At 39.4% G+C, this 248,824-nt stretch overlaps 10 protein-coding genes and 1 long non-coding RNA gene across 41 annotated transcripts; 5 read left to right on the top strand and 6 right to left on the bottom strand.

Moving 5' to 3' along the window:
- Nucleotides 1–12,005: 12,005 nt before the first annotated feature.
- Nucleotides 12,006–24,904, bottom strand: LOC136753378 (ankyrin repeat and IBR domain-containing protein 1-like). Of its 2 annotated transcripts, none has more exons than XM_066709431.1 (19): nucleotides 24,627–24,904; nucleotides 22,076–22,333; nucleotides 21,460–21,727; nucleotides 20,819–20,983; nucleotides 19,632–19,749; nucleotides 17,812–18,110; nucleotides 17,103–17,191; nucleotides 16,563–16,707; nucleotides 15,739–15,905; nucleotides 15,259–15,347; nucleotides 14,793–14,923; nucleotides 14,273–14,398; nucleotides 13,997–14,083; nucleotides 13,822–13,888; nucleotides 13,541–13,686; nucleotides 13,282–13,424; nucleotides 12,963–13,014; nucleotides 12,664–12,732; nucleotides 12,006–12,225 (listed from the first exon to the last, which is right to left on the bottom strand). In XM_066709431.1, the coding sequence occupies exons 1-19, from the start codon at nucleotides 24,659–24,661 to the stop codon at nucleotides 12,130–12,132; spliced, it is 2,550 nt and encodes an 849-aa protein (XP_066565528.1). In that variant the 5' UTR covers nucleotides 24,662–24,904; the 3' UTR covers nucleotides 12,006–12,129. The 2 variants fall into 2 exon arrangements, with proteins under 2 accessions (XP_066565528.1, XP_066565529.1); XM_066709432.1 differs by lacking the exon at nucleotides 24,627–24,904 and adding an exon at nucleotides 23,539–23,646.
- An 11,183-nt stretch (nucleotides 24,905–36,087) lies between these two features.
- Nucleotides 36,088–50,749, top strand: tiparp (TCDD-inducible poly(ADP-ribose) polymerase). 2 transcript variants are annotated; one of them, XM_066709429.1, is made up of 6 exons: nucleotides 36,088–36,287; nucleotides 37,208–38,087; nucleotides 45,155–45,320; nucleotides 46,790–46,908; nucleotides 48,738–49,013; nucleotides 50,267–50,749. In XM_066709429.1, the coding sequence occupies exons 2-6, from the start codon at nucleotides 37,237–37,239 to the stop codon at nucleotides 50,712–50,714; spliced, it is 1,860 nt and encodes a 619-aa protein (XP_066565526.1). In that variant the 5' UTR covers nucleotides 36,088–36,287; nucleotides 37,208–37,236; the 3' UTR covers nucleotides 50,715–50,749. The 2 variants fall into 2 exon arrangements, with proteins under 2 accessions (XP_066565526.1, XP_066565527.1); XM_066709430.1 differs by having other exon boundaries at nucleotides 36,095–36,287; nucleotides 46,721–46,908.
- A 13,851-nt stretch (nucleotides 50,750–64,600) lies between these two features.
- On the top strand, nucleotides 64,601–109,860 carry lekr1 (Leucine-, glutamate- and lysine-rich protein 1). Of its 4 annotated transcripts, none has more exons than XM_066709427.1 (13): nucleotides 64,601–64,818; nucleotides 64,918–64,972; nucleotides 65,933–66,001; nucleotides 79,526–79,645; nucleotides 82,788–82,951; nucleotides 86,335–86,520; nucleotides 90,286–90,367; nucleotides 95,783–95,860; nucleotides 96,629–96,832; nucleotides 101,635–101,728; nucleotides 102,914–103,078; nucleotides 103,305–103,598; nucleotides 107,243–109,860. In XM_066709427.1, exons 1-13 carry the CDS (start codon nucleotides 64,749–64,751, stop codon nucleotides 107,639–107,641), a joined length of 1,980 nt encoding a protein of 659 aa, XP_066565524.1. In that variant the 5' UTR covers nucleotides 64,601–64,748; the 3' UTR covers nucleotides 107,642–109,860. The 4 variants fall into 4 exon arrangements, with proteins under 4 accessions (XP_066565524.1, XP_066565523.1, XP_066565522.1 ...); XM_066709426.1 differs by lacking the exon at nucleotides 64,601–64,818 and adding an exon at nucleotides 69,794–70,008 and having other exon boundaries at nucleotides 64,916–64,972; nucleotides 107,243–109,858; XM_066709425.1 differs by lacking the exons at nucleotides 64,601–64,818; nucleotides 64,918–64,972 and adding exons at nucleotides 65,328–65,496; nucleotides 69,794–70,008 and having other exon boundaries at nucleotides 107,243–109,858.
- A 5,139-nt stretch (nucleotides 109,861–114,999) lies between these two features.
- Nucleotides 115,000–125,269, bottom strand: ccnl1a (cyclin L1a). 2 transcript variants are annotated; one of them, XM_066709423.1, is made up of 11 exons: nucleotides 123,094–125,264; nucleotides 122,660–122,734; nucleotides 121,921–122,030; nucleotides 119,168–119,288; nucleotides 118,754–118,818; nucleotides 117,288–117,387; nucleotides 117,077–117,181; nucleotides 116,845–116,986; nucleotides 116,617–116,728; nucleotides 116,256–116,354; nucleotides 115,000–115,797 (listed from the first exon to the last, which is right to left on the bottom strand). In XM_066709423.1, the coding sequence occupies exons 1-11, from the start codon at nucleotides 123,490–123,492 to the stop codon at nucleotides 115,443–115,445; spliced, it is 1,683 nt and encodes a 560-aa protein (XP_066565520.1). In that variant the 5' UTR covers nucleotides 123,493–125,264; the 3' UTR covers nucleotides 115,000–115,442. The 2 variants fall into 2 exon arrangements, with proteins under 2 accessions (XP_066565520.1, XP_066565521.1); XM_066709424.1 differs by lacking the exon at nucleotides 116,256–116,354 and having other exon boundaries at nucleotides 123,094–125,269.
- A 900-nt stretch (nucleotides 125,270–126,169) lies between these two features.
- Nucleotides 126,170–132,990, bottom strand: ankrd67 (ankyrin repeat domain 67). Its single transcript, XM_066709421.1, has 4 exons — nucleotides 130,562–132,990; nucleotides 128,691–128,945; nucleotides 127,739–128,288; nucleotides 126,170–126,859 (listed from the first exon to the last, which is right to left on the bottom strand). Exons 2-4 carry the CDS (start codon nucleotides 128,936–128,938, stop codon nucleotides 126,386–126,388), a joined length of 1,272 nt encoding a protein of 423 aa, XP_066565518.1. The 5' UTR covers nucleotides 128,939–128,945; nucleotides 130,562–132,990; the 3' UTR covers nucleotides 126,170–126,385.
- A 2,130-nt stretch (nucleotides 132,991–135,120) lies between these two features.
- veph1 (ventricular zone expressed PH domain-containing 1) lies at nucleotides 135,121–192,262 on the bottom strand. 17 transcript variants are annotated; one of them, XM_066709402.1, is made up of 16 exons: nucleotides 188,728–188,871; nucleotides 186,047–187,726; nucleotides 185,382–185,508; nucleotides 183,875–184,176; nucleotides 182,043–182,258; nucleotides 179,004–179,178; nucleotides 166,803–166,966; nucleotides 165,823–166,032; nucleotides 159,526–159,746; nucleotides 157,060–157,263; nucleotides 156,504–156,898; nucleotides 154,635–154,774; nucleotides 153,768–153,902; nucleotides 147,394–147,511; nucleotides 142,149–142,285; nucleotides 135,121–139,676 (listed from the first exon to the last, which is right to left on the bottom strand). In XM_066709402.1, exons 4-16 carry the CDS (start codon nucleotides 184,010–184,012, stop codon nucleotides 139,440–139,442), a joined length of 2,490 nt encoding a protein of 829 aa, XP_066565499.1. In that variant the 5' UTR covers nucleotides 184,013–184,176; nucleotides 185,382–185,508; nucleotides 186,047–187,726; nucleotides 188,728–188,871; the 3' UTR covers nucleotides 135,121–139,439. The 17 variants fall into 17 exon arrangements, with proteins under 17 accessions (XP_066565499.1, XP_066565501.1, XP_066565503.1 ...); XM_066709404.1 differs by having other exon boundaries at nucleotides 185,382–186,995; nucleotides 187,683–187,726; XM_066709406.1 differs by having other exon boundaries at nucleotides 185,382–186,828; nucleotides 187,683–187,726.
- On the top strand, nucleotides 171,329–175,669 carry LOC136753371 (pentraxin-related protein PTX3). Of its 2 annotated transcripts, none has more exons than XM_066709420.1 (3): nucleotides 171,329–171,727; nucleotides 172,169–172,705; nucleotides 174,163–175,669. In XM_066709420.1, the coding sequence occupies exons 1-3, from the start codon at nucleotides 171,598–171,600 to the stop codon at nucleotides 174,786–174,788; spliced, it is 1,293 nt and encodes a 430-aa protein (XP_066565517.1). In that variant the 5' UTR covers nucleotides 171,329–171,597; the 3' UTR covers nucleotides 174,789–175,669. The 2 variants fall into 2 exon arrangements, with proteins under 2 accessions (XP_066565517.1, XP_066565516.1); XM_066709419.1 differs by having other exon boundaries at nucleotides 171,331–171,727; nucleotides 172,166–172,705.
- A 4,449-nt stretch (nucleotides 192,263–196,711) lies between the features above and the next one.
- LOC136753367 (uncharacterized) lies at nucleotides 196,712–198,459 on the bottom strand. Of its 2 annotated transcripts, XR_010817419.1 has the most exons (4): nucleotides 198,318–198,408; nucleotides 197,815–197,914; nucleotides 197,172–197,288; nucleotides 196,712–197,097 (listed from the first exon to the last, which is right to left on the bottom strand). It is a non-coding gene; the product is annotated as an uncharacterized LOC136753367 (long non-coding RNA). The 2 variants fall into 2 exon arrangements; XR_010817420.1 differs by lacking the exon at nucleotides 197,815–197,914 and having other exon boundaries at nucleotides 198,318–198,459.
- Nucleotides 198,456–209,195, top strand: LOC136753366 (lysosomal amino acid transporter 1 homolog). Of its 2 annotated transcripts, none has more exons than XM_066709399.1 (7): nucleotides 198,456–198,671; nucleotides 199,855–199,984; nucleotides 200,691–200,778; nucleotides 203,879–203,994; nucleotides 204,772–204,867; nucleotides 205,036–205,221; nucleotides 205,558–209,195. In XM_066709399.1, the coding sequence occupies exons 1-7, from the start codon at nucleotides 198,463–198,465 to the stop codon at nucleotides 205,669–205,671; spliced, it is 939 nt and encodes a 312-aa protein (XP_066565496.1). In that variant the 5' UTR covers nucleotides 198,456–198,462; the 3' UTR covers nucleotides 205,672–209,195. The 2 variants fall into 2 exon arrangements, with proteins under 2 accessions (XP_066565496.1, XP_066565497.1); XM_066709400.1 differs by having other exon boundaries at nucleotides 205,547–209,195.
- Nucleotides 209,196–209,518: 323 nt separating this feature from the next.
- golim4a (golgi integral membrane protein 4a) lies at nucleotides 209,519–232,534 on the top strand. 4 transcript variants are annotated; one of them, XM_066709397.1, is made up of 16 exons: nucleotides 209,519–210,233; nucleotides 221,163–221,237; nucleotides 221,480–221,529; nucleotides 222,404–222,457; nucleotides 223,021–223,171; nucleotides 223,746–223,828; nucleotides 224,391–224,468; nucleotides 225,678–225,818; nucleotides 226,439–226,774; nucleotides 226,899–227,140; nucleotides 227,385–227,461; nucleotides 227,637–227,713; nucleotides 228,108–228,272; nucleotides 228,475–228,579; nucleotides 228,932–229,015; nucleotides 231,327–232,534. In XM_066709397.1, exons 1-16 carry the CDS (start codon nucleotides 210,047–210,049, stop codon nucleotides 231,495–231,497), a joined length of 2,076 nt encoding a protein of 691 aa, XP_066565494.1. In that variant the 5' UTR covers nucleotides 209,519–210,046; the 3' UTR covers nucleotides 231,498–232,534. The 4 variants fall into 4 exon arrangements, with proteins under 4 accessions (XP_066565494.1, XP_066565493.1, XP_066565495.1 ...); XM_066709396.1 differs by having other exon boundaries at nucleotides 224,385–224,468; nucleotides 226,902–227,140; XM_066709398.1 differs by having other exon boundaries at nucleotides 209,520–210,233; nucleotides 224,385–224,468; nucleotides 228,475–228,543.
- A 6,366-nt stretch (nucleotides 232,535–238,900) lies between these two features.
- LOC136753364 (acidic leucine-rich nuclear phosphoprotein 32 family member A) lies at nucleotides 238,901–245,583 on the bottom strand. Of its 3 annotated transcripts, XR_010817418.1 has the most exons (8): nucleotides 245,443–245,583; nucleotides 244,200–244,350; nucleotides 241,926–242,019; nucleotides 241,308–241,426; nucleotides 240,959–241,101; nucleotides 239,668–239,865; nucleotides 239,175–239,343; nucleotides 238,901–239,073 (listed from the first exon to the last, which is right to left on the bottom strand). XR_010817418.1 is itself a non-coding variant. In XM_066709392.1 (7 exons), exons 1-7 carry the CDS (start codon nucleotides 245,451–245,453, stop codon nucleotides 239,232–239,234), a joined length of 828 nt encoding a protein of 275 aa, XP_066565489.1. In that variant the 5' UTR covers nucleotides 245,454–245,583; the 3' UTR covers nucleotides 238,901–239,231. The 3 variants fall into 3 exon arrangements, 2 of the variants coding, with proteins under 2 accessions (XP_066565489.1, XP_066565490.1); XM_066709392.1 differs by having other exon boundaries at nucleotides 238,901–239,343; XM_066709393.1 differs by having other exon boundaries at nucleotides 238,901–239,343; nucleotides 239,668–239,820.
- Between the last annotated feature and the right edge of the window lie 3,241 nt (nucleotides 245,584–248,824).

Genomic DNA, 248,824 nt, shown 5'->3' with positions numbered 1-248,824 from the left:
GGCGAGTGACGGTCGTGTTCGTGCCGCGCAGATGTCCGCAGATCTGCGCTGCTCCACCAATGGGATCGGTGGAAATCTGCAGATCTGCGGAAACCTGCGCTACACCAAGGCGACCGGCTATACACTACACAGCGCATCAGTACTGCACTGTACTACACCTAATTGTGCCCATCCCACCGTCTCAAACACACAGTCATTTTGTATCGCAAGGTGTAGGTGTATGTTGCATGACCTATAGCTATAGGTTAAGTTAAAATACAGCCTCATTGAGAAAAAAAAACAAAAAAACACTGGACAATCATAATTATGCAAACATCTGTTTTCGAGTGGGGGTGCAGCTGTTTATCTCGGGTGTGTTCATTTAGTACAGAAACTGGGGTGCATTGGCCTGCATTGGCCACCAGAGGGGGCGCTTTATTACTGGACGAACTTTTTTCACGCTGAGAAAGACGACACATGAAGTACTAACTCTGCCACAATGATGCCCTCAATGAGGCGCACATGGAAGTGGAGTGATGCACCAGGCAGAGGAAGAGGAGGAGCCTAGATGGGAAATGTAATGAATTCCTTCTGAGGTCCATAAGAAATAAGTAATCACAAGACAATATTGAAAAGTCACAATGTCTTTTTATAATTTTTATAATACTGGTGGCAGTATTGCATTGTAATATTTTCTATACAGGAAACTGCATGACTTATTTCTTATGTAGTTCATTTTCCTTCAAAAGAAAAAACAAAAACAAGGCCGTATAAACGAGTATTTACTTGTGTGGGCGTGCTCTCTCATTTATATCTAGCTAGCAAGCTAGTGACAAACAGGACACTTACATCAGAAGTGAGCATAAATCTCATAAGCAATGCTCATGTGCGTCTAAAAAATGCAAGGCTAATTTACAATCAAGATGAGAAATAATCATAACACACTGAAGACAAACATTTTAAATTTGACAAGCACACATGCATCATTTCAAAACCGTGCAAAACAGTTAAGTATGTGAATGTAACTGTGATGTAAAAAACAATGAAGATTAGTCTGTAATATATGATTTGAGACACAGCTTGAGTGTCCATGCACTACGCATTGCCCTATTATAAAAAATATGAACAATAAGGATGTATTTTATAATCACGGTGCCCCAGGGGTTGGTCTTGGGACCCGGGTTCGAATTCAGTCTTGGCTCCTCACACCTCCCATTGACAGGTTGCTTAGGTTGATTGGCTGCTCTGTTGGGTGTGTCGGTGGTGTGCCCAGATAACATTCACAATAATAAACACAGGAGCGTCTGGAATCGGCCCACTCACCCCAGCTCGAGGATGGGCGGCTTGTCCCATGAGGCCGGCGCTGAGCTCGGCCGGGTGCCCCCTCTTCAACAGCACCAGTCCTCTCCCATCCCGACTAAATCTCATACTAATCGAGCTTCCTTCTCTTCAATCTCACCTCTCTGTGACTCTGAACGTTCCTCTCTCCTCCTAGGTCACAAACACACACACTCCTACACCCTGCTCATCCCCATGCTGACACGAACCTGGCCGGCCTCCCTGCAGCTGCTGCCCGCCCACTCCAGCTCAGCCAGAACTCTGCAGCTCGGCTGGTGTTCTCTTTGCCCCGATTCTCACACGCTACTCCACTGCTCCGCTCCCTCCACTGGCTCCCAATCCTGGCTTGACATTGACCCTCACCTGTCTCGACCAGACTGCACCGAGCTACCTTCAGACCCTGACCTCTCCGTACACCCCCTCCAGATCTCTCTGGTCTTCCTGCGCCAGAAGACTAACATTACCTCCTCTCCACTCCCCTCCCTCCAGAGTCCACTCCTTTTCATCCCTGGCCCCTAAGTTGTTGGACGACCTTCCCACTGAAATCAGGACAGCAGAGTCCCTGACCACCTTCGGGCGATTTCTCAAGACATATCTTTTCAGACTGAACTTGTAATTTAGTTGTTTATTCCCATGTGGCTCAGCTCCCCTGTATATTTTCACTTTATGTAACATTTCATCAAACTACATGCTTTTACATTGCTAGTACTCGTGTTGTTTATTTGATTTCCCTCATGCACCCTTCCCCTTAGCTCTTAACTATGTCTTCACATCTTGTCAGCTCACAATCTAGGATGTAGGACTTGTATTTTGTATACAGGGGCATAGGGCGGATCCTATTGAAACCGTGCTGTTTCCACCCTGGTCCTACAGTTCCTCTTCCTGCTTTTTGTTCCAGCTGAGCTCAGTCTCAATGGCTTCTGTAAAATCGGAGCTTTTTAATAGTTTTTCTAGCAGTTGGGGAAAATATAAAATGATTTAAGACTCTTCAACAACTAAACCAAAAGTCAATTTACATGTATGTTTCAGTGTGTGTGTGTGTGTGTGTGTGTGTGTTGCTTGCCATAAAAAACAGTAGCACCTGACCAGTAAAAAAATTACCTGGTGAGCATAATGAGGCGGTATGTTTTTTTTCTCCATGATCAGGTGCTGATAGATGAAATGAAATCACCTATGGAAGAATCAAATCTATATAGAAATATTCAACCCCTAAACTTAATCAAAAATAACTAACAAAATATCATCAAGAAAGATTTGCTAGTTGCCGAGTCCTGGTACTGTGAGGAGTTGAGAAATGTCTTTCGTCCACGTTTAGGGAAAAAAAAACATCAGGCAGAAACAATTATTTATATTTTTATTATATTGTTTTTGGCAGGAAATTTTGACATGACACTACATACTGAGATGCATACACTATATACTGAGATACATACACTATATACTGAGATACATACACTATATACTGAGATGTATACACTATATACTGAGATACATACACTACACACTGAGATACATACACTATATACTGAGATACATACACTATATACTGAGATGTATACACTATATACTGAGATACATACACTATATACTGAGATGTATACACTATATACTGAGATACATACACTATATACTGAGATGTATACACTACACACTGAAACACATACACTATATACTGAGATGTATACACTACACACTGAGATACATACACTATATACTGAGATACATACACTATATACTGAGATGTATACACTACACACTGAGATACATACACTATATACTGAGATGTATACACTACACACTGAGATACATACACTATATACTGAGATACATACACTATATACTGAGATGTATACACTACACACTGAGACACATACACTATATACTGAGATGTATACACTACACACTGAGATACATACACTACATACTGAGATACATACACTATATACTGAGATGTATACACTACACACTGAGATACATACACTATATACTGAGATGTATACACTATATACTGAGATGTATACACTACACACTGAGATGTATACACTATATACTGAGATGTATACACTACACACTGAGATACATACACTATATACTGAGATGTATACACTATATACTGAGATGTATACACTACACACTGAGATACATACACTATATACTGAGATGTATACACTACACACTGAGATACATACACTATATACTGAGATCGTATACACTATATACTGAGATACATACACTATATACTGAGATACATACACTATATACTGAGATCGTATACACTATATACTGAGATACATACACTATATACTGAGATGTATACACTATATACTGAGATGTATAGACTATATACTGAGATACATACACTATATACTGAGATCGTATACACTATATACTGAGATACATACACTATATACTGAGATGTATACACTATATACTGAGATACATACACTATATACTGAGATGTATACACTACACACTGAGATACATACACTATATACTAAGATACATACACTATATACTGAGATGTATACACTACACACTGAGATACATACACTATATACTGAGATACATACACTATATACTGAGATGTATACACTACACACTGAGATACATACACTACATACTGAGATACATACACTATATACTGAGATGTATACACTATATACTGAGATACATACACTATATACTGAGATGTATACACTACACACTGAGATACATACACTATATACTGAGATACATACACTATATACTGAGATGTATACACTACACACTGAGATACATACACTATATACTGAGATGTATACACTATATACTGAGATGTATACACTATATACTGAGATACATACACTATATATTGAGATGTATACACTACACACTGAGATACATACACTATATACTGAGATCGTATACACTATATACTGAGATACATACACTATATACTGAGATGTATACACTACACACTGAGATACATACACTATATACTGAGATACATACACTATATACTGAGATGTATACACTACACACTGATACATACACTATATACTGAGATGTATACACTACACACTGAGATACATACACTATATACTGAGATACATACACTATATACTGAGATGTATACACTACACACTGAGATACATACACTATATACTGAGATGTATACACTACACACTGAAATATGCTATACTGAGACATATTATTTCTCACCCATATCTTTGAAAGCTGTTTGCTATGCATCTGCCATGTTGAAGATTAGAGGCAGAAGAACGGGTGTGTTTATTTCAAATACGAAGTGTCTTGAATGTATTTGTATTTGTATACTAAGTTCTGCTGTATCTTTAGTTCAATCCAACGATGAGGATATTATTTAATAGAAGTGAGAATGTGCCTGGGAGCTATATGGCGGTACGAATTTACTAATGACTTCATCCTCCACCAGCTTACATACAGGAACCTGGAGGATCATTTACGAGTTATCAGTGCAATACTGCATGTGTGCTCTGAACATGATGCTTCTGGCATACAAGAGCTGCTTACAATTGTGGAAAATATGTACAGTTCAATGTTGTAATTGTATAGTAACTTTGACAACTCAAAGAGTTTCCTGCCATAGTTCTTCTGTCCTATTAATACATCGATCTGCAAGACGTGGAAGACCACGATTTCAAATATCAGCAGAACAAATAAACTATTGTGTCTCTTTAGGACTGAGTTGGCAAAACATTGCCAGATGATGTGTAATTAACAGAAGAACACTGTATCGTCATTGACTAAGACCTGGTATTGAACAACATGCATTTTCCATGGTTTCGGATTATCAGTTAGATAGTGTTTTCTGCGAGATATTGTCTAAACGCCTAGCTGGGGAAACTTATATAACAGGCAGTCTGAGATCTCGTGGCCTCCGTGTCCCATGTTGGCGCATTCGTCAGTCTCTTCAACTCCTCGATCCAGTTGGCAGGGCTTTCCGAACGGGGTTGCCAAATGCAACTCCGAAATTCACCCCAGTGGTGAGCCAATTTTCCCCCATTTCCAAACATTTCCACCCATTTTCACAATAACCTTATTAGAGAGGAATTGCATATACAGTATTATTATTATTATTTTTATTATTATTATTATTATTATTATTAATATTATTTCTTGGCAGACGCTCTTATCCAGGGCGACTTACAAAATATAAGTGCAATACAAAGTGCAGTACAGTTCAAGGCATAAAACATTACAAATTTGAAGTTACATAATACAGTGCAATTCAAAGCATAATACATTTTACAAATTCCAATTTACACAAGTGTATACAATATATGAGGTCTTACATCCTGGATTGTAAAATCTGATGAGTGCAGACAAGATGTTAGATCACAGTCAAGGGCCAAGGGGAAAGGAGCAAAGGGGAAATCAAAATGGACAAAATTACAAGTCCTGTCTGAAAAGATGCGTCTTGAGTAAGCGCTGGAAGGAGGTCAGGGACTCTGATGCTTTGACTTCAGTGGGAAGGTCGTTCCACCACTTAGGGGCCAGGGATGAAAAGGAGCCGGCGCTGGAGGAAGGGGAGTGGAGAGGAGGCAGAGTTAGTCTTCTGGCACCAGAAGACCGCAGAAGTCTGGAGGGGATGTATGGAGAGACGAGGGACTGAAGGTAGCTTGGTGCAGTGTGGTCGAGACAGCGGTAGGTGAGGGTCAGTGTCTTGAACTGAATGCGTGCCGCTGTTGGGAGCCACTTGAGGGAGCGGAGCAGTGGAGTAGCGCGTCGGAATCAGGGCAGAGAGAATATCAGATGAGCCGCAGAGTTCTGGATGAGCTGGAGTGGGCGGGTAGTGGATGCAGGCAGGCCGGCCAGGAGGGAGTTGCAGTAGTCCAGGCGGGAGAGGACCGGTGACTGGACGAGCTGCTGAGTGGAGTAGTTGGTGAGGAAGGGACGGATTTGGCATATGTTGCTCAGGAAGAATCTGCAGGTGTGTGTCATGTGCCAAGTGTAGAGCACAGGATCGAGGCGAGGGTCACTCCTAGGTTCTTAGTGGAAGAAGAAGGAGAGAGTGTCATAGATTCCAAGGGGATTGAGATGGAGAGATCAGCATAAGGTGAGGAAAAGGGGGGAAAAGAGGAGATCCGATTTGCAGAGGTTGAGCTTGAGGTGATGCGAGTGCATCCAGGCGGAGATAGCAGACAAGCAGGAAGAGATGTGAGAGGGGATGAGAGGGTCAGAAGAGGGAAAAGACAGGAAGATCTGGGCATCATCTGCATAGAAGTGGTAGGCGAAACCATGAGATGTGATGAGGGGGCCCAGGGAGCGAGTGTAGAGAGAGAACAGGAGGGGGTTCAGGATGGAGCCTTGGGGTACGACTGTAAGGAGAGGTTGGGGGGTGGATGAGGAACCTCGCCAGGTCACTTGATAGGTCTGGCCGTTGAGGTGGGAGGAGAACCAGGTGAGAGCAGTCCCAGAGATTCCAAGGTCAACGAGGCAGGAGAGGAGGATGGAGTGAAATTGGGCTTCAAGGCATTCAAAACAGAAAACCGGAGACGCTTCTTCACACAGAGAGTCGTCACAATCTGGAACAAACTCCGCAGCGATGTGGTAGATGCTGAAAATTTGGGAACGAGCACGATGGGTCGAATGGCCTCCTCTCGTTTGTAAACTTTCTTATGTTCTTACTTCTGTCCCAGGAAATGCAACAGTAACAGGCTGCTGACCAGGTTAATAGTCATTTAATAGTCTTTTTGTGTCATCTTGAGAAGGTGTGCATTTAAGTACGAATTTAAATTGACATGCAGTATGAAAGGAGGTTGGTAAGTCATGATGTTTAAAGCCAAAGGTCTATTGCACATGTATTGTATTTTCAAGTGTGTGCATTTATCCTGCTAAATTTATTTTGAAAGTAGAAGATTGATTCAGCAGGTCTTTTTTTTAATGCAGCCACTTGCTGGTAAAATTGTAAACCAGTAAAATGCATGAAGAAAAACAAAACTTGAATATAATTAGTTCAGTTGTTTAAACACATAAATCCAACAGCTCTCATATTTAAATTGCACCTAGATCTAGTGGATTGACTGGAAAGATGCTAGGGATAAAAATAATAGTGAAATAGTAATTATTATTTGGGTGATTTTTAAGTGAAAAGAGGAATTCACGTTGACTCCACCTTGCAGACTGATATTGTGCTATTGTGCAGGCCTACACACTTCTTTGCCACTAGAGTGAATTCAGTTTTTTTTTTTTAGTAATTACTGTTTTATTAATTAAATGTCTATTCACCCTATAATTGTATATTTTTTAATTTATGGTGATTACTATTAAATAAACATACATACAGTTAATAGTTTATTTGTGGATGTTGGCAAATACTATTTGTTCTGGTTAAATAACTGACGTATTCAGTGTTATAAAGTGAACTTAGGAATTGATTTATTTTGTGGTTTAGTGTAAACAACAACAACAGAACCGAACCTGGCGTCTAGCTGACGAAATACACACAAATTCATTGTCTAGCAACTTGCTCAACACACAACTGAAGAGAGTGCAGCCGGGTGGCGCTTAACTGCAGAACTCAATATTATTGACGAGTGGGGCAGTCCATCATCACTGTTCGAGGGCAGGCTTGGGACCACTATAGGAAAATTAAAATGAGGAAAAGAACCCCCCGTTTTTTACTTTAGCCCCGTTTGATATCCTTTTTCCCCCATGGCTTTGGTTTCCCCCCAATCTGGCAACCCTGCGAGCGGCGCGTCACCACACCCTTATATATCCCCTTATCTGGTGACTCCCTCCCGTCCAATCACCGCTCTCAGGCTGTACCACCCGGAGACTGGGGGAGCCAGTAACCCACAAACATCCCTCCCTAACCCAACACAATAACACCCCACAAGTGATGCGCAGTTCGATTCTTTTTAGTAACTCGATTCATTTGATTCAGTTCAGTTTGGTGAATCAATTCATTTTGTTCATTTCATTCAATGATTCAGTGACTCGAACCAATGCAGACCGAATCAGGATTGGTTAGATAGACTTGAACCGGAAAGAACAAGTCGTTCACAAACTGCACACAAAAGCTAAGAAAAGTCTATATTTGACTGGGTTCAATTCAATTTAATTTAATATTTAAAGTCCTATAGATAACAACAGCATTAACATTATTTAGCCAACACGATTAATCTAATTAAATGTAATATATTGTTTTAATAATATCGTTAAATATCTTACACATAGGTGTATCTCAATTATTAATATAAATAATAATAATTATTGGTCATTTTGTTTATTTAACTCAAGATGACTTGCAAGTATTGATAATAATTTGTGCAAAATGTTTAATCTGTATAAAACATTACAAAAACAGACCTCATAGTGATTCATTGTATTTTTTTATTTGTTTGGTAGACGTACTTAATAAATACAAACTGTAATGTACACACACACACACACATTATGTACAGTATATAATATTGCCAGACTCGAGAGTCAGTGAAACACTGTCGATAGGCTGGTAACCAACTCCTGAGCGCCGCGCTGCTCGTTCATAGGGTGAATCAAAAGAACCGAATCAATGCAGACACTGATGTGATTCCCATCGTTCACCAAAATGATTCTTTCAAAACACTGCCCCTGGGCCCTGCGGCTGCACAGCACCCCTGGCATACAGAGAAACGGAGGGAACACAGAGGCCAAAACAAAAGAGGCAGCTAATCCCTGATGTTAAACTGCCAACAACTTGAGAAGCGGACAGACGAACTGGCTGGCAGCCCCCCTGAGACTGCATCACGTGACACCCATCAACCAAGAAACACAGCCTAAGACCCCGTTCACACTTGAGATTTAGGCCGGCCCTGGGAGCCAGGTCAAAACTAGTCCCGCTTCGACCCGGCCTAATGCCAGCCTAAATGTAAATGTGAACGCGCCGGCTCATATACACTATATACTGAGGTGCATACACTATATACTGAGATGCATACACTATATACTGAGATCATATAAACTATATACTGAGATCGTATAAACTATATACTGAGATCGTATAAACTATATACTGAGATGCATACACTATAGACCGAGATCGTATACACTGTATACTGAGATGCATACACTCGCCTCAAACCTAAGGCCTGATGTGTGACTTAGACCCCGTTCACACTTATTAGGCCGGCCCTGGGCCGCCTCAAATTTAGTCCGGCTTTTTTCAGACACCCAGTTCACACTTGCGGTTTTAGGAGCCTAAGTGCGTCACATATGCGGGCGAAAAGGCGGCCTAAACGAAATGCATGCCGGGAATAAACAAATCTGCTCTAACAAACCAGTGACGCAGGACATTAAATCTGCTTACAGGTGTATGCGCTGTATTTATAATCACAACTTATTAATATTGATTGGCTATTGTTCGGTTCTATATTGTATTTGAAAGTAATCTTAACCCTTTGCAGCCGAAGCTTTCTAAAATAATTAAAAATGTGCTGGTTCAGTGGGGAATCTAATTAATATATTTCCCTTTTCAAATGTCTGTCTGTGGTTCTGCACGTCTGAAAGTGCTGTTACAATTCACCCGAAAGCGAAGCACCTTTATTAGCACATCTGCATTAAATCACAATAAATCTTATGCATTAGTAAGCAATCGTGTGCATCGAAAGCAGCCTCTGTGACGCGTCTATAGTTTTATCCTCAGACAGCAGCGCTGTGCACTTCCTGCGGTTTGTTTTTTAACTTCATCTTCATCCACATTGTAAACAGCGCTTTCATTTCTGCATCGTCCCAGTTTTTACCTCTAACGCTGGCATTTGTGATTGTACTGCTCAGCTCAATATAACTGCATTTCGGATTGCATAGTAAATAACTGGTCTCGTATTAAAATGCACTGATTTGAATGGAAACCTGCTTCGGTTAAATTTATATCGTTTTAATGCAAAATGCAGATAATTAATAAAGTTATGGTCCCGTTTCACAATTTCACAATGCAATTTCCACGTGTAAAATGCATACTGTTAAATTTCAGACTTCAATCATACTTAGTACAAGAACAACAAATAGCAAGTTTACCAGCTACACACACTTTTAATCGACCGAGTAGTTTGAACTGTTTACACTATAACTCATTACTTAACCTAGACTTTTATAATATATATATAGATGTGAACTAGCGAAATGTATCGGTACATTTAAGGCTATAGATCGATATGACATTCAAACAATACAGAGACAATACTGTGTCCTGCAGCGCTGTAGCTGTTTTGCCATCTGTGTTTATTCCGCGTCTCTCTGACCCCGTTCACACTTGAGATTTAGGCCGGCCCGGGCCGGGTCAAAACTAGTCCCGCTTTGCGACCCGGCCTAAATCTTTCGACCCGGCCTAATGCCGGCCTAAATGTAACTGTGAACGCGCCGGGCCCTGGGCCGGGTGGAAAGCGTCAGCAACTCAAGCCCCGCCCCCAGAGACGCGTGTCTGAGAGACCCGGAATAAACAGAGAATTAACACGGTCACCGAAACAGGTACACAATACAGGATACACAGTATTGTCTCTGAATTGTTTGAATGTCATATCGATCTATAGCCTTAAATGTACCGATACATTTCGCTAGTTCACATCTTTATATATATTATAAAAGTCTAGGTTAAGTAATGAGTTATAGTGTAAACAGTTCAAACTACTCGGTCGATTAAAAGTGTGTGTAGCTGGTAAACTTGCTATTTGTTGTTCTTGTACTAAGTATGATTGAAGTCTGAAATTTAACAGTATGCATTTTACACGTGGAAATTGCATTGTGAAATTGTGAAACGGGACCATAACTTTATTAATTATCTGCATTTTGCATTAAAACGATATAAATTTAACCGAAGCAGGTTTCCATTCAAATCAGTGCATTTTAATACGAGACCAGTTATTTACTATGCAATCCGAAATGCAGTTATATTGAGCTGAGCAGTACAATCACAAATGCCAGCGTTAGAGGTAAAAACTGGGACGATGCAGAAATGAAAGCGCTGTTTACAATGTGGATGAAGATGAAGTTAAAAAACAAACCGCAGGAAGTGCACAGCGCTGCTGTCTGAGGATAAAACTATAGACGCGTCACAGAGGCTGCTTTCGATGCACACGATTGCTTACTAATGCATACGATTTATTGTGATTTAATGCAGATGTGCTAATAAAGGTGCTTCGCTTTCGGGTGAATTGTAACAGCACTTTCAGACGTGCAGAACCACAGACAGACATTTGAAAAGGGAAATATATTAATTAGATTCCCCACTGAACCAGCACATTTTTAATTATTTTAGAAAGCTTCGGCTGCAAAGGGTTAAGATTACTTTCAAATACAATATAGAACCGAACAATAGCCAATCAATATTAATAAGTTGTGATTATAAATACAGCGCATACACCTGTAAGCAGATTTAATGTCCTGCGTCACTGGTTTGTTTTAGCAGATTTGTTTATTCCCGGCATGCATTTCGTTTAGGCCGCCTTTTCGCCCGCATATGTGACGCACTTAGGCTCCTAAAACCGCAAGTGTGAACTGGGTGTCTGAAAAAAGCCGGACTAAATTTGAGGCGGCCCAGGGCCGGCCTAATAAGTGTGAACGGGGTCTAAGTCACACATCAGGCCTTAGGTTTGAGGCAAGTGTATGCATCTCAGTATACAGTGTATACGATCTCAGTATATAGTGTATGCATCTCAGTATATAGTTTATACGATCTCAGTATGTAGTGTATACACCTCAGTATAGTGTATGTACCTCAGGGTTGAATTATGTCCCTAACGGCCAAACCCCACCCCAGGCCCAGGCTCTCAAACTGCTCGAGGCCGTAGGGGCTCCCCATGTTGCCCAGGCACCTCAGGCTGTCCCCCACCCCCGCCAGCTCAACTGCTGCTGGCAGAGCAGGGTGACCAGCCGGACGCTGAGGTTGTCCTTGTCCAGGGGGCTCAGCACCTGCAGGGTCAAGAACACGGGCGTTAACGCGCGGGTCACACTGCACACTGCTGCTGCCGTCAGCTCACAACGGCATGATTGTGTGTCTCCCACCGCTCTGTGTGCGCCTGGGTTTACATTTCAATACATCAATACAAAAGGGATGCAATCTGACTACAGACCACCAGGGAGTTTGGAGCATCAGAAAAGACAAATGAACAGAATAATCTGAACTAATCTCAACTCTGTGTCAGATTCAATATTGATCCTCACTGTCAGCTATTGGCAATGGTGATGTGCAATCCTATCTTGGCAATGATATCTAAAGGTCCAGTATCGCACAACCTAATGAACGATTTTCACAGAAAAAAGTAAACAAAAATCATTCCAATGTGTGTATTTGTTTTAGAAATAACACTTAAGCATCCAAATTAAAATAAAAAGTGTCTTTTGCAATACCTGTGGATGGCCTCTGTGACAGTTCTCTCTTTGGGCATTCCTCTCAAGCCTCAGCAGATACTCCATAAGCTTTAGATTAAAACAGAATGACACTTCAGTTACCTTTCTCGGCAAACACGGTTAGGCACCTACATACAATCGCTTACAGAGAACAAGTTACTTCCTGCACAAGCACTCAGTCTGTTAATGTCTTAGTCACATGCGTACGTCTCTGCAGAATAACTCAACAGCACAGTCTACAGGAGAGCACAGTCTCACTACAACACAACAGAGTGAGAAAGTACACGGCAGATAGTTACCTCAGAAGACTGCAACCCCAAGAGCTCCCAGTCCCACTTGCCATCATGGAAACTGCAAGATAAACAGTACAGCAGGCATGGTTTCTTTCTTCTCTTAACATTTGACAGATTAAATATTTCAGGATTGTGTCGCACTTGCTGACAAGCTAACAAATCAGCTCAGACTCAGGAACATGACTCCAGCTCAAAGAATTAATCTTTAAGAGAGAGTGAAAAAGAGAGAGAGGAGGGGGGTAAAATTCAGGGTAAGAGAGGGAGAGAGAGAGAGAGGCGGAAAGACAGAGCCATGCTGAAGGACACAGGGACAGGGGAGACGTACAATGTTTCCAAGTCCTGGGACACGGAGAAAAGGAACTCTTGCCGCTTCTGCTGCACCAAGCAGGCGGCGCGCACGATCTTGTGCCGTGGCGTGCGCTGGGTCACCAGGGTCACCAGGTCCTCTGTCACCGTCTCCAGGTCAGTCTGTGGACACAGGCACAAGAGGTCGGGGGAGAGATCAGGGAGGGGTCAGATTACATACTGATTATTTCCCATGAATCCAAAAACAAACCGAAGCCCCAGGGAAACAGCCACCTTACCTGCATACGTTTGAATGTTTTCTCCTTTCTGCTATTGACTTCCAGAAAGACCCCGTATGCAGAAGAGCAGGCCAGGATGCGCCTGGTCTTCAAGAGCTCGTGCATGGCGTCGTCAAAGAAGGTGGTGTCGGGGGCGCCACCCTCTCCTGTAGAGGCAGAACACAGAACACGGGCCGGGGGGGCGAGTCTCAGCATACAGATTAAGCATGTCCGCATCCAGTGTGAATTCACAAACTCTCTCACTAGGCACAGGTCAGTGGGGGTACGGGAGTCTCACTCACGTTCGCTCAGTGCCCGGCTCAGCTGCTCTATCCTCTGTTTTCCGGTGATCAGAAGTTCCTGCTCCAGCTGCGGGGGGGGAAGGGGACAGGAGAGAACAGAGTCACTGCTGTCCTGTTGCATTGTGTGTGTGTGGGGGGGACACCAGTGGCCACTCTGGAGCCACGTCTCTCTCACCTGGTAGCGGTCTTCATGGGTCCTGTAGCTTTTGAGGTACTCCTGAAAGTGATCATGCTCCTCAAGAGCCTTGCGCTTCTTCTGAGCCTGATTGGGGAGGGGTGACAACAACACAAAACAGAAGATAAAGCACACACTGGGTCACACTGATGCAGAATACAAAATAATAATGGTCATAATAACCACAACAACACCATAATAAAAATAAAGATAATAACAATAACAGTAATAACGCTAACAACTATAAAACAACAACAGTAAGAGTCAGGACCAAACCTCCTTCGCAATCCTCTCCTCCGCCAGCTGGATGGCATCGAAGCGCGTGCAGGTGTAGGATCCCCCTGTGTTGTAGCTGTGTAACCTCCAATCGTCCAGGCATATCCAGCAAAAGTTGAACTTGCACTGAAAACCCAACACAGACACACACAACTCTGCAGGGTCAATATTCACAGACACACATTCACTTGTGCCTACATTATTAGAGAGACTGACAGACAGAAACACAGACACAGAGAGAAAGAGGCCGACGCAGAGAGAGAGACACAGACAGACAGAGAGAGAGAGAGAGAGAGAGAGAGAGACACACAGAGACAGACAGACAGACAGACAGAGGTTCTTCCCAGGCTGCCCAACATTGTCCTTCCTGCTTTCATGACGATGATTTTGCTTTCAGTGGAAATTATATTTTTAATATCAGGAAAGAGACAAATGAGCTCCAACAGTGGCGATCAATGAATTCAATTCACAAAGCAATGATCTTAAATGTTCAGGTGGGGGGTGGTGTGCAGGACATTACCCTGAAGCACTTCATATGATTGCATCCTTCGTTTTTCTGGATCGGCGTCTCACAGTTGGGGCAGGGCTTGGAGTTGTTGAGCAGCCACAGGCTGTTGACTACGTCCTCGCGGGCCTCGCTCACTCCACCCCCTGGGAAGACGACAGGAGAGACAGAAGACATGGAGTCAGCGGCGCGGTGAAGCCGGGGGCACACACTGACAGGCAGGAGGGGGGCTGCCAAGGAGCCGGGGAATAAACTGAGCCAAATGGGAATAGGACCGTCTATTCATTAACACAATATACATACAAATTAGCTAAAAAGGACTCAAAACAGTCAGGGTCTTTAGATCAGGGCTGGGCGGCTCTAGTCCTTGAGGGGGTAACAGGCTCCTGTAGGTTCTATCAGGTACTGTAGATTTAATAGGCAACCTGTAAGCAAACAGCAGGACACACAATGAGGATAGCAAAGCACAGGGGTCACTCACCTTCTTGCCGATCCATCTCTGACAGTTTGCCCTGCCACGCTTGCCACGTCTGACAGTCACAGGGTTCGTGTGACTTGCCGAGACATTGCCTGTAGACAAAAACAGGTGTTCAGATATGCCTCGGGCCCCCTTTCACACTCGGCCACCTCGGCTCAATCAGAACCGTGGCCGCTAAGCAAGAGAGGGGATCCCTGGGTTATCAGACTCAAGCCCGGCTGAGGTAAAGAACAGCAGAGAAGCCTTCCCAAACCTGCCCGATCTCATGAACTGCAGAGAAGCACACAACGACCTTCTGCTGACACTGTCAGGAACTCTGAAATCAGTGGCTTGTGTCTCAGGACTTGATATTGAGCAGTAATTGTATTGCTGGTGGTATGTATTTCTTTGAGACCCTAGACACAAAGCATTGTTTGCTTTTTTAGATGCTTACATTTTCCCATTAAAAAAAAAAAGTATGGTTGTTCTCTCTCTCTCTCTCACCAGCAGAACACGTGTCCGTCTCCACAGTCCACAGCCGGTGCCTTGAGCTGGGGAAAGATGAGTGGATCGGTGCCGGTTCCTCCGGGGCCCTGTCCGGCCAGTATGACAGCTCTCTCACACCCCGGGTTGGGGCACCACTTGATAGCAGGGTTGCTGTCAACAAACGCCTGGAATACAGAGGAAACAACACTGAACTGTAGTCAGGGAGACAGAGGGAGACGGGGAGAGGGAGGGAGAGAAGGTGAGGGCAAGGGGGAGAGGATGGGAGACCGAAGCAGACAGAGGGAGGACGAGGGAGGGAGGATTGATGGCCTTCCTGGAATCAGTGTTACACTTACATAGGAACAGATGTCTGTAGGAAACAGGTGAATAAACAACAGCATTCTTCTTAACAAGCAGCTAAACACACCTATACCCATGTGTACACAGACACACACAGACACAGACAGCGAACACAACTCCTCCTTGCATGACAATATCGCAGAGGAGCTATACATCAAAAGCCTCCTCAGATTTAAACACAGAATTGCTTTTTCTCAGGCTAATGATCTCTGACATCCCAACTGATTAAAAGGATAATAAGCGAAAGAGGGGAACTACAACTGCAATCGGATCATCTCAAAACTTCTGGGGAGGAGAAAAAAAAAAAACAATAAAACAAAACTACAATGAGTTTCAGTTCACTTGGATGAGCTGAAATGATCTGTTACAGAGCAGATACTGAGATATGACGCCAGTACAGCCGTGACTACCGCCGAAATGTGTGTCATACACACACACTGACACACACATGCACACAAACACACACACGTTTGTGTTTTTACCTTGATGTCAAACAGGAGGTAGCGCTTGTACATCTCCTTAGAGACAATGCTCTCTATGATCTCTGCAGGAACCAGCTGGGAACAGCCACAGGCCGGGCAGAAGATATTGGGACCTGCTCCTTCCTGGATCTTCAGGTTGAGAAACCTGAGGGAGGACACAACGCACAGAGTCAGGGGCCACGGCAGCGCAGGACACAACGCACAGAGTCAGGGGCCACGACAATGTGCTGGCCTCTCCCGCCAGTCACATCAGTGGTTTGGCCAAAGGCTGCCGCAGAACCAAATACAGTAAAGTATCCAAGCGCCAAGGGGGCTTCTCTTCACAGGAATTCAATTCACTTACCAAAGCACGCGGGTCCTTACAGTACAAACAGGGCTATAAGCAAACCAGGGAACTGGTTTCAACCTGAACATGATGATGGGGTGGGGGACGACAACCTGTGAGCTTAATACTGCTCTGCCACCTTAAATGCCACAGAAATGTCATTTGAAGCAAAATGGTCAAGTCATTTCAAGGGTGACAAAATAAAACCAACTCACCCTTCCCAGCATTCTCTGCAGAACTCGTGTCCACAAGGCATGTCCACGGGGTACTCAGACGCTGGGATAGTGCACAAACACAAGGCGCACTGGAAGAAGACACAGAAACAAGAAAACACAAGCCCATTACATTAATTCAGTCACTGATTCATTCATTAACGAATGTTAATTAGTCTGTGTGTGTTCTTCAATATGGGCTGCTTCTTGCCGGAGCCCAATTGCTAACCTTCGTAACGATTATCTGTGTAATAATAATAATGAAATGGAAAGATGTTGGATTCATTCACGTATCACCAATGTACAGAGGTAAAGAAAAGTTGACTGTTTCTAGACAGAGCGGAGACAGGAGCTGTGAACGCAGCGATTGTCAGGGAAACCCAGCGCGACCTTTCCGAATAAATATCAAAGACTATGTCTATGTAAATGTAGTGCCTGAATGCATTAGCATAATTGCTCTGCCTCAGAAGATTTCTTGATTAGGAACCCTAATAAGGGTGTCTGATACCACATCAAATCAATCAACCAACTGATTCCAGTGGCTGTAACTTGTAGATTTGTCAGGCACTGCCCCGTACCCCAGAGTACAGGGAGGAATGTAGCTGAGAGCAGTGTAAGCACACACACACACACGCACACGCACACACACACGCACACACACATGCACACTAAGAGTGAGGCAGACACAGGAGTGACATGGGGGGGTCGTTACCAGAAGCCTGTCCTCATCCTCATCATTGTTTGCGTCCATGTACTCGTCCTTCTCACTGTCCTCGTCCTCTTGACTGTCCTCATCCTCCACACAGTCCTCCTCCCCGTCCTCCTTCTCGCCCTCCTCACTGTCCTCATCCTTCTCCCCGTCCTCGTCCTCGTCCGGGGTGCAGGGGGAGGGCAAGTTGTCCCTCGAATTGTACTTGCTGGGTGGAGGAGTGGGCATCTTCACCCCTGAGCGTTTGCAGCAGTCCTCTGCATTGGACAGCAATGCCATCTGCAGTTTCTCCTTGTCCCAGTCTGACACCCATGGGAAGAAGAAGAGCAACACAAGTGAAAACTGTTAGTCACTCTCACCCTAACAGATGAACTCATAAAAACAGACTCACAGACACTTTGTATTATTGCCCACTGTAAACTGCTGCTGATTTCTAAAGGAATCTTGTTTTGGGATCCACATACAGGGGTTCTCAATCCTGCCCTGCCGTTTCTTGGTTCAACTGTGCACTCAATTACTTCATTACTAATTGGGTGACCCCTAATTTAACTAATAATTTGCCTAATCTGAGATCTTAAATGTTAAACAGTTGTAGAGTTCATGTTAAGTATGACACTGTAGATTAAAATCTGGGACATAGTTTATTGAAATACACTGATTTTATTCACTGTAGCTTTGTATGTTGAAAACAAAGTGTACACAGTGTTGAGAATGTTTACTTTAATGTAGAATTATGTTTTGATAAATGCAATATTATTTTATTTTAAAATAATATTATTTTTGAACTTTAAAATATTGCTTTTGAGCATTATTGCATTATGTTTAGAAAAGTGTTTTGTTCTTGCATTAGAATGTAAATTTAATCTGTATTCATGTTTTCATGTAGGTGTATTAATTAAGGTTGTGGCCCGTGAACACATTTGTGAACACTCGAATGGCCCTTGATAGGAAAAAGGTTCCCCACCCCTGCTGTAGATGGAACTTGAAATCTCCAACTTTTATTGAGATACACAATTTAAAAAGTCAATTGAAACAAAAGAGTAAAATTGAGGGTTGAAGTAATTGAGAGTTCGGTTGGAACACAAACCAGCATAGCATGTGGTACTCCAGGACAGGTTTGAGAACCACTGAACTAGTCAATCAGAGTGTTTCTGGCTTCTTTGTATGTTTTTAATAGAAAAATTACACATAAGAAGCCAGACAATCACATTCAATTCCTCTCCATCTTATCTAGTGCATAAATGTCATCCCTTGCATCTAATGATCAGGACCAGAAACCTCTTCAGTCATCAGCGATGTTTCAGGACACGGAAACGCCAGTGGTGCGAGTTTCCCATGGTGTACATTTGTTTTTAATCAATAATTTGTATATGTTTTCCCCTTCCTCTTACTGAATGGGCCTCCATTAGGAGTGAAATGGACTTAATTAATCCCCCCCCCTCCCCGGTCGCCCTATGTAACTCCCCATCTGCTAACAAACAAACCATCTCAATATATGAACTCCCGTGAACAAATGCGAGAGATTTGCAGCAACTGCATTTCCAAGCTTTATCAATGGAGGGGGTGCTATCCAGGGCTTCAGAGATGCCTGCTGAACACAATGGCTGTGTGAGGGGACAGTGGGCACTGAGGTGCCTTAGAAAGTGCTCAATTTCACAGGCCACTGGCCGCAGGCATAATGACAGAAGACGAACAAGGCTGGCTGGTGGCTGAGTCACGACTATGTCTGTGTGTGTGTGTGTCTGTTTCTCTCTGTCCCCCTGCCCGTCTCTTTGGCTCTGTTCAGGGCCAGTCAGTGTGGAGTGCTGCGCGGGCACCGGTACCGTGAGTGCGGAGCAGGGCCCCGGCAGTGAAGAGGGGAACCTGCAGCATGTCTGCCGTCTCCTCAGTCAGATTGTTCTTCAGTTCATGCAGGTCCTGCATTGTCAGACCCTCATATGGCTGCATAGACACAAAGAAACAGAGACAAACATAGAGAGACACACACACAATGACACACAGAAATAAGAAAAACTAAGAATCCACAAGGCTGTTCAGACAACACACTATTATGTGACAAACGTAACTTTTGGTTTGAAGTGGAAGAGTAAGAATATTATGTACAATAAAACAAATCAAAAACATTACAAAAGCAATCAATCAATTTAGCAATCGCTAATCTCAAAATCAGATAGGAGAAAAAACATCAGCTGACTTTGGGATCAGTTTTTCATCACAATTTCATTCCTCCCTTATAATTTTATGGAATGCAAACCACCCCCCCCTTCTCCCTCTGTGCTTTACAGCTATAATTAGAGGTTATACACTGAGCAGCCCTCAGAATACACTGCCATGTTTTAAAACCAAACGGGAAAGTCTCCCGCAGCAGAGTGCTCTCTTATACACAGTGCATCGATGTGCTACGTTTCCCACAGAACATAATAAAATCCCTGCTTGTGTACACAGGCCACACCAGGGCATCTGAGCAGTCACACGACAACCCTGTCCCACCCGTAAATCCGTACAGTCATTTGTCCGTTTTCTCTTGGTTACATCATAGCATGGTACTTTTTTTCTTTCCCCTCGCTTTCCACAGCGGTGTGTCATGGCTGACCAGTCTGCACCCCTCCATGCCTCTTCTCCAGCTCTGTCAGGACTCTGGACTCCAGTGTAGAGGGTTGAGGGGTCTATCCCAGGTGAGGGACAGTGCTGTTGTACCCTTAAGCAAGGCACTTTACCCAGAATGCTCCAGTAAAAACCCAGCTGTATAAATGGGTCATTGGATGTACAAATTATGTGATATATTGTAACAACTGCAACTGCCCTGGATAAGGGCATCTGGTAGGCAATATGATAATGATGTCACTTGGCTGTCTGGCCAATCGACTTCTTCTTTCTCTTTGTTCTCAGCTGATTCTCCATCGTGTAGTGGCTCTGTGAACCTTTCCTCCCCCACCCCTAATACAAGAAACAAGCCCAACAGGGTGTTCAACAAGCCCCCCTCTGCCCCCTCGCTCCCAGGGGCCAGTACCTTTCTCTTGTCCAGGGCCTCCATATCCTTGGGATCCTTGGAGAAGACCATCTGAGCCTCCAGGCTGAGGGCCAGTTCTGTGTGGTGCTGCTTCTCAGCGCAGTCGCATGGGGTCTCCCTGTCCTTGTTCTCAGAGAACAGGTTGGCGTTGCAGTTCACCAAGATCTGCAGGAGACCAACATGGGGGTCGTTACAAGGAGAATAATAATGATGATGATGATGATGAACTTATTTAGCAAGTGGCTGTATCCCAGGCAACATACATGGTTTAATACGTTTATTTTAACTCCCCCCCACACCCTGCCACCAAGGGTTTCACTATAAAACTCAAACTACAAACCAGGGAGAATAAAATCAATTCAGATCAGAGAAGATCAGAACATCACCTATTCTCATAGGGTTCAAAGAGCATCTATGAATCTGTGTCAATATGTGTGGAGCTACGACGAGACTGTAAGAGCGTACAGAGCCCAGCCAGGTGTACAGCATTGTTGAGCAACTGGGAGGATGTATTTTTATACGAACTGTAAGAGTGTAGAACGAGAAAGCAGGGTATACTATTCACTTTCCCAGCTCAAACCCAGTGTCCCAGTGAGCACTGGCCAGATGTGGGCCGGGCTGTTTGAGTCCAAAGGCCTCACCTGCACACAGGTGCTCAACCCTGCAGAGGCAGCGTAGTGTAGGGCCGTGTTCCCCTTGTCGTCGGTGGCGTTGACATCGGCCCGCTCGTACGCGCCACCATCCAGCCTCTCGCCCCTCCACTTCAGGATCATCTGCAGGCAGTTGGCCCGGCGCTGATCGTCCTGCTCAGGCGGCATGGTCTGGGGCCCGGAGCACAGCAGGTGGAGGGCGGTCTGGTTGTGCGCATTGCGCTTGTTGGGGTTCCCACCTTTGTTGTAGAGGAACGACCTGTTCGTTCAGGAAAAGAAGAAAAATAGAAACTCACACACGGAACCCAACCCTTCGGACTTTGAAGAGTCAATGCCACTCGCCTCGCAAATGTTGTCAGCAGTTTATAGAATAAAACAAAAATGTTCATTTTACCCAAACACATACTTATAAATAGTAAAACCAGAGAAACTGTTATATCAGAATTAATACCTTTTTGAATTGTTTTATCGATGGCTGATATAGTCTTTTTTTTTCTTCCTTCAATTCCTTCACAGACAGAGAGAAACACACAGACACACAGAGGAAACACAGGAGGGAGACAACGAGACATTCAGAGGCAGACGGGGAGGGCGGGGTGGGGCTGACCTCAGCAGGTGTGTCATGGCGTGCTGGGAGGTGTAGTGCAGGGCGGTGTTGCATCCATATTTCTTCCCGTAGGAGGCGTTGGGGTCCAGGGATTTTCTGAACTTTGGGTTGTCCTGGTAGATCTGCATGGCCAGGGCCTCATCTCCCTTGATGAGGGCTTTGAGAAACTTTTTAGCTGTTGTTCTGAACGTTGTGGACAAGAAATGCTTTAACCCTGATCGGTCGGCCGCGCTCATCGCTTGCAATATGCTTCTGGGTCTGGAAGAGAGAGGGAGGGAGAGAGGGTTTATTCTCTATTTATATTCAGCTTTGCTGCATCTGTGAACACTTTGGCAATGCTGGTGTAAACAGGCCACGCCAATAAAGTTCATTTTGAATTTGAGATGAACACAAAAGGGGGTTAGGGTCTGTGGAAGTGACCTGAAAGATGGCACAAGGTAACATATCCCAGTTGGCATCAGCGTTGCAGTGCCTGTTTCCTCACTCCTGCCAGAGGAGCTGTAATGACACTCTGTATCTCCACTCCAGTCAGGATACCTGGCTGTCTTCAACACTAATCCACAGGAATCTCTCCAAGTGCCCAAGAAATTAACCCCCCAACCCCAAATTACCGCTAAGGAGCAGGACATGGCAGCCTGACACCTCCTGGCAACCCTCAAATCTGGAGAAAATCAGGGGCAGTATTAATACACAGGGAAATCTGCATATATTTGGACAGGCTCCTCTGTTCCTCACTCCTACCCCCATTAAAAAGAATAATGCCAGCCCCGACCTGACCCCGTCGTAAACAACAATGGGAGAGAGTGAGTGCATCTCTGTCAAGCCTTGGGCCTGTACATCCTTAGGGATGCCACAAGCTGTTTTTGGTGGACATATATCAGCAATATCGCCGCAACCCTCACCTAATAGAAATTATAATTTATGTTGTATTTTTTTCATAAATACATGTAATGTTCAATTGCTTTGACAACATGAATTTGAAATTGAGAGAGAGGGAGGGAGGGAGAAGGAGAGAGGTAGAGGGAGACAGGAGAGAAAAGGAAACAGGGAATGAAGGACCGTTTTGCTTTGAGGAGGGGTCATGGACAATCTCTGCTGATACAGATTATTTTTTTGTTATTTGATGTTCAGCCATCTCTGTTTGGTTTTATATACATGCTTTACATGCTATATATAAATGCTTGAATTATAACCCAGTGACAGGAAGGTATCCCTTCACTGCAGGAGTGCAGCTCAGCAACCCTGTCCTGGAGGACCCCCTACCCTGCTGTTTTTTGTTCCAACCAAGCTCTTAATTACTTAATTGAAACCTTAATTTAATATATTTTGTGCACATCACAAAAACAATCTTGCTCTCATCCTGTCCCCCACAAAAAGCACATATCCCGTCTGTCTGTCTGTCTATCTATCTATCTGTCTCTGCACTCCTCCATGTGCTGAAACTGTAAAAACAAATACAATACCTGGTAAGTTTGAATAATTGGGAAGGTAGATCTGTACTATTCAAACATTGTCAGACGACGTCTACTCTCTCCTAGCTGTGAACAGCAACTGAATGCTTGACATTCCGGGGAAATCACTGGGGAAATTGAATGTGACATCACAATGGCGAGTTGCCGTGACCTCCGATGACGTAATGATTAGCGTTGCATTAATCACGTATTGGACCTAATCGAGCTACATGCGGGCCAGAACATCGTGTCCACTTTGGTTGGCTTTTTCACAGTTGATACCATGCCTATAACGTTCATATTAAGCACACAAACAATACAATTGAGCTATAGAACATTTATATATATATATATATAATTACACACACATATATTTGTATTAAAAGACCTCAGCCCAGAGAAAAGAGAAACCCGGTCCCTAACTTATTTGATTAAATCTTACGTGTAACGCTGTTGGAGAAAATATATGCTGAGACATAGCCACAGCTTTAATAAAATACGAAATCGGATTTGTATTGGGCAAAGAAGTAGGCTATGGAAATATAAAGAAAGGGATGCAGATACTAAAAAACATACAAAAATGACCACTTTGTAAAGCGACGGACATTAACTAAATATTCATAAAACACATTACGCAACTTCAAAACACCTATTTGTTAAAATAATAATAATAAAGGTAATTTCCAGAGATCAGCTGTTGTTTCATCTAATTTCCTTTCTTTTTGGAGCAAAAAATAACACACGTATTGATTAACACTGACAATAAGTTAATAACCCACATATTTTCCATTATTATTTCTCTGCCAGAGAATTAAACTGCGCTCCACTATTTTACAGTCGCAGCCATATGTATCTCACTGATTGTTAACTAAACCTATTGTTAAGAAAATAAAGAAATACGCCAACAACACTCTGGCATCCATAACTTACAGTGATCTTCCATATCCACATACGATTTACCAACTAAAACACGTCTTCTAAATAAATGATTGACACACCTATAACATCGTGTGCTGCATCATCTTGTATTGCGCATGTCCTTCCTATAGCCTGTTGTCAATGGGTCAGGTAGTCTCACGTCTGACTCAGATCATTATTACCTGACAGCTCTCGGCGCCGGCCGATGCGTCACCATCAGGGGCCCGTTTTTGAGCCCTGTCGATTTTGCTGATGGCGTTCAGATGCCCGTGTGTGAGCCGAGAGGGCAGGTTGCTCTTGTGAAGCTTCATTGTGGATAATGGCCGCTCACAGAGACGTAGTCCCGATCTGGCAAAGGACAACAAAGTTCACGTTGGCCAGCAATGGCGAAGCAATGAAAGCCGCGGCTCCCGGCCTGGCGGGTCGTGTTTGTCCTGATCGGGAAGCTCCTCGTCTGATGCAACAGATCCCGCTCCATGTGCGCAGTGTTGCCAGGTCCTCTCCATAAATTCCCCCCAGTTTGGTCGTACAAATTCCCCAAATCACGTCTCCCCCCCAAATATGATTGCTGGTCAACTGAGGTCCGGGGGGTGGGGGTGGATGAAGTGAGAAATCGATTGTACCAAACCCCTAAATTCCCCCAAGTTCACCATAATACCCCCCACCACTTCCCCCATACAAATGTTGCCCCCAAATGTCCCCCTGGGCTCTTAAAACCCCCCCAAATTTAGGGGAAAATCCCCCGATGTGGCAACAGTGCACGTGCGCCTGTTCCGCTGCTCTCGGCCAATCGGAGGCTCGCTCCGCTCCGCCTGCGCAGTCGCAGTGAGAAGGACGGGCAGCTCATGGCGTTTTAATCCATCAATCAAAATCACGCTGTCCAGCGCTTGCGGTTTGTCCACAGTAGTCATGCCATAAGTTTGCGAGCCCAAGGACAAGACGAGAAATACTGTGAAATACTTGTACATACTTTACTAATCATGTCAACAAAAGGCCGATCCGGAATTGAAAGGTAGGCCTACGAGTTATCTTGTTTGAAACGAGTACATGAACTCTCCGACTACAGACTGGGCGTATATGTTTAGATGTATTATTTGATGTGAGTTACTAATAACAAACTTAATTATGGATTAAATATAGGTAAGCAACATGTCTTACACGGTCTGTGCGTTTTTCTTATTAATATTATAGGCCTATTTGGTGTATGTATGTGTATATATATATATATATATATATATATATATATATATATATATATATATATATATATATATGCTTCAAATTCAAGGAATGAAAAAGCAGCAGGTGAACTCCAACCGATTAATCACTATTTTACTGTCAACATCAACAACTGCCAAATGCTCACACCTCTGTCATGACAGGATGCAACCATTCAGTGTACATCTTGCCGAAAGAAAAAGTCCCTCAGTACTGGTGAAGTGCATCTGTCATTCATTGAACTTAGTTGGGAGCAAAGCATCTGAAGTATTGCCAAGGCATTTGGATTTTCTTGTGCGTGAGATATACAATTGGGTCTTACACAGTGCCAAGCCAAGAAACGTTTACAAGGAATTGTATAACACTCTTGGATGTGTTGACCTCAGGAAGATGATTCAACCAGCAGCAACCAGTTGGCTAAGTAGAGGAGAAAGCAATTCTAGGGTGTTGGATCAGTGGGATGCTCTCCAGTTATCTGCGGCAACTCCACAGATGCTGCAGAAGTTCAACAGATACAAATACAACATCAGGAACCGGCCTCTCTGGATGCTCTACTCATGGAAGCCTAAGTTTGCATAGCCCTGGTAAGATATCCATACACCTAATAATACTAATAAAGCAATCTACATGATGTTGGGGGATAATTGCTGAAAGCAGCTGAAAATTGTGGATTTTTTTTTCCGCCAGTAGGGGAATTTTGAAAGAAGTGTCTGGCAACCCTGATGAGAGCAGCTTTCACTCTGTGTCATTCATTAGCGTTGGACCCTTAAAAAATAAAGGTGGTGCCCAAAGAGTGAGACCAAAAAGAGAAGGATGTGCTTTGGCTGTGCAATATGTTGTCTAGATATCTTTTGAAATAGGCTAGTACAGTAACAATAGTCTAATTAGGCAATGGGGGAGAACATGCAACAGGTGTAACACATGTGTCTAGGTGTTAAACTGACAGTAGATGTAATTTGCATTGTCTGTCAGTAATGCATTCTCCCGCAATGTGTAACGCTGCGCACTACCATACTCCTACACAGACAACTCCTTCCCAAATGCAGCCCACAAAATAAAAACATTGCCTTCTTAAACTATATTTTTTTACAATTCTTTTATAATTTATATTATGTTGATCAGACCTGGATTTGAACCTTTATTTTAAGCATTTTCCGAAATAAACTATAATTACAAAGAAATTGAACGCAGCTGTCTGAGGAAAGCGTTGGTCCATGTAACATCTAAAAGGAGATAGCTTGATGAAAACCTTTTAAAAAAGCTTACATTTCCACTCATGTGACATGATCAAACAAAACCCGGGATTATGAGACACTGGTGATGTAATTGGCATTAAATTAGTGATGTTCTTTGTCTAATATATGTGTTTATTCAATTACAACTAGGATGTTCCTGTTTGTTTGTGATTTGGGTTTGGGGGGCTGGTGTGGCTAAAATGCCACGGCTGAATTTTGGTCCCAGTCCTCCCCTTGTTGCAGTTTAAGGGATTAAACAATTACTTCAGCAGAAAATGGCTCATATTGCCAAAAATACTTGCCAAGAGAGAAAGATATTTTCCCCTGTGTCCCAACGGCACCTCAGTGCTGCATTTGTGGTCCAGCATCTCTCTACGAAATCTGGCACAGAAGTGCTTCCAGAATAAAATGTGATGCATTTATATATACACGTGTTGGAGTACATGTTTTGTTTTTAATTGATTACACTTTTTTCAGTCAAAGACCTTAATTAACACAAAAACAATTTTTCTATGCCGTTCTGTTTTTTGGCTTTTCTGCTTTTCTCCTTTTTTCTTGCTGCTGTCCTTGTCTGTTCTAAAATCCAATAGCCTACACAAGCAGCGAGGAAAATACGGTTATTCAGCCCCAGTCAGATGGGCAAATTGTGCCTTACGAAATATCATCAGATTATGTCGCTGCAGAGTTGATTCTGCTCAGCAGCCCTTGTAACGGTTGAAGGTCATGGTGAAGAATTGCTATAGGGATCTTGAAGATATTGCTTTTGCTGCTTTGTTCTGCTAAAACAATATAACTGCTGACCTGTGCCAGTGATTAATCTTTTCTTATTCCTTCAGAAAGGAGAGTGCAGGAGAAGTGCAGAGCAGTGTCATGTCTAAACGCATAGTGGGTGAAGTGGGCTGACCAAACAACACAGCCTCCAGGGCTTTTTCTGTTACACAGATTGAATGTCTAGTGTGACAAGTCTGTTTTAGGGGCCGCTGGCTCCAAGTTGTTGTCTGCCCTTCACGTGCGTCTTTCGTGATTTTGTTTAGTTCTTACACCTCAAGGTTCGAGAACCTGCACGATGCAGCTGGATCTTAGACACTGGTGTGACAGGAACACTGACATTGGTCTTGTCACCGTCAGCTCCATGTCACAAATATTACATTTCACAAAGGAAATAATCCTTTTGCTAATAAAATCTAGGCCAATGTGTTTACTTGTTCTCAATTATTATTACTACTACTAGTATGATTATTTGGGGGGTTTCTTTCATCATGTGGTGATGAATTTTAGGACCATGCTCTGAAAATTCCCTCTTGTGATCTCTACGAAGGAAATAAAGATCTGACAGCTGCGCATCACTGGGGATTTGATCAAATGGAAAATCCTGTCTTCAGAACTCTGACCTGTCCTGTATTATTAATCGTGAAAGAGCCCACACTTCGATTTGAAGAAATATTCGTTTTCAGTAGCCTATATTCTCACTTTCTGAGCATACATCGGCTGGAGGTCTAGGTTGTAAGTTTTGGCAACACATTCTACTTTTTAGTATCCAATTTTGACACTACATGTATAGTTAGAAAGTAACTGACATGCAATTTTTCTTGCATACAAATTGTACTAGAATTTTGTGAGAAAATGTCACATTTTATTGTGAAGTTCAAATTTTTTACATGGAGTAATCCCATGAACTCTTGTCTAGGATATGTTTCTCTCTGTGGAGTAGTGGTTAGGGCTCTGGACTCATGACTGGAAGGTTGTGGGGAGTGCTGTTGTACCCTTAAGCAAGGTATTTCACTTAGATTGCTGTACAAATGTAAGTCACCCTGGAAAACAGCATCAGCTAAATAATAAAATGTTAAGAAATACACATTTTTTCCAGATGAAATAATTCTTTCATAGTTCAAGAACAGTGCATTAAGAAAATAGTTTATTGTTTGCAAAAGTTGTATTATAACAAACTATTGTGTTTGTAAAGTAGTTTTACAATTAAATTATAATAGATTGTAATTCTGCAATATTTTTAAAACCATTCTATGTACTAGACATAAAGTAGAGTACTGCAAATTAAACACAAAAACATTTAAAAAATAGGCTTTTAAAAGAGGACAAGAACAACCCAGCACGTATTTGGACGAGGTAGACTGGATAGTAACATTTTTTTTTTAATATGGAATTTATACACATAATCTTTATATACTGTATGAGTACATTGAGTATGTAGAAATACAGTTCAACATAAAGAACTGAGAAGAGAAAATAGGGAAACTCCAGAACTAATTCCTGTCATGAATTATTATTATTATAGTCGGTCTTGAGGTTAAGCTATTCTGCATTGCGTTGCCAACAACAATCCAGTTATATTTATTTTGTTTTATTATATTTGCAATTACAGATGACAATTAGACCATTTTAGAACATGCTCAAAGTAATGGCGATGTAATTATATCATAAACTATCTCGCATGTCATGTTTATGATTTAAAAATGTACTTATCATTGGGTTCTGTGGTCCTCTTATTGTGGAGTCCTAGGTTAGAACTCTGTGACAGCAATAAAAACAAACTCAAAACTGTGTAGAACATCTGGAAAATGAAATGCAATTTAATTTCAATAACCATGGCCACAGCCAATCATGTATGGAACTTGAAATTGTTTTGAGACTTTTATTTGTACAATGCACATGTGGAGAGTTTGGTAGCTGAATTGAATTAGCAGTGGAATGAAAACCAGTATAAAGTTACCCAGCTATCTGCCCATCTATCTGCCCAGCTGTCGGTCTGTCTAATCTTGAGGTATTACCAAGCCGTAAGGTATCCTTGTGACCTGACAGATAATCGCCAGTCCAAGGTCACTCACTCGCTAAATGTATGATAACTCCCCTGCCCCCAGCAGTTTTCTTTCATAGCATATGACCTCATGAATATTCTGCTCCTGTTTTCTCGGGGGGTAAAGCTGATATGTAAATGCAGGATGTGGAATGACCTTACGTAAAGGTGAACTCACTCAAAGAGGTTGAAAAATCAATTCAGGAATGGCAGATTTGTGTGCGTGCACAGTCGGGCTTTTGTTCCCAGACTTCAACCCAGATCTCTTAAAACCGCTCTGGCAGTTAAAAGAAAAAACACTGTAGTGTTGCATTGTCAAGCAAGAGATTTGAGGGTTGGTGTAAATGTCAATAAAGCATTTGTGTGATGTAGTCAGTGCTAGATAAAGGCATGTTTTTGATAAGGTTCAGTTTTATATTGATCTCTGAGTAAGTTCTGTTTAGTACCTCGTTTTCGTTTTGTTTTTGGGAGAGATTCATTCTATTTTGAGAGGAAATAGCATCTTAAAATATAGCCTAAATATATTGGAAACATATCAGCAAATATTTGTTGTTGATCCTTTACAATCCCTATTTGTATCGGCGTGTTAAGAGAGATATATTATACATTCACATGTATCCTAAATGAATCCACTAAATACTGTCCTGATGTAGAAAATGATCCAGCTTTTTTAAAAGATGCTGAGTTACAAGAATTGGAAATACAAACTCAGGACACTGCTTTCTCTCCACTTTAATTTAATGTGCTCAGTGTTAAGAGATACGCACAGAGCCCTTGAGCTGCAGCGATACTGAACAAAATCCATTTGGCATAATTGAAGTTGTGGGGTCCAGGCTGTGTAACAAGTGACTAAGTTATTAATCTCTGTGATGAGTGCTAAACCTTATTTTTGTTATTTGCAGAGCTGGGAGATGTATATTTAACACTTTGGACACCAGTAGTAAACTAGCTGGAATCCCTGGGGGGAACATGTCTAGCATTTCAAATGAATCAGTTTCTCTTAAAACAGTTACAAGTTTTCTTGAAAACTTATTTTTGAAGAATCCCAAAACGCCACTGGTCACATGATTTGCCCACAGCATAGCCAAGTAAGAGAAGGTGAAATATTCTCAGATATTTTGTGTAATGCAATAAACGTGTCCAAAGACAATATTACATATTAAAACCGATGAGGCCAAAACTAGATACATTTTCACATTTTCACAAGACATCATTTGTATAATTTTCTGGACTGTAACACAGCAATTGTCACTGATAATATACATTTTATGGCAGTCACTCCCATCTTCAGAAGACATTTGATTTGTCTGACCAGGATTATGAGATGAAGGTGAAGAAGTGATGCGAGTTCCTGGCAATTATTCCTGCTGGGTTTTTAGTCATTAGTAGCAAAGGCCGTCTCGTCACTGAAGTCCTACTCATAATTTCTCTCTCTGTCCTTAAGGTTATTCGCTGTAATGGGTAGATTGTTTCTTTAATAGTTAATATAATACATGTTGTTACACTTGTGATGTTGTGTATGCAGTCTGTTGTGTGTTAACTAGTGGATAATGGGGTATGTTAAATGACATGTACATTTACAAATCAAGCATCAAGATAAAGGAAAGATACCTTGTCCTTCCTTTAGTTATGCATTACATTGACTATACAGCAGTGAAGCTTAGCCTACAATAGATGCTGCACAGGAACTGCTGTTTCAGGTTCACATTGCATCTCTAGACATATCAAGGGTCTCTGTGACATGCTCCTTGAACAACTAGTTTGTTGTTTATTTTGCTTCTTGAGTAACAGGACATGATTGTTCTGGGGCACTGTCTTTCGTTATGAACAACAGCTTCCCCAGCAATGTTGAAGTGGCATTGGTGGCTTTTGGAGGTTACTGCAGTGCTGATGTTCGTAAATGACTGTGGACTCTGTAGCATGCAACCTTATTCCTGTGCAGTGGAAAGCTGTGAGCATTATGTCTAAGATAAAGAAAATTGAAGAGACATGAAAGGAAGGCATCCCTTTGGCTGAACAAATTTAAGATGAAAAAGAAGCAAAACTATTGGACACATGGATAGTAAAGCTATGGAGGCTGACTACAGTGTTTTATGTGGCTGCAAGTTAATGTGAGTGCCGTGGTACATTGGGGCGCCATCAGGCAAACATAGGTGTTCCACTGATTTTTATTTTTTTGAGTCACACATGAGAAAAATCTAATAATTTAATAAGTGTCATTTATTTGAATTGAATTGGTTACTGGCAGGATTAACGAAACATTGCTGTATTGCAGCATATTTTAAGTTAATTAGTTAATGCCGTATTGTATTACAGCCACCTACCTATAACATATTATAAAACTATGAACTGAACTATGGACATAAACCCTAGCGCAGACTGAAATGTAACCTTAATTTCATAGCTTAATTTGACTTTAATACACATTCACCTAAATGTGACCTTAAGACCATTAATGTCTTCAAACTTTTTATACATATTTTTTTTAGACAAATTGAAAAACCATCACAGACCCTGAGATATAAGTATTTTTTAATATATATATATATATATATATATATATATATATATATATATATATATACAAAACAAAAACTGATAAACTGCAGATTGGCATTCCATATGAAAAGCGTCTGACTGCACCTCCAGCAGACACAAGAACAAATCTGAAGTGCAGGTTATAAAACATCAAAGACTCCTCTGCTAAAAATAAATCAATCACCATGAATCATTCCCCCTGCCATTCTTAAAATGCCTTCCGATAACTTGTGGAAAGAAATAAACAATCTGACCCAGACGTGGCTGGTGCATATTCCAGCTGCAACAAAGGAAAGTCTCTTGCCTTTCTTTTCATCATTATGAGGATGGAGAATTAACACAAACATCTGTATTCCAGATGGGTTAATTTCATAATTGTGAGACTCTGATATTTAGCACCACAACCAAGTGTTTTATTATTTCAGCATGCCAGTAGCCAATAACATCTTTTCCAAGTTACCAGTTTTGTTTTAGCAGCTCTGCTAAAGCTATTCATTTAAAAGCAATTTGACACAGCCTTTGGAGACCAATAGGTAACTCGGTCATCAAAGGCAAAAAGGTGCCTTTGTTCCTAATTATATGAGATTTAGTGGAAACTTATTTTCAAGATTTAGAACATGAGTATGGAATAGCATTGAGGTGAGTTGTACCTGGTACTAGCTAATCGTTTGTATTATTAGCATTGATTGCTTATATATGCTAATAAAAAAAAATCAATTTTTCTGCAGAAAAATAAAAACTACATTGCACAAATACAAGACTCGAGAAAATCATTATTGGAGTCCTTACACATTCCTGTCCTTTTTAATAACTTTTTGTTATTGTGTTCATTTGAGGAGGTTGGTTGTTGTTTTTTTGTTTCAGTTTTAGATCAAGCATGTGTGTAGCAAGCCTTTGTACCAAAAGTTGTGTCAACTGATGACCAGTAGGTGGAGCAATTGTTTAGCCTTTTCTGGTTATTACTCACATCAATAAACTGATAAGAGCAATGATATTATAATAACCGCCAGCGTCATTTAAAAAGCAAACATATTCCATTGTAGTAGGAATTGATTCTTGGGCTGCTGTTGTTTTTGTGTGTGGTATGTTTCAAATGATGTATTTTAAACCATGCAGTTAAGGGACTCCATAGCTGAGTGCATGCAAGCATCTGTGCTTTACTGACAGTCCCTGGGGGGTCACATTCAGGCCATTCTGCAGGCACTGGAATTGGTTCTGACAGGGCATTGTGCACAGCTGGAGTGCTTTCTTGTTCTTTTTGGCAAACTTTTCCAACCGTTCGCATGTCATTCCACCCCCTGGGCTGTCTGACTGCTACTGAGATACAGGCCCAATAGACAAAAGTGTCAAGTGACCCTATTTCTGAGTGCAGTGTGGGTTGGTGTTGGTGTGATTACCATTGCGAGTAGTTAAACGCAAAGTGTTTAAAAGGTGCAACATTGTGTAGGAGTAAATTAATGAATAGCCTGCTTAGAAGTAGCAGCAGTTTAGCCACACTAAAGAGGTTAAAAAGGGGAAGACAGGCGGCTGTGCCTCAGATGCTGCCACACGAAAATCATTTGTGCCAAACAAAAAGCTACTTGTCCTGAAACATGCTGTGCAGTGTCGTCTGTATTTTTGGAGGATCCTGTACAAAATTTAAAGCCACAGAATCATTTGAGGAACTGCACGTTTCATTAATTTCCAAAGAATTGCTGTTAACACTCAGCCGTAGGGTTTGTTTATCAGGAGTCCTGTTGTTGATGTAGAATAAAACGTTCTTTGTGTGAAGTTAGAAAATGAGATTCTGAAAAAAGTCGGGGAAAGCCTTTCTATTATGACTTGGTTTGTATCCAGTAAACATTCGACATACCGTTAACATAATTTCCTATTTTTGTTTCCGAAGATCCCCCTTGATCGCAATATTTGCTGAAAAACACTTGCGTCTAAAAAATGAAAATGACATATATGTATATTAAAAAAAAAAAAACTAAAACGTAATTAGAGTCTTCAGAGTTGACTCTGCGACCTTACATTAAGCAATGCCAGTCGTTCTCAGATCCTCATTCTGAACGACAGCATGGGTTCTGTGATTAGCTGGCTGCTGAGGGGGAACTTGTGCCAGCCGATTTTGCCCATTAGTGCCGGGTTCCTCCTGCTGACTGCTGAGCCATCAACAACAGCATAGTGGCAGTGAGGAACTTCAAAGCACAGGCCCCTAAATTCCTGGTCCAACTCTGTAAGCCACTACTGGAAAGGATAATCTGACTCTTTTGGAGGAGCAGCGATGAGAAAGATGCACGATTAAAGCCTTTTCATAGATACTGTACTCGTGTTAAAATGCTAAAACTCCTTTTTTTTCTTCCTGTGAAGCATTTGAAGCATTTAGCCAGCAGTCAACCTGCTCTTCTAGTTTCAGGGTCATTAAAATTCCTGTTTTCTCTTCTCTTGCTTAACCTGACGTGTTGGCACTTGTCCACGTGTTTTTTTGTTTTGTTTTTGCTTTCCTTTTTTCAGTTGGGGTCACCTGGGCTTGAATTTAAAAGTATACAGCTAATCACTTACATGGAAATGAAGCGGAGAGACGGGAGTGATGTGGATGTTTTATTATTATTAAAATTAGCTGATTTACATTCAACGCATAATACTGACGGTTGGTGATACACAGTTAATGAGTGCATAAAAAATCTAGAAGAGTGAACCGTTTTTTTTTTTTTAATGATTTCTGAGGAACATCACCACTCAGTTTACGGTGTGATCAGCAGACTGTATGTGAGCTCTTTGGGACCTTGGTCATGTGCACATGAGGCAGATCCGCGTCGTGATCATTTCTCCAGAAAACAAATTGAAACTCATCAGATTACAAGAAAACCCACCTGACTCGAACCCGATCAGAAATAAATGCACAACCAATCTGGACTGAGATTGTACGCCCATTTTATTATTATTATATTGCAAAGCCTATATCCTGTATTAACACTTTTTAGTTGTAGGATCCTTTTTAATGTATAGACCAAACATCTTGAGCCGATCCAGTTTGAAACAAATGAATAAGAAGAAAAGGGGGGTCGTGTGCATGAAACGCGTTCCCCTTTAATTGAGTGTTTATTGCAGGGAGTGAATGCAGCTCAGGGTGTGATAGCTATTCCTGCCCTGTGCCGTCGGGATCCTGGGGACGCCGACAAGTTGCCACCTGCACAATGGGATATGACGTCATTTGGGTTGCGAAAGAATGCCCGAAATGCACAAATAAGCACTCGAATAATGAGCGATGTACGTCATCATATTTAACTTCGGGTAATACTGGTGTATTGAGCAGTTGAAAACATAAAGTGTGTTATTGTGTTTTTATTAAACTGCATTACCGCAAACGCGTGTGCTGATCTTGTTCTCATGCTGTCCGCCACTGTTTTTAGGACGCAAACGCGGTGGCATTTTGTCAGCAAGGGATTGCGTGACACAGTCGCACGCACCGCGCATCAGTGTTATTAATGCCACTAACGCGACGCACAACCTTTCACCCAGTTTGGCTTCGAGGGAGGTGGAAACACACGCACGTTTTATTCACGTCGCAGCCCGTGCATGTACTGCACCACCTTGCTGTGAATACAAATCCACCTGGGCGTCTTGTTTTGCTCCTGTCCATACTTCTTTTACCGGAGAAGTGGATTTGAATACGAGCTGCCAAATGCAAACCAGTAGGAAACTGTTCCCATCGCTATTGTGAAGCGAGTCTTCTGGTAACTGGCAGCACAGCTTCCTGGTACTGACAGGCCTAATGAAGAAGAGAGAGAGAGAGAGAGAGAGCAAGCCAAGCTCCTCCTCTTTTCTGGGGCTCTTGCACTGAGAGGGGAGGCATAAAGTACTTGCAACAGCTGGGAGAGCCGCCGCTACCACAAGAGTTGGCGGTGCAGGATGCTGTAGATGGGAGCTTTGTCACGCAGCAAGCCGCGGCTCAGTACAAGTTAACGCGCATTGGTGCAGGACATACAATACTCATGATCAGACGGGATTTCAGCTTCAGACAAAACCTCGGACAGAAAGTCGCGATTCCTCTCAAGGTGCGGTCCAGCTTTGTTACTGTGTTTATACATGTAAAACACGAGTGCGTGCATGTGTAGCATACGTGTGTGTATTATAGATCTACGTGTAGCTATCGGTGGAGATAGAGGTACTTTGATTGCATTGTCTTAAAGTCTTAGTAATATTCTTGCTACGAATGTGAGCAGATGTTAAAGAACATGCTGTAAGTGTTGCTCCTGTACGTCATAATTTAGGTATAGTAAAATATGCGCTGCTGTCCAATACCTTTGTAGGCAACCAGATTGAAACTCGGTGCAAGTTGTTAGGCTACTTTGTTTCCCAGCCCGAAGCTTAATGGACGGGATCTGATCGAGAGCAGTTACCTGCACCTACGGGGTGGATTAGATATTGGATGTGAACAGTAAAGAGCATATTAGCGCACACACACACACACACACACACACACACACACACACACACACACACACACACACACACACACACACACACATATCAGTGGTTTTATATCGTTTCTCTGCTGTGTCCAGCTGTACGGGGTTTGTTACACTATGACACTGTGAGTAGGCTACTGAGCTTGGTTTTCAAACAAAACAGAAAGATGATTTCAGTTTCTGTACCTTCACCCACAATGACTCGATGAAATGGGTCAATTAAAAAAAGCCTTTCGTTATAATTGGGCTGCCACGATCTCGCCCCTGTCCTTCATGGGAAATCTAAGATCCGCAAAACAGTTCAGGGTATGCGCTATTGACTAGTATCGTTGCACAAGACGGAGCATAAGAAGCTGAGAATTGAAGTTACCCTAACACACAACGTTGCTTGAGCCTTTAACACCTTTTCTGCAGCGTTCATTTGTAACCTGGGCACGACTACGCTATTTTAAGCTACTGATTTTCCCTGCGATCATTTTCATTTTGTTTTCCGACTCCATTCACAGGTTTTGAAGGTGCTCCCTCCGCGTTGAAGATGGAGAAAAGTTTGCATTTGCTCCAAACCCAACCAGAAACGCCTGCTAAAATCCCAGACGCATCCTCCGAGGGAATCGCGATGCGCCACGGAGAGTTCAGTGACCAGATAGGCCTGTCAGACAAAATCCCCCTTGTCAAACCTTATTTAAAAAAGAAACACGCTCAGAGGAAGTTGGATGCAAAATGTCTCCGGGCTTTGGATCCCATCCTCACGACTTTATTAAACTCAGATGGCCTTGTGGGAGGCGACGGGGTGTTTGTCCCCAGGAACCCGTCGAGGAGCCAAAGAAATCTGTGCGAGGCCGTGGTGGAGAAGCAAGCGAGAATAAGCCAGCTCTGTCTGAAGGGCGGCGACGCGGTGTCGGGAGTGATAGCGGCCGCCGGAGACGGAGACCTAGCCGGAGAGAGTGAACAAAAGGCGGCGGTTATCCAGCCCCAGGCGGGCGATGCCGCGGTGCCCAGTGCCGCCGTCTCCCCGGGCCAAGGAGACAACAGGAATGCGATCTACACCTCCGAGCCCTTGGAGATCGCCGACAAAGACCTCCACCTGAAAAGCCGGATCTTTCAGGATAAAAGCGAAGAAGCTTCCTTGGATCTGGTGTTTGAACTTCTGACCCAGCTCCAGTATCACACGCACCAAGGGGACGGGGTATCGATCTGTGTGGATTTCCTGCAGGGGGTCTGTGTTTATGGCGGGGACTGTGCCCAGCACCACACGGTCCTGCCTTATCACTGGCAGATCAAAAGGGCCGATTCACAGATGTGGCAGAGTGTATCGGATGACTCCCAGGAACAATTGGAAAGGCTCTATTGCAATCCGGACAATGACCAAGTCAGACTTAAATATCAGTAAGTGCCACAGTTCACCGATTACTTGCATGCTTTTTTCCTTTGGGTCCCAGACAAAGAAATCGTTTGGTGTGATTTAAATGACACGCCAGTTAGACGCACAGGTCACATTTTGTTTCCTTTAAATAAAAAAATAAACGTAAATAAATGAATGACCTGTGACGTCTGTATTTTTAGAAAAATGAAACATGGTTTGCTCTCCAGTGATTACATCCATGAGGATAAGCAAGAATTTTTATAGCATGATTATGTAACTTTTTACTGGCCCTTTTAAATCCTAATGAGTAACAATGGCCCAATGCCTCCCTTTCCTGTGAAACATTTATCTTGTGATGTAGGCTACAAATCCATGTGATTCATTCTGTGCAAGAGGTGAAAAGAGTAATGGGATTCAAGATGACCCTCATATAACCAGAATTCATACGCCAGGCATATTGTTTAATTTGTATTTTACATTTGTATTACGATTTGTAATATAATCCTAAATAAGTTATGAACTTCAACAATGGAATAGGAATAGGGAAACAAAAACTTATATAAGGCTGACTTTGCAGTTGCAATAGAGGAAGACTTGTGTAAGTTCAGGGTGTAGTTTCTCTGGTGAGAGGTGAGGCCGTTCACAGGTTTTCTCAAGGCTGTGGAGTTACAGCTGCTTCTGTGGCGCTCCCCTCAGTTCTTTTTCACAACCTTCACTTGTGATACAACATTACACAGACATGAGTTCACCCCTTGTCTCATCTCGGCACCCCCTGTATCCCAGAGCCGTGTTGTGTCCCCATAGTAACAAGATGCCGATAACAGCATGTTGGGGCCTTGCTGAGAGCCTTGCAAACAAGCTGCTACAGCACGTGCTTCACATGGTTACCACATTATTTGACTGGAGCCCTTAATCTCTTGTGGTCAGACTAGCTTTACAGGCCGATCTGTGAAGATTGCACACAAGGAGAAAAAGTGGCTGTTCAGCGCTTTGTACCGTTTAAGAAGGCCAAGCAAAAGCCCTGCACCAATGGAAACCAGCATTTGAAGGTTATTTGAACACAATGAGGGAATAGTCTGGGGAAGGGGTGCAGAGGTGGCTTGGGTTGGTGGTTGTTTGTTTGGAACTGAAACACTGAACGGCATTTGCTTAGTTTATTCAAATATTCCAACCGAGTTCAAGCCCAGTGCAGATCCATCTGTTTCGCAAATCTCCACCGCCATTCCCTAGCACAGAGGGGTTTGAAGTGAAACCTCTGTTGTTTTCCTTTGTTGTCTGGTGGTGTAGAAACTGCCGGGACAGCACAGCGCACCAAAATGATTGCTGTCCCATAATAACTAGAGGAATGGGGGGAATGTCTTTGTGTTACAAGACTGAAGAGATGTAATTGGCCTGAGGACATAAAGATTCAGAAATTTAATCTGAAATTCAGATTCTAGAAAGGTAATCTAACTGTTTATTACTCAGATGTGTGAGACAGCATTGGGATTTGATTTTTGACCCCCCTTTCTATATTTCACTCTCTTAGACCATTAGATCTCCTCACCCCTGGTCCATTGTATTTGGTAGAGTGGTAGTTTTTAAGTATCCAGGATAAATGGGTCTTTTCAGCTAAAGTAATTTCCGTGGTCTTCTAACCCTTCGTCACACTCCTTTGAATGTAATGCGGAGACACTGATGTGAATGAAAGCGTGATGATGCATAGTACGTGACTCCGGCTGTGGCCTCAGAAGGCTTTCTGATGACATGCTTCAGACTCTGATCTCCTTTTTTTTTATTGAGATATTCAGTCATTTAAGGCTGATAAATTAAATTCTACTTCTTTGCCCCCTCAAAACAAAAAAGAAAGCTCTCATCATGGTATCAGGCAGCTTATTTCATGAATGGGTTCCTTTTGTTTGAATTCAAAGACTTGAAATGCACAGATCAAATGTATTTTGACTTTTGCATATAAAAAATATGCTAATCAAACAGAACTTCTCAAGTTGTCTGTTTATTTATGGGCTAGAGTTGATAATCATGGGAGCTGAGAAGATGCCGGATTTAAGACCTATTTCATGCAGACCCGGAGCACACATTGGCCCGCATTTAGACCTCTCTTATGCCGTAGTGAGTCATCCAGAGGAATTATTATCAAAAAGAGCTTGGACAAACTGGTACCCATGTGCAGGGCAGAACAGAATCTGCTCGTGTGCGGATGCATTGAATACAATCTCAGCCTTTTAGAACAATGCTGTTTTAGTACATTTCAAAGACAACCCCAGGCATTATTCAAAGAACATTTTTTTTTTATTGTGAGTTTTTTTTTTTAATTGTATTTTATATATATATAATTTAAATATTGAGCTGTCATGCAATAACTAAAATAGGTTAATGCTTTTATTTACAAGCGAGTGTGAGAACGAGAGAGATATTCAGATACTCATTACATAAAACCAGAGCATTGTGTGTAATCTGTGGAGTAAACAAGTTGTGAGTAAAATGAGAAACTTCACTAGTATATTAGTGTTCAAGTCTTTGAAATGATTGAATGGGAAACGCTGGCTCACTGGTGCAAGGAGGTTCACCTTCAGGTTAATACTTTCCAGGCAGTCAGTTGTGTGCCAGCTAAATGTTTTCTTATTTTATTTTAATAATGTATTTATTTCCGAAAGCGTTGGTATGGCAACCACACAACACTCATGAGAGGTTGATCTAAATGCTTTGTAACTGGAGGATTTTCTGTGTCAGTCTAACCTTTGTACCTGTGTCATAATAACACACACATCCCAGGAAAACATGAAGTCAGTGTCTTATCTGAAGAATGGTCATGAAAGGAGTTCGCTTGTTAAGGCTAGCACAACATTCAGTCTTGGCACAAGACATTACATGAGTATGATCTGAAGAAAAAAGGGCACAGGCTTCTAATGTATACTATTTGTTTTTTCATTTTTTTTCCAAGGGAGCGGTTAAAATACAATATTTAAACTAGGACCATGACAAACACATGACTCTTAAAGGAAATGGAGTCAAAGTGAACAGAAACTTCTGACCATGACATAAAACATACAGTTATTTAAGAAAGAGAAACATTTTTTCCAGTTGATCAACCATTTAAGACTACCTCGCTAAGAAAGTGGAACTGGAAATGGCTTTTTTCCAAAAGTACAATTAAGGTACCTTTTTGGTTATAGAAGCATTGATGCAGTGAATGAGAAATTAGGTTCACCTTTTTAAGATGTAAAGCAACACAACCCTGAAGGTATATTTTAATAATCTATGAGGACAGAACAAAGAATATTTGTATGTTCAGAGCGAAGTGAATACACCTGTCTTATTTAAAATGTTTGGTAACACCTTTTTGAGACCCCACAAGTTCAGTTCAGTTGTTGGGCCTTTGTCTGATTCTGTCCAAACGGCGAAGCCATTTCTGTAACAATTCATTTTAACAAATAGTTTGTGGATTTTAAATAGATTTGGAAATAGTCTGAGGGTTTTGGCAATAGGTAATTATCATTTGTTTCAACACCCAGAGGATAGAACTGTAATTGGAGTATGTTAACCTTTTCTAATGGCAGCAGGTAAAAAAGGAAATCTCACTTAGTTTGAAAATGGTATGTAGACATTGGTTTAATTCAAAGAGCTTCTCTTGCATTGGCAAAGTGTGTCATATCCAGAAATAGAATCAGAGGCAATTGTAATCTTTGTCACATAGGTTTATGGAATGGGATGTATGTTGAAACTGGAACATTTTGTAGAGGTCAGGGGACCAATGACCCTGGGTTCAAGACTGTCTCTCCATGTGATATCTGGTTAAATTTAGTTGAGACAAATCCATTCTTGCATCAAAGTTCAGTGCTGCACCTGTGTGTATCTGTGGGTTGACCTCCGTTTCACTATAAAACATTTTTAATATCCTTCAGCTTTTGTTTTATGCTTTTATCGTTTGTTAACTGCTAGCTGCATGTTACTTTAAACTTAAAAAATTGGTATTTTCTATATGATTGTGTTTAAATGTAAGCATATCTGAACTTCCTTGTGAAAAGTTTAGGCTTAAAGTCTTGGTATTGCCTGAACCGTGGAATGTGTTTTAAATAGCTTCATTAAGGATGCATCTAGAAAAGGTTTTTCTTCCTTAAACCAACACTGGACAGAAATGCTTTGTAACAAGACACTTCCTTGATTCCATTTGCAAACAGATACTGCAACTCTGCCCTTTAGCCACTGTTCTCGAGGTGTGGTGTCCTGATAACTCCACCTGATACTGCTTTGCTAAACCTGCATTCCCACAATAAAGGCCATTCACATTTCCGAGACCTATGCAGTTTCAGGGATTAGGTCAAGTCTTAATGTGCCTACCAAGTGCGTCTTATACTGCTGGGAGAGTTTCTGTGCAAATGAAGCATAAAAGCCAGTTAAAAAATATCCACAAATCTTATATGTATGTGTCTTGGTAGACATTTTTTAATAGGTCATCCCATTTAAATGTGTTGAATAAGCTCTGGAAAATGTTATGCTCAAGAGCTTGGTTAGTCCTCCCCCCTCTACCAAATCTAAAATGTGTTGAGGACCAAAATAAAACCGTTCTGCCACCTCCTGGTTTATTCTCTGTGTAACTGAACACAAAGAGTGATTGTGCTCCGTTAATTGAACCGCTAGAATTGTATTTTTAGAATCTCAACTAACTAGCTGCAGAGAAGAGGCACAGCACCATGGGTCGTTTAGGGTCGCGCTTATCCCTGGTGTCACAGCTTGGTGAAACTGGCGTGCTGCAAGCGAGAACAGCTTGCATGCTATCAAACAGAGTGCGTGCGCTCCATGCATGTAAGCATTTAGAACTCTGAATCGAGTTGTCATTGCAGTTTGTAGGACTCAATATGATATTTTTGTGTGGCATGTTTTTGTTCCCTTATTTCCCTTTTTTTGTCTACTGCTTGTAGACACTTCTATGTCACAGTGAACAGTGAGTGTGGCAACACTGGTATAAATGTTCCTCGCAACATCGGTAAATGTTCCTCACTGCATTCTTTGGCCGTCACTCCCTGTTGTGTAATGCACGTGTACTGCTGAAACCGAGACGCAAGTGCTTCTGAAGTTTCACTGAGTTACTGAGTGTTTACGCATCGAGAACACCACCAGCACTGCCTCCTTGAGCTGATAGTGCTGAACTTAGATAGGCACAGCCCCGACTGGCTTACATTGACCTCTGGGAAAACACTATTGTGTGTGTGTGTGCGTGCATGCGTGTGTGTGTGTGTATGAATTAGTGTGTGTGGTTTCACCTTGTTTCTGTTAATCTGTAAATGTTTCTTTTCTTTGAAGCTTGATAGTTTCTGACATGTATGTGTGTGTGTGTGTGTATATATATATATATATATATATATATATATATATATATATATATATGAAAATGTGTGTGTGTTAGTACTGTGAGGGTAATACTGTTAATGCTCTAGGCAATTTTTTATTTTATTTTTGCATGGTGTAAAATGCCCTGCAAGTTTCCTGTCAGCTCTCTCGCAGTGAGTTTCACACCGTTGAGTTCAAAAGGTTGAAGAGTTCATCTCGCACAAGCTCTCCTGTAACAAACTCCTGTGCAGTATACCACAGCCATATTTGCCTGTTAAATAGGCTTAGCAGCACCGAACAGGTTTCCACTTGCCAGGTTTAACAGAAGCATGTCTGAGTGAAGTCTGAAGCATTCATTTTCTGCACGTCTCTCTAGCTTTTGCCCCATACTGGAGCTTCTCTCTATATCTGTGTTTTACTGATGCCATTATATTTTAACAAAAAAAGATATTCCTATTAAGACATTGCCATTGTTCTGTGTTAAGTTGTATTGGCGATTGTAAGTCATATATTAAAGATAGCCAGTTCTTTTCGATCTCTGTTCATTGCTCAGCATATTTCTCAACCGAAACCGTTGTGGATTGATGATTTTGAAAAGAGGAAATTGCCCTCCCATTTTACATTCTCAAGTTTCCTCAAAAAGGAATGGTCTTTATTATTTTTCATTTTGAAACAATTACTCCTAATGCTTATTTTTATGGGACTACCAGCCATGTCCTCTTCACAAAATGCTCTATTTTCAAAGGCTTTGGTTAACATTCAAAAATCAAAATAGTGTTTGTGTCTTAGAAGAACAACTAAAATAAGGAGTGTGCATTTAAATGTCTCAAGGGACTTAAAATTAAGTAAATTAAGGACTTATTTCCATGTCTGTTGCAAGACTTACTTGTGATCTAGCATTACTAGCAGATAACATTGTGTTACATAAAGGAGAGAGAGAGAGAGAGAGAGAGAGAGAGAGAGAGAGAATCGTGTGTGTGTTGAAGAATGCTGTAGTCTCTTCTGTAATCTCTGCTTGTTATTCTGCTCACACTTTCATTGATCTGGGCTTCAGTAGAATATGATCTGATCCTTCCACAGCCTTCTCCCTAGATTTGTATGACGAGTGTGTTCTTTCCGGTCATGAAATGTCCTTGGCCAACAGTGTGAATTTCAAGTTGAACCTCCTGATGTTACACAGGTATAAAGCTAGTCTGTACTGGCGAACTAGATTTTTAGATCCTATCTTGTATATCATTAGAACATTTCTGCTGTGTTTGTTTACAAAATCTAGAGTGCAGTATGTCTTGTTTGACATCAGTATTAACTGATTCCTATAGCTGGATAAACAAGAACATATTTTAAGGATTACCTGTAACTTAATTGTGTTCTGACTACTGGTCTGTCATGTGAGATCAAAATCAATCATGCTGGTATTGTCAAGCTCTTTTATAGTCCGAATATGTAAGATTGATTTATTGAGCAGTGATTACCCTTTTTCCACTGCTAACCTACAACAATGTACAAATATATGTATTTATTTCTGTTTAGTTGGGTCTACTGAATGACCAGTACCAGAAGAATATGTACATTTATATTGTATTTCTGAAAGGAGCACCCAACTATTTGTAATCAACAACAGTAACTGAGAACTAGGGGCAAAAATCCATTTTGATTTTTAAAACTTTACCAATGCTTTGAAAATGTGTTTTTATATGTTGAATTTTGATATACTTTATGTATTAGTCCATTATCCTAACTCTGGCTGCTTTCTCTGGTTTAGGGGACGTGTTTTCACTCTGGACTTCAGCCTTATGCGAGTGTGTGATGTGGAATTCGACCTGGTGAGAAGACTAGCTACTCCTTCAAGTACAACTGTGACCTCCAATTACCACATGGTGTGGAAATACTATTGCAGGGATAATTTTGGCTGGAGGGAATATTCCGAGGTAAATCAGAGTTTTTTAAGCTATTTTATCATTTGAAGCCTTCAACACAACACATTTGAAACCTGGAACCAAGATCATTTGTAACTGAGAATTCCAGAATTGACAGGGGGGGTATTAAAAAAAAAAAAAAAAATAGAAATATCTGTTTAATGATTAACACAAAGAAACTAGTTCGAATCACAGGCCACTGAACTGCTTGTTTGACAGTGACGTTGCCTCAGAAGGTAACAAGGTGTTGCCATTAAACGGATGAACGTGTTCTGTTCCATCCACGATCACTGCCAATCAGTCACGCCCTTACCTCACTGGTTTTGATTTCCAACATATGTCATACAGCGTACATGAGTAACAGGATAAGATTACTTGAGGACACATCCCTTTTATGTTGTAACAGTATCAGAGCAAGTTGCAAAATCTTCATTCAGCAATTCACTGCCAAGTGCCATATTTCAGAATATTGTCCTCCCCATTATGTTAAAAAAGGGGGGCTAGTGAGTCAAAATCAAAAGGAAAAAATATATTACATTTGTACAGAATTGGAAAGGGTATTACAACTCTGACACAAACACCCTACCAGAATTTTGACCATGACACGGTTCAGCTTGGAAATGGGTAGAACCATTAGCTATCACTATTAGTAGCTATCGCACTTTTAGTACATGTTTTATGAATGCGGTACTCAAGTGTATGGAGCATTAGTAACAGTATTGTCAGATATGGCAATGGAGATGAGTCAAGGATGGAAAAAGGTGAGTGTAATGCATCGTGCACAGATACTTGCTGAATGAACCGGTCTCTGCTGAATGATTACATGTGTGACTCAGGCAGTGGTTACAGGCGTGCACTGGGTTGCCGCGTAGGAGGTAAACTAACCTCATCACAGGCAGTTCTGCATCTCATGTCACCCTGTTATGATATTGACACTTTAGGTAAAGTGGGACAGTGGGTCAGTGCTGCTGACCTTGTCTACATCATTGTAGCCATTTAAAGTACCATTTAATAAAATGTGCTGCTACCACACATAGACTAAGCACATAAATAAATACAATGTATTATTGAAGTGTGTGCAATGTCCAATATATATTGAAAAATGTCTAAAGAGTAATTTGACCACTGAACAATTCGTTTTTATGTATATAAAGTAGTCCTCCTACAGCCCTGTAATGTTTTAAGAGGAACATTAGATCCTCAGTGGCAACAGATGTGGAAACATAGATCAATTAAGTCAATCATTGATTTAATTAAGCAATTCTAAGAGCTGGGAATGCAGAACAACAAGGGGACCCTGAGGTGGTGCAGGACAGTGATCTACAGGTTCTTGTTTTTGTTCAGTGTCTGTGTTTCAGAAATGTCATTGCACCACTTCTTTATTTTATTCTTTGTGGTTATTTCTTCAATAGCCTGTTGTCCGACTGATTGAAGAAGCTACCTGTCGGGGTTTAAAGGAAGTTCGCTTTGTCACACTGCAGAACCAGTACATCCTGAACATCCGAGAAGGGTTTCAGCAGAATGCCGTGTTTGGGTTCAGAAGACAAATCAAAAAACGACCTCTTTTCCTCTCTTCAATCACGTTGATGCCTTACTTACAGTAAGTAGACAATTAACCTGCAAACCATTTTCTTAAGATCGGTGCCTCACTATCAATCTCTGAAGCAAACTGATGCCCAACAACATGTATTTGCATGCAGAGTAGCTTATGATTAATAATAACATCAATGTCAGAACAAACTTGCTTAGGAATGGAGAAGTGAGTAATGTACAAGTCTAGAAAAGTGTTTTGTGAACAACCGTTCTATATGTTTATCTGGGGCAGCTGCATGACTACAGCTGAAGCCGTTCCCTATGTGCACAAAGCCGTGAAGTCGTAAGCCTGAATATACAGTTGGTGAGAACTGTGATGTTTTCGTGGTTCTCTCACAAGGGCTTATCTTTGCATAATGCTAATCAATTGACAGCGCTGCCAGTAACATTTCTCACTGGGGAGGGCATATAAATAACCCTGTCCTCCAAAGCCAGCTTTTTCTTTTTTTTTTTCCCTCTTTTGTGTAGTTTTGTTTAGTTTTTTGACGGGAACTAAGAATCAAAACATAAATAAAGCGAGAGAGGGAAGTTGGCTTTCATTTGTATACTTAGTTCCTTCAGAGGAGGAAATGGCTACTACACTCTTGCTCTGTTTGCATATCAAGGTGGTTTCTGTAGATAATTGGTATAAACACTGCCAATGGTTAAACCAGCTTTTGGACCATGAAAAAGGCTGTGTATTGTCTTCATCTGGCTGTTGAGTAGGAAAGTCACGTGCATGTGTTTTAATGACTGCTCTTGATTTGCTCTTGACTGGCAAGATGTTTAAATTTTCAAAGGCTACACAACAAGGTGTGTTACTCTTCCGGGATAAGCAGAGAGCACACACAAACTTAATTTAATACTCACAAGCAGGCAAGTCAATTAAAAAAAGACAGAGAAAAAAAAAGGTATGTTTATAATGGAGATTCTGTGGTGAATTCAAGTGAATTAAAGTCTGCATCGAAAATTGAATAGTCCCTTTTGGTCTGGAATAGGACCTAGATTATTTCGATGTCGCCACCAAATGATTTTGGGGGAGATGTGTCATCGTAGTCCTCAGATCCTTGTAAAAGGTTGGGTGCTGGAGAGGGCAGCTCAAGGGCCAATGGATGGCAGGATGGCAGTGAATTAGTCTCTGTCCTCTAACCACGGCTGCAGTTGCTTTGTTAAATTGTTTTTATTTTTTTTAACCGGAAATCCGAACGCTTGTGGCGGCTCTGGCTTCTTATCTTTTCAAAGTTAAAAAGGATTAGGGAAGGGTGTCTGCTTTCAGCGCTGCCCTCGCCTGAAGAGTAAGATCAGAAGGACTGGCCTATTCATCAAAGTCTGGACGTATGAAGTGCCATGTGGCTCCCGTTCTTTGAGTGAAACTAATAAAGATGCCATTTCTCTGATCTCAGCAGCACAGCTGGAAACGTTATTGTCAGAATCCAGTGGGTAGGAACACATTGTCCCATACCCAGGGGTGGAAGTCATTAGTTTGATCGACAGCTTGGCATCAACCAATTTAACTATTGCCTTCACTGCAGAATTCTCTCTGACATTACTTCAACCACATGTTATAAAATGGCTAGGCACTTAAAAGAAAAACCCATGGGAACAGGCTTTAGCCATTCTCCAAAGGTATGCAAAGCAAAATAACAAATCAGTCTCATTAATAGGGTGTCTTGGTACACAGCACCACAGTCTTAGTCAACAATAGCAGGGTAAACTCAGCTTGGTATGGATTTTTAATTTATTTTTTTACATATATCATATTTCACTCTGAAGCATAGGTCGCTGGATTTCTAAGATCATACAATGTGTCAAAACAATGTATTGATTTGATAAATTTTTCCTCACTTTTCTCCCTAGGACTCTTGGTGGCCTTTCTTCAGCAATATTTCCATCAATGGACCTAGTCCCCTCACAGCCCTTATCTCCAACAACATCTACCTCCCCAAAGGTCTATCCCGAAACTTGGCTTCCAATGGACTCTTTTCAGGACTTTGTCCAAGTGCCGGTATCCAAAGATGACAAGAGCTACAGGACTGTCTACAGCCTTTTTCACAAGACTGTTTCAGAAACCAAATTCAGGATTTTGAAGATCATGAGAGTTCAAAATCCATTCCTTTGGGAAAAGTATAAAAGGTAAGACTGTGTGACGCTCACTCCTTATAAAGTATGGGAAGTTGTGAGGGCTGGGTGTGTTACAGTTCCTCAGGTTCTTTAAGAGTCTAAACAAATGCGTTAAAAGAAGGGTGTGGTAGATTAGACGTATTCAGCCTCTGAAACACTAAAATGTGAATTTGTGATGTATACTGACATTTAAAGAAGAAGAAAAAAGCAAAACAAGAGGTTTTAGCGAAATTAATACAGTGATGCATTTGTCTCATCAAAAAAATAAGAAAAGCCCCATGTAGAAACAGCAGACTGTGAAACTGAAAGCCTTTGCAGTAACAGGATATGAGGGCCTGCATTTCGGTCTGTGAAGTGTGGGAAGCTATTGAGCTGAAAGGTTGGTGTGTATGGCAACCACTCATCAACCACTAGTTTCAAAAAGCTGTAGTGAGCCAGCGAGGCTACAGCATAATCAGCTTGAAATAGACACGGAGGAGGCCCTCAGCATAGATTGTGTCAACGTATCTAAATAGCGTATAAGAGCAGTAGAACATCTGGGAGAGCTTCCAGCAGAACAAGGACTTTTTGTCCCAGGGAACAGTGTTACACCCATTTCTCATAATGGTTAAAAATTCAGTACATGTTGGGAAGAAACATGAAACAAGAGTGGGATCTCTGCAAGTGACCTTGTTTAAAAGGCCCCGTATAGCAGTCAGGGGTCATGCAAGGCTCTGCTTGATAATACCTGGTGTTCAGAGCAAGTTAGGTTCACTGTAAGGTACAGTCGCATGCAGGACGCATGAGGCAAAGTCACATCAAATAAAATGATTTCGGTGCCTTTGGTGTGTTAAACCACAATTCTGTGATGTCAGTTGACACATTTACTGATAGGAAGAAAACTGAAAACTAAAAAGAAAAACAAATCCGGTTATTTTAGTTTGGATTTCTGCAAGCTACTACTCATAGAAATGCACACATCTGTCTTAAAAAAACAATGAATTATTCAGAGAAACTAGGGCAAGTTGCTAACACCGCATGTATTACCATTGTTAAATTATATTAGCTTGGTAGCCATCAAAAACGCACCCCCTTTCTGAAAACAAAACACTAGTAAAAGACGGGTGATCTGATCTGTTATGTTTGTGTTTTGTCTGAAAGTTGTCTGTTAACCAACTCCCTCAAGACACACACACACACACACACACACACACACACACACACACACACACACTCTGTAGTTCTGCTTTGGGTTAATGAAGATGTTTCTCTTTTTCTATCTACAGGAAGAAGGAGTACATGTCCAGGAGGATGTCGGAGATGGATCGCATGCTGAACGAAAGGCACCTTTTCCACGGCACCTCCCACGACGTTGTGGAGGGCATCTGCAAGCACAACTTCGACCCGCGCGTCTGCGGAAAGCACGCCACCATGTTCGGACAGGGCAGCTACTTCGCCAGGAAAGCCATCTACTCGCACAACTTCTCCAAGCGCTCCCCCAAAGGGGTGCACTACATGTTCCTGGCCAAGGTCCTGACGGGGAAGTTCACAGTGGGCAACCCCACCATGAGGAGGCCACCACCTTTGAACTCCAGTGATGCCTCCAGTGACTTGTTTGACTCTTGCGTGGACAACTGGATAGACCCTCAGATCTTTGTGATTTTCAACGATGACCAGAGCTACCCCTATTTCATTATACAATATGAAGAAGTTTCAAGCACTGTCTCCATTTAGCTCCCTGTGCTGCCAATCGCTGCTGTACTGTACTGTACTGAAAAAGACCGCGGACATGAACGAGAGGTACAGAAACAGTGTTGAAAGTTCGTGGCTCCTTTTCTAAAGGCATTTCGGTACCCCCTGCCAGACCCACTGCTATGTTCTGGGTTTTGGTGGAGGTAGAGACCTTGCAGCTCTTCAATGGTAGCACCCTCCCCATTTCTGAACACGGCCATACGAGTTCAACAATTCTGTTTCTAGCAACTACAGTTTTGGGGTGTAGACCTTCCAAGTGTGTATATAGTTCATGGACAACAATAGTGGCATGTCCAGAGTCCAGTGCTTTTGTGACTGTTGACTTTTTTTGGAGTCAGGATTTGTGAGAAATGTACATATGTTTTCATTGTTTATATTGGAACTGTGTGCCTTTTGTTCATAACAAATGTCTATTTATGTTAGTAAACATTATTAAAAAAAAAACTGATTCTAAGAGAGATTTATTGACTTGTATGATGTGAAAAGATTTGGTTTAGTGGTGGTGGCTGGGGGGTGTGACAAGGTCTGTCAATTTGTCCATCACATCCCAGCTTTTAAAATTATATTTTGACCTAATGATTTATAACCTTCCAAAACATGTAGGATATAAATATAGCCACACAAGCCAACATCTGATTGGAAAGGCAGATCTGTGTATGAAATTTCAATACAATATAAACATGAAGAAAGGTGGTTTAAGGAAATTATAGTAAAAAAAAAAGTAGCAAAAGTTAAGTGCTGCTAAGGGCCAAACATGACAGATGTATTTATATGCTTTTCCTGGTGCCTCTGTGAAAATCTGTCTTGAAACTTCATTAAAAATTTTCTGTTCTGCCACACAGAGACGGAGCACTTGCCTTCTGCTTACTCTCACGTAAGCTGTCTGTGTCGGAGCCTGGTCTCTAGAGCCCCCTGTCTCTTCTTACTCAGTGCATTACAGGACTGCGGTGACACGCACACCATGTCTCTCTTCTCTTTTTTCTTTTTCTTTGCCCTCCCTATGCGTGTTTTCCAGTCTGTGTTGATCTAGGCCAGCCTACTTTTTCTCCTCAACATTCCAGTTATAGGATCTACAAAGAATGCAATTCTGACACACAAGGGGGAAAAAAAACACCCCCAAATCAAATACAATTAGAAAAAAAAAAAAAAAAACGTGATTTATTGACACATACTGAAGATAATTTAAACAATAAAGTAAAGGGAGAGACCGGGCAGAACCAGCCTGAATTATGGGCTGAAGGGCAGAGTCTGCAGGCTGGAAGGGTGTGCCATTGAACAGGACACCATGTCTGGCTCTGTCACGGAACGGGGCTGCGTTTCGCGTCTGCTGCCGAAGAAATCGACACTGTTTTCATGGTGGTCTTGAGAATACAGACGCCGCTTGCCCCAAAGTGGACAGAAAGCCCTTTTCTTATTGCGCACAAAGCCGTAACATTCCACTCAAGTAAAAGTCCAGGAATAAACTCTAATCTCTCAATATCTTTAAATATGCGCTGGTGTTTATGAGCTTAGATCATTCATCCCCTGTAGGAATATAAGGTAATGAGTTACAGTGAACGCTTGGCATCTTCGCAGAAGTTGAAGACCTATGTTTATTGTGCTCCCATCGTATGGATGCTAGGTAAATCCATTAGGGGTATTAGAGGGCCCTTTTCCTATTAAGAGCTGAAATCACTAGCAGCAAACTAATGCAACGTCAGATTAAGGACAATTTGTTTGTACAATTGATTCTGAGTATGACTTTTTTTCACTTTCCATTTTTTTTGTTTTGTTATTAAAGCAGCTGTGAGTGATTTAACTTCAAAACTTGACTGATCCAGCGTGAATAATTTGTCCCACTTGAGATCATTTTTCACTCCCCTATACCCGCCGTCTGCTTGTTTTTCTAGTGATCACAAGGGACATCATCACCACTCGTTTGTTTGTTGAGTTTAACAGCACGGTGAAGAGAGATGAGAAAAGCTGGAGATGGGAGAAGTTCCCTTCAGCCCCCTGCTTTTTGTGTGGTTCAAGTTAACTGATCCCAGAGCTTGGCAATGAATCAGTAGCAACAAACCAGCTGGGTAATCTTCACTATAAGCAGCGAGAGAGAAGAAAGGCCTGCTTTCTGTCTCCTAGCCATTGTCTGGTTCTACTCAGATCTCCACACTTTGGTCTTGGTCTCAGTGTGAAATTCTGAGTACTGATTGGAATTGACTTTGCTGACCTATTGCAGAACCTTTCTTAAAATCTTCAATCGCCACTTCAACAGAAGGCTAAAGCTGGCATGCTTTTCAAGTAGACACAGCCGATTTGCCCTCCCTGCTTTGATCTTGGTGCTCTCTTTAAGTCGGTGTGCTTGTCTACACCCCCACCCCTCATTCCCCTGTTTCTCAGTGAGAGATTGCAGGTTGCCATCTAGTTGTTGGTCTTGCAGGTCTATACTATGGTGCTGTTTTTCCTGAGCAACTTATAAACGGCTCTGGAAAAGCGTGCACAAGTAGACAATAAGTACATTTGCTGCCTGGCTGACTGTAAGGAATTATCTTTTGCAGACAGCAGAAGTAATTTATAGGTTTTGCTGCCAATAAGCAGAGAGAAAAGGTCCTTGGGAAAGGGTGTCAATATAAAGCAACTCAGGTGTGAATGCAGTTTCAGCCTAATTAATAATTGATTGCCTTTAAAACGCAGTACTAGAGATAATTTAAGCATGTTTTATTTTTTTGAAGGACCTAAATGGTTTACTGCCAGGGTCACAGGAAGGTTGAACGATGGAGCCATTGTTCAATATACAACAGAAGTTCAAACTTAATGATACATGGTAATCTTTGCTGCTTAATAATTTAATGCATTTGGTCTTTGAATGAATGGCTCACTTTATACTTGAATGAGTCGTACAGCTCGTGCTGAGAGAGGGATGTGCATTATAGCTTATTAAAACTTCCATCTTTAATTATTAATGGGCTGAAATTGTTGGGGTGGGGTGGGGGGGTGGCACACAATACATGTGCTGGGGCTGTTCTGCATCTGAACGTCTGATGGTAATAAAGAAGTCCTAGCCTGCGATCTGCAAGTCCATATTGTATAATGGTGACCAGCTGTAACCAATGAACATTCCTGTTTGGTTTCCATCATTTCCATTTTTTTACATTTAAGAGTAGAGGCAGCCAAATATGGGCAGGATTGTATTGTGAACTTTGAATAACCTTTCAAGCAGCCGGCTAAATATGACCCTCATCAGTGGCAACTGGGCTGGATTCAGACTTTACCCTTAGGAGAGGTTACCCTCCGTGTACAGCGCCCTCCTCGAGAGGAACGCAAACTCTGCAGATTTTGCCTGCGCAAGATTTGCTATAGAGGTTTGGTAATAATTTTCTTTCTTCCCCCAAAAGGGTGTTTCTTGTATAAAATGCGTCTGGTTAAAGCTCAAGCAGGATATGGATATGGATGAATAAACAGGTGGCTCTTGCTGGTCATATGCCGTGTTGTGATGTAGTTTTCTGTCCTGGATTGCACATGGTCGCAATGGAAACAATAAAAGATTTCCAGCGAAGAGTTGGAAAGAAATAAGTCAGATTAAAAGTCAGATTAAAAGAATCAGTGGGCTTTTTCCTCCAGAGGATGTAAGTCTTTAAAAAAAGGGGGATGGGGGGTTGAATTCATGGATTCCGTTCTAAGACATTTGAAATTTGTGTGATTGTGTTTTAATTTGGTTGTGTTTTTTGTGTTTTTTTTTTTCGTTCATTCCATGTTGAGATTTAAAAATAACTCCTGAGTACACATTACTAGACCGTGCTTTTAAAAATTAAATTCAGCATTTTTATGCCTGAAGCGGGCCCTCCTTAATTAAAACCAAAGAAAAGCAGACATCCAGTTGCACAATTGCAGCTTAACCTTGGAAATACCAGTCAATGAAAAGCTACTTCAAATGAGCTGAGTGAGAAAAATTGAAATAAGTGTAGTGACGAGTGGACTGTGGGTGTACAGGATCCAACTTAAGCCAATTATCTGAAACAAAATGGCTGGGTGACTCGTTTCCAGATAAAGTGAAGTGGTTCTCACAATTCACAAGCAGGGAGGGCACAGCGGCTGTGTTTTGGTTGTAGCAGGATTTGGCTCGGCAGACAATGACCTCAGACAGGAGAGGTTCCTGAAAGGCTCGGCCTCAGAGGAAGGGTGGTACTGAGGTGGTGGGAGGGAAGAAGAGGTGCAGAGCAACAGAACAAAATAGGCAGGGCTCATTCCTGGTTCATATAGGTGAAATTAATCTAAACTGGCATGAGGGGCTGTTGCTGCAGTTCAAGAATCGCTCCAAGGATTACATTTACTAACAAAACAACACCGAAGACGGCCTCTTCAAGATGAGACTTGAAACTGGTCCCGATCTAGTGTGGCAGAACGCAATAACAAGTTACAGGGGCTTGAGGGCCATAAACACAGACAACACACCTACACTCTGGACATAGTTAAAAGATAAGAAAATGCCTGTCACTCTGAATAGACGTTCTCAAATTTAGCCGTTGCGGCCGACCTTACGATTAGCAAATGGAAGGGGCCAAAGGGATGTTTCAACTCTGTGCTCTGTGTGACAACCAGTGGAACAGTAGATGACGCTTCTGACGCACTCACTACCAACTGGAACACCGGCATTCCAGAAACGTAACATGAATTACACACAAACGTTGCATAAAACTGCAGGTTTACAAGGACTAGGCCAGAGGATTATGTCATTAAAATAACTGAGGCAAAGAACCACTTGCTTTCCTACAACGGGGCTCAGACACAAACTGCCCCCTTTTTTTTTTATTTGTAGTTTTGATCAAGTCAAAAAAGACTAATCTGACAAGGTATCAAAACAATTTGCACTTCTCAGTTGATGCCAACAAGCAGTCGAAACATCCAGGAAATCTGTCTAGCCACAGTATATGCAGAAGTACTTTATGCTGGGATTGAAGAATGAATGCCTGCCCTCTGGCATCAATTTCCTGTTTAAAGTGATCCACGGTGCTTGGATCGAGAGTGTCCAAGAACAGACATGTGTACGTGCAGCATTGTATGAGCCATATGAAAGCATTGTCGAGGTGGAGAAAGGCAACAGGATGTTAAGCCCTTAGGAATGTACGGCAATGATACGTCTATAAAACTCATCCCCAGGTCCTGCCCAACATTTAAACAAGCTGAGAAATGGGAGTGGTTCTCACAGCCCAGCACCTTTTCAGATGTTTCTCGGTGTGGTTTCTCACCCTGGAAAGCTGTCATCGTTGTGATAGGCTGCACAGCATGTGGCAGGTGGTGTGTCATCTTTTCGGGGGGGGGGGAAATGAGTCTATCCATCCGATTCTCACACAGCTAATGGATTCTGAATTGTGAGCGAAATTGCTACCTATTTTCCTCTCCAGCAACAAATAATTTACTGAAAACTGAATTTGAGTGCCAAATACTCACACAAACGTTGGTGTACTTAAATGATCTGTGTGTGTGTGTGTGTGTGTGTGTGTGTGTGTGTGTGTGAGTGTTTTCTTTGTTGTTCTGTTTACAAGGTCAGATGGAGATGGCTCTATATATGTTTTTTTCCTCTCTTTCTCATTCAAACAGTATAGTATAGCGTTTAAATGAAAAAAGTCCTGATAAAAGTCCTGAAATAACACAACTTGACAGCAGGTAATTAGCTTTGGGTATAACAGAAATTAAGTTCCATTTTGTTTTTAGTTCTAAATAAACCCTTCATTTGTTTAATGCTATAATAATAACATAGTCTAAAGCTTGTTTTTTTTTATCCAAATGCAAGTAAATACAAAATTGAAAATCGAGGCATTAAATCACACTTCAGTCAATAATCTTTTTAATGCTCCACATATTGCAGAAATCCACGTAAACTAAACTCTATAGCAACATATTTTTTCCTGAATTTTTTCTTTGTACCGAAAGTGAATTAATTTTCACCACGTATAGGATAAACACAGTAATCAATCACTGCAGCTCCCATATTCGACTCCCACATGCATGAACAGCAGGAATAAAGTCTGGTAATGCGATAACACTTAAGCCTGGATTTCCTGGGGGGGGAGGGGGTAAATTATAAATAAATAAATGATGAGCATATTAAATTCCACATTCGCCTATTTTGAATGAATGTGACACAATTATATGACGGATTAATGCAAATCTAAATCTGATGTTGGTGCAGTCAGCTGTAAATGGAAGTGCTTGGTAGGTGGTGGTTGTTTGTTGTTTTTGAGATTTCCTTGGCGACTGCCTCTGGGGCTCTAGTTTCGAACAAAATAACTTCTAAAGGGGTAAGGTCTACCTAATGAGCAGCCCCCTCTGACAGCACACTTCTCCTCAACACATGTGGTTTCTGACAAGGAGCCATATGACTTCCCAGACAATTGCATGGTTACTGCGATACTCAGTTTGCCTCCCAGAGCCTCTACATTCAGAACAATGAGACGTCACACAAGCCATGAAGTCATTTTTTTTGCTTTCATTCTCTTTTTATTTTTGAACTGTGTGTCCGTTTACACAGTAGCTTAGTGACTAACATGCAACAGACTAGCACAGGCATAGTGACGGAGCCTTGCTGAGCGAGGATGTGTAAGTGTGTAGTTAAGGGTGGAAAACACATAATAACTCTTCACTGGGCTGTATTTCCTTTTCCAAGAGTTCCTTGTAACATTAATTGACATCAGATGAGCTAATCTCATTGATTTGGCTAATTCCCCAGCGAATGAGATTCTTTTTTTTTTTCTTTGTTTTTGGCTCAGCAGATCTGGCCTCAGTGTGGGCACGTTGTAGGAAATTTGAGGTGTTGCGGTTCTGTTGCTCACAGCTCTTCCAACTATGGTGCAGCTCTCATTTGGTTGAATTATTAGTGCGTTAAACCACTTTGAAAGAGATGCGTCAGAGGGAAACATACCCAAACACCAAGAGGGAGGAGATGCAGATATTTAATAGCTATACAGCATGATACACCTTAAACTATGGTTGTTTTTACTGCAGTTTTAAACTCGAGGACCTGATTAAGGAGGCAGGAGCATTCAGATCTGATGAAGGGGTTTTTCCATCAGTAACTCCGGCTTGTGGTGTAAGATGAGACAGCACATACGTAGAGCCACAGGAACAGGCATGTATGACTCTCACATACCTTCATTTCTGGAATTCATCTTACAGTGTGTGCGCATGGCTCAGTACACAAAGGCGCAGGCCCAAAGTCTAAGTAATCATTAAGTGATCTCCCTGAATTTCCACACAATTCCAGTCTTCAGAGAAAATATAGATGTACCTTTTGTCTACTTGAATTTCAGTACTGGAAACATTACATTTAACACTACACAGTAGGTATTAATCTCACAAATAAATCTGTACAGTATATATATATATATATATATATATATATATATATATATATATATATATATGTTCTATTGGTAAACACACAGTAATAGTGTTCTTCAGCCATTCATGAGAGATCCCGTCTGCTTTTTTCAGTATCCAACAGCTAATAATCATGCACTCAGTAGAAAAACAAATTAAAATCTTTTCCACTGGAAATCGGGTTCAGGGACACAAAACATAGCCATTCTAGAGGATAAGACTATATACGAGAAATGGAAGACAATATCTGGCCAAATCTTGTAAAAGGTATTTCTTAGAGATATTGTGACACACCCAAAGCTTTTAAAAAACAAAAACAAAACTGTGTTTATGTTCTATGCCTACACAGCTTGACCTGCTCACCAAACAAGTTTTAGACTTCCACATGAGACACATAAAAAGCACATTTCTTAGAACATTAGGCCAAACTCCATATGAGTTCCAATGTCCTGCCAAAAGTATCACAGTGTTTTAATGTTGTTAAATGGAAGAGCATTTCTAACTGCACAGATTCCCAAAGATTAGATTTATTTTGTATTTGTTTGTTTGTTTGTTGTGAAAGACAAATGTTTACGCTCCAATCAGTCTTCCACAGAAAACATAAGACTGTGCATAGTGCCAACATCAGGTCATACCAATCTTGAGCCGTGCTTATTTCAGAGCCTTGTTACATTAAATGCCAAGACATATTATAATTTCATTCAAATTTTCCAGGGTTTTGTTATGTACTCCATCAAATTAATTCAACTAGTTCTGTGCAGCTATTGGGAAACATTTGCAGTATACTCTGACCGCAAGTAATATGAGCCACCAGTGTGTATGAAGCCTTGTTGAATTTCAGCAAGGGTGGTCCAACTGAAGATAACCAACAAAACGCATTTGATATCAATCGTATCAGATGGACTTGGATTGGTGCCTAGTAGAACACATTGGAAACAAGAAAGGAAGATGGTCTATTGTTTCGCCCCCTGTGGTCTGTTCCAAGTCATAACGAGGATCCCCCAATCAGAGATGCCACCGACACTTTTACAAAAAAATAAAATAAAGTTTGGTCCTGACAGCATTAGGACCCAGAAACCACAATTTCAGCTATAAGACCTGAGCCATCTTGAAGCCCATGTGTCTGTAATGAAGTGAAAGGTAAGAGCACTTACCCCGCAAGCCCTTTTCCCTGCAGAATGTTTTCATTGCAAAAATCCTGGATATACACACCACTAAGGAAGCTTAAAATAGTTTAAGAAAAAAGTTTGGAAACTTAGACTCATGCCATGCTCTTTTATTTAACCCCAAATAAATTAACTTAAACATATTTCTGGAAAAATAAATATTAAAGCATTAGAGTTTGATCTATAAACACTGTAGATAATTGTGAGGAGCAATTTGTGTTGGTTGCAACATATCAAAGAGGCCTAAAATGCATTTGCTTGAAGAGAAAAGTAATTGATCGATGCATACTAGCAGTGCTCACTTATGGCTCTGAAACCTGGTCACTTAACGCAAAAATGTTACAGAAACTGTGGACGACACAAAGAAGCATACATAGAAAGATGTATGCTTGGAATAACAAGAAGAAAAATAAATTAATGGATCTGAGAACAAACAAAAATATGTGACATCACTGAAAGAGTAAAAGTGATCAAAGATGGACAAAGGAAGCTATAGAATGGATCCCAAGAGATGATAAAATACCTAGAAGAAGACCACATAAAAGATGGGAAGATTAAATAAAAACTTTGAAGGTGTGATGTGGAAAAGAGAAGCTATAGATCAAAATAAGCAGAATCATCCTGGGGAGACCTTCATCCAGGCTAATGATGATGATGATACATAGATAAATATATACACAACATTTATTTAATCATTGTTTTCATGTATTATACTTGATTATATTTGTAAATATTCTGATTTTAAATGGTTGCCTTCATTCTGTATGCATGCCATCACGGGCCTGTGAGGTCCATTGTAGAAACCTTAAAAATGTGCTTATAGTTAGTCTAAAGTGAAAGATTAACTGGGCTTCTTTAACTAGCAGTATACAGTAATTTTATTTGTGTTGTTTTTTTGTTTTCTTTTCTTTTCTTTTGAAACCACAAAAACCTGAAGCCGCAGTGGAGGGGGCGAACGGATGCTCAGTTCCCTTTCACTCGTGTTACTTCCTAGCACCCCCTCATTAGCATGATACAAGTGTCAGCCTGAGCCACTCTCCATTGTTTCCCCATCTGAAGACAAGGAGTGTTGTGCTCATGCGGGTCGGCGCACACACGCTGTCCCGGGCACCCACGGCATGCAACCCCAACCCCCACGTGAGCGGCTTCTAACCACCAAGCCGAGGAAATGGCATTTGCAATTGAAATTTTACTGCCTCTCTCCCTCTCTCTCTTATCTGTGCTCTTTAAAGGCCTGATCAGCAAATTTGACCATTGATGATGACAAAGGCAAAGCGACCACTCCCTTGGGGTGGATGTCTCCCTCCTGAAGGGTAGATGGAATATTACAGAACCAAAGTGCATTTGCTGGTCAATCTGAATGGCAAAGTGTAGCTTTGTTGTCACTTTTCAGAAACAGCACTGGATCCCTGTGGCCTGTGAATGTAATAAAGCACGCCCTCTCAACCTATCAAGAATGTGTATGTAAATAAAGTAGTCTAGATATGTCATCACGTTATTTCAATCCCAGTGCAACCCCTGTGAAAAGAATTTGGGACTTTTTGTGGGAAAATGAAAATCCAGACAAAACCCAAACATGTTAGGTTAAAATGATAAGCATTTTAACCACATAAGAGTTCTGAGTGTTCTCCCTCTTCCCTCTCCCCTTGTTTTATTGCCACAGTCAGCTATCCCTTTGATGAACCTCTGATAGATGACTTGACAACATTATAAATAGCTTTCTGAATCTCGTGCAGCCCAGAGTGCGATGTAAGTCCACTTTTGATCAACTATGCATGCTTTATTCCGTCAGAGTGAAAGCACAATCCGAAAAGTACCTTGGTTTAAATTGACTGAATCAGCAGTCTCCAAAGTCAATAATGAAATAAATGAATAATATTAAGAACTATGCAGTGCTGTAATGTGTTCACAATTTGGCTCCAGATTTACTGATTATGCATATCTGCGCCATTCAGATCTCCTTTTTTAGTTTATAGTGAACCGTGAAAAATAATAATTATTTTTGTTTTGTTCGAAACAAATATGTTTTAATATTCTGATGAGGGAATTAGGCGAAGTATAATCTGGAACGCTTCACACTGAAAGATAAACAACAGCCAGGTGAGGGTGGGGGGGTCGGGTGTTTTCTCAGCCCTATTGCTTCTGGAAGTCCGGATATAGATTCAACAAAGGTCAGGAGTAAAATGAGCTTGGTGGGCCCCATAGTCTGCAATTCAACATCAGGGAATCTTCCAAAACTAAGCAGCTTTGGAATCAGACTGAAGACACGGGGTTAAAAGGGGTTAATAATGAGACAGACTTAACCCTAGCCTCTCCTATGTGGGTGGTCTCGTACTTTGCTGGGTGTTGCCACGGGATGGACCTCGCATGAGAGCAGAGCTCGGATTTGCTCCCCCAGGTAATCGATTGCCATCGGACTCGGCCTCTTTCTCCCTGATGGGTGTCCAAAAGACATGTCTACATCTTGGTTTCATATGCCAAACTGCTTATACGTATCGACTCAAAACATGTCACAAGCGTGTGGGGAAGGATCACTGAATGGAAGATCAGGTAGCCATAAAGAGTAGACAGAGGCACTCCTGTTTGTTGAATATATGGAATTAATTGCAGGCGCTCTATTTACAGAAAGGTGATGTAGTGTTGTTTGCATAGCCTGACAAATATAAATGTAATTTAGCTGCTCAGGTAAACTAATAATTAAAACAAAACAAAAACTGCAGTCTTTAAATGTGTCCCTGGTTCAGTTGGTTAAGTATTTTTTTTTCTGTGCAAATACTGAAGCAAAACTGAACTTAGTTAACCTTACTTCGTTTTCTCTCTCCTCATCTCCTGAATCTTAAAAGCTACTGCACATCTGTCAGATCCCGTCCTAGTGCGAAGCTAAATGCCTCTTCCTTACAAAACATGTTCCCTCGCAGCCATGGTTTAAACTGATGACACACAAACTGTTTAATATTGCGGATCTCGACTCTCCTCCCCCAGCCTCGCAGCTGCGTGACTGCCTGGATCCACAGCCACACTGCGGTTATTTGAACTGATGTCCCGGAAAATTGTCACGACATCCTCCACTCAGATGTGTAACACAGAGCCGTGGCGTGAGAGAGAGCAGCCCCAGCCCTCGCCGCGTTTCTCATGCAAATCGATCCTTACGAGCCTGTGACACACGCAACACACACACACACACGCACATACACGCAACACACACACGCACACAGACGTCGTAAAAAAAAAGCCCTCCAGTACAATTACGTGGCCATCAAAGGCGTCTATTCGCATGTTTTGATTACTTTAGGGGGGGGAGTTGACGACCACAAACACTTCAGCTTCAAGACCAAATAAATCAGGAGTCTTACTTTACTACTCGTAACCTCGGAACTACTATAAAGGCAACCCATGCTTTTGCCGCGCTGTTGCCGTATACGTGTTGCCTACGCCGTTTGCGTGCGTTTCCCTATTCACCATCGCGCTGTGACGCCCCCATTCACCCAGTCAACGCGAAATCGAACACGAACAGCGCCGGCTGCGGCGTCGGGTCCCACGCACGACCGCAAGGTGCGACTGCGGCGCTTCCCCGGTGACGGGACGGTGTCAGCTGGTGCGGGGCGGGTGTGCTTGAGTTGTGTGATTGTCTTTTCACGCAACAGATAAGGTGGCGACCCGAGAGTCACGCCAGGGCCATTTTTAGGAGCGGTTTGAAAGGCGAGATCCCGCCTCAGGTGATGGATTAGCCCGGACGCACGGAGCGCTGGTGTAATGGCAGCTTGGCGTGCAGACGGAGGCGGAGCAGTGGAGCTTCCCTGTGAGACTGGGGGAAACGGATTGCCCTGGATGGTGCAAGGGCTTTTGTCCTGCCTCTCATTGTTTCAGATAATAGTAATAATACAATAAAACACCACGTCATGCGAATACTAGTAATAATAACATCGAATGTAAATATAAATGCTGTATGCATGGTTTCATCCACACAAAGGACAACTAATACAATCTAAAAATTGTTCACCGAAAACAGAATCATTATATTTTCACCCCAATTCATCACAATATAGCTATCCCTGCTGGCGTGTAAAATAATGTTAGCGTTTTTAAGGTAAGCCAGTGTGTGAAATCCCCTAAAGTAAATCGTATACTATGAGTATACTAGCACAGCTTTTATTTCTGCTACTAAGAGGAGCCACTATTTGGCGTAATGTCTATGCCGATGGTGACTCCTATTATTATTTAAAAAAGGAAAAGGCCCAGTGCAAAAAACAAACAATAGGTGGTCTGGGTATCGTCATCATTATTATGATGATGCATATTATTATTGTGAGCAATAATAATGTGGCTGTTTGCAAAAACAGTACGTGTAGATAATCACATTAGCGGGTGTGTTGGAGAGGGGCTCCCCGGGCACAGGCGCGCACAATGGCGGGCCGGTGCGGGCCGGTGCGGAGCGGAGCGGGGGGTGTGAAGCCTCGCTGCACGGCGCTCTGGTTTCAGCACTGCCGCCGAGTGGTGCAGGGGAGGGGGGAGGTGTGTTCGTGCTACCGCTTGTTTGCACGTTAGCCATAATCCCCCAAGCCCTCCCCTCCCTCGGCAGGATGGCCAGTTTACGTCGCACACTTCCACACGGCATAGCGTGCCGGATCCAGACTGCAGCCCCGCCGGGTGCACCGGGAGGCAGGCTGTGTTAAGCGCTGTGTTAAGCGCTGTGTTTTCGCCCGTTGAAATAAATGGCAGCAACGCACTAGGGATCGGGCAAAGCACTGGGTGGATTCATTAAGCATAAGCATGTCGTGCTTTCTTTGTATACTATTATTGTTAATAATAACACTGCTCTACATTTCTTAAGATCTTTACTATATAAATGTTTGTATGTATGTATACATTGAATTTGTAATGATTGATGCCTTATACTTCTCTGTATTTTTGCACTTTGCACTTATGTTGTAAGTCGCCCTGGATAAGGGCGTTTGCCAAGAAATAATAATAATAATAATAATAATAATAATAATAATGTATGTGTATGTGTGTATTATACATTGGTTAAACCTGTGCTGGATTACCACCTACCCTGCTGGTTTTTGTTCCAAATGAGCTCATAATTACTTAATTGAACACTTAATTGAAGTGATTTGATTACATTTCACTCTTTAAATTGTGTATAAAAAGTTGGTTCCTTAATCATTTCCTTATACAATGTTATACTTAAAACCCCTACTGTTAAAAAAACAAAAACAAACAAAAAACAAACAAACATGAAAAGGCTCACATGTAGGAAATTATTAGTCCAATTAAGCGTTCAATTAAGTAATTGAGAGTTCGGTTGGAACAAAACAACAGCAGGGTAGGGGTACCCTAGGACAGGTTTGAGAACCGCCGCTACAGCCTATTATAGTCACACTTATTTTGTGTAACTTGCAATAAAAGTAACCTAACTAGTTGCTCCAACACATAGCCTGTGTACTGGTTGTTAACGGGGGTGCAGCGCTGGGGTAGCGTGAGTTCACTACATTAAATGCGTTGCTGTGCGAGATGGACACCTGGCCTGCTTTGCGTGCAAACACGGTTAATCGTGAGAGACAAAGGTCAGTGGTTTGAGGATGTGTATTCTGCCTGTAGCACCCTTATGCTTTTTTTTTTTCTTCTTCTTCTATCATTACATTGCCTTCTTTTTTTTCCTGCAGGAAAGGCGGATAAATCGGCACGAAGGCAGCGTGTGGGAGCTGAAATCGGGCCCGGGTGAGTAAGGGCCGGGTCCGCACGACTCCTCTCCCATTGCCGGGGGCAGAGCACGACACGCACACGGCGCACCGCAATTCGCCCACATTCACACAATCTCCTGGGCGGACAGGGGAAATTAGACTATTCCGGACCGTCTCGGCTCAAATTAAACACACAGCACAGGTAACCTTTCTCCAGCCCCTCGGGACTGTCTGGACTTAATTTAAACGCACGTCTATAGGGCAGTAAAGTAAACAGGCTCCAGCCATCCGTATGTCAGGCGTCTGGAAAGCGAGGCGGGTCGGACAGCGACGTCAAGTTGCGCTTGCGTGCGTCTGCGTCACTCGTACGTGGTCCCCATGGCAACGCAGAAAGCGGGAGAGAGGGCCGCACGACTCCACACACGCCAGGAAGCGGCACTGAAGGCAGGGTGGTCGCCGTGTTCAGAAATAGAATTACACACTTTCCTTCTAGTTGTAGCTGTAAAGTACGTCAGTCATCAACCTGCAGTGTGGAAGCAGCGGATGACAGAGCGACCGGGGGTGAGAATTGAATGAATGAGTTGCTATTTTTTCCTCTCTGCCTCCCTCGCTTCCATCCCTGAATTACTAATGCTGCAGCAGAAGTTGGTCCCATAAGTGTCTGCTATTGCCAATGACAGCGTGGCTGCCGTTTTTTAATGAAAGCTGCCCAACTGGAGGAAGTGAAGTGTTACGTAATCAATCCGATACAGTTGGCACATTTAAAGGTCGTGTTTACATTTACGCACAGACCGCGCTGCAGCAGGTCATTGTAGATTATACAGTAAAAACCAATGCGCTTCAGAAATGTAAAATACTCAAAATCTCAGTTAGATAGGCTATAAAGCTACACTCTATACTGGAAATGCTAAAGATTATATTTCACTGTGCATTATAAAAACATTGCATCACCAGATCACTCTAGATTCATGCTTTTCTCAATTTGTCCTTTTCTAAGGTGCCTGATGTCAAATGAGATATGGAGAGACACACTCCAATTCACCCATTACCTGTGGAAATCCAGCAGGTACTGCATATGAATCGTACGGCATTTATACCCCTGTGCCCTTCATCCAAATAACATACTCTGGTGATTGCAGAGCCTTCTCTTATTGAATTAATTTCCAATGAACACGGTGAAAATGCCCAGTTTTCCTCCAATATATTTACGTCAGTGGTATAAATATATAACATGACCACCTGCAGCAGACCCAATATGATGGGCTTTTAGTGCAGGGTTTGAGTCTGCTCTGTTTGGTGCTTGTCATTGAGTTACAGGTATGGCACCGTCATGACAAGGCTGCACATTTGAAAATGGAGCGGCTCTGTGCCGGTTACCAGTACTTTATAGTTCATGCCATTTCTGCCATGAGAGAGACCTTGCTAAATTGTTTTTATTTCCCCAATCCATTATTTAAATGGCACTGGGATTGCCTTCAATACCAACCTTCTTGAGTTAAATGATGCTCTGAGATCCCTGAGGCAAGCTCTGAGCACTTGGATAAAATGGAGATGGGAACACAAGAGTTTTATGCACACAGCAATGGTTAAATGGGGGGACAGCACCCTTGGTCTAATGCCACCCTATCTCCTGGTTCACAAACACTTCTGAGTCATGTTATCCACCTAGATTGATCACACAATCCATTTAAACACTGCAAAATAATAGAACAACTGATTCCTCCTAAACTACAGATCTAAAACATTACATATTAAACAATAAAAACCATCCCCTCCTAATCAATGTTAGTTTATGTTTAATGTTGTAGCGTTAATGCCTTTTCTAAGTGTATGAAGGAAGACTGTGATTGCTTCCTGTTAAGATTTATTGCTAATGGGAGCAACTTTTGCTTGATTTCTTCCAGGAATGAACAGTGACATTAAATCTGTCAATGTACAACAGACATGACATGACATGATTGTCAGGTGGAGAGCTTTTGTTTCCTTTCCATACATAAATAATGGTGTATGAGAACCGATGTGTGATGCAATTCACCTGGAAAGACCTTTGAAATAATGGCAAAGCACCATGTACTGTATAGAGTCAGGATGATATTATGCAAGTCTTTAATTATATCAAAAAATATGCCTTCATCATATGTGCAGTCTGACCCTTGATTTTCTAGAGCAACACCAGGCAGCAGAATAAGAGCTACAAAACTGGATTTGGTATTCAGTTTTACATAAAGGTGGCAGCCTGCTGTAGTCAGAAATGATGAGTAAATTCACGTACACACTCACAAATCATTGGTCTGGATGCCTTTGTTTACCTTTACAGAGTTTTCACGATAACCAGGCATGTAGTGCTAAATACAACTTGCAAACAGCTGCAGTACAGCTTGTTACACTACCAGAACAATGGCCAGCCGACTGCGTTCTCTTCCCCTGCGTGAAACGGAAAATAATTTAAATGAATACGCACCCAACCGTTTTATTAAACCCCCTTACCCCACCCCCCACTAAATCCCTGAAGCAGTAGCAAGTTTTCTAACATGTGACGTGATGTGCCATGCCAAGAGGGGCAGATGAGCGTAATCACAGCATTTGGCTTATGGTTTGCTGAGCACAACGGGGGGTCCTTATCTCTGCAAAAATTTAGAAGGCCGCAGTCACGAATGGCACAAAAAAAAATAAAAGTGAGGATATTCAAATCTCTTCAGTTTTAATCCCATCTTAAACATTTGCGTGCTGAGCTGGGCTGCAGAGATGTTTAAGTGGCCTTTGATGGTAGAAAACAAGTGTGACTGGGGAGGACTCTTGTTTTTTGCTTATGTCTTTGTTGCCCTAATTTCTTAGATGATTAAAACATTAAGACCATTTCATAGAACAGTTAAAACAATCCTTCTGACAGCCACCAGTTTTAGAGAGGCCAACTATGAAATCTTTAACCAGATGTTAATAAGGGAAGCTGGGAATGTAGCTGCTGCATCGATACTACACAATGTTTACTTGGGAAAACATGCGATCTTACACAATTTATTTACCATCTGCTGTATTTGTTATCTTTTACCCTTCTCTGCAACATCTTTGACTGTAGATAGTGCCCCTGCTGAAACAATCACTGGCACATCTGGTTTGTGGTATCTTGGCAAAAACATTCTGCAGTCAATTAAAAAAACATTTCCATGATGAATTTGATCTTAATTTAAATTTTAGCATAAAGACTGATATCTAGAATATTTTGTTTTTATTACAAAATAAAACCCCTTACCCCTTGTTAGGAAACACAGTTACTTAATGAGACAGGAACACTATTAGCTTTTTCGATTAGAGGTTAATGGGGTCAAAAGGTCTTGTAATCCATATTATTCATGTACATTTTTTTTATAGCTGTGGAGTTTACACCACATTCGTTTAGCAATGTCTTTGTTGATATGTGACTTCAGGATGGTATTGTTTACAACATTTTCAGATTTGTACACTTAATCATAATCCAGCAGCAATCTCAGAGCATGGCTAGAAAGATGCATCTGACTCTCTAGGAAGTAATAGCAAACTTTTATACATCATGCAAGGAAAAGCGCAGTGCCTCAAGGGGATAATGCCTTCCTCTTAATCCTATACTTTTCCTTTAGAAGTTTTCAGTTTGAATCTTAACTGCTTCTGTCAGTTCGTGGGGATCCTGGTTGTGTGTGTGCTAGTGCTGCGAGACATGGCAGAGGGCCACTGTTCTCCGAGGTAGGATTAGCCGTTCCCTGAAGGGATGGAGCATGAAGGGGAAAAAATCAAAATTATTTCAGATTGTGTCCTTGGTAAGACTTGGTTATGAAAGGGCTAGGGTGACCCCAGGCTCAACTTTTTATTTTTGCAATCAGAAACAAAGACAGTATAACTACATGAGAGACATTCTTTCTTTGATAATATGGTACTCAACCTTTTGTTTCTTGTTGGTTTGCTAAAAATTCTGCCATGTGATTTCCTATATCAACATAATATATACAGGGGAGATATATTCGTGTGTTTTACACTTGCCACAACACAGGAAACAAAATGCAAGGTGGCAAAAGATTTCCATCTCCAAGTTTACATGTGGGCATAGTTGTACCCCCCAGCTTTGAATTCTGCAAATAAATAACTTTAGTCACACTGCAACCTTGGTCGTAATTGTGACTGTAGCTGTTTCCAATTATTGAATCTGACTACCTCATGATTTTAGAAGCATCTTGAACATTGGGGAGCTGCTCAGATACAGGAATCATTGTTGAAACATATAGTACTACATATATATATATATATATATATATTTTTTTTTTTTCTTTTGCATTTGGTTGTGTATTGCAGTGGTCTCAACTCAGGGGGAGGCTATAATGTTTTGGGCAACATTTAAAAAAAAAATTACACACCCCCAATCATGAAACGGAAAAGGGAAATTGCAGTGGCTGTCAGATTACTGTTGAAAGGATACTTGTTAGGAGCAGCTCTCCGATCTGTTTATGAATGTTGCACTACAGGTTTAAAATTGTAGTAGGCCAACCGAAAAAGCACTGCCTTCACCATGCCATGTCCAATAAGATCCTTGTGACAATTTTTATTTATTCATCAGTGCACAGAATTGAACAAATATATATAAATACCAGTGTATAAAATGTTTTAAATTATATTTGTTTTAGCTCATCATTTCAGTAGAATGACTTTACCTGGGTGCTTCCCATCATCCAAAAATTGTCTTAATTAATCATGGTGTATAAACCTGTAACATTCATATTTGTGCTTCACATTAATCTAATTTTAAGCTTGCTCTGATCAATTTATAGGGGGCATCCCTCCAGTTCTCATAAAGCATTTTTTTTCCCCGTCTGATTTACGTATTGATTTTTAGATGGATCGTAATGAGACCATTTGTAAGTACTGTGGAGTCAGCTACCTGATACATCATGAATTCAAGCTGATGGAAGAGAAAGTGAAAACGATGGAGGCAGAGATGGCATTGTACCGGGGCAGTGTGGAGAGAGAAAAGCGACTCCAGGAGGATTTACAAGGGATGAGCACTCAGCTAGAGCAGCTAAAGGCTGTGTGGGAGCAACAGTCTGAGAGGTTAGAACATGCTCCTTTATTATTTATTTATTTATTTATTTACAATACCCTTCTTGTGTACAAAAGATCATTTCCAGAACAATTCATCATAATTAAGTTGTACTACATGAGGTAAATTGTGTATGCTTTAATTAATGCTGTTTATATTTAAAAGATAATTGTGTGTTCAGGTATAAGTATATCCATCCATCAGCCTTTATCAATCCACTGCTGGATGAGGCCTACCCATAGGGGATTGCCAGAACTCGCCACGCTGGCCAGATGGGTTGCCAAGTACTACATGCACACATGCACACAAATACAACACAATTTAGAGTAGACAATCTATATAAGCAATATGTTTTTGGGATGTGGGAGGAAACCAGAGGACCTAGAGACCCTGGAAAAATGATGACCAATACAATTATTGCAATAATGCATTTGAGGTATACATCACATTTACCTTAAGGTTCACATTGTGAACTTTATGTGGCTCATGAGCAGTGTATCGGCTCTAAATAGAGTTTAGGGACATCACGTGATCAAAAATAAATAAATAAAACGTAGTTTGTATATCAAAGAATTAATCTGCAGTCTAACTCTCATTGCATGACAATAACATCAACAAAAATAACAGAAACAAAATGTATTTGACAGACCCAACAGGCACTTACATGCAAAAACAACATTATCGTGAATATGAGTATCTCAAGGGACACCAGCTCCGCAAAGACTGGCGTGAAAAGAAAAAGCTTATCTTCCGTTTCCATTGTGGGAAGCTCTTTAGTGTCTGTTGTTCTGTATCCTGTTATATTGGCAGGCAGGCATTTCTGAATGCATGTTTTTCCAATAACCCACCTCACCCACACGCATTCTAAGGTCACATTATTTCACACTCACCTCAGCTGTAGATGGGGATTCTGGAAAATGACACATACCGTGACCGAAATGATTACTCTTAAAAGCAGATGAGTTCATTCAAATGGGTTACTTCCGCAGATTGTGCAGAATGAATGCATTATGTTTCCAAGTTACTTGTTTTCAGTAAAATAAGTCATGCCATACAACATGCCAAAAAGCAATGCAATACCGTTGTTTGGAGGTTAATAACGGTGTAATTACGTCCCTAATCTTATGTAAGACAGTCTCTGATGAGGCTGCTGGTACTGACCAAGACCCAGTCTATGTAAGGGTGTTTGTTAGATGAGCAGTCCTCAGACTGTTGTTGCTAATGAGTGAACTGGGAAGATTTTCCAACCCTGGGGTTAGGGCCTACAATTAAATTGTGACTCGCCTCAAAATATATTGGATAAGTTACGACAAATGTTGTTCAAAATTATAGCTTTTTAATGGTGTCAAATACACTCACCTAAAGGATTATTAGGAACACCATACTGATACTGTGTTTGTCCCCCTTTCGCCTTCAGAACTGCCTTAATTCTACGTGGCATTGATTCAACAAGTTGCTGAAAGCATTCTTTAGAAATGTTGGCCCATATTGATAGGATAGCATCTTGCAGTTGATGGAGATTTGTGGGATGCACATCCAGGGCACGAAGCTCCCGTTCCACCACATCCCAAAGATTCTCTATTGGGTTGAGATCTGGTGACTGTGGGGGCCAGTTTAGTACAGTGAACTCATTGTCATGTTCAAGAAACCAATTTGAAATGATTCGACCTTTGTGACATGGTGCATTATCCTGCTGGAAGTAGCCATCAGAGGATGGGTACATGGTGGTCATAAAGGGATGGACATGGTCAGAAACAATGCTCAGGTAGGCCGTGGCATTTAAACGATGCCCAATTGGCACTAAGGGGCCTAAAGTGTGCCAAGAAAACATCCCCCACACCATTACACCACCACCACCAGCCTGCACAGTGGTAACAAGGCATGATGGATCCATGTTCTCATTCTGTTTACGCCAAATTCTGACTCTACCATCTGAATGTCTCAACAGAAATCGAGACTCATCAGACCAGGCAACATTTTTCCAGTCTTCAACTGTCCAATTTTGGTGAGCTTGTGCAAATTGTAGCCTCTTTTTCCTATTTGTAGTGGAGATGAGTGGTACCCGGTGGGGTCTTCTGCTGTTGTAGCCCATCCGCCTCAAGGTTGTACGTGTTGTGGCTTCACAAATGCTTTGCTGCATACCTCGGTTGTAACGAGTGGTTATTTCAGTCAAAGTTGCTCTTCTATCAGCTTGAATCAGTCGGCCCATTCTCCTCTGACCTCTAGCATCAACAAGGCATTTTCGCCCACAGGACTGCCGCATACTGGATGTTTTTCCCTTTTCACACCATTCTTTGTAAACCCTAGAAATGGTTGTGCGTGAAAATCCCAGTAACTGAGCAGATTGTGAAATACTCAGACCGGCCCGTCTGGCACCAACAACCATGCCACGCTCAATTGCTTAAATCACCTTTCTTTCCCATTCAGTTTGGAGTTCAGGAGATTGTCTTGACCAGGACCACACCCCTAAATGCATTGAAGCAACTGCCATGTGATTGGTTGGTTAGATAATTGCATTAATGAGAAATTGAACAGGTGTTCCTAATAATCCTTTAGGTGAGTGTATATCTCTCCAAACATGTTTAACATTTGCAAAAATGTTAATTACTAGCACTGTGGACTTGCTTGCTTGCTACTAATAACAATTAAACAACTATTGGATTAATCCTAACAATTAAGATCAGTTGCATTTTTCCGAACTGTCTTTCTCTCACTGCATTGGACTGATTTAAAATGCTTTTTAATTCTCTGTAGCCTGTCCATATTTTGTGTTATAATTCACACAATAGGACACTAAATTAATTTGTGTATTTTAGTATTATATGCAATTAAATGGCAAATAGCATGCCTCGGCCTGGCCTTTAATTAGTCTGGAGATGTTTCCCAAGTGTCTGACCGGCTGGGAACACAGACAGCAACCCCACAGCATTCTCACTGCAGATAATCAATCCTTGCCCAGGATACAGTACTCCAGTCCTGCTGTCACTGGAAGGGTGGGACAGCTTAAAAAAAAAAAAAAAAAAAAAGGCGCAGATTTTACAGTTGCAAACCAGTATGGCTAGAAGATTTGCCTACAGCAGCTTTGGTCTCACACTGAACATTTCAAATGAGCTATGTCTGAGGAAAAAAAGAAAAACGGAACCAAATGAGGTCATTGGTGGTGGTGGTGGCATCTTCAGATAAGGTGTCTAAACTTCTCATCTGTAGGTTTCAGCTTTCGGTCCTGTTCTGTGAATCATGAGAGTCAGAAGAGACTCGGAGGAACAGGAAGTTGATAAGAAGGTTCTGTGGTGGTTTTCATATCCCGTATCTCTTTGTACAAATGGGTGGGAAACTTCTCAACTGCTGCCTCTGCTGTAGCTGCCAACCAAAATAGTAAAACCAGTGCAGATGAAAAATAAAAAGTGCTTTGAAGAAGGCTGTCACATTGCAGGGCAATCACTCCATGTAACAACACCAACCATCGTTAATAGGAGATGCTCTGTGCAAGTTTATTTCAGCTGAAGTTTTTAGTAGCGTAATCACAGGAGATTAGTTTATTATAGTTTTATTTTCCAGTTTCTTTTAAACTCCACAATTGTAATACAATAAAAAGTAGAAACCTTGTAATTTCTATAAAAGCAGAGAGATTCCCAGGAGGGTGTTTCCAGGAAGTGTCGCTTCACATGATATTTGCATACAGCATTCAAAACTGTAATTAACAACATACATATAAACACATGTCAGATTTGTACAAAGAATGATGCTTGCCTGGAGAATAAACAGTATTGGGAATTCGTTATTTTTTTACCACCAAGTAAAACATCCATGACATCAAGTAGGCTCTATAAATCCATCTCCCCAAAGTCTCTTGTGGTATCTCTGTACTGACTGGTTTGTGACTTTTCCAGTTTCAAGTTTCACTTCTTATGTAGTGTTGCAAGTCCATTGCAAACCTGCCATTCTTCTCTGTAATACTCCCTGTGAAGGGGGCATTGACCTGCTTCCTGTTTACCAGCTGCATACTCTAAAGACAGACATGTACTAAGCATGCTGACTTTGATTAAAAATACAGAGAAACAAAACTGACTGTTCAGTTCAATTCAGTTCCTTGTAGTAAGTTTTTACTTCCTTACTTTTGTTATAGCACAGTTTCTAAATGGTTCTCTTGGATATGACTCAAGAAGCAGAATTAATTAGTTCCTCAGACTATGACATCACATTTATCATCTCATAGACATCTAGTTAAGAAAAAAAAAAAAAAAAAAAAAAAAGGTGAGCAAACCCGGTTCCCTTTTTTAGGTTGTACACTTAACTTATTAAAGTACCACTTTGATAAATACCTGAGAAGCACTTTTTGGAGTTTCATTTCAAAAGGGAGCATTTAAAACTAAAATAAATGTCAACATGACGTCTTTTACTAGTCTGTAGTGTAGCTGTTGTGGAGGTGAGGCAGACCATAAGAATGTAGGCTAGGTATGCTCTAATTTGCACCTTCGACATTTGTTTCCAGAGACTATATAATTTAATTGTAGACACGTTTTTATGTAGGATTTTTAAATGCTTGAATTTGTTTTCTTTATACAAGACAAATTTAAAAGCATACAATGATTAATGCTTTCTTCTGCTCAAAATAATACAATCTGGAGGAATTCAAGGTCACTCATTATGCTACAACGAGTCGGGTTCTTGTGCAAACGCAGCAATGTTGAACTTAATTGTACTAGGAAATGTCCATGTCCATGAACATGGCACTCATCTAAATATATATGTGGGGGAGGCAGGCTCAAAATGATGTTTTTAGTGTAACTTAATTTTGTTATAGAAGTGGGTGAAGGAGGTAACTGAATTGATGTGTGTTGATTGTTGTTTTGAAAGGAGAGTTGTTGGAGTGGAAAGGAACTTGAGTGACCCAAGTCAGAAATGGAGACATGGTTGCCTAATATGTGCCAGTCAGATGTGTCACAGCTGAGCAGTCTTCCCAGTATCTGTCATAACAATACTGGTGTAGGCCTCATTTCCTGCTCTTTTTACATTGAAGAATAGTCATTATCAAACTTACGATTATTATCCACACACGCATGTTAGTTGCTGTGTACAACAATAATTATTTTGAAAAAGAGTAACTGAAAAATGTATTTTTTAAACAAAATGTGTGTAGTTACTGTTTTGTATAACTCTACAACTCACACATCACACACACACACAAACACAGTTCCATACAAAACATTTGAAAATCATTAAGCAACACTTTTGAAAAGGAAGTCATATTTTTGGTGATTATTTTGGTCTCCTTTTGTTACCTCTAGCAACCACACAAACAATAGTTCATAGAAATATTCGTGCTTTAACAACCCACGCTGACTTGGCAATCATGTGTTCATATTTTATTAAATAAAGAGGCCAGCTTTTATAATAATGCTGTACAGCATGTTATTTCATATAGATGGCATTCAATAGCACACACTGTGCCTTCAGAGGAAATAATAGCTATAATGAATATAGCACATGCTCCATCATATCAGCCTAGCTAAAGATGGACACAAAACATTTTATCTCTGAGGATTTTTTAGTGCACCTGCACTTTCCGGAAAGTTAATCTTCCTGTTAATCCACAATCTTTTCAAAATCTAAACAGCAGCTGGCATTTTATTGTTTGCATTTTAAGTCATCCTCTGCTCTATAAACTGAGAAGAAGTTGGAAACTGAGCTTTGCCTATCGTTGACCTGAAACTCACTCCAATCCTTTTGATTGAACTGGGCATTACTGTTTGAAAGGAATTAGCTTACACATTAAAGTAGTAATAGTAAAGCCTACTAAACTAGGAATAAGTTAAGGTTAAGGTCTTGGAACATTTTACTGTTAAAATTGTAAACATCCTGATTTGTAAATCATTATGAGTTTTCATTAAACATACTGCAAATCTCCTAGGCAGGGCCAGAAGACTTTGTGATTCTGTGGTATTAGAGAAAGGCTTACTGGCTAGAATTCCCTTGACTTTCAAGATAATTATTTTTCCAAACTGACTATCATTTGTGACAAGTTCACAACTTTCCATTAAGAAAACAACAATGTCCAGCTGTCAATACAATATTTATTTATAGCAGAAATGAAAATTACCAACAAGATTTTCAAAATTCCAGACCCAATTACACTGCATTTTAGTGATACTACATATGCAAAGGATACTCATTTGTAAAGGATATACGATGCTATAAATACAATTTTTCACACTACATGCTTTGGGCAAACAATGAAGTTTGCATCAATTTGAATTCAAATGGCAGTATCACTGGAATACATATATTTAGTTTGTATTGTATTTAGTTTATTTGTTTGGTTACCAAGAGGGATGCCATAGTGATGATGTATTCATGTAATACACAAAGCTGTGTTCAAGAACAAACCAGATTCAGCAGTTTCTCATTTGGAAATCTGCTTCTGTTCACACAAAATGTCTGTTTTTGGTCATGTGTTTAGTTTAGTAGAATTAGCAGTGAAGAAAAATAGTTGGAGAAGTTTGCCTTTCCAGAAAAGCCATTTTAAATAAAAGTAGATTGGAAAAGCACAGTAGTAAAACTTAAAAGAAACACCACAGGGCTACAGATTGTTTTGTTCTGCTGTGTGTGAAAAAGAACAATCTTCATACCATTTTCTCAAGAGGTTACAAATTGCTACTATGCATTTTATGTGCTGGTATAAACATACAAGGAATATCGAAGATCAAAAGCCAATTTAGGTCCTTTAATTAATTTTTCTGTGGCGCTGTAAACAAACAAACTTTCATTAATATAGACTTTGGAAACTAAACCCCCCATAATAATGTATAATATGGGAATTCTTAGTCACAGGCTGCTGATGAAATGTTTTGCTTCATGCTGAACATGAACACAAATGACAGACTAAACAAAACAATGATCCACCATAGATATAGCTCAATGTAATGATATTTAAGTCTAGTGGATAGCTTGCATGTCTGGGGAGACTCCAATGTATTATGTCTGTCAGACTTAAATATAGCTTCTAAAAACAACTGTACTTTTAGATGCCTTAGCTAATGTAATGTAACGCAGTAATTGTGATTCGCAATAAATTAAAATTACCTTGTCCTTCACTGAAGGATGAGCTAGTAGTATTAACATCCCCCAGACATCCTTTTTGCACCCCGCTCTGCACCTCATCTTATCTGGATTTGCAGTCCTTTGGGGGCAGATGGCAAATCAGTGGGTGGTCAGACTGTGATCAGATTGTTAATTTCTGAAATGTTCAATGATGTACATCAGGCTGTTGGTATTTACCATGTTTAGATATTGCTCATTGTATTATTAATAATATTATAATTGTTTTGTAAATATATATATATTTTTTTCTTTTACTGTTTTGTTGCTAGTGGTGTTTTTATTGTTTCTTTATCTCAGGAGAGCTCTTTGCTATTTTCCATGGGTAGAGATTGTGACTTTTCTACAAGTTCTGAACTTGTTTTTATTTTTTCAGCAACGGAAACTGTTTCTGAAGATTGCATTTATGTAATTGATTTTGTGTTTTGATAATCCAGCACATCCAGGATGATTGCACATTCACATTCATTGAGAAACGCTAAACTGTTTTCTAGGATTCTTGAAGGGTCATCATAATAATGTAGTCCTTTGAACAGTAAATGCTATGTGATTATGTAATTATGGTCAATGTATAATGTTAAGGAAATTATCCTTTTTTTTTTATTTTACTTTATAGTACAGATTTTTTTTTTTTTTTTTTTTGGCACTAACAAACCCTAACTATAAAAGTGTTCAAAACTTTATATGATCTTGTCCTGTCGAGTGTGTTTATTGTGTACCCATTAATCATCAGTAAGGCTAAACACCCAATAAGACGCACTAATCTACATAATTAATTTAGAAGAAAATATGTAATATACATGCTACACAATTACAATAGTTTAATATTTGTGCAGTGTGTTTCAAGTGAAGTGGACATTGGCAATGCATTTGAATAAAACAGGATATCGAATTTAATTTCCAGATAAGTCTCTAGATGTTGGTTGTGGACACGTGCCAGTTAATTACAATTAGTTTTGCACTACAAAGCAGCATATATTGAGTTTTAATCCAGTGGTTCTGTACTGTTTGATTTGGTATAATGCTGTTGCTGTGACAAAACGTTCTAGCTGCCCGCAATCAGTTTAGTAGGTCACAAGCTGTTTGGTGTAATACAGTACGATAAATACCGCAGTCGTAATTCATGCAAAACTGCCTTGTATTGTTGGGATCGTTTTTATGCAATTCTGTGTCAAGGCAAAGTAGTACTAATAATAATCATAATATTTATTATAATTATTATTGAATTTATAAAGTGCCTTTGAACACAAACCTGGGAATAAAACCTTATTACTGCATTGCAATTTCATGATAAAATACCTATTACAGATCATTCCTCCTCCATTCCCAAGCACTGAACATGTGTGTTATCAGTAGTATCTTTTTTGTTAATTTGGCTTTTGCGGTATGTGATTTATACAGTTTCCTTTATTATTATAATGCATTTATGTTGTTGAATGTTGGTCACCAGTTAAAATAATAATGTTTTATAGACTAATGTGTTAAGAGTGTAGAGTTATAACCATCTTATTTCTTAATATGATAATAAGAGTAGAAGTAGACATGAAATAAAACAACAGATCCCCCAAATTACCATAGTCTAAATTGTCACTGTATAGTTCAATCCTATAAATAATTTTTAAAATTATTTTTAAGGGCCTTTTCCAGACAGTGCTGAATATATTCCTTTCACATGCACTCTGATTCAGCATGTGAAAATAAGACTGCAGTTCTGTGATTCAAATGTTTGATTTTACCACACGGAATAAGTGTCAGGGTTTCCAACATCCTGTTTTGGCTTCTGCTAGCTCTGGAGAAAGAAAAAATAAAATGGGTAAAATAAAAAAGCATTAATGCCATCCTATCACTGTTTTCAATTGCCTGATCATTTATGGCCTCACACTATGGCAAAATAGGAGATTTTGTTTCTTGGATTAGTTGCAGTGCTCATTTTCTCATTTCAGGTTTCACCCTAAGCATAAATCCTAATATCCTATATTACCTTTCAGCAAAATGTGTTTATCTGTGTTCAGTAAAACATTAATTTCCCCTGGTCAGAAAGCAGTGCTAAAGTATTTTACACAGTGTCAGAAAGCAATATAATATCCATCAGAGAAGTGTAATTCGGCCTCAAGATCCCATTAGTGCACAGCCTGTGTATAATGGTCTTTATGTTCCAGGGTGTTATGTTCTTTTAACTGTCCTATTTCTCTATAAATATACATCTTGAATCACTCGGAAGAAGCTTATATCATTATTGCCAAGTTAATTTTCATTTTTACTAGCAAGACATTCCTTTCTTTCTTTATGAAACTTCAGAGACCCCAAAACGTATTGTCTGCCTATTTTAAAATGACACAAGTTGCTGTTAAATCATGATACATTAAGTATTTATTGCTTCTGAGATTCCTATTCTCTTCCTCTCATTGTCGCTCACTTTTTTTTTTACAGTCTGAAAGTCCTTGGCCTGAAATTGGCAGAGAAACAAACGCAACTGGAGACTCTGACCACTGATATGAGCATCACTGAGAGAGAGCTGGGAGAAGCAGTGATCCGATGCCAAACATTCAGGTAAGGAAATGAGAAAACAATACACTGACAGCATCGAGCGAGAGCCAAATGAAAAAAGCAGCGCTGTGATTTGATCCTGTGAGGCTGGATGGCGTGATGTATTAACAGCATTCGGTGCTCACAATAAAAATTAAAAGACGGCACGACAGGAAAGAGGCCGCAGATGTGAAACAACTGTTTGGAGTCCTTGGAAAAAAGAAGGGAGATGAAAAAAGAAAAGAAAGCGGAAAAGACTTACTGACGGCAGATCCAGTATGCCTGTAGAGGTTACTGTATGTCTAGGAAAAAGGAAGCTCAAGAATGTGTGATAATTTGCTGAAAGTTAGTTGCAAAGAGGTGAAATGAAATGAGAAATGACTTTCATATTCTTAATGTTTTCAGCTTTGTCTGTCTTTTAACAGGCTTCACAGTTTGGCTAGATGCTTTCTAAAAAGCCTCGGCCTCGCCTCAGTCTCTGATTGAAACTGCAACTCTTTCAGTTTACGTGGGGCAAAGTTCTGTTTAATATGATTGTTCATATGCTATTTTCAAATTTCAAGAACAAATAGCCGGGGTAGAAATGAATAGGTTATACATTAAAACATGCTTTTAATATAAACTAGCAAATTGTAAGTCTAATGTGTTCATGTCCAATCTGTCAGCCTGCCTTTGGGTTGTGGAGCGCAGGACAGCTCCGAGTCCCATCAGACAGACAGCCCCCGGAAGATAAAACTTGAAAGGGATTGCATTCGACTTGTAACTTTATATGTATAAAAAAAAAAAAAAAAAAATGGGGGAGAACAATGAATAGAAGAACTAGTTAGTTCAACAGCTGAATAACATGTGGTGACGTACAATTCTGTATAAGCATAGCCATTTGAAATTTTCCTGAAATCTATTTAATAATGTCAAATACTGTAGTCTGCAGGCTGTTTTCACAAAACATTTATTTTCACATTAGGTTGGGCACTCCAAAAAAAAAAAAAACATTTGTCTCCCTATGTTTCACTCATGAACATCAGGAAGGGTTAAACTAAAACAACAGTGTCAGAAAATGGCACAAACACAGTGGTTTGCGGATTTTGTGATTAAACACGTGAAGTAATGCGATGCAATACAGTACCTTATTCCTGGTGGCAAGGGAGTTAGGAGATGGCGATGGATGAAAGAACTGGGCTTCGTGAACATTGAGGTGCCTTGTATCGGAGACTGCTGTTCTGAGGGATTAACTATGCCTTGGCAGGCACGCAGGGCACACTGGACAGTGAGTTCGGAGACTGAATTGTTCAATTATATCTTCTGACTCATGGAATGTCTATCTAGACAGTGTAGTACCCCTTGGGTTAAAATCTGCTGTGAGATTTCATCTTGGCACACAACTCCATTTGTGCTAAGAGACAGGGTTACCTTGTCCCCAAATACATTTCTGTTGCTGTAGATTAATATGATTGATTATGTCAAAACTATTCGCAATAAATGTATTGCAGTGTACCTTATCGCCTCCAGGATCACCCAGTATTGTTATTACCGAATTCTTTTCTTGGTTCAGAATCCTGTTGACAGATGCGCTTGATTTTTAGTCCCAGTTTCTGTGTCAGATTGGTGATTTATGTAGCCTGACATTAAAAACAGGCTTTCGTAAATATACCATCTTATTTACATCCTTGCCTTGTGGGTTATACTTAAATCACTTGACTGTTTAAAGCTCTGTAAAATCTACCTCCGAGCACTTCTATGATACTACTTTGCTTGCATAAATTTCCTCAGCTTTTGAAAAATAATCATTTAAGCAATGCTTGAAGTGTATTATATTGTATGTTTATTAGTTTATGTGGAGGGATCAACAACATTGAATGTGGCCGGTATGCTCAGTATTTGCTGGGCATTCTTGAAAACAATATGAACGAAAGTAATTTGTATATAAATTATAACCTGGTTTATTGGGTTTTGCGTTAATCAAGGGGCTACATTCTTTTTCAAAGTTTATGTGGTAAAAATAGAAAATTCAATTTGAGGAATTAGGTATATACATTACTATGTATATACATAAATAAGAAACTGTTATTCTTATTGACAAGGAACCTTTTTTATAATGGTAATTATTATTATTATAATGGTTGCAATGATTGCAATCAAGTGGTAAAATTGACCACGTTTACTCAGTTAAGAATGCTTGTGTGCTTTTATCATTGAATATATGACAGTCAAGGTATAAATGAAAAATGCAATCATTTAGTCTCTCAGTAAATTTAATATCGAGCATTCTCTTTGTGCTAGTATTTGTCGTTTTCCCTTTTCCTGCGTGCACATGCTTTTTGATGTTTGTTTAAAGGCTTGATTACAGGCTAAGACGAGAAGAAATGCAAAATGTTTTTATTTGTTTCTTCTTGTTAGAAATTATTTTTCCTTGTATGTCCCACATGAATGTTGAGGTAGAGATGAAAATGCCGTCTGTTATTCAGCAGACATTTTCATCTTATTTGGCTTAACTCTGTATGGTTGTTTACCCTGGAGCGATCTATGAGAAATGTGCTAGAATCAACCGAAAAATGGATTAGCTGTGATGGGAACAGTAATTGGTATCATGCTCAGTGCATTGGTACGTCTGGTTTTATTTTCATTGCACATTCCTAATGAGATGAAAATGTATTTTGTGCAGTTTACTGCTTACATTCATCTGCACACTGTTATTGTTTTTTACCATAATGCTCTAAGGCAGATTGTATTTTACATTATATTTCTGGTTACCATAGTTTCTCCCTTATTTATAGTGAAAACACTGAAAATGTTTGTTGACTAGACTATCTTTTTCAGCCTAAGCTTTTTTTTTTTTTTTTTTTCTGGGGGACAATTAACATTTTTTTCAGCATTTTTTCATGTATTTATGCTAAGTTTATTTTCAGTGAGATAAGCTTCTCTGGTTTTGTGTTGCTGATTTTATCGGAAAGACAGGTAAGCAAGTCACGGTTTGAAGCCATCCTTCACAAAGAAGCCACAGAAATCTCTTTTAATGTATGAAGTGTAACACTTCTGTGTAGGATAATCAGAAATCCGCTAAATAATCTGACATCTGATATTGTTTTAAATGGAATCCTACTGCATTTAACAAGGGTTTTGTGCTTATTGTATGTTACTGTTAATGGGTGGGCCATGTGTTTTACAGGTTGAAATATCAACAGCAGTCTTCTGTCCTGAAGAAGACTTTGTGTTTACTTCAGTCATCTAAAAAAGATTTAATGACATTGAGACAGGTGGTTTCTGATTTCTCTGGTGTCTGGGGAGGACTTAGCATACAGCTGTTGAAGAGAAGCAAAGAAACGGACACAGGTTGGTAGTAGTATTTGTATTGTGCGTGTGTGTGTGTGTGCGTGTGTGTGTGTCTGTGTGTTTACTCTCCCTATTGTATTAGACCTATGCTTCATCACTGATTAAATGTTGTTACAGGCTTTGTGGAAAACATGGTACATTTTCACAAAATAGTCTGTGATCATCTGGTCCTTACTTGTTTCAATTTATATTTATCTAAGTTTCCTTTCACAGTATCCTGGAAAATGCACAGTTTGTGTTTGCCGTGTTTTGTTTTCTTTGGTGATTTACTGTACTTTCCTCTCCAGCACCAGCTGCCCTCCATTGCTGCAGTATATTTTTCACTTACCATTGTTCAGTATATGTTGCATGAGCTGAACTGATATTGGAGGAATTAAAACGGGAAATTTTGTGAATTTACAAATCTCGTAACATTTTAAATTATTTTACTGAGCACATTTTTGTCAACATTTTCAGTGTGGCTGTATATATATCACAAAATGCCATATACAAATATAAACAAGGTGCATATCAAACAAATATCAAGATACATTTTAAATTGTGTTGAAATACTGTTTCACAATGTTTCCTAAACCTATTCCCTATCCTTAGGCACAGAACCTTAAAATAGTGTAGTGTGTATACAATACTTAAATAATAATAATAATGGTTACCTGTATATTTTAATTATGTTTTTCATTAATGTTATATGTGTATACCTAATTCCTCAAATCAAAGGTAAATAAAACAAAATACAAAAATCTAAGGTCCAGACCACTATCCAGATTATAATTTGTATACATATTTTTTTAATTATTCCTACCGATTAATAATAGTAATAATAATACTATTTTTTTATATATATATATATTTTTTTAATCGAACTGAATACTTCTACTACAGGGAAATCAATGTTATATATAAAAATCCATCAGGTTTGTCAAGCCCTGAGGTTGTACGAAGGGGATGTGGATATTAATGAGCCCACATGGACCCCTGTCGTGAGCCAAGCCCCTCAAGGCAAAAGCGATTCCCCAGTGATCAGAGACAGGGAATTGGGCATTGTGCTCCTTCACACGGCTCATACCTGAGAGAGCTCTCTTTAGATGTTGTTTTTTATGTGCATAATGTTATCCTCAATGCTCTGCTGAGAAACAAAATCACTGTACCTTAAATTGGTGGTGGTTTATTTATTAATTTACTTATTTATTTATGTATTTGTCTGTTACCTTTATCCAGATTTACTCCTATTCATCAGTAAAATGACAGTCATCTTATAAACTGACTGTTTAAACTTATAGGCATTGTAGACTACATAAATAAGTTGTCATAACCAGGGGATTATTCTTAATTTGGCTGTAAAAAATATTGCCTGTTAAAAAAATAAACAAAAATACCATTAATCCATATATGGTTTAATTATGTGTTTTCTGCTAGAAAATCAAACAAAAACAAAAACAGCCAGCCAGCCTCAGGGGTGTCCTTATTAACCCCAGGCTCACCTGGTAGGGTGTGGCTGTACATGGCAAAGGAAAGTCTGTGAACTTAACACTGCAGTGTTTTTCCTTTCGTCTGCTTGTCTCTGTGTGCTGGATTGTGGTATTTCGGTATGTGTCACCTGCAAGGTGAAGGAGGACACAGAAGAGAATTCCATTTAAATTGTGTAATATTCACTACTTTCACAAAAACTATGGCGAACACCACCAGTGTTTCATTTTTGAAAAAACAAAACAAAAATAAAATGAAACAAACAAAAACCACCCAAATCTGACGCTGCTACTTGTGTGTTAATGTCATAAAACTCCAACGGTGTCAACAACTGAGAACAACATGACACGTTACGCTTAAAGGCTATGTCAGTAGTTTATGCCAACCTTTAGATTAGCAATTATGAGCTACCTGTCTTTCAGCTTTTGTGGTTTCAGTAAAAAAAAAAAAAAATGAAATGCAGTGAATCACACTTGCAGGCTGGTTATGGAACAGCAACAGCTGGTTTCTTTACATTAATTATGCACACCAATTATCAAATATGCTGACAGACATGTTGAGACCTCACCAACAGGAGGGATCTGACACTCTGTCAAGCAAGCCAGGATAATGTGAAACTGGATACATCTTTTAATATGTTATTAAAACCAAGAGATGTGCAGAGTAAACTAAAGAGTAAACCTGGGGAAGGGTTATTTCCAATAGGTTCAGAGATATGTGGGATAAATCAGGGAGCTTATTGAACGTACTGGGGGATGTCTAGTGTTGTACCCTCCCAGGATTGGTTGGCAGTGACCTGCGCAAAAAGTCGGTGACATCCTCCAGACAAAGGAACATTCCATCTCAGGTGGGGGGTGAACAGTCGCACCGGTTTATAATTAGAATCGCAGGTTTTCCCTGTCAACGGCACGCAAAGGCTAAAATTGGAATAAGTATTTAATTTTTTTTTATAAAAACACACAAATTCATTGTCCGCTTCTGTGCTGCATTTTTATTATTTTATAGACAGTGTTGTTCGCACTAAACGCTTATCTTGGGAGAACATTGCCTTTCCTTGAAGTGTTAAAATATGAAGATAAGGCGTATTTGTGTTTGGCAGTTGCTTTAAGGTGTGTGCTTTACAGGCATAGTGCGGTAGCCACGGTATTAGAAACGTGTGGTGACCGTGTCTTGAACCTTGTGCAATTTTTTATTTTTTATGTGTTCTTAATGACAAGGTATTGTTAGCTATGTTGGGGGGAAAAAATGGTAACAATTCACATCTCTGTCATATATATTTATGTTCTTCCCAGAGGACAAACGTTTTTATTTAATCTGCATACAAATTGACTGATATGAAGCCCTTTCCTACATGTGTGGTTTTAACCTGATAAAAGACAACAGCTGTGTTCCTCACAAAGTCCTTCAGTGCAGAACAAAAGATGAGTGACAAAGCCGCTCAATCATCTCAATTCAGAGACATGCAATAATGTGATACAATTTCAGTTATATTACAGTACATGTATAATGCCACATTAGTTTACTTAAATTTTCACTGTCAAGCTGGTCAGCAGTAAACAGAATTGGCAGCAGCGGATGGGGTCTGTTCACCTTTTGAACCTGAGCTGTGCTGAGAATTGCAGTCCTGGCTGTCTTTGTCTTGTCCTTTTATCTACAATAAAAGTGTGTATCGGACTTAAGGGTTTTCAACAGAGGCATCTCCATCCATACACAAGGCAAGGACTACATACAACATTAATCATTTAATTATTAATTAATTCATGCATTTTATTATATATTCACCTTAATTTTAAGGCTTGACTGTATGCACATTGTGTACATTGCTAGTTAGTCTTCTATACTGTTAATGTAGACAATTTGGGGACCTTTATATTTAAAGTTGGGGTATGTCAAGAAGCACTGTGACTTTATTCCAGGGATTTCAACACTGGAGGAAACTGTGGTCAGGACGCAGGCAGAGACACTGCAGCTGCACGAGCAGAAGGCGAGTCTGGAGCAAGCTTTAGCCACAGCCCAGGTTGACTCTCAGCAGCTTGCAGCTCTGTCCCTGAGTGAACAACAGCTGCAGCGCCAGAACCGTCAAATGCAAAATGAAATGCTTGGTAGGTAACATTTTGTACACAGCACAACGTGTTGTTTTGTTAGCCCTTGGCTGACACAGGAAGCATGTGTAATTGGAGTGACTGGAGCCTGGGAGAGCCAGGGGTGTGGCAGTGGATTTGAAACCTATACGGTGCATCATCAGCTTGGCTTTAAAGGCACATTGGTTTGCAAACCATTGTTTTGCAGCATGTTTTTTCCAAAGTTCTCAAATATCAAGATAAAAGCAGGAAATAAAGATCAAAATGTTATTTGCCTAATGCTGCTTTCAGGAGAATAGAAAAAATATATATTGTTCACATTTATTTAGATTTTTTTAAATATCATTGTTGGTCTCTAGTTTGACATTGTTTTTTTGGTTAACAGCAGGTTATGGAGCATATGTAGCTCAATCAATTTATCAGTTTTATTATTCAGTTTAATAACAAGATAATGGATGTCATAGGAGGATTAGAATCTACATGTACAGCTCTCGGGCTTATTGCAATGTCGGGCCAGGGAGATGGAGACGTACCATTTTGAGAAGCTGCAATTCTTCAACCTTTTTTCTTTAATGTTAAACTCTATTAGAAATGTCCAGGAATAGCACAATGACAAAATTATAACTTGTGAGTCATATGAACAGTTATTATGCTAGTCATCTTGCCACTGCAACTCATGGTTTTCAAGAGGAACCCATAATGAATTGAGTAAAGTGGAGTAAATTTCAGGGAACTATTTTTTACCATCACATGTTTTATAAATGATATCTGAGAACAAATGTCTTTTATGGGCCTCCTTAGGACTCACGAGGAGTCATCTGTCTTTTTTTAAATTTTATTCCAAGTTGGTCTCATTAATCATTGTCAGACATGTCAGAGACACAGATGGGACAGTGAAGGCCCAGGCAAAAGCATGCACAGTAATGAGATAAAGAAATGCACTGTGGGAGCAAGAACAGTTAAGAATGGTGAGTCGTAATCTGCACGTCTCCTGTGCACCCTTTGATGATTTCTCGCATAATTCAAAGTTCAAGCCATTTCACCCAGTCCCGTGTCTGTCTCATTTTAATTCCTAATTATGTGTTAAAAAGTTCCCTGGTTATTTCTTCCTGTGAGCTGACCTCTGAACTCTTCTACATGATCTGCACTGGAGTTCCTATAATGATTTTCAGATATGTAAAAAAAAAAAAAAAAAAAAAAAAAGTGTTTTAAAAGCTTGGCTATATGGAAAGCTGTCCAATTAATTTGACAAGTTATGGCATGCTCATATTACATATATAGCACAACAAAGTGTGGAGAGATAAAGAAGCTCTGTTTTCCAAGAGAACTGCCTATAGCTTTATGTCTCAGCCAACTTTCTAAAAGGGTCATGGTGACCGGAAGGCAATTATCAGTGTATTGCTTCACAAAAACACTCGCAAGAATTCTGCTTCCCTTTAAAAGAAAAGTCAGGGTGACATACACACTGCAACCACAAGAGTTTTATTAAAACTACAGGCACTTTAAACCTCAAATGGAAAATGGAGAGACAAATGTAAGTGCATGGAAGGGACTTAAATAAGATGCTGAGTAAAAATTATGCCAATATTTCAACCTTTCAACTTCTTAAAAGTTTTTTTTTTTTTTTTTTTTTTTTGTAAAAGTAACCTAATGATGCAATCATGTTCTACAATTTTCTGTATCTTTAGTGAATCCAGCTGAGAAGTATAGAAACCTAAAAAGGGTTTCAGAAAGTGTGGACTAAAATCTTAACACCTCAAGCTGGTATAGGGAATGGTTTGTTACATTGCAAACAAACCTTTTCAGTGAAAGGCAAGACTTATGAGAATAGGACACCTTCATTATTATTAGGAAAGTAATTTTGTTCTGACCTGTATGGAATAACATCCAAATTGATGTGTTTAGCTAATGTACATGTAGAGGTCAAATCGGACTTTCCACTGCACGGGCTATGTTATTCAGATGCTTATCTATCAAAGCCCCACAGGTTTAGATTTGTAGCTTTTAAAAATAGTTTGGTTTAAATATCGTGCTTGTTATTGCCTTTTGCCTTACTGAAAACATCAGACAACTAATTTGTTTGATAAGCTCATCTATTAGAAAGCAGTTGCAGCGCTGGATCCAAGATGGTCTTGGCACGCTTCCATCAGTTCTCTCTCACAGCTGCTTGATACTTTCGGCCACTTGGTTGAAAAGCAAATTATTCCTGGAGGGTCAGGGCGTCTTGCTCCACTGCCGTTCCAGTGGACGCTAGTTGTCAGGGGACTGCTTTGACAATAATATTTTCATGGAATGTTTCTCCTGGTACAATGGAGAAACTGGCAGCAGCTCTATCGCCTTGTCAAAGGCTCTGTGGTCTCCTTGAGTCACTGAGGGAAATGCTATGCTTCCTCCTTTTAATTGTATTTACAGATCGCGTCACATTTTTGAAAGTAAAGTGTGCCACTGTTCTGTGCACTGCTATTAAAATAATTTACTTCCTTCCACACCCCCATTCCACCCCCACAAACAATACAACGTGCCCCGTGATTCTTGTCCCCATCCAATTTTCCTTCCATTCTCTGACTCCAGTGCCAAAACTGACTGACCGTTATATGAAGTCATGTATGATTTCATATTAACTCTTACTTGACACTGACATTTAAAATGACTTGAGTATATTTTCAAAGCTTGAAAGCATCTCTTTATTATTTATTTATTATTTGTATTTAATATTTACAGAACAAACAAGCAAACAAAAAGTGTCATTGCCATTTATTTATTATAAGTTTACTTTTAATTTATTTTAAAGTGTGTTCGATAGTTTTTGTATTTTTAAGATGTTTCAGTCATGAATGTTAGCTCCTGAATGAGATCTGCAGGGTTCTGTGTAGTTTCAGCAGAGTGCATCCAGTTACCTGACTCCACCATTTCTGTCTGTACTGTGTTGCACTTTCTCTCATGTAACTCTGGTAGCAGAGGATAAATTAACGGTGGCACACAGCTTAGCCCTTCTGTATTATTCACAATAATTGAACTGTGGAGGTTTTTCTTTCTTTTTTGTTGCAAGGGGGGTTCTAAGGAAGGCTTAGGTTTCGAGGTTTTGTACCTCCAGTGGTAATGCAAGAGACCGTTTAATTTGATATCTTACTTGCGGCATTGGGTATCAACAGTTTTGCAAAGAAGGAAAGAAAAGCAGTGCAGTGTTTCATTACAGAGGGCTAGGCAAACACTATCTTCTGTATTTAGGCCTAAAAGTGTACTGTAAAAGGCCGAGCTGACCCTTTTTAATATTTATTTTGTATTCGTTTTTTCCATGTATTTTGGTTTGATGGTACAGATGGTAGCACATTTAAGAGTCTTACAATAACTAGAGGGTTGGTAAGAACGCAAATGTTGCATAAATGACATACATTTTACTGACATCTGTTGGTCTGTTACACTGACACTGAAGAATGCCCAGGGCATCTTATCATCAGGGGTGTCCCTTCAGCAAGTGCTTATTAACAGCTTTCAAACATTATGACCAGTGAAGTTTCAAAGTGTCAAGTTAACTTTACATTTTATTCGCTCTGAGCTATTCAACAATTTGCCTTCAGTGTCTTATGAACTTGTACTTCTCTGAGCCGCATTGTAAAGAAAGAGGACCTCATATTTTTACAACAGATTTATTACACACGCACACACACACAGAGGCCTCATTAGTGAAACCACAGGAGACATTTTTTCATTTCTGCATGCTTTCTGAAAATGTCAGTATTTCAGCAGATGAAGTCATATACATTTCACTTTTTTTTTTTTTTACAGACTTAAACAATCAGAATAAGACTCTACAGCTGGATCTCCGGGAGCTCATTTCTGAAAGGGAGCACTTGAAGCAGCTGCTCCAGTAAGTGTCTGCTGTTCTACATGAAGCAGCCAGGTTGCTGCAACTCTCCCGCTTGCTTAAATTAAAATAAAAGTGAGCAGCACCTTTCAAGAATGATGGAAAGAATAAAAGAAACGACCATCTAGCACTAGAAAAGAGTCAAACACCATCTCCTCAAGTCTGCCCTTTCATTGAGTCCCAGGGTTGTTCTAAACATGTGTATTTAGCTAACATATTGGTTGGGAATGGGTTCAATGCACATTTCACATCTGGGATCTCATTAACATTAAATCTTAAATAGGTTTCAAATTCCATCTCTTGTAACTGAGTGAATTCCTATTAATAACACCTTAACTCTTCAATAGGTTTCAGTTTCCTAATTTTTTCACTCCCTTCCCATAAATAACACTAACTCATAAATAGGTTTCTGTTTCCATCTCTCTTAACTGGATAATGTGTATGTATTTCTTATCTGGATACTGAAGGACATTTTAACAACAACCTCCCCCAACCCCCTGCCTCCTAAAATCCCACCCCCAAAACAAAAAGGGATGCCTTTCATTTTACAGACCATTCCAAGTTTGTATATACTGTTCAGCTTTTCTTTTTTTTTGTGGTCATGCTTTACCACCATATTTGAATTCCTTTTTAATATATGTTTTTAAAACAAGATTTGTAAAATTGAATACAAAGAGCCACCACCTTGGGTTGGGTTCCTGACCAGTTCTCACTCCAGGGTTTGTGTACAATATTTTGGGATGTGTTTCAACACTGAAATTCTGCAGCACTGTTGCAGATCTTTCAGGTGTCTGATAGAGCCTGGAATTTAAAAATGAGAAAAAAAAACAAAAAAAAAACATGCATATGGGATGGAAATAAAAATAAAACGCATAGTAATTCCATTGAACAGAGCTTGTGTTATTTATTGGTGTCTTTGGAAAAGATGATCTTGGGAGACACTAGTACTGTATGTCTCCACATTAAACAGGAATTTGATAGATCTAGTCTTGCTCCAGGGATCAGATGTTTTATGAAGAGCAGAATTTAAAAACTAGGACATGGCTAATATAGACCTGTACAAAGGAACCAATTCGGAACAATAAACCATTTGATGTAGAGTTCCACACTGGGTGGTGTGTTCACTTCGGGACATCTCCAGTAAATGTATCATTAATATCGAATTGCCTTTTGCATAACATTGGTGTCATGGTTTCCTTCTGACATAGCACTGTCTTTGCCAGTTTTCCGTGTAAACAAGCAAGACTTCACAGGGATATCTTGAAACAGCGACAAAAAAACAACAGCATTTTAATAGTCTGGATTCTTTGGGTCCCCTGAGTTCCAAAAACTATTTTTAATTATTCAACTAAATTATCTTTTGAGTCAAACACCTATACACTCCTATAGCTAATAGCTGTCAAAGACTGATCCTTATCCAGCAGTACATATAACCAGAATATGAGCTGACAGTCAAGAATTGGAATTTCTACTCTACATGCAAAAGACAAATTCAGAATTGAGTTTTCTGTGATACCCTTTGTTCTATATTCTGCTCCTCAGAATGATTTAATCAGTGTTTGGAAGAGAATAAGAAGCATTTATGCACAGGAAAAGAAAGTGGTCAAATTTGACGGGCTATTTGGGCTTCATCTGAAGCTGGCTGACTCAAGCGCATCTAATCGAAACCCCTATATTATTTAATTAATGTGAAAACCAGAGCTTTGATATTTACTAAATCTTGTATCTAGATGTCAGTGTTTGTGTGTGCCAGTGTTACTATGACTACCAGGAGACCTCTAACCTGATCGAGACATTGTTCTACACCTGCTATGTTGTGGGGTGTCCTTGTAGCTATGGAGACACAGACACTCGTTTGAGATTAAAGCCGTTCAGACACTTTCTTTGAAAATTAAAGGTTTTAAACATCTGAACAAAGCATGTAAATCATTAAAAGTATGTCAAACATGAAAGCCTGTATTCCTTCACAATGTGATTGAAGTCAGACTACCAGTAAACCTGCAAATGCTGCTGAAACATTGATGAAATAATGTACCTAATTCAAAATAAAGAAATAATAACAAAATAACAAAACAAACACAGCTGACCGTAATGGAACGCCCTCTTAGACAGAATGTGCTGTTCTGCCAGAAAAAATAACCTCCCAAAGGACATTAATACAAAAACCCAGCTAAATTAAGGCACTGACTGTAAAAAAAGAAAATCTATAATATAATGTGTAATTACATGGACAGTTAGATTTTTAGCAACAATTAAAAAAATAAAAATAAATCGTGAACACATCACCTAGAATATAAGTGGTTCTGTATCATTATTGTATTTTAGCTTGTATATTGGTTTTATACCCAATATATGACATGGGCTCATTAATGATTACAATGAGGCTTGAAAACTATTGATTTAGTTTTATCTTTCATTTCCGCACTGTTTTCTGCTTTCTTGTAATGATAACAAGCCGTGGCCAGAGTCACCGAGAAACCAATCGGGGACGTCTGCAGTCGAGAGAAGCGTTACGTGAGAGTGTCAGTTTACAGAAATCTACTCCAACACGCTATTACCTCATTTGTTGACTGGGTTATGTTCTTCAGAAGAGATAATGTTCTGCTAATGTTGTCTTTTGTGGCCAAAATATGCTCTGTACATACTGCGAGAGGACGTGCGTGCTTCGGATTCCTACACCATTTGTTCCCCATTACTGAGTCTCAAAGAATATCCCCTGTAATTATCAGAAAGAGAGGAGCAAACAGCCACCCTGACACTTTTGGTCTGCAATTAAACCAAACAGACAATTTGTGTGTCACACTATGTGGATTTGGAAAGTTCATTATAAAACAAGGCTCTAAAATAGAATATGTAAGATCAGCAAATGCACAGTACATTTCAACATCTGGCCGTGCAGACTGTGAGCTTGCCAGTATAAAAGAGAGATCAAAACTGCAACAACTTTCTTTTTTGGTGCTTTTTTTTTTTTTTTTTTTTTCTTCTTCTGCCTAACAGCTTGTTCTCATAAACTTTCCAAATTATGAGTTTCCTTGAAATGTGTTTTGAATGCGTACGTTAATTAATAACATGTAGATGACTAGGCTCTGCGGGGAAGGGCTGGGGTGGAGGAAAACGCACGCCGGTGAATGCAGATAGCCGCCTGGAATGCCTGCCAAACCCTGAAACTGAAGCTGGTCTTTAGACGCATGGTTGTGCCCGGGGTGGACACTCTGGTGCTTTAAGGGCATTTCAAACTATTATGTTGTTTCTGAAAAGCTATGATCCTTCATAACTCTACCTGGCTTCACGGCTGCCTATATGGTTTATGGGTTGTCTCCTCAGAGGCCTCCAGTATATAGTCACATCCCAGTGTATACCTCGTGTGGCCTGGACATCACACCTGAGCTGATAGATTTTTTATTTATTTATTTATTTTTTCTTATCGATTCATGGCTTCTAGGTATAAACCTGAGGATATTTACAATTGTACTCTCATTTTTATTGCAGTTTACATAATGTTTTATATAACTTTTCTTTACGTAACTGAATGCCGTCATTTGTCTTTCATTTTCTAATTTGATTTCCAGCTTGTATGCCTATATGTAGAATAGTAAACTGCAAGTCTGTTTGGACCAAACTAAACGTACATTTTTAAATGCAAAATGTATTTATATACCGTTCAGCTTAGAAAAAAGTTAGCTATATCCCTGTATCTCTAATTTATCCAAAACACCAAAGTTGTAAAATCAAAATCCATATCAGAAATGGCAAATGTGTTGTTTGTATGCAACATGATTTACTGCCGCCTATGTCAGTGGTACAGAGTTGAGATGAGACTATATTTCAAATTTTGATCACCACAAATAGTTCCCTGTTTCATGCTTTATTATCAAATTAGCAAATAATCTGATAACCTCAACCTGCCTTCCAGAGATGTGCTAAATCCCATGTCTCTATAACAAAGCCCATATGTGTATGTTCTTTCCTCTCTTTTATTTATTTATTATTATTTATTATAGTAAACTTGTACTGCACGTTGTGCCGGTGTAATGCAGCTCTGGCACACACTATGCTAGAGTAGTAGTCCAGAAGCTCTCAGAGGAGACACAGCTGACAGTATCAATTGTAATTCACCCCCAACACTTAACCTGACCTTAGTGTGAAAGAGAGAGCCTGAGAGGCAAAAGGTTTAAAATATTCTCTCTCTCAGCAGTGAAGCACTTAACATGATGAGGCCCCAGGAATCCTTATGAGGAATTTTTGGCTGTCAGGCTGAGAACCAGACGCAGCCCAGACATGCAATGTTTTTCCTGGATCTTGATTTTGTATGGCAGGAAGGTCACTTGGAAAAATTATCACGGTGCTTTCGCCACCAACTGTTCAGATGATGGCACATAGAAAGAAAATTTGATCATGGGGGAGCCTGCCTCCATTTCAGCCTCACACCACAGAAGTCATTGTGGGAATGAAGCTGGTTTGCAGGATTGTTAGAATACATTTGCGTTAACTCCCATGGCATTGCAAGGGCTTATTTTACATATATGTTTCTATTTTTTATTATTATTGTTATTATTATAAGTAGTCATGGTAGTATCATTATTATCACTGCAATGCCAAGCCAAATTGTTAAAAATGGCATCCTTCATGGTTTATCAGCAGATTATGATGGTCCCTGTGGTTATAGTGTCATCAATAGGAAGAGTAACATATTCCAGCTGTCTCTTAGTGGCTCCTTACTACTTACCATCCCTACCACTGAATTATCCAAGTTTACTGCTAATTTTAAAACCCTCCATCTGTGTTTATAATTATAAGCTTTTGGAACTGGTTAATGAATGACGCTGGCTTCTGGGAGACCACCCATTTTCTCACATCATGGCACAATTTAAAAATCAAAATCCCATCTAGGGTGGTGTCCTTGGTGGTGTTCAAGAAACGTTTATTCTGGGTATTTGATTTAATACTGAAGACTTTAGATGGTTTACTGTGAATATTATGTGAGGTATTTTTAGGGCCATGGAAAAACTCAAAATAACAGACATTGGGTGTAGAGATATTTAACAATTGTTTTTTCTCCAGCAAGACCTCAAAATATTCAGTTGAATGACATCACAGTAGAGTGTAAAGTGTGCTGACCTTTGACTCACCCCAACACCATATAGACAACAAGGTCACAAACTCCCAGACACAGACTGAAGATCACACCATCGGAATGGGTTGCCTAGGACACTGCAGACCAATTCAGTGTAATCTACAAGAGCTGGGAGAGTAACAGGCATGCCCAGTTGTTTTGAAAGTGATACTTTGTGTTGTTTTCCTTAAAAAAACAGGAAGGGCTGTTGTTCGATTCAAGTGAATGTTAGTGTAATCTCCTCCTTTTTAGATTAAGACCGCACTCTTCTCCAGAGCTATAACCACATTTTTCTGATCTCCTAGGGCTAAATCCAAGGAAATAGAGGATCATCATCACAGACAGATTCAGTTTGAAAAGGACCAAAAAAATATTCAAACTAGGTAAAATCTATTAATCAATCAATACAATATCATACACTTCACTTGTTGTTTTTTGTTCATTGTCAGACCAATACTTATGTTTAAGAACAATGCAATCTGATTCACTATGTGTATTCCTATGTTTACAGAATACTTGATGATTGGGTCAGAAGCATTATTATGTTTATATTTACTTCTGGGTCGATAGCTTTTATTTGTTAGCCATGGCAAGAAAAATGTTTTCCAGGTATCTTTAATGTGGTTATGTACTTTACTTTTGAGCAGAAGTGGAATTATCTTTCAAGAATGAAATACAAAAACAAAGTTATAACATGACAAATATCCTTCCCATAAAGACAAAAATAATAATTTAAAAATTATAAAAGGCCATTTGGTATAGACTTAAATCATTGTAAAAGCCTCCTGGAATTTAAAAAACAATCTACCTCTTAGAGACATCTCTTGGAACTTGGCAGTACAGAAAAGGAACTTATGCTGTTGAGAAAGTAGACAGAAAGGTGATAAATTTCACATTACCTCCGTTCTTCGAAATACATGTAATAAATTGTTTTCACCTGTGCACCACATTTTTGTGAAGCTAGCTTCTGAGTGCAGACTATATAGGTCACAATGTTCAGGGTTTTCTATAGAGTTGTGTACTGTCAATATCATTATTTCATGAAAGCCTGGTTTAATAATATAACATATATATACGTGTATGTGTGTGTGTATATTTATATTTATTTACACATTCTACCAAACTTTTCTCTTATCAATTTTATCTTGTAGACTGTGCAAAGAGCTGAGGGATAAAGAAGAAATGTGGCTGGCAGGTCAAAAGCAATGCAAATGTTTACAGGAGGAGCTCACTGAATGGGGAAGAAAGGAAGAAGAAATAATAAGACGAAACTCACGAACAGAAAATGAAATGGCAACTTTGAGAACAGCCCTGAAGCAAGCTGGAGAGGAAATCGCAATGCTGAAGAAGGAAAGGTTATCACCTGTTACATTTTATTAATATAACAATGAAAGAGACAGGCTTATACCATACACAGCTTGACAGAGAATTCAGTTCTATAAGATATTCATATATAGCAGATTCAGATGCATGTCATATGCTTTTTCCCTGCAAATTACTGGTACCTTTTTTCACTCCTGTCGAAGCCACTATAAATACCTCAAATATCTATAAAAAGAATACAAATCTAGTTCCACTCTGATTTACCCAACAATTTCCAGTTAAAACTACTCTTTACTTGAGACAATTTATTCTAAGATTTCATTAATCTAAATTGTTTTCATGTATATAGGGATTTATAGTAACATTTTTTGAAATGGTTTCATTATCCATCTCTAGATATATGGTCAGACTCCCCAACTTTTCTTTTAACACTAATGAAATCCACGAAAAGAAGGGGACAGCTGAAGTGAATTTTCTCTGAAATGTCTCTTGGATTTTAAAACTTCCTTTTCATTATTTAAAAAAGTAGAAAAATGTTGAAACAAACATTGCTTTAAGTCCCACTGAGTGACTGGAAAAGTACTATTACATGGTTTACCATGTCAAGAGGATTCTTTGAAGTCACAAGTGTGCGATACAACTGTAAATATAGGGGCTAAACATATTTGAAGTTTTAAATAGCCGTTTATTCATTTACTGTTAAACAGTCAAACTATTCATATTCTTGTATTTTTGAGAACATCACAACTTGAACTTTGAAGTGAACGCAGAAACCACAGCTGCTATTTCTGGGTCTTTCTCACTTCGCATGCATGGATCAGTGTCATGGAATTGTTTTGGTCACTGAATGGAGTAATTTAACATTAAAAAAAAAAAAAAAAAAGTTAGGGGTGGAAAAATAATTTAAGCAGCATTATTAGACCCAAGACAGTTATAGCACTGTTTTGAAAAGGTTTTTTTTCATGCAGAGCAAAATGTGAAACACTTTTCTTTTATTCAGATTTGTTTTTTTATTTTCTTGGTTAAATATATGGTAGGAAGAGAAGTTCAGCAGCATGGTGTACCAGGGATGTTATAAAGTCCACTGTTAACTTTCAGAATTTAAAGTGACTGTTGATGGTTTTGTCATCACTTCCTTCATCCTCTACAATCTCCATTAGACAAAACTTCCTTGTTTTAATTGTATCATTCAAGAAAAGGCTATTTCACAATTACCAAGTTCATACTAATTCAATGAAAGGCATTCATGAAAATCACAGTGAGATTCTAAATATTTTGTATTGGTTGTTACACAAAACCTCAGTTAATTTTACCCCCTATTTTTGTTAAAAGATGTTGCGTGTCTTAAAATTCCTGTAGATGGTTTTATCATTGTGGTCTGGCTGCTGCTGCTGCACACTTTCTCTTTAATCCAATGTATGTGACCCAGGAAGTTTAGTTAAATAATGTAGTAAAACTCAGCTGGAACACAGACCCTAAGCATTTATCCTGCAGGACTGGGCTTCTGGCTGTGGGCAACCATGGCCAGACAAATGAGGGCATGCTGGTAATCCCCAATGGTATATTGTTATAACAGCTGGAGGTGAGATGATGCTGATTCAGACAGGCTTGTGACCATGCTCAATTCTACAACAATTTTTATTCATGGCATAGCACAGTAAAAACCAATACAAAGGTAGAAACATCCATGCACAGAGCTCTTTTTGTAGTTGTTTATCCACAAGACCTTGGGTACCTCAAAACAAAACAAAGTCTGTGGCAATGGGCTCTGTGTTATGAGAAGCAGGTTCACAACCATCTTTGCCCTCTTTTCTTTTGCCAAGCTTGTAAAACGGGTGTGATATGAAAGTAGAGTGACTCTGCCGAGGATTGTTTTCCAGGTTTGTTTAAAGTTGTCAGTTTTGGAATTGAAACAAAGTGTTTTAATCTTCTCCAGGCCGTGCAAATGGGAAGGCCGGTTGCATTACAGGAAACACATTTCAACTAAATACGACTAGCCTTCCACCTCTCTGTTTCTATGAAATTGCCATTTTAAAGGGGAGATGGCATTGTTGTTCCCTGTCACACAGCACCAAGGGGTTAATTCATTATAATGCATTTTCCCGGAGTGACATGTTAAGCTTTTTTTATTCCCCTATTATCACACCATTAACAGCTATGAGCTCAGCTTTTGATCTGCCATTACAATCTGCAAACACAGGTTTAAAAATTAAGATTAAGGGCCACACAATATTCCAAAAGAGAGGGTCCAATGATCTGCATAGCTTCTACAGTATTCCTAAAACACAGAATTAAAAATCTGTCTTAAATACCTTGCATTAACAAAAGGAACACATGGACCAATAGCAGTCCCCTTCTTTCTTAAAATACAATAAAACAACAGACACCAGTCAGTGACCGAACAGAACTCACTCAATGTGTAGGCAACACATTCAACTATCACGGCACATATATGTTTATAGTTATCAGCAGGAATTCGAGTTACAACTTGGCCAGTCCTGCAATAACCTGCAATAACTAACTTATTGACATCCCTTTTTTCCTACATTGGACTGCTAGTGAGCCCTACAAATTCACTTTTCTGCACTGCCACCTTGTCTTTGGGGATAATTAGTTTTTCTGGCACTGAAGGACTGCAGGTATCCTTTCCTCCAGATGTGGCTTCCACAACGCATTTGATTTCTGGTTCAAGGAGAGAATGGCTGTGCAGGACTCCAAAGCGATGATTAAAAACTGTATCGATGCAACACCTGAAATGCAAGTGCAGCCATTCTGAGACTAAACTGCACTGCCAGGGATTTCAGCTTGATGTTTTCCCAGGATAATTTGGATTTTTAAAGTAATGTGCTTAAAGTCAAACTAAATGAACAAGCACACACACGAAGTCCTGCTGAAGCTGCGTAATGTTTATCTCTTCTAGAGCTTATGATTCACCCCAGGGCGGGGGTGAGCTCATTCGGTTGGCGGTCTCCGTCTGCAGTATAACCTCAAAGCTGGAAAGAAATATTAAAATATTGTTTTGTTTTCTTTATATTCTCTAACATTTTTGACTTTGGGAAGAAAAACAACTTAATTCAAGTTAACCTCCGGGTTTATGCTAATTACAGCAGGAGGGAAACCTAAAACAGATAGTCCTCTTCCCAAAATAGACAGGTGTGTACAAGCTTGATGAAGAATATCTGATTTGGTAGATGAGGATATTTTCAGTGCAACCAGTGAAACAAGCCACATAATGCAGTTGTATGAAGGCTGCCTTTGAGTGAATTATAATTCTGTTTCAAGTTAAACTGAATAGTTTTTTTTACTTCTTATTTTTGTTTGTAAGTTTGTAATGTATTAGTATTGATTTATATTTATTTTACCAAATATGGAACCTCTTAGTAGTTTGTTTCCCCTATTAATGCAAATTCTATTTAGAAGTGAATAAATCATTTTCTCAACATCTAAAGTAATTTAAGGAACAGCCCCTCTTTTTTCCCCCTCATGCAAATGATATACAAAACTTATTTTCTCTGACATGCATATATGAAAACAGGTGTTCTGAGATGCAGCTTCTACTAAGTTTGAAGGTCTTACAAGATTCTTCAGTGACTAACTGAATTATGTTGATGCTGTGTTACAGGCATAAATATGAAGAAATGTGAGACAATGTTATTTTAACACTATTAAAATACAGTACTGCTCTGAAATTAGAGACACTGATACATACATTCAACAATACACGACAGAGAATTAAACTACTGATTTTCAATTCGTTGCTCATCAATCTTTGTGTCAACAACAGAAAATCCTTTTAAAAGATCTAGCCAGATTATTATTATCTACGCATTATTGTAAGGAAATGCAATGCAGACACATTCATTTTCCATATCAGTTGTTGCACAGTTACACTTTGTATAAGAACGTGGAACACCCTGCTTAGCAGAAACCATCTGGAGGATTTAGTCGTTTTTTTTTTTTTGTTTTTTTTTTTAACTGCTTGAATTATTGCTTTCACGTTATGTTTGTCACGGGCTTGTTCTGAAAAGACACAACAGATTATAAATCGTATGGGTGAGTGCATAAAATTACAGCTGGGACCAGGCATCCTGCTGTTTTCTGAAGATTAAAAAATATTGATTGTATTGGTAATGACATATCTTTAAAGTACTTTACTGAATGCTAACATACATGCATGCATACAAACATTCACACACACTTAAAAGCATTAATCTGAGAACAGCTGTACCTATTGTAACAATGCAAATACTGTGTTTCATGATTGTAGATTGTTTTCTGCAGCAGTACATATGTTCTGTTCAGTCCTGCAGGACACAATGTTATTTTCCCTGGGGTCAAGCAGCACTGGGATTATTTTGCAGCACAACAGGAAAGAGGTCCCTGATTGTTTGTCAGATCAAAAATCAATATGTGTGTGTGTGTGTGTGTGTGTGCATATATATATATATATATATATATATATATGTAATATATACACACACATATATATACACATATATATATATATATATATATATATATATATATATATATATATATATATATATATATATATATATACACACACAAATATATACACATATATATATATATACACACATATGTACACACATATGTACACACATATATATATATATACACACACACACCAATATGGAGAGAGAGATATAGATTTAAAAAAAATCCAGGGATAGCTGCAAACGTTTAAACTTAGTTATATACACTAAAGTAGTTATGCATTACAGGTACCTCTAACTGCTGTTGTATTATTCTGCTGCTATATTTAAAGTGCCAGTGTGTAAAGTAAAATTGTGAATGTCTTGATGTGTTACAGAGATCTGACAGTGCTCTCCCATCAAAGTACAATTGAGCAACTGCAAGAGAGCCTCAGGACAAGAATGGTGGATGCAGAAAGTCTAAGGTCACAGGTATGTTGCTTTAAGGCAATCTGGCTTCCACTCGAATGATTTTCCTCTCTTTTCTGCCAACAGACCAAACGTTTTTGACTTTCGTAATCCATTACTCCCTGCAACTGGCTTAAACATGCCTGCTATATGACTTTCTCTCCTTACATTTGGATTAAATGCTGTGTGAGTGAAAGGTTAGGCTAATAGTAATTTAAAATATTTTTAAACATGCTCAACTGATGTTTAAAATGACTGTGTCCTTGGTCTTGGTTTTAACACGGGTGTTTGCTCAGAAATAATTCACAGATCTAACCATTCCAGCCGACCAACAAGGCACAGCTTTGTGTAGTTTGTGGTGTCTGCTAAAGTAATTATCACTTCTATCTCAGTTATGCTTATTGAACAGTGGCCCATGAAAGCACAAGGTATGCCTTCTGAACAAGTAAGAAAACAACAACAAATATCAGCTATGTTGCAGTTGTTTATTAAACAATACATTTTTATGGGTAACGCTGACATTTTGAATAGAGTGTTGCCTGCCTTGTCTGCATTGATGAAATTCCATTAATGATGATGGTAGCCGTGGCACGCAGAGCCAAGTACCATGTGGATGACAGAACAGCAGCATGCTCACAAAGGCCTCAGTATCTATCCAGTATGCACATTTGGCGTCTACAATCTTTCTTTTTTTGGTGGTGGTTGTTGTTTTTCAAGGTTGCTGAGGTTTCCATAAGCACAGTAATATTAGTTGGAATGTCTTTTTATTCAGTGTAATTACACCAAAGTCTTTGGTTTCCTGAAACTGACACGGATCCTTAACCAACTTAAGGAAGCGGTCGCAGAGGCCATTTTCTCACACGGTGTTTGTTCTTCCATTCCTTCATGAAGCATGGTGGCCACATTTCAGTTTGAGGAGATGCCTAAAATACATTGCGTGTCTTAATTGCTCGTCATTCCTTTTGTTGTTTTTTAGTTTCTGTTAAGAGCTACTATGGCCACTTTTAACAACCTATTGTTCACGTTAAGATCTGGTCAGCGGGTTTATCAGGACAATTTACGCACCCCTGAAATTGAAGTCTGTATTGCACTGGTAACTGGGATTTGTGGCAGAGCATGCTTTATGATAATTGTTTTGTGTGTTTGTTCATAAAAACAGAAAACAGACCTGAGTGTTTTTAATTAAATACATACAACTGTTGTTTTCAGGTGGATGTAGAACTTCAAAAACAAAGAAAAGAGCTTTCCCTGCAATTAAAAGAGACTGAATTGAATTTACGAAGGGAAGCTAATATGGAATTAAATATCGAACGGGAAAAGTTTCAGGAGCTACTCCAGAAGTATAAAAAAGAACACGAAGAGCTCCAGGAAAAGGTATTTCCTTCCCTTTTTGATAACTTTAATGGACTGCTGTTACAAGTTCTATTACCAGCTAGCTTTATATAAATAAAATAAAAGATAAATATAAATAATAATAACACTGTAGTGTCCATAGGGGGAACTCGGTATTGGTATCACTGAAAAGAGGTATCAGCTACTGTTAGGATGCTTACAAATTCTAACATTTTTCTTTGGTTTTGTTTTGTTCGTTATTTCTCAGGTGCCATCTCTTATACATTGTGCCACCAAGGAGCTAAAATCTGAAATTATGTTGCTGGAAGAAGAACTCGGAGAAGCTCGGAGGAGCTTAAAAAGGCGAGAGAGTTCTAACGATGAAGAAATGGAGCATCTCAGGAAGATGGTGTCTACGTTGGACAACCAGCTACAGCAGAGCAGAACAGACAGCTTGCGCTCGGAAGCAAGACAAGCCACGCAACAGCGGGCATTGCAGCTGAAAGAAGTGAGTCAGGAGCTGGAACAGCTAACACAGGAATCATCTCAGCTGAAAGCAGAGGTGAGTGGGGAGGAACGGCTTTAGGTGTCAACATGGAGCCTTTTCTCTGGGGGCTGACCCAAACTCCAAGTCACGATTCTGATTTCATCATGCAGCAGGCTTTCTTTCCAGAAGACCCCTGGTTCGCAGCAAAGCTTTTCTTTCCAATTCAAGCAGTACAAGGGTTATCCAAATTTTACAGCTGACATATTCTTTTATGCTGAACAGTAAAGTGTGTTCTTCTTCAAAGCAAAAATGCCCTTTATGTGCTGCCTTTCATTACATTTCAAGATTGCATTAAAACCTTTCATATCTGTTCACAATATCAAATCGATGCCAGGGGACTTTCACGCTTCAAACGCCTTTTCTTTTTTTTTCTTCTCCTTTATCCAGCCAGATATAAGTTTTATTGATCCCCATAGCACTTACATTTAATAATTTATTTATTCCACATGACAGAGATCAGATGGGTTTTAGAAGATAATGCTCCATTTGAGAAGAAGAAAAAGAGTTAATGCTTTTTTCCTCACTTTTTCTTCTTGCTAGCTGTAGACGTTAAAACCATAAAATTACTGCTACGGTGGTTAAATTAAAAAAAAAAAAATCTAATTTGATTATTGAAAGCAGGGGCATTGATTCCATATAGATGACCTGCAGCTGCCTCAGTCCTTGTAGTCATTATTCTATAATTCGCAAATTAATCAGATCCGTAAAGCTCCCGTCCTTGAGCAGGACTCTTCCCTTATCACAGTGTTTCGCACTGTGGGCTGGGTGTATCCGGTGCTGACTAAGCACTGTCGGAGCCCTGCAGAGATTGGGTGGGGTGGGGCTGAGGGATCCTCGCCTCTGATCATACAACAGCGGCTCCTGTCGCTGGGCGGAGGAACCCTAGAGACCAGGCCTCGACAGCTGCAGCCCGGGCCTTCCTCTGGAGGAGACCGCACCGATCGCCACTCACCACCAGTGAAAACAACCGACTGGCCCACGGGTCCCCCAGCCCTTGAGGTTTTGTAGTCCTCTGCCTGGAAGTCTTCTCCTGCTTTAGACAATGGGGAGAACATATTAAGTGGGTTCAATGCAGTGAATAATGAGTTCAGAGACCTAAAGTAAGGGAGAACTTGGGTGAGAGGAAACTAGTGTGTCTTCCGTTCTCACTGGTGGGTTATACACTGATAAGCCTAACATTATGACTACTGACAGGTGAAGTGAATAACACTGATAATCTCGTTATCATGGCACCTGTCAGTGGGTGGGATATATTAGGCAGCAAGTGAACATTTTGTCCTCAAAGTTGATGTGTTAGCAGCAGGAAAAATGGGCAAGCGTAAGGATCTGAGCGACTTTGACAAGGGCCAAATTGTGATTGCTAGACGACTGGGTCAGAGCATCTCCAAAACTGCAGCTCTTGTGGGGTGTTCCCGGTCTGCAGTGGTCAGTACCTATCAAAAGTGGTCCAAGGAAGGAAAAGCGGTGAACCGGTGACAGGGTCATGGGCGGCCAAGGCTCATTGATGCATGTGAGGAGCGAAGGCTGCCCCATATGGTCCAATCCAACAGATGAGCTACTGTAGCTCAAATTGCTGAAAAAGTTAATGCTGGTTCTGATAGAAAGCTGTCAGAACACACAGTGCATCGCAGTTTGTTGCGTATGGGGCTGCGTAGCCGCAGACCAGTCAGGGTGCCCATGCTGACCCCTGTCCACTGCCGAAAGCACCTACAATGGGCACGTGAGCATCAGAACTGGACCACGGAGCAATGGAAGAAGGTGACCTGGTCTGATGAATCATGAGTTCAAGGTGTTGACTTGGCCTCCAAATTCCCCAGATCTCAATCCAATCGAGCATCTGTGGGATGTGCAGGACAAACAAGTTTGATCCATGGAGGCCCCACCTTGCAACTTACAGGACTTAAAGGATCTGCTGCTAACGTCTTGGTGCCAGATACCACAGCACACCTTCAGAGGTCTAGTGGAGTCCATGCCTCGACCGGCCAGGGCTGTTTTGGCGGCAAAAGTGGGACCTACACAATATTAGGCAGGTGGTCATAATGTTATGGCTGATCAGTGTATTACTACTATATATAATAATTACAGTAGTAGTAATATATAATAATAATAATAATAATAATAATAATAATATAAATATCCGAAGCAAAGTTAGCCCTGCTAAATGTAGGGCTGCAAACGGGCTCTTGTGTATAAATGCACTCTCTTTGTTTCTGGTTCCTTATTTTATTGAAGGTGTCATATTGCAAGTGTATGGCTTTTTATGTATAATTCCTTTTTTATTTATGTCATACATGGTTACTGTTATATTTAAAAACATTTAAGAAGGAACTTGAACTAAAGGTTAAACTATCAGGGGAAATGTCATCAAATCCTGACCTTTTTTAAGCTAGTCATGTAAAACACAAATAAAGATGGTTGGCAAAGCTACAGGTATTTCAGCTTCCTCTGATTTTCAGTGGGTATCGCAGATAATAAAAAAAAAAAAGGGGGAACACAAGCAAGCTTTAATTTGCATTCAAGGCTTTTGCTGCGTTTGCTGCATTTTGATTTTAGCCATTGTAAGAACTGTCTGGAAATGTGTAGACAAGGAAGCCAATACAATTAGGGAACTCAAGGATGCAGACGTGTGATCCAAATCTATAAAAGGATCTTTCTTTAAACTGACTATAAGTCATTTAAGGAAGGACAAACATGAAATCGACACTGAACAAACTGTATGCTGGGACCACTTTGTAGTTTATTATTAGTACAAGAAGCATTCAAATTTTGTAAAATAAATGAACATTGTATTTATAGTAAATAAATACTTCTTTTAAATAGAAGCAAAAGATTTGTCCAGAAAAGCTGTTTCTTTGGCACGGTTTGTATATATACAGTATATGTATATATTATAAAGAGTGTATCACAACCATCCAATAGTTAAAGGTTTTACGTAAATAATTTAGACAAACACCGAATATAATAATGTTTATTTGATGTTGTGTAATAAGAGACCAGACATAAGTAGCTTAATTTATGTAACCAAATAGTTTCATTTACATTGTTAAAGGTACAGAAAATTAATATGTGATGCATTTTTTATCAACTATTTGAATTTAATTTAAGTGACCCAAATAAGCTTTTAAAACATGCTTTGTAGCCAACTCCTCATTGTGCACCCTTTCAAAAATCACGCCATGTGCCTGTACTGTCATTGGGTATAGCATGAAAGCTGGGACACACATGAACTTTTATCTTGTGGCCATTAGGTGGTGTAGTTTCACATTTCTGCAAAGAACTTTGTTGGTACATGCATTCCTTGAGTGGAATTAATGTTTTATAAGTGTTTTTTTTCAAGGAATGTAAAAGACAGGGCTTCCGTTGCTGTCAGTGTGACATTTGATATTGGTGAAGAGTCGTCTGTAGTCAGAGACTGATTTAATCTCACACTGCCTGCCACATGCATCCACTGCACCTCCTGGCTCTTAGAATGCACAGAACATGCCACAAGCAAAACCGCATGTTAGATGGTTTTACTGATGCTTAAACTGAAGGTGACCTTTTTAAACACAGTTACAGTGAAATAGTGAAATTCTCACGATGCCAGAGTTAGGCAAATATTTGTACGCAAGCATGTAGCCTCAGATGGGTGCTGATGTGGGTTCTTGTGTGCTTTCCAGAATGCGCTGCTGCAGGAGACAGTGCGCATGGAGTGTGAGGAGCGCTACGAGCTGACTGCAGCCCTGGGCCTGGCCCGGGAGCAGCTCCTGCAGCTGAAGCGACTTGGCGGGGGGCTGCGGCTCTCTCAGCACTCGCTTAGTCAAAATAGTCTGGCCTCAACCCCCCCATCTGCCAGAAACCAAGGACAGAGAGACGCAAGCAGCCGGGGCTCAGGGACGAAGCACGACAGCGTGACAAGCTTAGCCTCGGGCGTCGAAATACCTCTTGGCTTACGGCAAGGCAGTGGCGGTAGCTGCAACAGCCTTCCCACAATCCCGCTTCCGAAACGGGGGGCAGCCTCGCTGAGTGAGTCAAGGCACAGGATCGCAGCTGCGCTAAGGAGGAAGGAGAGAGCGTGAGCACAACAACGGCTGCCTCCCGCACGCCAAAAAGACAACCCCATTGTTGGAGGTTTTCCGTGTGCTTAACATTGTTTCCCAAGGTTTTCCAATTGCTATTTTGAAAAGAAAACCGCTCATTTAATTAACTGGCAGCTGAAAAGTTGAAAATCTGTTTGGCATGGAACTCATTTCCTTTTTTTTTACGGCACACATGGAATTTTCAGAACCCGTCGAGTGCCGTCTGAAAGTGTTTTTCAATGCCACATATCAACAGTCACACGGCATGACTACCAAAAATCTTTTTTTATTATATTAATTAACAAACTAAGTATATTTGCGGTGAATAAATACTTACAAGCCAGTATTTGTAACGGTCACCTTCCCCGCAACCCAGTTTAAACCGTTTTTACTGTTTCCTGAATTTACAGCTTAATATGAACCCACTTCATTGCACACATTTTTAAGTGTTTTTGCCAATCATTTGAGATCCAGGGTCATATTTCTAGAAGAAGCCATAAGATTTAAAAGCGGCCTTTATGGGTGGGGGGAATCTAATATTTTTTAATGTAAAGGTTGTCTCTTTGCTATGCAGAGCTACGATTGTTCCAAATGGTTTATGCTTGACTTACAAAGTACTTTGGCTGATACTGATTTCATTGGCTGGAGTCATTGGTGCCAAGAGAATTATTTTGAAAGATGTTTGCTAAATAAATCAACAAAGGACTTTATGTAGGAGTGTTTTGGAAATTGCAGTTGGTTGATATTCTTCCTTAACGTAAGTCTTGCAGTGAATGTCTTTTACTGATTGTTCGATCAGTGAATACAATTTATTAAACATCAATCAATAAAAATAAACCTTTTTAAGAATGTTCCATCATTCTCTGGATTATTCTACCTGTACAGTATTCCACAGGTAATACTGGCAATTGACCTGTGAAATTGTTAATCACATGATAGATAGAACTCTTTATTAATCAGGGTTTCAGGGTGTATGCAATTACTGTTGCAGTAAGGTGACATTAGTTTCAGTTCCTGCTTCCCAGTCACAACTGAAAGCAGGTGCAGCTTTTGTTCCCTGCACATGTGACTCACCTTTTACAGACTACTGTAGTTACTGACTAGTGTGATTAGTGTAATTCTTTCTCACACACACACAAACACACACAAGCACGCACACGCATACACGCATACTGCAGCTGCAGATACCGCCTTACACTGGCTTACATTGCTTCGCTGAATGCCATTTAATCAACCCCAATGGAATCAAATTTCCTTTTACTGTACATCTTTTAAAGCATGTGCCACACAGAACCTCAAATTCCATAAGAAGTTTCAAAATAATGCATAATATTTAAGGAACTATCTTCTACCTGTAACTTACAAGAAAAATAACACAATCTTTACATTGTTTCCAAACCATTCCAAAGTCATTTGATATTCCTGTCGGCTTTACTAATTTCCTCATGTCCTTAGAATTAAACTGTAATAAATACATTTTAGTTTGTGTTTTAGTTTTATTCCATAAACATTTTTATATATTTATTCATGTTGGTGTGTGTGTGTATACATACAGCTCAGTAAAAAATTAAGAGACCACTGCAAATATTTCTTAAATCAGCATCTCTACATGTATGGCAGCCATTCCATTCCAGTCATATTTTTATTTGGAAATTTGGCAGAAATGTTGTCAGTAGTTTATAGAATAAAACAAAAATGTAAATTTTACGCAAACACATACCTATAAACAGTAAAACCAGAGAAACTGATAATTTTGCAGTGGTCTCTTAATTTTTCCAGAGCTGTATGTATATGTTCTGATATATAATATAAGGAATTAAATGTCCTCAGTTATTGATTTGAAATTTAACCGGTTTTCTCTTCCTGTATATCAAAGAATGAGAATAGGGTGTCTGTCTCTGTTCTATATAAGCTTCAATTGAGCCGTTTTAAAATTGCATAAACTGATAGTGTCGAAAGTGTCCTCTTCCCTAAAGCACTTTAAATTAGATTTGTCTACCAAAAAAAAAAAAAAAAAATTATATATATATATATATTAGGCTATATAGTTGCATTTCTAATGTATTTTCCTTTTCAAAGTTATTCACAGTTGGGCAATAAAAAGTGTGAGCACAATAAAAGACTTGGACTTGGTTCTTGGACTGTTATAACACCCTGTCCTGACATTACATTGCTTAAATTGACCACTTTCTTTCATCCTACCAGAAACAGACAATGTTGTCCTTTGTCTTAATGCCTATATAGTGCTGCTATGTAGGAAATATGAATATACATATATAACACATCAACAATCAAAGGATTTGGCAAAGTAGGTGTGCCTGTCAACTTTCAGAAGTGGTGTGAGTGCATGCTTGAATGGCATATTCAGCATGCTGCGATGCTATTTTTCATGTGGTTTGTATTTTTATTCTGTTTGTCAGAACTACTTAGGGGAAAGGAACTCCTGAAGCAGGCAGAGACTGAACTTTACAGATTCCACAGAAAGTGCAATAGCTGTATTTTGTTGTTGTTGTTGTTGTTGTTGTTGTTGTTGTTGTTGTTTTTGCTCTGTTTCTGTTTTGACTGAGAGCAATGCAAGCTGTATGAGGATTATAAACAGCGTTCCAAAAGCCCTGATAACTAATCCTAACACCCCCCTATGAATCAAGAAGATTGGGGGATTGCCTGATTGAAATAAATTATTGTGTAATGTACTGAGCCTGCAGTATTTGGTGATATGTGTCAGGGAAGAGCACCAGAATATCTTCTGTATTGGCAAGAGTGAAACACAGATGGCTAGATTACTAAAAGATTACAGAAGATGACCAACAGAACCCTAAATAACACTAATACTGGAATCAAACATGAAAAAGCTTTTGTTATTCTTAACAATTGCAGTTAGCATACAAGCTCTTGGGGTTCATGATCTAATCTGATTAATTGATCTCGGTTGATCAGAAAAACTATCCACAATATTGTTGTGGGCCATGGAGTTTATTTGACTTAAAAAATGTGTGAAACTAGATTATTTTGTGATGGTTCCCAAAGCAACGTCACTCCTAGACCAATTGAAACTCGCTAATGGATCAATATGTTTTGGCCTACAGCTGATCTGTCTGTATACTGTGTCGAATTTGAAATGATGAGAAAGTGTCACACATTGTTAAAGTCTTAAAAAGGGAAGTTTTCAGCCTTACAGAAAAAGTTCGAGGTAAATCAGATTAGTTTTTTTTTCTTGTTTAATGGAACTCCTGGCTGTGAGCGTGCTGTGTTTTAATTGGATTTGCTGAAAAAGAGCTATCAGCAAAAAGAAAGAAAAAAAAATCTAATGGTAGGGAAAAAATGTCTTGGTTTTCTCGCCACTAATGAAGCAGCTTGAGTTTAGTTTTTAATTGGGTTCACAATATTCTTTTTCCTCAGGTACAAAGTAGAATTTTAATTTCTGTTTTTTCTCTCTGTACTAACATCTATATGTTCAATGTAAAAATGGCCTAAAACTATTAATACAGTGTTATTATGGTAAAATGCAACAGCCTTTTGGGGGAGAGGGGGTGTTTAGTGACCTCACTGTAATCCGCTCAGTTTCATTTGAATTATTCATGTCTGCAGCTGATTTTTTTTTTTTTTTTTAAATCTAAATCTCCTATTAACCCCCACCCCCCTTTTCACGTAAACCCAATCAATTATTATAGCTTCCAAGTTTTCATTTTATAATGAACTTTTCCAGCAACTGCATAAAAAATGCAATGCTTTTGCAATGCAGTTTTGATTTTCACTATATAAAAAAACATATGCCTTCAGAGTGTATTTCTACCCTCAGCAGCATAGTAAAAAAAGGCATTTATCTTTTTTAGAGAACCAATGTATATAGCTAAATACAATCTTACAGGATTAAATAATTATATAGTCAACAAGAATTCAGTATATCCACATGCATATATAAAATATCTTGTTCTTGCGATGCCTGTATGTTATGTAAGTGTGTCTTTAAGCGGTGGGAAGCCCTCTGTCTTTGATTTATAGGCATTCCAAGATGCAGCTGTCCCGAAAGCCTTCCCACACCTGCGATTTCATATCACCAAGGCAACAGGAAAAAATATGTGCAGAATCTGACACCAGGATGGAGTAAACACGACGTAGGTGTGAAGAACTGGAATGCTGACTGTTGGCAGGAAGTGACTGTGGCATTTTAAAATACAAACAAGCAGATCATCTCATTCTCATGAAAAAGGTATTTTTAAACCCTCCCAAAGTAGTCATACTTGATGCTAACGATCATTGGCTGACCCGTTTAAATTCATCAGTCAGTAAAAAAAAAAAAAAAGTGGAAATGTCATATTAGAAAGCCATGTAGTTTTAACTGGGTTCCTACAAGAAATGTTTTTTTTCAAATAAGCTATTAAAAAAAAAACACAGAGCTAGATGGGCCAAATGTTTCACATCCTTTCATAAATTACAGGCAATAAACAATGAAATTGTTTCCCAATGTACAAAGTCACTTTCCAGATACACATTCAGCAAAAGACAAATAGTCTTTTGTGAGAGAATCTCTGTCTGAATGTATGTGCATGCATGTGATGTATGTGTATTTTGGAACACAATTTACCATGCCAGTTTTGAGGTGGGAGCACATGCATGTAATTGTCTGTGACCTGACTTGATAAGAGTCATTTTCATACAGACAGATCACTGGCATGAAGCCTGTTCCTGTCTGGGCATAGTCGAGTCTGATTTCCATTGCCCTGTCGTAAAGGTGCACTTCTCCTGTTCTTCACTCCCAGGGAATTGTGATGACGTTGCACCGGCTGTAAGACGACTTTATCACCAGCTACCTACAGTCTCTGCATTTCTTAATGATCTACGCAGTAGAGTTTGGCAGACTCAGCTGTTCTGAAATGTCTGACTGATTTACCAGGTGAGTATTGTTTTATAGCCACTTTTCTTAGCCCATGGCACTGTAAAATTATGATCCGCTCAGTGGACAATTTATGATGCAATTTGTGTTCTTCCTGATTATTCACTCCAAGTAATGGCGAGTGAATTAGGTTCATATATAGCACACTGCACTTTTTTAAAAACTGGTTCATAACTATTATACAGGTTTAATCAGCATTGGATTTCATAACGTCACAATTAGTGTTAGTGGTATAGTTATGGAAAACAATGAATAGTAAATTATGTTGTTGTTTTTGTAATTGTCATAGAATGAACTAGAGGAAAAAAAAAAGGCAGTATATATTACGGACTATATTAATTGATTTAGGCCATTATAACACACCTATATGTTATTTTGAGTAGTCCAAGAAGAAATCCATGTGGAATCTCAAGTGAATATTAACTGGTTTCCCTCATGTACTGAACGTGAGGATGACACATTCAATGATTCCCAGTATTCCTCTAGACCACATCAGTATGTTCGAAAACGTCTCAAACAGGATAGCACTTGCAAAAGCGCTCAGCAGCTTTCAGTCCATTATACATAAACTATCGTCAGCTTGAGGTCACAGAAAGCTATCTTCAGTGATTGAAAGCAGCTTTGCAATTTCTAGATGTATAAATGAAAGGCTGAAGAAATTTGACATGACTGTAATTTACAAGCCACTCCCTGTTACCGAGATATGGAATCTGTAATTCCCAGTAATACGTGTGTGTGTGTGTGTGCGCGCGTGTGTGCGCGCGTGTTCTTCTAGTGGTCTCTGTTTTTAGTATGTTGCGTGGTTTCCCTGGCAACATAAGGCAGTTGTAACAACAAAGACAGTACACATTGTTGCCGTGTCGATTAATCTTCCCAGCAATGCTGAAAGAAGAATGAAAAAGTCGTTGCTTAATTTATTGTCACTTCCCTGAAAAGTAATTCAGTCTATGCCCCAATCTTATTGTCTGAAATGGCATGAACACAGAATGCAGATTGCACAGGGCAGTAGTATGTCATTCACTGAGTGTAACCACATCGTTAATTTCTGAAGTAAGCATCAGAAATCTTTATAGAGAAAGATTATCATAAATCATTGCATCCAGAGAGCACATATAGTCACTGAAGGTGAGATGATTTCAGTTGTGGCTGACATGTGTGAGTACAGGACCTCAGCACTTGAATGATGATGTATTTGCTTTTATAACCATTACCATGCCAAGATCAATCACAAAAAAGAAGAAAGAAAAATATTTTTCTTCCAAAAGCACAACTGCATACAAAGCCTTTCAGAAATAAGGTCAAGATTTTGTAAAATGAACACCTGCAAGGAAGTGAATCTGCCACATGATTTACTAACTGCACGAGTTTCCACATTGAGCAAAAAAGGACATTTATTGACAGAGGTCTTCATGACACTGAATAATTTTTTTTTAATCATTGCTTTGACATCAAAATATGAAGTTATAATATTTAAATCGTAGTATTGTATGTACTATAGCACCCTCTGTTGTTTGGTAGCTCACACATTCTACTGGCATATAAAACCATCAGTAGTATAATAAAATATGTATTATGGATTTTCTGTGCAAATGTATTTTAGGTGGTTTTCCCCTCTGCATAATACTGTAATTGAACACTGCATTAAGAAATCAAGCCCCCCGTGGAAAATGTCAGGCCTTTTCAATATTAAGAACACAATGACTCGCATCACAAAGCGATTCATACAAGACTCTCAGAAAACTGCATTTGTAACATTTTAACACAAATATACCAGAACACACAAGTGCCATCCTGCAAGCTCACTTATCAGAACTGTGAGTCAGCAAATCATGTATCCACACTGGCCAGTGTTCATTATACTTTAATCTAACATCTTGATTTCTTTTCTTAGAATACTGTCAGTCGTAGCATGAGCTCAACAGATTGGCTTCTGTGCTGAAAAATGCAATTGGGCCAATTAATTTCTACAAATTGATTAATCTATTTCTAAAATAGGTTTGTGTGAAAGTTCTTAATAGGTACACAGGAAAGATCAGTAAATACCATGTAATAAAACTTTCATGGAGAGAACAAAGTGCAGTCTTGTTGCCCCTTAAACAATACCAACATCTAGGAGAAAACTGGTCAGCAGTCTAGTCAGTCATAAGCGTAATTTAAAAAATGTCTAGGCCCAATACCCTCTCTTGGACTAAGAATATTAATACAGTGGTCAATCAATCGCCACAGACATATAGAAACTACTGAAGGCCTCCTCACATGACCATATTTATCCAGTATGACTACATAATTTATTCCTGCCCTGTCATTCACCTCTTACTCTTTTCCCCAGTATCATATCCCTCTTCTTTGAATTTCAACCCCTAGATTCTTGAAGAGAAAAATTCTGCAGATGTGTAATTTATTGCCAATTGTGCCATTTTACAATCAACCTAGAACTTGGTTGTATGAAAAAACAAAAGCAATATTCAAATTGTCACCGTTTTATTTTGTAAAAATCAGACATTGACACGTGCAGACTAAAAACCAGTGTAACAAATTCACCACGGTTCTAACAAAAAGAAAAAACAAAGTTAAATAAAGTGTCTGCAGCCAGCTGTAAAAAAATAAGGTCTATTTCTAGAGAAACCCATTTTTCTTGCATCTGTACAGTACACAAATTTGCATACATACAACTGTAAATAGTAGATTTTTTATACTGCCCGGCTATTTACCAATCTAACTGTGCAAAACTTGACTTTTTCCTGAATTCAACTTTTAAATGTTGCTTTTATAAATCAAAGCATTCTTCTTAATTCACCAAATTCCATCTTTACACTGTAAATATGTAGTTGCAAGTCCATAACTTACATTAATCTATGATTTGAAGACAAAATAAAAGGAAAAAATACAAACACAAACAGCCAGCGTTCAACGCCTGTGTCTGCCATGTCCAGAATGGCTGCTGCCATGATGCTTGCTTTTGTGAGTACGATCGTAAGAGCGAGACCGTTCCCGACGATCTCGGTGGTGTCCCCGTTCATGCTTGTGCTTCTTGGCAGCTTCGGAGCGGTCTCTCGATTTGCTGTGGGAACGCGAGCGGCTTCTAGACTTCTTCCGTTTGTGGCCGTGTCTGCTGGGAATCTTGAGGTCGTCGTTACGGTGTTTGGACTTCAGATGCGGAGAACCGTGGTTCTGATGGCGACGAGGGGTCAGGCTTCTGCTGTGAGATCTGCTCCGAGACCTCGAGCTGTAGGTTCCAGACCGGCTTCTTCTGTTATTGTAACTAAACAGCAGAGAAACAAGTCAGGTCAAAGTGACATCTGGCTTTGTTTTCTTTGGTTTTCACTTTGAGAATGAAAACTACACACAAATGGTTTCATTGGTCATACTGAAACAAGCCACAGTAAAGGTAATACCGACACAGAAGTACAAATCTCCCATGACCCTTTGCACAACTTGCCTCGTCTAGTCTGGTCTAGCAGTATCCGCTAAAGCACATCAGTGTAAATAAGAACAGCTTCTACCAGATATACAACTACACAGAAAACTACTCTACACCTCAATCTTATTTACAGATGTGTAGTCATTTCATTTCCATGACTACCACTCTCCCCCCAGTTTACTTTTTAATTATTTTTCTCTACACTTGTAAATGAAATATTAAATTTTCCAGGACACAAAATATATCCTTCATAATTCTAAGAATGCAAAGCGGTGAGCTTCCGGAATTCTCTAACTTACTGTCTTCGAGGAGAGCGTGAACGTGACCGTGACCGGGTCCTTGACCTCGATCGGCTCATACTTCTGCTGTTGCGACTTCTCTTGCTTTCTTTCCTAAGGCTATAGAGGGAGAGAAAAAAATTTAAATAAACTACCTTCCTACTGATCACCAATAGTAGCTTTTCAGAGTGTAATCAAACCTCCGTTTGCATCTTTTTTGATTTGGGTAGAGAAGCGTGATCAATTTCTTACTTGCAAATCTGTCCATTTGTCAAATCTCAGCCTTAAACATTAGCCAAAAGAACTGAATATGCAGTATTACTAAAGCCAAACAATATTAACAAGAAAGCTAAAGCCTACGGTTTGCCCTCTTAATGCTCACCCATTATGAGGGCTCTTTGAGGACTGCTGTCTGTCTTCAGGCTCCTTTTTGATAGTCTTTAAAGTCTGGGAATTCGGGGATTTCTCATCAGCTTTGGCTTCTCTCGGTGAAGCTTGAAGAAAAAAATTAAAATTAGCCAAGACCAATGTCTACATTCAAATAGAAAAAATGAACTTCAATGAGCAACTGGACATAGATTGCCTTCTCACAATGTTTGTGGAGACTTACATGGTTTTGAGCCAGGTGAAAACCCCCCTAAAGTTGAAAGAGCTGGGGTCCCATCGGGGTTTAGTCCTTTAGCTTTTAGCTTTGCCTCCTGCAGCGCCACCTTTCGCTTCTCCACTTCCTTCTCCAGCATATCATAATTAGGCTGAAAAGACCCAAGAGAAAGCCAAAGTAACTTTAGTACATGTTCCTTGAAGCAAGAACCTCTGCCCATTCAATATTTCTAGAACCTCACCTTCTTTCTTGTGTAAAGCTTCAAGGTTGTAATGCAAATCTCTTTCATCTCCTCTTCAGTCGCCCCAAATAAGAGGTACCAGTGTGGCTTACTTGGAAGAGGAATCTACAAACCACAAAGGAGACAGATCCAGATTTACACTTCCCTCCTCCAAATGATAAAAGGTAAAAATGAAATTAATCAATAAACAGGTAAAGCTCCCGGTACTCACCTGAAGAGCTCTCGCAGCAAGGTAGATGCAGGCACATGCAATAGTTTCAACTTGAAATCTCACAAATACATTTGTGCGAAGTGTGTCATTCATGTAATTCCTAAAAACACAAACATAATAGGTTTCCAACATTTCCCACCTTTACTGAAGGGAAGCAAGCAATGGCTAACATAACATTTGGAGACTCAATTTAACTTGTCCTCTTTTTCTCTCAAGTACGTCCATGGTTGCTTTGGATCCAATTTATGCCATAAACGAAGACACATGAAAAATAAAACCACTGAAAACAATAAAATGGATTTAAACAGAAACCAATGTCAAGGAAGTGATGAAGGGTGTCTGATGTAGTTACTTCATGAAGTTAAGTACACTTAATGGTCTGAAATGCACTTGCTAAAAACCTCACACTGAGACGTTTTACACAAAGCCTTACCAAACTACAAGAAGTCAAAATAGTTTCAAAGCAGCGGGGTTAGAACACAAATTGGAACGCTGCTCTTGTATGTGTTCTCTTCTCCCTAATGTTAAAATCTTCTATATATAAAAAAATATATATGCTGGACTTTCAAAGTCTTCCATTTTAAAATATTCCAAAAACCAATAAATAAAAACATTAAAGCAAAACTAAGATTTTGCTTAAATAAATGGTATAAACCTGCAATCCAACCTGAATTCCACTATAGATTCTGCTATTAATCGGCAGTAGGTTTCAATATGGGGAACAAAAAGTCTGGCAACATGTCTGTTCTTGACCTTAAGTTGGCAGAACTACCTGGCTCAATTATATAAAAAAATAATAGTAAAAAAATAAAACAAAAGGTTTCAGCAAGGATGAAACATGTCATGCTCACAATCTCTGCTTGAAGACAAAGCCTGAGAGGAGTGAAGCCTGAAAAACAGATTTCTTAAGACTGTTAGTCTAGAATATGCAATCAACACTAATATATATATGCATCTATGATTTAAAAAAAATTGAACAAAACTGAACTAAATAGATGTATATAAAAAATAAAGTGCACTTAAAAAAAATCTACAAAAATGAACATGTACACCTGGAAGCAAAAATACAAATCCTTTGACACCCCAAGAAAACAAGATGATGTTGCCAGATGGGTAAGGACCACTTCAGTGAATCTCGGCTGAGAGCTTGCACTGGATTGGCTGGAGAGAAGGGCAGCCAATTGGGAGATTCCTGAGGTCATGTGGTTGAAGGAGCAGAGTTCAGAGGGCAGAGTTCTTTATGAGACTTACCATCATGGACTACCCTTTAATCAAAGAGTAGAAAGAAAGGACAAAGTTAAATTGAGTTCTCCATTATCATATATACTAAAAAGCCATGAAAACACAACGACATGTTGATCAAGAAATTCCATGAGAGAGAATTTTACCAAAGTCAAGGCAATTACACTTTACAGGTTAACTTGACGTGTAATATGCTACACAAACATAATAAGCAATTTACTTACCAGGCTGTTTGGACCAGAGTTTGGTTCTTCTCACATTCAAGGACTTGGAGATACATCACAATGATCTGAAATGTTCAAGCATGCCACAAATTTATACTTGCCAGTTCCCTCAATATATAATAGCCCCTAATACTACTCTGCTACAACATAAGGTTTGCCAATACCACACCCCACTTCCAAATCTAGTACATTCAACATATGTTAATCTGAACTGAAAGGCCCAGTCTGACTTTAAATGGTACATTTCCAATGAAAGTCTTTAAGGCTTTGCAAGGCAAAAACGTTTCTACCCTCCTCACCCAACACTAACCCAGAAGGTCAGTGGTCTTCCTTCTCTGGAAGGAATGTGCACAGCTGGAGCTCACTAAACCCTGGGCTCTGAAGTCGTCTTTATCAAGCAACACCTAAACTCACCTTGTGTGGATGCTTGACATGCACGCAGAAACCCAGCTCCTTCAGCACTCTCCTCTCTGCTTTGATAACTTGGTTTTTGGTGTTAATGTAGTTCTGATCAAGAATCAATGGTGTTGGTGTCCTAATTTATAAGAAAACAAATAAAAATGTTTTGCAGGCAAACGAAAAAAACAGTCCGTTCTAGTTCTATTTTCCCTTTCAACCAACTAAAGGCAACAGAACCTAATTTCAACTCCTGTAACTGCAATAAAAGCTTTTGTGTTGTGCTGCCCGTTTTACACTAATCAAGTTTGGTATCTCCACACATGCAACTATGAAAGCAAGAAAATACTTACTATCACAGCATCACAGCTTTAACAGGAATGCACAGCTTCACTACATCCACAACACTTTACAAAGACGTCCAGAATCAAATTCACCAGTCAAGAAATTGTTAATGTTACTTATCGGCCTTGAACATCCAAAAGATGCGCATTAAGGAATTGACACCACTTTGTAAATTAGGTAACTGAAAGACTGTTCATATCTGTATGCATTCTCTCTATACCAGTTAATCTTCCTCATGTAGAACTCACTGAACCTTAGAATAACTCCAAACTTGCTAGAAATGAAGCAGGAAACTCCACATTTAAAATAAATAAATATAAATAAATATCAATCCATCAAACAATATTGTATTGTTTTATTATCTATGTACTTGAGAATTTCAAATTCACCACTCAATTAGCTAGTGAATTTGCAAGAAGTAGCATCATTTACTCAACACTTCCAGAGAAACTGGATAATTATTCATACATACTCTTAAAAGTAGATAGTTGTCCTACAGTGAATTAAACTGTTAGGCATATTCTTAATGAGGATCTGTAACTTGGCATCACTTTAAATTGCTATGTAATGTGAAAATGCACAAGGATGACAAGTAACTCAGCAGTCTACAGGTGAGTATGCACCTAGAACAAGTATGTTGTATATTTACAGCAGTGTGGACACACTGACATACAGGGGAACTTGTTTTCTCTAAACTCTGCTTCAAACTAAATCGGGTTCATCCACCTTCAGACTGAAAAGCCCCCACTCCCAACACTAGTTAAAGGAGCTCAAGGTTTGTTTTTCTGGTCAATTCAGTTTGAGTGACTGAAGGTAGATTTGTTTTTTGTAACACTGACAGTTTTCTTTTGTTCTAATGTGCCTCATGCTGACACTCCATTGACATTGCACTAATTAAAGTTACAAGGCACCTTACTATGATGTTCAGTTATTTAAATCAATGCATACAGATGGTGAACAAAACATTTAGATTAATCTAGGTTCTAGCATAAGGTTTGGCCAACTAATTCAGGCTAATGTTCAACGTAAAGGCAGGAGCCATTTACAACAAATGTTGCTCAACCTTTCATAAATTACTTGAGCAATCACTGAAATTGTCATGTGCTAATTTAAGCAAACTCAAATTAGGGTATCACTATAGAATTTATTGAATCTCAAAATATAACTTTCTAGATCACTTAACTGATTAAATAATTCCTTATTGTAATGGGGCGAGAACTGAACATTCACAGATCAAGCCAATTTCAGAATGTCAATTATTTTGTAAAACTAAGGTATTCAATTTCACAAAGTATGTTTTTATTAACCTTTCCTAAATGACAGACTATATTTTGTTATGGGCTGCGGGGGTCAACACTGACCATAAAAGAGAACCTACTAAAAACCTTTACTACACTAATAAGTGCCAAAGTGAATTTGATTGTGGATCATGCAATGTCACCTTAAAATAATGTTCTGAGAGTAATGCTTGACTTCAGAATCATACCTTAAAGTCCTTTCAAAAGGAAAACCTACAGAGATGTACATGTGAATGTATTTCTGTGAAAGCCATGGCATGTGTTGTGAAGGTACCACCTGGACAGCAAAGACAAAAGCTTAGACTGAGATACAGGAGTTTTCCAGACGCTTTCACCAGCGGCCAACCTGACAGTCCCCGACTCCAGTGACCCGTTCTCAGACCACTGGCTTCTCCTTGGGGAATTCTCACTGTTGCCATGCCGACAGCTTCATCTCTACGTACCATTCCACATCACCCAGGCTTTGGTAAATGTAGCTGGTCGCTGTTAGTCGGTTGCAAGGGAAAAAAGAACTAAAGTTAATAACCAGGTCTTGCTCTATACTGAACAAATTAATTTAAGACATGGAAAAGAAGCAGGGGAAAAAAAAAAAAAAAAAAATCTAAGCACTCTTACCAACTATATTTTAGGCTTCAAATTATAGGTTAGCACCATAAAAAGGGTTTGCAATTTGACTATTTGGGATTGTAGGTTTCTAGGAAGAATATCCAATGCTCAAAAGATAATTTGCTAATTCTAAATACTGCTTTTCAAGCTAGTATTACACTTCATGTTACGGATATAAATAGGAAAATGAGGGTGTAGGAAATGGATAGAACAAACCAAGGAGCAACAGCATACAGCTATAGACATTAATGATAATTAAACAACTATATTGGTTATGCAAGAGCAAGAAGTAGCATCTTATAAGGTACTTTGGATCTACTTACAAAACAGGGAGAGCATAAAGTTCAAGGTGTTTCTGATTTATAATAAATCTATTTAAAAGATGGTGTAGGTTACATCAGAAATGAGATTGGAGTTTAATATACTGTACAACTGCCTGATGTTGGGAACAAAAAAAACTGTCATCTCAGAAATACAGTATATATTAGATACCAATTTATAAACTTGTAGAACAGGGCTTACCTTTTTCCTCTCAGCTGCCGTAAATGATGAAACACGTTGATCACATCTCTGATCCGTCTGGGCGCTTCTTCAATCTTGGAGGCAAGATTTACACAAGCCATGGCAACAATCTGAAAATAAGTCATTTCAATTAGGCAACATGGGTTCTCACCAGCAACACTGGGGTGTATGGAATAGGCTTAGTGATCAATAGCACATGCATAATACAAATATGGTTGCGATTTGCATCATGAAGATTTGAGACAAGGCAGAGGGAATGCTATATATTGGCCCCTACTGAAAAGTTACTTGACCCTCAAAACTACCTATTCATCAGAAAAAAGCATCAATTAAACTGAACAGCATTCATGTAGAGCTGTGCTGCCCTGAACACTTATTCGATATAGAGCTCAGGTTCACTAAGCTAGAAAATCATGTCATAACGTTTGTATCCCCCAACACTGCAGTAGGATCTCTTTCAGCCCCACCATTGTGCCTTTGTTCCCTGATGTACACGCAGCCATGTCCGATAGATGGATTTCATTTACCTCTTGCTCTCTCGATTAATATAGCCAACTATACTTTAACTACAAGCCTACTCCCGGTCGGCTGGCGCTGGCAGTGCAGGCACCCATGACTAACACAACAGTCCACACGCACTGCTCCAGCGGCCGGGTCTACTGTAAGCGTGAGACAACATGGCGCTATCGCCGACACGCACACTTTAGACAACTTTTACATAAAAACAGGGTGAGCTTACCTCAAAACTGTGTTTCACATAGGACTTCGAGTAGAAAAAGCGATGAAAAAGCACTTGCCCCGTAGCCATAGCCACCTATAAAAAGCAGGAACACAGGATTATATAAAATATCCCACACCAGTTTCTCTTACACAACATGGCGTCCGCCATTTTGTTTTTTTGTCATTTATTAATTTCGCAAACAGGAAAAGGCCAGATAATCGAAACTAAAACACACAGGAATCGTATTTTACGGGAACATTCACATTTACTTCACAATAATAACAATATCAATAATCATGTGAATGTATTTAGGCCTATTATATAGTGTATTATTATTGCGGCTATCGTTAACTTGGATAAGAATTAAGAAGAAAACAACTTTTGACAGCACTACAACAGAATATGGTGCACACATTACAAATACTGTAGTCGGCCGACAGTTTTGTTCATACCTGTGGTAATCGGAGGAGAATACCGGCCGACTGGATTAGCTCACAGCCCAGTATGCGGAGGTCGGTCTCGGTATGGAGGTCGAGGCCATCCAGCATCGACGGGGTAGGCGACAGCCTCTCCTCGGGGATAAGGGAGTTGTCGATGGTGAGGTAGACCTCGGAGTATACTCGATCGCCGATAAGTATGCCTTCATTGCTGGCAGAAGTGTTGGTAACACCGGAGACAACACCAGCAGCCATCTTCGCCTCTGTCGACACAACTAAGCACGACACCTGCAGCCAGCCGGGAGGAAGAAGGGCCGGGCGCCGCTGCTGACGCGCACACAGCAAAGAGCACAGCGGCCGTGCGCTCAATGTCGCCATCCGCACGAGAAGCCGGAAATAAGTAGTTCCTATCATCGTCCTGACACAATAAACTCACGCGTTTGGTTTGGTCCTCTAGGCTTTCCGTCGCAACCCATGTATTTCTTCAAATGTGAATACCAATGCATGTGCAACACTAAACAGCATATATTTATTTTTATTTCAAACTAAAGCACAATAGAAGGTTTAATGCGATATCACGTATATTACATATACAGTAAGGGAGTCCAACAGCAGATTCGTAACAAAACATGCGTATGAAGAAAGCAGGATGTATTTTAGCAAAACACTGCATGTGTCGTTTAAAATGTAGAAAGCCTCTTCTCTCCTGCTGAATCATTGCAACTATAGACCTGCCAATAACTGCGATGGTGATGTCACTGAGTGAGGAGAGCAGAGGTGCACGGTGTGTCTGCTGTGCTTGTCTGTATTGTTCACGGGCTGCCCTGCGCGCTGCTGGGCGGTGAGGCCGGGCCTGTGGGCGCCCCGGGAAGCCCCTGTGACGTCGTTTCCAGGAATGCTTTTTTAAATCGCCCAACAGCTCCGTACATATCACTCCGCAGCAGGGCCTAGATGCGTGACGTCAGCGGCCTTTCCGCACGAAGGGCAGCATGGGAAACGCAGCCGAGCAGCGACTCCAGCGACAGACAAAGCGCGGCGTGTGAAGCGGGCAGAGCGCAGGACTGAACATGTCCTACCGCACAACAGAGCCTATTAGTTACTTGAACCTGTCCTTTTAGACTCTTGCCCAGGCAGATATATTACATTTCAACCAAGACATGAACAGACAGACAACATTTTTTCATTTTGCAAAGTATGTTGTATGGTTTTGTTGTTTTTGCTGAGCTATATAAGTTGGACCACACTTATCAGTATCATATTCCATGTCATATAAAATGTACCACCACATACAGTAGTTAGTTGACAAAGATGAAAGGTTACATGGAATAGAGGTTTAGTAATCCAATATACAAGAATAGTCCCCATCTTTTTATCAGATCAAGTTACCTGACCATTTTAAAACATTTAAAATGTAAGATACCTAACAATTTAAAAACTGCATTTTACGTATAAATGCACAAAGAAAAAAAGATTCACCTTGTATGTTTGTTTCAGTAAATCAAAGCAGTAGGACATACATATATTCAGTAAATCAAAGCGATAGGAGATATATACACCGATCAGCCATAACATTATGACCACCTGCCTAATATTGTGTAGGTCCCCCTTTTGCCACCAAAACAGCCCTGACCTGTCGTGGCATGGACTCCACTAGACCTCTGAAGGTGTGCTGTGGTATCTGGCACCAAGACGTTAGCAGCAGATCCTTTAAGTCCTGTAAGTTGTGAGGTGGGTCTCCATGGATCGGACTTGTTTGGCCAGCACATCCCACAGTTGCTCGATTGGATTGAGATCTGGGGAATTTGGAGGCCGAGTCAATACCTTGAACTCGTGATTCATCAGACCAGGTCACCTTCTTCCACTGCTCCATGGTCCAGTTCTGATGCTCACATGCCCATTGTAGGCGCTTTCGGCAGTGGACAGGGGTCAGCATGGGCACCCTGACTGGTGTGCGGCTACGCAGCCCCATACGCAACAAACTGCGATGCACTGTGTGTTCTGACACCTTTCTATCAGAACCAGCATTCACTTTTTCAGCAATATGAGCTACAGTAGCTTGTCTGTTGGATCGGACCACACGGGCCAGCCTTCGCTCCCCACATGCATCAATGAGCCTTGGCTGCCCATGACCCTGTCACCGGTTCACCGCTTTTCCTTCCTTGGACCACTTTTGATAGGTACTGACCACTGCAGACCGGGAACACCCCACAAGAGCTGCAGTTTTGGAGATGCTCTGACCCAGTCGTCTAGCCATCACAATTTGGCCCTTGTCAAAGTCGCTCAGATCCTTACGCTTGCCCATTTTTCCTGCTTCTAACACATCAACTCTGAGGACAAAATGTTCACTTGCTGCCTAATATATCCCACCCACTGACAGGTGCCATGATAACGAGATTGTCAGTGTTATTTACTTCACCTGTCAGTGGTCATAATGTTATGGCTCATTGGTTTATATATATATACATATATATATATATATATATATATATATATATATATATATATATATATATATATATAGTAAGGTAAATAAATTGACATGCTATTACAAATTTATTATAATTAAAAAAGTATTTAATATACGTTTTATATTAAAATATTAGTATTTAAACTGCCAAGTATAAAATTTGTCAATTGTGAATACAGCAGCTTTCTCTGTTATTGGTCAGGTAGGTTTGAAAAGAATTCCGTACATTTTAAAGGCTTAAGTTTCCTAAATACTTTTTGTTCCGTAGCAAATTTTGGTCTCCTTTTTTTCCTTCTTAAATCAAATTAAATGTTTTAAATGTGCAAACCTAGCAGGAGACAAAAGAGGTATGGATACGGAAAAAGTGGACCAAAAGTTACAAAGCAAATGGTTCTAGAAGCAGTTAAGGTGGTGGTTTAGAAAGAAAGACTGAATTTGAATAGTGGAAAGTAGCAGTAGTGATTTCAAATATATTTTAAGGATTAACACTTTTGTAATCTCTGATGTGACAGTTTATAGTTATTTTACCATGGCTCGTGTAGAGCTCTCTTCAAAGACCCAGCGATTACTAGAGACTACCAGGTAGACTTGGACTACCAAATGTTATTTTAGGGAAGGCAGTCCAAGACTTGTTGATTGTATAATTAAAAAGGTGTGACTTATATAGATTACAAACAAATTACCAAAGTTAGAACATAATCAAGACAAAAACACATGGTTGTCTCTCATACTTAATACAGTGTGTTAGGAGAGATCACCCAACAGCTTTTCTAGCAAAAGCTCCCATTGCATTTATCTGTTTTGTTGTGAATAATTTTTTAACAATACTGTAAACTTATGTTACTGAACACTGAACAAAACACACTGTGCTCTGGACCGAGGCTGTGGCTTCTTGTACCCTTGAATAATCTCCAGAGCTTTTGGCTGCTTATTTTCTAAAGCAATGTCAGTGGCCGTTTCCTTCCAGTGCGTCTTCAGGGAGGCATCGGCCCCACTGTCCAGCAGAAGCTTCAGCACTTTGCCGTGGCCTCTCTCTGATGCCAAGTGCAGAGCAGTTTTCCCAAGCCTCTCGGCCGCGTTCACATCTGCTCCGTAGTGCAGCAGGAGTTTGGCCGATTCAACGTTGCTCTTCAAAGCGGCGTAGTGCAGGGGAGTCATCTGCATCACATCTCTGGCGTTCAGCGCACCCCCGTGCAGGATCAGCAGATGCACGGCAACACAGGAGCCACATCCTGCCGCGAGATGCAAGGGGGTGACAAGGTCTTTGTCGACCGTGTCAACCTTGGCACCTCCTGTCAGCAGCTGTTGTATGATCTGGAGAAAGATGAAAAGAAGAGAGGAAAAAAAAGATCATAAAATGGATGAGAGTAGGCTGCAGTGCTGTTCACCATCTGTTCCTGTGTTGTCTTGAACGCAATACAATTATCTTTGAAAGGGGAATCCAGGACATCTATCTGTCTATCTTGTTGTATTGGAAACAGGCTGCTTAATTCCTGCATGGCATGTCAATTTGAACGTTTATTTTGGAAATGTTATACTTTTAATACTGCATAAGTGCCAGAGAAAAAATGCCCTATAGACTACCAAAGAGTTGCTGAAGAAAAGTACTGTTAATAGACAAGTCTAGTGTGAGCTGGTGATGTTTTTAATACAGGGTTGCAACAATGTAACCAATGCACAATATATGTGTGACAGGTTGCCCCTGTTCAGCCACGGCTGTTGGTTAGGCCGGATTGCCTCCCATCCGTGCCGACAGCTGCGGGTTGTTCTGGTCATTGTGGCGCTTAGGGCAGTTGCAAACAACGCTCTCATCACAGGCATGCCTCACCTTATTTAAGACTTCTCCCCTCTCTCTAGTGGATGGACATGCACCACAATCGCTGGGCTAACCTCGGAGTGGCCAAACCAACCCTGATACCCCAAAGCCCAACCCTAGAGCCACTGTTTATTTATTTTGTCTTTTTTGTTTTGGAACCTTTCACTGGGTTTGACATGTAGAGGTAAAAAGGAACACTAAAGAGTTAACCTCATCTACATCTTTTTATGATAACATCCTGCCTTTTGAGGCCTAAATTCAGCTCCCTTAAGAATCCTTTTAAGATAACAAAACCAACAATCGTGAGTCTGAAAACACTGAAACACAGGGTTAGAAAACCATCCTGCAGTGAACACGTGCCCAGGCCTGAGATTTACCTTCTTATTTCCTGATATTGCGCAGAGGTGCAAGGCGGTCTGACCATTGTTGCTCTTTGTGTTGATGTCGGCACCTCTGCTGAGCAGGAGCTCCACACTGCGTGGGCTCTCAGCCAGCACTGCGAGAAGAAGTGGGCTCATACCGTTACTGTCCCTCTCATTCAGCGCAGCGCCACAGCTCAGCAGCAGATCCACCACCTCGCACTTACTACCGAACGAGGCCCAGTGCAGCGGAGTCCACTTGTTGATGTCTGTGGAGTCCACCGGGGCCTTGTACTTCAGCAGGGCCTGTGTGGTGTCGAGGTGGCCGTTGGCTGCGGCCAGGTGTAGTGGAGTTTGTCCTGAGCATGTGCGGATCTCCTGCGAAGCCCTGAGCTGGAGGAGGTATTCCACCGTGACCGCCTGCCCATTCCATGCCGCCCTGTGCAGAGGGGTGCAGCTGAAGAAGTCCCTGCTGTTGATATCAATGCCTCTGTGCAGGAGGAACTTCACCAGGGGCAGGTGGCCACAGAATGCCGCATGGTGCACAGCTGTCCAACCCTGGGAATCTCTGTGGGAGAACCAGACAACCCATATCATGATGAGAAATTCCTTGCCCTGGGAATTGTAGACTTTACAGAATTCTTACAGGTCAACGGGGCTGTGTTGAGTCAAAACCCCTGCCCACCTGCCAGTTGCGAGTTAAAATAAACACAATACAAGATGGTGGTATTCCATCAGGTAGATGGAAGAATGTTAAAAAAACTAACACAAAATCAGTCATGATGTATTGGAACTGTAGTTTATGATTGACAGATGGGTCAAGATTTTGAATTAAGAAAAGTAAAAAAATGATTTAAACGCCATACTAAAATAGTAAGATTCAGAAGGACAGATGCACCACACTGCATCTTAATGTTGTAAGAAATCTGAAGAAAGATGGGTGTGAATCGTTAAACCGTTAAACTCTCACTGGCAATCTGCAGGGACGCCCTCGGACAGGAGTGCTTTAACCTGCTCCTCACAGCCGGCCCAGGCAGCACGGTGAAGCTTTCTCTGGTCCAGGGCGGTGCAGTGGTGACCTGACTGCAGGCGAGGCCACCTCTGTATCTGCCACTGCTTCAGGACAGCCGATCTCCGGATCTTCTTCTCAGACGCGTGGACAGACACTGAGTCGTGCAGCTCCAGCCACTTCCAGCACACCTCAGGAGGGAACGCCATGGTGGGGCTGTTGAAATACGAAGACACAGGTATGTACACACAAACACACAAACACACAGCAACGGTACAGATCTGACAGGGATCTGAAGGTGGGTTCCTACATATCCAAGTAGAAAACCCTGGGATATGCAGAATGCAATTCTGCTAGTTGAACAGGTGCTTGTTTATGCATGATTTTTCCAAAAACAATACAAAAAATATCAATTTTGCTGTATTTCTAATTAGACAAGTTTACAAAATTAATTAATGGGTTTACAGGTTAAAAGTTGGGAAGAGGTAATTAACTAATATAGCCAGCAGGGGGAGACAGACAACAGTATTTCCTCCGAGGGCAGCTCACTGCTTTGAACTTGACTGCTACTCTAATCTCACAATATTTGATTACACTCAATAGCCCAAGTTTATTCCTGAGAACTGTGGGACTGTATGGGAATGTGCAGGAGTTTTTTTAGTAAGGTTTTCATCTAAAAGAAAAACTTATGCTATAGGTATAAAGGTTAGCATGTCCTAAAGGGAAAATTACTACATTACTTCCCACAATCTGTTTCCATTTGCAATAACTCAAAGCAACCCTGTCCAATTCCAATTTCATATTTTTAATGTCTCTATACCCTCCTCCTCTTCTCATCTCCCAACCTCACCAGCCATCCAGTTGCTAATGCCCTGCCTACAGAGTGCTGTGCATCACTGGATCAGGAGGTCCATCGCCTTTGCAATTCAGGATCCCCGTTGCTTAGGTGACTCATTGCAGAATTGGGTAGCTATAGCAACCGTCGACAAGAGGTGGTAGCAGTAGGATGCTTAGTTTATATATAACAAAAATCAAGCTGTAAAAAGCACCATAGTGCTCAAATAAAATATATTTTAAACAAACGCATAAAAAAAATCCCTTAGTCTCTAATTCATTAATTAAGCCAATATGTCAAACCAATAACAACACAAAATATTAGCCAAGCAAGTGGTACCCCCTTACTGTCTTTCTTTAAAAGAAAATGGACAGAAAAGCAAAAAAGAACAAACTAAGCTTCTGGACACATGCACAGGTGTGTGTTTAGAGGAGATCTCACCCCTCTCAGGTACACACACAGGCAAACGGGCTCAAAGAAACTCTCAGCCTCAGTTCTTAAGCTAACTGGTAACTTTTATAATCCACTTTCTATGGAGAATTTTGAATACCAGAGAACCCTTACCCTTGCCACCACCCTGCTGAGAAGATGTCTGTCCTGCAGTTTGAAATTGTATTTTGCTGTGATGCAGCGATGCGGGGGTGGATGGCTGTGTCAGATATTTTTTTGCCATCTGTCTAATTTTATTTTTTCATCATCATCCTCATCCTAATCATTAACAGCAGTGTGTGGATTTTACAAAAGAAACATACAAATTGAGAGCTTTTAAATGATTCCTACTTGACATTCTACATTCATATTTAGAGTCATATTTAAACACACTTTGTATCAATAAATTGAGACCAATATCGTAAAAAGAATTCCCTACAGAACATAGCGTACAGTGTTATAAAGATACATCCAGCATGCTTAGTTGCAGGGAATACAGAAATATCATGACTATAGCTATCTATCTATCTATCAAACATTATATGACATATTTCAATTTTGAAGTTACCTTGAAATGAAAATGCCATCAAGGATTAGACTTCATTCCACTTGTGTCTGAGGAAGCACGTTTCAGGAACAGTTCAGGCTATAAATACAAAATTCTTGTAGATCAGCTTCTTCTGATATGAGCCCGAAAATGTTTCCTTTTTCCTGTATGTGGTTGCTATGGAGAGCCTTTTGGTCTGGATGCACTATATTGTATAATCAAATTTCAGGGGAGGGAAGGAAACTAATCTGTCTGTCTCTGTCTGCGCATGCTTAAAACCTGTATGGTAGCATAGCTGAGGAAAATTAACCCTAGGGCAGAGTCAGACCCACACTAACTCAATGACAACGTGTTCTTCATTGCTGATCTGCTGAACCATGTGCGAATGTGATCAGAAGTTTGGAGTTGTTGCAAAACTTTGTTCTGGAGTGTTTAACCAAAATCAACATCTATTTTTTAATGCTAAATGCTACTTATTAAGCAACTATTTATTCTAGCCCTTAGAATACCCTGATAAAACAAGAATAATGTTATTTCTTCTTACAAGCATAATTTGATTAATCAACCTGCAATACAGCTGAGCAAGCACAAAGATATATAAAACATACAATTATTTATTTGTATATTTTGTGAAAAATGTTGTGCTGGAAGGATCCATTTTACAAAAATATTTTTGAATAAAAAAACATAAATTCCATGTTACAGTTATGAATGGTTGAACTATCTTATAAAGCCTTCTTTAAAGATAAAATGAGACTTGCTAACTGATGTTCAAACTTGGTTCCTCTATTGTTTGACAGTTTTCCTTAATACTTAATGCCTGGATTTCTATCCTAGCAACCACCCCACAGACGTGGAGCTGTTGGCATGGAGACTGTAATATTACCTCACCTGTATTTTGTTGACAGTTAAAGATATGTTATGATGGAGAATCACAATTACACAAATGCCAGGTTAGAGGCATGTGTTCTTCTCAAACAAATGCACACATTACATTTTAATTATTAAACAGACCTACAAAACCTTTAAAAATAGTACTTTCTCACAGACTGCTTATTCTTTTATATCTTTTTAAAATCCTTTAACCAGCCTCATTGTGTCAGTTATATCATGATTTACCTTTAGGTACGGTTACATGTGCTGGTAAATGTCAGGTAAAATAGATACAAATATCATTATGGAATAGAATGCTGTGGAGTTGCAGAAAGATTTGATCACAAGAGGGCGACATAAACTGGGGAAAAAATTATATTCCTAATGCCCGTCTCCAGTTTTCATCAAGGCATACAATGCTTTGATACAATGCTGCGAACTCTCGAACCTGCCACTCTTTTCTGTAGGACACAGATTCGTCTCTCTGTAGATGCAAAGTTGAATCCTTCAGTTAGTCATAGGCAAAATCATAGTCTTTTCATGTGTGGTCCTGTTCTTCAGTATAGTTCTTGCCAAACTCCATGGTGTAATTTAACCTGTGTTTCTCACCATCATGCTTAGTGGTTCATTCTCTTTCCTGCATGAGGGTTCAATATGCATACTGACAAATCTTTAAAGCCTTTACCGTCCATGGAATTACGAAATTATCGTAATTACATAATCTGTTCCTTCAAAGGCTGACTAAACATAGTCAATCAAGGAATATTTCCACATGCAGCTGCTTTTCATTAAGTTTCTTTAAGGGCCTTGACTGAATATATGATCAAGAAAAGCCTTTCCATTTCCAGGACGCTCTATAAATCAGTTTCCTGAACACTGTATTACCAAATTGTATTGTAAAGTGATTGTAGTGTTGTGCATAACGCACACGTGCTTTTTTACATAAATTATATGAAACACATGAAATGTAAAACATCTAAATCTAAACATTTAAATAAATACTTACCATTACAGTTAAGGGTGTATTTATATGGGGTTAGCTAAAACAGATTTATTTTGAATGAGGCAAAGCAACAAATGGGGATGTTGTCTCGGGTTCCGATTAGAAAAATAATTTAGTTTTACAATTCCCCAAAAGTTCTGCCATAAAAGTTAAACTCACACTTCCACGTTAATGGATTGGATGACAGATTGGGAGACGCTTGGTGCTGGCTGGGGTTTAGATTAGGATTAGGGTAATTAGGAGTAGGGTTTCGGGTATGTTAGGCCTATGTTTAGATTTCCTGTTACAGTTTGAAATTCATTATGGCCAGGGTTACATTTTGGCTACATTTTGAGCCTAAACTGAATTAAAGTGAAGTGTTGCTTAGAAACAACCTACATGTTTTGCTAGGACCATTCATGCCCCAACAGGATGAACTGAATGATTTGTACAGCTTTTTTTTCAAATAATTTTCCTATAACAAACATACTATTACTCTCACGCTCTGGTATCAAAGCTTCAGACATTCTTCTGTATGTTTTATAGCCAGTAGTTTGGTGTTTCTGGCAGACACCTTTGTGTGAATATATAAAACAATAAAACAACACCTTTATACAAGAAACAAATGCACACATAATTCATTTTTTGAACAAATATTTCCCTGTGGTAGTAAGAGTACATTTTCATAGCTTGCATATATCTGTGTAGTCATTTATTTTAATGCTGACAATACATTACGTACTTTCAGATACAAATGACAGTTTGGCATCAATCCAGCCTTAGTTTAATATATATATCATAAAAGCATACTGTGCTGTGATTAAAATGAATGCCCCCATAAGAGTGCCTGTTCAACAAATAATAAACTAAAAATAAAATGAGAGAATTAAAAAAAACATATGGACTTACAGGCTTTGGTGTGGAAGACTTCAGGTTTCACAAAAATGATCACATATTATTCTCCTCAGCACAAGTCTAAAAGGATGGGAGCAAAGATATTGTATTTATTGCAATCATACTTTTTTTTAAATGTGCCCCATTTCAGTGGGAGTTCCAAAACATTTTCTAAACATTTTTATAACTTTTTAACTTTTATTGATGCACTATTTAATTGCTCTTCTGAAGAGCGTTCTTTCACTGGGTCAGCAGCATTATTTCTGCTGAGTTGTGCTGGACTGTGTAGTTTTGCCAGTGCCAAACATGTCATGTCTGCCATAATGTATTCATTTCATTAATATGAATATAATTCTATCTGGCCTGGTCTGTTACTTACAGTTTACTAGCTTCAAAATATGTTTTCAGGTCACATATGTACTTTATTCTCACAGATGTTTAAAATGTAAATCTTGGAACTGATTTCTATTATGTATTGAATCTCTATCTGAGGGGTAATTGTTTTTTTCTTGTTGGACAGATGAAGAGAAAACTGCATTAGTATGGGCGTGGTACAGAAACATCACTCACATATTTTTCCTCTTTGTCTTGAAGGAATTGAAACAATAATGGGCTCCAATGGTGTTCATGGTAAAATGGACAGAGAACCTATTAATTCAGCAAGTTCTACATCATGTGAGGATTGTAGGTTGCATGGCCAACAGCGTGCTGCACGACTTCTTCGGCAACATTCGCGTGTCTATGTTTGAGCTGCAGTGTTCCCACTATCTGTTTCTGTTTAGTCTGTCGTCAGATAAAGACATTTAACCCCCCGGTAGAAAAAAATGTGTGAATAAAATTTGGAAGGAAGTCAAGGACCCAGCTCTGTCACACGATTAGATTGAATGATTAGAAAAGCAAGCATATACTCTCAGAAAGGATTTTCCCCCCCTTTTATTTTTAAGATGTCTCATCAGTTACAGAAATCAAAATTAGGCTATACCAAGTTAATGATCTGAAATGCAGTATTTATTTCAGTTATTCATTTCTCTGGACTTTTTTGCTAATGAGAAAAAAAACAGTGCATTGAAAAGCAAGAAATCTTGTGTTTTGCTCCACATATGTTAGGTATTTGTTTTGGAATGCCTTTTTTTTTGTTCAAATACTGCTCTGTCAATACCTTCTCAACCCTTTGAGCTTTATTGAGCATGAATACCCAGTGGTGGTGCAGTATGTGTATACACAACATGAAAGCGCGACCAGCTGGAAAGAAACAGGCAAAGATATAATGACCCTTTTATACTGTGGGACGCAGGATGTCGTAAGCACAGCTGACCGTTCACCTACTGACAATATGATTAGCCTCAGTCTTTGTTACTGTGAAATGTAAATGGTATATTGCACCAAATCACTGAAATGTATTTTTAAACTGAAATAAATACTAGTTAGAAAGTACTCAAAGATTGAGTATTTTTTAAGATTAGCTGCATTACTTCAATATAAATATAATCACACCAGAAAGACTGCATTGAACTCTCCCATGGCCTAAGTAGAGCTTTGGTGTGAATGTGTCAGTGTTGTCCTCCACAGGAATTGCAAATAGTTTTTTTCACAAGCAATTGTACAACCCATTGCCTACCGTAAATTACACTGACGTATATGTTGTTTCCTGCTCTTTTAAGTCTGCTTGCGCACAGACATTTTTTTCTTTTTTTTTTTTCTTCTAGAAGTTATACATCATCTGTATCCATCAATTTCCAGTTGAAAATGGATGGTTATATTTTAAAAACATACTACTTAAGTATTGCTCAGGAGAAATTTGTACCAACACTTAGCAAATTGAGGACCAAAAAACAGTGGCCAAAATGGTTTAATAGTATGCAAAAACATATCAAGAGAATGAAAATGTTGTATAGTGCATACAAAAGGGATAGAGACTAAACAAAATACAAAGAATATGTTGAACTGCAAAGAGACCAAAGGGATCAGGAAAGCAAAGAGGGAAATAGAAAGAAACATAGCTCTTGGAGCTAAAACTAATGCCAAGAGCTTTTTTCAATATTACAACAGCAAGTGGTCAATAAAGGAGGAAGTGAAACAGATTAAGGGCAAAAAGGGAGGTATCTTGGAAGATGAACAAGATGTGTCAAATGTTCTAAATTAGGTTTTTACAAAAGAAAGGACAGATAACATGCCACAGGTTAACAATCAGTCCAGTCAAATCCTAAGAGGGACCAGCAGAATTAAAAACCAACAAATCACCTGGGCCAGATGGGATATTTCCAACAGTACTTAAAGAAATTAGGGAAATTATTTATAGGCTGCTAACTCAAATATTTTAAATGACACTTAGAACACGGGATGTGCCAACTGACTGGAAGACAGCAAATGTCCTACCAATCCACAAGAAAGGGGACAACACTGAGCCAGGAAATTACAGACCAATCAGTCTCACCTGCATCACTTGTAAAATGTTGGAAAAAATTCCTTGATTAGACAGAAAATAGAGGATCATCTTAATGAAATCCATATTCTTGGAGATGGTCAACATGGGTTTAGATGAGGCAGATCATGTCTTACTAGTTTATTAGAATTTTGTGAACATGCAACTGCAGCTGTAGATCATGTGAAACCATATCATATGATATACTTAGATTTTCAAAAAGCTTTTGATAAGGTTCCACACCAAAGACTGATCCTCAAATTGGAAGCTGTAGGCATTCAGGGTAATGTAAGTAGATGGATTATGAACTGGTTAATGTATAGGAAACAGAGGGTGTCGATTAGAGGAGTCACTTCTAACTGGAGTGAGGTTGTTAGTGGAGTTCCACAGGGATCAGTACTAGGGCCTTTGCTTTTTCTAATCTATATTGATGATCTGGACTCTGGGGTAGTTAGCAAACTTGCAGATGATACTAAAATAGGTGGCTCAGCAGATACAATCTTGACAGCACAGGCTATTCAAAGGGACTCATAATATTCAGTTGTGGGCCGACACCTGGCAGATGAAATTCAATGTGGACAAGTGCAAGGTATTACATGCAGGTAACAAAAATGTCCACTATAATTACACTATGGGAGGTACAGATCTAGATGAAGTAACACATGAGAAAGACCTAGGAGTCTATGTGGACTCCTCACTTTCTCCATTCAAACAATGTGGGGAAGCAAAAAAAAAAGGAAAATAAAATGTTATGGTATATTGTCAAAAGTGTAGAATTTAAACAAGGGGAGTAATGTTCAGACTGTACAATGCACTAGTTAGAGCTCATCTGGATACTGTGGACAGTTCTGGGCTCCACACTTCAAGAAAGATATCGCTGCTCTAGAGGCAGTTCAGAGGCGAGCAACCAGACTTATTCCAGGTCTGAAGGGAATATCCTACTTGGAAAGACTGAGGGAACTGAACCTTTTCACCCTGGAACAGAGGAGACTACGTGGGGACTTGATCCAAGTCTTCAAAATCATGAAAGGCATTGACCACATCAAACCAGAGGAGCTTTTCCAGATCAGCAGGGACACAAATGGAAATTGGTCTTCAAGGCATTCAAAATGGAAACAAACTCCCCAGTGATGTGGTTGAAGCTGAAAAATTGGGAACATTTAAAAATAGACTGGATAGGATCCTTGGATCACTTAGTTATTAATGGACACCAAATGAGCATGATGGGTCAAATGGCCTCCTCTTGTTTGTAAACTTTCTTATGTTCTTATCTGTATCTGTAAAGTTGTTAACGGTATTTGAATTTACACTGCTTTACGTGAGGACGTCATAAATGAAACATCTGTAATGGTAATATGCAATTGTAGCTGCACTGGGAATGACATAGAAAAGTTTGTTTAATAGGGCTGGGCTCAACTAAAGCCGTCAGGCACAGCTGTGTTCACAATCTCACTTTAAAATCAACGAGGACTTGCAGCACCAATATCCCTAGAAGTAAATTCTGAAAGAAGGTGCTGATTCATTTTCCCAAGACTGCTGTCTCTCAGCTGTAAGCAATCCCAGACGACTGGCCAGCACTCCAAACATACTGCCAACTTCTAGTCATGTCAGAGGAGACCCGAACGCTGCGGAGAAGCCCTGCTGTCCAGATGGAGAGAGTGTTTCTCTACAAGTGCTTGACCTGGGCCTACAGTTTCCTCAAATAGCAAGAGCAGCATGACAGATGAGCTACTTCCTCTGCTGGGTGATTAACCTTTGCTGAAAGGAATGAGGGGATCCTGGCAGGACCTTCGGCTTTCAAATGGTACTAAAATTGATGCTGACCTCATCAGATCTCTCCGGTCATGTCTCAGTTACTCTTGATTTAAATCCCAGCTCTGCTTTCTCTAATAGTCTCCCCTAGTATTTATGCTCTTTCTAAGCAGGGGGTGAAGCAGCAATTGCAACATCACATTATACAGCATTTCCAATCTGTTCTATTGGGAAAACCCACTGTGGCTCAACACAGTATACATTACAGTACAACAGTGTTTTTTAACAGCAAGACAATGGGTGGGGGGGAAAGGTTTGACAGCAAATGGGACAAGAATGAGGCAAAAACAGAATGCAAATATTGTGCATTAAATATTCTTATAGTCTTATGCTTAGGCTATTTTAACCCCTTTTAATATCTTAGTTTCTCATTGAAGGTAAATGTTTGTAAATATCTTCTTCACATATATTTGCCTATACAGAAAGAAAACTATTTTAATGTGATTATTTATTTAAACAAAACTGAAAAAACGGCAGTGCTTACATCTAAATACCCTCATTAAATCATCAAAATGTATCTCTACACACTTAAAGAACAGAAAGACATATTCTACAAAGACGTATATATAGAATATTACAATAAAGACTTATAAATCAGAATTACAGAATAATACATTGGCATCAAATCATTATCAGTTTCCGTTGGAAATCTACATACATAATTTGGGAAAGTGCAATTAACTAAAACATTCTGAACACTAAACGATTCTTTTCAAGTGCATTTTCATTGCAGAAAGGCTCCAGTTTCAAGATACTTGAGCATTAGGTATGAAAATAGAAATAAGTATTACAAAAAATGTACCTGATAAAAGGGCAAAAGCAACTGCAAGTTAAGACCAAACTCATCTAGAATTAATACAAAAAATATTAAATTTGCCGAGTTAATTGTCTCAGCAAATATTAGAAAACTGTGCTAAGTTAAAGAGATTTTTTTTCCAATACAACAAATTACCTAACTGAAAGGTCTTATGCTCGCTTCTCTGAGAAACATTTAATGTGATCAATGACATACCGGCTCTCTTAGGAGATTAAGGAGTCAAACAAATCATGCTGTGAGTAATTTTGAAGCACTCCAGGTGAGACACGCATATTTGCACATTCTATCCAAATCATACATAGGGAAATCAGAATGTATAGAAATATGAAATATAGATATAGAGATCACATTTAAGGTTTCCTGGAAAACTTGTCTTAAGACCTCTAATCATTCTGTGAACTATCAAACAGTATAATATGTCCTTACATTTTTTTCTGACAATGAGCAATATGTCATTAATAGCTTATGCTTAAATGGTGCTTAAAAATATATTCAGTACAGCTATGCTGTCTATTGAATAATGTGCATAAAGTGTCACATACACTTTACTTTACTTTAAATCCCCTGATGGCTGGACATGATACACGTACAAAGGCAGTCTTGCTAATAAATTAACCAAGGTTTGGTGCTCTTCATATGTATGAGTAAAGTGGAACTCTATATATATTTTTTGCCCTAAGGATACAAAGGATCGCATATATTGAAACATTTTTTGCATTTCCAATGGAAAGTAAAAACTGCCTGGAACAGAATGAAGTTCATTGGCATACAAAGGGAGATCCAGTTAAAAAGTGACACGGCTTATTATTAAGTCACGTTCGTAAAATCCTAAAAGAGTTTGGACAGAGACGTACCTTTTGACTGAAATCTTCCATCTTATGCCTGGATGTGACTGGTGTTAGCTTGAGTTATTAAGGATGACAGTAGATTCAGAGTTACCTGAGTAAGTGTGTGAATTACTCAGATTCAACCCTTTTTACCGTGGTATGCACTGGCGAAACACTGTTGATTTTGACTTGACTTGGCTGGTCCTATTCTTTTCTCGCCCGTTCAGTAGGAAGTAGAAACACAAAAGGTTCATGGCTGCGCTGACGCCAGGTCAAAGGTACGTCGTGGCCTCCCGGTTCTCTCTTTCCTTCGCCTGAGCAACGGCCACATTGATGCACTGCAGCCACTCTTCGGTATTCTTTTCATCCTTGGCCTTGAAGACGTAGGTCTTGTCGTCGGTGAAGATCTCGAAGGCCCGAGGCAGACTGCGGTCCCGGCGCTTCTTGGCGACGACCTTCACGCTCTGCACCTTGCTGAGCTCAATGGGACTGTCATCCAGGTCATCCTTCTGGAAATGAAGAATCAGATGCCATACAGTGTTACCAGCTGTCTACCAAAAGTGGGTGCCCAGATGCACAGAAAACAACATTTTCTAATACCGTGCAGAGGTTCAAAATGAACAAATACTTGAAGGCAAAGCAGGTGTAGCCAGGCAGTGAAATAAGGCATTATGCTAAAAACATAACACCTTTTCAATCACTGGTAAAATATTTTGGAAGCAGATGAACAGAAAAAAGGTCCCTGTGGTGAAAAGAATGGACCAATTACTGTCAAGATTTGGGGACACTGAAACTCACGCAAAAATGTATGGAACCTAGCAATACCCGCTGCCTTTTGTAACCCCTCCTGGAAAAAAGAAGGGTTACTGCAGGTCTGTGTTAAGGATAATGTAACACTTTCATATAAACTGGGGAACACAGAGGAAACATGAAGACGATACCACAGAGATTATATAAGCAACATATGTTGTGTCGCCATCACTAGGAACCTTGACAGTGCTTTGGTAATGAAAACTACATGCTCCAAATTACAAGTGAAGCAAGAGAGGCACCGACTCAGAAATGACCACAGACAGAACAAGGCATTGCATTACCAGTTAAGAATGGATAATGGAAGATTAAAGCTGCATAAGGAATAAGCAACATGCTGCTTAATTAGTTTTGACAAAGCTGGCATTTATAAATACAGTTTACAAGATGACAAATAGTTTACATATGTCCATGGAGATGAGAAGAAAATGGACGGTCAAATAAGAAAAACTCCCTGGGAATATAGTGTATATTAAGCCTATAAGCGAAGATATTGACACAATAGATGCAGTACTATTGTCCCTAATTAGCCTCTGTAACTGTTTCCTTAAGACCGTGTAAACGTCGCCACACGGTCACTGTTTTTCTTGAGCATGACTGATTTTGAGATCTGCAAATCCGTGTTAGTCTTCCATGTTAGTCCTCCCCATGGTAAATAAAAACACATCCAGCTGGAGTTAGAAGCCTGCACACTGCCTATTTACTGTGCATACCCCAATATTCACAAATTTATTCTTATTTAAACTGAAAATCTTAGATTCCTCAAAGACTCTATACTTTTAAATCCAGAAACATAGGTGCAGTAAAAAGATGTGTCTTTAAATATACATATTCTGTTTTTGCCTGTAATCGATGTTTCCCAACCAGGGGCCAGTTGCATAAAACTATGACTGTTTTATGTGATTAACTAACTCCAAAGACCAAGCTGTGATTGACTCAGTAAGACCAGTCTAAGATAAGACCATTTTATGCAACCATTTTAACTGAGTGTCTATTGTTAGTATGACATGTACTAAGTATTACACACTGGCTGATGTGTTAATTACTCAAATACAGGTAATATCAGTTTCAGTGGAGTGTCGGAAATGTAGATTAGTTGGCATATTCTAATTTAGCCATGCATTTCTTAGGGTCCTATGTACTCTGTATGCAAGTGATTCTCTCATTTTTCTGAATTGTTTCTGTGCTTTCATTGTGTTTTTCTCAGAATAATCTATATTAATACAAGGGCTGAATGGAAGGGGATGTTGTGAGGAAGTTGATGTGCTCAGTTCATAGTTCACCATGCACAGACCATGGGATTTATAGTATTGTGCTATACTGATATAGTCACACATCACATTTCTTGTATCTGAGGGATTGAGAGATTTTATCAGGGATATACTTTAGACACTATGACAGTGTGCAAAAATATAATGAGGGTAAAGTTTAAAACAATACTGAAGCATTGTTTTTTCTACAGTCACAGTCTTCAAAGGTTATTGTGATGACAACTGTAACTGATACTAATAATGTAAATCATCGAGGGTGAATTGTAGTAACATACAATACCTTTGTTTTATTATACAAAACAGACATGGTACATAATGAAAAAAAAAAATATATGTTTTTTTAATCTGATCGATACAAATGGAATATGCTTTAAGTTCAAACAATGAACCTTTTTCCTTGCAGCCAACTTTTAATGAATCATTTTGTTTTGTATCATCTTGTAAATTTGCCATGGTTGGCCTCATTTCGAGAACAGTGGTGTCTGATATCTTTAAGGACTTCTTGCTGCCGGTGATCTTAGTGCAGATTTTCTTCACCACAGATGCGGTTCTTGTGCAAACACCATGACCTAATGTTATTGCTGACTCATAATCGCTAACCACACTTGTTTTTAGATATGTACTCTTAAACCAAACTAAAGGCTCTGTAAGTAGATTTTTATTCCAACTATAATATATTTAATTTGAGTTTGTCTCTGGGTTCCCCTAGGGATCCTTATTGGTACAATAAACATAAAAAATCATTGTACATTTCAGTGTATTCCCTCAAGTTTGAGATTTCTAGAGTAATTTTAGCATATTGGTTTGTTACAAGAAGGGAATAAACAGGGAAAACAATCAAACAAACAATAAATAAATTACATTTTGGTAAGTTCTTTTGAGAATGCAATGTATACCTACTGATTTTCCCTTTCGAAAAAGCAGCTGGTTGCCGGCCAGAGTGAAATAGCGTGTTTTCCATCTTTTGATGAACTTCCATCTCACTTGCTTCTCCTTCAGCTTTCCTTCAATCAGAGGCTGGCCATCTTGGTTTACAACTGAAGAGGAAACAATTTGAGAGAGCAGTAAACTACATTTACAGATGTTTAGATAATTCATAGACAAATTTACAAAAGAAATGTAAAACTAGTGTGTGCATACATTTCACAAAGTTGTTGTCATGGCTGAACAGTGCTCTTCAAAAAAACATTGCCTTTCAAATGATATTGAATGTTTTCTTTAAATAATCCTTGATTATTTTCAAATTTGAGTGACTTTCTGCAGGACAGAATTAATTCAGTTTGTGTTTTCGTTTTCTGTATTATCTTTCGTTAACTCCTGTTCTTATAATATGCCTTCAACATCTCACCGAGCCTCTTGTCAACAACAGTAACATTATAGCATCTAAATTTAGGCAGTTCCCACTTATGCCTACAGTAAGGCACAGGGCTCAATGAGAAGTTAAATCCAAAAAGAGAGGATAGCATTAGAGAAGGTTTAATTACTATAAACTAACTTAAAAGAATGGCTGTACTGTGCCCCTATGTCTATTCTTCAAGTTTAAGAAACATATCTGGATCCAGTTCTGTGGCCAATTTTTACTTTATTAATGTTGTGCCAGTAAATTAGGACTCAAGCCCTGACTCCAAATGCTGCATAATAAGCCATTGTCCTAGCTGCTTTTCATTGGTATTGCTATTGATTGGTAAATGGGGATGACGTTGTACAGATAAGTAACTAATGCTGATTCTAGTCAAAGGCATACTACAAGGGTGATTATTGTTGTTTACAGTACATTTCTATTACGAATAACAAGTTAGGCGTAAGACATTTGAAAAGAAACAAATCTCTTTGAACTACAGAGGGCAGGCGCTCAGAGGGTAATTTGAATCTGGGTTCTAATTGCACTCAATATACATATACATGTATATATTACAGCTGGATAACATCTTTCTGTATTCATACTGTATGATAATAATTGTTTTCTGGGTTCACAGCATGAAATAGCAGGGCGACAGAGGAAAACTGACTCAGCATTATCATAGGAATTCAACCAGATGCCTTAAACTAAATTGGCAAATAGAATTACTTGATAAACATAGTTGGATATGTTAAAAAAACATTGTCTGAATATCGCTGACTTTAATGCATGCAATTTTTGGTCCTTTTGAGCCAAGAAACACCATGGAGATGTTCCAAATTCTAGTAATTGAAAGCAAATGTGAGCTGATTTTAGGATTCTGTGGAAAATAAGTAATATAGATAAGAAGCAGCTTGCTCCAGGCTGTGATATTAGAAATAATGTATTTGTATCCTTCTGAAAACATTGTGTACTTTTACTTGTGGTTATTAAATTCATATCCAATGAAAAGAAACACTATGGAGCCTGGTAGGCAAAAGAGAAATGTAGAATTGTGATAAACTAAGACACACGTCATTCTAAAAGATAAATGTCCCAGCAAGCAGTTTGCTCTTTAGCCATCACTAATACTGTGTGTGTATTTCCCATGTACTACAAGTAGCAGCATATTTTCTAGTTGTAAACAGAATAAATGAAGGACCTTCAGGGCAGGGGGAGGTTGGATGTTGCAGACTGGATCAAACACATAAAAACATGTTGAATAGTTGATGCCTACACTATGTATATATATATATCAAAAAACATGCTTAATTTTGCCATATATATGTGTCTGAATGCAGAATGATCAAAATCCAATTTTTGTAATGTTTAGAATTAAATACAAACAGATATACAGAAGTTAAAAAATGTGCCAAATATATCCTAATATCCTAGTGTAGTATCCTATAACCATGTCCTGTAATTTTTGTATCTTAAATCATTTAGGCACCAAAAAACCTGCATTTCTAAAAAATAAATGAATGTGCTCTGATTGTTCTGCCCTCGAACTTTTCGTGTCTTGCTTAGTGTTTTGTTGGTGTTTCCAGGACAAGAACACATACAGAAAAAAGCCTGATATTTGTATCCAAACACTTATCAAATGTCCCTGTTTTTAAAGGAACTGCTGGCCACACGAGAGCTTTTAAAGTTGTGGAACTGAAGTGTCTTTGTTCTAGAATTTCCGTCTGTGCTTTGCTGTGAGGGCTTTTATGGCTTTCAAGTGGTGAACAGTTTTATGGAGTAACTTTGTTCGACATGCTATGAAATCCAGCTATCTGTCCTGGGGGCTACTGGAGGCTAGAATACTCATGAGGTCTGTCACAGACTTCTGCCAGCCCTCTGTCTGACCACATTAACAACAAGGACAAAACAGCTACTAGATACTAATCTTGAAGTATAAGTTGTGTATTTAAGATACAATGTGCGACACACACATGCACTCCCGAGTAGCCATAATAACGTGATTCAATCTTTGTACTGTTTTCTCCTCATTTAAAATAATGTTGTCCTAAAAAATGCAGATCTGGGTTGAGAGCCTTGATGTCTTTTTTATATAAAATCAGGAGAGTCTGTTGTGATTTTAGTCTTACATATTTATCTAGGTATATAGACTAGTGGTTCTGAAAGTGTGGTCCTCCCTATGGTCCACAGGATGAGTGCAGGTTGCCATCCATTGGAGTATCCCAGTTTTGAAAACTGCGAGTGCGAACTGCTAATTACAGTTTTTGCCCTTGTTCTTAGAAGATGTTAGAAAATGTTTTCCATTCTCGCTGTGGCTATGTTTTTATATGTGATTCAAACCCAGTGGAGAAGCATGTGTTACTGGTCAACACCACCAGCTGTTTAATTGCCTTCACTTCACCACATTAAAACCCCAAACAGCAATTTCATCAAGTACTGGGCTGCACTAAGATTTCCATTACCCTTGCTGGCACCACCCAGCATAAATCCAATGGCATGTTTATCTTCATTCACTACCGAAATAACAGGCTTGGCGAACAAATAAACAAGTTTTTCAGTAATACGGAGAAGTTTCCCTGCCACCACTTCCTAACTAAACACAGATACATATCCAACAGCTCATGTGGGCTGTGATTCTTAGAAATACATATCAGCATTCATCACCAATGTTTGTAAAACTGACCAATTACCATAGGGTGATGTACAGGTGTGAACATTTGGAAAAGCTCTACGTAGTTAAAACAATATCACTTTGTGGCTGATGAAGTTCATTGACATATCTTTACTGATTGTTCTGAAAAGAAAACAAATAAATCATCCTGTGACTCATATAGTTACTGAACTATTACAAATGTCTCTAGTGGGGCTACTCTATTTCCGATGGGCTACGCTAGCTGTGGAAGAAATTCCTCCATAATGAGAAATGCCCCTTGAATTGCTGAAGACAAATAACAGCATAGAAACAAGAAAACAGAAAAAAAAAACATGGCATATCACATCTCTGCTGGGGTGACAATGGCTGACCTATGATAACCCAGTGTGACCTATTTTCTTGTTGTGTATACGAAGCAGAACAGTGTGACAACATGGAATTCAAATTGCTCAAAATGGTGGTGGACAAGTTATGACAAGGTCTGGATACATTTGTTTAATTCAAATGGAAAAAAACCCATCTCCTCAGAGAGGCTGAGGATTGAATGTACTGCTCTAGAGAAAGGCTGATGCCTTGAATATCTCTCAACAGTGCATTTAATTACAACCAGAGTGAGAGCTCCCTTCCCTAAAGAAGGAACACATTCACATAAACAGATGAGCTGCACTCACAAAATACAACAAATGTAAATATGAAATCAGACTTGTTAACTTCTATAATAGAAAACATATTTTTACTGCTCTTCTTGTTAATGTTTTATAAAACAAAAATTTGAGGAAGGTTTTTTTGACAAATGAATAAATGGGTGATCACGTTTAATGAGGTTCTGGAGAAAATGCAGTATTAAATATTGCAAGGTTAATCAATATCTGCTTCAAAATCTTTTACTACTGTTTTTTTTTAAGAGGTTTCAAGTATCTCTGGGTGAATAATAGGGATTGGTACTCCCATGATAGCAATCTTTCAGCATTATCATCGTGTGTGCGCTTATTTTACCGGAACGCAACAAACAACTGACAATGAACCAACGGGAATCAGAGCCAATAAGTCATTAGAGCTGACAAACTCTTAGGAAATGTGATGTGGGAGTGAGTATGAGAGCGATGCCTTATAATTAAACACCACAAAAAAAAAACAGACAACCGACTGCTAAATAAGGAAATCCCCTAGCTGTAGATGCACAAAACACATGTGTGATCTTGAGATGTGTCACAGTGGATGATCTAGGAGATTTGTACAAGAGCTAGGTGAAACTAATCGGCAAGAGTTGTGGGAAAGCCTCCCGGATTCCTGACAATTACAAGCCTCTGGAACCAGCCTGTCTTTTAAATGTGTCCATTAAGAGTTAGTCAAATAGTCCTGGAGTGGCAGCCTCTCGAGAGAAAATCAACGTGATGCTCATGACTGGCAGACGAGTCACCCAGATCTGAGAAACATATTCTCCCTGGGGAATCGACAGGCCGCATTGGCTCAAATAAGTCTTCCACACTCACAGACTCACAACTGATCCCTTTTAAATAATACATGTTGTAAGCCATACGTGTCTTAATCTTTTATATGAAAACCATTGGCAGTAGTCAAACAAACTCCAGCAGCCTGAAGGTCTCTAACTTCAACCCCCCACCTAGAGTGTCAATGCATAACAGGCTCCTGTTATTAAATCCAAGATGCAAAATGTATACGCAAGATGATTCCACTTTAATCTTCTCTGTCCTTGTAAACATGCACTGCTTGGAGCCATGGACTGTGGGGGAGTTGTTAACAGTAAAGTAAACCTATATATTGTATTTATGTTGGAAGGTGTCTTAAATCATGATTCATGTTTAAGCACACTTTTTTAATAACCACTTCCATATGTTTAATATCACAAGTAATTTACTTCTACCTAAACCAAAAAAAGAAGAAACAAATACCATCCACAGTATTGCTGAATGTTTTTCTTTCAATTTAGCAAGATAGCTTCTCATGAAAAATAAAGAGGCTCATATAAATTGTGTATTTATCCATTCCTCATTTAAATTCCTGTGCTGTAAAGATGCCAGGACTTCAGAGTGCCTTGTGTTTCTTATACTCCAGTGCTTATGGATAGATGCAGAGTAGCATTCATTGCAAAACCTTGCACTAAACTAAAGCAGAAAAAGTTATTATCTTACCTGTCGCCTTTTCGGGATTGTTGCACATGAAACATAACCAGCCTCCTGTTTCCTCACTGTAGCCAAACAAGTCAAAGAAACGCACATCTTCCAGGTGTGCTTGCAGAGTGTCAAGATCCTACAACAGCAAGAGAGCACAAAAGGAATCGTCAATCAACACACACAGACACATTCAGGCATTTCCTACAGGGACACAACTCCAAAAAAGAGATCACTACTGCATAATTTGTTATAGGAGAAAAGCCATTTCACTATGGATCAGTTGATCTCACGAGAATAAAGCCGAATCGAAGTGAATACTGCATGTTTGGATACCTTAAGAAATAAATCACTTGTCGCTTTTGTGTTTCTTCAGTTGTTTGCATATCCTGTGTCACTTGTGCGATTATTAACATTCTGAAAAACAGCTCTGAATGGTTTGAAAATACCCAGCTGAGCAAGACTCTCTCCAGACATTCACTTGGACTTGGAGAGTACACAGCACCTGGGTCCAGGAGGGATCCGTAAGAACGAAAATCATTTAGGACCGTGCTGTGAGTGACTGGAAGTACACGAGTGACCCGGGCTAAGAAAATAAAAGAGGAATCTGACCCATTAGTAATGACATTTAATATAGCTGAGGTATAGACATATGGCCTAAACTTCCATATACTAATTACAACACTGGAGTCAAATCGTATACATTCCATACACTTGATAATAGCTGAATCCCTTCTTGGCTTCAGTGTCTGTACCAGAACTGTGAGCACACTCAAAGGTAAACGTCATTACATGATAAGCATCTTAATGCTAATAACCAGTGTCCGTTACTGTTTTCCATCAAAATCTATATCCAAGTCTTCCTGTTGTAATCTGCCTATAGACGCAAGCTTCTTATATTCTGTCACTTAACCAACTGAAATTCCTCGAAGAAGAGTGCTACAACTGACCATGAGGCAACATGATTCAGCATCTGGAAGCATTTAGTTTTCTGGCGTTGATTCAGGGCATGTGTAAGTATTTTTCACAGCACTCACAGAGACTTGTACATCACTGTACAATTTTCTGCGCAACTCATTCATAAACTTATGCAAACTAGAACCTGTCCATCCTGTGCTTACGAGCTCCTCATCTGGCACTGCAGAACTAACACAGTTGTTTGGCAATCTGACAAAAAAAAAAAAAAGATATCTCAACTGTGATTCACAACATTACCTTTTAACTTTAAACATTGTTGTCTCTATAAACTGATATGTTAGCCATTTGCGAGACAACAGAACATAATGGATTTTTGTAAATAATATTAACAAGAATAAAGAAAACAATAGATTGCATTGCCTCTGTAATACAATTACTCAATATAGCAGTAATAGTATTACTGTGGATAATAATGAAGGTTGCTTCTCATGTGTGTAGTTAGTCTACCAGCAGTTGTAACCGCATTCAGACAGCTTTGTGAGAAGCTTGTAATTAGTCATTGTAGGTGCATTGGAAAGAGCTGTAGGGTCTTCTGAGCTAACAAAAGCCTTATGCTCCCATTGTTAATGCTCTGGCACATCATATGCTGCAACTGTAATTATCAATTTTCTCAGATCACATGGACAATGTCCAGCATTGCTTGTCATCTACAATAGCCTAAGAAATTATTCAAGAAGCACATGGAGTATGTTTGGTGGTCAGGTTGCAACATCTTTCACACATTATGCATACTTTTCAGAACAGGAATTACAAATCACATATTTTCGTTCCCTGATGTTCAATCTTACAACTCTTTCGAGACACTGGAAAAATCATTGTGATACCATTCAGGGAAGCCTAAACCCCAGGGTGACATAAATCCTGGGTCTGTGCAGTCCACACATTTCCCTTTGAATATCCTCAGATGCATTAGCAAGACATGTCAGTAACACTTTAGAATAAGGCTCCCAGTTACAGTGTATTTACATAGTAGGTACTCAGTAACTTACTCATTAGAACAGTGCAATTATGCATTATTACCAATATCTATAAGTACACAATTGTAACTACATTTGTAACTACGTTTGTAACAACATCTTTTCTTAAATGCACATGTGATTACATATAGAACTGGTCTCAATGTTGGAGCCTCGAGATCTCCACCCATTGGGTCATCTGGTAAAGATGCCCACCAGGAGGCTACCTTTGGAGCTATACCGGGCTTGGCCCACTGGGAATCCTTTCGAGGCCGAGGACTATATCTCCCGGCTGGCATGGGAAGGCCTGGGAATCCCCCAGGAGGAGCTGGAATCCATGGCTGAGGAAAGGTTGCTCTGCTTAGTTTGCTGCCACCATGACTCACCAGGATAAGCGGGTTTGAAAGTGCATGGATTGATGGACACTGCCAGCATTTACTTTGTCCATGCAATGTAACCACTGTTACACAACCATAGTCATTCATTCTCAAAACATATATATATATATATATATATATATATATATATTAATGGAAAATTACATGTGCATTTACAAAAAACGTAGTTACAATTGTTTTCTTAAATATATGTTTTTTACACATTTTTACACATTAAGTATATTGTAATAATGCATAATTACACTATTCTTATGAGTAACTACACATGTAGTTACTGAATAACTAAGTAAATACACTATAACTGGGAGACTTATTGTAAAGTGTTACTGAGATGTCTTTTGACAGTCAAAAACCAATTTTTCATAAAATAAAACAATGCATTATATAATTACATTATTTTTTAGACTAACTTGGTATCATTCAATCCAGTTTCATGTATTCAATTATTTAAATGCTGACATGTTGCCCGCCATAATGTATTGCTTGACACTGTTTGTGATTAATTTCTTCCCAGAAAAGCTTTCGACTTTCCCTTTGTGCTCATGAAATCTAATTCACATAATACATCTTCCCCACAATGGAATTTAGTACCTACAATTGAGAGGGAACCATCACTCTCTTGAAGTAGGCAGGTCACATTATTCAGAAATAACACAAGGAAAGTCAACAAGTCTTAAGAAATAGACTCCTGATTTTGACACTAATGACAAAGCGAGAATGAACAGTACCTCAGGAAGAGCAGACATTCACAATCTCCTTTACAAAGAGAGTATAACCGAGCAGTTATTTGAATTGCAAGGGCGTAATGAGAAACATATGTTAGAGATGCTGCAGCTTCGTCTCAAATAAATCATTTAGTGGTACTTTTATCCCTACTCTGTTAATTCCGTCAGAGATATGGAGATCCTTAATTCATCCCAGGCTCCTTGGCAAAAAATCAACTCGTGGGACAGAAATGGAAAATATTAACCAGCTATCTCTGTGCCTGAAACCTCCAAGATCGGGGAGCAATTAAACTGGGAGTAATGGTGGAAATACAAAACAGGCAAAGAGAGGACCAAGTGGGATATTATGATGTAATAGACAGTTATATGAAGATCTAATACCATTTTCTTTACAGTTGACCCCGAGTTAATGTAAGTTGAAGATGCTCTAATTTCACAAGCACATTAAAAAATAACAAAATACATCATACTAATATTATCCCTTCGGAACTGAAGTTCAGTTGTGTTTAGTTTTTTGGTTTCAAGTGTATGTCTACCCCATTTTCCAGGACGGACTCTATTGAATGGAAAAACAGGCCAATGTTGAACAAACCAAAGTGAAAATTCCAACGGCCCGGCTAAGATCAGCTTTGTACAGTTGGAAAGGGCTGAAACGAAATGGCAACTCTAAATGGAAGGAAGGTGGAGACATAGCAGTTTGACCACCAGTCTGTCTTGTACTAAATGTATCCATTACTCTGTTTACATGCCTTTGTGTAATACTATTTCTCTCTGAGTGGCTCCAGTGTAATTAGATTCTGCAATTATAAAAAAAAAACATTGAAATGACAAATGGATTTTGAAATCTGACTGTGTTTATGTTTACACAAATGCTGGGGGTGTGTCCTCATTGCTACATCCTCTAAATACGACCATTTTGACATGCTGCCATGCCGATTCTACTCACCATTGCAACTGCTCTGCTATCAGTTTTCTAGAGTGTCTCATGGTGAACAACCAAATGCAAATCCAGACTCTAACTAGTGAGTTACCATTAAGAAAAGGATGGTGTTTAATCAAAAGCAGCCTTATGAATATGCAGCTACTGTAGAACCACAGGAGGGGATGGGGGATATATTTCGGGAGCTGGAGGAACATGGCATGCTTACTCTAGCATAGCATGTCTCTCTGGTGACGTTATTAAATACATTCCCAGATTTTATGCATAAGTTGAGGCCTGCAAGATGAAGTTAGCAAAAAATAAGAAATTAATACATTTTGAAGAAATTGTAACAATATTTTTTTCTTGTAAATCACTTAGGAGATGCATTTTAAAAGGATACATGATCGTTTTCTGTAGAAAGCTTTTGCCAAAAACCATTTGATCAAGTTCATAAACAAGTGGAGAGATGTGTTCATTCCCTGTCCCATGTGTTCCAGGCGGAGGAGGCATTGTGGGATGTGGGTGGATTATGCCCAGCCAGTGGGGGTGGCTGAGTGCGAGGGAGCCCCTCTGTGGCTAGATTATTGTGAAATCAGACCTGCTCAGTCAACATAGGGAAACATTGGCTATAAATGGTGCTTTTGTTAAATCCTGGATGCTAACGAATGGAGGGTTTCACATGATTGCAACACCGAGAGAGAGAGAGAGAGAGAGAGAGAGAGAGAGAGAGAGAGAGAGAGAGAGAGAGAGAGAAAGAGTGAGAGGAAATTGTGCTGCTTTGCTGTTTTTCTCCTTTTTTCCCCAAGAAATGTTTGTAAAAATATGCGATTTGTCAATGCCAAAATGACATGTTTCTAATCCTTTCAAGATGGTATAGACTACAAATTCTGCAACAGACCTCCTGCATCTCATTTACTTCATTTTTAACAGAAAAGTTTAATATTTTAAGCCACATTGTGAACCTTCAAACCACTAAACCTTTACTTCCAGGTGGAAATTAATTGCAGTGCCTCACAGCAGGCTGGGAGACAAAGATTTCCCATTGCTGACTTAATTCCCAGCATGACCATTCCTAAGAAACACTATAAACCCCCAACTCCCTACAATCGCTAATGTGATATACTACAGCATACTATTTAACAGTGCTTCATCCCAATCTTTGTGTTGTGGTCTTTACATTACATATTAGTACAGAAGAAGCACAGGTACAACTAAAGTAACAGAGCAAATCTACCATGGAGTTGCTACTACAGCAGTGCCACTTATGAGTTGTATGTTTTGTATTTACACATGTATTTTAATCATGTTGCGTGTCCACAAAAGCACTTACATGTGCATATCAAGAGTAGAGCTTATAACAAAACTGCTATGTTTATGTTTTTGTGTCTCGTTTTCATAGCAGTGTCCACCCTTTAATTGTCACTGTAATTTCTGCAATAACAATGATAGGTAAAAGAGAGAGAAATGTAAGGTTTTACCTTTTATCTACTTTTTCCATACTTGTTTATATTACAGTACAGTACATCTCCATTATAAAGAGAAGGGTTTTAGGATTATAACACTGTCCCAAAGTACTTTTACACTATATACTTGTACTTGTTTTAAAAGCATATGTTTCAGATTTTAGTCTGACCAAATGCTGCTCATTGAAAACCGACTTGAAAAGGCAAAGCACCAAAGGGAACCCCATGCAAATATTGCTTTCCTTCGGCTTGAATGCTGCTGCCACCAGAATAACTGGCTACTAAATAAATGTAAAGTTTTATTTATAATGCCAGTTTGCATGGGTGACACGCTCAGCAAAACCTTGGGATAGGAAACAGATGTTTCAGGAAAAATAAAAAACAGCTGCTGACCATTAATATACAAGCAGTGAAAATAAATCACACTATCAATCAATCTGAGATATTATTACAAGAATTTACATGTTATTAGGAATGTTTATGGGTACATCTGAAACTTTTAAGTTCTCCACTCAGTGTCCACTCTGTCCAGCACTATTATATACCATATGGCTAAACTGCTGTTTTTGTATACAATAAAGCGCTGCTTTAGATGGAAAAAAACTTTTTTGAAAAACACAGCTGTATTTTCTTTTTTTGGGCTTTCCAAATATTCAGTGGAAATCATTGGTAATTTAAACATAAAATCTTGAATGCACCGTAAAAGCAGAACTGTGTTTCCTCTTTGAATTCCACCCTATTAAACATTTCAAACATAAACAGAAAACCAGGGAGCCTAGGTCTGTCAACTACACTTCAGTAATTTAAATCACTAATTGCTCCTTTCAGGCAATTTGCCTTTCATTAATACTGCTACAGATGAGGGGGTGGGGTTAAGAAATGTTCATTTATAGAGTCGGGGTTATCTTTCAAGTGGGGACCTGCTCAGAGAGACGTGTAAAAGACTGGGTTACCTTTTTGGGGGGAAACGTAGATTGTGTCATTGCCGTTTCAAAGCTGTGTGCACCTTTGAGTTGTGTCTTCTCCCACATCAATTTAAGAAGCTGCACTGCTTTGTCATCAGAAGACAGAGGCTGACAAGACATACTCTGAAAAAGAACAGAAGTGTTATTACTCAAATAATTTAAAAATGTATGTAGCTTCTTTAAAAAATGATTAGGGATGAATTCCCTCAATGGAGACATGTCTGCATTTTTCTAGTTCACATCTGATGAGCAATTTACCTGAGTTAATTGTGAATAAATTGTTTCCTGGTGGAAAAGCTGCATGTCCTGAGGAAATGTTTAGTAATTGCAGCAGCTGATGATAATCTTCAGGGGGTTACTGTAAGACACTTTATTGTCTTGTATGAACTGGGCTATATCAGTAAGTTAATAATATCAAAAATCATATTTATATGTTTTACTAAACATTCATCAAAATGTTCCAAAAGTATTTCTTTCTGAAAGCGCTGCCTAGATACATTTGATTTTATATTCTGAAAATGACCTACATTTGTGAGAACGTCTGCTGATAAAGACCTACACGAGTGAAAACTGACCTTATCTTACTCAGCTTACTATTGCGTCTATGCAACTACCCTCCCTTTCATGAAAACTCAAACAAAATTGTGCCTGGCTCATCCATGTTGAAAAGCTTCCTTAAACACAGAACTACCTTTAATCTATCACTGAAGCATGTTAACTCTACTGGAAAAGGTGCCCTGAAAGCAAACATTTCTGCATAAATGTGCAGCAGATTGAAGCTTTTTTGTACATGTGAGTCATATGTTTTATATACTTTGCTTAATATGCTCGGACACTCAAGAACGTGAAGCTGACCTGTTGATAGAGGAGCATGATTTGAATCCAGAGTTGGGGCTGCCTGCTGTTGAGAGAGAAGCTCGACTTGCTGTACAGGCAGTAGTGTCCCTTCATGGGGCAGCTGAAAAACAGCTTGGCAACACAACTTCGAATGGAATCTGAAACACACAAAGACGTTCAGTACACAAACAGCAGGGGAGCCGTGCCGCAAAGGTGCACTATTCAAAATTCCCACTGTATTAGATTTGTGTATATCAGGTCAGTTTCTGAGGTAGTCTTGTCTTTGAAACTTGAGGTGCGAATGATGTGCCTGTTACTTACACATTAATTAAGAGGGATTACCCCCCCATCCCACTGCCACACCATTCCCCACCCCTCCTGCCAGGAAAACAAACATTCCTACTGGCAGACCATTTACCAGAACAGTTTAATTTATTCCCACAGTGGCAATGTTTTCACGTTTGCATTAACAATCAGAATACAGAACTGCCTTATGAAAAAAAACTGATTTGTTTTCTTTGCCAAAACAAATACAGCACAGTTAATCACTGAAACGGTACTCTATGTCTAACCATCGTTTTATTTATTCTGTTTACTACCAGCTTTTATGAACTTGGTATCCAGGATAAAAAAATGCACTAGCCAGGCCATTACCCCTTCAAAGTAATTAAGTTAATTCACTTGCCCCTTATTTAAATGTATTTTGACTATTTTCATTAAAAGCTATCCATTTCTCTCTCTCCGGCTATAAACCGTAGTCAAACCCTCTTGAAAACCAGCTGAATATTTCCAAATAAGGATGAATTGGATGTCTTGGCGCTCATAATTTGCTAATATCAATAAGAGCCATGTGTTACAAATACATCCACTTGGCAAGCCAGCCATCTCAGAAGCAGCCCTGTGTGCTATGGTGCAACATTGTCTGTAGGAGTTCAGTAATATAATCCCCCACATGGTAACAGTTACCTGTCAGAAATTAAGGTAATAACAAACTTCCTACAAATTACCCCATACTGGTGCAGGTCACTGGTAGACTTTGCTGGTCAGCATCTATTTGAAACAGGGCTGCATGACTCAAACTTAGCAATGCATTTTCACAGAACGATAATGTGAAAGCAAAAAAGCGCCCCGCTGTTGTATGATACTAATAGAAGTCATTTTTGCAGCAGTGGTGAACTAAAACTAATGATAATTTCACTGCATGGTGTCACATATATAGACACTTATCATCTGCCTTTGATGTACTAATGTTGTCATGAGCCTTTCAACATTTACCAAGTGCTAAGCACATTCACATGTCATATAACCGCTCTCCGAGTTAATCATTTCCATTGTCTTAATTAAACTAAATATTTGTGCCTGGCAGACCGTTAACACATCTGTAAATTTATGAACCCTCTGAGATATACAATTAAAATATCTAAATCATAATTAAATACCAGCAGATAATACTCTTCTTTAATAATGTATGTCTGAACATTTGTGTTGAATTACAGAAATGCAGTATTCATTTTGAACAAACTTCCTGGAATTGGTAGTGGAATGCCCTTGGCATCTTTAATGTTGCCAAATATCACTCTGTAGCACACAGGGGATATTGGAATGCCTTATAGCCCGTCCCTTACACGTGTTTATAATATGAGAGGTGTTACTGTACTAAAATTGGGGTTCAGCATTAATCATCACCACATCATTATACTACTCAGCACTTTGTGCACGCAATACAAGAATGACATGCTTAACAAAAGTCCCCTTTTTAATGACGTTCAGATGGAATTATTAACTCTCTTATTAGTATTATTATTATTTATTACTGAAAACATTTTATTTTATATGGATTCTTCATTTAACTCTTTGTCGGTAGCCTAACAAGCTAAAGAGACTTGCCTTCAATGATGCACTGCTCTGGAACAGGGATCTGTTTCACCATATCGGCACAAAATGTCTTTATTTCGCTGAGGTTTTCGGTGAGGTGCTGACACAACTGATCCTTGTTCTGCAGGTTGCCTTGGTCAGCCAGGCTACTCCTGTCTTGACTGTCTTCTTTCTGGGTGTCTGCTGAGCTGGGTGCTTCCCTGGCAGAAGCACAGGTCTCCAGACACGCAGGGCCCTGGGGGCTGCAGTCATCTTGTGCCACCCCCAGAGGCAGCTTACAGCTTTCCTGGCTGAGTGAGTCCTCTGTGAGACAGATCTCGGAGGGCAGTTCTCCATTGTCCCCCTCATGACCGTTCTCAGAGTTGATGGATTTCGAGCGGACCGCATGCAGAGCCAGGCTTTTTGACCTGCAGGCCCAAACGAAACAAACAACAGCAGATGTACCTCAGCTCAGTGTACTGGTGGGGAAGTGATGTTGTGAAAAGCAAGCTTTGTAGGATCATTTGTGATAAATACAAGTAATACATCAAGAAACAACAACCCAAAAGGGTACACCACAACATTTTACCTGTTGAATCTCATTTCTTTCCTCTCCTCCTTGGAGCCCTGGCCCAGACTGTACCTGCGCACCGGCCCCGGGGGGCTGTTCTCACCGGTCATCTTCTCTTCGAAGGCCTGGATCTTCACCTGCAGCTTCTCGTTTTCATCGCCGTCACTGACCCCACACTCCAGCTCACAGGCCTTTGGACATTCCTCCGCCTCAGCCTCAACCCTGAGAGATTACACGGGTTTTCAGTCAAGCAGACCAATCAACAAATCAGGCGGCACGGGTTCATTTTACTTGCACGATCTACAGGCTCGAAGGGGCTTAACAAGGAGTCACGCTGCGAGAGGGCAACACACAAGTGAGTGCAGAAGGAAGTATACATGAAACATAGGGAAAACAATTCTTATCAAGCTTATAAAGTCCCATTTAATAAAAAATAAATAAATGTAACCCTAATCTAGATCTTCATGGATTTCGGTTGGAATAACAGAAATTCACAAAGAATACTGCTGGGTTTGCGTCAGCTGCGTTATGTGCTGGGTTGTGTTGGTTTGTGTTGGCGTTACATCAATGCCGCTCATTGTAATGTGGCAGGGGGCATAACTAGGGCAGATCTATGTCAAAGAGTTCCTGTTCATCTGTGAAACAAAGGAGTATAATGGACTTAGATGGCAGGTGGATCTCACTGCCCATTTATGTCAATGATGATGTGGAATGAGTAAATAAATCTGTATCACAAGGCCTTTTTATCCTTTAGCCAATTAGAGCACAACTCCAAAGCCACGCAAACACCTGCACTACTGTATATTGGATTTCATTGCGTTTCATTTTCAGATCAGAGGGAATTTCTACCCATTATCTTTTTGATCTTTTTTTTCTTCAGGGTCTATAAAACCACCAACAATGATCATTTGAGGTCACTGTGCTGTTATTTTCTTGATCAATATCCCCAGATGAGCACTGGGAGCAGTCGCACACAAGCATTATTATTTAATTTGCTAGTGCTCCTTACAACCTATAGCTAAGTGAAAGGCATTTAAATTAGTACCAGGTCTCGGTATGAAGGAGGGCCTGTTTCTCGAGTGGCGCTTTGCCTTCAGAGAGCCCGAAGGCCTTGGCTGCACAGATGAAAGCAATGAAAATCTTCCCATGACCGGCAACAAACAAATAAGACCAGAGAGACATAAAAGCTCCTCAGGAAATACTTCAAAGAGGTGCAAGTCTTCGCCCCTAGCCCCTCACCAACAACATGACAGCCAGAACCAGGCACTCCATTGAGATGTTCAACCTGGGTTCAGATCATTGTCTCAGGCACTCCTCAAGAGTGGCCACCAGATCCACAAGGCTCAACAACTCAATTGCTCAGTTCAAAGGCCAGTGGCCACTAAAATATAGTGGGTTTCCATTAAACAACATATTGGTCTAAATTTGTTTAGGGACTTAGCACAACTCCCTTGAATGCAAAGTTTAATTAAGGGGAAACCTATGGGGAAGCTTAACTGAAGATGTGTTTTAATGCAACTGGTCTCCAGAGGCTGATGTCACTGCAACAGGTTTACACTGATATAGTATAAAAATGAGTTTAATCATTCTTTATTCTTACAAAGTTGGACACCTTTTTCTCATCAAGCCAATGAATTGGACACTGTAATGAACTCCTAAATAATCAGAAGAAAAAGCCTTGCGTTTTTACCATTTTACCATTTGTTTAGTTTCAAATTAGTTTTGAGGATAACACACTGAAGATATTTATATGTACCACTATGAAAAGACAAATACATTAACATTTACTCCTAAATGTACTAAAATTACTACACTAATCTTTAAGACTCTGTATACGTTTTCTTTTCCACAGTCTATTTTTAGGTTTTTAATGAGTCCCTAGTTTTTTGGTTCACAGTGAATTACACAACAAAAATAGAAATATATCTTTCTTCTGTGTGTTTTAAATGGCTTAGTGATACAAGAGGAAGTAAGACTCATATTCCTTGGGACACATTAAACCTCTTTATTGGAGATATTATTATAAATGAATGGTCAACATTTTTATGCCATATATTTGAAGCTTATACAGGCTTTATATACTTGCCAGCTGAAAAGGGATTAAGCAATTGTTCCAAATCCCAGTTTGCTGATGCACACAAACTCTTGTAAAAGCAACTCTGTGTTTTTTAATTTACAGTTTTCAGTTCTAAACTCCAAACTAAGGAAACTGAGAGTTGTAGGGAAGTCTACCAAAAACAATATCATAATGAAAGGTTATTTAAATATATAATGGTTCCAAAAACATTAAGTCTGGGAGGAAAAGAGAGAGAGCAAGAAAGAAAGAAAAAGCATTTAAGACAAATAAAAAAAGACACAAAATGAGTAGGCAAGCACAAAAGGGGCAGGCTTTTATGCACCAGAATCGCTAGCATCCAATCCTAGGCGTTCTCCTTTGTGAAGCTGGATTACCCATAAAGGCTGATGTTTGACATGGAGCAGTACCTGCTGGTGAGCACATGGTCGGTCTCCAGCTTCTTTACCAGCAGCTTGGCGATGGCCGTGAAACTGTTGCTCATGCGGTAGATGTCCTTGCTGTAGGCTCCCAGGATGCTGCCGAAGGTGTCTGTGATGTCTTTGATCTCCAGGAGCAGGGTGTGGTGGAACGTGTGCTCCATGTTGGCCAGCATTGTCACGAGATACACTAGGCAGCTCCTGGCCTGTTCCTGAGAGGCAGCAAGACAGGGGACACATTCTGTTATTCCTTCATCCCGTCAACCTCACCACGAAGGGGCTTCTGGGCTTCAGGCCTGAAATACTGCCCCCTTGCCATCGTCAGCATAATGACATGCTCGAGGGCAGAATACAGGGTAAAAAGTGAAGCTGAATTATATTCTGTGTGGATTTTAACACCTGTGTCTGTACCTGTGTTTTCCAGGTTCAAACTGAATCAATTTTATTTAGAAAAATTTTTAATTGACAGTTACTAATTTATATGATGTCATAGTATAGATGAAAGATGTTGTGATATTAGTTTACCTGTACCGTACTGTATTGTTAATTTAGGTTCTGTAGTTCTGTAGTTGCGATGGAATAAGAGTGATTGTAGTAGTGATTGACATATTAGTAGTAATATGTATGTTGTAGGAAATTAATAGAAATGTGATCTCTAGATTTGTCTGAATTAATGGGTCAGTAATAATACAATAAGTGAATCTTTTTCTTTTTAAATGTTCCATTGAAGTTTAAATTTGTTTTATTTTTGTTCTTACTTTATTCTCATTGCTGACTTTATATGCCTGTGTTTTCCAGGTGTCTGTTTTAATAAAATCCTATTTACATTACTTAACGGTGTCAGAGTCTGTGAGGGTAACATGTATAAACAGGTCTCTTTGGATATATAATCTGTAGGTCTCTGTTTATAGAATGTTCTTAAAATGTTACTCTGTGACCTAAACACAAACTGGTATTATTATTTTTTTATGAGTTAATGTTGTTATTCTCTGACTCACTTTCCAGGCTGGGTTTTGCTAGTTTGCTTACCTGCTACATTCCAGTTTGTCTGAAGCCAAACAGAGTCTGACAAGCAGATCAGGTAAAACAGCACAGGGAGCTCTCAATTCTCCCGAAACCAAAAAATTCAATAGAAAAAAGAAAGAAAAAAACCTCACTCCTGCTTCTCAGCAGGATGGTTAATTAAAAAGTCACCTGACTTAACAAGATTGCAAAGTTATTTACTGAGCCCACTGCGATTTCTTTCTTTCAGAAAACTGTCCAGCTGGACTTTAGTTGTTCAACCAGAAAAAGCTTTTTGAAACGCAGCCCCCTTTTGCAATTATGACCAAATTATATGTTTTCAAAATCATTATATTCTGGGGCTCTTAATTCTCAAACTAGCGATTTCCCGTCTGCAATGAAAAATTATTCACTTCAATAAAGCCACTTTCAACAGTTATACATTGCTTAGATGCACAGCTGCTTGGATTAAACAATGGGATTTTAAAAAGAACAATACAATAATCGAAGAAAATAAGTTAACCCTAATGCCCAAGATATTGAGAAAAAGACAAGTACTTATACACCAAACAAACTATTTTCAGAGCACAAAGTGAATTCCACCTTAAAGAACAATTTTTCAGTTAATGTTTTACAAAGTAAACCTCTCTGTTATAGCAAAAACAAAAATATTTGGTTCCATTCCATTCAGAAACAATTTGTTTCAAATGAAAAGCTCAGAGGGTGGAATCAGTGATAACATAACTGGGCCCAAAGCAGTGTTATTATTATAGCTTAATTTCCTCAGTTGAGCATTTGTCATTGTTCAGTCTTGTATAATATATACTGTATTTATTTGAGTCTAAAGCAGTGGCTTATTTTCACTCTATAAAACAATTACATGTTCATCTAAAACAATATATTTATTGCCTTTAGAAGTCTTTGTTTTTTTATATTATTTTTAGATATTTTGAGCTGAAGAGAAATGCCATTAAGGAGATGTGCCTTTCAGCGACCAATTGCTACATCCGGTCATTCTTCACATGCAAAACATTCAGTCATGATGGTTTTTATAACTTTTTTCTACTATTACTCTTAGCACTGTGTATATTAAAAAATATATTCAGGAGGGGTAATGCAGAGAATTCTTGTATCTGTAATGAGTTTTTCAATGTTACAATTTGGATCATGACTGGGACTGTTGAAAGACATTGAAGCTAGTGAGAAATGAGAGGAAATAATGTGGTCTCCTCATTCACCTCATCATATCACTGACCGGAAAACCCTTCGGGTGGAATAATCAATGATCATTCATACGAGCATTACAGCAAACTAGTCAAAATACAATGAAACTTCAAACTAGCTTTGACTTCAGGAAGAGCTGAGCTGGATCAAGTTAATTGGAACAAAACAGCTAAATCTCAGCTGAGGGAGATCAGATGCGGTTTTAAGCAGAAGGTTTCCCTTATTTTTTCCTATTCGAGGGGCGTTAACCTTAAACATATACATTTGTTAGATTTAAACTTGCTAATGCTAACAGTATTTTAATAAAAAACAATAGAAACAGACAGACAATAAACTCTAGCTAGACTACAGTCAGTTTTAGGTAATACCTCAATTACCTCATAAAGTAATGCATGTTCAGAACAACACCGTTTTGTCATTCAGCCACAAATAATAAACTTAACTAAGCAGTTCCTTTGGCAACTGGGATATCGTATTACCATAAGGAGATAAGTGATATTAGCCAATTGTTCAGCGTTCACTTCCAAGTCATTTTAACTAGAGGTTCCACAGGGAGCTTCAGAACAGTAATCAAATTCAGTCAGTTAGAACTGAGCTATATATTCTGCTGACGGACTGAGTCAGTCTCTGGAAGAGCTTTCAGTACATTGTTTAAAGATGTCATTGGATTGGTTTGGAGGACAGCAGCATCCACGGGTCAGGAAGAACTATTTTACTAGTAGCAAATCCCAGGATGCCCACAAATTAAATAGTATGATAGTCAATCATGTTAAAAAAGTCAACACCTGGTAGATATTAAAAAAATCAATCTATACGTTTGTCCCATGGCAACCCTAAATATTTTCTCAATAACCTGTGTCACATTCAAACACCCAGCTCCTCATATGGAAAAATCACACCTTATTAAAATGTAATAACTGTTCTCTTCTTAGGGATATGAATCTTGACTATTTCGGAATAGGCATCAATTGAAATAGATGTGATTTTCTGCAGCAGATAGCCTCATTAAAGCTCAAATGCTGAAGCCAGCACCAGACAGCGAATGCACGAAATAGGAACATATCGTGAGTGTTATGGCGGGCACTTTGCCTTCCAGTCATGGAAAGAGATGAATTAGGTGTTTATGTGAACAGGTTCCCAAAATTGTCCTCAGATCAGACTGGCTTTAAACTGTTTCGCCATGAAAAGTTATGATGCTGTACAGGGGGCTACCCCCCACCCCACCCCTCCCCCTCCACATACCGAAATACCATGCATTTCAATGCACTGAGGCTGTGATGAAATAATAACAGATCTTCAAGATGCCTTCAGAAATTCTCAAGAGGTATCTGAGCCGAATACCCCCTGCATATGGTTTCATGCAATTCCGTAATAAGAATGATCTGTACCTTTTCCTGAAGCATTTTTGAAGGATTACCATCGTTTTGCCAGATGGGTTATTCATAAAATCACCATCCATCACTTTTCAAAAAGCTTTCCAAAGCAAACATGGGTATTTTTTTCTGTACTCTTGAATGGAAAGTTAAAAATACATATTTAAAAAATATATATATCATGTTAAATAACAGTATAATGTATTTTTTTTTTCGTTTAGAAAATCCAGGCTTCAGGATTTTCAGCTCCCCTGCTATCTATCTCTCCATCATTATGTTGTGGCCGAGATTTTTGTATGCTTCTCTTGTCAAACTCTGAACAATAGACTGCAGTAAGGGTTTATTTTTTCATAATTCTCCAGCAATTTTGCTCTGTACTGATGGACATAGACATTCTGGTACCAAAACTGTTATACACAAGAAAAACACTACACGTTAACACCCTCACACATATTAACAATAAAACCATGTTTTGTTTCCAGTTTCTAAGGGAGACTGCAGCAGGGACCAATGCTTTGACCTTCCCATTTATATTTCACTTATAATGAGCTACTGGGGCAGGACAAGACTTTTTTAAACTGACTGTTGACTATTAATAGCAATTTACATCAGAAGGAAACCACACTGACAATTATTTCTGATCATGTTTTGAGGGTTATTTATTTAATGTTAAGGACTGTTTTATTTCAGTTTTTTTTAGTTCTGAGGAACAGACAGGTCTATTAGAAAACAAATGATGGAGGGGAGTGGGTGAGGTTATACTTCAGTGTGACAGAATAATTCAGAAGGATTATTATTATTTTTTTCCATTTCATCATTCAACTGCACATGTCCATTTTACGATTATAGCGATACATGGCAGAGTTTGCTGCCAAGTCATATCAAACATCTATGGTTGAAACTACAAAGAGGCAAATAACACGTTTCATCATTCTGCAATAGACATTTTGCGTTGTCCTCCACATGCTTCTTCTCTTGGGTTTCTCTCATCGGTGTCTTGAATTTCTAATTGCTGGACCCTAAAGGTGCCCCCAGGAATTCTCACCAGAGTAACATATTGTACTACAGAAATGAATATCGGTTTATTTGCGTCCCTCATACAACGGGACCCCCCCAGCTGTGTAAATTGCAATGTGTTCAACAGATGATGCTAACTGCGGCTTCCTTTGAATTTAAAGCCACCTGTTGAACAGGCTACATTGTGCTAATACAAAAGAAGATACATTTTATGCGATTTCAAGAGCTTTCCCAACAAACAATGATTTCCTTAGGCAGTGAAAGTGTTTTAGCCAGTCATTTTTAATCTGACTGAAATCGTCTGTCAAAGGAATGTGCTCAGCACCATTGAAACAGATGCTACCATGTAGCTTGAGCTGGCTGTTGTTTAGAAAGAAAAAAAAAATGCTTGAGTGCTATGCCAGAGCTTTTGCAAAGAAACATATGTACCTTGTATATATACATTTTACAATATTTTGTTATATTTTGCAATTGCCTGCAAGAAAAATCCATATCTCCTTGACATTTTGACTTGCTGGAAAACTAATGCCAAATGTGTTTCTTCCAAAGCCGGCAAACTCCAAACACATACCAGCACACTTGTGTTTGATTAGCATGATACTTTTAGTAGAGCAAAAGTTGTTGGAAGGTTTGGAAAAATGCTCTGGGAAAGTAGGTAATTTCTTCCTTTATGTAGTCTTTCCGTACTTCTTTGAATATAAAAATAGCTATTTTCCTGTGCTGCGGTTTACACTATTTATTTTCTGCACATTTTTTCAATGATGCTATATTGGTACAAAAGGGGACTAATAGTCCAAAACAAACTGAAGCCATCCCCAGAGATGAGATAAAAGTAGACAAACATGCAGAACAAAGGGGAATGTTTTCTTGGGATTTATAGTTGACAGTGTGCACACTGAGAAGCTGGGAGTCACTAAAAGCTCAGCATGACCAGGGCTTTAATGGCTGTGAACCAAGTGGCCGCAGCACAGTTCCTGTGTTAATCACACAGCAGAGATACTATTTCAAGTGTACCTCATGGATAAACCAACTAAATAAAACTGGCAGAAGAAGTTCCGGCGCTTACATCAACATAATCTGGACCCTGAGAGCTCTCCAAATGCTCGGAGGGGACAGAGCTCAGCAGAAACAGACAGCATATTATCTTCGGGTCTTATAATCTTACTTTATAATGAAACTCAGCAGACACCCGCCTTTGCTTTTGCTTCAAGAAACTCTGGAGGACAGCAGCATCCAGGGGTCGTGAAAAACAAGATGCAGATGCTCTGACTTCAGTCATGATAGGTGGCAGCAGGTATCAGAGGTGGGGGAGACTTACTGATGCTACCCCTGCCCTTTATGGTACGCCGTCAGCAACTTAAAATACCCTTGTGCTCTGTGCTGGGAGGTGTCTGAAGACAGGGGACTGATGTAAGGTTTCAGGAGACATGACTACATTTCACCAAACCACTTTTAAGAATCACCCCATGATTGGAACCTTTAACTAAATAGGCCATAAAAAATATAGAAGCCTTCAACTTTGTTTGTCAACAGTCCTACATTAGTAAGCCTAATAATGACAAGAATAATCCTGCTTTTAGATAGCAACTTTTTCTTCATGGACACAAATGAGTTACTCAAGTCCCGAGTGGTTTGAGTTTTGTTTGGGGGGGTGTCTCTCATGCAATCCTACCTCATCTGTGTGTCCCACAGCTCCGTAGATCTTTGCTATTTGCCCAAGGAGGTTTGGGAATTCATCTCCAGCTGTCTTCAGATTGGGAAGAAAATTGGTAATGGCAGACGGGTTGGTAAGGGCAACGTCTACAAGGATGTTGAGGGCAGAGTCGTTCAGGCTGGGGTCATTTAGATAGCTAATTAAGGAGGAGACAGAGGAACTCAACACCTGAAAGAAGGGGGGGGGAAGTGTGAAAAACCAATTCAAAAATACCTCAAACTAGATTCTTAGACACTACGTTTCAGAGACAAATTTCGTTGGAGAATTTGAACACTTTTTCAGGACAGTGATGAAACCAAACCCTCCTTCTTACACACATTGTATCCTGAACATTTTCTCCAAATCCACACCACAATCCCCGAGGAGTGTGAGAACCTCAGCTCTCATTGGCCACAGGAGAACCACCCACCAGTCACTGCTGTTTTTTATTCTTCCTTTTTTGAACAACATTGATTTCAAAAGTGCAGTCTGAAATCACCGCTAAATTACTGTTTAAATTCTTTCGTTTTTTTTTTTTTTTTTTGGAAACACTTTCACTACTTGCAATAACCACAAAAACTACATGAAATTCCAAAGATGAAACAATTACACATCTGTGCTGTTTGTTTCCTTTATGCCTCTTGCTTAATTCTTTATGTTTTATGCTGGGGTTTTCCACTGCAGCACCACCAGTGTGTTTGTCATTCTTAAGTGTCTAATTGATCCTTAGCCACAGTGTCAATTAAAGGTTGGTTGAATAAATAAACTCTCAAAGTCGTGTGATGCTAAGGCAGGGATAAGGTTGCCAGACCTTGTTCTATACAACAGCTAGCAAAGGAAAATAATATATAGGCCTCTATAATATTCATGAGTGTTAATTTCCTTTTTGGTGTATAAATATGGGTAAAGTTGGTCATCGTTACAACGGCACTGCTTGTCAATTTGAAATGTTTAGATACCTGTGGGTGTTGCCTGGCTATCATTTGTAAAAGCCTCAGAAGGTGTTGTTGCTCAGGTTGGTCTAATTGTGACATAAGCGCTGTCAGCTCCCTGATGTGGCTGTTTATGGTCTCTGGCTGCTTCTTGTACACTGAAGGCAGTACACGAAGCAGCATAGAGTTGCCTGTCAGAAAACAGAATTAAGATCATTTAGAAAAACAACACACACACACACACACACACACACACACACACACACACACACACACACACACACACACACACAGTTTTATCAAAGATATATTAATGCATTGGACAAGTTTCCACCCCTTAATGTAAATGCAAAACTGACAGTCCTCCTTAGGGAAAGTAGTACGTGGCCAGCATTAAAAAATCCAAATCCAGTTTGGTATCTTTTGTTTTTGATTAAGTTTTTGTTTGTTTGTTTTTCTCTCCCTCTGATTACTTCCCCACAATAAAGCAATAAAGTGTCAAATCAATCTTTTCGGGGTTCAGGAAGATGGTTTTGGTTCTTAAAGAAAAGAGCGGCGAATTCAGCGTGATGGAAAATACTTTATGAATATGGCCCTACGTGTGTACCACATTCCCTTGTGTTTATGTGCTTTCAGAAATAAATGTGGATACAATTTACTTATAGCCCAATAAGATTTCATTCTGGTATGAGCTCTAAATTATTAATTAAGAGTGTGTGAAAGAAAAACAACACTGCTTTAACAGTATTTTTATTTTCCACCAATTAAAAATAAGTAAAATATATCAAACCACATCATATGTATGACACATGGTTGATGTTGACTAAAACATGGTTCAGTAAAAAGCATTCAATTCCCTTGGTAGCAGAGAGCTGAGCAGTATGTTTCTGACAATAGTTTGGCATCTGGAAGCAATCCTTAAACGTTTCTATAGGGGATTCACTATGTATAAAGGGAGCTCTATTAGTAGCCAAGGAAAATGTTCATCATAGAAGGATATATAAAAAAAAATCCTAAAACAACTAAGAAAATAAATCACATCTGAATGTGATATTTTTTGCATTTTACCACAGGAGACACAGTACGGTATTGCAAAACACAGTTAACTGGCAATCAGTAATCATGGCAGCACGGGGGATTCAGCTTACACGTTCTCCCCCCAGGATCAGTAATTACAATTCAAGCACCTTTTCCTTTCACACATCCATACAAGGCGCTAAAGAAACGGGAAATGATGTTGAATGTTAAAGAGATGTTGGGTATTTCTGCAATTGTCAAATTAAGGACTTTCCACATTTTGTATTTATTTATTTTGTACTTATTTATCTGTGGGTCTTCAGTGATGGCTTTCATTTGAAGTGTCAGTGAATGTTTAGCACTCTTTGTCAATTGGTGTATTGCGTGTCCCACAAGAAGAAAGGATTTCCCCCAATGAACCATAAATACATAAATGATACATACAGCATTAAACAAACAAACCAATAAATAAAGACATACATCAATGAATAAAAACCATACATTACAGTACCATAGTTTCCTTTTTTGTGTACATGTGCTGTTCCATTCCAGCACATTTGTAATGGCCTTGATATTTGGAATGAATAACAAATATGCAAACAATTCTGTCTCCAAATGCCAATTACAGAATTAAGCTCATAGAAGTCAGTTTTCCACCCATTCTCTCCACTGTCTACATGCAGACAGAGCATGGGAGTGATGCCCAGTCTCCCAACTCTCTGTTTCACAAGAAGCGTTCAGAGGCATGTTTAGAGAAAGACTCATCAGTATATTCGTAAATCAGTCAAACTTCCAAACATGGAAGAGTGCACAAACAAGATGGGACAGGGTTTTCTTCAACTTTGCCTGAGAGGCGCTGCAGTAAGACATTGGGAGGACTCTCAAGACATGTGGAATAGATGTCTTTTTGTGTATGTATTTTAAACAAAGCAATAGCAAGAAATCCTGCTGTTACAAACTCATAGGGAGATTCTTTATAAATGACAAACTCAAAATGACACTTAGAAGACAATTAAACTGAATAACTTTAAGTGAGAAGGCCCCAGTCTTACAACCAAAGAATAAGTGATAATAAAGTAACTTCAGGTATTACCCACATAATGAAGCAATTGGCCATTGACGATACCTGTAAAGATGGATTTCCAATTTAATCACCCAATAGCAGCAGCTCTGCTGGAGTAATATTTAAAGACTTTGAAGTTGCTACCAGTCCCCTGGTTTGCACCATTCCTATAAGACTAAATGTACATTGGTTTCATCTGTATACAGGATTGTAAGTCTTCAATCTGGAGCTTTTGTAAGGTAGGTTAAGCATGTTTATTAGTTTAGTAGTGGAATGCAGCAGTCCAGAGTCAAGTCTGCAGAGGGGAAATATTGGATTTATACCCCTTAACTTGGGAAGTTCTTGGGAAGGTGGTCAGCTTTAAGAGTCTAATGACAATGTGGCATTTGAAAACACCTGAATGTAATTGCGATGCTTCTAAGGGCTCTGTTACGAATGAAACCAAAAACAAGGAAACTAAACCGACCCTTTAAACAACTACCTATATGCTTTTAACCGGATGCCCTCATATGTTCCCTAATAAACCTACAATTCAGACATGGGAGAGAAAGACCAACTTTTTGTAGGAGAATTTAACAAGTCTCTAGTCTTGTCCAAAGCACTTTATTGGTAGCTGGGACATTGCCCCTCCCTCAAAGTATGTACAGAATCCTTCAAAAAGGCTTTTACAGTAACAATAAAATGAAGTCTTGAAGTAATGGGATATTTAGAAACACACTGTTCTTCCCTCCACTGCTCGTTCATGCCATGCAGCTATCCATTTCAGTTTCAGCCTTTTAATAATCACATTGTGACGTTAAACTGCCTGGAGACAAATGTTAAAATGTCCGTTTGAAAGCGAAATGCATTTTCCTTTCCATTTCCTGAAAAATACTATGTAACTCAAATGAACAAATTAATGTTTAAGTAATGCATAACCAGTGGCATAACTTTCCTTTCAGAAGGGGCGGAGACATTAATCGCGAGTCTGACGGTTGTTGACGGGGCGGGTCAAGGAGGGAGGGTCATGTCATGTTTTGCATTGAGTGGGGGGGGTAATTTCACACATAAATAATGTCTATTATCACATCTTTCATAAACTGGGGGGGATGCCTATGATTGAAGGGGACAGATTGATGATTTTTCAATATTTATCAATAACTCACCATCAATGATGCCTCTTTGAGGGGAATTTATTCAGTCCACATATTTAGCTCACTGATTTGTTAAGCATTTCAAGTTTTAATCTATGACTGATGGAAAGAAAGACAATACTTATTCTTTTAGTTGTTTTGGCCTGAAACACTTACATTTTAACAAGGTTCGTGTAGAAAAAAAACATCCAAGACAATAGTCTGTGCTAAACTGGAAGGGGCTCTAATAAAATTGAAATTTGGGTAAGGGATCTCTGCCAAGCCTTTCTTCTATACATTTTGGCATGCTGTACATCAGCAAACACATTTAGAGATTCCTTATTTGCACTAATGAGCTATGTTTCCATGACAAAACCTCAGCAGTTCCCCCAACAAGGTTGTCTTAATTAAAAATGAATGTTTCTGGGGCTAGGTAACTCATGTCATCCACTGTCTTAGTCCGAATATGTCAAACCTTGAGTGGAGGATTAGCTATTACAAAAAGGGTTTCTTATGTGTTCCATGTTAAAGAGAAGTGACTTGATATAAAATAGCACACAATTACTTAATCCATTCCATTCCATCCAAATGAATTCTGTCAATATTTGTGGCTGATGTGATTAGTTTTCCTCAACCACAATAATGCCCCATCAATCTTAGTCATACATAGAGACATTTCCCTCCCTTGTCTCTTTATTCAAATGTAAAAGTGAATATGGCCCCAGAAAACAAAATGCAGTCCAAAACGATGTCCCTTTCTGTTTCAGGATCTTAAAAATACATATTTTTAAATAATACTATTAAGAACAACATCTACACGAAAAGTAGCACAAGGGGGTTGATTGTTGTAATTTAATAAATCGTTACTGTATTTCACAAGTAGGACCTTAAAAGGCCATGTACAAAACCATTTTTGTCCATATTACAATTTACATAAGCATCCCAGATCAAATTTAGAACTTACACAAGGATTTGCTGTGCTTTTCCATGCAGTTAAGGGAGATAAAAAGAAAATAAGAAGTAGTTTACTGATTGGATCATAGTTTCCAACATAACTGGTCTGTATCCTGCAAGCAATAGCCAACTTTTTATTTTCTATAATTATTATTAAAACAAAAGAAATGCTTTCAAGTATGTCTTAATAACCCAAGAACATTTCACTTAATATCTATCACGTAAAGCAGGCCCCCGGGGGGATTCACTTCATTCAGTGCAAATGGCAACTTGCTACCAAAGCATGCTGGAAAAAAAGGAAATTTCATGAGGAAATCATTACAGTTGCCCCGCAGTTGGTTAAAAAAAAATCCTCTTTACAAGCCCCCCCTCCTATGTCTTTATATATCCACCCACACATCCCAAAACTCTCTAAGGAGCACATTGGGAAACTCAGCCCCCTTTCTGTTCAGCAGGAGCAGTTATATTTGATTACCACACAAACTACCTCCAACGAAGCATTACTCACTCTTTCACTCCATGCTCCAGTGGTGTTTATATAGACTGCACTGACCGATGCTCTCTCACTTGCATTTCAGCTGGTGGTTATAGCACATCAGGAGGACAAGCTAAAAGATTGCTCAGCAAGACCAGCGGATCACCGTACACTGGGCTCCAAACTTACAGACAGCACAAAATGCCGCTACTGAACGTGTTTCTAGGCATTTTTCTCTGCTCTTCGCATGTGATGACAGAGACATATGAAGACTCAGTTCCAGCATATTACGATTCACTTGATAATGATATCCCTGAAACCCAACAAGAAGGTAAGTCAATTCAAATATATATATAAAGTTTATTATTTCTGTTACTGGACCAAACTGTTTGGGTGTATGCTGTTTCAGAACCCCCTTCATCAGACAACAGAATTATTTTTAATATAAAAAACTATATAGAACTAAAAAATGTTTTATAAAAAAAAGGATAATAAAGTTACTCTGATATCTACGTAAAAAGTTAAAATAAAAAGGGTAGACTAGTCATTGAAGTTCTTATCCTCAAAAGCGCTTAAAGTTGAGTTTTTAATAAGATTAAATATGATGCTAATAAGGGCCTCATCAAGAGCTGGAAACAAGCATCTTAAGCACTATACAGCATCAGGGGGTTGTTCAATCTGCCAGCTATTAAGTCTAATAACTGAGGGGCTGAAATTGGTTACTGAAAATACTGTCGCAAACTTATTCCTGTTTTCACTCCACTTCCAGTAGCTACTCCAATTCCTTGCAGTTCAAAAGAGCTCACAAAGTGGGACAAGCTGTTTTCTATGCTAGAGAACTCCCAAATGAAGGAAAACATGCTTCTTCAGTATGTGGATGACATCATTAAAGTGGAGCTGCAGTCCATACGCACCGAAATGCTACAGTTCATGGCCAACTATGCAGGAACGTGCACTAACGTGATGGAGAACATCAACAGGCGCACGGTGGCATATGTGGACCGCAAATTAACGCAAATGGCTGAAACGATTAAGGATACCAATGCAGAGCATCAGACTGCGCAAGAAGAGGCGCTACAGCAGCTGATTGAGGCCAGCCAAAGTCTGGCTAACAAACTCAACAAACTGGAGGGCGCCTGTGAGAACGGAGCTCATCTGATGGGCCTGGCTTCAGAATTCAAGCAGCAGGAAGTCACCGTGTCCACCAAGCTGGGAAATGCTGTGAACATATTGGCCCAGGATCTGCAGAAAAGCAGATCCCAACCAGATCTGTCTCAGATGTGGGCTACTCAGCACTTCCTGCCCTCAGGTGTGTACAGATTCTGTTGATTGCTCACAGTTACAGTACATGCTGACTAACCTTACATAAGCAGAGTTAGGAAATGCCTATATGCACAGACCAACCACTAAAAAACCACCAGCCTGAAAACGCAGCAGTAATACTTTGGCCTTGTGCCTCATGCAAGGCCTGACTCAGACGTTCATGCATAAGGTGTCTTTAGAAAAAAAAACTCTTAACAGACTACTACTTTCCAGGGTAACAACATTAATAATTAATTTATTTAGAATGAATATATGTTGGTATATCTAGGTATCACTATCATTAAAGAACAACAATTCATAATTAATTAATAAATACACAAAAAAACAAACAAAAGGTTAACATTTGCATCTGCTGGGGAAACACAATCTCCACATGGCATACATCACGAGTCAGCCAGACTGTTGATCTGAACAAATTGAACTTTTCTGAACCGGCAGATCTCAGGAAGCAGCTTTGAACTATAAGCTATCTTAAACAAAATCTTCCAACTCATGACTCACAGGTCAGAACTCCTTGAGTTTTACCATCAATAACCATCAATAACACCATAATTCAGATGAAGAGGTCCCTAATCCTTAATGGTATTTCCCCCATTCAACTAATAGAAAACACATAGCTAATGTCACTTACTTTACAAAATAAAGGGGATCTAAATGGCAGGTTCTGTGATGCTTTGGAGAAAGTATCTAGTGACACTGCAATAATACCAACAATGAGTTTAGCCATTCTATGATCTAATGCCACTGTCTAAAAATGCCCATAATTTGTGCCACACTGAAACAAAAAACAGAAAACACTAAAATTCCCCAACAGTGCCTGCAACTCCCCTTTGAACTCCAGACTAGTCTTTCTGTAAACAAGCTATCAAATGAAATGAAGCAGACCTGCTAGCTGGCCAAATTCATTGATGTAATTGGATCTGGAGTAGTTTCAAGGCCTTTTTTATTTATTTATGTGGTCTCTTTTCAGCAGGAAGCAAGCAAATTGAATGGCCCAAGGTAGGGGGTGGGTTATAAGGTTAGGATTTCTACCTGTTGTTGAACACAAGCTGTACAATCTTAAAGGTTCTTTATCCTGATCTTAAATGGTCTTTGTGCATTTGATAAATAGAATACATATATATACTACAATAATATATACATATATGTCCGGATTGTTGTTTACAGACATTTGTTTAGGTTTAACATGATGAGATCAGATGAATTTAACCAGGGAAAAGATTTCAGAGAGTTTTAATTGAAGCTGATTTTGACCTCAGTGAACTAATGGTTCATTGGTACAAAGCTTTAAAGTTCTAGGCAGAAACTGCACCCCCCTAGACTTCACTGAAGGACTTGGCCTGCAAAGTGAGGGTGTATTTGTATGCTTTAGGCAGCATCCCTTGTCAATTGCTTCTGGAGATTTAGCCTTTGTTTTGTGTTTCTTTTCTGTTTTTGTTGCAGGATGTGAGGTGGCCTTGTTGTTTCCAATGCGTTCCAAGAAGATATTCGCCAGCATCAGTCCAGAAGCAGCGATGACTCTACAGTCCTTCACTGTCTGTGTTTGGGCCAAAGTCACAGAAGCCCTCAATAAAACCATCCTGTTCTCCTACGGCACAAAAAGAAACCCATACGAAATCCAGCTGTACCTCAGCCAGAAGTCAGTGGTGTTCACAGTTGGGGGAGAGGGCAACTCAGTGAAGTCCAGGGACGTGGTTGTGGAAGGGCAGTGGGGACATTTCTGTGGCTCGTGGAGCTCTGAAGATGGCGCGGTGTCACTGTGGAAAAATGGTGACAAGGTAACTGATGTCTTGGGAGTGGCGCCTGGCCACACAATCCCTGACGGAGGGATCATGCAGCTGGGCCAGGAGAAGAATGGCTGCTGCACCACAAGCCTAGGCATCACCTTTGATGACAAACTGGCCTTTTCCGGAAAAATGACTGGAGTCAATCTCTGGGACAAAGTGCTTGAAGATGGGCAGATTGCCGAGCTGGCCAGAGAAGATGATTCTTGCCGCATCAGAGGAAACATGGTTGGCTGGGGAGTTACAGAAATTGTACCGCACGGAGGAGCTCAGTATGTTAACTAATACTACCCTCTATCAATGGACAGCAAACAGCCAAAAACTGAGCTTTCTGAAGGCTTCAGTAATACTGCAATACACTTTTTTAATGACTGGAGTTTAATTTGTTGAATGTTTTCCAGTTTCGGATCTTCCAATATTTATAAAGTATTCAATAACTAGTCAGCATTTTCCAAATGTTCTATGGCTTTTGTAAAAAAACTTAAATATATATATTTACTAAAAGCCAGTTTACAAGCTTATCTATAATTAAAGCAATTTTATTTGTTTTGTAACAAAATAATTCTACAAAGATTTCCCAAATTATATTTATCAAGAATTCAATTTCACATGTTATGAACTTTAATTTTAACCTTTTTACTTTACAAAAAAAAAAAGCTGTTGAGGAGTTTCACAATGTTGCAATGAATGGGATTTAAGACATAAATGCTATAGTTTCCTTTTTTCATTTATTTCTTATCTTCCGTTATACTGAAACATTTATTTTCAAAAGGAATAACGGAAAATGTTTACAAAAGTCTGTAAAGACTGTTATTACATTTCTAATATGTAGAAAAACTTGTATTATATTGTAAATTGTTTTATGCTTGTTTGTGGTATGTCATGAAAATGAATGTATTTTGTATTGTTTTTCTAAAGAATAAAACTGTTTAAAAATAGAAGACTTTTATTGAGTATGTTGAATAGTCACAGAAGAGTGATGGATATGATTACAAAATAAAAGCTGCATTTCTTGTGAAATTGTGATTGATGCAAATAAGACCTAATCGATTAAATGTAGACGCAGGGTGAGGTGGGTGTGACTTTAGGCCCCTAATTGCACCCATATGTCTGTAAAAACTGTAATACGTTTCATGTATCTAAATAAAACTTTTGTTTCAAAACAATTTTGATCTCTACAGGACGAGAATGGAGGTCTGCAAAGTTCACTACCCATCACCCCCCCAGCAGAGATAATGAGATTTAACAGCAAAATCAGTATAATTTAACCAATTAAACTGTATTTCAGCCCTAACATACAATGCACAACATTCCTCTGTGACAGAATATGTAACAGACATAATGGTGTATTTAAATGGCTAGAAGATATATATTTTGATAAGTTCATTGGTTTTGGTATTTTGGAGACAGGATGAAGAGTGAGATACAAACAGCCTGAAATAATAAGAAAAAATATTTTCCCCACCCCGGGGGACCATGACCTCTGACCCCAATAGAATCTCTGTCACTTCTTTCTTTCCTCCTCTAAAAGTCATGCCCCTTGTCAATATCTCCTACCATCACCCCTTGAACACAAACACAATCAAAGTGTGACATTTAAACAGCCAGAGTGTTTAAAATATTTTTAACCATAAAGCTTTTACCGTTTATACATGGTGGAAAACAGTAACACCGTAGCACTTTCAGACAATTACAAGAATAGGCTTCGCATTAAATGTCTTGACCTCTGTTACATCGGTACAGTACAGGTTACACCTTCTAAATGATCTAGGCAGGGGATATTTGAAAATGGCCTCGCTAAAGAAAACAAGACCATTGGCTGGATTTGCCAAAAGTGTTCTACATATTAAAAGAGATTTGTTAGGGGTTAGCAATAATACAAATTATAATAATAAAGCTCTGATTTGAAATGCTTTTAAGTTCTTACACATGACTGATTACTTTTTATTTTACAATACATTTATACGCCTTGCGTTTTTATTATGTAGCGGTGAAAAGTTCGAAATAAGAAAGTCAAAACCTCCCTCTTAGCAAATCTCTTAGCCATGTGGTACACTATTGGGATGGCTAAACAAATAAACAAACCAAAAAAACATGTTTTTTTTTTCCTTTTTTTAACGGTTCTCTTCCTGACCAGTTTGTACATAAAATTAATTGTAAATATGTTCAACTGTAGCTTTTGGGAATGTGATACAGCTCACTTCCCATAAGCACAGCAAGCAAAGGATACAGGGTCACAAGTTCAGGCTTCAAAAGAAAGTCCATTATTAATTTACAGGTTAAAATGCAGGTGCTCACATAATGTTTCCATTGCAATTTGTTTATTGCTTCTTTAGTTGCATTTTTCCCATGAATTATGCTACCAGTAAATTTGAATCACCTACTTTCACAACAGTATCTATAACTCCAGTAGTGCTCCCTAGTTCATTATATGACTTTACTTCCTGTATGGGGTCATAGGCTCCCAAGAGACTGCAGACAGAACTAATGGTGTGAAACCGTCGATCGGCAAGAATAACGATGTTGCATTGCTAACTGCTGAGCACAAAGAATAGGACAACACTAAGATCAAGAGTTTTCCATCTTAATGTTTGCTGTGCTGCAAGTTTTTTTTTCTCCTTTGCATAGCCATCCAATTATACCAGTTAGTTGAAAACAGATGTCCTGTTTAAAGCTTCCTCAAACTACAGTCCATAGAAGGAATACTTCTGAGCTTGGCTGGTAGCTATGAAAAGTATTTGTTTTACTTGACTGATATTTGTCTTGAAAGATATTGTGAAATGGACTAGATTGCAGCAGAACAATGGATTTGTTGTTGGGGTTTTGTCTATGCATGCACTCTTTTCTCCTTGAACGTGACAGCAGTTCGGTGTGGTTCACTGCCAACCCACCCTGGAAGTATAATTCTGATGGTTTTAGCTCATGTGCTAAGCATGTTAATTTAAGCATGATAAAGTGTATCTTCCCCTAAATTTGACTTTGAGTATATGCTTAAATCATTGTTACAAAAGCTTTGTTAGCTAAAACAGGGACAGGTAGAACTCCTGCTATACTTTTTTCCCAGGGGTCTTTTCTTCAACTGTCATTCCAAATTAGTGTAAACAATACCCCTTTCTGTATTAGTAACATACAGCTTCTTGGTTTTTATGGTTCTCAAACATCTAATCAGTAAAAAGGTGAATTAGCTTCCTACTGAACCGCATCAAGTAGAAATCTTTGTCTGCGACACACAAAACAAGGTCTCAGTTGGAGTTTAATCCCATAATTGACACTTTACAAAAATGTGTGACATTTGCCTTTGTGGAACTTTACAGGCCACGGAGGGGGGCAATTTAAGAGAAGAATGGGAAGATATATATCAGCGCAGTGTAGGGAGCCGACAGAGGTTTCTGTGGTGACCCGGAGTAAGTCCACTGCAGCTTGAGATCATTCTCCAGAGCCGAAAGCTGCTTAATGTTCTTGCTCTCCCTGGATAAACACCAGTGACACCTGAACGCTGGCATTTGAAAATACTCTGGGCTCTCTTGGGGAATTGTAATTTGAGAGCAAATTAATCTTAACTGGACCCATTACCAAGTTCAAAGCTAGGTATATTCCAAATCGCTTAATCAAGTTTTTCTCACGGCAAAATTTTTGTTAAAGCAGTCATTGTCAGTATTGCTTTTCTTCAGCAGTCATCTTATCGAGGAAGCACAGAGTAAGAGTTAAAATGCAATGCACGGCTGTGTTGCAGGAAACTACCTACACAAATCACTTCCACGTGTAGATATTCACTTGTCATTCGCCAGCCAGGTCAATCACTCCAGGAACAGCAGATTTTACTTCACTCTTCAGTACATTTGAGTTTAATTTTCAGTAAAGGCAAAGGTTGTTTTTATGAGTTGACTTATCCTTGACTGGGCAATTACCTGCTCACTACTCTTTGTAGCTATGGGAAAATGCTTTAAATCTTATGTTTAAGGATTTATAATTTAAGAAAGAAATAGTCTAGTAACATAAAACGATGTGGGATTCATAAATGTAACACACACCTCATCGTTATGTTTCCTGGTGATTTCTCAACATATCTATAGTACCATGTCTTTTGGCTAACCTCTGCTTTCACTGAATTTAACATATCTTATTCCAAACAACATTCAAAAGGATCTTGTAAGAATGGTCTTATATGTTTACAAGCAGGATTTTTATCAGTCCCTTGACTGATGTAAACTTTAGCAAGCTTTTATCTCATAGAATGATCTGTGAGACAGATGCCTACTTTCTCCTATGCTTTTTTTGTTGTGATTTTTGATTACATAAAAAAAATGTTGGCAAAAAATGTTCCTCTTACAAACACTATCTTGTAATTAAGTTCACCTCTTTCATTTTTAGGACAGCTATTTGTGAGTTTTTGAGGATAAATAAAATGACCACACCCAAACTTGGTTGCATTTGGTTTAAATCCAAAAAATCAGGTAAAAAAACTCCCATTCGTTCTATCATCCCTTAGTTTGCTCCTACCTTGCAGCACGCTCTTTGTGATGGCTTCTGTGTGCTCAGCCAGTAAGTCGGCTTTCGCAATGGCTGCCAAAGACAGATAACTGGACATGTTCCTGCACAGCTCCCTGTTCCCTCGCAGGAGAAACTTCACAGCCACAGGCACCGCAAGGGCCATCACTGAAGGGCGGTTATAGTTCTGTTAAAACATGGTGAGGAAGAACAAATTACAACATGAAAGAAGATGCGTTCAGGATAAAAGCACCTTGAGATTTCCATTAGAGGGAGATGTTTGAAGAACCTATCTACAGAACTAACTGAATTAATAATGTAATCACATGTTTATCGTCTTCTTTGACTGGCAGTTTTATTCTGATAACTGATTTTCAGCCTGTGACAACAGACATCAGAAGGAATGATTGAACTGGGCATTTTGTTCATCCAGTCTTGTTGGTTACAAACACTGTCATAACATTTCCCCCCTTCAGTAGGAAAAGTGGTCAACTGAAATGCAAGCAAGATCGTATAGTTGGTATATTACACTACAATTGTAAATAAAATAACTAAAAACAATCAGAATGGAAGAGATTATAACATGTAGGTTATTTTACAGATGTTATTTAAAATATCTTCATAAAACAATATATTCCAAAATTAACTAGAGCTAATTAATACACAGCAAATGTTGTCATGATAAAGAGACCAATGCCCAAGGTTTAGATTTAGACAAAAGCTGTTTTCACACTACACCATTTAATCCCAGGTTGAGTGGACCCGGAAATGGCCCCTGAGTTCAGCCCTCCTTGCATTCACAATTGCCTGGCACTGACATACGCGGGTTATAATTCACATTAATGTTTTTCACCCTGAGGTGAGTGCTTCGTCCCAGGTTGGAAATCTCAACCCTGGTCTCTAACGGGGTGAGTTCACCCCTGCTTCAGAGTTTAATCTCGTGTTGAAAGGGAAAGCGTTTTACTGTGTACAATATGGAAAGCGTTAAGAATTCCATACCTTGCAAACACAGCAAATAAATACTGCAGAGACCATTTTAATACTAAACAGTCTGCTCCCCAATGCTCTGGAACAACCTAGGGCAAACCTGTCATGTGTCCAGTCCAATTTGTTGAGGTTAAACACATGGAAGTCATATAGTTTTTGCTTTCTGCTGAATAGCTTGTTACAAACTATCCAGAATGCACAATTTAAATGTGAACTGAGGACAACTACTGTCAATTCAGGATTCAGCTTGTTACAGAGAAGCAAAAAGCATATTATCAATATGCTTATCAATAGTGCTTTGCAGGTACTTTAAAAAGTACACCCGAAAACTGGTATAAAATATCAATGTGTTCCTGCTGTGACCTGAGCATCCCAAAGACTCCATCTCAGCATCCTCTCTGAGTGTGAAATACCTCCCCTGACTTAGTCTCTCTTTATGCTGAAGCTGCACCTCATATTTGTAAGTGTTCTCCTTTGTGACTATACTGCAATAAATGAATATAAAGAAAGAAAGAAACAACATGATTGTCCTCTTTTTCATAAAATTAGCTAGTTTTTATCAGAACTAATACAACCCAAATGAGGAGGGACTGATGAAGAAAAACGCTATGCAGAATGCATTCTGATACACAACAAAGAGCACACTGCCCTTGCATTTGGAATGAGTAAGCCATTAAAAAAGCTTTAGCGCCCTCAAAGGGTGAGTGGGAGAAATTACAAATATAAAGCAAGGAAGGCATTGCAGCTTAGAACAGAGAAAGGGCAGCAAGTACACATTCGATTCTGGTGCTTTCTTAATGTGACCAATATAAACCCCACGCCTGACTGACAGAAAAATTCAATCTGTTATGATACATTTTTTTGTCTGTAAAATGTTTAAACTACATATTTCTGCGGTTCATCACACACTCCAGCACTTCTGTGCACAAGTACATTTAGCTGTTATTCCTGTTTCATCCAGTGCGAGGTGCTCCAAGCCCAACTCAACAATCACAGTGCCTAGTTATTGGTCTGAACGCTGTGTTGCCATGCCAAAACTGGAATCTACAAACTAATAGTAAAGAAGTCATTTCAATATCAGCCCTCTTCTTAGATCAAAGGCCTCTTAACAAATAGCTCGGAAGAAGTGAGCCATTTAGCTAAACTCTCCAGACAATATTGCACTCTAATTAAGTCTGAAATATCTGGATACCCAGCATGCTTATACTTCTTTCTGCCTACCGACCTTCAGCTTAATAGGTCCACAAATTCAGCATACCTCCTGACAGACTAGGAGAGCTCTTCAGCCACATTGTCCTTTTTTTTTAACAAGGGTTATTACCATCATACTTTTGGCACTAGGATATGAGAAAATGACATAAGAAATGGCTTCAGACACACATAAATAACAAAAGAAATATAATGTGTCACAACACTCTTTTTTCCCCCCATTCATCTTTACCTAACTTTTAGATCTGCAAGTCACAGCAACTGTAACTGTTCCAAAGCTTCATTCATACTTTTAATTGGCTTATATAGCCAGGCAGTCTCTCGGCACAGCTGAAGAACACAAAGGTGTCTTTTTCAATGGAGTAAGTGGCCCACTTCAGGGCTAATTGGAGGCATCAAATGATTTTTCCCGATCTAAGAATATTGCACGCAGACCCAGGCAAGTGTATTGACGACAAGGGGGTTTCAAAATGCAAACCATCGGCTGCAGGAGGTGGGGTGTGCACTCTTTCTTCCAAAAACTGTAAGATCACTCCTTTTCAGATCAGTAAAATACCTGTCGATTTCCTATTCATAATCAAATAGGTTAGTACTGCAATGACCAACAAATTCATCTTTACTACAGAAAAGCTCATCGTTCGACATCTCTGGTCTCTGAAATATATGAGTCTTTAGTTCTTATGGTTCTCATTCCCTAAGCAAACAGGTTATAACAGTTAGGTCTGTTAATACAGATTATTGTACCACTGTTGGTACAAGTGTTGTTAGTGTACTAGGTGCCACGTTCAGCCTCCAGATGTGCTCCTTCGTCCTACTTCTTTGGGGGTTAAAGTTCAAACTGAGCTGCTAACTGACCTGCAAGATGCAGCTCATGATGTCAGAGGCTATTTTTGCATGCGGGGTGTCTTCATCCTTTCCTTCCGGTTTCAGGTTGTACTCCAGGCACGACTCCCACAGCGAAACGAGAGCTTTTCCATGCCTCTCGATGGAATGCGTCTCCCTGATGGCAGTCGTAATCCGAGTAATGCAGATCTCCACCACAGCCTGATCGTTGTCATTAGTCAAGTAGTCCTGTAATGACGAGGCAAAACAGGACAAAGGACAGGGGGTTACAAATCCTGGTTTACACCGTGAGAGAGATCTTCTCTCACAGTCCTCAAGACATGTTTTATCCCTCTCCTTCAATCAGTTCCAACTGCCAGGCTGTCTTTCCAGCTGTGAGGTTTGAAGTAATGCAATCTTTCACCGTGTCACTTGCAAGGAGTTGGGTGAAAACTAGTTGTCCCACAAGACAGGCCTGGGTGTTTGTATGAAGGCTACAATGTGGGCGGTCCCTCAGATGCTGAAATGGGTCCGTTTTTTGTCACAGAGTATTTAGTTTTGATCTGACACTTGTTTCAACAACATTTCATGGTGTGCAGCAACCTACACCAAAGCAAACCCCATAGAATTCCTGCAAAGATATTCTGCATGGCTGAGGGCATACACAATCTCGGAGTGATCAGGGAAGATCATACATAACTAATGTGACGGGATTCACAATTCTTTTGGATTGGGGGGAGGTTTAGTGGTGACTCCTCCGAGACAAGTTTCTATAGTTTAAAACTCTGCTCAGCTGGTTGATTATATGCACACTCACATGGGCTTGTTCTCACACAGATTGTTCTGTGATCCTTCTGTGGGAATAAACTAAGCAGCAGCGTCCTCTTAATAATCTTACAATCTTAAAAGTGCTTACACGAAAGGTGGGGCAAATGGCAGTTTTACCCTGGCAAAACAATGCTACTGCTCATATGCCTAGTGAAATGAAATTAATCATCACTGAAAATATATAATTCACTCCATTAAAACAATTAGCTGAGTTGATCCATAAAATCATGTAAAGTAGAAACATATTTAGTATTCTTTATTATTGCTGAGGTCTATTTAATTTGCAACTGTACTGTGGAATATCTTTTGATGTCAAACTTGTAATTAAAACAATGTGAGACTAAACAATTAGGACACGTTTATGCTGAAGAATACATACTCATACACATCCCTGGCATCAACCCCATGAAAAACACTCACGTATCAGTAAAGTTCAATTTTGTATGAAAGGAATGAGGCTATGAGATCACAGCTGAGTGAATAACTAAATAACAGAAATTGACAAAGATCAATTAAGAGTCTTAACAACCTTTAAGCGCCATAAATCATTTTGAGGTGCAAGTACTGGTCTTGAGAAGCACATCTTCATATATAAACACTAGATGCAGACTGTGCAAATACTGAATGAAGTCATTTTCAGATGAAATAAACAATAAGAAACTCCTGCAGTTCTGTGAACTAATGAACCTTTCAGAAATTTCAGATGTACAACATGGGGAATGAATGAAAGACTTGTGCTTGCAAAATCAATGTGATTCATCAATGAATATACTACATTTCTGCACACTTTATAGGACTTTTACAGCATGCGTCACAGTTCTTCCTAGAACAACAAAGTGTAGATTGCTTCACTTTAAACGACACACACATTACTTTTAATTCCTGTTTGCGGCTCCCCACCAGGACATTGTTTGACAGAAAACTAAAATGCCAAACTGGCCTCCAAAGATAATTGCTCTCAGAACACTAAAGAGTTTAGATTTCTCTCCTGACGTCTGACAGAGTGATTTATGGAGATGATAAAATTAAGCACTCACTGGGGAGCAGGATATAGCTTTAATTTCTTCAAGGGCTTCTGAAAGGCACTCCTCAATCTCAGCGTCTTCGAGGGAAAAGAGGTCTCCAGCGCGCGACAGGTCTCTTTGCCCGAGAACTAGACTGAAAAGGTGATGCATGACGATTGTGCACTCAGTAGATGCCTCGCTCTGGCAGGAGTCCCCTGGGACATTGTGTATTGAAGCAGAGATGAAGAACAGACATTGTTTGACCAGCGGGGGAGCTTTTCAGTTGACAGCGAATGGCATGAGGGTTCAGGTCGCCTTACACCTCCATGTGCAACCTGAAAAACAATAAATGAAAAACAATATTTCATTACAACATTGAAAAGGAATGCACTTTTGTTTCTGCTCATTGGCTAATCTAAGTAATAATCTGTGAGCCACTTCATAAAGTCCTGTACACTGACTTTGTGCAAGAAGTTCTGAATTTTATGTCAAAGTTGGGGTGTTTTTAGTGTCTTTTTTTGACTACAGTGTTGAGAGTTTAATGTTTTCATTTTTAGTTTGATTATTTTATAACAAGTGACTAAGTAAGAAATCGCACAGACATTGCTTGTTTCTGAGATGCAATTGCAATATATAGTATATAAGTTAAACTGATAGACTCCTGTATTATCCTGTTATCTGTTAGCTTGAAAATTGTACAAGGTCTGGCAAATCAACATTTTTCACCATAAAGGCATTAGTTTTGTCCCAACCAGACTAAATATAGTATAATATTTAATTTAATGTTTTCTTTTTCTCACAGAAACACACTGAAAGCAAAGCCTTACTTATTGTATGAACAAATCAGATAGCCCTACTAAAACGTGTGCTACCTGTCTACAACAGTATATCTTTTCTGTTGTCCTTCAGTGTAGGGTTAGTAAAGCTCTGTTAATCAGTGATGTTTTAAACCTTTTTCTTCATGTTATATGTAATCGATTAAAACAAATGTGTAGCAGAAATGTGTGTTTTTACCTGTTTTGCCAAAAATAAAATGTACGTAGTACTTTTTGGTATTAGCCAGTCATGTGTAGATCAATATTACAAGGCACAAAAAGTCTTAACTACTCTACAGACAAAACCCAAAATGAAGCTGCTCTCTAAGTAACAAACATTAACCATTTACAGTGCTCTCTCCAGGCACTCAGAGTTCTTGTTCCTTATTTTGAATTTTAATCTGGGTGCCGTTTCAAAAATAACAGTGCCCCGCAACACAATCTTCACAGTATTGAGTATGCAAAACAAGAGCATTGCACAGGACCTGGTGCTGAAAACAGCTGACATTTCCACCAGAGATGCTGACGTATTGTGGGGAAACTAAACTATTCAAACGTATTTGCTCGTACACATTGAAATGGCCCACTGCGGCCCATGTGAGCACTGTTTAATGCATGCATGTGATGGAGACAGTGCCGATGACTTCAGTGCATTGCTGTTTGCCTTGAAGTCATTACCAATGGCGTGTCTCTTTCACTGAGCCCCATAGGACGGCATCGCGTACCGTCAAGTCAGGGGAGCAAGAGAGCTGGATATAGAGAACCTGATCTCCTGGGAAGTGTCCCTGTCTGCGGAGAACCCTGTGTGGAACGTTCTTCAGAATCCACTCTATTGTCATTCCAATTCTTTTGCTGGTGTGGATATGTCAAACAACACACACATAAGCATTGCAATACACACATAACAAAGCAAATAGTTAAAAATAAAAGTCATTAAAAGCAGAAAACCCAAAGGATGCCATTAATCACAAAAATAATATATATATATCACATCACCATCAGCCTATATCGATCCACTTCGATCTAAAGCTTCTGTTGTCCATGTCATCTATATATATATACCCCTCTACATAATAAAGACTAATTGGTAAAAGCAACAAACTCTGTTAAATCCTTTTGTAGGCTGTCCAAATGTACAGCTATAAATGATTTTACATCTTCTGTCCAAAGGCACTATTCAATACCTAGCCTGACCTAAATAAAATATTCCAATACAGTGCATTTATATCATCAAAAACATTTCTTCCACTTCATTTGACAATTACTCTGCCTTTTTCCTGTAGGCTCTGTTATAAACAGCATTAAACACTTTGTAAAATGGAAATACATGTCCCAATAGAGCAAATATGCCAGAATGCATTGATAAATAACTGTAAGTCCCATCACAAACCTGCTTTGACCTCCTCCCACTGGTACTCAGTTAAAAACCCAGTGTTCTCCCAGAGTCGCTGAGAAGGCCTCCTCTGCCATTTGAAAATGTCACTTCATATATGAGCATCCACATGCTTGAAGCTGTTACTGCGCTCCAGAAATATCCTTAAACTTTACAAAGAACTCAGGCATTACAAACACAGTATTGTGTGCTTTACCAGCGGTGCACTGCGATTTAGTAACTGACAGAGAAGCCATTAAATTAAAGGCTGCGACTACTTCATCAAGTGAACTTTTACCGCAAACATTTATTGGTTTACCTGTTACCACCAAGTTCATTTCATCCCCAGTACTCTGTGTTAAAAACATCTTTGTCCGACCATCCGCACATCTCCCAGTACACACAGAGTTCTTGAATGATTAAAAAGCTGCCAGTTCCTTTACTGGAAGGAAGTAGCCATCCCCCCTGTAGAAGGCTTCCCATTGTGCATGTGTTTCATTATTAATAATTCTACTGCTGCTCTTTTTGTGGTTATATAAAAAAACTAAATGTCACTACTTCCATTGTTTGTAAATCTGAATAGCTTAAAACTGTTGGTTGTGTTAACAGTGCTTAGGTGCTCCAAAGCCACTGCCAGAGACCTTCAAATATTTTCTCTCATGGAATAAAACCTCTGAAAGTTGACAGTTCATAAATAAATAGAGAATGTTTTTATTCTCCCTCCTGGGGATGGGGGATTGCTGCTTGAATTCCAGGGTTTTGCTAGTTCTTAAGCCTTTGGTCCTCGTGTTTGGCTCCAGCTTGAGAAGTGACAGAAAAATCAATTTAAACGTCTCCAAGCCAGGAAATGTGTCCATTAAATGGGGCAGAGGGCACCACAGGGGTAAAGCTGTCGTGCAAACAATGTAGGCCACAGCCATGCCACAGACAGGTCACACCACGGTGCAGCAGCACCGCACTTGTCAAGCTGTCAGGAGACACACGGCATGAACACACACACTCACACAGCTCCCATGGATTGGTATGAAAAAATAATGGCTAGTTTTTAAAATAATCATCACAAATAACAAGCTAAACCTACAAAGATAATAATAGTAATGTGATATTATATTATTATATATAATATTAGATCTTTCAATTAGTACAGTGAAAATTGCTTTGAGTTCTTTGGTAGGTGGAAACATAGAAAAGCCCTGAGATGTGGATTGCAGCTACATGCTTAGCAGGGTCCAAATGCAGTGGCCCCCTGTGCAGAGGGCATAAGGTGAGCGCCCAAGTGCCCACAGTCCCATTGGCCAATCATGTCTACACAGCTAACTGCCCCAGGATGTGGTCAACAGGCTACTTAACATGCTACTGAATAAGGCTGTTGTTACGTCACGAAAGAAAATGATCGGTGTAGATCAAGTTACTGCTTTAAAAAAAACATGTGAATGGCAAAACATATTGTGTCTGCTAGCTCTTCATTTATTCGACATGTGATGCTTCTGTAACCATCTCAACGCTTCAAGCAGCACTCATTTTAAAAATATGAAACGGCTGTGGCTATTTAGCAGGTTCTCATTTGCTTAAGCCAGTAATGGGCAGACATTTGGAGTGTTCACAAACTGTTGGCTGACTGTACTGTAACACCTATGGGTAAAGGAGGGCCTACCTGACAGGGAGAATGATGTGTTTTTTGCCAGCTGTGAAGGTAACCTGTTGGGAAAAGAAGTGTAAACACCATCTGTAGGACACCACTGTCTGGATTTCAGAGACAAATTATAGTTTTGTGTTCTGCAAAATAAGAGTCTTAATCTTAAACGCAACAAAAACCAGAGGGGTATTCAGTGAATATGTGGAAACCAACACTGCTTTATAATATCATATCCCAGCATCAACTGCGACTGCTCAGTGCTAAACATGTTTCAGTAGCTTATTTTCAGACAAAACAGCACAGAAATCTATTAATATGTGATGGACCATTTTCAAACGAACACTGCAGTGCTTCAGACCTTTTCACATCTTTTTCTACATTTTGTACATGTTTTTTTACATTGTGGCATGAAAAATGTATAGTTTTCATTACACCCCTAAAGTTCCCCGCATACTTTCACAACATCATCACTGGCCATCACTGACACGGCCGAACACATCCACCAAGATTTATCACCGATTCCTTTAGTGAACTGTAAATAATCCTGCTATGGAACAACTAGAGGCAGCTGGTTCTGACACATATGTAAAACTGCCCTGGGTTGGCAGGAACAATGCTCTAGTCTACAGCTATATTTATTGCACGTTGCCACCAGATTAGAGTTACAGAGTTTAAAGAGCCCTGCACTTTACACTAAATCACCGTCAGAGAGAGACAATTAGAGTGACATTGCATATTTGTTTGTGAAAAGCATCTGTAATGCGAGGAACTCCCTTGATATGTGTTCCAAGTATTTCCTCTGTTGATAGCATAGTGTTATTTAACAACCGAGCATATACTGTATATCTGTTATTAGCAGCTCTTCAGCTGACACCCACACACACTGTCTTTACAGATGTGCTCTTGTGGTGATACTTGCTATGGATATACGTGAAAGTGATCTTATCCCAAAATTAAGAGCTGCTGCGGCTCTTAATGTTTGGATAAGATCACTTTCATGGTCCTAAACTTGAGCAACGTATATATCCATAGCAAGTTCAACATGCATTCTTTTTTTTGTTACCTGCCTCTTTGTTCCACGAGAGCTTCTGGTAACTATAACCACTTCATCCGGCCTCATATTTGATATCCCATGCTTCTGGTACCACTGAATTATTACACACTGTTTTATCCAGAAGTGATAAGGTGTGAAACGCTATGGAATTCAAGTGTTGCAACAATGAACTAGTTACTATTAATCACAGACGTACGGTTTAAGAATCTGAGGAATGCAGACTATTAAAAAAAAAAAAGGAAAAAAAGAAAAAAGAGAGGTCGACCTAATAACCAAGTTTTAGGCAGACCACCAGTCAGGTGACCAGACTGGACCAGAATCGAGTGGCCTGAAACCTGAATTAAACTCTGTGAAGCCTGGAACAAAAACATTTAAAAGGCTTAGTCATGTGTAGAGCTAGGTTAATATAGAGACCCCACGTTCTTTAGGCCACTCCTCGCTTCATGAATGAGGGCTGAGAGAAGGAAAACAGTGGTCTTTTGTATCACTCATAAGCTATCATTTCCATTTAGGCCTCCCTTTCCCATTTGCAATTTAAGTATATTTTATCACAATCTGAGATAGAAACAGAGTTTCTTCTAAAGGTTTTTAGTTTTGGGATTGGAGTGGTATGTTAATATATTTTTTCCCCCAGAGTACTGCAACTATATTCCAGACACACATTTATTATGACTGCAGAGTGGTCTTGGAAAAACTTGGCTGACACTGAACAGCTCTCATCATTTTGTTAAATTAAAAAGCAGAATTTTATTTTTTAGGATTCTGTCCTAAAGAATTATCAACATGTATATTATGGAGTTTTTGTCACTACTCAAAAAACAACATCCGTTTGCATGCTCAGTCCTTTAAGTTCTCATATTACTTATTATATTTGATTTGCCTTTTAATACTTAATTCTTGTGAAAACACTAAAATGGTATGCTTCCATTTTATGAAACAGCTGTTATTAGAAAATAGGTCAAACTCTGTGGGATAACCAAACCAACTGTGAGCATCTTATTATGAAACAAAGGCATGACAGCAAATAAAATATGCCATGCATAGCTCACAGCATTTCTGCATATAAATATGTCATAAAGAACTCTCAAACATCATTCAAAATTAAACTGGTCCTACATTTTGGCCACCAAATGTGGTTATTGGTGGTATATACATGCCCATTCTTCCTACAAGTCTCTCGCTGTGCTCTCAATTACATTTTTTCTGTGCTAGAAAGTTCCTGCAGCTCACTTCATGGGATAGAATTTATTAAACACCCTGCCAATGAGCATCTTGGGAAGGATCACTAATCCCTGCGGTTAATGAATGTGCTACCTAAGGCAACATTATATTTTTATGAAAACATTAGTATTTTTCCAGGCACTTTTTCTCCACAACCACGAAACATTGTTCTGAAATTTCAGATGGCAGAAAATGTTGAAAATCTCTAGACACATTTACTCTTTACATACAAGATAATAAGTATTAAAAAAAACTGAACAAACAAAGCACATTCCCTAAGCAAGTCTTCATATAAGCCGAGAAAAAACAAGATAGAATGCTTTCGCTGTGTATGTTAAAAGTCATGAAATACTACAGTTGATCTGCATTATCTGTGCCAACGTGCACTTAATCTGTCAATGCATGCACAGACTTCACGACCACAAAAAAGCAGACTTACATCATGCGGCTTCTAGATGTAAAACAGAAAACAGATGAGGTACTAATATCTCTTAAAAGAAATGACGAGATCCAAGTGCCTTCATCCCAGAGTCTCTCCCACACAGCCCCATAGAGACAATAATTACAGAGCGATCGCTAACAGCGTTCCTAGGGTTTCCATGTGCCTGACAATCAATGGGACTTCTTCTCAATAAATCTTTTGATAGGCCCAGTGTCTAAACCAGACTGCATTTTTATGCAGGGCTGCTTTGAAACTAAGGCAGTAACACTGCATCTTTGTGCTGAGAGAGCCTGTGAAAGAAACAAGTACAACAATGTAGGGAGCCCTGAGGGGCAAACTTTCAACTAGCACCACAGTCTCATAGAGACCTTCGGCATGTTAGTATTAAAAATTAGAAATATTTCTCTTATCCTCAAAGGGGGTCACACACATACTTTTTTTTTTTGTTTCTTTTTGTTGGTATTACTCTCTTGCCAGATTCCGGACATTTTGCTAGATTCTGCTTAATCTCTCGCTGTGGCTAAATCAAATATCTGAAGAATGCAATAGATTAGAGAGGCTCTCTATTTATAAGTAACAGATAGGGGTTATCTGCTAAAACATGAGTGACATTATGAAAATAAGTCACAAGGTGGGGGGTGGGGAGGCAGTAGGAATCTTGGGGGTAAAGGCTAATTGTGTCATAATAAAGCCCTTGTTCACAACTAACACAAGTTTGGGTTGTGTCTCTGCTACTGCAGACAGGTGAATATTGATTATGATTGAGATTCTGGGAGCAATGACTGAGACCAGAAAACATGTTAGTATATCCTTCTCTCACCTCACACGCTGCTCTGAGGGAAAGCAAAACTTTTCTTTTGAAAACCTGGAGAGCAGGAGTAAAGAAAATTATTATGAACGGTCTAAATTGTTCTATTAAATTTAAAATGTTCTTTTAGGATGTTTCACATTTTTCTATCAACGTGTTTAACTTTTCTGCATCATATACTTACATTATGAAATAAGCATAATCAAGATAATCAAGTATATTAAAAGAGAAATAAGGTAACAAATAGCTGAGAATGGTATGTTCCTGCCAGACTATGATGCAGGTTTATTACAAACGATTGGCAACCTGAAAAAATGGCCACCAGCAGCACACCATCCAAACTGTTTGGTGCAGGTTATAGCTCTTGTCTATTATTATGTATGGAGCAAATCTGGCATTATATCAACTGTGGTATTTGCAGGACCTTTTGTACAATTTATTTGATCTAATTTTGAATATTATAATTTGAAAAAAAATAATCAAACTGCACGAAAAACAGGTCACAGCATACAAAGAACAGCAACATTAACACGTTTCCACATATCCAAAATAGTTTCAATATTTATTTTAAAGGTTGGAGACGTTTCAGAGGTGCCTATGGTTTTCAGAGAGCATTTTGGAAGAAGTGAAAAGATCCAGTTGATGCAAACAACAACTACAACAACAATTTCATTGATAATTAATGGAAAACAAAGCAAAATATGGAAATAATGCAGATAATAATAATAATAATAATAATAATAATAATAATAATAATAATAATAATAATAATTCTATTAGGAAATAATCTATAGTGAAACAGTTGAATTGCGAAAACCATTTTGTTGTACCATGTTTTATCAACTTTAAATTACCTATACCAAACAAGAGAAATGCATATACATATAAATATAGGATAGAATTATACAGAATTATAATTTCACATATAATACGTAAAAAAATAAACACATTTAGGTTGTACTTTCGGCGAAACGGCACTACACAGCTAATATACTGCAGATTACAACAACACAGCGCTAATAACAAAGCAGTTATTCTTATTGTACTTACTACGGTCGTCTCTGTAGGTTTGTAAAGCAATTTCTTGACAGGTTGGAAATGACGAAGAAAAAAGCGAGAGTGTCCTGTCCAGTTCAAAGTTGCTGCTACAGTAATTACACTGAACAGCACCGAGCAAAGAGCGCCACCTCGTGTACTGTGTGAGTTTCAGCTATTTGATGTAACAGGTGTTTTAATTTGTGTGTTGTTATTATTATTATTATTATTATTATTATTATTATTATTATTACAATCTCAATTCTGAAAAAGTTGGGACAGTATGGAAAATGCTAATAAAAACAAAGAGGAGTGATTTGTAAATGTACTTTGACTTGTATTTAAACAAAAAACCTATAAAGACAAGGTATTTGATGTTTTACCTAATCAACTGCAAGGTAAATGTTTATTTTGAAATTGATGCATGCAACACGTTCCATAAAAGTCGGGACAGGGGCAATTTAGGACTAATAGCGATGTGACAAGTTGAAATAAGAAGGTGATGTGAAACAGTTGAGGTAATCGTGTAATCATAGTATATAAGGAGCCTCCAAAAAGGCCTAGTCCTTCAAGAGCAAGGATGGGTCGAGGCTCGCCAATCTGCCAACAGATGCGTCAGCAAATAATCCAACACTTTGAGAACAACATTCCCCAAAGACGAATCGGTAGGATTTTGGGCATTTCACCTTCTGCAGTGCACAATAAAATTAAAAGATTCAAGGAATCCGGTCAAATCTCAGTGCGTAAAGGGCAAGGCCGAAAACCACTTCTGAATGCTCGTGATCTCCAATCCCTCAGACGTCACTGTCTTAAAAACCATCATGAGTCTGTAATGGATATCCTGACATGGGCTCGGGAATACTTTGGTAAACCTTTGTCAGTCAACACCATTCGCCGCTGCATCCACAGATGCAAGTTAAGGCTTTACTGTGCAAAGCAGATGCCAATTCATCCACACTGTCCAGAAGTGCCGCCGACTTCTCTGGGCTCGGTCTCATCTGAGATGGACAGTAGCACAGTGGAATCAAGTTTTGTGGTCTGACGAATCAACATTTCAAATAGTTTTTGGACAAAGAGCCATCGTGTTCTCCAGGCCAAAGAGGAAAAGGACCATCCAAGCTGTTATCAGCGTCAGGTCCAAAAGCCAGCATCTGTCATGGTATGGGGGTGTGTCAGTGCCCATGGCATGGGTAACTTGCACATCTGTGAGGGCACCATTAATGCAGAAAGATATGTACACATTTTGGAGCAACATATGCTGCCATCCAGACGTCGTCTTTTCCAGGGACGTCCCTGCATTTTCCAGCAGGACAACGCCAAACCACATTCTGCCCGGATTACAAGCGCATGGTTGTGTAAGCAGAGTGCGGGTGCTAGCATGGCCTGCCTGCAGTCCTGACCCGTCTCCCATTGAGAATGTGTGGCACATTATGAAGCGCAGAATAAGGCAACGAAGGCCCTGTACAGATGCGCAGTTGAAGAAATGCATAATGGATGAATGGGGGAAAATTCAGCTTGCTAAACTTAACCAACTGGTGTCTTCAGTGCCCAAACGCTTAATAAGTGTTATTAAAAGAAAAGGTGATGTTACACAGTGGTAAACAGTCGACTGTCCCAACTTTTTTGGAGTGTGTTGCAGTTATCAGATTTGAAATGAGTGTATATTTTCAAAAATAAATTAAAATCACAAAGTAAAACATCAAATAATGTGTTAATAATGTGTTTTCAATATAGTACAGGGTGAATTGAATTTTCATTTTTTTTTTTTTTTACATTTTCCATACTGTCCCACCTTTTTTGGAATTAGGGTTGTATTATTATTATTATTATTATTATTATTATTATTATTATTATTATTATTATTATACTCCGTCTTCAACTATTATACTAGTATGAAATATTATTTACATTTTATTCCACCATTCAAAACATTATTTTGTATTTATTGATACATTTTTTGTTAGTAAATGATGGATACTGACGAGAGGAAAACTATAGTTGGACATTATTTAAGCTCAATTTATATTTTAATATAACATTTTAAATATGGTGCTTAGGACAATTTGTTGCCTTTTCAACTTTGTAAATGTTTGATCTGATTTGAACAGTTTATTCAAGTAAATTAAAATAAGATAACAAGCAAAAAATCACATAAATATAAGAATATTGTAGCATAGTGCTAGGAGTAGTGCTACATGGCCAGCATGGGAGGATGAATCATGCTATGGAAGCGCCTGACACACGACACCCCTGATTGGCTGAGTTCCTGCATAAAAGCAGGCGTCCCAGAGACAGGGTGTATTTAACCTAAAATCATGTGACACATCTTAATTGAGGTGGACTCAATTAATTACATGACTTCTAAAGACAATTGGTTTCACCACAGCTCAGTCAGGTGTGTCATAGCAAAGGGGGTGATTACTTATACATTCAAGGATTTTCTGTTTTGTATTTCTAATTAATTTAGAACAATTTTTCACTTTGATATTATGGACATTTTCTGTGTTGATCAGTGGCAAAAACTCCCGAATAAATCCATTCTGATTTAATGTTGTAACATGGTGAATACTTTTGTGAGTCACTGTATATATATGTATGTGTGTACAGGAGAACAAAGTGGGTAAAGCATTTTTATTTGTGATTTTTTACTTGTTTGTTGTGATTAGATTGATGTTTAGAGAGGGATTTTTTACTGTGTAGTGAGGCTTAACAAGGGTTTAATTTTGTTTGGCACTATAAATAAACCCGCACTTACTTTACCATATACTCCCTGTTCCTGTGTCTATTTCATGAGGCCCCACCTATTTAAACAGCCTGGCATCATGGCAACCCCCCAAGGTGTGACGATATAATGAAGTTACAATTCAGAAGTATTGTGCACTGAAATTGATAGTTGTATCATATTGCCACATGTTAAGCAAAGTGATTACTTCACATTGGATACATTACTTGGTATATGGACGTTAGAGGGGGGCTGCTGATGTTATTTTAATACAATTATGTGGATAAGCATTGATGAAAGCCTAAAAGTTTAAACGTTTGCTGCTATTTTCACTTGAGCACTTTTGAACACTTTTGCACTTTAGACATGATTCTGAAAATAAATTAAATGTAGTTTCAGTTCAAATATATTTTCTTGTGGACTTTGTCCTTTTCTAAAAACAGTGTGCGGACAGGATCTCTATATTTCTACATTATATTCTTCCCCCACACACCTGTAATACAGGATGAACTTTTTCTGTTTTTTGATTTTGTACATTTTGAGTGCTGTTATTTCTAATAGTTCCAAAATAAAAAATACATTAAATTATTGGAGTGGGTTTATATAAATAAAGTGGAGGGTGGAAAGCACATATATTTACTTTGGGTTTGTCATAATATAAGATGTATTGGGCTGGTTTGGATTGGGCTGGCAAGAATTGTATTTATTTTGAGCTACTAGGGCATTTTAATTCTGGCAACATCGGCTGAATCTCTCCAGTTGGCTGCACTATACACTCCCCCAAAAGTTCAGTCCATTTCTCCATTATGGGGTACCCCAGTTTGGCACCTTCTGGCTCACTTGTGCCCCTAAACCCCAGCTGCTGTCTGGTCACACAGCCTCCCTGCATCCAAGACATTAGCACAAACACACACAACTTGCTCTCCCCTCCTTAGTATTTCTTCCTACTGCTTGTAAACCCTACCTTCATATGCAAAAAAGAAACAAGAACAGGTGTAATACAAGGCTAGGGGGGAAGCCAAGCAAGAACCTCACTGGCAGCAGCTGTTCTCTTTGGGGTATCAGGGAGTTTACTCTCAATTTAAACTAAAGGACCCAAACTATAACAAAAGTAAGCCATATATAAAAATGAACAAGAAAAACAACAAGTTGTCTTGTGATGTTTCTTGGCTCTAGTATAAGCAGAGAAAGTTATTTGCTCATTTTTCATTAAGTGCTACAAGACTTCTGAAGGACACCTCAATGAATACTGCAGAGACAGAGCCTCAATGTGAAGTTACTATCGAGTTTCTGTTTGACTCTGAGGAACCTCTGTAACTTAGTATAAATAGACATAACTTTAGCAGTTCATAAGGTGTCATTAATAATTGATTAGTAAATAGTTTATAAAACAGTTAAGAACCATTCATAATTAAATGTATAAATTATCTATAAACCTTTGAAATACATGATTTATCATTTATAATAAAGATCTGAAGCAGTGTTTTGGCAGCTCCTGTAAAACTATTGTGTAAATGATCTTTTAACCGATAAATCTTATATACTCAATAACAAGTTTTATGAACTTAACTTCTCGTTTGTAGTGTAAATGTAACTTCATCATTGAAATAGGAGAATTAGATCAGTTTCAAATGAGTTAATGTTTCCATAAGTTTCTAACATCACACCCATCCTCCCACATTCTGTTTCCTCTAGTCATGAGAAGGAGGAAGACAGCGAATCCATGCTGGAGCACGCATACATTGAACTGGAATCAGCACTTCAATCAGTCAGATATAGTATCTTTATTTACTTATTATTGTATTTAAAAACATTCCATTAATTGCATCACAGAGTTAGTTGATTTAACTATGGATGTTGATTTGTACCATTCTTCAGATTTGCATTTGAATTTACATGCATCTTACATTTAAAGCTTACATCTTGGCAGATCGATACAGAAGACAGCAATCCAATGCAGTTCACAGGTTCATGGAATTAAGTGGAGAGATTTCCAGTGCTTGTTGAAGACTGGAGCAGACTGAAGAGTTCATTTTTGAACTCATGGTTCATGAGAACAATCTCTGGGTTATCTATCCACAAATCCTGCCTCAGAAAATGGTGGGGATTCACAAGGCACCGGCTGAGATGGTGGCTGCAGCTCCTGGTTAACTGAAGAAGAAGTGGGAAGTGAAGATGACGAGGTCAGAAGCTTCCTCTCAGGCAGAGCAGGATGCCATACTCACCTGTCCAGATGCCTCACAATCTCAGCCAATCTGTGCAGAGCCGAGTGGCAAAGAGGCCGAGACAACTGCTGGAGAGGAGAAGACTCCCAATGCATGGAAGAGGTTTTGCCGAAGAGTCTGCAGAAGCCATAAGGTTAACAGTGAGGTGAGTCGCTTACATTATGAGTATTACTTAGTCACACTCTGGCTTTTGTTTGCAGGGATTACTTTGTTTGCACCCTTTAAGCATTTGGGGAACAGCAGTGTTTTCTGTTTGTTTTAAAGGTAACAAAGGCGTTGCTTATAATGATTATTTTTCCTCACAGGTTCCACGTAAGCAGAGTCCTGACACTGGGAGGAACAGTAAGGAAAATCTAAATTAACCTACGAAATAAGACTGTAGTGTAAAAACTGTGGGGATAATAACGACAACACAGGTTACCCCTCCTGTATACATCCTACCACCTCACGCAGTAGGTGGCGCTATTTAAAAATAATTTGCTTTTAGTGGAACAAAGTTGCATTCACACTTAGACGATCTTTGGTGGATTGAGTGAAGGCGGAAGTGAAGCGGTATGATTTTTTTCTTGGGGTGGTTATTCCGGAGACGAACACATTTGAAAAAAGCTACTATGAGTCGCTTTGTGATTAAATATTGTATTACCACATAAATATCGCATCGGCCGTGGAGGGATGGATTGCCACTGCAAGACGAGACGAAAGAGGAGCATTCAGCACTCGGGAAGGTGCGGGAATCGGCCAGTCTGTTGACAAATACAGGCTGATGGTTTCTTTGTCAGATCCTGTGTTACTGCCCGGTTACTTGTGGGCACTAGTGAAACCTACATGATTGCCATTCAAATTCAACGTGGCATTCCGTACAGGTCAGATAACTGTGCTTAGAAGATGCAAAGCTAGTTAAATCGGATATTGTCAATCTTGCTCCTTTATTTGAATAAGCACTAATCTGGCGTGGTGTATTTGCATCGTTGTGGAGGTTGATTCAGAAACGCTGTAATTGATTTTTATTTTGTATGTGTTTGCAATTGCTTTTAACCTGTAATGCTTTTTAAAGTGGGTTCAGTGGTCCGCTGACATGACTTACACGCTCCCCACAACTTCTCTCTCTCTCTCTCTCCCTCTCCCTCCCTCCCTCCTCTGACAGACCTGATAAATGACACCAGCTCAGGCAGGACTAGTTAAGCCCGGTGCTTAAGAAGTTGACTTAAAAAAGAGACGGCAGAGACGTGTTTCACAGCCCAGATTTGAAGCCCAGTTATTCTCAGTTGCACTCGCAGTCAAAGGCGTGTCAATGGCGTATGGCCGGTACCACGAGAAGTTCTCCCCGAACCACGTCTTCGATAATGCGTCATTTCCGGGCGGCGCCGGGCAGAGGCTGTGCGTGAACGGCACGCCGTGGATCCTGTACGTGTTCCAGGAGTGCGTGGACAACATCTGGGAGTACTGCAGTGTGGTCATAGGACTGCTGTCAATGCTCTGCTTTCTCTTGTCAACTTTACCGTAAGTGCTGCAACAACATCGATGCTGGGACACATGTCTCCTGGCAAATCAACATCACACATCCATTGTGTTAAAATACACCGATCAGCCATAACATTATGACCACTGACAGGTGAAGTGAATAACACTGATAATCTCGTTATCATGGCACCTGTCAGTGGGTGGGATATATTAGGCAGCAAGAGAACATTTTGTCCTCAGAGTTGATAGAAGCAGGAAAAATGGGCAAGCGTAAGGATCTGAGCGACTTTGACAAGGGCCAAATTGTGATGGCTAGACGACTGGGTCAGAGCATCTCCAAAACTGCAGCTCTTGTGGGGTGTTCCCGGTCTGCAGTGGTCAGTACCTATCAAAAGTGGTCCAAGGAAGGAAAAGCGGTGAACCGGCGACATGGGTCATGGGCGGCCAAGGCTCATTGATGCACGTGGGGAGCGAAGGCTGGCCCGTGTGGTCCGATCCAACAGACGAGCTACTGTAGCTCAAATTGCTGAAAAAGTGAATGCTGGTTCTGATAGAAAGGTGTCAGAACACACAGTGCATCGCAGTTTGTTGTGTATGGGGCTGCGTAGTCGCAGACCAGTTAGGGTGCCCATGCTGACCCCTGTCCACATCAGAACTGGACCACGGAGCAATGGAAGAAGGTGGCCTGGTCCGATGAATCACGAGTTCAAGGTGTTGACTTGGCCTCCAAATTCTCCAGATCTCAATCTAATTGAGCATCTGTGGGATGTGCTGGACAAACAAGTCCGATCCATGGAGGCCCCACCTCGCAACTTACATGACTTAAGGATCTGCTGCTAACGTCTTGGTGCCAGATACCACAGCACACCTTCAGAGGTCTAGTGGAGTCCATGCCTCGACGGGTCAGGGCTGTTTTGGTGGCAAAAGGGGGACCTACACAATATTAGGCAGGTGGTCATAATGTTATGGCTGATCGGTGCATTTAGTGCATAGCCTCAACACCTTTATTCCAGCCCATTAAATGCTTTTTTATGCAGCAATGATGTTGCTTTAGGTTAAAGGCTTAATTGGATGGAATTGCAAGAGTTGATTTAGTATTGACATTAAGAACCCTCATTCTTACTCTTAGAGAATGAGTTTTAATGGTATAAAACTATGGATAGTGGCTGTAAAAGCTGAAAATAATACTTTCCATTGTGTTTTTGTCCTGTTTTCTCTGTAGTCAAGTTTATGAGGCCTACAGGCATGGTAAAGTGGAGCAGGCTGTTTCCATGGGGTTTCTGCTGTTTCTGCTAAGTGGAGACCTCAGCAACTTTGCAGGGTGCTATTTAACCAACCAGCTGCCAATTCAGGTAATTTATAATTGAGACCATGGTAATGTGGTTAGTGATCATCGGTCAGTGAAAAAAACAACACAACAATTAAAAGTTATGGTTTTCCCAGTAGCAGGGATACTGTAGAGCTACTGTACTGTACAGCCCACATACAATCCTCAAGTTACTGTATTTCTGAAGCTCAACAGCAGGTGGTGCAAATGGCTGCAGAATCGTCAATGCCAGCTGAAGCATGTTCTGTCTTTGAAAAGCACAAGCTTGATAGTCCTTTTGAAAAAGTATTAATTACAGTAGATTGGTAACAGGTCTGATATGCATACTATACCTATATTGACAGGTCCAGCTTCTGATAGTGTACCACTGTGTACGTGTAACTGGTGAACTTGTATGTAAAGGAAATGTTATACTGTAGACTGTTTCCAAGAAGACCTCGATAACTACTGTAATTATACAAAGCATATTTGCATATGATTATCACTAACGTTGTTTAATTTAAATATGCATGATGATTCGCTTGTGGAAAGCTAATGACAAACTATATCCTGCATTTAACTGAAATCTTGCCTAATCAATAAATTAACACGAAGGCTAAACAAATTATATACAATGTGCTGTGTAATGAATGAGACAATTTGGACTGTGTTGCCAAAATGTAATTATAGGCTCTTTGTCATCTTGAAATTCAGTAAGTTTTTTTCTTTCCTTCTTTCTTTCTTTCTTTCAGATTGTAACAGCAGTATTTTATATCTTCACTGATGTAATTCTCATCTCCCAGTTTCTGTATTACAAATGGAAGAATAAGAAGAGCCAAAGTAAGAGAAGTTCTCATTTCTGTTCTATTGAATGCATTTACTTTGTATTGAACATATTTAAAGAATTGGAATATTTGCCCTGTCATATTGGCCTGACAGAGATAATACAACAGCAGACAAAAAACACAAAGCACAAAATGGAGCAGGAGCAACAACAATTGTATCTGGCTTTGTTCCTCATAGATTACCTAAACTGAGAAGTTGATTTTATTTTTTTAAACACCACAAGCATGCCTCACCCATAAGGTATAGAGTTACCATGGTGCAGTCAGAATTGAAAAATAATTATCATTTGTTCTTGGAGGTACAAGCTTAAGAACAACAAACACAATAAATAATTCTCAGTTTCCTGGACTGACTGCTGTAACTGTATCACTGTGGGAGCTCTATTGTCTTCCCTGTGTAAGACTTCTCTGTACAAGAGCCACTGATCTACCCTGCAGGACCAACATGCCACTCATACAGTTTTCAGTTTGATTCTGCTCTTCCACACATCTTTGTAATGAAGCAGTCCCGTTCTACTGACTCCCACAGATTGTATACTGCTTTTGTTTGCTTTACAGTACACTTATCCACAAGGGGCCAAGATGAAGTTACAGAAATCTCCAACTTGCATTTTGTGGCATTTCCCAATGTTCAGCTTGAACATAACTACAATATTCCCCTTTTGTTTTTGTCTAGAACAGTAAGGTCATGGTATAGTTATTGTTCATGTGCATGTTTCAAATTGTAATTTAATTATTTTCTTTTCAGAATTCTTAAAAAATAAAAAATTCTACATGTATTTTTCAGTGCGGACTAAATATTCCAAAAAGATGCATCTTTAATAATTGAAGGGGGTGTCAGGGAGGAAGGCCATTGTTGTAGCACAGAATTTTCAGACTTCAGTTGTTTCATTTCTCCATACATTAACTCTCCTTATTTTGGCCCTGAGATGTCCTCAACAGTTTTTATTTCCTGTAAATAATAAGTAAATCTAGTAGCAAGCTAAGCAAAGGTGGAGCAAAATGAATTGGCACAATTCTGTGTGATTCTATTTTCAAGTTGTAAATTAAATAACAGTAAAGTTTGGATGACCAAAACTACTGAGAATCAGTGTAGCAATGTGAAACTCATTCTTCCCTGAATGCTCACTGATAGATTGTGGAGAGATTCTCAAAGTTCCCCTTCTGAACACATTGTGATCTAATTGCGTTGTAGCCTCTGCTGTGAAATTGGCAAAAGTAATGTGTGATTGATAGCGAGAATTCCCAGCTGTCAGAGCACTCTATTGTCTGTTTGGTTTGAAACCCTGTCATGTCGCTTTCCTATCTCTGCTAGCAGTCTCCAGTGAGATTGTCGGAGTGAAGATTCTTATCTATATATATATATATATATATATATGTATATATATATATATATATGTATATATATATGTATATATATATACACTCACCTAAAGGATTATTAGGAACACCTGTTCAATTTCTCATTAATGCAATTATCTAACCAACCAATCACATGGCAGTTGCTTCAATGCATTTAGGGGTGTGGTCCTGGTCAAGACAATCTCCTGAACTCCAAACTGAATGTCTGAATGGGAAAGAAAGGTGATTTAAGCAATTTTGAGCGTGGCATGGTTGTTGGTGCCAGACGGGCCGGTCTGAGTATTTCACAATCTGCTCAGTTACTGGGATTTTCACGCACAACCATTTCTAGGGTTTACAAAGAATGGTGTGAAAAGGGAAAAACATCCAGTATGCGGCAGTGCTGTGGGCGAAAATGCCTTGTTGATGCTAGAGGTCAGAGGAGAATGGGCCGACTGATTCAAGCTGATAGAAGAGCAACTTGCCTGGTCTGATGAGTCTGGATTTCTGTTGAGACATTCAGATGGTAGAGTCAGAATTTGGCGTAAACAGAATGAGAACATGGATCCATCATGCCTTGTTACCACTGTGCAGGCTGGTGGTGGTGGTGTAATGGTGTGGGGGATGTTTTCTTGGCACACTTTAGGCCCCTTAGTGCCAATTGGGCATCGTTTAAATGCCACGGCCTACCTGAGCATTGTTTCTGACCATGTCCATCCCTTTATGACCACCATGTACCCATCCTCTGATGGCTACTTCCAGCAGGATAATGCACCATGTCACAAAGGTCGAATCATTTCAAATTGGTTTCTTGAACATGACAATGAGTTCACTGTACTAAACTGGCCCCCACAGTCACCAGATCTCAACCCAATAGAGCATCTTTGGGATGTGGTGGAACGGGAGCTTCGTGCCCTGGATGTGCATCCCACAAATCTCCATCAACTGCAAGATGCTATCCTATCAATATGGGCCAACATTTCTAAAGAATGCTTTCAGCACCTTGTTGAATCAATGCCACGTAGAATTAAGGCAGTTCTGAAGGCGAAAGGGGGTCAAACACAGTATTAGTATGGTGTTCCTAATAATCCTTTAGGTGAGTGTATATATATATATATATATATATATATATATATATATATATATATATATGTATATGTATGTGTGCGTGTATATAATATATATATGTATATAATATGTATGTATATGTTATTACAGGGTTCTGTTTTTGCATTTGCAATTCTTCAAATCTGAATGTTTATATAAATCTGCATAGCCCAATTTAATTCAATTAACTAATTAGTTCTAATTGGTTGGTATCTTTATTCTGAACTGTGATACTTTACCCTATACACTATTGTTCTACGTCAATAGATTACCTACACCATTTTAAGCCCTAATGACAGTCTTGAACCTCAGCACAATTTGAAGCTAGGCCTAATATATACCCAATTGATTGATCTTAATAGGAGAGCAAAAAAGTGTTTCACATCAGCTTTTTTTTTTTTTGTATTTATTTATTCAAATACAGCGTCTCTATCATCTATGAGTTCAGCTGTTTCTAGCCTTGTTTTTTGTTTTTCATATTCAGCACAGCTATTCACCCACCTAAATTTAAACAACAGAACGTGTAAGGTATTATCTTTTCACAATGTATTGGATACTAATCAAATTATTTATACATTAAATTATCTATTTTTAGGCTTTAAGATGTTTGCTTACGATTTTACAGTTAAGGTGTTTGACTTTTTCAGAAAACCCTGTGCTGAAATGGTTGTGCCTAATCTGGTGTGGGGTGATTACAGTAGTTTGCTTAGTGCTTCCGAAACTGATGGAGGATGACAATACACAGATGTTAAATTCCCAGTCGGTAAGTATTACTGAATTGTAATCACATTAGACATGTCGGCACTGTAATCATATTAAATGTGTCTATACTGATAAAAATCAGAGTGGTAAACTACTTTTATGAAACCTAGGATGGAAAGGTAACCTGTTTTCTGTTTATATTTTTATTGTAGTGTTCACAAAAAAACAATCCGCTCTCAGTCATCTCCATGCATCAACATTCTCAGTACTGTTGCATTGTGATATGAAAGGCTTATAGTGTTAACCTAGTATTGTGTTGGCAGGATACACTTTCCTTTGATTAACCATATGAAGGCTCAGCAATGGCCGCTTGAGGGTCATTCCACTACAGAACTGTGGCCAGGGTGAAGTGTATTTCATTATCACTGCTATATAGATTAGAAGACAAATTAGTACCTGGCTTTTGCTGTCAGCATCCCTTGCAGGACTTTACTTCATGCAGGCCAACCCAACTCTCAGAGGACTTTTTCCCCCAACAATTAACCTTGGATTGAAGATACAGCTCCCCTGAACTACAAAGCCAGCCACCGAACTGTTTAGGTTTTATTGCGTAGGGTTAACATCAGGAAAATGTGGACAAAGTTACCAGTCGGAATTGTAATCACAGATTGTAATTTATCATTGTACAAGAATTATCAAAGACTATAATTCCCTTTTAGACAGAAAACATGCTTTGTTTTCTGCACGTAGAAATGTACTAAATATTATTAAAGTAGAAGCACAAGCCTGGTGTGGAAGAGGTTGCCCCTAAATGACTATTGGATTTCACTCTGAACAGAATTCTGTAAATGTGTTGGAGATTTCGGGCTACGCGTTTGGCTACTTGTCTTCCATATTCTACCTCTCATCACGATTTCCACAGCTATATAAAAATGTAAGTTTTGCATGCTTTTTATCTTTTTCTGTTTAAACTTCTACGTAAAACCCCAAAATATATCAGTGCCCAAATGATTAAAAATAGAATTATACCTATTGATTTGCATTGCATGTCTTTGTGGTCTTTGTAATGACTTCCCATGATTTGCTTGCTTTTATTTTGTAGTTTAAAAGGCAGTCGACAGAAGGAACTTCATACTTGCTGTTTGCACTGGCTATGCTGGGCAATGGAACGTATGGGTTAAGCCTTATTGTGATCCTGCCAGCTTTGAAGAGTTCAAAGAGCGTCTTCATCCTCAACCACCTGGCCTGGCTCATCGGAAGCCTTGGAGTGCTATTCCTTGATTTCTTTGTATCCTTTTACTTGAAATGATTCACTTGGTTAAACCATACACTTTTGAATAATGTAACCTTTCCTGTGAAACCATGTAGGATAGTGCAAGAGTTTCAGCTGAAGTTTTTATAAAGCTTTTCAGCGTCTCGGATGACATTGACAATGGGCTCCTGTACAGTGTATTGGGAAATTAGGTCGTGGGCAGACTTCTGTGAAAAAGTTTGTCGTTGAAAATAGTAATATTAGTACTACACATCATGTAACCATTTAATTTTTTGCAGTAGCATTGTAGGTCTCAGGAAGACAGACCCCAAGAAAACAGCATATTCATTTCCTTCACAAGAATGACTATAGATCTCAGCCCAGTTCATCTTGTATCGAAAACACAGATGCACTGAATTGAACCTACTGGCCCTGAAGAAAATTCCAGAAGTGGAACCTTTGCTGTGTGAGGATGAAGACCTTTGAAGATGAAGCATGTATGATCTATGGTTTTAATGTTTTGAAGTTCCAAGCTTAGGATACTAAATGTAAATGTATACTTTCAAGGGAGGTTGTGTTATTTAAGTCATTTTCCGGTGTTAAACATTCTTTATTTAAGGAAAGAAACAATTTGAATTTGTTAATCTGACTGTTTAAGTAAAGCTTACTTCAAATACTTGATTTAAAATTCGAATTCAAACACATGTATTTATTATACCGTATACGTAAATATTTTCATTGGTAATAATTGCTGTGGAAATCGCCAAATGACTACAGTCCTCGCAAAAGCAAATACTTGCATAACAATTTATAAGTGCCACTGAATATAACTGGTTATATTTGGTGCACTTTCTACGCTATTGGCTACTTCAGTGTACACAAGAAAGCCAAGTTTTCTGCAGATTACTGGTAGTCTGGTACTGGTAGCAGATAGAAAGTGACTATTATTAATCACGTCGATTCTGAATAATTTCAAGAATAAACCTGAACTATAAACACTAGTTACAAGTAACTGTCTACCATGTATAAATTTATGTTTTCAAGTTTGGACTTTTAAATGTTTTTACTTGCAAAAAGATTAAAAATAGAAAGGTTCGTGAAACTTTGTCACGCATAAGTATGTACGTATACGGTACTAAATGATATAGGTTTTATATATATATATAGTTTTAGTTCTCTTTAAATTAAAAAAAAAATAGCTCCTAAAGGGGCTATGGGACATTGCATCACGGAACAGGAAGTGCTGAAAACTGATCATAAAGCAGCCAGTAGACCCTTGGAAGATGCGTCACAGATGAACCTTCCCGCTGCCTCTGGTCAGCTGCACTTTCTGTTTTCACTTGCACAATTTGGGGAGAAGCTCTGAGAGGACATGTTTTCTATTCTATTCTTCTTTCTTTAGGCCCTGTTTCGCCTTGTCCATTGAATCGGAAAGCTGAAAACTGCCCATATCAAGGCATTTGATCATTCTTAGTCATTATTTAAATTATAATATGTATTTTTGCTGCCTTTTGTGGCTGCAATTCTGCAGCTTAATCTGTTAGTTTAGTTTTCTGTTACCATTGTTATCATTGAAATCTCCCTTTTGTTTCAGGGTATTTTTCTTTCAACACTAGAGAGTACTGTTACTCCAGCAGGCCTTAGCGATCCCAATGCTAAATGTTCGAGATTAGCCACACAGCAGGTCTCCTTGCCTGGCATCGCTCTACAGTGAATCTGTAGTTTCTATTGTTTCCATCACCTCCCTTGTGTTAAGTCAAGGAAGTGCAGGCAGTGTTTACATCTGCTTTGCCCGGTGCAGTGCTACATGGACCGTACTGAGAGCATCCATCAGACTGATTGGTCGTTTGGCTGCCATGGAGCTAGGGTTCTGTGACAGGCTGGTGGCACATTGCATGGGAGCACCTGTGTTTGGTTCTTTTGAACTGCTGGAGCCACTTTAAGGCCTCAGCTCTGATTGAAGCTATTGCTTCGGAACATGGTATCCCATTGTCCCTTTGGCAACTATTTTTGACTTGAAAGAAAGTTAGGTTGCTATTGCAACCTTGTTTATCTGAAAGAGAAAATAACTCCTGACTTTGCGAGTGTAGCCGGTGCAGTCGGTGCTCCCTGCTCGGGATCCAAACCGCACACCACGGACGCCCCTCTGAGCGCTCCGCACCGCAGCAATTCCACCCAGTAGTGTATTCTACTGTATTGATTTCACTGTCGGGTTACATCACTTGTAACATGCTCATTATGCTGAATGAGCCCCATTACACTAGGTAACTCCACAGGCCCATCGAGCTGTAGCAAGAGAGGAAGTGAATCTTGTGTGCTGTGTAGATTAACAGAGGCAGGGTGAGGGGCCAATCGGCAGCTTTGTAGTAAGTTCATTTCATGATGCAATGTCCCATTGCCCCTGTCAGAGATATTTTCTATGTCAAACTACCAGGATTGCAGCTGCAACCTAACTTCATCTTCTGCTTCTCATGGTCAGATTAGATCATATTTGTGTCTTTCTAAAACATCTATTATTTATAGAAAAATAAAACTCTGTTTATCATCTAACATTCCTGCTAAACCAGCTGATTTCATATGACCATACTGTTGTTTGTTCTAGTTTTGGTAAGCACACATAAATATACTAGTAACATTAAAATTGCTGCTTTGGTACCAGTGCATTTTGTATGAAACTGCATACTTTAATGTTTTTTACAGTATTTTTATATGGTCGGTTTTGCCAATGTAATGACAGAAAAACCTTTGCACTTGAAAACTTAACAATCATGGACTGATATTGAGTGTCATGTTTAACGACTACATGTGACCCTGTACATGTCAGAGAACAATAATCTGAAATAAGATTAATCTAATGTTCATGTTTTTATTGTGTCTTAATACCTATTGAATCATTTCAACATGGTTTTTTTTGTTGCTGCCATTTGTAGGCTGTTTACAAATGGAATTTTAATTTTAGTTTTAATTCACTAGTGAATTTGTTTTCCAAGATACATTGTCATTGTGCCTTATTATTTTTTCTGCATTATTCAATATGTTAATATCCACAGAGTTTACTACCTCACTTCCAGTCATTGCCATGAAGTTAATGTGATGCAAATTGCACTCCCATTTGTAGAACCCGGTAGTTCTGTGTGATATTTGCCACTCCAAGACTTTAATGTGAAATCAGTCTTCCTTTTTCTCCGCCCCTTACATTTATTTGATGCCTTAACTCCAGTTTACATCACTCATGTCTTTTGCAAGTGAATCAGAAGATATTAATCTCAAATGTGCCATACACTAACAGATCATGGAAATGTGAAATGGTTTAATATATTTAATATATACTGTAGTAATATGAGTTATTTATTTCTGTTAACGTAAAGCTATTTAGTTACAATTTAATAAATAGCTTTTTCTCCCTGTTGTAATTCATGTAGCTTTTCAGTCTTAACCTCCCAGCTCCCCTTTCCTCATTCCCCCAGAGTTCAATCCATTGGATGAGAGAGATCCACCTTTTTGCGCCTTTGTTTTTGTCTTTACTTTCTTGATTCTCATTAAATGCAGTTAATAAAACTAATCGTTCACTGCCAGGTTTAAGTGAACATGCCCCAGAAAGTGCCCAATATTCCAACATAATATTCACACCACTGGTATAAATGTCAGACTATTGACCTCCTGCATCAGGCCCTGTACCAAGAGACCAATATGTTTGTGTCTGCTCCATCTTGTGCTTGGCATTTTCTTGCAGTCGCTATCATCGGTGTGTTGTATTTTTGTTCGTGCTCTGCAACTTGAAAAAGAAGGGTTGGATAATGTTTACGTACCTGAGCTACTGCATATTGTACTTTAAAAGACCAGGAATCAAAATCGATGTATACTTTGGGAGGGAGTTATTTTGTAGGTGTAATGTTGTAACCCTTGGGTCATGATTGTTTTCTGCGAACTGTCTTGCATTCAAACCCCAAAGTTGCAGTTGTTATTAAAGTACTTGTTAACTTAATCTAATAAAGTGCAATATAAAAATCTGTGTGTGTGAACATGTTTTTGTCTGTTTAGCCACATTATCATTATCCTGTCTTTTATATGAGCAGTAACGACTAAACTTTAAACAGCCTGATGAGGTGAACTCGAACTGTGTCCAGATGGCAGATGGAAACGGATCAGGTTTGCTCATCCCCTTTTCGGAATCTGTCCCACGGCCGTCCATGGAGCGGCTGCCCCGCCTTGCCACACACTTTTCCCGCAGGCAGCAGACGGGCGTTTGCGGCGTCCCGTAGTAACCCTCCGCTTCCAGAGGGGCGGGAATATGCAAACCAGCATCCCAGCTCGGGTGGGACTTCCTGCAGGACCCCTGTTGGACGCTAGTTTTGGACTAGGTGACACGTAACTAAAGTTAAAGGTACCGTGTAGGCCTTGGCTGTATCTGTGCCCGACATTAAAGTCCCCTTTACGCATGGCTGTGTGTTGTCCTGCCTAGTGGGATTTATTTATTTAAGCCGAAACTGAAAAGCAAACGTTGCCTTGGTAAAACCTCACTACAGTGAAGACAAGCGACAGATTTGGCAGTCCATTTTCAAACCGTGGACGAAGAGAGAGTAACTTTTATTTGTTTCGCCTTTTTGTTGTTGTTGTTGCTTGTATTGGACGGGATCCCGCTCCCCGCTCCGCACACTGCGCGGCGCGGCGCGGCAAAGGAGCCTGCATTTCGCTTTCTGCTCTGGGCAGAGGTGTCCAGTGCCATGCATTGTACGGGTCGGTGCTGGGAAACTTAAACCACACAAAAAAAGGCACGGAGAAAGAAAAGTTTGCAACAAAGTTTGAAAAGTGAGTGTAAGTACTGCAGCCTGTGGATACAGGTAGCCGGGCAGAAGTGACTATGGGCAACGGAATGTGCTCCCGCAGGCAAAAAAAGATTTTCCAGTCTCTGTTGCTGATCACGGTGGTGTTTGGGCTCATATATGGAGCAATGATATCATACGAAATGCACAAGCAGCTCAAGAGGACGGAGGCAATGGCTTTAAAATACCAGCAGCACCAGGAGTCCCTCTCTGCGCAGCTGCAAGGTAAGATGTAGACCTTCTTCACCCCTATCGAGTCGTGCCGTTTGCATGCATGCGTAACATCACACCCCGTCTTCTGAGGCTCAATCTGATTTTGTCTGGCCATGTTGACTTCTGTTGTCTAGTAAGGAGATCAGTAATCGGTTGTCTGTAATCGGGAAAGTTGTTTTCCAGTTTTTGATTGACGTATTCTGATTGTTTTATTATTATTATTATTATTATTATTACTATTATTAATTTTTCCAACATGTCGATTCAATGTTGCAATGCAATGTGTGATCTTGTTGCGCTGATGCTGTGGAGAGGTTCTGCTACATAATGACGATCGGGTGCTTTGAAATACATGCTAAAGCCGCCCAAAAGAAGCGAACCGTTCAGTGTTTCCATCTGTAGCCACATGCAAAACTAGCTAATTGAGTCGGATTGCATTCAGTGCGTACCCGTCTATAAAGTGTTTGCTGGATTCATGTTTCTGTGTGTTTTGGTGGCATCGATTTGCTGCTACTTAAGTGCATTGTTAGTTTTTACTGTTATCATAAAACAAATGCAGCGAGTCATTAACCTGCGTGTGGCAACACACAGAGTAGCCTACTGATAACACGCATAAACTGACTTCCATTCTTGATGGACGTTAACTTGCTATACTGCCACTACACTTATCACATGCTATCACTGCTGCTTTCTGCTGCTTACCTCCTCCTCCTACTACTACTACGAGAAACCTACAAACTATCACCTACTCTAAAATCTAAAAATACTACCCTGAAAGTAATATATTGCATGATTTATTTTGCAAAAAGTACATGCAAAGCATCTTCAGATACATCCACATTTCAACCTAGCAATGAAGGGTGGCAATCAAATCCATGTCATATCAAATACTGCTTATCCTCAGGTCCCAGGCATTGATATTCACACACAAACACAGTTAAATATAATCTTGTATTCAACACGGGAAAAAGAGAAGGCTGAGTTAAAGTGGTAAGATATAGTGTGTTTTACCTTGCTAAAAATACATTAAAGTGTAGTGTGCTGTGCTAGAAACACAGTGAAGTGTAGTATGGTGTATATTTGAGAAACGCACAGTAAAGAGTAGTAAGGTGCATAATGGTTAAACAATACCACTGTAAAATTGCATTAAAATATATTGTGATGTGCCTTGCTGAAAACACAGTAACGGTCACTGGTGTACTGTGTTAAAAATAAAGTGTGATGTACTGGGGTGGAATCACAGCGAAAGTGTAGTGTGGTGTACCTGGAATGCTGTGCCTCAACCTAAACCTAAACCTCCATAGTAACCAGCACACTTTTTAAACTGCAACACAACAAAATGAGTGAATCATCACAAATGCCTTTATTAAAATATAACAACATAATGGACATACACACTACCCATTCTCTATTATGTAATGTTTATCTTTCGCTCCAGTCCCTGCTACAGCACTGGCCTTTTTCAACGGATTACACCATGTCAGAAAAGCAACAGCAATACGGCCAAAGTCCCATTCTTACCCACTCACTGCGTACTGGTGAGCTGCAAAACAGAAGCTGGCAACTGGCACTGACTAACACAGAGACCTGTGATGTAGTGGTAAAATTGTATGCAGCTATATTATATGAGCCAAAGATGAGACTGCCTCACTTGTCCCCTACAAACACGCCTCTGGCTTGGGTGCTACAGAGAGGAATTTGGGTGAGCAGATTTGTGGCCGAGTAGCCAGGTGGATAATATTTAGTTATTTTTATTAAAACATTAAATTAAAGCTAACACTAAGCAGGTCCTGCAACCACAAACTAGTAAACTGCTTATCATAGGTTTGCAAAATAACACGAATTCAAAAATATATTATGTTGAAAGGACTGTCACATGCAGACAAAGTATATTTGTATATATATATATATATATATATATATATATATATATATAGATCATTTAAATTCTAGTTTTGATGTTCAGGCAATTGCTTTCTCCGCTTTTGCACTATACACATAAACCTCACAGATTCTGCCTTGTACACAATACGTTGCTTGTGCATTTGTTCCTGATGATCTATCATTATTGATTAATAATAATAAGAAAAAAACATTTGCAAAGCTGCACAGCACACTTTCCCACAATTCTGTTCAAACAAATGCCTTTGTGAGCTCCATAATACATACTTTACTACTACTACTACTACTATGGTGGCAACTACTACCAATAACTACTATAAGGAAATTCAGCTCCAAGCTTCAATCCAGTTCAGCAGATTTAAAGAAAATAATTCTAATCTCTAAAGAATTGGTTTAATAAATAAAAAGGTACACAAAGTGCTTTTCAAGTCTCCAGGTAAACTAATAAACTATGGTGTCTTTTGCCATACCATACCCGTGAATTGTACAAAACAAAATGGATGTGATATTGACCTAAAGTCCATGCCTTATGAAAAGTTTAGTTAAGTATCCTGTATAAGGGTTAAACTCGTTTCATTGCCTTTTCCCCCCTTCAAACATTCATCTTATTCTCCTCTTGAGTTTTCAGTGCAATATATCTGGCACAGAATACAAAATTAGGATTGTTTTCAGATTCCCTTAGGCGTATCTGTCTGGGTTTTGAAGATGTTTTGAATTATAAATCCTATCACGCTACTTTCTGCTGTGTGCAGTACAACCAGAAACGTCATCTCCCAAATACCTGATCAGAATGTTGCGGCATCACCTTGACTTAATAAAAAAACCTTCTTACCTATATCTTCTAGTCAAGAACAAAACCTTTGTAAATTGCTTAGCATTTTAGTGTATAATGTAGTTTACAACCTGTCATAATTTACAGTAGTAAAAAAATGAATACCACAGTTTTCAGGAAAATCATACATCGATGACCACTACCAAGCAAACCAATTTGGTATAGGTACCTATTTTATTCCATGTATTGAATCAGTTTTACTATTAAAGCTTTTTTATTTGTTTTTTCATTTTAGAAAATATTTAAAATTAATAGTTTAGCCTTTAAAGGGTTGGAGGATAAAATAAGGTTCCAAAGACAGACTTAACTGTTTTTGTTGAAATGTTTCCATTGTGTAACCTACCTACTGTGTAGTTAAATATGTATATGGGCTGTTTGCCCTCAAGAGAAAATTGAGATCTTTGAGCCTCAGAGAGAAGATGTTTTAGGAGCCATTTAAGGCTGGACACTGCACACCACACCCCTCTTCCTGAAAGCCTGCCCTTCATGCAAAATATGAAAAGTGTTTGAATTCTCAGTTTTATGTTCACTTATTTGTTTAAAAAGGTAGTCTCACCCTTATCACTTTCATTTGATCCCCCCTACAGAATCATTCTACAGTTTGAAAAGATTGTGGGCCATTTTACCCTCTGTCCTTTATGATTGTGAGTTGCAAAATGTGATGCATCATACTGCACACATCTCTGTAGCCTTTGACTGACCTCTGAAGCCACAGAGAAAAGAGAACTGGAAGAGGTCATCTTCCAAAGCATGTCTTTTTATAAGCTGAATTTATATTTTATGGCATTAAACAATAATTCCAACAGCATACATTGCCATAGAGAGAAAACTTCTTGTACTTCTCAGACCTGGTTCAGCTTGTTAGAAAAACTCATTTTATTATTTTCACTGATTTATGATTATGTGCTCCAATTGTGTGAATTCATCTGTCTTAACATTTAAATAATTTTTCTATATTTAAATACCTTAAATTCTCTAAGTCTGAGCTGCTTGTCTAATAAATACATTTAGATTTCATTCAATCTGAGGATGACTCTAGTGCCACTAACAGGACAATGATTGTGCAGAAGATTAAATACCTTGTTGTTTTTCTTACCATATTTCAAAAGTTATGGATCACTAGCTGCCCATTTTACTTAATAGAGACACATTTCTAGTTATTTTGGTATAGCCCTTGAGGCATGAGTGTTATACCTCGGTTCCACTGGCTTAAGCGTTCGTGCCGTGCCGTGCCATGCCGTGCCGGACTCGTCCCAGAGATTTTTTTGTCAAACCAGGCCGTTGTGACGTCTGTCCCTCTTATGGGAGGAGCAGAGCGATTGTGGGTTTGGCTTGTGTTTCGTTTTAAAAGCAAAGACGGAGAACAACACTATGAGCGATACAGCCTGACGTGGAAGGGACTTTTGTGTCCGTTTTATTCTTTGTGCTATACATGATTGTAAACAGCGAAATAAATACACATTTCTGTTCAGAGATATTAGGAAGAGCTGAACGTGTAGAGACAACATTATATTCACACAAGCACATCCCCATAAGAATACGTTTCCATGTGCAACAATAACAATACTTATTTGCCATTTAGTATTATCATAATTTGTGCTAGTATATATGTATTTTAAATGGCACAGCGTGACTCCCTTAACTTATTACTCTTTCTGCAGATTTGTAACTGCAAACAATGCTTTTTGCCGTATTATTTGTAATTTACTTATCAGAAATCCTTAACCAGGGTAAATTACAGTTGAGACAAAATACACACGTTTCAGGATTAATCATCCAGCTACAATATAGCAGGTTATAATTTTTACTAAAGTGTGCACGTTTCAGTCATGGCGTTTATGGACGCATTTATTAAACCAGTCCTTAACGTTTTAGAGGGAAACCCAGATCTTCTGTATTTATTTATTCATTAATTGAACTTGTAAATGGGCACACATTAACTAAATCGTGTTTGCCTTCATACTGATGGTCTCTGCGGGGCTGTTATACAACAGACCTGCACACCATTCACAGGACAACAGCCTGAAACACCGTCCAGTTGTTCATAAAATATTAATAAAATCGGCTGCTACCGATCCGATTATTATCCCTCAGTTTATTAACGATTCACGGCACTGCACCCGGGTCCTGTGAAATCCAAGTTTTTAATACACTCGGATATTAACGGTAAGCAATCATTGTTTCTGTACGTGGATTTCACTCCATGCTGCTAATAAAACTGTAATTTCATCGTGATCCCACACGGCACTTGAGATTATATCTTCCGACATAATGTATCTGATCACTTCCCTGTCTGTCTACAAGTCCAGCTCACATCTCTGCTTCTGAATTGAGAAGTATTTCCTCAGTGGGGTGAAGGACGCTTACGGCCATGTCTGGCAGCAGGTAGTTAACCGTCCACAAAACCTGGACGCGTCCGGACACTTAAGCCAGTTAAAACACCCGTTTAAGCGTCCGGATGCGTCTGCCAGTGGAAACTGGGCATTACATAGCCGGCAACTCCTTTTTTCACAGAAAGAAAGTAGCATTGTGTATAATAAGATTCTACAAATCTTCTATTTAGACAACTTCAAAGTCTTAAAATCTTTCAAGATTAACAATAATTGAGCAGTTATAATGTCTGCCAGCATCATGGAGTTGAACTAACACAGAACAACAAGTCACTCCTCAGCAAAAAGCACTTACAGACGGGCATAACTCCGAAAAGGAAGTGAGGTGTTCCTGGAGGTCATTTCCAAGCTCAGTTTTCATTTTCCTTCTTGGTGTACAGTTTTTTTATTACTATACTCTTCTATCAGCTCAGGCAGCAAATAGGTTAGTATGCTAAATGGTTATTTGGTCACTACTTTGGCACACTGAACAGCCTCTGCTGAAGAGGCATTAATAACTCGCAGTAGGTAAATGCTTTATCATGTAGAAGTGGCAGCTGACTGAGCAAGGCTTTTTTGCTTAAGGTGATAACTTATCTCTCAACCTAGGTGCATTGTTCATGTGTCTGAAATCCTGCAGTGTGTGTTCTTAAGTAGTTACTGCCTCTTTGGCCATACTCTGCCATGTGGCCATTTTTACAGATCGCTGTGTGGAGAGAAGAATGCAGACTGTAGCTTTTCTGTGGGACATTCACCATCACTGCAGTCCTTGAATTAAACTATAAATGATGTGGTGCGCTCCAGCATCCCCCTAATGAAAACTGTGAAAACCATTCTTTTCAGTTTGCGTCCCTAAAACACTTTGGGTGCTCTTTCTCTCTCTCTCTCCTTCGCTGAGCATCTCCTTTTTCAAATATTCCCTGTAAATGTTTGATCCATTGTGTATCTCTGTCTCCGCCGCTTCCTTCTTAATTCATCAAAGATGATTGTCCTGTCGAGAGTTCGCTTTATCATTGGAATTAGAATCTGCCAAAACAATGGAGACATTAATCTTAATTAGCCATTGCAGAAAGTGATTAAAATACTCTTTTACCCAGTGGCGAGCTAATTTTTCTGGCTAAGATGGTCCTTTTCACCCAAAATTTCCTCTTGTATGTAGAGAGAGAAACGGGATACGTTCCTTTACAGTTAGATCTGATAAGCCAGTCATTATGACTTAAATAATCATAGGTTCAACCTGCAGGCACCAAGGATATGTATTAGAAGCATTTAATTCTAGATTTATTCTACAGCATTTCAAATTAGGGAGCAAAATAAATACATTAAATTGTAATTTACAGTGATTATAAATCACCAGATCAATACAGAAATGAGATTCATGAAATACACATAAGACTGTTAATTGTTGTACTCTACTGCAATGTACTCGGGTTAAGAAAATATTTCTTCCAGAGTAGTTTGTTACATTCAGAGTTCGTGGAGCAATTGCATGGCCCTGTAGAAGCCATGTTTTAGAGCCGGGGATCATGGGTAATCGGAATGTTTGAGAGAACCTTTGAAGTTATGCTGTGGTAATGTTAGGGTGACATTTTTGTCTTGGCACCTGGTCCTGGTTTGCTAATAGAAGACAGACATTTCAATCTAAATCTACTACCTATTGTAACTTTAAAAAAAAAAAAAAAGAGAGAGATGGTGACCTTTTCGTCTCTGTGTAATTTTGTATACGGAGTCCAGGTCTATCAGCACCCTGTGCTGAGTTTGGGTCTCTTTCAGAGGATAGATGTTCATCTCGCTACATGGTTTCTGAATTCAAATTTATGATGCAGCCAGCTGTATTGATCATTAACCACTCCTGTCATATTATTTTGTCTGAACTTTAAACAAGAACAAGACTAGCTCCAGGCTGTTACCTGCAGTGATAAATTTAACATGGCTCGCCTTGAGAAAAATGCCCCCACACCTTCAATGAAGTACTTTTGTATTTAATTGTTGAGCTCCTTTTCAATGCCTGTGAGGGGAAGATGGAAAAGCAGAATTAATGGTACAGCTAGGATTTTACACACACGCCATATTACGAGCATTATTGGGACAAAACATTTTCAATGCTAATCTCTCATCTCTGTGACACTGCTGTGTTGGTAGTTTTCTGAGTGAGGTTCTGTAAAATTTTTGGCATAGCACTATTATGCATGAATATTGCTATATATACACCTATGTTAATGTTGCCATTTCAAATTAAAAAAAAAAAAAACTACATAGCCTGGACTTTGGGTAGTCCATTACAGTATATTTTCATTCTTCACTGACCATTACATCCTTAATTGATACATTGGTGTTACCTTTATGTCCTGGTTCTGTGCTGTGGGTCATCCTCCCTGCCCCTTCTGTAGGATGTGAGACAAATACTCAGACGACACTAACAGCTCTGCAACACAGTAGCTGGAGCAGACTCTGATAGTCATTTGTCTTGTTCTTTTTAATGGGAATTTTACCTCCCGTTGTGGAGTGGGGCCTGTAACAGGCTCTGTTGTCACTGCCGCAGATTACAGGAGCAAGGTGTCAAGGATCATAAACATTTTTAAAGCTGTCAGAGAGCGTTGGCTATTTTTCAAGGGAGACGGGGCATGTCTAAAGGTGGTCCAATAAGTAATCCAGAGTTCATGAATATCAGGATCAGGGAAGAAAATCTTGGTGTGTGTATATGTATGTATGTGTATATATATATATTGCAATTTATATATTTTACACACGCATTACCCAAGTAAGGGTCAGAAAGATTTCTAAAATGTAATGTTCTTCACATTTATTGTCCATTGTCCATTGTCCATTGTCCATTGTTTTTGCAAAAGCGTTTGATTAATGTAGCATCGTTGCTGAAGACACTTTGATGAATTTAATAAGGAAAGAACATTCTTCTCCTTAAATCTGTCGCTAATTTAATTTCTTATGCCGAATTAATCTTGTTTTATTGAAATTCAGCTGGAGCAGAATCAATGATTTCCAGCAAGTGTGTATTGAGGACAGACTTGATTTGGACCTTTGGAGTTGTCATGCCGTTCGAATGTTACAAAATGTGGGTGTTTATTTATTTATTTATTTATTTTTCTCTTCCCTGCCTGGGTATGTATTTAAGACTTAAACAAATGCACAGTGCATTTTCCATGCCTGTCCTTAAACTAATTTATTGTAGTGACACAGATGAACAATTACTGCACCTGCTGGGTATTTTGCGAAAACTTGTTTGATGTATAGCTAGCTGTTGGTGGTTTTGAGAATAGTCATTACATCCTTGTTATTTTGTTGCCTAGACCGCCGATACATTAGTTCATCGTGACTGATGCCCTTGACTCAAATGGATAAATAACAAGGCAGAGAGGGCTGACAAGGACTGATTAGTAATCTTGACTCTCTGTGTAGCTGGCAGCCCTATCTGATAAATCATAGACCAAGCAGTGCAAGGGATGTGTTTTAGAGAAATTAAGAATCATTATTTAATTCTGGGGTGTGGAATGTTTCTGACAGGTCAATGTCGAGACGACGAAACCTTGTTGGTCACCCCCCACCCCACCCTCCCACCTTCTGAGTTATTGCTTACTCCAGTGCAATCAATGTTAGCCCAGTGCAGCAGTTTTCAAAGAAGTGTTTTCTTTCTCTCTCTCGCAAAACAATATACAGAAAAACCAAGAAAGATAGTCTCATGCAATAAGAGTTACCACTCTTATCACTCTGGCAATCTTGCAAATTATTTTCTTTCATGAGAGTGTTTAATGTTAAAATACTTTTGGGAGGGAGGATACAGGAAACCAAATCCCATGGTAATTCCAAGATTACCAAATGGTAACACCACAATAATTACAGTTGTGGTCATATGGTGCAAACCATAATTTAAACCATGACTCGATGAAAATAATGAAAAGTACCTGCAAAGTACTTAAAGATGTCTGTTGGCTAAAATGTATAAAACTGAGCGGGTGTTTTAATTTTAAGAACATAAGAAAGTTTACAAATGGGAGGAGGGCATCGTGCTTGTATAGTGTCCATTAATAATGAAGTGATCCAAGAATCACATCCAGTCTACATTTAATTGCATTGTACTAGTCTTTTCCCTTCAATGTTTCGTTTATGTAATGTATTACACCCATAATATTATTGTCTTTAGAAGATGCCCTTACCCAGGGTGAACCAAAGTGTTCACAATAAATATTTCAAAGCAAAATATTGCAGTAAAAACATTCAATATAAAGCACAATAATCATACATCGAAGTGCAGATGAGCTAAAAAGTGCAAAAGAGTTAAGTCCCAGTATGTGCTAAGGCAGTGGTTCCCTGCCTTGGCCCTGGAGGACCCCCTACCCTGCTGGTGTTTGTTCTGTCCAAGCTCTAAATTGCTTAATTGAACTGTAATTGAAGTAAATCTGCATAGATTTGTCTTTTTAAATTGTGTAATAAAACTCTATTCTAAACTTCTCTTTAAAATAATTAAAAGGCTCTAATATAGGAAATTATTAGTTCAATTAAGGGCTCAATTAAGTAATTGAGAGCTCTATTGGAACATAAACCAGCAGGGTAGGTGGTCCTCCAGCACCAGGGTTGGGAACCATAGTGCTAAGGGTGGGGTAGGCAGAGGAGGAATGACAGAAAATTAGAGCAGTGCTAAAAATACATAAGGAATCGGAAGCATAGTTTAAGAATAAAGTGCTTAAGAGCCAGGGTGTGGACATGTTGAGGAGATTAGGTTGTGGTTTTACGGGTTCAGTCTGAAAAGAGGAGTCTTGAGCAGATGCCAGAAGGTGGTCAGGGACTGTGCACCCATAATGCCCAACTATCTGATGATGCATACACCAAAAAAAGCTCACCCGCCACCATTGAGGGGAGGAGCATGGAAAGACATTCGGCACTGTCCTTTCACACACAGGAGTGAAAGAGAGCGTTAGCCTCAGGATGATCTTCTCCATGGGAGAGGTGCCCGTTGTACACCCTCAGCACAGAGGAGGGAGAGGGACAAAAAAGTAGGAAGACATCCAGCCCATTTCCCCCATAATTTGAAAGCTGTTTCCTCCATTATATTAAGATGCTTTCTTTTGCAATGATCCAAAGCATTAAGTCTTGCTTCAAAGGGCACGCTGCATCCTTTAGGTCAGAACCTCAGGTCATCGCAACACTCCAGTGCAGTATTTTAACCTTGTATGTCAAATGTCTTCTGAGACAGGCCAACCGTGCATGTAGGCTTTGCAGGGGTGTGTGTGTGTGTGTGTGTGTATGATGATGAGGGTAGAGGACTCGCTTGACTCTGGGAATGAGGGATGAGCACAGATGGTTGGCAGATGTGACTGTCTGATCGTGAAGATTGTCAGCCCCTCCTCTCATGAAAGGAAGCCGGCAGCGTCCTCTGCATGGATGGGCTGGAGGGCAGGCACATGTGTTTCCAGGGATGCTGGTTGTCTATTTCTCTTGATTAGACGGCACAGCCAGGTGTTGGAAACCTGAGCCCTGAGATTGCTTTGATATTGTTGGTCTGCTCTTGTTTGGAGACAGAGCAGTCCCACACCCATTGACCTTATGTGTTCCTGGCCCAACCACTTCAACTGTTCCTGGCTTCAGTGGAATGGTAATTGTCTGCTCATGGCATTTACGTTTGTTATCAGCAGCTGTTTCCTTCTGTTACGAAACCAGTTCATGAATAAACCAATACATATCTAATTCCTTGTGGTTATGTCTCTACCTCAAACTAATGACAGAACACATGGGGGCACACTTGCCAAATGTATTTTTTTATGTACATATATTCTGTATATCTCCAGATAACTCATTAGAATCTGTGCTTTTTCTTTTTAACAGTCGTATATGAACACCGGTCACGGTTAGAAAAATCATTACAAAAAGAAAGGCTGGAACACAAGAAAGCTAAAGAAGGTGAGTTAAATTTCATGTAGTTTTAATATGCCACTAATTCTATAAAGTATTTGTAAAGTACACATACACAATTCCAATGCAATATAATAGAATTCACAAAGGAAGTGTTTATTGTTAATTTGTTTTACTAAAAGATCGTTATTGAACGTGTTTCATTGTTATAACTTATACTGCAGTAAACACTCACAGCGCAACTTCAAATGACAACTTTTTCAGCTATTTTTTTTCCCTCTTTCTTAAAGATTATCTTGTATACAAGTTGGAATCTCAACAAACACTAAATAAGGAAAAGGTAAGTAATTCTGTCAAATGCCTTGCTGACATAACCAAGTCTCACAAACCAATGTGAAGTAATGGAAAAAACGAATCATTTCACATTTTCCTTAACGGTAAAAATTAAATTAAAGACTAAACTTAAAAAATATGACCACATTTATAACTTCTCCGGCTCAATGGGAAAAAATAAGTAAGTTTTATTTTTATAATTCCTTAAAATATACTTACATAAGTCATAATGGGATGCTTTTACTGCATAATCATATTTGTACTGCACCTTGGCCTTCTACCACAAGCCGAGTGCGATCAACTCTTCTCAATCTCATTATTCAGTGTGTGCAGTGCTCTTCAAAATGTGCTTCTTGCAGAGTCAAAGGCAAAATCTCAGTGGGTTTCATATAGGTTTACATGTGCAGACTTTCAACCAAAAAAAGGGCAATGCTACCAATTACCCTAGTTGTCAGGCATTAAAGATCTTTTGCTCTTTTGATTAAGTGTGAAGGAAAAATGACTGCATATCTGTCAACAAAGACACTGTAGTCAAAGTGCAGTAATCAAGGGCTGCACAAGTCAAGGGTATAACTGCTTCAAATGTGCATTCATTAACAAAGAAAAAACCCTCTATTTTGGACCCATTAAACAAGCTGCAATTTGTGTCGGTGACTAAATCACATTTTAGAAGATTTAATAACTTCACTTAGTCAATAGCTGTCTTCATTCGGACGTCTGTAAGCATGGAGTTCAAATTATGTGGTTGTTTTCTGTTTGTTAGGGTTAGTTTGTGTTTGTTAATATGCATGAAAACAACATGTTTCGTTTAATGAGAGATGTGGGAACTGTTTTTCTTCCATTGCTTGTTTTATTGTTTGTTTTTCTTTTTGTTTAAATAGCAAGATTCAAACAACAGGGTAAACTCTTTGAACATGCAGCACCAAATGTTGAAGGTAGGTATGCTGGTAGTGAACGATATTTATAAAGAGTAAATTTACGGTGCCTGCATTATTTATCTGGCAGTCCTTCATTACTTTCTTCTAATATACTACAGAAGGCCAGAAACTGAAGTGTGTGTGTGTTTGTAGCATCCCACTTCATGGAGCAAGTTGCCTAAATCGCAATCTTTTTCAAGTCAGAATGTGGCTACAAATCCTTGCAAATTAAAGGAATAAATACAAGCAAGCTATTTGTATTTGCAACATTCACATTCAGTTTAAAAGATTCCGCCTCCCTAAATAAAAGATGTAGCAGCTGTGTATAAAAGTAAACCTGTTTAACCCTTATCTAACAATGTCTAGCTATGCCTAATTCAAGGTCTGTTCAGCATTGGCTTTTTGTTTCCCATGGAAGATTAAATATTCTCTCAGTTCAAGTTCCTCCCTGACAGACAAATATTTGCACTGCAAAACTGTTACTGTTCTCCCAAAGACTGAAATGCGCTCGCAGACTGTTAACTATCAGTGCGTTTCCAGTGACCTGTCGGATTCGGATTTCTGATCCGTTTTGTTCTCAGAATCAGCACGAGGACCTAAAGAAACAGTACTACAATCTTCAAGAGCAGCACCAGGCCCTGGGAGAGGATCACAGCAGAGCAGTGAACGAACACAAACAGAAATATGACGGCCTGCAGCAAGTCAAGGAGATGGAAATATCCAAATTGAAAGGTGGCACTATGTTTTATGACATACGGTGTCTTTTAGGAATAAAAGTCTGTCCCAGAACACAACCCTGATTTCTTCCGCTAATCAAATTGTAGTGCAAGTCAATAACTGCAATGAATTAGTGGTGCAATGTACAGTTGGTAGGTATTTATTCACTGCAAGTAAAGGGCAGTGTAATAAATATTATATTTTTTACTTAAACAATACTTAATTCTATTCTAAAACTTTTCAGAAGAGTACTTATATATTTTGATACTACTTTAAATAAGCTCTTCCTTTAGACAAGCAGTTACAGCATTTCATCCAGGTATATACTGCCATCTGTTGGGTACATTTTTCAATGGCCTTTTTGCTCTGTACCAGGAGTAACTGGTAATTTTGTACAAGATTTAGAATTTAGACATTTCAAAAATTATTAAATGTGACAATTATTATGATTTGTGTAAATCATTTGTCTCATTAATGTTATTTTTCCTCATTCCCTTTCCATTTCAACTCATGAGTCATTTCTCATTTAACTGTTGCATTTGTGAAGATATAGTGTCTGTAAAAATAAGTTGTCTGTCTTTACCTCTAGAAAACATCTATAACCTGCGTGAGGAGAACAAGCAGCTGAGGAAAGCTCACCAGGATGTGCATCTGCAGCTGCAGGATATGAGGGTAAGACAGCACTGCCCCTCTCTCGGCATGCTGGGATACCGCCTCACCCTGGGTGGTTAACAACACCTGCAAATTTTCTTTTTTTCTTTTTGTATTTTCAATTGTGCACAGTATTGGGATTGTGCATTTGCGTATGTTCTGACTGTATAGATCGGAAATGTCAAATATTAATTCTAGATATCTTTTGAGAAATCATATGAAGATGAGACTTTCCTATCGTGAAATATTTCATGTGTGTTTAGTGTCTCGTGTTTTTTTTCATTTGGGTCATCATTCATATATGTAGTACATCTTTACTTAACATTACTGCTTCTTTCTCAGTGCTTATGATTGGTTCTAAAGTAGAGAAACATATCATTCTACTAATAAATAAGCGATAATTCATGTTGCTTGTAATGTTTTTTCATCAGAGAAAAAGCAATAAAAGCTTATTTATATATTGTTTGCAATTGAAAGCTATAGCTGATTAAAATGCTGTAGTGTACTGTGTAATAAAAAGGTGTGTGGTTTCTTAATGCCAATATTTGATTTATAAAATAGTATTCTTTTGATATAGCAACAGCACAAGGATTTAAAATCGGCTCATGACCAACTTTCAATGACTTTAGAAGACCACAAGAGTGCGCTGGCTGTTGCACAGGTCTGAGAGAAATCTCGTTTTGTGTTTGTTTGTGTTTCTGGTGTAAGTGCGTTCAACTCTGCTAGCAGCGCCTTCCCAGTCAGTGTTCAAAAGGCATGATGTTATGCATGTTGCACCCCTGCACCCACATAAATACTCTTCCTCATAAATCGATAGTTCTGATCATACATGTATTGGAATAAATTGGTTTTGATCTGCTTACTAACCCCTGTCGCAATGATTTTTGGCCTTTCCATTTTCATACATGACTTTACCACAGACAAGGCCTAGGTTATTTTTTTATAGCCTTTATTATTCTTATTTACAATAAAATATGAATGTTCATTTTAAGTCATTCTCATCTAAAGAAAATGTGATCTGCCCTTTTACATTTCGGAATATTGTCATTTTAACAATTTGAACACATTGTACCATTTGCGCCCCTCGTTTGGCTACAGTGTGCATATAGGGACCAACCATCCTCCTAGCAGAATCTAGAACTAACTTTTTCAGAGAATTGGCTTTCCTGAAGGTCTAACTAGCTGAACTGTATTCTGTTCTCTGTTGGCAGTTCCAAGTCGTTTGAGGCTGCATGTTCTTAATGCCTGAGGAACAGGATGTTGCCTTGCTGTGTGTTCCTGCTGCTGAAGACTTCTACTAACATTCTCACTAATTCTGATTATTTTCTGCATGTTTGCGTTTCACTATGCAAGTTTTTCTTTTCCTATTTTTCTTTAACTGTATATACTGTGTTTGTTTTACATTAGGGGGAAAACACTTAACCATGGAAATATAGAATTATTTTTCCTTTAAGCTCCAGCTGTTAGCCTTACTCTAAAATGTATTTGTCAGCTTAAGAATGTGTGGAATGTAGAAGTTACCAAAACCCTGACACTCCTAGTGCAAAGTCATGAAAAGGACCATCCCTCATTTTGGTATGCTGTGTAGAGTGTGTAGAAGACTCCCATTTTACTGTGGTATATTGCAACAAGAGCTTAATGTCATAAAACCAATCTCAAAATGGCCAATACCTTCCTAGCGTATGAGTATTTGGACGTTAAGATATTACCGTTTTAGTTTAAGCCCTTGTGTTTTCTGAGTTCTGATTTTTCACCGCTTCCAATTTTGATATTGGTAAAAGAGGCTTTAGAGTAAAGCTGTGCAGGTATGACAGGAATGTTAATATTAAGATGGAATGGATGTATTTAATTTATTTATTTATTGTTGAAGGTCCAAGTGGAGGAATTTAAGCAGCTTAAGGAAACCCTCAACAAGATGCCCAGTTTCAGACAGCCCGAGCAGGGCCAGAGGCAAGAGCGACAGGGCAGCCCCGAGGAAGCGCCACAACACACCAAACACGCTGCTCAGCAGGTACAGCTGGTCGGGTGACACCCCCACAGCCCCTGGGCAGGGTTCCCACTCTCGCAATTCTGCACATCACAGGTTTTAGGAGTCATGTCACCGGAGATCACGGAATTCAGGGCCTGTACTTATTGTCCACTCCTTTGACACCATCCCACATGACCAGAGATAGCCGAGTAGTTTCACATTTTCACGGCTGCTGGACTGAGTATTTGGTTTGAACAGTGTGTGCTGTAAAACCCCGGTCTGTGAAGTCATTCTCCTGTTTGCTCAGACCTTTGAAGTTTCGATTTGTACTTTTAGGCATGAAAAAGTCAAGGAATCTCATCTTAATTATTCTGTGCGAAGCCTGGTTGGAGTCTCTTTTTTTATTTTATTCATTAGCGCTTTCTTCAGCGCTTACACCTGTATTCCAATTGAGCTCGTTTTTTCTTTGCAATAAATTAGGGATATTTTAAACCGGTCAGTGAGAGTGTGTTTGATGCCTGAAAACCTTGATGTGAGTTTTTCTTCTTATTTATCTCCTTGCTACAATTATGTGCTTCACCCTAATTGCCTGGGGCCCTGTTGCTTTGAGTCTGACTGGATATCGATTCATGTTCACGTGTGTCTTTCCTTCTGCCTCTCAGGCTGAAGACCTTGCTAATGAGCTCCCAGATCGGGGGGAGCATGCCGAGCAGCAGCGCTCTGAACTGTCCCAGCAGCAGGTGGTCGCGGCCCAGCCTGAGAGAGCCCAGGCCCCCGAGGATGACCAGGTGCCCGGGCAGGAGGAGGAGCGGCGGCGGGAGCTGGCGGAGGAGGAGATGGAGCAGGCGGGGCAGCCGGAGCACCTGGAAGAGGACTCTGAGCAGCCTCAAGAGGAGGCAGAGGCAGAGAGAAAGGACAGGAGACAGGAGCCGGAGCAAGCCCAGCCAGAATCCCAGTGGCACCAAGCAGAAAACACGGACCAGAAGCAGCCAGCCATGGTACTTGATCTGCTTTGAAATTATTGTCTTGATATTTTCTCTCGTATCACAAAGTTAAAGCTATTCGGGGGCCAGTAAATATTATCCATGAGCCGCAGTGTGAAAGGTGTTCCTTGACTTCCAGCAGCAGCAGCCGCTGCCACAGGAGGATCTTGGGAAGTCGGCGTATGAGCAGCAGCTGGAGCAGCAGAGGCTGGTGGCCCGGCGGGCGGAGGAGTCCCGGCAGCTGAGGGAGCGGCAGGAGTCCCTGCGCCTGCAACGGCTGAAGGAGCACCAGGACCGGCAGCAGCAGCTCCGCCAGAGGGAGACTCTGCTGCAGAGGGACGCCGACCGGCGGGAAGAGCTCCTCCGAGAGCAGCAGCTCAGGTGAGGCACCCAGTGAGCAGGGTGGTGCTGCTGTTATATGCAGTTATATAGTATATAGTGGGAAATAAATGTCTTCTAATTGGAAAACTGATATTTGTTCCACTGGGGAGAGGCAGGGTGTTGTGGGGGGAAAAAACTGTTCGGTTCCTCTTGGTTAGAGGAAGCCTTATCTTGTTACTGCAGATGCACGTCCGTTTAAATCTGTCTATTAAAGACCTTTTCCGTTGTTTTTCTATTTTTAAAGACAGAAGAATCAGTATGAGCACTTCGATGCCGACATTGTCCAAGGTGACGAAGAACAGCACAACGGAGAAGATGAAGGTGAATCCCGGCCAGGTTTAGATTGGCGATTTTTCTCGTTTGTGTCTGGAATTAATCTCTACTGCAGATTTAATCTCGAATTTACAGATCATGTGCTGTGTTTCATGTAAAAGTGCTGTGCTTTCACTGGGGATCCACATGATCGTAACTGGGTGCTCTCCCTTGTCCAACACAGAGAAAATCCCACAATCCCATCACGAGGATGAGGAGGACAAGCAGGCAGAAGGTGATCATGAGCAGCATCAGGAACCGGTGAGCCAGCAAAGATAGACTTTCTTGACCCCTGTCTTTGTAGTTTAAATTATTTAGTCGGACGAAGTACCTAAGTGTGTCTGCCTCACTGTAATGCTACTGGGATTGAGGTTATATTTAAAGCAGAAGTGCTGTGATGGATAGCCTAGCTGAATTTCACATGTTTTTTTATATAACCCAGTCCTTTAAAAATAAGAAGCAGACCCATATGCCTTCATATGCCAATAACAGTGATTCAGCACTGGCATAATTCTGCAGTCACCAAGAGTATTTTTAGTTTTTTAACACAACTTGCATGCAGCCAAATATCAACAGAATGAATTGTGAACTGCACTGTGCAGTTATTGTGGTGACGTGCGCTTGTGACCCTCTCGTGCCTCTCCCTGGTGTGTAGAAGCCTGCAGGGGAAGACTTGAACCCAGAGGACGACCCAAACAACCAGGGCGAGGACGAGTTCGAGGAGGCGGAGGAGCAACAGGAGGAGAACGCTCCCGACAGGAAGGAGGAGTCCAGGGCGGCGGACAATAGAGCCGGCCCAGTGGTGGAAGAGCAGCTAGTGGTGAGGGAGGGGGCATCGGAGACGGGGTATACCCTACCTGCTTAGTTCTGTACTAGATTTGTACCTTTTGAATTTGTGCACTTATCTGCGGAAATGTCCGTATTGACAAAGCCATTGAATCGGATGTCCTTGTTTCTTTATCTTGTGGGCCATCATCAGTGAAAGTGTGCTGTGAGTGCTGACATCTGTGCTTTTTGTGCAGATGGCTGGAAACCCAGACCAACAGGAGGACAACTTGGATGAACAGTACCAGGAGGAGGGAGAGGAGGAGGTAGGAGAGATGGGCAGGGGCCATGATAGGGTCGAGGTAGGGGACTTGGACAGTGCTCCCTTAGTTGCTACTGAGCTAACAGCAGTTGCATTTTGCTAGTATTACAGTAATACTTGTAGAACTTTGAATCCTGTCCCCGAAGGGCCCGTCTTGCGAATGCCAAAGTAGTTACAGATTTGCAGCACCTTCCAGAATCCAAACCATGTTTCAAAGCAAATATCCATTGAAAGCATTGCATTGAATGTTGTTTTTTCTTAGTATTTTAACTAGTTTCCTGTTGGTTTTGTGACCATTAAATTGTATTTCCTGCCAAGAAAGTTGCATCTGTCATTCAGAATGTGAGACGCATGTGTGACCACACTGGAGAGATTTGTGCTGTGTTTTCCAGGGCCAGGATGACTTGCCAGAAGAACATAAGCAAGAGAGGGAGAGGAATGAAGAAGACCCGTACAACGAAGAGAACGACGAACAAGTAAGTGAAAGAGTAGGCACCCTTAGAATTGATGAGAAATTGTGAACTTCAGTACATCGTGCTTCTGCATTTCATGGAAAAAACGATGGCTGCACAAACGTCTTTAGCAGGTACTTTAGAAATCAAGGGGGCTTTTTGAAGCATCTTTTTGACATCTAAATTGAGATATAATTGAGTGCCTTCTTGAGTATTGTGTCCCTAAGAAGACGGTCTCTTCTGAGAATATCACTGAGGTACCATAACTATTGAGAAGCCACAGTACTGAAATCTAACCCCCCTCCCCTCCTGTTTAATTTCTCTTGAGCATCTAAACCCTGGAATGGTCTCTAATTTTAATTTAGCTCTTTATTTTTGCCTTCTGTACCTTCCCCCTTCATCTTCGTCTCCTTTGAAGTTGCCGAAAATCCTAGGCAGCTGAAGAAGGCTTGGATCATCTTTGAGGATGATGTTTGCATTTAAACACCCAGTCCGGGACACAGATAACATTAATTAAGCCAGTTTGATAACCTGCGGATGAGAGCAAATGTCATTTCTAATGCTGCCCCTAGCGAACTGATGTGATTAGAGAAACCGAGTCAGCGACATTTAATTAAACCTTTCAGTCTGAGGCACCATGTCTGCTTGATCTAAGCGGGCACAGAGGGATTAATTCATCATGATAACCCTTATAAATGCAGCTTTTTCTTTAATAGCCCCCTGTTACTTTAACCAGGAATATGAGCAGGCTTGTTGACAGTATTCTGCATTTTTTGTGTACATATGGTCATACTTTGCACTTTGCTGTCATTACTGACTGCCTTATTAACATTATAATTCAAAGAGCATTCATATGTTACTGCAGTGTAGTTTAAACACTGACAAAAGAGTTCTTCTCAAATATGTTTTTAGAAAGGGTGATGATAAGTACAGATAATGAATGTCCAAATTGCTTTTAATGATCTTTTATTAAAAAGAAAAGTGTATGAAGATCAAAAACGTTTTGCTCTTTGGTTTCCAGTTGCTGTAGCTATTAAAAAAAGTATCAAAAATAAAACTGAAGAAATCGGCGAAGTCAGTGATACAAAATGTTGCTTATTTTTTTCACCCTCTCCTGTAACTACAAACTGAGCTGTGTGCCTCAACACAGCGGCCGGATCATCCACTGAAAGGAGGATCAATTGCACTGCATTCCACAGGATCAAATTACATTCATTTGGTTCATCACGGACACTGAAAGTCATTCAGTGTGTACTTGCGTGTCCCGTGTGCTTAAAAAGCATTGTGGGCAGTGTTTCGAATCTCCAGTTCAGCTGATACTGGTCACATTTCAATCTTAATCTCTTTGTCTATAATGTAACCAGCAAAGACCAACTTAGAAGCATTGATGAGTTGGTCATCCTGGCTGGTTACTCTTCCGAACAGGCAAAATTGATTTTTGTAGAGGGTTAACCTTTTAGACATCCTCTGAATGCAAATGAGCTCCATCATTAATCTAGCACACGAGAGCGCAATCTTTTCACACTCTTGACGCAAGTAAGTGTTTGCTAATTTGAAGTACTGCTTTACCTCTTGAGAGAGATTGTCCTGCAGTTAATGAGAAATTAACTTTTAAAAACATGTGATCGTGGAGATGTAAAGATTTAGTGTTTATGTAGGTCCTATGGGGGAACACGGAAGTTAGATCTAATTAACCTGTGGATACATGATGGGGGCTATAGCTTGTAAGAACAGAAAACTGCTCCAAAGAGCTTAGTGTTCACTTTGTGACAGTAGTGCTTAACCCTTTCACTGCAATGCACCCAATTCTTCAGATTTCTGCAAAGGAGGGCGGGTAGGGTAAAGCAACTCAGTGTTGGAGTTTTTCTCTGCATCGGTGGTGAAATTTGAGTGATGGCAGGTTGGCTCAGCTCCAGAAATCCAAACATTTTTGTGTCTTGATTTTTAAATGGCAGCTCACACATTCCTTGAAAAACTGAGAGAAACAGCCTTAATCTGAAGTAGTGTTATCAATTATTCTTTTCTCTCCTCCCATGGCTAGGTCAGTTTCCTTTCTTCTCATTAACAAGACCAGCAATGAATGTGTTAGATTGACAAGACTTTGCTCAAGGGGTCTTCCTGTAGTGAGTGAGTGATTGAGAGAGGAATTATTCTCGTATCTTGTTGTAGATAATGTCTGGTTGTACAGTTTCCCCCTGTTGCTGCATTGTTTGATTTATTTTGTTTGACTGATCTGGGCCCAACTTCTTGATCTACATTTTTTCCGTTCAGACGGACTTTACTGTAGCCCTGGACCTCTGGTATATGAGTTGACCTTTTTTGTTTTTGTTTGCAGGAAGATGTGAAGGCTCATGAAGGTCCACAGAAGGAAGAAAAACTCCCTGCAGAAGAGCAGCCAAAACGAGAGTCTGAAGTAAATGAAGAAGAGAACTATGAGGAGGACGAGGAGGAAGAGGAAGACCGGGGAGCCCGTGAAGCCCACCCCATCCGCCGTGCGGAGATGTAAGGGCAACCTTAGAGGAATTGCAGACAGGAACATTTTCACATCTATTTTTTGGTCATAAAATTTGCTCCTCTTTTTCCAACAGCATTTGTAAAAGCTGAACTGTGCAAATCCAGTAGGTACGGAAAAGATAAATCGTTTGTATGTAATTAAATTTTGAGTACAAAAAACACTCGGCAGGACACCCTGTACTTTTTGCAATTCCTAAGGTTTGGTATAAATAAAGTTGTTATGGGAAGGTTTGATATATATTTTTAACTATTTAATTATTATTATTATTATTTTAATTGAATGAAGCGTTTATCCAACAATATTATATTTCAGGGCCATTCTCCCGACACTGTTTTATATGTATATAAAAATCCTCAAGAATTATCCCAAGTAGGACACTACTAAAAGGTACCCACTTTCACAAGCTTTTCTACATGCAATACTTGAGTTTTCCATTAATAAAAGTGTCCCTGTCAAAAAACAGAATATTTACTACTGAGTTTTTCTTTTTCCCTTGACAGGTTATAGAAACATTGTATGTTTTCTGTTGTAATACTCATATCTTTATCCAAAAGATGTAATTTATACAAATGCGTCACATGACTTGCACAACCAAGTAGAGGGTTGTACAAATGCTGCCAACAAATTGCGATTTGTTTGGTGCAAATGTGTTTGCTTTTGTTCTTCTAAAATAATAAGCTTAAAACAATATAAAATACCCAACTGAGTTAGGTCAGATGTTACCCTGCACATAAGGAAAGATTATAAAAATTATACATTTGATTTTATTCAGCACGCTAACATGCGTGAGACAGATCTACTGGCAAAGCCTGATGTCAGAATGTATTGCCAAGACCAGATCACAGTGAGAGAGGTTTTTTTTTTTTTTTTTTTTTTTTTTTTTAACTAATTGCAGAGTCTCAAAAAAGAAAAGATCTATCTTTGCATGGGTATTACTATCTGCTATCGGCAAAGTGGTCTCAGGGAGGTTGATTTATTTGTTTTGTCTTGTTAATTTCCCCCCATTGATATATAGTGAAATCAATAAATAGTTTGTGTTGAGTTTTTTAGTATGTTTTAATGTGTACTAAAAGTATGCCTCAATCTGGTGCAACTGCAATTACCTGATCAAAAGTTGTAGTCAGAACATTTGCATCTGAAAGTATATTAGTATGAACCTCCGATTAAACTAATAGTAACTGGATTAAAATTACGAACTGTGGAAAAAACATTTTGAGCTGACTTCCGTCATATGATGAAGTCAACTAGAGTGAACATTATCTTCAGTCCGAGGAATGCTTTTCTCTCTGAACTGATGCATGGGGAATCCATAAATAAACCAGTTTGCCTTTAACAGATGATAGCTCTCTCCTAGGTTTATAATTATGGGTGCTATTGTCTGTCTCATGATGAAGTATTATAATGTTTGTTTTTTCTGTGTGTGCCTTTTTGTTTCATGATTTATTTTTGTTTTTAATAAGGAACATTTTACACTGTATAATATAAATTATACACCATACATTCCGAGCAATTTCTAACCCCCTTTATTTATTTTAGAATATTTTAATTCTAAGATCTGTATTGTTTCAGGCATAGTATATTTTTGTATTTTCCTCACTTTCAAGGAATAATTTCCAAATCTTTTAATGAAATAAAATGTTTGAACTAATTGCTCATGTACCACTGTAATTATATATATATATATATATATATATATATATATATATAAATATATACATTTGTACATAATGTTTTTCAGAACCTGAAAATGTTATATTTGGTTAAGAAAATAAAGCTTTTGTGTTGAAATGCTGCATCTTGTAACTTGAGATGAACCGACTTCCAAATAAACAGGTGGAGGGTTTACCCAAGTTGTTGCTCTTTCTTCTGCCCTGTGATTAAAAACTCCTTTTTAATGTGTGTTAATCTGGAGATTTGTTCATGAAATCGAAAACCGAATACTGCACTAAACTGTAAAGTTATGGATATTGTTTTATGCACATTTTCAGATCCTTTCATTTTCTTCATTAATCTATTTTGTTGCACATGATAAGAAAATATCCATGTGGGCCTGTTCATTTTGGTTGTTCCTCTCAATGTTATTTCCACCACAAGACAGTTGGTGAAATTACTGATGCTCTTCGGCATTCGATTCTTTATATCCCCCACCCAGTGACGCTGTCTTCTCTGTAACTGCAGCTCGGACCACTCTGGGAGGCAGCTGGCTGAAAAATGGGCCGCGGAGGTAAATTAATTCCCCAAAACGCCAAGTCAGTTGCTGATCCCACAAAAAAAAAAGTAATATTGGTGAATATCCACTGTGGGATAAGTTCTGTCCTCAGTATTTTGCGGTGTTTGAGGGAGATTAGAATGTTTCTAAAAGGGAGTAAATGAAAGTGGCAACTTGAATCTTCCAAATCGTCAAGCTCCTGTCTTTGGGTCTCTGCTTCGAATGTTTAATGCCTTCCAAACTGAGCCTGCTGGCCCTTTACTGACATGTTAGCTGTTGTATGCAAAAAAACTAAACAAAAAAACTTTAGCCATCAGAAGAGTTGATTGTTTTATTAAGTTATATCCACAGATAGGGGCCCCTGGGTGTCTCTACTACTAAAGAGGGTGCACTGTGTAAATCTAACCCTGACCATAGGCCTTTCTAATATCTTTCTCTAAGTAAGGGAAAGCATCCATCTTGTGGAGGTGAGTGTTCTTGTTAACATATAAACGATCAGCCGTAACATTATGACCACCTGCCTAATATTGTGTAGGTCCCCCTTTTGCCGCCAAAACAGCCCTGACCCGTCGAGGCATGGACTCCACTAGACCTCTGAAGGTGTGCTGTGGTATCTGGCACCAAGACGTTAGCAGCAGATCCTTTAAGTCCTGTAAGTTGCAAGGTGGGGCCTCCATGGATCGGACATGTTTGTCCAGCACATCCCACAGATGCTCGATTGGATTGAGATCTGTGGAATTTGGAGGCCAAGTCAACGCCTTGAACTCGTGATTCATCAGACCAGGTCACCTTCTTCCATTGCTCCGTGGTCCAGTTCTGATGCTTACTTACCCATTGTAGGAGCTTTCGTCAGTGGACAGGGGTCAGCATGGGCACCCTGACTGGTCTGCGGCTACGCAGCCCCATACGCAACAAACTGCGATGCACTGTGTGTTCTGACACCTTTCTATCAGAACCAGCATTCACTTTTTCAGCAATATGAGCTACAGTAGTTTGGCCCTTGTCAAAGTCGCTCAGATCCTTATGCTTGCCCATTTTTCCTGCTTCTAACACATCGACTTTGAGGACAGAATGTTCTCTTGCTGCCTAATATATCCCACACACTGACAGGTGCCATGATAACGAGATGATCAGTGTTATTCACTTCACCTGTCAGTGGTCATAATGTTATGGCTGATCGGTGTATATGCACAATAGGATTATGAATTTAAAACCTAACAATTTTTGACAGGCTCAGTGCCGGACGTGTGGAGGTTTGATTCTACGCCAGTGTTCTTGATTGACAGAACTGCCTTCCATGTGCCCCGTCTGTGCGTGTCCCCCACGGTTCTCACACGGCCTTGGCCAGGAAAGCCTGCTTGACAGCCCGTGATGACTGCTCCTCTTCCCTGGGCACTAGCCCGAGCCCCTGCCTGTGCACTCAACTCTGCAGGTGGGTGAAGAGAACAGTCCTGGAGGCTGCAAACCCTTGTTCGCTTAACTCCCCAAGCAATTGCCCGGGGGCGCTGTGTTATGTTTTCACTTCAATTGTGTTTTCATCTCCCAGGACCGAACACTCATTTTCAATACGGGTTGCTGTGATCCCCAGGCCTGAGAATCAGGCTGAAGCCTCACTCTTGTCTGTGGCATTAATCATTGGATGGCACAACACAATTTACTTCGCCGCGGGCTTTGGGATGCTTGGCCAGTTTTTCCATTACGATACAAAAGGTAAGCTGACTGACAATCCAAGACGAAGTGCAAAACAATCCTTATTGTCCAAGCCTGCTTATGTGTCAGACTCGTGTGATTTATAACAAGTAATATGTGGAGTCGCCAGTCCACCTTGTCAGTGAGACCAAGGTGATTTCCTCCTTCATAAAGGGCTGTTACTATAGTTTTAACTACAGTTCTGCCACTTCCTAGAAGTTAGATTTCAGTCCTTTCCAGATCTGATTTTGTTCTTCAGAGCTTGAAGGTGTCCACATGGGTGTATACATTGTAAGAAGGGGGTCGTGGGAGTTACAGCAGTGTTGTTACAGCACAAACACAATTGCCCTCTGTAGAGGAAACGCGGCTGACCCATTTTGAGGAGAACACCGATTCCTGTCAGGTACAGGCGGCTGTAGTTTAGTGACACTGGAGGAAAGATGTAGAGCAAATACTGTATGAACAAATATTAAAGGTACAAGTCAGGGCTTTGTGAACCTGGAATTTGCCGTTGTAATAATCTGTATGTATTTATTTATTAGCTGATGCACTTGTTAAAGTGCAGGAATACAGTCAGAACAAAATACAATAAGCATATATCCTAGTACAATGATGTAACAAGTGCAGACATAATACAGTTAAGAAGGGGGGGTCCTAGGAGAAGTCACAGTTAAACAATATAAGTGCTCATAATACAGAAGTACAGGGGGACATACGTGCCGCTGAGCAACCCAGTAGATTAGGCTGTTGTATTGCAGGTAAAGTGGGAACAGATGTGTCTTGAGTGATCGCCATAAAATGGTCAGTGACTGTGTGGTCCTGACCTCAGAGGGAAGGTAGATCCACCACTTAGGGGAAATTGACTCTCAAATAAACTAACAATAAATATATATTTTTTTACTTAAATAGCTTCCAAACACTACACTTCGCCTATAAGTTACACTGTCATCTACTAACTACTGCAACTGGTCAAGGACTGACTATACCTATAATGCACTCTCTTTGTGTATCCTCTGTGATAAGTGTTTCAGTTTTCACTAATCCGTGTTTCTCGTGTTTCACCAGGGATGAAATCAACACCAAAATTAAAACAAATGCGGGAAATAAATAAATTAAACATTGATGAAAGGATATGCCTTGAATGTTATGTGTGTCAGTCTGCAGGCTATACAACACATCTCCCCCCAGCATCAGTTCTAGTTGTGGACTGTCTTTAAGTATTACTCTTCATGCTGCAGTCTTTTCCCAGATGCGCCGTACAATGAGATTGGCTAGCAGGATTAGTTTCAATGGTGCACAATAAACTCTGGCTCATGTTGATTCGATTTCCCGTGCTGCTGCTCACTGTTATAGGAGTGACTTCACAAAGTGTTTTAGTCCTCTCATGCTGTACATTAAAAGCCGGGTCTCTTCACAGTGCACCATACTGAGGGAAAATCAAAAGTTAAATGAATATGGTCACAATCATAGTATACACTCACCTAAAGGATTATTAGGAACACCATACTAATACTGTGTTTGACCCCCTTTCGCCTTCAGAACTGCCTTAATTGTACGTGGCATTGATTCAACAAGGTGCTGAAAGCATTCTTTAGAAATGTTGGCCCATATTGATAGGATAGCATCTTGCAGTTGATGGAGATTTGTGGGATGCACATCCAGGGCACGAAGCTCCCGTTCCACCACATCCCAAAGATGCTCTATTGGGTTGAGATCTGGTGACTGTGGGGGCCAGTTTAGTACAGTGAACTCATTGTCATGTTCAAGAAACCAATTTGAAATGATTCGACCTTTGTGACATGGTGCATTATCCTGCTGGAAGTAGCCATCAGAGGATGGGTACATGGTGGTCATAAAGGGATGGACATGGTCAGAAACAATGCCCAGGTAGGCCGTGGCATTTAAACGATGCCCAATTGGCACTAAGGGGCCTAAAGTGTGCCAAGAAAACATCCCCCACACCATTACACCACCACCACCAGCCTGCACAGTGGTAACAAGGCATGATGGATCCATGTTCTCATTCTGTTTACGCCAAATTCTGACTCTACCATCTGAATGTCTCAACAGAAATCGAGACTCATCAGACCAGGCTACATTTTTCCAGTCTTCAACTGTCCAATTTTGCTGAGCTTGTGCAAATTGTAGCCTCTTTTTCCTATTTGTAGTGGAGATGAGTGGTACCCGGTGGGGTCTTCTGCTGTTGTAGCCCATCCGCCTCAAGGTTGTACGTGTTGTGGCTTCACAAATGCTTTGCTGCATACCTCGGTTGTAACGAGTGGTTATTTCAGTCAAAGTTGCTCTTCTATCAGCTTGAATCAGTCGGCCCATTCTCCTCTGACCTCTAGCATCAACAAGGCATTTTCGCCCACAGGACTGCCGCATACTGGATGTTTTTCCCTTTTCACACCATTCTTTGTAAACCCTAGAAATGGTTGTGCGTGAAAATCCCAGTAACTGAGCAGATTGTGAAATACTCAGACCGGCCCGTCTGGCACCAACAATCATGCCACGCTCAAAATTGCTTAAATCACCTTTCTTTCCCATTCAGACATTCAGTTTGGAGTTCAGGAGATGTCTTGACCAGGACCACACCCCTAAATGCATTGAAGCAACTGCCATGTGATTGGTTGGTTAGATAATTGCATTAATGAGAAATTGAACAGGTGTTCCTAATAATCCTTTAGGTGAGTGTATATCATATTAATAAGATGAACGGATTACTTTTGCATTGACAGATCTCTGTGAAACTACCTTTTCCCAACTTAAATGCATTATAAACAAACTACGGTCACGACTCACAAGAGTAGAAATTGGTTCTCGGTTATTAGATTTTTCCGTATCAAGTTATAGCCAATCAGAATATAGCATTGTCATGTAGCACCGTCTGTGAGCCGCAGTGACCCAAATGTATAAGGGGACCTCTGGGTTATATGTAATGAGTAGATTAGATCTAAATGTGGCAGTAATGTGATTAATTTTGTATTACAGGTATTTAAAAACAAGCGAATGAGGTTTGTCACAAATGGTGGGTGTAGTCTGCGGACATGTTTGCCTTTGGCTGAGTGGTCCGTGGGGTAAAAAAGTTTGGGAAATGCTGCTGTACATGTAAAGAGGGATAGGTGTGCACTAACTTTTGACCACTGATACCCCCTGCTATTGTGACTGTCAGCTGACTAGGGTATCATATCACTATGTCTGATGTTATCAGCCTCTGACCAAGATATCAGGAGGCACACAGCAGATCCATTCCACTGGGGGAGTCAGAGTCTATGTGTAATACAAAGTACAAACAATTCAATTTGGATTTAATTGTCCAATAAAAAGGTACAGCAATCTTGAAAAGATTTCCTTACAATTCCGCTAGTACAGTTTGTATTTGCACATACCCCAAATGTAGTGTAATGGAAAAACTATTTACAGTACATGTCTAGAAAAATGGCTGACATCTGACATCATAATACACAGTTCAAACATAAGCCACCTGCATCAGCTCTGATTTAAATACGTTTATTTGGTCAACCTACAATTCCATTTTAAAACAGCATTTAAACAAAATAAATTACAATAATGTGCAATAACGAAAGAATGGTTGATGTTTGCTGATGGAATACGTGTCTTCATTCTGGCGTTCAAACACTCCTCCTCCAAGAACATGGATTAATTAACCTACAAGAACAATAGCATTCAGTTTCCTGTATTCCCATCACCAACATACCTCCATATTTAACACATGCAGAAAATTAGCAAAATGGCATGAGGAATAATACCCTAAAGGTGTGTGCTGTTGGTTTTGTGTTGTTTTGCACCCCCGCGTCCACTCGATGTTATAGAATTATACACATTCTGGAAGCCGTGGTAGATTCCGAAGGCAAGCAGTCTGATGGCAGCTTTGGGATTCCATCCAGAAGTTTGAGTTTTGGCAAACTAGAGAACACTCTGGAACAAGGGAGGAGAGAAAAAAGACACTGGAAGAACTGATGTCAAAGTCCCAAATGACACAACATGATGGTACAGTCTGTAACAGTCGCTTTAAATCAAGAGAGAAGAATATTGTTATACATGCAGCTCGGAAGAATGTTATTATGATGATAAATAGATTAAAACGACAGATTAAACAAACTAAAAAAGATTAAATGTAATCTGCAGCAACAGCTGATAAATTACTCTCAGGAGACAGGAGGGTTGAATCTGTCATTATGCTTAATCTTCACCTAGACAATAACAATTTGAGTGACTTTTGAAACTCATAACCATACTTACTGTGAGCGATAGTCCTCCTGAAATTCACACGGGTTTCTCTTCAGCGTCAGGGACTCCAGCGGGGACGTCCCGAGCTCCGACAGGTCGTGCAGTGTTGCGATGTTGTTTTCCGCCAGGGACAGGTGTTGTATTTGAGGGATCTTTGGCAGCTGTCTGATGGATGTTAAATGATTTTTGTTCAGATTCAGTCTTTTGCATCTGTGTAAGCATGGCAAAGAATAAACACACAGATCATTTTGACCATATACGACTCTTTTTGGCTTTCCTAGCTATAATCAAATTATCATGTAAATATTATCATTATTTAAGGCGGTATGCATTTAGTGTTGTCCTGAGAAAACACGTAGGATTTACTTCCAGTGTATTACATATAAAATGCCTGTGATATTTCTTTAGAACATAAGCACATAAGAAAGTTTACAAACGAGAGGAGGCCATTCGACCCATCGTGCTCCAAGGATCCTGTCCAGTCTATTTTTAAATGTTCCCAAATTTTCAGTTTCAACCACATCGCTGGGGAGTTTGTTCCAGATTGTGACAACTCTCTGTGTGAAGAAGTGTCTCCTGTTTTCTGTCTTGAATGCCTTGAAGCCCAATTTCCATTTGTGTCCCCGGGTGCGTGTGTCCCTGCTGATCTGGAAAAGCTCCTCTGGTTTGATGTGGTCGATGCCTTTCATGATTTTGAAGACTTGGATCAAGTCCCCACGTAGTCTCCTCTGTTCCAGGGTAAAAAGGTTCAGTCCCTCAGTCTCTCAGTAGGACATTCCCTTCAGACCTGGAATAAGTCTGGTTGCTCTTCTCTGAACTGCCTCTAGAGCAGCGATATCTTTCTTGAAGTGTGGAGCCCAGAACTGTCCACAGTATCCAGATGAGCTCTAACTAGTGCATTGTACAGTCTGAACATCACTGCCCTTGTTCTCAATTCTACACTTTTGACAATATACCCTAACATCGTGTTTGCCTTTTTTATTGCTTCCCCACATTGTTTGGATGGAGAAAGTGAGGAGTCCACATAGACTCCTAGGTCTTTCTCATGCGTTACTTCATCTAGTTCTATTCCTCGCATAGTGTAATTATAGTGGACATTTTTGTTACCTGCATGTATTACCTTGCACATGTCCACATTGAATTTCATCTGCCAGGTGTCGGCCCACAACTGCTGAGCCACCTATTTTAGTATCATCTGCAAATTTGACAAGTTTTTTTAACTATCCCAGAGTCCAGATCATTAATATAGTCTATGTGATTTTAAAGTTAAGCTTCTCCCCCCAGAAACATTTCCCTCACTTACCTTGGCAGTCGAATAGAACTCAGGTCTTTCAAAGAGTTGTCCACTAACTGCAGTCTCTCCACCCGAATTAGTCTCCGAAGAATCCGGCAAAAATTCTCTAACTGGTATGAATCTCCGAGATCTTGATACGATAAATTTAAGTCCTGTTCACAGGGACACACAGAGGGTACATTACACTTACTGTTGATGTGCCTGTGCTGCAGTTCTGAACATTTCCTGCACAATGTTTTGTAATCTGGATGAGGATTGCTTACAGAACATGAAACAAAAGTCAGCCATTTGACATTAATTATGGTCGCTATGCACCCAGTCTCACCACTCAGGTACCAAAGTATCAGTTGAGCCTCACCACACAATTTTCCCAGTTTTCGTGTAGCCTCTCTTCCCATTTCTTTCTCTCTTCCTTTTGTCTCCTGGCTATTATGTAATTCTCTTGCCCTCTCAGGATAACATCCTCTTCTGATGGACCTATTAAACACATTGCAGTTGTGTGTATTAGTAGTATAATACTTATCTTTGAACCCTAAAGATTATGGATTTTTTCTTGAAAACAATAATAACTGTTTAAGCACGCAAACCATCACATTTATACCAAACATAATTTAAAACATTTTTAAAGTATTCTAGTCTCATAGTGCAAAATCACGTTTTTAACACCAGTAATTTGTAGATCTTCCAAAGTCCAGTAATCTTTGTGTTGTCCTGTCGCCCCACATACAGTGTCTCTCAAAAGTATTCACCTCCCTTGTACTTTTCCACATTTCATTGTGTTACAACATGAAATCAGAATGGATTTAATCAGGAGTTTTTACCACTGAGCAACACAGAAAATGTCCATAATGTCAAAGTGAAAAATATAATCTGCAAATTGTTCTAAATGTTGTAACACAATGAAATGTGGATACGTATAAGGGGGGTGAATACTTCTGAGAGCCACTGTACACAGCTTTCTACTGTATTTCCTTACCTTCCCTGACTCTGGGGCTGTTTAGCTGATCTCCTTGGATAGCATGTTCCCCTAACTTGTACCAAGTTATGAACCGAAACCTGTCAGATGGCAACTGAAAAACAGGATAAAATGTGTTTAAGAAAATATTCAGAAACCAGCCATTTTATGAATAAAATGAGAACCTTGGCACACAAATCATGTCTGAGGTCAATCCAAACTAGTACGTCCGACTGCTGCAGTAACAAATATGAGGACATAATGTACCATCTCATACATTTGCATTTTAGAAAAAAATAATCAGAAAATGGTCTAACTTATAATAAGTTCAAAATTAAACTGCATATATGAAACAGTAATATCCCTACTTCCAACACCATTTTGAAATTCAAACCTTGATTATATTTACATAAATGTATTTAGGATAATGATTTACAAAAAAAAAGTACATTGGACATAATAAACATACATATTTTTTCTCAGTGCTCTATGTTTGAATTAGATCAGTGCTCAGGCACAGAGTTCATGGCAATCCAATACTAACCCTGCAGTGCCAAATGAATAGCACCAAGTGAGCCTTCAACGACACTACAGTGGTACGATGTGAAAATGCCTTTTTTGTGAAACGTGTTGATCTGATGCACTTGTCACTTCTATTAATTAATTTTGCAGGAAGGCACTGTGAAGTGACACCAATCAGATGTAGTACTGCTACATTGTTTTGCAGCATAAAGTAGATTACAAATCTCTTCGGCGATGTCTTCGTGGGATACGGTCATTCTTCACCGAACTCTCTCCGTACTGCCGTCATTGTTGTTGCTCAGTTAGCCAACTATGCCAGCATACCCATTATCAAACTGAAACTGATCCTTGCCAGCTTTGAACGTTTTGTCTGCCTGCAAATGATACAGCACTCCTATGTTAAGGACAAAAGAGGATCATTCGTGGAAACTAATTGTGAATGCTGCAAACACACAAATGGGGAGGGGGGGCTGCGTGAAAACAAATTCTTGTCATTCTTAGTGACTTCTCTCCATAAAAGTATTTTATGACTATTATAATTATACATGAACAAACACAAAATTAATCAAATCAACCGCTCAGACTGACAGTTAGTGTCCCCCGACAACCCAAAGACAAAACACACACTATTTTATCCAGACCTCACTAAGGCTCCTGGCAAGCTGTCAGATCAGTTTATCCTCTACAATCCAGTGTCATTTTGCCTAAACCCAAACATATGTTTCTTCCATTTTCTTGTTTTCAGGGAAATGCAGGCATACTTGATACACACTGAATGTTTCTTTAATACACACTGAATGCTTTTTTGCACCCCATTGCACTGGTTGAAAATTATGCTTTCAATTGTTAATTCTGGGACACCAATTAGGTAACCCGTTTACTGAGTGATGTTCCTAGTCCTTTTCTATCACAGGATACTGCATTACAAATAACCACAGCAAAAAGAAACCACGACTGACACAACTTCATAGATCATTACATATGTAAGAATTAATTGTACGGTAGAAGTGTACATTAAACTGACGTTTTATGGTAATAGCCTTACATACATGGTAAATCCAGCTCCATACTCCAGCCAACCCCAAAAATTGAATCTATGTCCAGTCTGCAACTCAGTTAATTTTAGTTAAGTCAGTAGAAACCCAAACCTAATCCTAACGTACATTTATATTTCCGGGGTAACAATACCCTAACCCTGTCCCAATCAAAGGCCTAATCTGAATCCAAACCCTAAATGTAATTCCAGTGCAAAGTTGATCTTAACTTGTCAAAATACGACTAAATGTAATCATACCTCTATTTGTATCCATAATGATACCCAGTTTGATGGGAAATATAGCCCCTGACCCAGCTCAAACCATAGTCTCACCCTAGGCTGAACCCTAAGACAAACAAGATGGTCAGAGACGACAAAGCATGGGTTAATTTTCAATTTGGAAACAGCTACGTCAGAAAAAAGCCAAGAAACTAATAATGGATTGAATCGAAATCACCCTTCAACAGGCATTTTGGTGAATGATGGGTCTGCCAGGATTCACCTCAGTTTCCTGGAGATTAAACTCTACTTCCTAGTGGTTTGGAAACTGTAGACAACCAGAGATATAAACGTAAGGAGACACCTGTCTGAGCCAGCCTGGAGTTCAGTAAAGGCTGTGGATATGAGACGAATCTTGCGAATCTGCTCAAGGAACATTGCTCATCCGCTACTGAAAAATGAGGACTGACTGCTCTCCAGTGGGTTTGGATGTGCGCGAGGTATTCATTTATACTCACAGGTGATGCAATGCCAGAATCGGGACTCTGCTCTTCAGTCTGTCTGTTTCTCGAAACCACTGCCAGTGAAGTGTTGGTATCACTCAGATCGGAGTAGCGTGAGGAATAGGACTTGGGGAAACTATCACTGCTTGTAACAACGCCTGAGGAGCTGGAGAGAGAGAGAGATGTGGAGGTATGACAGCTGAGCTTGACAGTCCGCGTGACTGCAACTGTCCTTGGCGGCTAGCAACTTAATACACATTTACACCCAACTTACTTAACCCCCTCTGCGCTGCCCACCTGGGACACCCACCCCCGAAAAAAGAATGCTCTCTTCCGCCTAGAAACTTGCAGAAAAAGAGTTTAATATTTTATTTCAATATAAGTAATTTCAATATTATACACATGAGTAAATGTTGAAATGGGAATGAATTAAAGTGATTCAAAACTATATTCAAACTTTTGATTAAAATGTATTTAATTAGTTATAATCATTAACATCTATTATTCTATTAGTATATTTGTTTATATATGTTTTCAGAATCATTTCCCTATGTACATAACAATAATGGTTTTCCTGCTGCTTTGATTAGATCATAAAAATAGGATGTTATCAATGTTGCTGATCAAGGCTGGGACAATGACACAAGAATATAACAACCAAGAGGTACATTTCTTGGAAATGGGATCTTGCATACATACCTCAGGTACCATTTTGTACTATGTATGCAAGACAATCTTTAAAAATATATATATATGTCAATGCACATATTCGCAGGTAGTACCTTCAGGTAGTGTTCAAGTAGTGCCTGTGAATATGTGAATTGCAATCCTCTGACCTACTCCTGCTCGGTTTAGATTACCTTGACCTCCCCACCTTGCTCCGGAATAGTTCGGCAGCCATCACGGCAAGACATCCGAGCAGGGGGAAAGAAATCACCTGTGTTGCAACCTTTAATTAAATTGTCCTGTGAAGGCTTTTATTTGAACAAGGATCATCCTGGTGCTCACAGCTAAAGTGAATGAAGCTGTCATTGCAGGTCACACTGCCTAGCTCACTGCAAACGATTTTCACAGAAAGAACCCTTACAAACACACACACACACACACACACACACATTTACACCAAGAACACGAACTGTAAATATGATATAACGCACCTACAAATACATACATGGAGAATAAGTCGTAAAAGCCAGCGCACAGCCTTGCAAACAGGCTCCGGTCAGTGCTGCTGCCACGTGGCACACTTTTGTCCTACCTTTCTGACATGTCCCGTTGCTGCGTGGTTGTTTCTGCGCTCCTTAATGCATGCTGGACTTGTCTTTAATGCATGCTGGAGGTGGCGTTTCAGAGGTCCAGCCGTGTGCCGAGTCCCATGTGCGACGGCAGGCTGCTGAAAGGCGAGACGCCGTGGCTCTTGGGGGGGGGGGGAACAGAAGCTGGCCAGGGCAGCGGCCCCGTTGCTAAGTGACGTGGCTCCACACGCAGGTGGCCTGCAGTCTTCCCTCGAGGCTGCAGCGCATCGCTAATGAGAGCATCTCGAATGAGTGATGATGCTGGGGGGGATGGTTGAATCCAAAAAAAAAATGTCATTAAAGAAAACTGGGGAAGTGGGTTTAAAAATGAATGAATACACTGATGCATATAAGTGCACGAATATGTAAAACCGTAATCGGTTCATTTCCTTACGAAAAGGGATCTCCCGGCCGTGCATTGAATGGTTAGCAATGGTAACCTTAAATAATTCCTTCACCTGGCTGTTGTCCTCTTATGATCACGAGTGGGATGATTTCAGTGGTGGTGTGTGGAAGCATCAAGAGTGTCACAGGCAGGTTTAGCAGGCTGCAATCTCAACAAAGTACAGGCTGAAGCACTCCCTCCAGGCCACTCTTGACTTATGACACTTGAAGAGTGGCAGACAAGCAGCCGGGGACAAGGACGGTGCGCTCTACTTACAGAGATGAGCTTCAGGTCACAGTAGGTAACAGCAGAAGAGTGATATATACTGTATACATGTATTGGTGTGTATGTGTGTGTTTGTGTGTCCTTCCACCTACTGCGGGCGTTTCCTTTGGTTCAGTCTTTTGTGGAAAGAGGCAGGACATGCTTGACACAATATTTGCAAATACTTTTTCTTTATTTGTTTATTATGAACAAAGAGTGGCATATGGTATATTAGCACATATGATGTACCTCCTCCAGTCCTTAAAAAATGGGATCCACAAACTGTCGCAGTCATAGGAAAACAGAAAACATTTTATATGTCAAAAGACAAGTTTTTTTTTTTTTTTTGTGTGAATGGCAATAAAGTAGCGACTACAATTATTGGCAACCGCGAGTCAGAAAAACTTTAAAACATCCAATGTTTAGTCCCCTTAGGTGATGAATCATTTTTTGTAGATAACACTCTCATTATTAATTTTTAATAGAAACCAAGAAAAAGAGACCAGCAGATTTTTAAACATATATTTTATGTGGAGTCTATGAGTTACACAAATTAGATATTTTTTTGTTTCTTAAATTCCTGAAGCTATCATTGTGGCCAGTGTTGCACTGTAACAGGTACTCCATGAATTGTGATCTCTGCAGTGATGGAGAATCTGCTTACCTTTCCAGATAGCAGCCCCTAACCTCGACTCCAATTATGTGCAGGTCAACATCCCCCTGATCAGTCATGTCCTGAAGGCCTGCGTGTTCTTGATCTGAATTCACAAAGCTGCTATTGAACTTTTCCATGTGACAAAAGTGCAAAATGATAAGAGAAACCAGTGCAATTCACAGGGGAATTTACTGAGGGCTTTTGCACATTTGGCTGAATTACATGTCAAACATTTTGGGTTCAATTGTGCAGAATGAATGGATGAATTTATATATTAATTAAGTTATTATTGACATTCTAAGTAGGTTACCCTTAATGAGCAGCAGTAATTATATTTTCTGCAGTAATGCCATCTTTATCCCTTTACTTAACTGGACTAATTGAAGTTAAAAATAGACTACATATACATAAAGATAGAATTGAGAACATTTCCTGAGACAGCCTGGGCTTGATTTAATCTATAGACAGAAAATTGTTCTTGTACTGTCCATAAATGCAAATTAATACATACATTAATTAATGTAATATTGTGTCCTGAAATCACTATCAGTTACACTTGCCTTCTTCGGTTCTTTCTGCAGAGTGATAGACATTGACAGTTGTTTCAAGCTCTTGGCTTCAATGTACATCATGCCTCCGGAGGTGAGTCAAATTTAAAGCTAGGCTGTCTGTAGTCAAGCAATCTCACGCAAATCAAACAGGGATTATACCTTTTAATGTGTAGAAGGTTTGCACTATGCTGAAACGCATCATGCATCTCAATGCAACCAATTTATTTTTTGGCTGTATGTGAGTGTGTGTGCATGTGTTTATGTTATTAAAAGGCATTCCTTATCCTTAGCCTTCTGGAGAGCTGTAATATTTCATTATTTAACCCATTATCGAAGGCTTCCTATCATATTAAGCATGGATTGAACATTTGAAGCCAGCATTGCCATGACTGAACTGGAGAATATCGTCTATGTAGTGTTGGTAAGCTTGTGGACAAAATTAAATGTACGCTATTAGTTACAGCTGGTGTTCTTGTTCTTTGGGAGGGTCGATGACTCTATTGAGTTCTCCCATTCTGGTCCTCATCCTGGTTCACAGAATGACAATGTTCCTGGGCCTTCGACTGTGCTATTATGGATGTGGACCTTCTGCTGACGAATTGGCTCATTGCCCTGCTCTGGGAAAGCCACTGCAGGCCCTGTGGGATCAGGGTAAGGGGAATCAGTAGATGTTCAACACGTGGGATAAATCCACAGTAAACATCCAGTGATGCTGAAGCCTGCAGGAGGCCTGGCAGCGAATGTTTCCTGATGTCCTCCATTATATAGATGTTTCCCTCTTTAAACAAAAATGGTAGAAAAAGGAAAACAAACTACTACTCCTTCAGTATTGACTAAACACTATGCAATTATCCTTGCAGGCAATGTGTGTGGACATGGAGATACGGTATCTATTGCTTTTTTGAACAAGGGATTTATTTTTAGGAAATTGGGCAGATTAGGTATAATAATGTCTTGAAGCTTTGGTCTCCACAGTAATAATGACAAAAGAAGACCTGAGATAATCTTCAAGATGTGTCAGAAAGATAGCAATCGTGCTTAATCCTTTGTAATTGTGTTTTATTTTCTGTCACTATTCTGACAGGGGTTGTAATTTTGTAATAATTGCAATAGAAAGGCGGTGTGTATGTTTGCCTATATATACATTTGAACATTATAGGTGTGAGTATGCAGTGCTGAAGGGAAAACTGACAAATGTAACATTAAAGGAAAGAGAAGATGTCAAAATGGAAGGCAATTATGGTCCAGAAACAGGGCAGGATGTAGGTGGAGTTTATTGAATTATTAAATAAAAACCAGGAGGCTTAGAAACACTGTGGCAGTTGATGCTAGGATTTAAATGAAAAAATATGAAAAATAAATAAATATATGTGTCAATGCAGGGTAACATTTTCTTTAGAGAGAGATGATAGAAAAAAGTCAACATAATTAGGAAGACTTTGCGTACAGTAACAATCATTTAATAAATCTGCATCATGCAGTATATTATT

The sequence above is a fragment of the Amia ocellicauda genome, chromosome 7, assembly GCF_036373705.1.
Source record: "Amia ocellicauda isolate fAmiCal2 chromosome 7, fAmiCal2.hap1, whole genome shotgun sequence".
Lineage (NCBI taxonomy): Eukaryota > Metazoa > Chordata > Actinopteri > Amiiformes > Amiidae > Amia > Amia ocellicauda.
Note: the sequence above shows the minus strand (reverse complement) of the source record. Positions and strands in the feature narration are given on the sequence as shown.

Coding starts and splice junctions, on each gene's coding strand:
- LOC136753378 (XM_066709431.1), bottom strand. CDS start 24,661: ATGGTGACGCATCGGCCGGCGCCGAGAGCTGTCAG. Junction 18,111..19,631: donor GGCCCTGCTCCGCACTCACG/GTACCGGTGCCC, acceptor CATGGGTGTCAG/ACTGGGACAAGGAGAAACTG. Junction 12,733..12,962: donor TGGGGTTGCAGTCTTCTGAG/GTAACTATCTGC, acceptor TTTAATCTAAAG/CTTATGGAGTATCTGCTGAG.
- tiparp (XM_066709430.1), top strand. CDS start 37,237: ATGGAGAAAAGTTTGCATTTGCTCCAAACCCAACCAGAAACGCCTGCT. Junction 38,088..45,154: donor CAAGTCAGACTTAAATATCA/GTAAGTGCCACA, acceptor TCTCTGGTTTAG/GGGACGTGTTTTCACTCTGG. Junction 49,014..50,266: donor CTTTGGGAAAAGTATAAAAG/GTAAGACTGTGT, acceptor TTCTATCTACAG/GAAGAAGGAGTACATGTCCA.
- lekr1 (XM_066709426.1), top strand. CDS start 65,954: ATGGAGAGACACACTCCAATTCACCCATTACCTGTGGAAATCCAGCAG. Junction 70,009..79,525: donor TGGGAGCAACAGTCTGAGAG/GTTAGAACATGC, acceptor TTTTTTTTACAG/TCTGAAAGTCCTTGGCCTGA. Junction 79,646..82,787: donor ATCCGATGCCAAACATTCAG/GTAAGGAAATGA, acceptor TGTGTTTTACAG/GTTGAAATATCAACAGCAGT.
- ccnl1a (XM_066709423.1), bottom strand. CDS start 123,492: ATGATAGGAACTACTTATTTCCGGCTTCTCGTGCGGATGGCGACATTG. Junction 117,182..117,287: donor TTGCTGCGAGAGCTCTTCAG/GTGAGTACCGGG, acceptor TGTGGTTTGTAG/ATTCCTCTTCCAAGTAAGCC. Junction 116,355..116,616: donor TCAAAGAGCCCTCATAATGG/GTGAGCATTAAG, acceptor CTCCCTCTATAG/CCTTAGGAAAGAAAGCAAGA.
- ankrd67 (XM_066709421.1), bottom strand. CDS start 128,938: ATGGCGTTCCCTCCTGAGGTGTGCTGGAAGTGGCTGGAGCTGCACGAC. Junction 128,289..128,690: donor GGCGTCCCTGCAGATTGCCA/GTGAGAGTTTAA, acceptor GTTCTCCCACAG/AGATTCCCAGGGTTGGACAG. Junction 126,860..127,738: donor CAATATCAGGAAATAAGAAG/GTAAATCTCAGG, acceptor ATCTTTCTCCAG/ATCATACAACAGCTGCTGAC.
- LOC136753371 (XM_066709419.1), top strand. CDS start 171,598: ATGCCGCTACTGAACGTGTTTCTAGGCATTTTTCTCTGCTCTTCGCAT. Junction 171,728..172,165: donor CCCTGAAACCCAACAAGAAG/GTAAGTCAATTC, acceptor CTCCACTTCCAG/TAGCTACTCCAATTCCTTGC. Junction 172,706..174,162: donor TCAGCACTTCCTGCCCTCAG/GTGTGTACAGAT, acceptor TTTTTGTTGCAG/GATGTGAGGTGGCCTTGTTG.
- veph1 (XM_066709403.1), bottom strand. CDS start 184,012: ATGCATCACCTTTTCAGTCTAGTTCTCGGGCAAAGAGACCTGTCGCGC. Junction 154,775..156,503: donor AGAGCAGTGCATCATTGAAG/GCAAGTCTCTTT, acceptor TGTGTGTTTCAG/ATTCCATTCGAAGTTGTGTT. Junction 147,512..153,767: donor CTACGTTTCCCCCCAAAAAG/GTAACCCAGTCT, acceptor TTGCTGTTGTAG/GATCTTGACACTCTGCAAGC.
- LOC136753366 (XM_066709399.1), top strand. CDS start 198,463: ATGGCGTATGGCCGGTACCACGAGAAGTTCTCCCCGAACCACGTCTTC. Junction 199,985..200,690: donor CCAACCAGCTGCCAATTCAG/GTAATTTATAAT, acceptor TCTTTCTTTCAG/ATTGTAACAGCAGTATTTTA. Junction 205,222..205,557: donor TGCTATTCCTTGATTTCTTT/GTATCCTTTTAC, acceptor GAATGACTATAG/ATCTCAGCCCAGTTCATCTT.
- golim4a (XM_066709395.1), top strand. CDS start 210,047: ATGGGCAACGGAATGTGCTCCCGCAGGCAAAAAAAGATTTTCCAGTCT. Junction 223,172..223,745: donor GGAAATATCCAAATTGAAAG/GTGGCACTATGT, acceptor CTTTACCTCTAG/AAAACATCTATAACCTGCGT. Junction 229,016..231,326: donor ACGAAGAGAACGACGAACAA/GTAAGTGAAAGA, acceptor TTTTGTTTGCAG/GAAGATGTGAAGGCTCATGA.
- LOC136753364 (XM_066709392.1), bottom strand. Junction 239,866..240,958: donor AGTTCTATTCGACTGCCAAG/GTAAGTGAGGGA, acceptor ATGCTTACACAG/ATGCAAAAGACTGAATCTGA. Junction 239,344..239,667: donor CAGGAGGACTATCGCTCACA/GTAAGTATGGTT, acceptor CCCTTGTTCCAG/AGTGTTCTCTAGTTTGCCAA.